The 288,358-nt window shown below is 37.8% G+C and overlaps 3 protein-coding genes and 1 long non-coding RNA gene across 7 annotated transcripts; 1 reads left to right on the forward strand and 3 right to left on the reverse strand.

The window, feature by feature from the left end:
* Window positions 1-3,435: 3,435 nt before the first annotated feature.
* Window positions 3,436-20,107, reverse strand: LOC103478378 (lysophosphatidylcholine acyltransferase 1). Its single transcript, XM_008432179.3, has 14 exons — window positions 19,846-20,107; window positions 13,234-13,373; window positions 12,284-12,498; window positions 8,854-8,966; window positions 8,477-8,537; window positions 7,743-7,801; window positions 7,492-7,526; window positions 6,765-6,819; window positions 6,481-6,563; window positions 6,076-6,201; window positions 5,413-5,566; window positions 4,454-4,552; window positions 3,948-4,089; window positions 3,436-3,794 (listed from the first exon to the last, which is right to left on the reverse strand). Exons 1-14 carry the CDS (start codon window positions 19,966-19,968, stop codon window positions 3,562-3,564), a joined length of 1,638 nt encoding a protein of 545 aa, XP_008430401.1. The 5' UTR covers window positions 19,969-20,107; the 3' UTR covers window positions 3,436-3,561.
* Window positions 20,108-69,211: 49,104 nt separating this feature from the next.
* irx4a (iroquois homeobox 4a) lies at window positions 69,212-77,589 on the reverse strand. The gene is made up of 5 exons (XM_008432177.3): window positions 75,795-77,589; window positions 74,711-74,962; window positions 73,815-73,921; window positions 71,964-72,274; window positions 69,212-71,007 (listed from the first exon to the last, which is right to left on the reverse strand). Exons 1-5 carry the CDS (start codon window positions 75,837-75,839, stop codon window positions 70,283-70,285), a joined length of 1,440 nt encoding a protein of 479 aa, XP_008430399.1. The 5' UTR covers window positions 75,840-77,589; the 3' UTR covers window positions 69,212-70,282.
* An 8,217-nt stretch (window positions 77,590-85,806) lies between these two features.
* On the forward strand, window positions 85,807-173,922 carry LOC145547695 (uncharacterized). Of its 4 annotated transcripts, none has more exons than XR_014083995.1 (5): window positions 85,807-86,278; window positions 86,747-86,805; window positions 87,058-87,101; window positions 87,611-87,685; window positions 171,991-173,922. It is a non-coding gene; the product is annotated as an uncharacterized LOC145547695 (long non-coding RNA). The 4 variants fall into 4 exon arrangements; XR_014083993.1 differs by lacking the exon at window positions 171,991-173,922 and adding an exon at window positions 146,184-146,452; XR_014083996.1 differs by lacking the exon at window positions 87,058-87,101.
* A 21,624-nt stretch (window positions 173,923-195,546) lies between these two features.
* Window positions 195,547-202,578, reverse strand: irx2a (iroquois homeobox 2a). Its single transcript, XM_008432176.3, has 3 exons — window positions 201,257-202,578; window positions 199,494-199,899; window positions 195,547-198,832 (listed from the first exon to the last, which is right to left on the reverse strand). The coding sequence occupies exons 1-3, from the start codon at window positions 201,494-201,496 to the stop codon at window positions 197,952-197,954; spliced, it is 1,527 nt and encodes a 508-aa protein (XP_008430398.1). The 5' UTR covers window positions 201,497-202,578; the 3' UTR covers window positions 195,547-197,951.
* Window positions 202,579-288,358: the final 85,780 nt, after the last annotated feature.

Below are 288,358 nucleotides of genomic sequence, written 5' to 3' on the forward strand. Positions count from 1 at the left end.
CTTTTTTCCTGACTGCCAACTCCAAGAGTTTACGCAATTATTTTAGGTGCCTAATTTCCACAATTCTGACAAAGAACAGTAGGATGAGCTGGAGGAAGAACTTGAACTGAACTAAATAAAATCCTCAATTTTCTCTGCGCTCCCTTTGCAAAGGAAACAAGTTAATGGTGAATTGAAATACTGCAGGCTATGACCCTACTGCGCTTCAGAGCTTTCTGACCTTATGTTTACAAAAATAAAAGCACTGTAAAGTGCAAGCACAAATCCATACAATTCTGGAAAAAAAAGTAACAGCAGGACAATGCTTTAAGATTGTCATAAATCATAGGAAATGATAGCTTGTATGCGTGTGCAGTCTGGAGTGCTTGTGTGACCCCGGCCCGTCATGTGGTGGTGCATCACCTCAGGGCTCTACCACTCAATACACTCGCACTTAGTTCAACCTGCACATCTCAAACAAACAAACAAACAAACTAACTAAAAGCAAATTCTGCAAAACCATGACGTCTTAGGAAAATGTCCACTGGAGATCAGCACTATTGAGAGCTTCTGATTGTGACAAGATTGTCTGTACATTCTCTTTTTAGCATAAAAATTCTGTAGAGGCTATCAAGGCTATAGGTTTCCATATGAAATCTGCATTTTGTTCCTAAGCAGTCGACTCGGCGACACCAGTAATAATATAGCAATAAAATTTTACACTGTGTAGGAGCAATAAAGCGCAAAATAACTAAGATTATAAAAAAAAAAAAAAAAAAAAAAAAAAAAAAAAAAATGTGGCTCATTTGTCATGATCAATACAAACTGCAGAGCAGAGAAGATCACAGATCTTTGTCATGGCAGTGAAAAGAATAATCATTCACATACGTATATCAAAAATTCACAAAATGTCCCGCATCTGGAATATTCAAAATACATATTAGAACTTTTAAAAAGCATTCATCTGGAGAAGGCTAAACATATGAGGAATATTGCTTTACTCAAAGTCGGAAAGGAGGATATATAAAGGATACAAGGTCACAAACGAAATGGAAACGTGACAAATTTACAGTTTTGGAAATGATGGTGAATAGACGGCAAAGTGAATCACTTGATTCTCTCAGGGGAGGTATTCCATTTAAATATGATCATTTATGATTAATGGCAGAATGTAAAGAAGGGTAAAGCTTGAGAAGTAGAAACGCAAGTTGTTACACTGAGCGTTTCTGTAGAACAAAGAAAACCGAATTTGTCAGAAAATGACTTAAAAAGTGAACATCATTGGCATAATCTGAAGGAGGTAAACAAAGTGATAAAAATTTAGGTGGCAGCTGTGTACATTTTACATTTTTTCATAAAATATCAGCATAATTGAAATTCAAACATCTGTTAATGTTACTAAGACAAACCTTCATTAAACCCATAATTAGATTTTAAGTCTAAAAAAACAACGCAAAACGTAGGGGTGCACCGATTTATCGGCCAGCTGATTTCCTGGTGCAGATTTCCTTAATTTTGAGAGACTGGTGATCGGTTGATACTTTCATGTGAAGTCAAAAATTTTATCAACCTCAGCAAAGGTCTAAAAATCAGTCACTGCCCTCTTCTGCTCTGCAGTAAGGTCGGTTTGACTGACAGACATGTATGCACCGTCTTTCTTGCTATATTTAGCAACATTTCTGACGAAAAATTGGTATCAATCAAAATCAGATTCTGCAGCCCAGACTTTTTAAAGATTGGCAATTGGCCAAAACACTGCAATCAATGCACCCCTACAAAAATGACGACTACATAATCTTAGAGATCATCTTGACAACTTTCTTAAATTTGTAATGGAAAAAAAAAGTCTGAAATCTTCTTTAGTTTTAATTTTAAAAGTAGCTCCCCTTTACATCTGGTTAATTCTGAATATATTTCATACATGTACAGGACTCATAGGAGTACAGAGTCTCTCAAACTAAACCTTGCTCACTGACACATTTTATCGCGACAGTTTGCTCAACGTACAAGTACATTTTCAGAATGAGGTTTAAATGCTAACAGAGGTGGGCTCTTCTTTATTGTGGTCACAGGTACAAGTTCTCGGATCCACCTTACAGCATAATGAAAATATCTGCTTTTGTGAAGATCAGAAACATGGTGGATATTTCTGGTAGGTTAGATATTTCAACATTGACTGGAAATAAAAACAAAAAAAAATGTACAAGAACTCAGAAAACTGTGACTGTATCAATAAGTGGCTCCAACGTTTTCTTTTAACAATGTAACACTGAGAAGAAAGTACCAAACATTCTGGCGATTGTTTGCTTTCACTGGTCTCATGCCATAATTTGATCCCTTTTAACCGGTTACAAGACTGGGTAGGCATGTGCCGGTTACTAGAATCAAGATATACCAATGCTTAAAATATGGCTTCGTAATGAGAAAGAAAAAATCTCTTAGCATTCAAACTTGTTTTAATTAGCCATAACTTCCTCCAGCTTTGTGGGGCAGGGAGAGTAATGCAGTGCTGCCTCTCCTCAAAATGCTTTGACAACAAAGAAATTATGTGATGAGTTCATTTTTTTTTTCTTTTTTACTTTTTAAAATGGTGATACAGCTTTGGTATATTTTGAGAATCTCATACCGGCCCATGCCTACATGAAAGGCAAACAAAAACCCACACGAAAAATAAGGTGTTTCATTTTTTCACCCAATGCATTTTGGTCCAAGTTGCGTATTATCAAATGAAACAAAACACTGAAATAATAAAAAAAAAAACTGTATGAAACTATGAAGCGACAAGGACAAAAGATCAGTTGCGAAGAACAGTTTACATGCATGTAACCTACAAATAGTCAAAAACCATGACATCATTAATATTTCCATTTTTGTCACTGAACCCTGAGCTAAATCATATCACTGTGTTTACACACACACACGCGCGCGCTCACACTCACACACACTCGTAGCAGTTATAATTGTCGAAGTTCAGAGACCCGAGATAACCTCAAATACGGCTGCAGAAGCTTCGTGCTTCCAGCCGTTCCTCACCGGTTCCCCCGGGTTTTCCTTCTCCACAGAAATAACAGGAGTCCATTTATTCTGCATGTTCATTTAAAAGTTCAAAAGGCAGCTACCATTAAAAGGAGGAAATGGATAAAACATTACAAGAACAAAACAAAAATAGATTCCACAAAAAGTTGTGTTCTCTTTACAATCCACAGATTGTTTGCGTCTCGGTAAATTTGTGTTAAAAACATGCAGGGGAGAACGAGTGAAAATAAATTAAAATTGACTCCCAAGAATCCTAATAAGTGCTTGCCCTTCAAGTATGTAAGCATTGTATCCCCAAAAAAGCCAGTATTTGGCATTACGACAATTCTTCCTAAGGGAGGGGGGGAAAAAAAAAAAGGTTGTTTACAGGCTGAAATGAAAAGAACCTCATGGATGCAACACCAATAAGAAAGGGTAAACTTCATTTTATGTTTGTGTTTAATGAAATGTTGTCCCTTACTGTGTGAAAAAGTTACTACAAGGTAACCAATATTGCCCCTTACAGAATTCCCTCTCACCAGGAGAGGCCCTGCTCCCTCTACTCTCTCAGTTGTGTTTCTTTATGAGTGGATCTACTGAGCTGTCGTGGTCTTTAGGGCTGAAGTCGGGACAGATACCATTGGCTGTTTTGCTGTTGGCAGTGCCTTGCAGGTTTATAGTCGATGGGTTGGTCTGGGTGTGGTGTTCCTGACAAGGTCCACTCTGAGGACCTACACTTTCAGTGTGAAGATAGTCATCAGCAAAGTCTGGGTTCTCCTCCACAAACCCTCGGAACTTATCTGAAAAGACCACAAGGGGGAGCCAGAGACAAAGACAACGTTACAAGCTGGCTGGACTGTAGATGTTTCAGACTGTGAAAGAAGACCATGCCCACTTTCACTGCAAAGTTTATAACAGAGAAGAGCATTGTAGTGTTTGGAGGATCGTTTTACCAAATGTAATCTTCCCCGTGTCATCGACGTCGATGGCCGAAAACAGACGGGACACGTTGAGGTGAGTCACTCCTAAAGCCGTCTTCAGCACAACTGCCAGCTCGCTCTCTGTGATGGCGCTGTCTTCCTCTGCCTCAAACATCTGCAAAAAGACGAAATGGGTATCAAACAGTTCATTTAAAAGATTGTGAAAATGTATAAGTCTACTTGGTTCTGATGCACATTCACATTTCATTTCTATGAAACAGAGCTCTGAACCTGGAAAGTAATGTTTAATAAACTGACAGCTTGCACAGAGAAGAAACAACAAAAAAAGCATCATACTACTTCGACACTCAAATCACCAAGTAGCACTTGAATATAACTAAGCTCAGGCCAAGTCAACAAACACAGTGCGTCATTCTGTCTGGCGACAAGATCAGCACACAGTTTGATCTTATTCTATTTGTCTTAAATCAATTTTTTCCCCAAATAAATTACTAAGCACAGATTGAAGCAAAACCTACCTTGAAAGCCAATTTCATTGTTTCCAGAGTTTTGGCAGGTCTGCATACGACGGATAAGGCTATCACATACTCTCTAATGTCCATGCTGTTATCTTCATGCTGTAAAAAAAAGAATGAAAAAGTAAAAAAAAGTAGGCAAAAATATGTTGGGCCCTGTCACTATCAGCAGCCTGATTGAGCATAAGTAAATGAAACAAAATGATAAAGTAAATTTACAATGGAAGTTGCTGAAATAGCGTGTGCTAAAATTTAATTAATTTGTCACACACTGCAAATCCTGTATGAGATCACAAGAGTAACATTACATGAGGTTTAATTTTAGCAGAATAATGTGGCCATGTAAAAAAAAAAAAAGGCCATCTTGCTACCTGGTTTCACAAAGTGACAAACTTTTCCATCAGTTTTCTACCCCCAGCACCTCTGCCATCATATCCCAAGATCACATTTCCAGGATTCATCATGGTGAAGTTGTCTCTGAAGTATTTTTTATTTTTCAACCATATATTGGGAATCAAAGAGGTCAGACCAGAAATTGATTAAAAACCCTTGATAAAGTGCTTGGGAGGATTTTCTGCAGCATTCTGACTCCTAGAAGAACAAAATCCTGAGAAACTATTAATGCACGTCTAGACGAAAAATACATCTTTTGAAATGCAAAGTGTTGCCATAGCAATATGTTTCCTAAGAAGGTATAGACGGCTGAATAAATGCATAGTGTGAGATATTGTATTTCATTTTTTAATGTGTACAGATACACTAACCACAAAGTTATGAGCACATAGAGGACTGTTTGATAATTATACATCTATTTATTTTACCCATCTTCCTGTACTGCAAAACAATATTCTTTGTCAACTACATTGACCCACAAGACCATCGCTTTGTTTTGGGGGTTTTTTTTCTTTCACAAAACACATACTTATCGAGCCAAGCTGTAGCTGTGTGAGTAAGGTCTTTACCTCATCAAAAAGAGCAAACATGTCGCGCAGCATATCTGAAACTGGGACATCTAGGAAGTGAGCAAAGTCTTCCAAGGCAAGTTTCTGCCCTTCCAGCTTTCTGGCTCTGTTCCCGTATTCCTGCAACACCTTCTCTGTGTTCTGGGGCTTCAGCCTGCGACAGCATGGGAGGAAACTCTTGTTTAGGATCTGTAAACTATTATGCATTATGTGAGCAAGAAAACATTTTCTAATTATTAAAAAATAGAAAAAAAGGACAACTGATGCATTGAGAAAGGAAAATTTTCTCTCAACTGGAAGGACAATTTTGGTTGACGTTTAGAGTTGATAACCTCACTGAATTTTACAATACTTTTTAAAAGAAGAAGTTCAGCCAAATCTGCAGTAGTTAAAGAGGAACTGGAACTCTTTTCCAGTAGCTGGTCGTCACAAAGAGCACCAATCCACTGCATACAGTTAACTGGTGCAGCTTACAACATCAAGATTCTATCCTAAACAAAAATCAGACAGTAAAGTTTGAATATGCAGCACTTGTTTGCAATACTCCAGCCAAAAAAAAAACAAATCCCAGCTGATTTCCTGCTGTGATTTTCATCGTCTCCCATCCGTGACCTTTACTTAGTTCTCTTTAATGAGTCCTATGCATTGGAAAACTTGACTCACCCCAGTCTCCTGACAAGCTTGGCAAACTCCAACAGACAGGTGTCGACCGGCAGCCTCAGCTGGCCCTCTGCCATCGCCAGCTGGCAGTCTTCAAATGAATAATCTGTGATGGGTACCCCCAGGGCTCTGAGCGCACCAGAGATGATGGGACGACGACAGGACAAATCAATACTTTGCTTTAGGTGCATGTTCTTATTATGGAAAAAGATTTATGCTTTCATCTCAAACGTATGAAACTTTTAGTGATCACAGATCAAATCCTTATGATTAGATACGGGGATTTTACAAATCTGTGGCCATCTGAGCTTCCTTTCTGTTACTTGTGGTGATGTGCATACCAAACTGCAGAGTATAGGACAGTATCATTTCTCACATCTGCCAGAACAATCAATACATTTCACTTACTTGGCCATGACTCGTCTCACATTGACAGCAAAGAGAGCAGGATTCCTTTTCTCCTCCTCTGAAGGGGTGTAAATGGGAAGGAACTGCACAAAACCCAAAAATAAAATGTAAGCTGTTCATCATTTAAAAGGAAAAAGATGTCTAAATTTAACAAAAATTTGAATGACAAAAGAACTTGAGTCCTTCTAAGGTCAAATTCTTGCTTTTAATGAGTGACGAACATCAAGTAAGCCATCTTTGACAATGAGAGAAAAATGCACACATAATCCTGCTTTCATACTTACCTCTATCACAAACTCATTGTGTAACTGGCAGAGAGTCAGCCACAAGATTTTAAAACTGAAAGGCAGAAAGATAGAAATCATAAGTGATCAATAAAGACACATACAGCAGTTTTTAAGACACCAACACTTTGTTTATTGCTGTGCAATATTCTGTCAAATGACTATCTGGCTGAGTGAGGCCAACTAACAAGTAATCACAGCATTTAACGCACCACAGGTCTAAGTTGTTATGATAATGTCAAGATGAAAACGATAAGCACTCCTACAAATGTCAGTTTTATGACATCTAATTTCTAAAATGGGTTGCATTTGTTTTAGGTATATCAAAAACAACTTGTGCATTTTGAATGAATCCGAGACCAAATGAAATTTTGTTACACATTTATTTAATTGTTTACCTCCTCACAAAATGCTAATTTCTAACAACATTGCTAGCACACCACAGACCGTATAATAATTACTGTGTATATATATAATCTTGCTTGTTTGTAGCTGACCAAATACTTATTTTCCACCATATTTTGCAAATAAATTCTTTAAAAATCAGACAATGTTATTTTCTGGATTTTTTTTCTCCTTTTGTCTCTCATACTTGAGGTACATCTATGATGACAATTACAGGCCTCTCTCATCTTTTTAAGTGGGAGAACTTGCACAATTGGTGGCTGACTAAATACTCTTTTGCCCCACTGTATATATATATAAAAAAAAAAAAAACATTACATACGCTCCTGGTCCTTGCCACGTCCATGTGATTGTGTCCTGTTAAAAACACATTAAACCATTAAGCTAAATTTGCTATATTATTGTTCTTTTTCCTTCGACTTTATGACAGACATCAAACTGACATATTTACCAGAGTCTGGCTTAAAAAAATATATAAAAGCAACAAGAGGAAGTGAATCTAAATTGTTACTCATAAAATATCAAAGGTTTGGCAGTAAAATAGTCCATTACCCAATCTATCGGCAATCTTACCAGTTTATTGGGGTAGCGAATCACAACAGGCTGCACTGGAACACCAGGGATAAAAGCCCCTAAAAGAAAAAAAACAACAAAGTTTAGATAAATCATCATAGCTAAAAAAATCTGGAAACACATAAACAGAGCCATTGAAATATAACTGCCAAGGACAGATTTCTGTAGATTATATGTCAAGAATCTACCTTTAGGAGTTTAATAACGACTTAAACTTTGTCTATTTTGCTGATCACCCTTCACATGTCTGTGGTTCAAGAAATATCTTGCCAAAAGTATCAAGTTATTTTCAGCACAGTGTAAATTGATATCTACAGGGACTTATTTTTTGTTACACTTTAAGAATTTCTGCTTTAATGGCTCATCTGTTGGATAGACGACTTGCAGCCTTTGATTCCAACGTGCATCAAAAAAAATAAATAAATAAAACTTGTTACTGATCACCATGTCGCTGGTTCACCAGCAATAATCAGTGGTATTTACTTATCATGTCAGTGGTCATTAATAATATTTGATTTTATTAGTGCAGACTATTGGAAAGAGGCCAAAATAAAAGACAGACCTAAAATAGCCCAATTTCCACATTTGGACCCACTTTCTTTAATGTTGTCTAACATTCTTTCAAATGACGAAAAGTGTGGTTTACTAGTGGCAAACCACACTTAAAAACAAGCCTTGAAATCAGCTGTAGTTTAGTGAACAAAGTTTCGACTGAATGCCTGGAAACATGTTACCTGGCTTAAAGGTAATGAGGCAGGATCTATTGGTGCAGGTCCCCTCTGGAAAAATCATGACCTAAAAGTAAGTAGGAAATTAATCGCTGATTAAACAATATTTTCTCATTGTTCATGCTAGTAGGACAACTACGATATGTAACACGGCAAGTAATTCATCCCAAAACGATCCAAATGTTACTATGAATCATTTGTGTAACTCTATGTAAGCTTGTTTAAAAAAAAAAAAGAAAATCAAAAAGATTTAGCAGAACTGCAACTACCTTGGTAAATTAGACATGCAAATAAAAAAATAAAATAACAGTTCCTGTTAAAAGATGCTTCTTTTGGGGGATTATTAGGCCACAGCAAAATTACACTTTTGTCAATCCACTCACTTGAGGCCAATCTCCTCCATAATGAGCTCTCCGCCTGATCTCCTCCACCGTCTTCTTTCTCGAGTTCTGGTCTGATCGGGATACGAACACAGGCCGAATGTATTTTATCAAAGCTGGAAGAGACACAAAGAATCAAAAAAGGAATATAACACAGTTAGTCAAGAAAACATTTGTATTTCAACAAAGTAAAGCACAGATAATCAGACATTTTTATTTCAAAAGCAAAAGAGATGATCAAGAACAAAAATGACATTAAGGCACTTCTGCAGTCATAGCCGTTAAATAAGTTAACACCAAATCACTCCTGACAAACATGTCATGTCAAACATGCTTATTGGCAGGCATTTTTACAAGTCTGCAGTACAATTAGATAAAATATTATATATTATATTTATATTTGACTGAGCGCAGCATTAATAAGCAAACCCATCCATGTTATGTTTGGGTCAAAGTTACCACAATTAGTCTGCTATTTTAAACACAGCTGTAAATGTTCGTAACACAAGTTCCTCAAAGACAGAAGCATGAGTCAGAATAGCCTCATCTTCAGATCGTAAATGTAAGATAGGTCTCGCTTCTTTTTATAAATACAGTCAGTAAATATAAGGCTACAAGGACACGAGTGACCATTTAACTTCATTTTAGTTTAATCAAGCTCCACAATGTCATTGTTCCCCGTTAAACTGCATTGTTTCATCTTGGAACTTGCACAGCTATTTTTATGTACAATGACACATGACAGGAACTTAGCAATGCAGAGTTCAGTTTCAGTTTAACTGATAGCTGTAGCCACCATGTATTGTGGTTAGTCAAAATAATAAGCACGTTTATATAATCTAACTCTATAGCTGAATTTAGATTATTTGAATTTAAATACATTAAAAATAAATACAAAAATTCTGAATGAGTGTAAAATATTAAAATACAAATTATTAAAAGGAGAAATAACATTTACAAAACTGACAGTCTATGAATTATGTGTAAGGAGCCATTGGTGCTAAAATTAGCTGGACTGAAAATATTTGAATATAATCACTGCACTCTGTTTTAAACACTATTTTATTGTGGAAGTAGAGACTCTGGCACTGTTTTATGCCTAATCTTGGTTGATGCAGAACCAATTTGTTGAAACAGATAAAGCATGGTGTACATTGATGCTGCTGCTGGCCACCAAGATAATTTCACAGTGAAGCTGTCAGTGCTTTTCCTCGTACTAGCTGTGTCTGTCACGCCTCTTCCTCATTTTTTGCAAACTAACTTCCACCAAAACAAAGCCCAACCAACACAAAGCATCACTGGTTACACTGGCTTAGTACTTTTAGAATTACTAAAACTAAGGCTATATGCTTTAGCAAGGTCCCATAATTCATCACTCTACAGATGTGGGAAAGCGACACAGATGTGTAATGTGATAAGCCCAACTCAAGGATAAGGAAGATGTCCTTTGATTAGGACATAATCAGCTAAAAAATAAAAAAATAAAATCAGACAAAACACAGCACACTGACAAATGAATACAAAATGCAGCTTTCTTTACTTCCTGGATCTAAATTTCTTCACTCCTTAAAACTAAAAGGAAGTTTTCATAACATTAAAAAAGGTAAACGTTAGCTATTGGCACTAACAGAGGCATACTGCATACAAAAAAGTACAATGAATATGACACTGGGTTAAAGATTCACATGGCAGTTGTATATTTCTTAATATTTTTGAATGTTCAAGCTTAAAAACCAAGACACAGTTGGAAACCAAATCTTCCAGACATGTTTGAGAAAAAAAAAAAAAAATTAAAAGGTCATGGAAAAAAAAAAAAGAAAAAAGATAATGTATTTGGGAAAAAAAAAATGAGGTGGAACTACATGAAGAAAAAGCTGCTTGTGATTGAGTTTCCCACTGACAGGAAGGGATTAATGCTAGCTCCTTCCAAAAGACATTCTGCACACGTGACTGCAGCTGATCATGTCCTAATGCTCATTATGGGTTCCACATGCTTGGCAGGCTCTGCTTCCTCGCTCCTTTTACAAAGGCAATAGGACTGAAATTCAAGATTGGCAAGTCTTATTATTTTTACATTGTCATGACTGCTTCAGAGTCAAACAAAAGCTGTGCAAACAAAAAGAAAAATAAATAAATCTAGTATTGCATAAATTTGATACCTTAGAATACTACAACGCACCATCCCAGCATATTGCAGACTGTTGATTCTGACACACACTGCCAGAAATATTATGCACCAATAGTATGCCGTTTCAATCTTGCAATGCAAGCAAGTAAGAGCGTTTTAACTTGGCTGAGCTCCACTCAGCCTGGAGCTAACAATGTGGCAAATTGCTGACTTAGTTGACAGGGCAGGATGAGGTGAAAGAGAGGCTAAAATAAGACACAAACCTTGACTGTGTCCTGCTTAGAGGTATATATGATCCAATGTCTTCACTGGCAGCTAGACGGGTAACTTCACATGCAAGCCACTTAATAGGATATGTTGTCAATGTGGTGTGACTGCAGTCTGCGACTAAGGTCTACCTGATGTCTGCATCGTGTCTGTGTACAAGCTCCTGGTCTAGGTTTTGATCAAATTAAATCAATAATAGCAGGAGAAAATAATATGTTTACTTCAAATAAGCCTGAAAGTATTTTGTAGGAGTTATTAGAAAAGTGTCTCCTTGTCAAATATTTAGCAGTCAATGAGCAAATTTTTTTTTTAGCAAATTGAAACTTTGAAACTAACTGAAATTCTAAATAAATCAATGTTTACTTGGAATTAAAAGAGTTTTCCTATTCCTAGAATAACCAAGGACATTTAAGTGTTGCCTTAGCAATTCAGTGTATTTAAGAGCATAACATTATATAAGTATATGCATGTTAAAATTAACAGTCTAATAGCTTTTGGGGACGCTGAAAATTTTGACAATGATTTTACAGCTCAAGCCTGTTCCTAAAAAAACACACACACACACACGCGCGCACACACGCACACACATAGTTAAAATGTGGGAAAAAAAAATGTCAATCCTAACTATGGTGTAGGTCAATAGTGACATTTGATAACTAAATAAGGTGAAGTGTGTACCGTTTAATTTTTAATAAATGGACCAAGACTGTTTAGTTTGCCACCGTGTTGACCCGATTTGGATTGTTTCCTTTATGACCCTAGTAGCAGTCCTTATCGACTGTCAATATTTGTTTTGATTGTAGCAACTACTACTCAGCATAAAGTCCACACTATCTTATCAGGAAAGCATAGTCACCGATAGTGCAGTCAATCCAAATCAGCTTATTTAAAATACTGACAAAGTAAAAGCTTTAGCTCTATTACAATTTTAAAGCAATAATTTGTGGCATCAAACCAAACAATATCATATGCTACATGTGTACTGAATGATTGCTTTGTTTAATGGTAACAATAAACATTTTAGTATGTTTTACTTACTTCCCCAAACTGGTATGTCCTTGCTCTCAGCCTTCATGACTATCGAGGACATCGTCATTGTGACGGGGATGGCGTCAAAGTAAGAGGAGTGGGGTGCCAGGGTGATGATGGGTGCTTCTGTAGGCAGAGCTCTTTGCCCTTTCACAGTTATCCAGTGAAAGCCTCCCGCAAACCACATGATCCGCATGATCACTCTTAGGATGATGTCCACCAATCTGTGGACAAAATTTGGCATGACTTAGTGCTCTTTTCATTCAACTTTGAATTACAAACACTCAGTATGGTGCATTTTGCTTAAATAGCAGTGCTGGTAATATGGGAGGTTTGTGAGATGGGCTGACTCAGAGAAATAATTTAGATATTGAAAAAAATAAATACACTGGTTCTGATAATGTGTGTTTTGAATGAAAACCCAAACCTGGTATGTATTTGCATGATACCCCTCTGAACAAGTTCATCGACATAATACCAGCTGAAAGTCTTTTGGGTTATGTCTTCACCATGTCTGCATATTTGAACGGTGCCATGTTTTCTTTTAATTTTATTTTTGGATCACAGATTTAAAAGTTAAAAATTTGGATGTTTTAAACTTGGCATATTGTTTTATAACCCAACTCCAGATAAATCTATCCAAAACTTATTGACGTGTCTGATTGTCATTTGTTAAATAAAGTTCTCTAATAAACCCTCAAGGTCTGAAAAAAAAACAGCAAAGATTAAATGATACAAAGTTGTGACTTTTTTTGAACACCAAAAAAAAAATCATTTTTAACTATTTTGAAACAAAACATCTGTTAGTAATGCAATAGTTTTTGCTGATACGACATGTTATAAAGCAAAAAAAAAAAAAAAAAGACAGGGTTAATCTCTACAATCAAGAGTTGTTTCAGCTTTCCTTAAATCAGTGCAAACATTTTTTCAGAGACACATTTGAGCAGCAGAGCACCTACCTTCTCCAGAGGCACTGGGGTTCAACAGTGGTCTCGGAGCGCCCCACTGAAGCAAGGAAGGCAAAAGGCCAAGCCAGCAGCATCATAAATGCTGCTATGAGCAGACGGATAGGGAATAGCGTCACCGTCATTAATCCAATCTGTTAAAGAGTAAGAGGAGGGGGGAAGAAGTGTTAATCAAATGACAATCAAATGATTGTCATTTGATTGTCATTTGACAATCAAATCAATCATTGTAGAGTAGTTTTAATGGAATCAAAACTACTCTACAATGACACAAAGTTTTGGTGATGCACCAATGCATAACCATTGGATGTTGGAAAAATTTTTGATTTTAAGGATGGATGGGGCCGTAACAACCTCGTTCCCTAAGTAAGAGAATTGAAGATGGGTTGTGGCTGGGTCTTCTAACATTACAATGACCCAAACACACACAGAGGGCAATCAAGTAGTTCTCTAAAATGAATTTCAAGGTCCTAGCGTGGCTGAGTCAGTCTTGAGACCTGATCAATAGAAAATCTTTGGAACGAGCTGAAACTCTGTGTTGCCCAGAAACAGCCCCGAAGTCGGAGAGATCTGGAGATCTGCACAAACTAAAATCCCTGCTGCAGTGTATGCAAACCTGGTCAAAAACTACAAGAAGCAGACTTCTGCACCAAACATTAAGCTCTATTTTATGTCATACTTATTACGTGCAATAAAATAAACATTTAATTATTTCAAAAATAAACAATACAATTAGTGGATTCTTGTTTTTAAAACAATATGTCATCTTCATTTTTTGCAAGTCAGAAAACTTGGAAAAGAATAAATAAATCATTGGTGTATCCAATGTTTATTTTCCCCAGATACTGTGTCATAGGCACACAGCTAACATCTTCTTACTTTGGTGCCCTCTGGATGTCTCAGGTCCTTAAAATCTTGAACATCCACATAAAAAGAAGCTTTCAGCCGTGCTGTAAGAGAACTGACTTTTAAGAACAGGAGCAAGCACCTAATTTATTGCAACAAGTGTGCAATATTTCTAAAGCAAACCTAGAATTGCATAAGGATTTTAAAGTACACCACATACAATTTTACAAAAGCAGCTCTCACTCTTGAAAGAGGAACAAAATCTGGCATTGTTGACTCTCTGAAAAATATTACAAGTGGAATACATTTTCCTAGTTGTCATTTACCCACTGCCCTAATGAACATCATTTAGTTTTTGGAATAATTACTGTTCAATGAAAAGACCCAGAAGGTGCATTTAAATACCAGCTTTAATGACAGTGTCTCACTAATGTCACACTGTTTTAGCGAACAGCTGCACAGTTTGTTACTGTTATGCTTTTGTTTAAATCAAGTAAAGATAAATATTTTATTCTGGTATTTTGGGCTATAAATGCAAAGCAGTTTCAGGTTAAGGCTTTCTTGTGAATAACAAGCAAACATACAGTGAAAGAGGAAGTAGTAGTAAAAAAAAAATATATATATATATATATATATATCATCATCAAATAGCCATCATCTTTAACATGATGGCTAATATATATGTAAAACACCTGGACGTCTGAATTGCATAGTCTTTTAAAGGTTTCCTTTTTTCACAACTATGCCACTAAAAAAAACCTCAAATTTACTTGTTCAAAAAGGGGCTACTGCAGAGCATTCATAGAATTCACCCAGTGGCTTGGAAACGTGGTCATAATTATCACTGCACAATTGATTGGTGTTAAGCTATGCAAGTAGCGTCACAAAAACACCCAATTCTTGGATGCCTGCTGGGTAGAATATAATAGTGCTCATCTGCCGTTTAATGAACTCTAAATTCCCTACACCAGGTCTATTTCCTCAGTGGACAAGATCCTACAGCACACGGAAAGTGATGGCAACATTATGCAAAGGTACATTCCCTTCAAAAGAGGGTTAACTGTAGTAGAGAAAGTTAAAATTTTAAGCAATAGTATTGCAAATAATTATTTCTGTGAAATCAGGCAGTGCTACAATGAAGGATAAGTGGTTCAAAAGCAATGAACATGATTAAAGATCAATGCAGCTAATCTGACAAGATACTTATGAAATGAATGTCACTTCATGAGTCCCGTTTCTAAATTCACATAACTATGAAATAAAGATAAGCCATTTAAACTCCATTCTTGAATATATGTTGCATGCATCTAGGCATTCTGGGTTAACTTCTCTTTTTTCCTGTTTTGCTTCATGCTTATTCAAAGCAATAACTAGATTGTGAAGTCCAGGGTGAGCAAATGGGGTTTCTAAATAATTAGTACTTTCTTTATAAAGTAAAATCAGGAAAAAATCTAGAACTGTTGGATAGTTTGTGTTGTCTTTAACATGATGGCTAATACAAAGACAGGTTCATGCATTGCATTACTGACCAGTATTCACTATGCAATTCAGACAATATAACACAGGATCAGACAGACTTAAGACAATAAGCGCAAGTTATCTGATATGATTTATGTAGAAAACCAACAGAAGCATCCGTAATTATACACATCAAGCTTTGATGAATGGTTTCTTCCTTTGATAGAAAATTTTAAGATATTTCACATGGAGATAAGTTGACTTGTTCATCACTGTATAGTAAGTCTACGACAAGAGAGACATGCTGAACACGATAGGTTATAATTCTGCTTCAGCCTATTAGTTCAGTGGTCTTTAGTTTGCCCTTTACACGTAAGAGCCTTATGGTCAAAGACTAAGTACAACTTGGACAACGATCTAACAGATCAGACATGGATTGGCTTTGCTTCCTCCCCATTTCTGAACCTGGAAACTTTTGAGTGAAAAGACATGGAATCAGTGTTGGAGTGAACATATTCCTCACAACCATAAATACGTCACTTCAGTTTATTTATTGGGTGATCATTTGTTAAGAAGGCTATTATTATTTTTAAACAACATTGTAAGAATAGCACAATCACCAAACCAACAAGAGGTGTTGAAGAAACAAAAATGTATGCAAACTATCTGGTCTGCATGGACTTGAATTGCATAATCGCTTGAGTGTCATCAAATGTTATGGCTTTTATGTTAATCTGAAGGATCAATCTGCGCTTCAGCCAAAATTTTGAAATTGGAACATTTCTCCAATTGAAGTAACCACAACTCCACAAGAGTTTCTGAACGAAGGGATTTCCCTCGTCTCGCTTCACACCAGTGTGGGAAATCCCACAAGTCTCACAAATAGTTCATCTGGGTTAGAGATGATTCTCAGATAGGAATTTTTTCATGAGTGAGTTAAAAGATAGTCATTCTTTTCCTCACCTTTCTGGCTAACAAGCAACATTTCTTCACAATTATTTCCTCATTAATTTCCATGTCTTTTTAAATGCAGACAATATCTATTCTCCTAGGAACTGTGATTACATATTGTAATAAGAAAAACTGTTAAAGACTTAAAGTACTGACTATATTCTGGATTTTATTCATCTGACTAACTTTTCACATCATCTATGAAAAGATGATGTGACCTGTGTCTGACCCTCTCTAGGTTACTATGTATAACCTGCAACAACATGCTCCCCTCCTACTTGTTATGGAAGTATCAATCATAAAAGACAATTTATTATGATGCTGAACAAACATTTGTGTGCAACTTCATGCCACATACAGCTGAGTTGTGCATTATTTTTTTCTTTTTGCGAAACATCTTGACAGGAAACATGCAATAGCATCACTCTGAAGAGTACTGCACTTTTCTCAAGCCCATTTGTGAGAAGACCCTTCTGCAGTCAGAAGTTTAAACCACATGCTGGATTTCTAATCACTGTTCTCAACAACAGAAACTCATGACCTCACGTAGATGCAAACACTTCCCCCATTTTAACTCATGTGAATTCAACAAGAGGGTCCATGTGGTATTCTTAATGATTAGTCAACCCTTAGTTTTTAAGGAACTAATGTCATTAGTAGAATGTCCATCATCCGTGTACAATGCAGCATGTGACAGTATTTCTCCATCAAAATCTTGTGTTTCACATGAGTAGCAACTTGTACCACTTTTTGCAAATGTTTGACACAATTGCCAAAACTGTGATCATTTTAATCATAATATATTTGCAAACCTTAAGCTTAAATGTTGCATATAGTTAAATCTCTATTATCAGCAGTAGTAAGACTTAAATATTCTGCAAAGTGCATCTTGTTGCAATCCAGCACGTGACTGAATTTTGAAATTTCAATATCCTACCCACTGACCCAACAGTGGCTGCAGTCCCAGGACTCAACACTGACTTTTTTTGAAGCACCTAGCTTAGCTATTGCCTTCCTACACAATTCCACTTGATTCTCATCTCTCTTCACTACCCCATAAGGGCTTTCTCCCATTGAACTGGATTACTCATGTAGAATTTCAAAACATTGTGAACAATGACATTGATTTCCGTTCTGATTCAGAATTTTAGTCTGCCTGTAGTTTAGCAGTAGCAGCAGTGAAAGTGAATAAAGCTATTCAGTCCAGTTGGCCATGCTTCTAAATATTGATTTAATGTTAAGAACCACCTAGTTCGGCTGGTACCCCTCCAGCAAGCAATCGTTTCTCAACAGCCGAGAGTCCAGACACTCTGTATGAAGCATGGAACAAAGGGCTACTTTTTGTCACATTGTTGAATTCAATTTGAATATCAAGAATGTAAATTAGTACAGATGAAAAGTTTCTACAGAAAAAATAGGCAAGTTATGCTAAATTATGTCAAATTGACTAAGCCTTATATCATGTTATACTGTTAATCCCTCATCAAAAACATATCTGGAGTGCTGCTTTGAATCATTTCAGCATGTCTGAGAATCCCCTTTAAAATGTCCCGTGGCAGCCATTCTGGGGTGCATAAACTTTTACTTATACAATGCAGCTCCCATTTACCCAAAGCTCTTAGAGCTAAGATCTCCAACCACCTCATAGAGCATCCCTCCCCCACACCTACTCCATGCTGCTCCTCTAGGCTAGCAGTGGCAGCATTGAATAAATACCTGGTGGAACTGTGCATCTGCTGAGCTCGTCATACAAACTATTCCTCAGACCAATGCACCTAACAACAGTTTAAAACAGCATCATGGAGAAGCAGTGTTGTCATGACAGGCTGAATGAGGAATATCTGAAAGTGTAGGAGATTCTTAAAGAGACAGAGGCCAATTTCAAGAAGGTAAACTGTTATGTTAAATGTATTTAAAATTACTCTTGATACACACAACAACTTACTTGACTTTGTTAAGAAAGGGCACCATGCACCTGGAAAATACCCCTCTCTCCTTCCACAAACATTTTAAACCAAAAACATTACACATAACTTAATTTTTTTTTATTTAAAATTGAAAAGCAACCATTACTACACTGCTATGTCTAAAACAATCTACAATGATTTTACAGTATTAACGTCTGTGACATTTGTTATTTTGAATTTGAACACTTATGGAGAGCAACAGGACATGTCAGTGTTCAAAGTAAATGTTGAAACTCGGTCACCCTCTTCATGTACTCATGATGAGAGCCAGGCAGTATAATTTCAGATTCAGAAAAACTACAAGTCATTGCAGGCATCTCAAAATTACATATGGTGGCATATTTTGTTTGCACAACAATTTTTACATACTTACACATGTCATTTTCTCTTATTTGTAACCCATGAAAATATTGCACAAAAATGTGTTTTAAAAATTTATCAATTAAAAAAAGTTTTTTCTGTATACTACCAAATCACATTATTTGTCAATTCCAAAAAAACTTACTGATTGCGGGAAAAGCTTTTTATTAATATTTTAACATTTTGTTAATGGATAGTTTTGGTAACATATTCTGATACAACCTGCCTTTTGAGCATATTTATGACTTTGATACAGTTCAAAATGACAATGAGTCTCACACCCTTTTCTTAAATATCTATAGTTCTCCAAAAGTATAGCCATATTTTCGTTCCAATCCTAAACAAAATAAATAACTAAAAAGAATAAATCACAGCAAAAGACAAAAAAAATGAAGACATTTAAGTGAGAAACTTAATAAAAAGGGCAGCTATCAGTTGTCTGTCTTTTTCTACTGTCTTCTTTCACAAATGTTGCTTGCTGCTGTCAGTTGTGCTTATTGTTAATGCAAGAAGACATCCCAAAACAAGTTGCTAAACTGCAATGTTTGAAAAAAAACATGTATATGTTTTTTCTTTGACAATGCCAACTGAAATATCTTTTTGGCAAAAGCACTAGAAAAGCATGCAGTTCAGAGCAACAAGCTAGGCCCCTCCTGGACAGTGGGCCATGCTTCAGTCAACTGTATTTTATTTTAAGGGTTTCATGAGTGAAACAAACTTATTTTGCATAAACCCTGATATTAAAATTAAACAACGTGGTCGCAACTCCTAATATGTATTGTGCTCTAAACTATATGAAAACCAAAACGTGTTTGAAGTAAAAGCTGAACAAAGCCACAAGATAAAAGTGACATGTACTCTGCTAATGTTAGCCGGTTAGCTAAGACGAGCACAGCTGATTAAAAGCAAACAAGAAAAACTACCTTGCGACACAATGGTGACAACACAATCACCGTGTCGCACTCAACTGTTCCATGTCCAACAAGGAAGGCATCGTGTTAGTGTGTAGATAAGCTGTTCATACCTTTGCCTTTTCCAGGGGAGTGAATTTCAAGACGTGCACAAAAGGGTTTCTGAACGGAGGAGGTTGGTCCATTTTCTTTCCATCTCCTTCAGTCGCACAATATTTGCTACTCGGCAACCTCATACTTAGAAAGACCGTAAGGTGAGGCTGCAGTTGGTACTTTTGATGTCCTAAAAAGAAAACTGCCAAAAAATAGAAGAAGCCCCTCAAAGCAAAACGCGGTCTCCCCTTAACTGGCTTGGTCGGTTGCTAATTTAGAAGGAGGCAGTGCCAAGCTATTAACGTTATCTCCCTTTCCTGGTCAACATGGAGGGATAATTGTTAGCTCAAGGATTAACTGGGGATATCTGAAGTCACCAATATCTGTCTGGCTGCGCAGGTCTCCTTCCTGCACAGCCTCTTCCCCAACCAGACCTGCCCGTTAGCTCTCAATGCTAACGGAAGCGCGATACCTTTCTTACAGCAGGGCGCCTGCGCGCGTCCACAACGGTATTTGCCAAGCACGACCCAACGTTGCCTTCAAAATCCCCTCACATGTCGTAATTTAAAAACTTTAACGTAAAACTGTGTAATGAATACAGTAAAATTAAATATATAAAATACAAACATATAATTTGTTGTTAGAGGGTTATATACAGTTCAGACCGAAATTATAAGTAATATCACTGATCCTGTGATCAAATCTATAGGATTATGTAATCCTATCTTTCCTTAACTGTTTTATTAGTGCTGTTGCAATTGGCAAATAAATCTCTAACAAGGTGTAACTATTAAATAATAACCTTATGATTTTTTATTGTGGTCAATTAAGTATTTTTTGTTTGTGATTTAAATTTAACAATAGCCTTCTCATGTGACGAAAACATTATGGGATTCAGTAATTTAGTCACTGAATTTCATTATGCACTTTTGTTCCTTTCTAACTTTCACATTTTATGGTAAATTTCTACTGGATGAACTCTTGTGTTGCTGGGAGTAAACTGAGGTTGGTAATTTACAGTTAGTCTATAGTCAAAGTAGAGAATTTGACTGATAATGCGTTTAAAAAGTCCTGATAGTTGTAGGATATAGAAACTATCAGTGTTCAAATATTAAAACACATGTCTGTTAGCTTTAATCTCTGCATGTTTTGAGTGTATTTATGTGTAATATTTGACTAATTATTTCTACCAGAAGTGTGATGCTATTCAGCAGTGTTGGCACCGTGGATTGACTTCGGTGTTGTAAAAGTAGTTATGTGCTGCCCTCTTGTGGCATCTTTGTAATCTTCTGTAATCGGAGAAAACTCAACATTTTAAAGGCCCTCTCAGTTGCTATGCAAAAAGGTAATGCTGTTTTCATTTGCACGCCTTGAAATAATTTTTACAATGTTATATTGTAAAATGTAAAAAAAGAAAAAAACTAACTTAGGAGTTAACTTGCATTTTCTTTACCATTAAGGATTTATTTATGGATGCAACAAATATGGATTGTGCTCTGCCTTGCAAGTATTTATTTACAATTTCCACATTTTTACCACTTTACAAATAAAAATGAGAATATGTTTTTAGGGGTCTTTCAAATGATAGACCACCTCAGAGCATTAAAAACAGTGGATGGAAAAGCATACATTATGTTAGAAATGTTTTATTTTTAACAGTGAATTTTCTACACAGCTGTTTTAAGTATTGAATCCCTTAACACGACCTTATGTTCATCACTGTTTTATGTTCATCTTTACTAATCTCAAATTATGCTGGACAACAGCAGCTGGAACCAACATTTAACAAGTTTCTTTCTGATGTAAAAACACAAGGTAGAAGTACAAATTATATCAGAGAAAGACGCTCAGTAAGAGTCATAAAGTCTCTATCATTTCTTTCTAACTTACATTTTCATCAGACCCTTTGAAAACATAAAACAGGGTCTTAAGAAATTAGTACTTTTAACTATTGACAATGTGAATTAAGATTAATATGGTGTAACATAACCTAAAATTAAGTGTTAAAGGAGTGGTACTGTGTATGTTCCAGGTGCATAGTGTAATTTTGAAGCACAATCTAGCAACTTACCTTCAGCCTTTTATTAAAATGATGCATATATGGATCATGATTCAAATAAAAGAAATTTGACTTTGTAATTTGATATCTTGAAATTGGGCTTCCGTTTTTCAAGAAGCTCCTGCTCTTTCTGACACTGAACTCTGCACCTCATCATTACAATGGTTCTTTGCAGAACTGGACTGAGAAGTAATTTGTGTAAGTTCAGCAGACCTGCACTTCCACCATGTGTTTGCTGCTGCTAGTCTGAAGGAGCTGAGTGGGGAAGGCGTGGAGGGACAAGGTGCTCGGCTGGAGACTGCACCTCCAAGGAGCAGCTCTGTGGAAATAGGTGTTTTTTTTTTGAGAGCGAACGTTCAGGGATCCCCGAATAGCTGCTGCAGGAGATTCAAGGATTCCTCAAACATGCACAAAAGAATCAAAGCGACACTCAAGGCATTTTTCATTCAAAAAAGTAGAATTTTTATAACACCCCCTCCTATAAACCAAGTATTAAACTCTGTTGGTGTTAAGCTGAATTGCATGTACGCAGCAGTTTTGAAAGTTTTCCTTTTATGAGCCCATTGATTGAAGGGCATGTTTGTTCACGTATGTGCTCAAGCATAGTAGGAAAAATTGGTTTGCGTGTTGGAGGCAACATTTCATCTATGACACCAAATCTCCCCCTTGTTCTTTTGTGCAATCATGTTTCTGCTTATGCTTTTTCTAAGAATGTCAAGGACAGGCAGTTGAACGCACACATCTGTGAAAACATCCACACACACACATTTGTGGAGACACACACACGTGCACACACACCAAAAGGACCACTCTACTTCATATTTTAATTCCGGTGTGCAACAATATGTAGCCAAAGTGCCCCGTGGGCTGACCATATCAGGTCGTGACATTTGCATTTGACAACAATGACACCAGACAGGGTTAATGCTGGAGAAAATGGAGAGATAGAGAGAAAAGGGGGGAGGGGGGGGAAGGAAAAAAAGTCCTCTCCCACCCACCTCCCTCATTTCTCCCACTCTACTTTCACGTTCCCTTTCCCTTCTTCAGTCCCATAGCTGAGGTGCTTAAATTAAAAAGGAAGAAATGCAATTTAAAGACATGGGGTAAACAATCACAAAACACTTGTTTCTAGAGGAGAGACAATTTCCTGGTGCCTTGTCCAATTTCTTATGGCCTGGAGGGCTGCCGCATGGGTTTTAACACCTGGTTCTACACCACTGATTAAAATTGTAATGCTGCTGTTGAATCAATCCATATGACATTTTGGAAAATACACAACTATCAGGACTTTATATATATATATATATATATATATATATATATATATATATATATATATATATATATATATATATATATATATATATATATATATATATATATATATATATATATAATTTTTTCCCTTGCTGTTTTCATTTGGAAATCGAAAGTGCCACTACTATGCCTTCCAACTATTTGAAGGAGTAAAGTAAAGCTTAAACATCTCAAAAAGTATTAATATGCCGTAGTTATTGTACGTTGTGTTAACTCATAAGCAAGAAGAAAGGCTATGCAATGTGCAATAAACATCTATCTCAAACAAAAATGACAAAAAGTCTAAAGATATGATTACTTCAAATTAGATCATTCTGAGTGTTAAAGTACAATATCTCGGTCAATCTCTTAATACTTCTTGAAGAGGTCTTTTGTCAGATGAGAGGTCTGAAGTGCAACCTTGTTTGGTTGCATTTGTCTTTCGTCCATTGCTGGTTGTAAACACAAATTATGCACGTCTAAAACCAAAGAAGATAAAGAAAAATCACAGCCTGTAATCAGGTTAAGAAAAATACAAAGGATTTGTTTTTCTTTAACCAGAGGCACTGTTTCAAAGCAGCTGGAGTGAGTGAAAGGATGAGGGAGTACGAGAACATGAAGAGGAAATGTTCAGATTTTTGCACCACTATTATATCAGTACAACCCCTCAGGCAAAACATCTGAACCAGAGTGACAGACGAACTGTTGTTTGCTTCATACCGCAGAAATGTTTTACCAGCCCTTGCGCCCATGTCAATCAATGGTCAGCATGTTCCAAAACATATTCAACACACAAAGAGAACAGTTTGGCTTCAGGAAATGGCTTGCGCCTGAGACTGACAGGGGACTCTCTGGATGTGTCATTCAAAGAAAAAAAAAAAGGTTCTTTGTTTTACTCCTGCCACAAAGAGCCTTTCTCTTTATGTAATTTAGAACCATGCATTTTGTCATCTTTTGGCACCATAAGCGATAAAACAACAAAACACAAAACACAGGCAATGGTTTTCTCAAAAGCCTGTGGTAAAAAGGAATTCACACCAGTCATTTCTGCGAAAAAGCACTAATCTTCACATTTCATGATGTGCTGACGACAAGTCTGGGATGAAAGGGGTAGAGATGGGATGGCAGCGAGATTGGAAATGTTTGAAACCACAATTTCACAGAACGGACATTTGAAATCTGAGAGAGCCGCGGATCCCCTCCCTGGCATGGCATCTAAGCGGCTTCTCTCATTCCTTCTTTTTTTTTTCTTCCTCATCTCTGTTCTCTTGTCTTTTCTTCCTGTCGGGCCCCTCCAGGTGTCGCGTTATCTCACAGCTAACACAGGAATCCACAAGCCATGTACATCCACGGCCCTTTGAAAATGGAAGCCACTTTTCGGCTCATCTCGGAAAGCACCTTCCATCGTCCTCTTTGCTCCTCACGGAGATGAAGGGGTTCCGGCTAGAGGAGCAGGTTTTTTTTGTAACTAAAGCCACTTGTTGGGCAGGGCAGTCAGTTGTAAGACAAGCAAGATCTTTGTGGTGAACACAAGTGCTTGGCTGTCCTTTTGCATGCCTGTCTTTCAGCGTTATTCTTTTGGTAAGACACCTGTACAACTGTAATTTCTCAAATACAAAAAGGAAAAGAGGCAAAAGGGGGGATTATCCAGGGAAATGTTTGTGAAAGTTTTTTTTGTAACCTTCTATTCTTGAAGGTTTGTGTATAGTAGGAAAATAGACATATTCCATTTGAAAGGACGCTTTCTAAAAAGGCGAGCTTTAGGTAGATTAATATAATATAAATATAAAAGTTTCATACTAACCTTGCCTCAATTCAGACCTGTAAAAAATGCATTTCATACCCTGATTTAAACCACCAGTTTTAGTTTTGTATTCCACTGACAGACCACAGTGGGGAAATGTGGTTATACAACTTCACCAAATAACATCTCCCAGCAAAAAGTCGAATAATCAGATGAATAAAAAAACTATTTTTAAAAACAAAAATGTAGACTTAATATGGTTGACAGTGTTAATTCCAAAAGAAAAAAAAGGATCATTTCTCAGATTTAGTCTGACAAATGAGACTCATTGGGACATAAATTCTAAATTATTGAATATGACTGCAGACACAACAACAGATAAAATGTGGAACTGAAGTGGGAGCTCAAGGCTTTGAAATGTGATTAAAATACAGACGGCAGGAAGACAAAAACAGACGAAGTACTGACATAGATGAACACACAGTCATTACAAATATACTTACTCTGTTGTGCTCTCACCATGCAAAGCGTGTCAGCTGAAAACCACGAAGAAGTTACTAATGTCTGAGTAGGTATTAGTGTCTGTTCTAGACAATGAGATGCCTGTGAAATTCTTGAACTTTACAATGGATGTCAAGGCAAAGGTCAAAGTTTGTGACCATTACTTTTTGTTTCGGTGTGCTCGGATCAGGCTTTTAGTGCACTGTGATTAAAAACATGCTGGCTTCTGAATTATGCGATTGCACTCCAAACATGTAGTGGCAGGTGTTTCTCTACATAATTCAGAAGCCGTAATTCATTATTCATATAATTTGGTTTGAATTATACTGAGGGGCACACCCATCTTTTTAATTGTATGGCTTTCTAGTTAAATGCAAGTGTCAGGGAAAAAAATACAGATTTTCTTTAAAATGAAGTATTCTTGTCCTCTCAGAAGCATGTAACATCAAGAGCACTTCAGATGCTATTCTCCTTTTCTTTCGTAACCACCTGGATAAATTGAAAGTGCTTCTTGGAATAATTTTGGTTGGCCAGCCTAAAATGTGCACCGCTTTCGTCTTTTCTCCATTCATGGATCTTCATTCTCACTGTGAGTTGCTGGAATTCCAAACACCGCTTAGTACCTATAGTACCAATAGTAGAGGCTATCATGTCAACAAGCAGGGAACATTAGCCTGATAGTTGTTTGTTTCAGGCAATATTACATGTAATATTTAAGAATACTGCTGGTTACACATTCTACCTTGACAATTCAATGTCCACTTATCACCTCTGATCATGGGATTGTGCAGCCTAAGAAGTATAAGGAAAGTACACATTAGACTAATGCTAGCTTAACAATCGATATTAAGTGAACAGTTATTTAGAGACGACCTAAACAGAGCCAGCTAACCTACGACGGGTGAAGAGATCGATGCAGACAACGGCATTAGCAGACGCCAATCCTTCCGACAGCTAACCACTTTTTACAGCGTTGTTCTGTGTTTTTCACATTCATACACGACGACATTTGGTGCTCTGTAATGACGCTTCCCCTTTTGTTTATTAGAGCAATTTTAGAAACTGTAAACTGCACAAAACATGAGAATTTTTTCAAATGGATGATTCTCAGCTTTTTCACCGCCTTTACCCTCCGTCTGTTTTCCATGCTCTCATGGTGCAGCTATGTGACATCACATGAAAGCAACCTATCGGGACATAATGTGTTGCTTCTGGAGATATTTTAGCCTTCTTCATGTTGTAAGATATGTGCGATTTAAGTGATTTCTTTACTGAACATGTCCGGAAAGTTAATCAGGCCTGTGTGTGACTTGTGAATTTGAACTTTGTTTTTCCCAAAGTTGCGGTTAATCACAGTTAGTTCACGCTTAACAAAAAAGGAGACTAGGCTAATTTGGGATATATGTTTTATTGTTAATAGCTGAAAGAATCCCTTCAGGTATTCGCATAGGTTGTCTCTTTCTTCATCAGACACATCAACCGTGACAACAAAAGCGAACACCCAAAAAAAAATCTTGTAGAGGCAAATACTTTTTCACAGCACTGCAAATTGTCAAGATTTGAGAGTTCTTGTTTTGACAAGCAGGCTGGAAAAATTAAACAAAACCAGAAATTCTTTACTTTAATGGATGCAATTGGTCAAGACATGCTGGAATGGAAAACAGGCTGAAAGCTTAGAAAAATAAATCTACACTAAAAGTAGAACAGGGTTGATGGCACATTTCTCGCGACGTGTTTATATTCTCTTGTTGAAGAAATGTCCTTCCATGTCTCCACATCTGCTAACACTGCAACAAGTACAGCCTTATTTCCTCTCTTCCTCTGGCTGCCTCTCTTGTCCTTCGTTTCCCTGAAAGGGTGACAGTGTTTAGTCTAATTGAGCACCTGTGGTGATGACAACCGTATCAAAGCAAAAGGATTTTGATTTCACACTCTTTTACTGTTGGGCTTTCCCCATCATTTCCTGGTCTTCTGTGTAGTAATGACAACCAATAGGTCTGACTCTCAGCTTGCTTGTTAGCTAGTTTAATACATATTTGACCCAGGAAATATGTTTGGTTTTTTTTCTGAGGACTTGCTTACAACCTGACAATTTGACTGCCAATACAAATCAAACCACATAAACCACATTTGCCCAGGTCCCTCTTAAAAATGAGATCTGGATCTCAACGGGGTTTACCTGGTTAAATAAAGGAAATCAAAAAATGAATAAATAAAGAAAAAGAAAAATATGTTATTAGTTTTACATGTCTAAACATAGGTAGAAAGGTGTCTGTGTAATTTATACGGAAGCATCTGACCTGCAAAATATGGTGTCTGGCTTCCTGCAGTACTGGCTGCGAGCAAATGGTGGAGCTCTTGTGATGTTCCTTTGACCGTCCCTAAAGTGCTTGTGTGGACCTTGTCTTCATCTGTGACTGTTCACATCTGCAAGTGTGTATGCACGCATGCATGGTACATTCTGTGTAAATTTCCTTTTGTTTGTATGGTGCCACATGTGCAGCATGTGTTCATATCCATCCTTGAAAAATAAGCACATGTCTTTGTGTGAGATTCAATTTTGGGTGTTTTTTGTTGCATTTATTTCTAGCTGTTCTTGTGGAAAAACACAAGATCAGCATATTTATGAGACTACTGCTTTGGTCAAAGGTGTGATGTGTGTTTCTCCATTGGAATGTCCTTTTTTTATTGTTTGACAAATTAAGAGTGTAAAGTCATTAGGTTCTGTCAGTCAACGTAAATCTTACAACCTATTTCAAAATGTATTTTCAACTTTTAGCACCTTATCTGTTTTTCTCAAACAACAGTTTTACAAGTTTTTAAGTGTATGGCTCCTCATCTATGATAAAGCCAAAGAAAGAGGAAAACAAACTTGTGGCACTGTGACAGTTTTGCATTCTTGAGTTATACTTCGACAATTCAGAATATACAATTTATTTGTTGATAAACTGTAGTTATTTCCCCTTTCTTTCAGTATAAAAATGTAATAAATGTATGTTTTTTAAATTAACTTTTAGAAGTTTTGGAACTTAGTAAACTCCAACAAATTGCAGAACTTCAAATTATTAGTTTTTTTTTTTTGACTGACTGAAGTGAAAAAGGAAAATCATTAAATTATATTTATTTTTATTGATTGAAGCATAATGAAAATGAACTGAGCCATGATTTTTGTAAAAATGTTTCATCTCAAATAACTATGGTAAATGAATGACATGATCTCTACAGCCCAGTCAGAATTACGTTCTGTTTGACTTCAAACTCAAGTTCTTTTTTTTTATTAAAGTATTATTAATTTCTTCTGTGGAATAAATCTCAGTTGTTTTTTGTATCTTACAATAAAATTACAGTGTCTTCAGTGTAATTTAGAGCTCATATAAAATATGCCACATAATTTGAACTGCACCCATAGCAAATTAAATAAGCATCACAGCATTTTTTTTATATCTAAGGTACAGCAAGAAACATACAGTGCAGATCCTTTTGTCACATTTAAAACCTAGCCGTCTTCCAACCCCTTACATGCAGATGAAACTGTTTCAGCACAATGGCTGACATTGGTCTTGCAGCGAAGAAAACAATGGCCCTACATGCTCCTATCAAACCCTTACTTAAATCCCCCCCTTTCATTCTGTGTCGTTCTGCCTTGTATCTGGCCGGGACTTACAAGTCTCCGACTGTGACATAAGGGATTCCAAGTTGTCCACTCCTAACAGATTACACGAGGATGCAAGACAAAAGGACAGCGACGCAGCCAGTGCATTTATTTGCCTCTATGAAGGGAGCAAGAATGAAAAGTGATGGCAGAAGAAAAATGAAAGAGAGTAAAAAAAAAAGGAGGGAAATGTATAAGAGACGATAATGTCTGGATATAGATATTTATGAGGTCGAGAACATCTAGAGAGAAGAGAATACTGAAAGAAATGAGAGAAGTGTGGAATAGGAAGTGGTTTTTTGTTTTTTTTTGTTTTTTGTTTTTTTACGCTCCGGCTTGTTATCACCAGTCCAAGCCAGCATCTTTATTCTACCAGGAGAAAATGCTAATCATTAATCTCAGGCTGCGTGCTACGTCTCTGTTTAATAGCTGATAGGGAGTCTCCACAGGCTGCCTTGCTTCTTTGTTTAAAATGACACATAATGGGTGAGAGCCTTATCAGTGGCTCAATGCATTCTCTCTCCCTTTCTCTGGCATCTCAGTCCAGCGCAAAGGAGGGGGCTGGGGGGTGTTGCGATTGATTTGGAGCCAGGGATAACTTAATCCATCAATTTAGCATTAACTGAATACTCAAAAGTAAGTGTTAAAGACAAAATGAAAGTAAGAGCCAGGAAATAGATAATGAACAGAAATGAGTTTGTGTCCAAACACAAACTCTCATCTGGAATCAAAGATTATCAATGGAAACAAAGTTAAAATGTAAAAAAGAAGTTCAACAGCTTACTATCCCTCTCCAAAAGAGTGGCAAGCTAGTAGCATAACATCCATAATTCCCTCAGTTGCTCTGTTACCTGCACAGTGTTTTACATCATAATCCTCCCCTTAATGTGAAACATAACATTAATGTGGTTTTCTCTATAGTTTTAATACACCGAGGTATATGAACCTGCCTCATTTGGTTCTGCTCTTGCACCTTAATTTTTCCCACTGTGGGACAATAAAGGATAATCAATTCTATATAGCTTAACAAGTAAAGCAAAACATGTTTGAAACTAAGAAAGAAAATCCTAAATCTATTATAAAGCAGTGGTCTATCTCAAACTCCATTCTCAGACGGTCAGTGTCCCTAAACTTGAATTAAATAGCTAAACTGCCTCACGTGCATACAGTCAAACCCTAAAAAGCTTTGCTACCTGTATTAAAGGGATTGTTCACTTTTCATGAAGCAAGCAATTCTTATTAGAACCTTTTATTATTTTCCAGTAGCAAACGCAGTGAACAGGGTGACGAGGACAGGAAATAACGAGTGGCTGAGTTACCTGAGATCAAAGGGGTGGTGAGTGGAAAAGTCTCTCATCACAAAAATGTCAACATTTTTAGCAGTTACTATGAATCATATAAGATTGGGTGACAGAGACTATACTTTACTCTTTGAATAAAATCACAGCAAAGTCAATAATTGGTGCAACTGTAACAAATTTGAAATCGATTTTGCTGATGTCAGCGGTCAGCAAATTCCCAAAGGATTCAACTACACAGATGCGGCAGCAGTGGCACCTTTTCTTTGGAGTTCATTTTAAGTTGTTTTTTTTTTATATATCTGGCTGGAAGTACAAATGCAAGTTCTTAAATACTTTGATTGAAAGAACAACTTCCTCGTTTCATCACAAAATTTAAATATTTCACATCTAAGTTTAAGCAAGTATTGGAGATATTGGAGTTTTAGATTCATATTCAACAAGTTAGAAAATGTGTGCACCAGATTATAAGAACCTTTTAAAAATAACATCTTTTAAGATAGCATTAGAAATTTCTGTAAGACACCCTGACAGAAATTACCATACATCTTTTCAGAGAAATCCTCCAGCAAAGTTGTGTAGAAGGCCTTGAAGCCTGCTGAGGTTAGTTTTAAGTCCAAGGTCAGCAGCAGAGAAAGTAGACTTAATTCGGACTGCTTGTGGGCTGGGAAAATTGAATCTGTTTTGCCTGTACTAAAGATCTGAGATAATATGAGAAACTAAGACAGGTGTCAGAGAAACAGTAGCTTCAGCTAGTTGGATAATCTGCTACACGTTTTCTTCTTTCTTGAAAGGTGTAAAAGCAAGTGTGCTCTATTTATTATTGTGAAGGTAAAGAATCAAGTTTATTAATTTTCAGTGGATCTGAATTAGTTAGAAATACTGAACAGTATCTACAACATAGAAGAGGATCTGTCTTTGCCATTTTCTTCAAAGTTGTCTTACAAGCGTGACCCAAAAGACAGATTTTCAAAAACACTGTAATATGTGATGCCATTTGGTTAGAATTTATTACAATTATGAGATGACACTGTTGATTAATGTTTGCATTTATTTTCGTATCATCCCACTCTCGCTGACAAACCCTGTTCAAAGGAAGCGAGTTCTTCACAAGCAAGGCTATCCTAAATTGACTTATTTTGTTACAAAAATGGTAATAAAGACTTCTTTTGAGCAACTTTAACGTTTCAAGATCAAAAACATTTAACCAATTTCACCTTGAAATGTGTTTTGTGTTAACTTTTAATTCATTTTAGTAAGTTCACGTTATATTGCCAGAACCTCAAAAAGTTTGCAAACTTAAGCATGACTGTGCCATAATAACAACCTTAGAATAAATCAAATAATTTAGCCGGATTTCCATTTCCTCACAGCAGTGCGCTTACATAGTGCCACTGTTTATGGTGGTTTCGGGTCAGCTGCTTGTCTGTCATATGATCAGGAGGGAAAGAAAACATTAACATTGAACATGGGCTGGAGCAGATGAAAGCTCTTGGCTTGACTGTCAGTGCTCTGAGGTGATGAGAGACGCCATTACTTATTCATGAATCCTAAATGTAGAGCAGAGGAGATGGGCATGGCTGACCCTGAATATCAAAGGGGGGTGGGTTACATGCGTGTGCGGGTGTGTATGTGTGTGCTGGGTAAAACACTGGGTAGTGGGGTGATTGAATCACCAACCAGCATCACCAGTAGAGAGTCTGACTTCATTGACAACAATATCTGAGCGTGCTAATGCTAATTTGAGTTAGAAAATCATTTTGTTTCGTCTTTCCAATAAACTCAAAGGTTGATGGAAAATTTAAAGGTAAAAAGAACGAGTTGTCAAGCGTGTCTGTATTAACATTCACTGGGAATAACTTCTTGAAATATTTTGAAAGGTTATTAAATAAAATAAAAAAAATCTGTGAAGAACTCAGTAATTTCCTGACCAGACTTTATCCTTTTGTCAACAACAATAATATTGAGTACTAACAATAAACCTATGGTTTAAGTGGCCATTCTGACAATATGATCACTAAGTACCATACTTTACATTAAAGAATAATGCTCAATATTCAACATTAAAATAATTAATAATTAACAACTTACAAGATAAAAATCCAAAGTCAAAAACATATATACACTACTGAACATCATTGGTTGACATTTGTATAGCCTGAACCTCGTGGTATTTTGCAGCTACCACTCAGTGTCATGCTGAGGATAGGCCTTGTTCAACAGATTAAGGAGAGCTGTTCAGAGTTGAAGAGAATACAACGCAATGCTGGAAAAGGCTGTAATAGATACAAAGCTTGGTTGAAGCAGGACAACAGGCCAAAACAAACAACCAGAGTTACAACGGAAGAGCATGGTTCATGCGCTGGAATGGGTTAATCCAAGTCCAAATATAGCTTAGTAAGCACTATATTGGTGAAAAAGCCATTAGAATTTTCTGTGGCAGACAGAACCACAGTTGGAGTCAAAAGATAACTATCCGTCCAGAGAAGAGAGAAACGGAGGTGAAGGAACTCCCAAAACAGAACTCCAAGTTAGTTAGAAAATAGACAGCCCATCCAAATAAGGTACTCCTCTAGCTAAGCGTAACTCATACACATTGCATCTGTTGCAAAAAACAAATAGAAAGATTTGACCAAGTGTGATATCCATAAATAGACTTCTTCTTCCCTCATGATTGTGTATACTGTCAGCATTTTATGGGATTCAATATGGCTGGGTGGTAGTTGAGAAAAAAAAAAGAAGAAAAATCTGGGTTTTCATGGCTTGTAGCTAGATAATTCATAGCAGGCTGTAGCATGCCTAAATTACCAACTCTGTACCATTTTATCTTTCCAGGCAAATAGGCCAAAGGTTACTCTACAGGAAATGAACTCCATATCACATTACTATTTCTTTTTGATAGGGGTGAGTGTAAAATATGCACAACTAGACTTGGCGGGACAATCCAGCCATGCTATTATTGACTATTCATTTTTCCTTGCTTGTCATTGATGTATGTGAGGCAGGAGGTAAGCAATGCATATGTAACCTACAACATATACAGTCTTTTTAAATATACATTGGCCGAGAAGTAAGAAAACTGCCCGGGTGATTTTTCCACCTCCCTTATCTGCATTTGCAGGTTGCCGAGATCCATCAATGTTTATGAAGCCGTGGCCAGCCCTGGTCTGCAACATTTATCCGCCTAGAACACACACATGCATGTAGACATGCACATCGAATCACACTAACATGAGGACATGCACTTAGTTGACTTTTCACATCATGCCATAAATATCTCCTGTGTAGTCCATGCTTTATTTTTATTCTCTTCATACCCCCCGAAAAAAAGACAAAAATCTTGAATTATTTTCTGAGTAAAAAAAAAATGTTCCAAATATTTTACTGTAGATAAGCTGCAGAGATGGCTAAGGGAAGCTCCAAGCTGGGCATCAGAGGAAGATAACTCGGTTTATTAATGACCTGACAGTGGAACAGGCTAAAGTAATTAAGCCCTTCCCTTTCTCTTTTTTTTTTTCTTTTGTCTCTTTGTCGGTCCCCTCAGTGGATGTGCAAGCAAATTTTGGTAATAGTTTGATAACCGAAGGCACACCAACATCCTTTGGGTTACAAAATCACACCTATACTATGTTTTTCTATCTTCACAGGGACTTTACATTGACTTACCTTCACTTTTCATTCTTTCCTATGACATAATATAACCATTACCAATACATGCTGAACCCTAAACATAATCAATTCACACCATGGTCCTAAACCTAACCCCTAAGCCACAAGCAGCACCTTTTCTTAAAGGGGCAGTACGTCCCTACAATGTAGGATTTGTTAGCAAAATGGTCCTTATAGTTTATCAAAAACAAGGGGAGACACACACAGACAAGTGGAGGCACTAGAATGGATGACTAGAGTGAATGGATGCAGTAAAGAGAGGGATGCAATTGATGTTATCAAGGTTGATTTGATTTGTTGTAGAAAGAGCAAGTGGTCTATCGGTTACATTCACCTGTGAATGGATAATTGTCCAGAACATGCATATGGATGAGTCATTAATAACTTTTGACTCACTTCCCTTCCTCTTTCTCCTCCTCCCCCCCCCATTTAAAAAAAATCATGCTGCAGCATTTTTTATTGTTAATGTTTCAATGTTCCAATGGACTTGGGCTGGTATCAGATAGATCCAAAGCCAAAATGTTTGGACGTTGTTACATTTTAAACCAGGCATTTACCAAATAAAAAGACACATACACAATTTTTTCCCCACTGTCTGAAGTTTAATGAGACAAAACCCCTCTTGTTTTAGGTCAGTTAGAATTACCTAAATTGTTTCTGTTTAATAAATGCCTGAGAACATTCCTCAAATTCAAAAGTTTACACATATTGGGTCAGCATCAAGGATTCATCTCTTTTAAACTGAACTATTGTGAGAAGCTCAAAGGTTTTGACCCAAATCACACGTTTTAAAAGACAGAAATGTGCATGTGTCTTTTTATTCGGTGTATGTAAACATCTGGTTTCGAGTGTACATTTTGCATACAAACTCTGGGGATCAAGGCTAAATAAAATGCTATTGTCTGACAGGTCAGAGAAAGTTCAGGTCTTTTTTAATAAACTCAGCAGATTCTTTGAAGATGATCCTGGAAAATTCCTGGATTCCCCACAGAAGCCCACCTCCCAATAAATGATATTCAGGTCAAGAAACCATACAGTCATCTTTAATCAAGACATAAATACAAATCCCAATAAATAAATGCATAAATAACAACTAAATAAATACTTCAATCATGGAAAATATCTAAAACATGTAAATAAAAATGCTCACTGGCCCTATCTGGTCACCCTGATTTAAAATTTCTGAGGCTCTACTTATGACCAAATATTTCAACCTATCGTAATGTGACATGTAAAGTGATACATTGCTTTACTAGTTGCTGAATATGTTTCTTTCAGACAAGTTCATAAAATGACATATGATAAAATAAACAGACAAATAATCTGTCATATAATAATCTCCGGAGGACACACTCCTGTGAAGCAGTTTTCTCCTTTTATGGTCCATTTGTCTTATAAACCATTAGGAGAGCTGACTGCAGAATCTGTCTCTCTTCCACAGGAGCCGTGGCATAGAAATACATGAAGACAACCAGTATGTCTGGTCCTTACATGTCTTAATGTCGACGCAAGTCACCTTCTTAACTAAAGTAAAGATGTGGTCTGCGTTAATCTAAAATGAAAACTGAGGGCAAGGTTTCTAAATACGTGCTGTAAGGTCAAACGTCACTTCACTACTGAGGAAAAAAGGTCAGACTTTGGTTCAAATAGATCAGATGATCCTCTTATCACAGATGGGTAAATGACTGTCTCAAGGTCAAAGGTTAACAGTACCTGAACCACAATAAAGTGAACGGACAGTCCGATGTTGTCCACTTCTGAATCTCTCCAGATTTACAGATTCTGTAAAATTCCTCTTCAAGATTTTGCTTGCATTATGCTCAGTCTTCAGAAAAAAAATGAAACAAAAAAAACCCTCTGGCCTACTACTTTTGAGGATTCTCAACTAACAATAATTCCAAACCTCCTAGCAACCCTGACTTCAATTTATTATTGAAGTCAGGGTTGCAACTAACTTGCAACCCTAACAAGGGTTGCAAGTTATTTATATATATATATATATATATATATATATATATATATATATATATATATATATATATATATATAACTAAGTGTGTGTTATCCTTTATGGCACAAGCCACAGATCAGCTACTGATTAATACTAAGCTTTTCTTAATTCATAAATACCAAACCCATGTTACTGTGTTTTGTTTCTTTGTCTTTTTTTCAGTCAACTCAGTGGCAGGGAACACAATGTACATTCATAAAAAAAAAAAAAAAAACTTTTAAAATACAGGTTGAAAATCTATCTGAATTTTACAACCTCACTTCAGAAGTGAGGTTGCTTAGGGCAATTCACATTGCTCTTTTTATAAAAAAAGAGAAAAAAAATACATGTATTTTGAAAATTATTTTATAACACTTTTGTATTTATATGTCTAAACGGGCAAAACCGATGTGAAGATGACGCTTTCACTGGTCTTTGTTGTAAGACTATTGTGGTAATTTAAAGAACATTCATTTTGTCCACATGCTTTTTATCTGTATCCTTATAGTGCAGAATCTTTGAAGTGGTAATTGGCTCTATTTGCAGTCTTGGGCTTTTAACAAGACAGACTTTATGTTCCTTGCCCTGTTAAATGAGGGACCTCTGATTTTATATGTAGTACAACAGTTTAACTGTAGTGTGAGCTCAAGACAGACAAGATGTTCTGCAGCCCTTACAATGACAGATCTGCGGTCTGAGCTCCACAGCTAGAGTGCATTTGTGTTGCTGAGTGTGATGGATCAGCCGTAGGTTGACATGATGTCCAACAAGAGTGTAGTACAACCTCAAAGAAACCATGTATCTTGTCTACATGCTCTGCCCATTTGCTCTTCTAACTATGTTTTTCTCTTGTGGGTTGCATACTGCATGTTAAACATAAAACCGGCCACTGAGAAACAGTATTCATTTGACTTAATTTCTTGGTCTAAAATGTATTTTATATCATACTTAATAATAATAATACTGATCAATGTTATTGTTAAGCATATATGTAGCGTGCAGTGAGAACAAGGTGCATGTTCTGGAGTGGGTGAGACTAAGCCAAGTCATTAGAGAATCAAAGAAGTATAAAGTAAGACTGGAGTATCCTATTTTTTTTTTTTGTAAAGAAAAATCAACATTTTTTGTCCATGACTAATTTGTGAAAGGAATAAAAAGGCTAAAACATCTTTTTAAAGTAGGATTTCTCTTGGCCTATGCCAAGTCCTCTACTTGGATAATCCACCAAAAATTACATACATCCTCAAGAACTCAACTAAACTTACTTTGACAATTTTGTGAGAGTTTGACATGTATAAAATTGAAACTCTTGTTCTTAATATGACAACTTATCTGTGCTGACAAGTGTCAAGCCTACATCCACTCCAGTTTGCTGTGTTTTCACCAGGATTTGTGAGGCTGCTCCCTGTCCCAACTCTCTTTGCAGCCACATTGGCATTCAACATGTTGATTACCTGATTCCTCTGGAATTTTTTTTATTTTTATTTACCAGTCAAATTCATGTTACAGTTTTAGTCTATTCTGGTAGGCTACAGTTTTAGTTCATTGTGGAGCAGAATTGTCTCAAAGAATTACCAATATTTACAATCCCAACAGAAAGCAATGCTTCAGGGTTTTTATATTATTAAGACGTGTTAGGATTTGGCAGATGTATGATTCCCATACAGTGTTTCCCACCATTGCAAGCTGAGTCCCCAGCGAAAAGCTCGAGTTCTCATTCTCCTCAATTTATTTTGTGTTCATGGGTTGGACAGTCCCCTGCAGAACGTGACGATAATGCACAACGCACTCAGGCAGACGGTTACTCACACACAATAAGCCATTATAAAATGCCAATTCATATTTCATACATTCCTGTTTGAATCTGTTTGGGCCGCGCAACTACAAATGGAGGCGACGTAGTTAAAGTATTTATGCCATGCAACCCAACAGTCTATCTATTAGTAATACAGAGAAGTGAAGGGAAACATATTCTGTGTCTTATACCCCATTTGTTGTCAGGATGGATTCACTCATTCAGCGAGATGCCGTACGGGAATAACAAGAGGATCACGAGGGGCTGAGAGTAATCTCTGTCTGTGCGGAGGGGGAGGAGGCGTCCCATCCAGACTACACTCTGGATTTTGTGGAAAGAACTTTACTTGGTGAGTTTTGGAGTATCGGTTGGGTTAAATCAGGACCTAAGCGGATGCATTTATCAGTTGTATTCTGTAACTGAGAGCATTGCACATCTAACTTTCATTTAAACGTGCCAATTTAAACTCACATGCATGATTTTAGGCTGTACTCAGGGAAACTCTCAACCAATATTGCGCCAACCTTCAGCGCGTCCACAAGTGGAATTAGTCGTACATGTCTGAAGGCGTTGTTTTATTTTATTAAATGAGTTCACAAAATGAAGCCCGTGTTTTCCAAGCTTATCACACACAGTGACACATTTCAAGCATTTATTTCTGTGTTCAATGAAGCTATAAAATATTAGTTTCACTTTTTAAATTAATCTACAGAAATATATAAACTTTTCATTGTAACTGGCTGAAATATACTTGCAAATACATTATTAGCAGCTAAAACTTTTGTGATTTATTTGCAGGTCTTTTTTTGTTAAGGAATGCATATGTAGCAACTTAAAACTGGTCGATCACAGGACAGCAGTCTTGTGAGATGCAGTGCAAAAAGCACCAAGTTAAAGGCAAAAATATGCCTTTAACCATAGCTCCAAGGCTCAACATAAAAATCCTGTTTTAATGACAAAGTAAATAAACAATAAGGACTTTTTTTTATTCTGATCCAGAAGTTGACGCTGACTCGCCCTGGTCCTGTAGGTATTCATGTAACACTGGACTTATTTGTTGACTCGCTTTAGAAAACAGGCAAACTAACATATCCACAGTGGTAGTAGTCAGGCTAACACCATGTAAACACGGAGAACTGGATGCTGCATTAGGCTAAATGACAGTTAAATCCAAGGCGTGTGCAGTGCTAGTAGCAATATGCCAAGTGGTAGACAACAAGACAAAACAAAAGTTGTTCACAGTGAGCCGTGCCAGGGAAGAAAGGTAACAATTAATCGCTACAAATTGAAATCTTGCTTAGGATGCATGTTTACCTCTGGTTAAATGCATGTTAAATGACTGGGAGGAGTTTCCAAATAAAGCAAAAATAAAATTTCAAAGTCAAGCAGAGGTGCTCAAGTGCTCGTTGTAATTACGACACGGTGGAACATAAGTTAGGAGTCTTTTCAGAGTCCACGTAACATGGAAGTGACATTATTTTCAGCGCAAGTGAAGAGAAGAGTTTGCATTAGAGATGAATTACTCATAAGGTCACAACAGCAGTTCTTAAGTAGTGCCGGCACCAATCAAGATTAATTATTTCTGGTGTTAATTTTTCATTGTGTCTGTGCACAACTAGAAAGTGCATTATTCACTTAGCGTCCCGTTAAATTTTCATGACAAGTTACTCCAGAGCATAAACTATAGTCACTAAAGAGGAGCAGAGAACAAACAAACTGAAACTTCATTATGCATTTACACACTGGTATCTCCACACAAAAGGAGAACCAAATTAATACTTTCCCTGACTTTTAGCCTGAGTTTATCTAATTATGTGGGCTCATGTTGACTGCAAAGTTTTGAAGGCTAATTTGTACTTTTCGGTGTTTTATTCTTTATTGAAAAATGCTATTCTTTTGCACAACGAGATATGTCTTAATACTCATACAGATATACCCACATAGAGCAGTACTGGTGCATATCTCCAGAGATTATTGAGCAAGAGGCATCCTGGACAGGTCAGCAGTCCATCACAGGTCAACATAGAGGACAAACACAGAGGACAAACAATCATGTACAAACACGCACTTCTGACTGGATCAATGAACCTGACAGTCATGTTTTTGAACAGTGTGGAAGAAGCCGGAGTACCCAGAGAGAATCCACACATACATGGTGAGAACATGGAAACTCAGGCTGGGATTTGAACACAGGGCATCTTGCTGCGAGGCAATAGTTCTACCAACAGTGCAGCCCCAGAGCAGTACAGGGTTTAAATATTTCTAACTTTTAAACCTCCTCACCCTTAATCACATTATCAGCTTAACCGCTTGTGACGGGCTGGATGCATATTAAAGTCAATCCTCTTAGTGCCAAGCCGTGATGATGATTCATCTGGAAATTGCTCCCAATTCGATATCAATTCTTTACCTTTGCATAATTAGCATTCTTTGCAGTGAACAGGGAAGCTGGCGTCTGGTTTTAACAGTTCAGCTCCAGAGGAACACGAGGTCTTCAGTCTGATCAATAATACAGGCTCTAATGAAGTACAGCCTGCTCCCAACTGTGAATATTCCATCCAAAATTCATTAATTCCCTGTTTTATTAATCTGGTAACCACAAGCCGAGATGTTCAAAGCTGCAGGACATCAAGAACCTGCGGTGCGTGGAAGGAAGGCATAAAAAAAGGAGAAACAGAGGAAGAGAGAGAAAGAGGAGTTATGAACTGCTTGCCAACACTTCATCAGGAGCCGCTATTATTGCTATTTACAAAGTTAGAAGGTCACAAACCTCTTTTTTTTTCTTTACGTAAGAAAAAAGTTAGGAAACAATTTCTAAATGTTAATGGTTTTTCGTAAGATATAAGCATAAATAAATAAATGGTGGAATTAATTCAAGCTTACTTTCTCCTATCTTAACTTCATATACCTAAAATAAAATGTTTTTATCAATACAAGACTGTTGGACCATTGGAAGCACCAGTGTTGTTACTTTAAATTTAAACCTATTGTTATCATATTTTTGTAGCTGCATTTCAACAGCGCAAATATTATCTTTCATCTTTACCTATCATTTTTATTGACATACATTTGAGGTAATAACGTTCATAGATCTGATGTATATTTTCATCCAATTATCGAGTGTATTATGGGATAATGGCAATGCCTATGGGTATACCTAATCTACAAAAATAGGGCACACACGCACGCACGCACTTCAATTTCAACTCTTACTTTAAGCATTAACAATTTGGAGTGACTTTGCTAAACTTAGCTGCCAGGGTAATTCTTTAAAGGCAATTTTGTTTTGCTCTTTGTTTATTTAAAGAGCTCCAGATTCACTGAATAAACTGCATTTTCATGCGTACGTTGCCAACTTATGACTTTAAACTGCTAACACAGTGTGCATTTTCAAAGTTGTCTGGTAAGTCCAACACATTAATGTGAAACGTGTAGACTTTTGGCGCTACTTGAATATATTTCCTAATAGGTACATCCTTCTTTATGCTCCCGGACCTCCTATGGCTGCTCTTGCTTCCATTTGCATTCATTTTCATGATTGCTCCATAGCTGTCTTTCCCTCCCCGCTTCAGCCTCCCATTACCTGCCTGTCCACTTGGCTTTGCATCAGTCTTCAGACAGTATTCACTATATTCGCCTCCTTTTCAAAACCACAGCCATGGTTGAGGGGAGCTGTAGTTGAAATCGTTCAAGTGTGCTCATTCACTTTTTTTAGGGGCTTGTCATTTCACGATTCTACCTTTTCAGCGTTGCTGTCGGATGGAGGGGCATTAATAGGCATCACCTCAGTGCTCCTTGGACCTGAGGATTTTTTTCCCCTTGCCTTTGAAATGATTACGAGAAATTCAATTGTCTGTTGAATATATGTATTTTTAAAATATCCCTTCAAATTGACAGTGTATCTATGAGATTTAACAACAGGGCTACCAAAGGGTTCTCTTAAGATCTTCATGTGCGTGATTCAGAAAAGTTTTGGTTTTATCCACACATCCTTATGTATCAACGGATATGGCCTTTACTTTTTTTTTTCAGGAGAATGACTGCTTATAAATCATCTTCTACGCCTTTCCTTCCAAACGATCTGGACTGCTGGAAAAGTGTTTTCATATTTTCTTGGGAATATATATAATTTTTCTTTTTTTTTGTTTTTTTGTTTTGTTTGATTTGCATTCTCAGAATTTAAAGTTAAAATTCCACAGTGGGTTGGTTAAGTTTTCTGTTGACTGTTAATCAATTGTCTCTCTTTTTCTGTATTTTACATCAAGAGTCATCTCATTTTTCTTTGGGTTTTTTTTCTGTTTCCACATTCTTGCCCAATTGCAGACAAAGTACGATACGTTTTGTCTTCATTTCATCTTCATTTTTGCACAAGTGGTTGATGACAAAAGTAACTGGAGGAAAAACATGTCAGGATAAACAACTCAGAAAATCAGCTTTTTATAACATGCCTTTAAAACACAGGATATATCAAAATCCTAAAGGAGGGGTGATCTCTTTTTATGAGCAAAATGTTTGCAGTAGGTCTTTCCATAGCAACATTCTCATGTAATTATGTTGTGGCACATTAACTGATGTCCTTAGGTTGAATTTTCTCACTTTTATATGGGTGTCAGAATTTTGCTCTTGCTGTTACGAGTGTCTTTATCGTGTCCACAAAGTCAGTGTCAGTCAACACTTTGCACAATGCAGCATCAAAGGTTCTGGATTTTGTTTCCCTCTATGAGAAAATGGATGTGGGCTATCGGTGCACACGAAAGTGTGAATTCAGTTACTCTGTTACTCAGTGTTAGTAGCCAGAACTCTAGACAAAAAGTTATACTGTTGGATTCTTGACATGGGAGCTGGTTGGAATTAAGGATGGGAGAAATGGATGGAGATAAATTCAAGGCAATCGAGGAAGAAAAAGTGTTTTAAGCTCCAAAACACAAAGCTGTGATGGAATGGTCTTGATGTACACAAAGTTTTGTGTTTGAATTTCCAAACTCTAGTGCAAAAACCTAACTGAGAATCGGTGGCAAGACTTGAAAAGTTATGTTCACAGGCATTTTCCATTCAAACTGCCTAACCTTGAGCTGCTTTATAAACATTGGGCAACAAATTCAGCCCAGACATGCAAAAAACATGTTGCTGTAATTGGAGAAAAAATGGCTCTACAAAGTGCTGACCCAAAGGTGTTGAATACAAATGTATGCCTTTTTTGTTGTTGTTGTTGTTGATTTCCGCAAACATTTGTTGTTTTGCAACATTTTAAAGCAACATGTGAAAAATGTGAAGAGATATGATTACTTTTTCCAAGGCACTTGGTAGAGAATATCATCTGTGTTCCTACTGAGGTGCACACACACATCCATAATGTATGTATGTATGTATGTATGTATGTATGTATGTATGTATGTATGTATGTATGTATGTATGTATGTATGTATGTATGTATGTATGTATGTATGTATGTATGTATATATGTATGTATGTATGTACTTACCGTATTTTCCTCACTATAAGGCGCACCTAAAAACCTTCAATTTCCTCAAAAGCCGACAGTGAGTCTTATAATCCAGTGCACCTTATATATGGACCAATATTGAGCCACAACAGGTCTAGCAACTACGGTAAGCAGCCGCCGACTTCATTTTCGCCTGTAGAAGAAGCGCGCGGTGCATGCTGGGATAGTTGTCAGAACGCTGGTTTGTTAATAAAGTTTGACTCACCTATCCATAGACATGAATACCGACCGTCTAGAATCAGGTCGTCTGCAGCTCATTTAGCACCACGTTCTCCACCAACATGCTGTGCGCGAACGGAGACGGGTCACCATAGTCCGGCCACGCCCCGGCCCAGATGCGCAAGCCTCTCCTCGCCGACCGGAGTCATTCTTTATGTCAACAAAGTGGCTTTAGATATTCATCCGGGGTGCTTCGACTAGTGTTGCCAAGGGACCAGCCCCTATACATTTAAAGCCAGGGGGAGAGGGGGAAGAAAGACAGAGACTGCGGCGGCAGCGTGTCGGTTGGACTGTGTTACCCAGAAAGCAGTTGGGCACAATTTTGCAACACCAAAACCGTGAGTGAAACAATGACTTAGGGCTGCCTAGTACTGTAGCGTCTATTCTATGCACCTTATAATGCGGTGTGCCTTATATATGAAACAAGTTTTAAAATATGCCATTTATTGAAGGTACGCCTTAAAATCCGGTGTGCCTTATAGTGCGGAAAATACAGTATGTATGTATATATGTATAAAGCCAGATGAAAAAGTTTTTTTAAGGCAAATACATGGAAATAATGTCAAATTGGAAACAGTATTCCTATTTTATCACAGATATAATTTTGTCTAACCTGAGATTTTAATTAGCTGTAAAATCAAACAAAAGTGGACTAAACATATCATTTCTGATTCATTGCCATTCCGTTTTTACTATTCTCACTTTCTTTTTTTCCTAAATGTCACAAGTCATTGTCAGAAACAATCAGATCTGATCCACATCGACGAAAAGCAAAAAGGTTCATTCTTTTTGCGGAGGAGACAGGCCGTATTTTCACTGCCAGGGTTGCGTTCAATACCCAGTACGGAAAAGACAACATTTTAATTTTTAAAAACCAAATGTCCTTACCAGTTTAACTCCATCTGATTGTTCTACAAAAGCAGACAATGTAATGAAAAATGCAGTATAAGCAATTTTTAATGGCTTGGATTGAAAAATGTATTTTTGTTTTGAAGTTTCCAAAAAATAAAAAATAAACCCAGAAACTTGTGTTCTTAAAAGAGATTTTATATTGTATTACGTTTTTTTTTTTTTTTTTTTTTTTTGTGCAGTAAGTCGCAGAACGTAACTTTTATTAAAAATATGTTTTTGTGCATACTTGTTAAAACTGTCACTATTGTGTTGGTGTGAAATGAGACAGATGATCTGTGAAAAGATCAAGCTCCTCTCTGTGCTACTGTTGCTGTCTGAAGAAATGCACCGCTCCTGGTCAAAAACAACCAGTCAGAACCAGGAGTAGTGTCTTAGCGCTGTCAATCAACGTTACGTACACGCTTCTAAATGTGCTAATGACGGAGAAACGACTTACCATTTCAGGAAAACTGTTTATCCGCCGTCATCGGTGGCCATAAGTACACTGAGCTTTCACGGCAGCCTCTGCTTTCGTCCAGTTTCTCAGTTGTACGTCTCCCATTTTCTTTCCATCAAACTCTCACGCACGAATAAGTACACACGGGTACCACAACACAACAAACACATGCAAACACACGCTCTCGCCCAGCCACCCCTCCAGGTCCTGCAGCGTCTCCGCCCTACAAACGTACCGTAGGGTTGTTATCGCTCCGCTCCACGCTCACTGAGGGAAGTTTAAGCTGATTCGGTGACAACTCAAAACCGAGCCACCCTTACAGGAAGGCTGCTAATCTGCTAAACTCTGGGAGAAACAGAGAGTGGTCTGCTCTCTAATTCGGCCGAGAAGCAAGGCTCGAGACAGCACAATTAAAAAGATACTGTTGTGTTTACACTCGCCGGCCTGTGTAACTGATGAATGGGGGACATAAACAGCTTAGCTGCACCCAGTGTAAGTGGCCTGCACGGGCCTCCTTCTGCTGAATGCGAGCGGAGCCGCAGCATTCTGTCACAGCACATTTGACAGGAATTTGAAATCTGCTGCTTTATGCGCCGCTCACAATAAACCTTGTGTTGTTTGAAAAGCCGGCATTAGACAGCAGAAAACTGGCATCGGGGAAGGGAAATAATTTGATCTTGTCTAATCTGGATAAAGGGGGGTGGGGGGGTGGAATATTGTAATCCCCTTCCGTGCACTGCGACTGCATATTTGCACATCGCTGCATCTTGTGTGTTTGTGTGCAGCTGTTTGCACGCGAGCTTACGCCGAATCGTCTGTAGGCCTCTCTGCGTTTGTTTCGGTCGAACACAAAGGTTGTTGAAATCATAATTTGGTTCTGTTCTGTTTTTGTAAACACGTCGGAATTTCCTCTTCGGTCAACGTTCCCATCGGTGTTCCTCGAAGAAAAGATAATAAAAGAAATTTGTATGGAGCCGCGGAATACAGTGCAACCAGAAACATGGATTTCCGCCCCGTCCTTTAGGGCCCGTCAGAGGTCCGTGTAAATCCTCGCATTTGCTGCGACATGTGTTTGGCATCCTGCTGTCTTTGTATTTGATCACCTATCTTCTGGGAAGTGATGCAAGCATGCAATCACAAACAACAGACACATCAGCCTGATGATGGTTATATTGGCCCTCATACAATGGACTTATATATGGGAGATTATTTCCCTCAGTGCAGGATGGCTTTGACAGGAAAAAAAAAAGAAAAAGTTTTAGTTTCATAAAAGCCATGAAACCATTGTTACTCTTTGATAACAGGCTTGAACAGAAACCCAACAGTAATCTCTGATGCTTGCATTTAATACCGTCCTGAATTGATATATGACAGCCAACCTCCCTCTATTGTTCATGTCCAAAGGGGAGTTCAATTATTGTGTGCTGCTTTGTTAAATTTATATAAAAAAAATAAAAAATCATATTGTACGGTTGTCGCCATACAAAAGGTAATAGGTGTTATAATAAATAGGCCTTTTCTCACTTTGTTCTCTCAATACTGCAGGGATCCAGGGAACGCTTGGGGCACACTCACCCAGGGACAGCAGACGATGAACAGAGTAGACTGCCTTGTGTTTGACGATAAACTAAGAGGCTCATTATTATCTGCCAAGTGATAAAGCACATGGATGCAGCAGATATAATGCTTAGACTTCTCTAGTCTTGTTTCAGTCTAAATTCTCATGCTGAAGGGATTAGGGAGGAACAAAACATGAAGTTCAGATAGTTTTCAGAGAAACAATGTTTTATGATTGTAATCAAATTTAACAACAGTCTTAAGTAAGGCTTTTCCGATGCAAATCAGGTAAAAACCATCATGGACTAATGCAGTGTCAGTCTTTGTGTCTTAGTGTAACAATCCTCGTTGGTGTCTTTAATCATTTCTAAGGGATTTTAGAAAATAAAATGCAGCCTGCAGTTTTATTCATTGAGGAGGAAAACAATCTATGTTAAGGGTTTTATAATAAATTCATCGGTGGCACAATGATTTGTAGCATTTATTTTAAAATAACTACCTGTAGCATTTATAATTTTTGTTTAGCTTTTTAAGTTGGCAACATTTTCTGAAAGTGTCTAAAGTGTTACCTATCGGCTCTCTTTCTGCTGGGGTTTGGATGTGAAATGACCCAAATGGTCATTTATTTTAGCCTTTATGACAAGCGTTGAGTGAAGACCACTTTAATCAATCCAGAAGGAATAAAAACTGTAAAAAATCAAAAACAGTTCTCCATAAGTTCTGCTGAAATGCCGGTTACTGTCAGTCTTTCACTGACTAAATATGGCTGGTTTAGCTAACCTACATGTCATCACATGGTCTTTAAATTAGCATCCATCCATCCATCCATCCATCCATCCATCCATCCATCCATCCATCCATCCATCCATCCATCCATCCATCCATCCATCCATCCATCCATCCATCCATCCATTTTCTTGACACCCTTGTCCCTTAGTGGGATTGGGAGGGGTGCTGCTGCCTATCTCCAACTAACGTTCCGGGCGAGAGGCGGGGTCACCCTGGACAGGTCGCCAGTCTGTCGCAGCTTTAAATTAAATTAGCAATACATTTTAAATAAAAAGCAGCTGGGCTATCAGAAAAAAAAAAGTCTTTCAGTATCAAAACAGAGATTGTTTGGTCCATGTCTTTCCTACTTGCTATCAACTGATTGACTTGAAAATGACACAACTTTTTATTGAGTGAATTTAAATCCAAATCAGGAGTATTTTTAAGGGTGATTTTATTTTCTTCGTCGTATTTTATTTATTTTTTTGTCGGTTTTAATCATATAAGTTTGCCAATCGTAGCTTATGTTGTGCTCTTGGTCAGGTCTCCTTTAGAGAAAAAAAGAGGGTTTAAAAAAAAAAAAACATGAGTAGGACCTAAATAAACACTATAGCTTGACATTTTTAACGTATCTATATGTAATGCCTCATTAATACACGGAGGAAGATAATTGCTTAAATCTTAGTACATTTTAACTCCAACTTTTAACATCGCAATCACTTAAAACTGTATTACCACTAAACATAAGCCTTTCTCTTATAGGCTTAAAAAATGTTAAGATTTCAAAATACTAGCCTGCTGTTTCTTTATCTTCCAAGTCCTGCTTCTCGAGATACAGCTGCATCGACAGGCCAGGAGCACTGTGTGACTTATTTACCTGTCCGGGCTCTCTGTGTACAGCATTGTCAACAAGATGTTAGCACTCAAAGGGGAAAATAGCTGCAAATATAAACATGGTGAGATACATCTTGAGCTGGAACAAACCTGCTTTTCTGACAGCTTGACAGTCACCTGAGGGTGAAACAGATTCCAAAATCACTGTCCAACTGGCCCCCACATTGTCTCGAGTTGTCTGATGTGCATAAACACACAGGCACACGTACACACACACACACACACACACACACACACACACGCACACACACACACACGCACACACACACACCAAAACATGAACAGACACATCCACGCCCGGCGCAGCTGTCCGCAGAGGGGCCGACACAGGAGGAGAGGCCGTCTCAGGCTGGGCAGCTGTACGGTCAAGCAGAAATATCTAGATGTTTCCCCTCCAGCAAACTGCTAGTATCAGCGGTGATAGACAGACAGTCTGACAGTCGGGTTCTTCCCTCTCCCACACAGACATGCACACACACAAAGGCGGAGTGACTTACACAGAGATGGACAAACAAGATTGACAGACAAAGAGACACGTTCCTCACAGCTAAACAGAAACCGGTTTTAATCAGATGCATGTCGCCGGTCTTTAATTCGGTCTTCATTCATGTTTTCAATTCATATCATTCAACAGGAATTGTGTCCCTGTGGTTGTATTTCTGCTATATTAATCTTGAGCCTCATTGTCTTCTTAATCAGTAGAAATAGAGATGAAGTCATCTGAGCTAGCTGATAAAATTAAAATCAACAAATTTCAACTCAAACTCTGAGATCATGTGTTCAATATGTCCAACTTTATGCTCCTCTTCTTTTGTAGTTCTATTTTTAAACCACAGAGGTCACTGTTGCTTTAGATACTGCCTAAACTGAGCGGGGCAACAATGTGAACCCCACCTTTGTTCTGCCGCAAGTGATCAGTGTGTTTTGGGGTTTCGACTCTGGCTGCTGGGTGCAGGAGAGTCTCATAATTAAAAAGGTAAAACAAGTAGATTACTCACAGTGTAAACCTCGATACTAAAAACTGAAACTGCGGTTTAACACTCCAGTAGAAACCTCACAAAGATGCTGGCTTTTCAAACCACAAAGCTGAACAGACTTTGACAAACCCTGAACTTCTGTAATAACAGTTATAGAGTATTTTTGTAGAAGAAAAAAAAAAAACATAGTGGCTTGTAAGTATCTTGATAACATTTCATGTTTTGTGACGGAACAATCATCCCTAGTTACTGTGTTATCAGGAAGTGTTGACACAGGCCAACGGAGAGTTTTGTATATTTGTGAAGATGATGGAAAGCAATATAAATTTTGTCTACAAATAAGTTGCTGATAAATATCAATACAGGTACGTAAATGTTTAAAGCAGCGCTACATTATGGAACAATATCCCAAGTTGAAACATCTTACAAGTTCGTCATCTAAAAATGAAAAGAGCATGTTGCAACAGCTGACTCTCCAAGAAATGGGCTTCGTTCCACTGACTCTAACAGGCCTGCAGGGAGAGAATTTACCAGAGAAGTAGCCAAAAGGCCCAATAAAAGGGTTCAAACCACAGGTGAAGAAAGCTATTGACAAGAAAGCCATAAGTCCAACTTTGCAGATTGCCACATACAAGGTGAGACACAGTATGCATGCTTTGAAAAAATTAGAAGAAAACATTGATTTTCTTCGCACACATGCAAAACCCCTGTGTTTGGAATAGAACTAACACTGCACATCCACCTGAAAACACAATCCCTCTTGTGAAATATAAAACGAACAGTGTCAGGCAGTGGCAAGGGTTTTCTTCAGCAGAGACAGGAAAGATGGTCAAGTTTAATAGGATGCTGGACTGTCAATGCCTGAAGGAAACGGGCTTTAGGTTGGCCTAAAAGGTTTAGATCAAGGTATAATCATATGCTAGAATGGCACAAAGTGAAGACCTAAAATAGATGTATATTTTAAAATTGCTTCACATATAAATTTTATGAACTTCAGCTATTTAAAGAAAAATCTGTCTCTTGATGCGCAAAGCTAGTAGAGACATACTCCCTCAGATTAGCAGCTGAAGTAAAAGGCAGTTCTACAATATTTTAACTCAGGGCAGCAAGAGATAAATGCACTTTGCATTCATCTGATTTTATGTCATAAAAAAAACACATCCTTTACCTTCAAATTCACAGATGCACACTACTGCTGGACTTCCACATACACTTTCTATCAAATACACAGGAGTCTGTGGGTTGAATATTATAAACTGTGGAAAAGTTCAATGACTTTTATACATTTTTAAGCAGTGTATAAACACAGCAAACCTTTTGACTTAAAAAAGAACAACAACAAAAAAAAAACATCCAAACCCTAGGCACCCCCATCTCTTTCAATAAAAATTGGCTTTCTACTTTTCAAAAGAGGTTATACTTGTCTAATCTAATATTTTCCAAGAAACAGTTGACTTTATGTTTTTGCATATGCACTGACACACATCACATCTTCACCTTATTCTCAGAGAAGATTTGTCCGTACAATTACAAAGAATGGAAAACACAAAGACAAATACAAATCTACCTCAGGACGATAAAATACTTCCCTTTTTTCTCTCTCTTTCTCTCTCTCACATAAACTCAGCTGCTGGTTCATCTGTTACACTTACAGTCACACTGAAGCAACCAGACACTCAAGCGCACCTCTGTGGCTCCATGACTCTGCCATGGTGTGTAAAAGTATACAAAGTGTGCAAGTGTCCAACAGACATGCTAAGCAAGTTCAACACACCTCCTTACACGCTGACAACCATGCCCACATTTAACACATGAACTGCAAGTGCCAAATGTTCAGGCTCTGCTGGCTTGTTCTGGGGTTTTGCTCCTCCATACACACCTGTATACACACACAGACACGCGCAAGCAGACACACGTACACAGCTGTGTCATGGAAGAACCCACCAGAGACTCTGCGGCTTGGCATTTTGCCCATCAACATTCTATTTCCTTGCTGCCCCTCTTTCCCGAAGTCTCATTTCCATGGCCTGGAAAAACTCAGAGGAGTCGCTTGCTGAGCCTGTTAAAATAAATAAAGAAGCCTCCACTCCGCCAAACACTGGTTAATTATCTGTTTCGCTGAATTGCAGCCTGTCTTCACCTCACCTCCTGTCAACTTGTTCCTCTCTCGCTCCCGCAGACGCGTGCACGAAAGGGAAGATTCAGAGTGATCTTGTTTAGTCAAAAATAACGAGTCAGAGTATTATAAAAGACTGTAATTAGCTCTTGCTGAACAGTTTTGGGAAAATGGGGAGGAGGAGGCGCATGGCGTTCCCCTGACTTACCTTGTTTAAAAGTCCTCAGGGTGAGTTGGCACGTCATTCAGGCTGCAATCCCTTACACCTAGTGGAGGGGTTTTAAGTCATTTTGGCATGTAATTATCAAAGGAACACTTTGTGATAGATAGCCGAGTCAATGACGGAGAGATCAAGAGAGCAGGTGGGAAAGAGAGAGTGAGACACCCAGTCTGAGCCTCGTCATAATTAGAGAGGATCTTTCTGACTTTGATCCAAGGGCTAGAAACTTTCCTCAAAAAACCTTTAAACTGTTGAAACGCGAGACATGAGAATAGCCAAGACATCCCTGCGAAGCTGTCAAACAAACAATTTTAATTAGCTGCCAAAGGGGGGAAAAAAAAAAAACTGAACGTTGACCTTTGGTGAACAAATAATAGAACGCTGATGTCAAAGTATCTGGGAAAAAATGTGGATTCTTCTATGTCAAGGTGCTCTTTATACAAATGCAAGCATTAATTTAAACATATCAGAGTTGCTGTCTATTAGCATATTTATCAGCTCAATCACAAGAAAGGAGTTGAAAAGAAAATGGGATCTTTGAGTCAATAACTTAAGAACCTTTTTGTTTTATCTGCTATGTAAACAATTCAGACTCCCAGAAATCCTGTTGGAATTTGGTGTTATCTACAGTATGTGTTTACCCCTTTAAGTGATGTGCAATAAATAATAGTTTACAGATGAGTTACACTATGTACTAATCCCAACAGAAAAGTTGAAGATTTCTGCAATTACAATTATTACCTACATTACCTCACGTCCAGAAAAAACTTCCTGAAAACTTGAGATTTGCAGAAACTTTTAGATTCTTTTCAATCAAAACTGGAAACATTTTTTTTGTTTATGGCAGTTTTTGATAAAAAAAAAGACTTTTTTTATTACTTTAAAACCACTCTCCACAACAATATGTTTTTCAATATTTGTTAAACTGTCACTGTGTCCTGAGAATGTAGTTTTCACAGATAATCTGTGAAGATATCAAAGCTCCGCGTCAGAAACAACCAATCAGAGCCAGGAGGAATGCCTTTTTGCTGTCAATTAAGCTAGTGTACACGCTGCTTAAACCCTCCCAAGAACAAAACATACAAGTCAAGATTGTTCATTTGCTGCAGCTGTGCTAATAGGGGAGAAACAGGCTAACTGTTTGTCTGTCGTCATCGATGGCCATGCTTACTAACCTCATGATTCATGATAGGCTCCACTGTTGAAGAGGAGCTGTAGTGCAGCATATACACAAATGTGATTGGCAGCACTAAGAAATTCCTCCTGGCGGTGATTAGTTGTTTCTGACGGGGAGTGGTCTTTCACTTGATGTTCTATGAAGTAATTTGAATTGCCCTGTGTATGAATGGTGTTGTAGAAATCAACTTCCCTTGCGTTGCCTTACAGATTGCAATGTGTTGGGCAGTGTGGCAAGAAAACCCTGGGATCTAATCCCAGCTCGGGCCATCTGTGTTGTTTAGATGTTCTGCTCACATTCTGCTTCTGGACAAGAAGAGTCCAGAAATGCTTTACATATTTTGTATCATCTTGCTTGTCTAAATTCTCCTTCAGATGTGAGTGTCTGCAGGGTGCTTGACGGATGCTTGCTCCATGTTGCTTTGTGATGAACTCCTGACTTGTTCAGGGTGTACAGTACCCCCACATTTCTCCAATTAGGAGCAGGCCATAAGGACCAGCACTCTTACTCTTAAGACTAAGGGGGTTTAGGAATGATTAAAGATGATTAAAGACTTTTTTAAAAATCGGTCACTCACACAAACTCTGTAACTCCCTGTTAGTCTATCTGTTATACTTACAGTCACGCTGAAGCAATCAGACACACACACACGTGTGTCATATCCAAAGAGCTGTGTGTAAGTTGGTGTGTGTATTTTTTTTTCTCTCCTTACCTCCTCCTTCCTGTATTGGATGTGACGGACAGGTGTCCTCCCGCAGCTGCAGCTCATCAAGACCAATCAGGAGGAGCTTAAAGAAGAGTGGATCCCCTGAGGCAGAAGTCAGATTGTTTTGCTTGCCACCATGGTAATCTTGAGTTGGTTCTTTTGAGTTTATTTTTTATTTATTTATTTTTATTTAAAGGCCTTTTATATAGCTTTGCTTTTATTTTTGTCAGCTTTGGTCCTCCATAAAATCTTCATTAACTAGTTTACATTGTCAGTGTGAATATTCTTTTGAAAAAGTATGAAAAATGAGCTGAACATACTGAACACATCAGCTTTGGCTCTACAGCAATTGATGGTTGGTTTGGTAATATAAAATATATGTCGTCTCTGCAATTTTTTAATATTTGTCTAATGTCAATTTATGACAAATCTCTGCCACTTAGTCACTTTTCATGTTAGTGTGAAGTAACGTTTGTTTCAGAGATCAAACATCTAAAATAATAGTACAAGTCAGTTTCTGCTTTATTGTATTACCATGTATACATGTCCTCTCATAGTCATTGAATTGTTGCCATGCGGCAGGAATAGGTTGAATGATTCAACTCCGAGGAGGTAGCCAAATCTGTTCTGTACATATGCATGGCATCCTTGTTTAGAGGGTGAGCAAATATGTGTGACGCTGGCGCAAACACAGACCGGTGCTACTTTTTAAGCTTATCTGCAGTATTTGAAGTAAGCAGTGACATAAAAATCCAAATGATATGCGATTTTTTTTTTCTGCTTCAGGTTTTGTTCTTTTGCCTCACCTAGATGGTTCAGATTACCATACGAGTCTTAACGTCGGAGAAAGAGAACTTGTGTAAGTATTAAATACAGTCAGCAAATAATTTTTTTCGTACATTAAGGAAAATATAACTATCCAGACTAACCTAGGCAAAACTTTTCTGTTTGTTTGCAGCAAAACTGAATTATTGATATTTGCAAAGTCACGCCAAAGGATTTAGATCAAGTTTACATCCGGAGCACCATTTTGTGTTGCTTTTTTAGCTATTTGGAGGTTGACTTGCTAGTGTGCTTTGGATCATAGACATGTGACATGATCCTGCTTGAGCTGACATTCAAAAACAAATGGTGGGATATTCCACATTTTTCACTTTTTTAATTTATAAGAAAAAATAATGGACACATATTATCATACCACTACCACCATGTTTGATGTTTTTTTCTGAAATTGTTTGGTAGTTTTACGCTGATGTCACGAGCCTTGAAAAAAGTTTAACGTTTTTCTTGATGACTCAGAGAATATTTTTTTAAATGTTTTAGGAACATCTAGATTTTTTTATTTATTTTTTTTTTATAAATGCGAGATGCGCCTTAATGTTCTTCTTGATCAGCAGTGTTTTTTTGTTTTGTTTTTTTTTGTGAATAATATAATAGTGAATAATAATAACAGTTTTCCTTTTGCCTAAGAAAGGACTTTATAAGTCTCTCCAGAGTGGTATCAAAAGTAACTTTTTCTTTTTTTCCCCCGCAAAATTAAACCAAAATGCAGTTAATCACACTTGATTCATTATTTAACAAATTTGTCAATTATATTTTTATGGAACGTAATGTGGCTAGGATAGATTTTTTTGTTTCTCTTCATGATTTAAAATCACAATTTTTAATCATGATGAGATATTTATTTTTTTGATTATCTGTATACAGATGTATACCTCCATGAGAAAGTATACGTCTGTTCAAAGACTCATATCTATAAATTTGTTCTCTTCCTTTTATTGTTTCCTTCCTTTTTCTAGCTCTCCTTTCAATCCCCAAAGCATTTTAATATAAATCTTCAAATCCTGTTCAAAGGATACAAAAGTTTAACGTCAGGATTTATTCAGACTTAAGTACAGCAAGGACATTTCTGAGAGCATTCCTTTAACAATGCAGGAGAAACACCAGGCCACACAGACAATGCAATACATTACCGACTCAGTGAAAGACGTGCCATGGGACAAACACTTTCCACGTTTTTTTTTTTTTTTTTTTTTCCCTTTATCCAAGTCATATTTATTTTATTAGGTGTATTCTCCATAGGCTTCACGGTGGAAGGATAGCCATGCGCTCAGACACTCGATCACATACACCCATGCACACACATATGCGACAGGACCCCAGATCTTCACTGGTGCATGTAGTGTTTTCTTTTTTTTTTCCCTCTCTCTCTCTCCTTTTTCCAAGAAGGGAAGATGCTGCCACCAACAGCCACACATAATTAGTATCGAGGAAGACACAAAAGAGTTGCACCTAATGACTACAAACATCTAGGTGGTTGACTTTTTGTGTATGTAATTGAAAGGGGTTAAAAATCAATAGCATTCAATGAAAACTAATTGCAAGGGGGGGAGATGTCTATTAGTACGGGCTGCAGTAAACCACTGTGATTCTGCAGTCAGTTAGAAAAACGCTTTGAGCGCAAATTTGTGTGAAACTGTGCGTGAAAAGTGGCTGAATAAAATACCCATAATTCTTCTATTATTTAGTAACTTTCAGGCTACATGGAGTGACGGGAAATAGATGGTAATGCAACAGAAGGAGACGCATTGTGTAGTTGGTACGACGGACGATGCAGAGGTATAAAAGGAAGCGTTTCGTGTAGATTTAAGTGCTATAATTCAGTTTGCAATAAATGTATAAAAACAAAAAATAATTCTAGAGAAGGTTTTTTTTTTAATCATAAGTGGACATTGGTATACTTATTAAAATAACAAACTTGTATTTTATTGGTGTATATTGGGATATTTTTGGGATATTTTTGAGTTTGTTTACAAAAAAAAAAAGGGTTTGAATTCATTTTCAAAAACTTCTTTCCTGGGTTACATGTGGAAAGATTTCTGACCTACAATCCCCTAAATGTCCTGTCAAAACATCCCACATTTACTGAAGTGATTATTCCTATGCAGACTGAATAAACAGGATATTGATGGCCCCACAATTAAACACTCAGGAGCATCAGCAGGATAGATAGTAGCCGCAGACATCTGCCAAGTTCACAGTGTGGCATGTTTACTCTCAGATTGAGTCTGGAGCCTGCAGTAACAAAGGGCAACCACTGACAATCAAATTAACATTAGTCTTTCATGGAACGAGATTTGTAGTAGCCTTGTCAGACACGTGTATTCATTTTTATTACCACACTGTAGTTTATTAAAATACTTTTTTTTTTTTTCAGTTTCGCCTGATGTCCTGGGTGGGTTTTTATTTTCTCGTTTTTTTTTCACTACAAACATCACCTGTGGTCTCGTAACCTCGTATGCATCCACACACAGATTATAGAGAGGCTAACGGCAAAACAACCGCAGCCAGCTCATGTCGACACACACACACACATGCACACACAGTATGTCAGTTGGCCGTGGTCGCTGGCAGTGGCCTCGCCATAATCTCTCTCTAATTATATACACAGCCAGGCTTACTGTTTCAAAGCACAGACCTGAGAAAATACAAGCTGCTAATCTTATTTGCACACAACAACAATAACCTGCTGGGCAAGAGTCATTATAAATTCTCATGTGACATTTCCCATACCCTCATTTTGACTCTGGTACGGGATAAAAAGTGACGTTGCTTAACGTTGCAGCTGAATTTTGCTTCATGCACATGCAGCCCTCCACGAAGCAGCCATGGCCTTGTTTTCATGGGTATTTCAGATCACCAAGTGTTTGCTTTGACTTAAGGTAGAGGGATGCAATTAAAACCAAACGTGTTAGACACCTAACATTCCTTTCCCATTGTCTGACGCATCGGACTGAACATTTCCTGTTTCATTTTCTCTTCTTTTTCTTCCACATACTGTGTTTTCCTCGTTGTGCCATTTTGTGAAGTTGACCAGTCCATCCTGCAGAAAATCCCCCACACAACACAATGTTCCTACTCCCCATACTTCCCAGGTGGGATGGAGTTCTGAGTCTTGCAAACCTGCAGGTTCCCCATTTTTCCTCCTAATGTAATAGTCGAGGTGATGGCCAAACGCTTAAATTTTAGTGCCAATAGTTGTCTCAAGAAATCCCACTGTGCGCCTGCTACCTGTAATCTGGCTTTTGTAATCATGATTTTGGAGTAATGGTTTCTTCCTTGTTGAGTAGCCTTCAGCACAAGGCTTGTTTCACTAAGGTTAATAATATTAACAATCTTACCAACTTCATTCAGGATCTTCACGAAGGTGTCTTTCTTTTTGTTCTGGGAATATATTTTGCACTAAAGCATTTTTTTTCACTGAAACACAGATAGGGTCGACTTCCTGAAAAGTGTGACGGCTGGACATTCCCTTTCTATTTTAAATTGTGCGTATTGAACTGATGAGCATGGCGCCTTCAGACACCGGAAAGCTGTAGGCAATGATGAACCAGATCTGTGAACCATTTTGTCTTTCCTGACTTTTATTTATTTATTTTTTCATGATGTCAAAAAGCATTGAGTTTGAAGTGTTGCTGCAAAATTCATTTGTGAATTGACCATGTCACTGTCAGCTGGGATTTCCCAACTTGTTTATGAGAGAGAGACAAAAAGAGAGAGAGAGAGAGACATAAAAGTATAATATCCAACTGCAGCTATTTTTCAAGTATTACAATTAGTTCAGTGTAGTAAGGATTATAGTTGTGGTTTGGGGTAAGAACATGTTTTTAAAGCGACATCAGGTGCTGCTCTTAATTTGCTAGTGAACTGAGCATGGACAATGGACATGCTCTTGTGACTCTGCAGAAAACGGTTGTTCAATAAAGCATCTACTGTTCTCACCCTGCTGCTCAAGTCTCAAATCTTAATTTCTGGCATCTAAATGTATATCCTGATTTATTGGATTGGACTGAAGATTTCTGACTAAAGCCAAAGTTGAATTTACATGAATCAGTGACTGAGTAACATAAAAGTTGCAACATAAAATCAGTTTTTATACCTGTTCAACAATCCTAGTTTTTGCAAGAAGAAAAACATATCCTCTACATATTTACATAGGATTTCCCATCTCTATTGAAGGCATGCATGTGCCCACTTCCACACAGTTAGCTAAAATACTAGATGTACATTTTGAAGTAAACTGATCATATTCCATGTTGACTAGATTCTACCTTTAGTTGATTTTTATGCTATGTTGGAGTAGTGATTCAACCACTAAGTTCGCCTTTCATCCATTGCAAACTAGATTTATATTGGAAGGACACTTGAGATTTCTTTCTTGACAGTGGCAGTTAAGTAATGCGTTGGTGACAATATTTCCATTTTGAGCACACTATATGGAGAACTGCAGAGTCTTTGTTTCCACATGAATGCCCCATGATAGCATATATTCATTCTCCAAAGGAGGTGCAATGCAGACGGGGTGTCACACAGAATCTACACACACACACACACGCACGCGCGCGCAAACGCACATACACTATGTAAATAATGCATGTGTCTTAAAGGGTTTCACCCCACTGCAACTGGCCCACTTCAATTAGAGTGCTTTGCACCCATCTTCACTCTCTTTTCTCGTGTCTGCTTCTTCAATGTGTCCTACATTTTTCATCTTTTTTTTTTAGTTTATATGGTAAATTTAAATGACAATACAAGTCATTTTCTGTAGAAGTCTTGCATTGTGCAATTCATATCTTTTTTTTACAGAACAATCAGGTTTAGTTGTTATCACTTCTTTCTCTTAAATTTTTTATTATTGAATTTGTTACATGCAAGGTATAGATAAATAAAAGTACAATTTAGCTATGGAAAAGGAATATATAGTATGTAACATGGAATTTCACATCAACATAAGTCTTGATTCCTTATCAAAACATTTTAGCATCTATTTTAGCTTTGCATGAAACAGAAAATTCATTATAAATCCAAACTTTGCCACTTAATTCCAACTTTCAAAAAAGTTATTTTTTTGTATGATCATCCACCGAGAGAAAAAAAATCACATTTAACAGCCGTAATGTATGGTGAATTTTAATCTCTATAGTGATTACGTGACAGCTTTTTTTTTTTTTTTGCTTGCACCATTTGCAGATGCATACAATAAATTAGCATATTACTGAACTTTCATGAAATACAAGCTTTTATTTATTTTAAGGATTTTCTTTTTGCAGTCGCTGAAAATATGACATCTAAAAGTAGAATATTACATGAGACTATGAAAAAAAAGATTGTTACTTCTGAAGTGTCGGCTTAATGAGTAGTACATTTAAAACCTGCTTAAACTTTCTACAGCCCGACTCGGAGTGGGCAGTACCGCCTGGAAAATGGTTTCCCGTTGCTCTGTCTCTCTCGTGCCTCATTTTAAGAGTTTAGGAGCGATTTCCGTAGTTATGAAGTTATAGGCGTAGGCTGCTGGAGGACAAACTAACCACTTTTCCTCACTCTGATGCTTTATTCTTCTGCTGCTCTCCAGGTTGCAACATTTGCTGTTATTTCAACTGTTAACTTTATGTTCTCTCATTATTTTTTTCCTCTCCATAGAAGCTACATCTGGTGCTCTGTTTGACTGTGGTCCCCTCCTGGAGGGAGGCATCGGCTAAGATATTGCTGCCAACAAATCAATGTTCTCTTTCTTATTTTAACTTTATAGTTGTTTTTTTAAAGTCTTTTTTCCTGGCTCGTAGCCTTTATTTGACACTGGTCAGACTGTAAAGCCGGTTGTGAGAGAGGGGGAAGATAAGCAGCAAAAGTCAATGGGATGGGACTCAAATTCTGAAGGCTGTCGAGGATTAGTGCCTCTATATGGGTTGTATGCTTTAAGAGGGATTGCTTTAAAGTCAACAACACAACGCAAGCAATTGTCTACTGTCGCTACATGCTCGTCCAGGAGGAGGGAATGCTGCAAGTAACATGGAAACCCAGCATATTTGATGCATTCCTGCTGGATGAGACAGCAGACTGCGTCGACCAGGTGTCTCTACACACACAAACTTTACTCTAATTTGAATAATGAACAAAATTGAATGCATTGTTTGGTAACTAAGATCCAGTAGTGTGCTCATTTCTCTTCAAGAGTGGAGTTATTTTGTTGTTGTTGTTTGTTCATGTTGTTGTTTAGCGCTTTGCTAACTTTAAAAACATTTAGCGCATATAGTTTCCCCTAAGTAAGCTATTCCAGATAAATTCTGGAAATTAAATTTCCAACTGAAAGTTTATTATTTTGTAAAATAAAATTCAGCTGAATAAAGTTTAACATCTGTGTTGACGTTTTTGGTTCTAAACTGTTAATTCAAGTAGTCAAACGTTAACATTCATGCTCTTATTTTGAAGTGGGTGAAGAGAGTTTGCACAGCAGTTCCGTTTCCTCTTATTGCATATCTCTTTTTTTTTACCCAATAACTTTATTTGAAACAGACATATAGGAACACAAACATGAACATTAAAGAACAAGACAAACATACGTACAATATCTAAGAGTATCATAGACTATGTAAATTATGTCAAAAAGAAATTGGCATTTGATACAATTGGAATAGAAGCTAACAAGTTAGCATTAGCTTCTGCCCATATCTTATTGGTGTAATGTTGATTATTGTTTTTGGGGAAAGCATAACTAACTTTTTAGCTCGCTGTGTCCATCACTTCTAGGATTACTTGGAAATTTTGTCTGTTTGAATTTAAATGACTTGTTTGTTAAGTGAATCAAGATGTGATTTAATGTGAATTGGTGGAATGTAAATAAACTTAATTGACATTTAATTAAATTCAAAATGCACTTTAAATCTGACAAATGAGCCTCACTGGAATGCAAATTATATATATTTTTAATCTGATTGTAGAATTCTAACAGTAATCACATTTTATTGTAGCAAGAAATAGTACTAGATATACACTACCTCTGTTTATCTGCTTTCTAGTTTCCCAACAATCCATAATATTGACGTTTTAGTAGAATTCAGCTTTAAGCTGGTGTTCGTTTTGATTTCAGTGTTCGCCTTCTACTGATCTAGAAATTTGAAGTAAGGCCTTATGTGACCCCAAGTTCTTAAGATGCCTCCCCTTCAGTGACTTTCTTCCATTTTACCAATTTACTTCCACTCACTATAAGAGAAGGGCTTGGCCCAGTCTCGTCTTCTCAAAACACATCTAATTACCCCAATGCCAAGCTATTCTCATCCATCACATAATCTTTTGGAGACAAGGTATTAGCACTCCCCGTCCCGTCAGCCAATTACCTTGTGCCTTCTGCTCGAGTCACCTGCATTGCAAATGTGACCTTTACTTAGAGGGCTGATTGCATGTTTCCTTGAGTGTGTAAGAGATCGCAGGGTTTGCGAGTGTGTGTGCATGCAATCAACAAAAAAGTGTGTTAGGAAATTGAAACTATATCATGGCACGCTTTTTCAGATGCATGAACAAAAGCAGTCCGTATGTATGCAGGGAACGTGCAGGAGCTTAGGAGTTTCAGACTGAGATCAATGTTTAGAGAATCTTCTATTTGTCTTTATGTTTACATAAGAAATGGAAGTCTACTGTGTGTGTAGGTGTATGTGTGTGTGTCGGTGCATGTGTGTGTGTGCGCGCACACGCAAATGGGCTAGGGGTGGTGAGTAAGCCCTCTGAGACGCCCCAATGACCCCCTCTCACCTCCTCTCGTGTGATAGGCCGTCGTGAATGTTAATGTCCTGTGATGGCTGTGGAGCAAATAAGTGTTTCTGACACAGTACAGGCTCCCATTACAGGACCGGGCCAAATGGGCTCGCCAGTGCCTTAATGAGCCGGGAGATCAGTCAGCCGCAGCCACTGTACTAGTCCTGCACACTGCTTATGCAGGGACGGACCTCAGCACCATTGACCAGAGGGGAGGAGAGAAAACTGTCTTCTGATGTCTGAAAAAAACACCTTGGCTCATTTTTTTTTTTTCTTTCAGATGAATTACTTGCCTGGAAGTTCTAAAAGTTTGAAGTTCTTACAAAGTTGTTTGAAAACAAAGCACATCTTTTTGTACTTCTTTGTCTCCAGTGTTGAAAATTATTTGAATCCTACAACTTCAGAACTGTCTGTCTTTATAAAATGTCCATGATATTCACAGTCACACTAATAAAACTCATGTGTTTATGACTCTAACCTCTGTAGTGTCATCATCTTGATCGACCACATCTTTGTCTCAAGCACTTATTAATTATTAATTAATAATCCTTTATTAATCACTTATTAAAAAGGGATTCACATTCCACGTGAATGTGAATCCCTTTTTGATTAAATAGTAATAGTAATAGTTTTGAGTTTGGCTAATATGTGGTTATATTTTTCAGATGACACTGTAGTTCTTAGCTTGCTGACGGCCTGCTCTATTTTATGCAGGTATACAATACAGCAAGTGTTTTGGTTTGACGGATTCATACAAATGTATCTTGGAGTAACTTCAGTTGGAAAACAAATGTGGCAAACGTCTGCTCACAGATTCACCAGCACCTTCATCACATCAGGAGACTTCAACTGTTTGGTGTCTCCAATGACGTCTTGTTAATCTTTTACAAAGATTTCTTCGAAACCGTATAACTAGCTGATTTGAACATCTAACAGTTAAGTCCAAATTTGATGCAGTTGGAGTTTAGGGGTCTAAAACATCTGATTGTCACATTTTTTCTATAAACTATATGTAAATAATAAAAATAATAATAATAATAATAATAATAATAATAATGGTAATACTAATAGCAATACAGCATGAATCATATTCGTTCTACTTCAGTGTTTGCAGAAGTCAGCAGTTCTTCACATAGAAAACTTTTATTTGAGGTAGATATACCTGCATTGTTGGGTAGGAGTGAATTTAAAGTTAGAAAATATCACCTGTCAAGTAGGTCACAAAAGCAGAAATTGGGAAATCTTGTAAAATGCTTTGCTGAAAGGCAAACTAAGAGGCTTGACCACTGTGAAATCCCAGTTAACCCTGCAGCCAGTGGATCTTATAAACTCGGTCGCAACCGGCCCAGCACAGTTACAAGCTTGTGAACAAAGACGCTGTCTTGCTCTTCTCCCTCTGGATTGTCAGGAGAAAGTACAGATTCAGGTTGTTATTTCGGAGAAAGACGGAAAACACATCGCTTGGCTGACTCATCATAATTTGATTCGAGAATGTAAAGTCCCACTTCTTGCTCCGAAGCAGAGCTTGGCGGGAGAAGAAAAGATAGAAAAAGAAAGAGAGAGAGAGAGAAAAGAGGGGCGAAGTAAAGACAGAGCAGCTAGGAAGCAAACGTTTGGCTTGATTGAGACGCATGGCAGGCGGAGAATCATACAGCGAGTCAGACCACACACTCACAGTTGGCCGGGCTGTCTTTCAAAACTCTCCAAATAGTCTAAAGTGGACCTGTTGGAGTTACTGAGTCGTCACACAACATGTTGTAGCCCAGGAGCAGTGGGCCTGCAAAGGTGTCTCTTTCTCTCTGTCTCTCTCTCAGCGGGACTTGTTAGAGGTGCTATTTTGGAGTCTTTCTGCTTTCATTTTCTTTGCTGCAAACCACTGGAAATGGTCTGCAAATGTTTTAAAATTCAAGGTCTGTGGTTAAATCCAACAAAGAAAGCTGAATGTGAATTAACACCTTTTAATGCCGTACAGATTGTTGTCACTGATATGCGCAGCAGGTCCGGTTTGACATCCAGATCCGTCATAAGTATTAACTGAGACGACCTTTTTCAGAGTTTCTTAAGAACCAGAAAGGATTTAAGAATAAAACAAAAGGAAGAGAGAGGATGTAAGAAATAGATATTTGGAATCTGCTTCTACACCTGCACAAAAAGAGGGGGAAAAAAACAACAAAAGCTGAGAAACCAGTGACAAATAAGATATGTATTTAATGCGCTTATGCATGCAAGATGGATGTGAGATTTATATTTTTACACATAGAGGGTCTATAAAGTACTGCATGGGTGTTGTCAAATAAAACTGATAAGGTGTATGTTTTAGGAAAATGCAACAGCACAATGTTAATAGTGAATGGTTTATACAATTTGTTATTTTAACAAGGATGTTTACACTTTTTTATGCTTAAGGTTATTGTTCAGCTAAAACTTAATTATATATATAAAAAAATCAAGATTAAATACATCTACACTTCAAACAAAATGAAATGAGCCTGAACTTTGATACACAGAAACATTGAAACATTTTAACTTTTCATTAGATGTACACATAGAGTTTATATTGACTGAAAAACAGCTAAACATATATGTTCTAAAAATTGAATTGATGTCATTATGTTTATTTATGTTCAAATGTAAGTTTAGTCTTACAAAAAAAGAAGTAAATGCCAGTATTTACAGGGTTAAACATTCACTTCAAACTTTGAAAATTGTTTTTTTTTTTATTCCCCAACAAACCTGAGGGCCTTATTTGTATGATTCGTTGAACCTCCTAAACACAATGGAAAATGGAAACAAAGGTCAGTGTTAAGTCTCCCTGGCTTTTGTTCTTTAAAACAACAGTACTGTATTGATCTGTGCTGAATGATAAACACAAATGTCTTGGTAAAACACAGTCTCTTTTGACCTTTAGCAATTACTTTTACATGGCTTTAGTGTTTCTGCGGAGAGGGGGAAAAAAAATACCCGACTTACTTTCTTCTGTTGATTCTTTTTGAGGTTATATGACAACACCCAGGTTCAGTTTTACAAACTTTCTTTTTATTTAACAGAATCCGCCATTTCCCTGTAAAAAGGACAGCGAGAGCAAAGGTATGATGTTGTCTATCATTCAGCAAGAGCTCAAATAGTTTTACAAAATTCTTTCAAACATATTCTTAAACCTTCAGTAAACTTCCAATTATTTACATACATGTTCATGACCGTGGAAAATATTTGTTTTCCTAAACTAGGCTGAAAATTAAAAAAAAAAGAAGAAGAAGAAAAAAAATAAAAGGTTTAGGCTAATTTTAAACAGACAGTTGGGGGGATTGAGCTGCCTAAGTTATCTGGTGAGGGGCTTAACCAAGTGTCAAAGTTGAAATGTGTCATCATGACCTGTGATTACATCCTCTTGACCCTTCCAACGAGCTCAAAAACAGCTGCAGATTGCAATGCCAGACTTTATTTAGGGAGCTTGAACTATTGGTGAGCACATTAAGATAACCAAGTCTGCCTATAAATAATAGCAAAAAGCAATGCATTTACAAATCATTGGGTTTTTTTTCTTTTGTTGTTGTATTTATTTTTTATTTTTTTACTCTCAACATTTGTGATTCAGAATTTGGAAAAAGGATCAAGGTTTTTTTTTTTTTTCTTCTGATCAGCTTAAGATGACGGGGATGATGAAAAGCAACTGCACCTCAGACTGACACTTCTTGACCTGCCGAAAGACTGCAGGGAGGTGATGGCAGCAGGGGGCTGATAAAGGCCAGTCGCAAGGGGCTGAAGGTGCATCCTGGACATGTTCTTTTGGCAGCAGGGCTCTGTCCACGAAATGCAAGCTATCACACACAACCACCAGTCCACACCAGCACACAGACGCTATCTCCAAACAGTGGAGGAAGGATAACAGGAGGCACTTCAGATCTTAAAGCAGTGGGATAAAATGTCCACACCTCAGTGTGGCGGCAGAACGACGACAGCGGCTAAATCTGCTGTTCACCACAAAGCCGAATGTCGTGGGAATGGTGAGTGATTTCAAGCACAAACAACCCGAAACAACACACTCGTCCTCCCTAGGCTAAGAGTTTTTTATTTAATTTCAGAAATAACCGGATCTTGGTGTTATATGATTACATTTTTATGAAATCAAGTCCTGTCTGTTGTAGCTGCTTTGCAACAGTAGTTAATGATCAATAACTTCACCACAACATTTTATGAATTTTATTGACATTTTCTGATGGACGGTCACAAAAATGCATGATTGTAAGGCAAAGGATACATAGCTTTGAACATTTTTTTATAAAATAAATCTCAAAAGTTTGGCATGCAGATCTACTCAGCCAACCTTGAGTAAATATTTTGTAGAAGCGCTTTTGCAGCAATTTCAGGTGGAGTTTTCTGTTTTCTGTTTCTCTCAATGTGGCACATCAAAAATCAGAGACTTTTGCAAATACTTTTAGTTAAACTATAAGCTAAAAGTTACCAAGGACATCTTGGCTGAAGTTGTGCCAAATTCTTTCAATTTTAAAACAATGGGTTAAATCCCACCTTGTAAGCTGTACAAAGAATGCTAATACTCTAATTCTGCCTTTCCAAACCCTGCCCTCATGACGCTGTTTGTTCGATAATATTCTTTTAATTAACTTCTGAGGCCTGGGCAGCACGGCAGTGTTGATATTCACATTCAAATTATATAAATGTGGTCAATGTTTATGAATACTGTGATGTCTGAAGGCAGGTGATAGCAGTAAATCTCATTTAGGGACATCAGAGCAATAGGGTGATAAATAGTATGTTCAGACATTTATATGTAAAAATAATGTAAACGTTATGTATTATTTCCCGCAGACTTACCAGTTATATGCTGCATTTTTCATTGATCGATTACGTAGAATCCAAATAAAATGAAATTAAGTTTAGTGTTATTGTAATGTAACAACGTTGTAGAAAGTTCAAGTGGTGCAAATACTTACCAGGACATGCTAAAAGATGAATCCTCTTCATTTTTATTGGGAAAAGCATTCATGCCGTTGATTCTAAAAGGGGCTATGAGAACATTAATTTTTTGTGTGTGTGTGTGTGTCTGCTTGTCTTGGTGTGCAATTTTTACACACTGCCTTTTGTGTGTGATCATGCTTTACACCATTTCATTTAAGGCTTGATCACATTAGCGCTATTCTCACTATATTAATGTTAGCCGGATAGATTAAATATTCAATTAGGGCCTCATGCATGCAACTGTGACATCGCATTTTACGGGGCGGCTACTCTCTGCCTGCGTGTGCGCACGGGAGGCAGAGAGAGTTCAAGTGTGTGTCTGTTGATGTGTAATGATGTGTAAATATATTTATGGCTCAGGGTCACAGAGGTATTAACCTGACCCAGGCTGCCTTTCCCTCTGGGGCAAAACGCCACACTGGTGATCGTTTGGCATCTTTGGTCATTTGTGGGCTTTCAATGAACGACCCAAAAATGTTTGCTGGAAAGATTGTTTAAGAAATATTAGAAACAGGTTGTGTTGCTTTTGTGGTGTTAAGTTTTTAAAATGGCAAGCATCCATGTTTTGTTTTGTTTTTTCAAGTTTACAATCATATGATTCTCCCGTTGCAGGAGGAATGATGTGCTCAGATAGGTGTTGGTTTTACCAAGTTGACCTGGCCCATCAGCTAAATGTCCCATCACACTGGCATGTGCCAAAGGCCTACATCTTATTCAAGTTTAAAACCTCTAATTGGTAACGTTTAAAAGGCGTTTAAGAGTGCCCTTTCCTCTCCCTTTTCTCATTTCCCATTTAATGTGTTGTGTCAAAGTCTATTACCTCAGCTGGACGTTTCTGTCCCTTAAGTTGAAAAAAGAAAAAAAAAGAAAAAAGGGAGGGGGTGAGGGTGTAGAGAGTGAGAGGTAAGATGGGGTGGATAGTGGGGGTGGAGGAGAAATGGGGGGTTAGGAAAAGAAAAAAAAAAAAAAAAAGAAGCCATCAGCTGAGGTTTGCCAGGTCGATAAAGCTTTTAGATTTGGAGATGTTTTCAGGGGGAGCCCATTTCCTGCGGCTAAGAGTTGTTAATGGAGCTTAAGGAATTATCTTATGACTCTCGGTTCGAGAGCAGTTTATTTCCAACCTGGGCCCCCTGCTCCCTGTGTCGGAGTGGCGGAATATGCTGCTGTCAAAGCGGCTTAATGAAAAGTAACGCGTCACTGATTGCAGTTTTATTTGGCCTCTATGTAAAAAGCTCCTGTTAATTTACCATCACGCTCCCTCTGTGCGTTCGTATTTGCCACGGCTGACTGATTTGGTTATACCAGCCCTGCCTTTCAGCACACAGGATTTGTCCCTTCCTCTCCCTCCTCTTGTGTTTCCTTATTTCTCTGTCTCTGGTTGGAAAGGCCGCTTGGTTTCGAGGCCTGGTCTTCATGCTAAATTTATTAGAAGCCGAGACTGTCTGTTTATTCCTTGCTAATTTCCACATCATGAGCGACTTCATGTGCAAGACAAATAGGGTTAAGTGAAGAGAGAGAGAGAAAGAATAGAATTCTAACAAAGGCTCTTAAGTATAGATGTTTATTTCACTCAAAAAAAAAAAAGCAGATCTCAGTTGTTGGCTCTTTTCCTATTAAAATTCATCACTAAAGCCCTCCTCCTCTTTCTCTCACAGGACAGACAGAGTCCCCCGAGAGCTCCACTTTCGCCATTACTGTCAAGTACCCTTGACTCCTTTTCTTTTTGCCCTTTTATCTACAACAACTAATTTGAGTTCCTTTGCCCTTTTCACTTTTAGACGACGTGAGAGCCTCTCACATAAAAAAAGAAGAAAAAAAAAACCTTTTACACTTCTCAGAAGGGGAGTCAGCACCCAGTTTTTATTTTAATTTTATTCTTTTTTTTTTTGTTTGTTGTTTCTTTGTTTTTCTTTGTGGGGTCCTTCCTCTTGAAAAACGGAAGTGTGGAACCTCATCTCCATGGCAAAAAAAAACCTGCTTAAGGCTCCAAAATCAACAGGGATGGCATTACAGGCGCTAAAATTGTTGCATGAATCATGTTAACAAATGTTTTTTTTTTCTTCTTTGTTTGCTCCTGTTGTTTAAAATGTTGATATGAAAGTCAGTGGGGTCAAAGTGTTCAACTCAAAGTATGACAGTGGCCGTTGTTGCACAAATGGTGCCCTGGGTGAGCCTCTTGGCAAACCGTGCTTCTGATCTCCCACTAACGACCAAAACACACAAACCACGACTCTGATATATATATATATATATATATATATATATATATATATATATATATATATATATATATATATATATATATATATATTTTTTTTTTGTTTGGAATAATGGAGTTAAGCTCTGACCCAGTCCACACGGCCCCACACGAGCAGTTGTAGTTGGAGAAATCAAATCAAATTGTGTTTGGGGCCCCATACAGGCTCTGCAGAACCTGAACAAAAATGAATCTCTTCAAATGGCTTCCTCTTTCCTCTTCCGTTTGAAGCTGTTAGAATATCTTACCCTTTTGACAGCCCCGCGGTGGATGATATGCTGATATTCCCTATCAGAGAGGGAAGAGAGGTGAGGGAGGAAATCAATAGCTTGACATGAAATATGACTGCAAACATCCCAATTACAGGCTGTTTAGAGGGAATTAATGAGGCAGGTCTTAGATACAGACATTGGCCTGTCTCGTGCTTTGAGCTGCTTTATTTACAAGCTGTCATTAAATAGAAATTGATGTTTTCCTTTAAAAGTGAAAGAAAGGCGTCTGAATTGGAATGATTAGAAATTGAATGGCTTGTAAAAATGTCATTTTTAAGCGACCCGCAGTTGGAAGAAGTAGTTTTCTACAGTAAAGAGCGTCTTCAGCACCCTGGACAGCAACTCTGAGCATTAACCCGACATGACAAGCTCGTCTTCAGAAAGCGACTGCTTTTATTTTCAGTGAACAAAGTCGAAACGCTCTCAGTCACTTATTCAGAGAGAGCAGTGCATATGTGAGACTTTTTTCTTTTGCTTCTTCTTTTTTAATAGTGATTCTCATCCGCTGAGACTTAAATTATGCTTAATTAATAACATTTGCATGCTCATAGTAAAAGAAATCTTGAAAAAATAAATAAAAATAATAATCGCAGGTCTACTTTTTTGTTTCCCCTTCGAGTTGTAAACTGTTATTTATACATTTTTTATTATTATTATTATTATTAATTATTATTTAATTCTGTGCGTGCGTTGGTTTAAATGAATCAACTGATCCGGATGTTTTACGTCTGTAACAGTTTATGAATACAGGTAAAAATAATAAAACATAAATGGATCGTGGAGACTTAACAGGCTTATCCACCTCGTTTTTCTTTTTTTTTTTTCTTTTTTTTTTTAGTCCCAAAAGAAGTCTTTATCTGTGAGTCAGTTGCGTTAGGAGCAAAAAAGTTTGTTGATAGTTTTTGGGAAACTCATGGCACTGTCTTTGGGCGGGTCTTGGTGCTGCTGCAAGGCCGCCGCACTCCTCTCCGCCTCCAGCACGCTGCCTTTGGTGTTCGTGGTCCAGGAGACGGTCGTGTTGGTCAGAGCCTGGCTCAAAGTGCTGTGCCTGAACAGGGGGTCGTGGAAAACCCCGTCCACCCAGTTCCTCAGCGTGGTGACCGGAGAGTCCTGCCGGTTGTCCAAGACGGTCACGGGTGAAGTGGCGGCGGGGGACTGGGCGAGTGAGGAGGGAGGCGCCTGGCACCTCAGCATGCAGGACGGATATTCAGTCTGGTTCAGGGACGTTGCTGTCTGTGCCAAAGACCAGATTCGAGGCTTGCCGTCTAATAATTGGTGACCCTGCTGCTGCTGCTGATGCTGAGTGTAGCACGACTTAGCCTGCTGCTGCTGCTGCATGCTGTCCGGCTGGAAGTCCTCCGGACTCGTTTTGAGGCAGGTTTTACCCAAGTCCTGCTCCCCGCCGAGAGGCACCGGAACGGAGATCTTCAGAGACGCGTTCTTAATGAGGTGCTCGGCGGAGCAGTCGCTTGTCGTCGACATGTGCGTGTTCATGTGGTACCGATGCTTCATCTCACACTCAGAGCTTTCAGACTCCAGCGTGTCAAAATCGTCCAGGTCGCTCAGCTGGAGTTCCTTATCAGCTCGACTTCTGGTGTCTGCGAGGAAAGGGAGGAAAGGAGTTATTTGAAAAAAAAAAAAAAAAAAAAGGGGGGGGGGGTTAAATTTGCGTCGGGAAAGGAGCACAACAACGAGCCCGAGCATGTTTGATTTCACATGAATCATTATTCGAAACTACCACAATCACTGAGCCTATAAATTAAAAATAGCTTAAAAAGCATATAACGAAAGAAAATAAAAATAAAAATCTTTACCAAGATGGTATCAAGACGTGTCCCTGTATACAAACTGCTTGCACAAGTCTATGTATTAAAACTCTACTGCTTATTATATGCTAATAATAGTTTTAGCCAACTTTTTTTTATTTCTCTGAATGACATAACTTTTAGAAATGAGCATTAAAAGTGTCACAGAGTTTTTATTTTTAAAACTTTATTAATATAAATGATGATAAAACCCTGAAACTTAGTCTACTGTGTTACCGTAACACTTTTTTAGTGAGTTTCAGCAAAGCAAAACACCATCACTATGAACAAAAATGTCCCTTCTAGTGGAAGTTGAATTGAGAAACATAATTGTCCTTATGTTGGGACCTCTTTAAACGGCTAAGGCTGTCCTGCTCAATAAAGAAAAAGAACAACAGTTTTTTTTTTTTTTTTTTTTTTTTTACAACTTCCTTGAATATATTCTAAGCACCTTGGTGAAGTGGCAATCATTTGAAAGAATATAAGTTATTGTAATGTTTGGTACACTGAATGTGTAGTTTAACAAAATAAATCTGAATCAACAACAAAAATCACATTCTCTTGTGCAAAAACGACAAAAAGCTTCATCCGATCTTTTTCTTCCTGCTTAGATAACAAAGCTTTATCATTTGAGCTTCATTGGTACTTCTGCTGACGTTTAAAAAGAAATGCATTTCCACATGCTTTGCCTAAATCATCCATTTTTTTATTTTACACTCTGCCAAGCAGCAAGACGTCTTGACACTAACCATCATCGGTATTCTCGCTTTTTATCTGCCCCTCCTGAGACCCCTCCTCATCCTCATCATATCTCTTCTCCTCTGAGCCCTTGTTTCTGGGCGGCCAGGTCATCTTGTTCTCCTTCTTCAGCCTCCTGCGGGCATTGGCGAACCAGGTGGAGACCTGTGTCAGGGTCATCTTGGTGATGATGGCCAGCATGATCTTCTCCCCCTTGGTCGGGTACGGGTTCTTCCTGTGCTCTTGCAGCCAGGCCTTCAGGGTGCTGGTGGTCTCGCGGGTAGCGTTCTTTCGCCTTGTGCCACCATCCATAGAACCGTATCTGCGAATAAGAGGAATACAAAGTAAACTTGGATTAAGGGGAGTGGATGTGGCTTCAGTTTTACAGGATTTGGGCGCTACGACTTCAGAAGACCAATGCTGATCCTGATGAATGTTGTTGTCTCACATTTGATACGGAGGGAAACAGAGCCAAAATGTAAACAGAGTAATGTATGCACAATTATTTTTCTCCATACGATAGCTTTCCAATATTGTAAAAGTATCTGATTTTTTTTTTTTAAATCAGTCTGCTACAATCACTAGAACTTCACACCTCTACGCCAAACATGTAAAGACAAGGGAAACAAACACTTTCAACAGAACCTACTTGACAACATCAGCACTGAAGTGTGGCTCAACTGTTCAAATTAACGTTGCCATCTGATGGCTGCCTCACTCGATCGCCACTTCCTTCACTGCATTTCCCCTTGAAGCCACACTTAGGGGAGCGTACGGACCTTTTCCCAATTTCACCTCATCCACAAATGCAAACCTCGTGCGAACCGCCATTTAAAATGCATGGTGTTGATTTTCAGTCAGCAGCGAGCTGTAAAAACTCCCCTCATGGGAACCTTTTTATGAGGCATTTATTGCTCCGTCTGGCTTAGTGCAGGTCAAGCACTGCTGAGGGAATCAGGAAAAGAGGGCAAGCGTTCACCTTCCCCTAGCCCTTGTTGTACCCTCTCAGATAAAATAGACTGTAAAAATTGCTTTATTGAGTGTAATGATGAGCCCTCAGGTAAAAGGCGGGTGCAGACATTGTGCTACTCCTGTAGGCCTGCTTGTCTCTCCCTGTGCCACACACTGATTTGTATGGGTTTTATTTCATGCTTGTAGATCTGTAAAGATTCATGCAGATGTTTTTTTTTCTTTTTTCTTTTTTTTTTTGCCTCTCGCCTTTGAATAAGAATGATTCAAAGAAGCTGCATGTCGAGATTTTTGCTAAAGTCGGGTGCAATAATTCTGCAGAACTCGAAGAACTCCCTGTAGCACTAAGTGGTCCTTTCTGACCAAGCATCACACAATATTAAAAATGGCTGCCTGCAACGTGAAGTTCTGTTCATGTTTCACTTTCTTCAGCTTCAGTGGTAATTCTCAAAGCGACCTAGTGAATGACTTCAGTTTGCATGTTATCCTAGTTTTTGTCAAACCTTTTCAAGGTGGCACACTCTTCACAGCTGTAAGAAGTCTTCAGGTTTAAATGCAAAGAGAACAGTTTTTTCTTTTTTTTTTCAGTAAAATTTCTGATCAGAAAACAAAGAGAAGTTGCGTTTTAATTTAGTGTCTTAAGCACTCGCCCTCACTTCTTAGTGAGGTGAGTTGGCTTTTCTCTAAGCCTCAATTGCAATCTATTTTTATTATTATTATTATTAAAATCAGGAGTTTGTCATCTTTCTTTCATTGTCGCCCTGACATAAATGTCACAGGACATGTGGGTCTTCCTCCTTTTAAAATCTGCACCACACTCTATGGAAACAGGGTATCACTCATCACTATACTAACTTAAAAAAATTAAATAAAATGGAAAACAATTGACATACCTGTCATATTGGTACTGTCCCAAGGTAGGATCATAAGGGTAGTAAGCAGTTGCTTGTGTGATTCCCGCATGCGCAGAAGCTGCAGCATCTTTAGTATCAAAGGTACCCTGCGAACATACGTGTGATTCAATAAGTATCTCAGTTCAACAGTAAGAAGGTTGAAACGATTGAGGACGTTATGCTTCTTTAAAGCAACAGATCAAGACCCTGACCAGTGAATGCAGGTGGAAAGAACTAGAGAAACAAATACGATTCAGCATTATGATTAAGAATAATAAAGGTTCAAATCCAAATTGAAAAAAGTTTTTCTTTTAACAGCTTCGACGTAAACTTTTAGAAACACCTTCTGACAAACGAAACAGAAAGGCAAAGCACTTTAAAGGATAGTTTTCTACTTTACAACAGTTCATTATTTTTCATAAAACCTGTCTCTCTTTTCTTTAATTCCTGCAAGAATACTTAAGCTCTTAGTTCCTTACTCAAAAAAAAAGAAAAATCCCAATCTAAATAAATTTGTTTATATTTTGGATCCATTCACTGCATCTGTATTTTTACTTCACTTAAAAAATTTTTTGACAATTTAAATAAAATCACACTTAGATTTTTCAGCTTTTCACATCTCCAGTTCTTTGTGTGATTTACAATTAAACTTCTTTTTTTTTCATCTGTTTTCTCTGCCTAAAAAAAAAAAAACGCTGAAGAAACAAACTGGCGAGACCTGCAAAGTTATTAACATGCCTGTTTTTAATTACTGGGAGGAAAAGTCTTAAGAGGGTAATCTTAGTGACATTTGTGGATGCAGGTCATTAAAGATAGGAAGAGAGAGCCTTATTTAAGTCTCAGCACCCCGTGGCTTCATTAATCAATGCCAAGAGGGAAACAGAAGAAAGGTTTACCAGCGAGTAGAAAGCCGACGCGTCTGTCCCGTATGTAACATAATTTCCATAGCCCTGACCGCCGGTGTAGGGGCTGCCGTACACGCCCAGCGCGGCCGCGGAGCTCAGTTCGTGCCTCGCGGTGGCCAGCAGCCGGCTCTCATACACGGGACAGTAGACAGGTGTCTGTCCAGACGCCGCTACCCCGGAGTCCGCTATGGATCTACCCGTGGACTCGCAGCAAGTGGTAAGAGAGTTGGTTGTCATCAGGAACTACGAGGAAACAAAAAAAAACAAACAAACACAAATACATGTTTGTCATGTCTGGACACTCTTTTACAAAACTGATATTGAAGTTAGTCAGAACTGATTTTTTAATTATTATTATTATTATTTATTTATTACAAAACTCTGCTTTACATGCTTCAGCTTTCTTACAATAAACGTGTTTTTCGTCCTTTTGGGCATGTTGCTCCTTTAGAAATGATCACATAACTCATAATTTATGCGTATCAGAAAATAAGCAACACAACACAGGAAATGGGGGCGAAAACGTTCGCGTAAAAGTGCCCTGAAGGAGCAGAAATGTTCGCCTTGATTCAGATTAAACACGTGCTTAAACAAACACATTATGTTTTTTGTTTTTTTTCTATCATCGTTCCGTAGTACCAAAAACAAAACAAACAAAAAAAGAAAAAAAAGTAATGGCAAAATGATTGTTATGGCTCAGAGCCAAAGGCAAACAGCAGCTGGCTTGTGGTGTGGCGTGTGCCGAACAAGTTGGCATGCGTGTTCCAGCGCTGATAAACATATGGTTGACGTTACAGACGGGCTATTATCTTACAGAAATCAGTGAATGGGAGGTCGAGGGAATCGGGTTACCCCCTCGTTTTAACTCCTTTTTTTTCTCCCTCCTCCACTAGAAAGACACAGGTATCACTGGCTGCAACGCGATACCTTTCCCGATAGCCGAATCTTGTCTAAAAGTGCGCAAAAAGGGATCAGGGTTTAAATCAATAAGTGACTCGGTCACGTTAAGAGGGAAAAGTCAAGGATCGCCACTGTAAAGATGCAACAGAAGCAGAAAAGAAATACGCGAACTTACTTGTGGAGCAGACGAGTATGGATATCCAAATTGTGGATATGACATGGTAGAGAGGTCCCTCGGTATCCAGAAATAAAGCGAGACTGAAGGTCTCCACTCCTGCGCAGGCTGTGGCTCTGTTTCACTGTTCCAATTGATTGGCAAGCACAGGCTCCTAGGATGCTTATAGGGCGAAGCACAGCAGCATGTTTAATTTGGGTAAAAAAAAAAAAAAAAAAAAAGAAAGAAAAAAGCAACCCTTTATGGAAAAAGTCTAAAATTAAAAAAATAAAAATGAAAAAAAAATGCTGATTTTTTTTTTTTCCCCTCCTTTTAAAGTCTGTTAAAAATAAATTAAAATGCCCCAAATAATCACTTTCTTGTCGGGTACATATTTTTACCTTATAAAAAAGTAGTATAAAGGACGTCAGCAGCTGAGGCAGGTTGTTTTAAACGGAGAGGACTCTGACGTCAGAAGTTTCCCACTCAGAAAATGACCAGACTGTAACTTTAATATGCATTTTCTGTCTCACAATGACGACACAAAAAATACACACACACACAAAAAAATAAACAAATAAATAAATAACACCCTTTAACTGAAGAAAATGGGATAATAAAAAAAAGAGAGAGATATGTACGGAAAAATATGTCATTGCACTGAGATTAATTTGGACTCCCAATCAATCAATTAGGCCAATCAGTGTCTTGACTGTGCAAACATATGTATCAGTTTAAATGCATTAGGCCGAATCAAGTGTATTCTTATCGTTCTTGCACGCTGAGGTAATTACATAAGGAGCTAATTGATTTTTAATTTCAAATTATCACATTAAGCAGGAAGTAATGCAAATTCAATTCAAGACGGAATGCGTAACGTCACGAAAGCAGTACGTGAATTATCTATCTATCTATCTATCTATCTATCTATCTATCTATCTATCTATCTATCTATCTATCTATCTATCTATCTATCTATCTATCTATCTATCTATCTATCTATCTATCTATCTATCTATCTATCTATCTATCTATCTATCTATCTATCTATCTATCTATCTATCTATCTATCTATCTATCTATCTATCTATCTATCATTTAGTGTTCGGGTCTTGTAGAACTGTCAGTGGACAGTAACCAAACACTTACAAGCCACCAAACTGCAAGGCTCGCAACCAGCTCGCCTCTGTTGCGCGCACCCTTGCTTGGAGAATCCCGTCCTGAGACATGTGGATAGCCCCGGGGGTCACTCCTCAAATTAATGATGATGTACTCCTCCTCCTTCTCCTCTTTTTTTTTTTTTTTTTTTTACCTCCTCACTCCCCTCCCTCCCCTTTACCCTCCTCTCCAGCTGGATATCTGCCTGCCGGTGACAGGTCGATTGAGAGTGATTGATGACTATCTGGGGGACTGGGGCCAACATAATAATATGATACCGGCACCTCACAATAATTGCTCGCTTTCATTTACAGATGAAAGTGGCTATAAAGGGGTTGTAAGGACAGGGAAGGCTTGCGCTTTGGCTTGGAAACTTTTGTTTTGTGCTTCTTCTTTTTTTTAATGCCGTTTTCAAAGCCTTGGGGTGGGCGGATTTTATAAATTGTCTGTTCCTTCATTCATTTTGACAAATTGAATTATAGGGGGTGAGTACCTCCAAGCAAATGGCCGCATTAAAGCAGCGAACAGAGGGGGGTTAAAAGAGATCAGCCAGCCCTTTTAATTTGCATTAACTCTAATGCCACCTTAACAACCCGTCGGAAGCGCTCAAGCGTGCACTCACTCACATCTACCGCAAATGCAGCTTCATTTTGTCTTATTCGTTTAGACTGGGGGGAGGGGGGGGAATCATTGGGGTTAATGTGACACACAGTGCATTAAGTGGGAGGCGGGGCCCGATTTATCCTCAACATCACGCCCAGCAGAGAAGCAACAGGACCGGCACAAGGTTGTGTGGTCCTAAGCAGAACTTTTCCTTTGGGGGTCTCGCTTTCCAACTTTACCCAGGGGGGTTGCGGGGGGGGGGCGCTCCGAAAAGTTTTAGGAGGAATGGTCAGATGAGGGTCACCGATAACCTTTGGGTTGCACAGCAAAGCTGAAGGCCACGAAAGCTGAAAGTCTTGTTCTTCTTGCTTTCCAAGGTGGGTAAAAAAAAAAAACGAAAAAAAAAGGAGAATAAGGAGCGAAAGAATTGGAAAAGAAAAATGTACTTTGTTCAGTAAATCATGCCAGTCAGACTTTATAACTTCCAACTTTAACTTCTTTGGTGTTAAAATAATTTAGGGAAATTTTTTTAGTAATAAAATTATTTTTATTTTTGTTTTCACTCACTCACTCACTCACTCACTCACTCACTCACTCACTCACTCACTCACTCACTCACTCACTCACTCACTCACTCACTCACTCACTCACTCACTCACTCACTCACTCACTCACTCACTCACTCACTCACTCACTCGGAAAATGAGAATAAACAAAACTTTTTATCATTATTTTTGTTGCTCAATTTATTTTAAACATACGCTGTTTTAAGTTGGACCATACTGTCATCACAGGTTGGGATGAGAACTTTTAAAAAATAGCTAAATGTAAAGGACAGAAAATTATTTTAATTAGGTTTGTAATTATGAATAAACTTTGCAACTTGATGAAACCTGTTTTTTGTTCTCTCATACATGTTAAAAAGTAAGTGTCCCCGGTAGCCAACTGTCTACTCCATACTGGCACCACAAGCTTTATGTAATCATACCCATCGTGGAAATATTGGGAATATTGAGGTCCAAGATTTAACTGCTTATTTATTTCCAAACAAGCATTGTGGAAAAGTGTGACAATCATTCGTCTATATAGAAACAGTAAGAACAGTAAAAAAATGTTTTACAATAGCATTCAAATAGCATTCAGATATCAAACTCAAATTATAAAGGTCTACCTATGTTTGCGTGTAACTGAGGCAAAGCAGTTACTTTTTGTTGCTCAAGAATGATTCGGGCCTCTAACTTCCAGCTGGAGACCCTGGACTGCTGTAAATATCTGCAAAGCTGTAGCTTGTAAAGTGTTGATTTTTTTTTCTTTTACTTTGTAGCATTTCTCTTTTTTTTTCTTACTTATTGATTATATTACCAAGGATCTCTGGCTCTGTCCACTATTTGCATACACACCTACACTTATGTAGAATGAGGCAGGCATATCCTAAAAGAACGGCCACCACCCGCTCTCCTCTGGTGTGCACCTTTTCATTATCCACTGCGTGATCCACTGTTATCAGGCACACATAATACAATATTTAGGTGCACCAGTGTATGCTTTTAGACATAAAATGAAGGCGACGGCAGGAGTTACTGTTTGTTTAGCGTTTAAAGATTCAAACAGAAGCTTCTGCTTTTTCCCTCACTTGAACAGATGTGGGCAAGAAGGAAAGAAGGGATGCTTTCAGTGCAAATTGGAGCAAGTGAAGGATAAAAATGTGTGTGTGTGTGTGTGTGTGTGTGCGTGCGTGTGTGTGTGTGTGTGTGTGCGTGTGTGTGTGTGTGTGTGTGTGTGTGTGTGTGTGTGTGTGCATATGTGGGGGTGTGTGTGTTTTCTCCTTATTTCAAGACAAAGAGGTTATCCTTTTAAGCCTGTTTGCATTTTCACAGGGTTTCTTCCCCTTTCAAAGGAATTAGACACGATCTTCAACTGAGAGATGTAATCTCTTGCATGTAATGCAGATGAATAGGCAGGTTGGAGATGGTTTTACTGCTCAGATTAGAATAGATAAGTGTTCTGCTGTGATCAAATGTTGGAGCATTTATCATGTTCAATGAGCAACATAAATCAGCCCACTCACTCGTGAAGCCTATTAGACTATGTGTGCGCTTCGTATCCTGGCAGTGCATTAATGTGTATATGTTTAATAATGTGTTTCCCTGTTTGCAGTTGGAATTTTAGAAAGTTTAGATTCCAGTGTTTTCAGAGTGGACATTCCCAAATTGTGATCTTGGATGCATTTTGAAGCAAGGCAACTAATTTGCATCTCCTTCCGAACTGAAAGTCCAGAGGAACATTGTAATCATGAAGGTGTCACGTTTATGATAATCTGTCATTGATTAATGAGACACAAAGGAGGAAACTGAGAAAGTGGTGTGAATGTGTTTTGGTCCGTCTGTGTTGGCGAGTTAAAGACAGACACATAGCTAAGACCCAAATTATTCACACTGATTTAGAATTAAGGTGATTTTCAGTTCTTGCTTATAGGAAACGAGACAAGCATCTAAAGTCATTTCTAAGGTAATTTCAGGTTTTGACTAAATTTTATTAAACAATGAAACCGACATTTATTTGTACCTTTCTCAGTAATCAATATTAAAATGCATGGGCATTACAGCATTAACATCCTTCTTGAATTTGCATCTTTTTATATATTTCCACTGGTAATTTCACAGTTTACCAGATGACCTCCAAGTCCTTTAAGTTGAAAACCGTCCATGTCTGGCAAATTCAAACTTAGGACTCTGACTTTGCTCTTCAATAGGTGAATATTACTTCCAGTTAAAATGTGTTACCAAGATTAAAACTATTACTTAACTGTGTAAAAATAACTTCATGATATAAGGATATATGTATTCAGCAACCAGGGCCGGTTTCAGGAAGAAAGCTAATCATAATAGATTAACAGCTGAGTACACATCAGCTTTAGAGTTTTATCTTTGTCCATAAAGAGTCTATATTAAGAAAAAAAAAATAAAACAACGTTGTAGTTGTTCTTTCTAAAATATTCTTCATTTTTGTGGCATTATTTCTAGAAATTTTAATATCCAAACAACAAAACGATTCAAAATGTTATGGTTGTGATTTCAAGTTTACAAAACTCAAGAACTGTGTGTCAGCAGCACAGGAGCACCACCAGGAACTCTCACTATTTATTTTCACTCTGTGCACTTCAGCACAAGTCAGACTCTGCCATCTACAGAAATAGGCGAATCAGAGATGGACAAGAAACTGAGTCCAGAGAGATGGTGGACCGCTTTGTGGCACGCTGTGAACATCTGTAGCAGCATCAAAGCCAGTCACTTAAAACAACTTTGAAAATCGGATAGAGAACATCGGTTCTGTTCTGAGGAGTGGAGCCACTGGAGATGATGGTGCAAAGAAGGATTTTACATCAAACCAAGAAAGCTATGGACAACCCTGAGCGAGACTAATGGACAACCATTAGTCTCTTTATGAGACTAATGGTGTTCGTTCAAAAAAGACACAAAAACAACTGTGTCTTTGTTTGGAGGCTTATTCAGATGCATACCGCTACAGGAGATCCTTTCTGCCTGCAGCCATCAGCATCTACAATAACTCTTTGAAAAACTGTACAATATGAGTTACACCAGCATTTAATTTTGCTTAAGGATCAATAGAGTATTTTCGAATCGAATGAAATGAATTTCTATTTATAAGGGCTTATTCATATTGGGACATCAGGCTTAAGTGAGGTGAAAATGAAGGATGGCCATTTAACCAATAGTTCACTGGGACAATGTTGTAAAAATTAAAACCTTGCATCAGTGTGCAACATATACCTATATAGAGCACATGATGATAAAAAATTATCCCAAGACACATACAGAATTGTTTAATGTCTGTATTCAATTTGTAGGTGTTCAGATGAATGCAAAAATGATATTTCCAGAATGCAAACTGAGTGAGCAGCGACACAAGAAAGTTGGCTCAATCATGTGTGGTTCAGTGATAGTGCTGATGTTAACCCGTGGCATTTTCTAACTCCCCAAAGTGGGTGAACATCAGGTGAAAGAACTCAGAACGTAAGTCTATTCATTTCCCTTTTATCGTTCCTGATGAAAGGTGAAGATTTATCCTCACTGATATTTCATTAATGAAAATGTGATTTTCTTTCAATTACCTCTACTTTTTTCTTCGTTTTTTTTTTTTTTTTAGCTATTTGTGACAGCGCTAATGGTGTTTGTTCAAACTTTTATAAAATGTGTTTTTCCGCTCCACCTTGCATGCGACCAGTGCTACATTGTCTTGCGGTCCACTTTCTCATGCATTATTTTTGAGTCAACAAGGTAGAAAACCAAGCTGACCTCAATAGCCAAAGACAGCTGCACAGCCCAACTTGCTCTGTGACATGAAGCCTTGAGCAGCTCCCAGGCTTTTCAATAGATTCTGTGTTTCTCCTTTTGTAGTTGTTGAAACAACACTCACACATTCACACGGAATGCTTATCCAGCACAACATTAACCTATATACTGTCTTGTAGTCTTGGAGTCCAAATGGAATATTGATCTCTACCGATCCTTCCAGAGTAAGTTTTTTTTTTATTTCTTTTCTCAAGCACAATGATTTTTGTTCCCACTTCTTTACTTTTGTCCCTAAGGCCCTAATGTTTTTTTTTTTTGCATAAGTTGGATAGGAACCTGCACCACTTTTGGCACTTTGTAGAAAACTTGGTGCCACTACATGAAATAAACCTGTGAGTTCAAGCTAGTTTACAATATTGTTCCACATGTCATAATGGCTTCTTTTATATGGCTGTTTATAGCTAACAAAAATGTTATGATAAAAGCCAACATGAACGCTTTAATATGTAATACATTTTACTTATGATGAAACTAACTTATAGAAAATAAAAATATAATGACCTTTTGACACTTGGTCTTATGAATTTTTTCATTGCTCCATATGATCACACTTCATTAAACCTCTGTTTTTTATGTTGGCTTCAATTAGAGAGGCATTCTCATCTTGGCTCTGTAGGAGAGAATAATAATAATAATTTTTTTTTTCTCATTGTTGCGATAACAGCTATGAGAGAGAGGTCTAGACACCCTTATCTATAGTAGTGCTCCCCAACTATTTTCAGGGTTTCTAAGGCTTTCAAAATGTAGAAGAGCCATAGTTTGCTTCCAGCAAGTTTTGGGTCTTCTCCAGGACCCCCTGCATGTGGAACATGCCTACAAAAAAAATAAATAAATCACCAATATGAGGCTCTGAGGCACCCTGTTCAGATGCCAAAATCCCTTTACTGATTTCTTTCAATTCTGTCAAGAATTGACTCTACTCTAAGCACCAATTATCAAATTCTCTGTTAACCCTAAGGCTAAGTTCAATAACCCAAAGAGGAAGCTAATTTCCCCGGCTTGTTTCCAGGATTTTGTTTCTTCAGCCATCAATTCGATCTCTTGACCATAGGTGATTTTTTATTTTTTTTTTTTAGTAAAACTAGAATTTTGCTTTTTGTTTCAAGTTTTAAATCAATACATTTATTTAAATCAATTTATTTTCCAATGAATAAAAAATTTTTGAAAAAAATCTGACTCTTCCACAGTCAATCACACAAATTACAGGTGGGACCATTTTTGCCAATCTCGTATATCAACAGTCAAAGACACTGATCACAACATTAGAATCACCAAAGATGTTATGCATTGTCATTATACTAAGTTGTTAGTCCTTCCATTTTATTTTATTGTTTTAAAAGAATGTGTCTCATTTTGGAGCCATGTTTTGGGTAGAAAATATTTTTATGGTAGACTGCTGAATGTGCTCCAACTACATGGGGATCAAACTCTTAAGCCTCCCTGGTAAAGTCTTCATTGGTTTTGGATAGTCAAATCTCAGATTGGAGACAGGATTTCTAGGCACAGCCAAGGTGTTAAAGGGTATTCTTTTAGTCACAGGTTGCATTTGGAGTAAATGTTATGATACTGACCATATTGAAGTTCTTATTTGGCTTGACATGTAGATTAATTATGCAAAACATGAAACCTTAACTCCATAAATAGTAATTATTTCCATTATCTGTCATCCATCATGTATACGAAGTAATGGTGAAATTCTATAAAACTAACCCTTTATGTTTTTGCCATAATAATGTGCTTCATATGAATCTGGTAAACCTTTTCTTCCTGACTCTGTTCTTGCTCCCAACTCTCCTGGTGTTACTCCTCTTCAGCCGCTCTAAGAGGTTTAACATGTCAAAGTTCTCTCAGCTCATCCATAATTGATTGCCACAACGGAGCATCTTCGCTGCACTTAGTTAACCAGCTATCTGCAGGTGTTTCCTTAGCAACTGACCAGGGCCCTCAAACACTAAAGCGCTGTATGCAGACTCTTCACCCCCAAAAAGTGGGACATATTGTGTCTTGTAAATCTAGATGTCTGCCCCTTGTTCGTTTGTTATGTCCCATAACTCAGTGTGTATGTCTACCCAAAACACAGGAAATGAGTGAAAATAATCAAAACCTAACGCTGGTGTTTGTCTGCCACCCTTCTGTGGTAAAGCTGTGATTTCAACAAGCATAGAAGGATAATTGCAAATGTAATGTTTCTGAAGAAAATATGTTACGAAAACAAAAAAAAGCTGTGCAACTCTGTTTGAAAAATTATATTTTCTTAATTTATTAAGAAAATAATAAATTAAGAAATACATATCTTACATAAAGATATGTATCTTTATGTAAAAGATACATCAATTTCCATGTCAAATAAATTAGATTCATGTTGTCGGTTAATAAAGGCAATGACAAAAATGAAAAATTGTTTTTGGTCCATTTTAGAGAGTAATGCAAACTTGATGGTCAGTAAGGCTAGTAATACAGTTTGTTCAAATAAGTGTGCGTTTGGATGTGTCAGGGAGCGGATCCATAATTCACGTACACACTCACACACACCCACATGTTAGAGTGTCAGAAAAAGCCATGACTCCCTTGGCTGCTCCAACACCTGTGACCACTAGTGGTGCAGCCATGTGCAGTCACCAGTTCTTGAATATATTTTCACCATATGGAGTTAGTACAAAAGCTTTGATTGATCTTTTTTCAGAAAAATAGCAAGATAAAATTTTTTACGACAAAATTCTGTTTCCTACATATGGACTGTGATAGGCTGATGGGGTTGTTCATAATATCATACAATACATTAAAGACTGTATAAGCTATGATATACCTCTTACCTTCTGATAAAGATCCTCACTATTTCTATTGTCTCTTTAGGAACTTCCTGATGGACATTTACACATACAAACAAATGGTCTTTCACCAACCAAACATTGATAAGACCATCAACTTTCACATCATAACCAACTCAATATTGTCATATCTTTTGAAGATTATTTAATAACCTATTACATACCAGTACATCTAGTTGACTCATCAGCTCTACTGCTGTGAGCAAAGACTGAGAACATTTTCATTGTCTTAGGCTGTGATTTGCAGACTGGGACGTTTTTTGGCAGAGGAAGCCAAAAAACTTTTATTTCATTTCATTTTATTTTAATTTTATTTATTTATTACATTTTCAACATTGCCACATAGGTATTGAGGACAAAAACCGATATAATAAGAAATAAAAGAATATATAAATAAAAGAATAAATATATTAGAGAATATATTAGTGGTAACACAACAAAACCACAGGGATGAAGTTTGTTTTGGTCTGTGGCCTGCAAAGATGGCCCCGAGCGACTGCACCTAAATGGCCCACAACGTTGGTCGCAGTGACGTTGGTTCCAAAGCTCTATTGGCCAATAGTAGACATAGAAGGCAGCTCTCCTCATTAACATAACGATGCGGCAGAAAAAAATGGAAAACCAGCAAGTAGAAAAACAGCGAGCAGAAAATGGAGAAGCAAAAAAAAAAAGAGAAAGCAAAATATCTATTTTTCTTGACAGAAACTCATGTGTAAGAAAAAGGAAAAACTAAATCTATATTTATGCTTTTATTATCAAAAAATATATGTATGTTTTTAATTCTTATCAAAAATATATATTTATTATTTTATTTCTAATTATGTCAGATATATATTCCTTCTTTTGTTAATATATTTCTTCTTTTATTTATATATTTCTTCTTTTATTTCTTATTATGTCAGATATATATTTATTATTTTATTTATATAGCCTATTTCTTCTTTTATTTCTTATTATGTCGGTTTTGGTCCTCCGTACATATGGTCCTTTGTTACAATGATATGAAGAAGACAGAGATAAAAAAATATATTTTCAAGTAAAAATATAGGACATGTTCCTCTGCCTGTAGATCAGTTATGGGCAGTAACACGTTAGAAGTAATGCGTTACTGTAATCTGATTACTTTTTTCAAGTGACAAGTAAAGTAAGTAATTGATTACAATTGCAAAAAATGTAAATGGATTACTGTTACTTCAACGCAAGCAGACTGCGCAACTCCGTTACAAAACAAAACCTGTTAGTGAGCGTCTCGTGACAATCACGTTTGAGCGTGTGACGTCAGAAGTGTAGATCAACAACAGAGTTTGGGGCGCGGGGAAGAAAACAAGGAGCATGGGGGAGCGCAGGACCATGCTGCGTTAATGTTTGGAATACCGACATTAGTTTGACTCAGTGACTAAAACATTCGGGTCCTCTGTACGCTCTGCTTCGGAAGAAAACTTAACTTAAGCGAAAAACTCCATTTCACCGAGCAAACCACAGAAACCCCCAGATTCTCTCCACCGAGTTGATGGCTGCGGCTCCGACAGCTGCTGCTGAACAGGTAAAAATAGATCAAAACAAAACAAAACAAAACAAAAAAAAAACTCTTTATCAATCCTCTCTGCAATTTACCAATTGTTAAAAGATGTAAATCTTACTAATTAGGAGTATATTAAACTATGTTATCTTATCGCTGTATTCTACATTAAATGAAGGAGTACGAACACAAAAGTAAATGGTATAATTGGAAGAAAGTCAGTCAGAAGAGAGACTTGATTTTCTTAAAATATGTATTAAAAATAACTGCAGCATATGTTCTTTATTCGTTTGCAAGAAATAATTGCACACCTGAAAATGCAATCTGCACTGTATCACAAGATATCATTTTTTTTTCTCCACAAACTTTTTGAAGTTAATAAAAAGAAGAAGTTCGGACTTACTTCTATCTAATTGTTAATTCATTCATTCTCATTGGAGCCGTAAGATGCCTTTCTGTAATGAATAATTCTAATTATTCATTTTATTTTAGGTCCTGAGGTTTCCCTACCACCTTGTCTGTAGGAGAACTGAACATACAACATTTTGCAGGTAAATGTGATTTAACTATTGTCTCAAAACAAAGACAATAGTAATTTCTGTTTACATTATAAAATGGCTTTAGCACATTATATTAGCAGATGGCATGATTTACAAGCTTAGCACAGGTAGAATTAGCATGGTTAGCATTTAGCAACAGTGACTGTGTGTGTAATAGCCAACATTACTTTGTTCTTCCCCTGACTCACTTTTAAACACTGCAGTGGTAATCAAAAAAGAAGGGGAGAGTCTTTTTCCCCTCAGGAACAACATATAAGCAGAAGAAATGTTTTTCACAGTGAAACAGGGTAAGACTTAATTGGGGTATATTCACTGTTGCACTTGACAGACGCTTCCGAAACTGTAGATCATGAGATACTAATTTCCAATCTGGACCGGTGGATAGGCATCACTGGTTCAGCTCTCAATGAGTTTAGGTCTTACCTCTTAGACAAAAGACTGTGTCAGCATTGGTTTCTTTTCCTCCAGCTCTGCTGCTTTCCACTGGTGGGTGTCACAAAGTTAAATTCCTGGCCCTGGGGTAATTTCTCCACCTGCTTCCAATAAGTCAGTTCTTGGGAAACACATGGAATATAGCCTCTCCTCAACTGACCCGTATTTACAGTACATGCGTCTGTTTCTGATGTGCATTTCGCCACCATTCGTGTTGACATCTAAAGCTAGGTTCTATGCTTCTATCCTTTATGTACTTTTTTAAAATGCATAAAGGGAGAGTTTCTTTATCCTCGCTGGCTTTTAGTTGAATTGAAATTTGTTTTTAAGCATTTTAATTGTGAAGTTCCATTTTATTTGACAGAACTGCTGAATCTATATGAAACATCCTGTGCGTTCATGTCTGCTGACCAGAGGCTTTACAAAAACTCAACTAAAGGTAACAGTGTTCCAGTTGATGCCCCAACCCCCTGGAATATTTCACTAATTATTACAAAATACACATCACACCACATATATCCAAGAAAACAGTTTTGACTTTTTTCTTATCTCTTAATTAAAATGCCCAAGTCAAGTCTCAGACAAAGCTGGATGCCACATTGGGCATAATTTCATTGTTCTGAAAAAACCAATTTTATTGTCTTGCTGATGAAGCTCAACAGTCAGTGTGAGGTATTTCAAAGACGGTGATGTTCAAATACACCTTTTAAAGTGAAGATGGGAAAGTTGGTACATATGTTTGGATAAGGTCTAAGTTCAAAAAAAGAAAAAAACAGTCCTCCAACCTGTTTTCTCCTTTTTCCTTTTCTGTCTTCATTTCCCTTTGTGAAAACAGCAACAATAATCAGAAATGACTCTGTTGTTTCCTCCTCAAGAATTTTCCATTTGTTTTTGGTGGTGATGCACATGGATATTATAAAGTCATGATCTTCTTTCAGTATTCATCAACCTAATATAACTAGAACATTGAGCGTAGGTGCGTTAAGGGGCATAAATGGGGTGGAGGCCATGATTATCTTCGGGAAAAGAATGCTGCCTGGGTAGGGCACTTACAATTATTTATTTATAATTCAACCACTGAGACACAAATGCACTTTATTGTCTCATTCTGCATCTTATTCTACCAGTAAACCTGGAAATGGGCTTAGTTTTTAATGAAAGAGCCATGTTAATATCAAGGCGGATAAAACCTAGCATGTGCAGACGGGACTGCAGTGTGGAAACCCAATCACAAGTTCCTTCAATCACCCCAAAGCAGAACAAGAGAAAATGGACGCATTTGAATATTTTCCTCCACCTGGACATATTAGAAGTATACAATATTAATAGCTATTTAACATGCATCTGCTTTTTGGGCCTCTTATTTTCGCAGATCTGCTTAAAAAGCAAGCAGGTAATGCAAGAGTAACTGTGGCAGTTGTGGGCACGACATGGTTTTTCAACAAGAGATATTTGCAGTATTTCCACTCTAATTCTAGTGTTGGTCTTCCTCTCTGAATGGGTTGGACGTGGTTCTTATCTTCTAACAGGCTAATCTTAACTTTTCCTTTCCGTTGTTTTCAATTTTCCAAAATAAAGTAATGAATAGAATGATTTTAGTTCATGTTTTCCTCATATGCACTCTTTGTGCATACTTCAAAAAGAGTGCATATGACGAAGCTTCTGTTGTTTTAGGTCAGTCAGAATGACCAAAATTATTTAGATTTTCTAATTGTCACAACAATGAGAGAAAAAAATATGTAAAATATTTACTTAATGTTTTCAATATCAAAAGTTTACATAAAGAGTATTTACTCTCTTTTTAAATAACACAGGGAGGTGCCAGTATTTTTTGTGTGGACGCAGTACAGCCAGAAAACTCATGCATAGAAATATATTTATGAAATAAAATCACATAGTTTCATAAGAGTTCTAATGTGTGACTTTAGCTCAAGAAAAAAAGTAACTTATTGAGGTTAAAACAACCATATGCTTCAATTTGTTGTTTTGAAAACTCACAAGTTTCACATAGTTTTCACTTCCCTTGAGTTTGTTGGTGGTAGGAACACAACTTTGGTCAAACATATTCTGAGGTACTCATAAGTTTTTTTTTTTTTCTTCTGTTCAGCACTATCCTATGTGGTAGACAAATCTGTTTCATCAGGAAACGGAAAGATGAAATTAAAAATATAATTAATGTACCTCCCAGGTGTAAAAAAATGCTGAGGTTCACAAAGAAGCATTGCAGATTTACTGTTGCCCAAATCGTTGATGAGAATGTGGGACGTATTGACAACTTTACAACCAACCCTTAGACTGGTGTGGTTCGTATAATTAAAATGGTCCTGCACAACACAGTGATGTCTACAGAGATTAAACTCACTTCTGTTAAGATAACGGCTTTAAGTTTGAGTAAAAAATGTGCTGCGTGCAGCTAAATTATAGCCGTAAAACAACCCATTGTTTGTTTCGTCTCTGCCAGGGTCACTTTGAAAAATAAAGTAGAAAATGAGAGGTGATATGGAAATAATAAAGAAGTAGGTGGAAGAGGGAAGTAATTCCATCCATACTCGTTTCTTTATTTTCCACACCGCTGCTCACATTTGAATATTTTGAAAGGGATGCCTGTGTTTGCCTTATCATGCATTATTCTGAGGCATTACCTGAGCCTCGCCGCTGCAATAAAAATGGTTAGGAAAGCTCTCTCCCTTTTTTACAGAGGTGCACAACAGTAATAATATTCATACTTTAGCACCCTTTTGAAGTGGGGTCTTTCATTTAACTGTAGATTACATTTAATGATGTGGATGTTGGCTGTGAACCAGCGTGAATGGTAGGGTTGCTCCTCTAATGGATTTGTACAACTTTAAAGGCAGTAAAGAAGAGTGTATGATCTTAATAGGTGAATTCTTACTCATTCATTTTCTGTACCTGCATGTTCCTGTTTGTTGTGCTATAGTGTTATTGGATGCCATCCCAGCATTTACTGTGTGAGAGGTTGGGTAGATCCTGAAATGTTTATGTTCATTTCCGGAACATAAACAAACACTCATGAGGTAGACGATCATGTGTGCATACATTTGAACCAAATGCACGCAAAGGCTGGTTTTAGAGTGGCCGGTTAATCTAAAAGGCATGTTTTTTGTTCTGTAGAGGGGAGCTGGGGTTTCAGTAGAAAATAAAAACAGCAACCAGAAAGGCCACCGTCCAAAATTTGCAGTGTCAATCATCTAATGACAAAAAGTCGCCCGACTGTACGAGAGAGTGAATTAGTTTTCTTGAAAATTGAAAAAAAATCGTGTTGTGGCTTTGTCAAGCGCACTCCAATTGGTCAGCTTCTATTTCACAGTAACTTGTCAAATTTTACTTACCACCTTGTCTTGAATAGCCACACATACAGTATCTGAGCTAAATTGGCTACCTCCCTCCTTTCATAAGATACAGCCTGTAAAGAAGTCACATTATTCCATTATCACAAACTTATTTAATTAAGTTGGTACAATGCGCTGAACATTGTCTTACCCAACATGATAAAAACAAGCACCGTAGCACGGGTCTGCCAACCAATTAAAAAAATGTTCAAGTCATGAACAAACTTTAATCTTGATAATTATTTAAGTGGAAATGTCTTTTTCAGATTAAAATATCTTTCTAAGGCACTTACACTTAAGCTGGCTCTGCCAATCAAAGGAACATTTCTCTCTTTGCATGGATTTTTTCCCCCCTTTTTATACTCATTTCTCATTCCACTTCATTGAGTCTGCTTTTTGTTTTTGCCCCAATGCTCACAGACAAATAATATGTGCTGGCCTTTTGCCCTGTCTCTCAAAAAAAAAAAAAATGTTTTAGCTGATCAGAAAAAAAACAATCACATTTGCTCTAGTGATGGATGGAGAAAATAAGAGGGTCTCTTGGAATGGTGAGGGAGATTTCTGGCTTGGGGGTCTTACATCTTTCAAACGCACTTCTTTTGTTTTTGTAATACTTATGTGACATTAGGCTTTGAACAAGTGTGGCACCTTAAAAGTTTAAAAAGAAATGCATTCTTTGCTCTCACGCTGACCCTAAGCCCTATTGCCTGTGGCCATTTCTACCAAACACCCACGTGGGGGTCAACTCTTAAACCTCTAAAAATAAAATAATAATTTTCTGATATTTAGGAAGAACTAGCAATATCCCTTGGTAGACATTGAAAGAGGGGACAGAAATTCAGGAAAAGTGATATATTCCTTAAGATAGCCTGCAGCCTTGATGCTTTCTGTCTAGCCTCTGGACCTATTTTACTACCTTCTCTCCATCCTCCTCCCTCGATATTTGCCATGATTGCTCCATCTCTTATGACTGCTCTCCCCGTCTCTCTCCTTACATTTTGTGCGTCTCTCTCCTTGCCCACTTTTCTTCCGAAGGCTACGGATTCCTGGAGCTCCTCTGAGAGAAGTGTGTGAAAATGCACAATACAGGTCCCCCGGCGTGCCCACCCCCAGCGCAGAGTGTGAGAAGAGGGCCCTGCATTTGATGCCTGACTGACCAAATCTTCTGCTAGATAGCTGGGCCTTTCTATTCCCAGTGGCACAGCAAAAGCGTGTCCAGAACTGGTGCGGAAGGAGGGAGGAAGGCTTAGTAATTGTATCAAGGTCTGTAGAGAGTGCCCCACCATCAACTCGGCCCCCCCACCTAAACCCTTCCACACACACACATACAGACACTCACCTTCCTAAACCGCTCCTGAACCGCTTCTCAGTTAAAAGGAAAAGGGTCCCTGGGCAGAAAGAAGCAACTTCTCTCCAGAATAACCAAAAAACAGTGTGCACTCATATATGAATAACATTCAATTTATCACATGAAAGCCCATTTATTGAATACAACACCTTGCACTGTCCCCAATTCCATCTATTTTTCAACACCTCAATGAAAAAAGGAAATAAAAGTTGACTTTAATTCCCAAAGTCACATTTGGATTTAGTTGTTGGAAAGCCAATATGTTAAACACTCGTTTTTATTTTTATTATTGTTATGTTTGTTGTCATAAAATGGTCAATTTCAATGCCAATTTTTACAACTTTGTCCACAAAAAAGGTGCCGTTTCTTTCTTGGAGACTTTGTTCTTATGGGAAAAGTTGCCTTAAACATAATTACCCACAAGAAGCAATATACCATAATACTATAATAACACAGAGCTCAAAAAAATGTCATGGATTAAGAACGGTATCAAGCAATAACTTTGTTGCAGCACAATATTAGCTGCAAATCATCTTCCCCTCTTTTGAAGATGCTCTTCCCTAGAGATATCAGTCCAGGATTGTACTTGCAAACTGGCTGGAGGCTGAACAGTCTTTGCAGAGGGACACAGTTCTACTGCAACATCTCTGTATGTGTCATATAGTTTAGTTGTTGCACATAGATCTGTGTACAATCATATCCATTCTGCTGCTTCTAATCCTTTTTCTTAGCATTGGACATACAACTATACAATAAACCAGCTACTTTTCACTTACAAAAGGTTAGCCATTTTGATTGGCCTATTTAAAATCAAGATATTAACAAAATAATAATAATAAAAAAAAACATTGTAGTGAGCAAAATTTTATTAAATCAATACAATAAATCAAACGAAATTGAAAAAAATTAGATGCTCAATAAAATACTGTGTTACTGTAGTAAGTGGAGCAGAAATCTTGCTTCTCGAATGTAACATTTTCATGGAAACAAAAAAAAATGTTGATAGAATTAATTTGTTCATGCTAAGATATTCAAAAGTGGCTTGCTCCTTTTAGACACTGAAGTTTGCAAATTTAAGTAAAGTAGTTAAGGTAAACTAATATCAAACAGAATGTACAAACTGTTTACAAAGTATTTGTTCATAATGTCTAAATTTTGGAATGATTTAATTTAGGAAATTACTAAGTTGGCCTTTACCCAGGTTGGTAACTATAAACAAAATCGAGTAAAAGGATTGTACGCATTCTTTGGTTAATTCACAGGCACTTAAAAAATTGTATGTTGGCCAAGGAGTATTTCAAAATCAAATAACTTAAAGTTAGTTTTACTTTTATGCAGAATAGTTATTGCATTCTTTGCTGGGCTAAGCTTCCAGTGTTTCAGAATCCTACTGACACCTCTGCCACCAAAAGACCCATTGACAAGGTGTCAGCTTAAAGGTACAACATGTCAGATTTTTTTCTGTGTACAACTCTCTGTTACCTTCAGCAGCCGTTTTCAATTCTTGAGCTTCAAAGGCTAGATGCTGTTGTTGGCCACACTAATACAGTGATTGAAGGCAGACAGTACAGATAAAACGTCCTTTTCAATGAGAAATCCCTTTAGTGCCTTAGTCATCTGTCGATAAATTGAATCTGTCAGAAACTACAGTAACTTGGCTGCAAACAGAGAATGTAGCCTGACAAGATCTCAGTTGATTGGAATCTTAAAGGCATCAAGCTATCAAGAAAAAGCAAGAGTGGAAAGCCAAATAAGTGTAGTGCTTTGTCAAAGGTTATCTGGACAAATTGGTCTTATAATTTGCACTCATGTTTAACGTACAGAACTGTTTAATTAATTATTCTACTGGCCCAAAGTGGAATAAGGTACATCAACAGTAAGATAAAGCTAAACAGAAGCATGCATATACACACTGAAGTAGAAATATAAAAACTGAAAAAATAATAAACTTATTTCTTATTCAGTTTTTTTGCTAGTTTAGAGAAAAAGAGAGAAGCATGTATTTTGCTTTCAAGTCTTGATCTCCAAGCATGACAATATCTGACTTAATAAGCCCAAAATCCTGGATTAAGTTGGTCTGGAACTTAAAATAAGAGCCAAGTAAAACTCTCATAGTAAATGGGAAAGTGGATTACCACAACTAACCTTTATTTTCTATTTTGTGTTTAGCACTTATCCAAACACGGGCTGGACTTGGACAACTGGCACTCAGTTTCAAACGTCTATTAGCTAACACTGATGTAAAATAACATCATACAAATAAACTATGAAAGCAAATCTGTTGAACTATATTAACTCAAAGCAATTCATTTAAAAAAAAAAATAAAAATAGAGGTGTGCGGCTCATGTATTTCCTTGTTACCTGTTCGCCCCTTGAAATAATTAGCAAAGCAGCTATTTTATAGTGGACTCGCATCACTCATCTGCCTGCAGCATGTGTTGAGTAAAAAATCTAAACAGATGAAAAGAAGTAGCAAACTTATTTAAAGGTATACTGCAAGATTTTTTACATAAGATTCTTGCTTTTTACTTTCTTTGTTCCCACTAGAATATTTTTGATAAAAGCAAGACGTCTCAGGCATAAAATACGAATTAGTGTCAACAACAGTCGTTTAAGAAAATTGGGCATTGTGACCAACATCTGATTGTTGACCTAATTTTACCTGTACAGAAGCAGCTCTGCAGCTTTAGTCTGTACCTCCATCTTCTTCACATCTTTCTTGAGTTTAAATCTAATAATAAGCGTGTGATCACCAGCACCCACATTTAATTCATTGTTTGAGCAAAATTTGCTTTTATAAAGCAGTTTTTGAGTTTCACAGCATTCTGCATGATTTTGGTCCCGATAAACAATATGCCAACATAGAAAAAAGGCCAAATGGCTTCAGTTTTATAGTAGACAATTTTATCTTGGTTTGTCAAAGTTTATATCAAGAACAAGGGATGCACCTATTTGAAAATTTGGACTGATATCGACATCTCAAACTTATATTACTGTTACCTGATATTTACCAAAATCATACAGCATATATTATATTCATATATCCCTACTCTTTCAATATTGTGAAAAAAATAAGTACCTCACTGAGATAGCTACATCACTATCACATGCCAACATGGCCAACCTGATCCCATACAGACTCTCAAAATGCATACAAAATAGAAATAAACATTAGTTGTTAATATTGGCCCAGCTTTACTTATAGGACCAATACCCATATGTTAGAAAATAACTAACATCGGTCAATACCGATGCTGATGCCGATACACCAGGCATCCCTTCCAAGAACAGAATAGCTCCCCCCCCAAAAAAAACAAAAAAAAACCTTCATTTGAAATGGCATCATTCAAGTTTCAAAGCACAACAAGATGTACTGCAAAAAATACAATCCACATACTCAACCGTTTTGGAGACGCTACAGCAGGTCACCACATTAAATAATTATCTTTAAAATAGACATTTCTTTGAAGATGGTTCTAAGGGCATCTGGGAAGTGTTTTCTCTCAACTCCCCATTTTAAAGAGTAATGCACAGCACTGTGCATTTTTGGCGTCCCTTCCAATTCATTACCCCCTTCGCTCACATGCATTATTCTGCGCCCTGTGCATATTGCTGCCTGTCTCTAGGGGCATATGTATTGGTCAAGGCATTTTGACACCATTTACCTTTTAAAAGCTGCCGTTTAGAGCTCAATATTTTTACTCTAACTCCGTTCCTCGAATGCACGGAATCCATGAGATTGCCTTCGCTGTGCTTTGATATGCTTTTACTGTATAACTATATTAGCTGCCTTACTGGGATAACTGAAAGTAGTCTGTTTTTCATCAACATGTATGTTCAATTTATGTAACAATCACAATATGGGTTATTTGTATTTTCCATTTGAAATATTCCATAGATTAAAGTCATCTTATAGGTATAACAACACTTTTCTGATTTTTACTTTAGGAGGCTTTGCTATTTTTTTATATTGTGCAGTTACAGTTACTGTCAATTTAATCTAATTTAAAACATTATTACCATATAAAGCAGATAGTCATTTGTATCTGTTTTGTTTGTGGAAAAACTGCTTCTACACTATCTTTTTTCTTTTCAATTACCATACACACCACTGTCAGCAGTTTCTTATGTGTTCAGCAAAATGAGTTGGTGATGTTGCAGTGAATGGGAGATGTTACTTCTCATTCCCTTCGTGCAGCTAGGAGAAATGGACAACAGAATTTAGGAAGCATCTTATAGATCCTTTAAAAGCCCACCATTTTTATGAGAATGGCATAGTTTTGCCATCAAGAAATTGTCAAACAATTTCATGAGAAAGATTACCCCGATTGCTGGTGGCATTTAGAAAATACAAGATGGATACATTCTTAAAATTGTAGACTAGTTCTCTTTCCTGACTGTTGGTTTATACTGCTTGGATTTGGGTGAATTTAGCCAAACACTTGATAGTCCTGACCCAGTTTTCTGGGAAATAGAGTGCAATGTAATGGCTAGGAAAGTAAATCTAAGTTTATGTCTCATACTGAACTTCCTGTAGTCTTTGCATTTTCCTATATATCTTACAGGTGCAATGAAAAAGTTCCTTATCTGAGACTAGGTTAATAAAATAACCAAAAATTGTGATGTTTTCCAAGCATCCACCAATCCACATCTCTGTTGTCCTCTCCATTACAGACAAGAACAGTGCCTTCTCACTGCAAATGAGAGTCTGGTCTGTTCATTCATGTCCTGGTTTTTCACACCATCGAACTGTAAAAAGTGACCAATACCCCACAACTCTTCTACTTGAGGAGTGAATGATTGACGAATGACCCAGTTGCTGTTTCTTTAGCAGTCTTTAGAGTGGACCCTTATTCTGTTTTTGTTCAGAGACGGTAAAAACTGATCACAAAAATTTACGGATGAGAGGGTTGACATTTTGAAATTTTATTCATAGAAATACTCTATTTTTAGTTAGCTTTGTTTATCTGCCCATACACAATTTAGTTACATTTTCTTCTTCAGTAAACAAAACATCTGATGAACTTGTTTCTTAAGTTTTGATAATCCCAAGTGTGTAAATCACCTCCACCGAATGGACACTATCATCATTCTTCAGTTTCTCCACACAGGGATTAAAACGTCCCAGCAGACAGTGTGGTCACTGCTAGTTAGACCACTTGAGAGTTCAGTTCCAAACATTAGAAAGTTTTACAACTTAAAATCATTCACATGCTTTATTTGTATGAATTTTGTTAGACAGCCACAAGCTTACACTAGATCTGAAGTAAAGAACGGTGGTTACAGTTGTTCTTTGGTGGGACAAAGACATAAATCTTACTGCCCTCAGGACAGCTGCTGGAACCAGGCTGGGAGCAGTTTAAATGCCCCCACAGAGTGGCTTTGATTCACTGTAATTGTCACAGTACAGTGGAGAGCAGCACCATTATTTCTCTCTAAAGACATAACCTCCACTACCATCCAAGCCTGTAATACAAAGTTACCAAACCAGGGTAATAAATTGCACTCTGTTATTCTTAAAAAAACAAACAAACAAACAAACAAACAAACAGTTTCTCTATGTTATTGATATGTTACAGAGAAGTTATTGCTGCAGCAACTGCAGAGAACTCCATTCTCACAGACACTTTGTTGCAGCAATGAGTAAGAAAAATTATCAGAAAACTGGTAGAACATTTTGCATACATTTTGTATTTGGATTTATTTTATTCTGTGTAATGCAAGCTTAACAGCTGAAAGACATGCCATCGAAATAGTCTTAAACATAAATCCAATTCATCAAGGGGCCATGTAAACCCTTTTCCTAACAACTTAAGCTAAGAATTGCCATTCAGGAGTCCGGCTAACTAGTGAGTAAACCAGGATAAGATCTTAAAATCTAACTACAACACAGGAACAGGAAGACTTATTAGAATGGCATGGACACATCCTTAATTGTCTGGGGAAAGCTAAAGTAAGTTGTCTGTTATCTAAGTTGATTGTATTTTCGCAGTTGAACAATTAATGCTGAAACCATCCATCCATCCATCCATCCATCCATCCATCCATCCATCCATCCATCCATCCATCCATCCATCCATCCATCCATCCATCCATCCATCCATCCATCCATCCATCCATCCATCCATCCATCCATCCATCCATCCATCCATCCATCCATCCATCCATCCATCCATCCATCCATCCATCCATCCATCCATCCATTTATTTTCTTACACCCTTGTCCCTTAGTGAGGTCGGGAGGGTTGCTGGTGCCTATCTCCAGCTAACGTTCCGGGCGAGAGGCGGGGTCACCCTGGACAGGTCGCCAGTCTGTTGCAGGGCAACACAGAGACACACAGGACAAGCAACCATGCACACACACCTTTGGAAAGGCCAATTAACCTGACAGTCATGTTTTTGGACTGTGGGAGGAAGCCGGAGTACCCGGAGAAAACCCACGCATGCACAGGGAGAGCATGCAAACTCCATGCAGAAAGACCGGGAATTGAACCCAGAATCTTCTTGCTGCAAGGCAACATCTCTACCAACTGCGCCACTGTGCAGCCCATTAATGCTGAAACCATCTGAAAAAAAAAAAGGAAACTATTCTGAGGACATATCACTGAAATTAAGACGCAAAGGTCTGAATAGCCAGAGAAGTCATTTTTTTCATAGTCATGTCTCAAGTCTTTGAGGGTCAAGTCAAATTATTTCAACACAGGTCCAACTTAAGCATTCAGTTTCAAATTGAGATATGATGCATCCATCACATACACTGCATCTAGTCTGCCTAAAACACCTATTTGCACTTGAACCTCAGCCTCAGGCCTTCCACTGATGCAGATTATGTCGATGGGTTGGTCCAAATGGTTTTCCACTTGGACCCGCTTCCTTCGAGGAAGGAACGGGAGAACGTGTGTTTTTTTCACATTTACTTCAAGTCATCTATGTTATTTCAAGATGAACAAACCATAATATGGACATCACTTGAAATATAAATATGCATGCCGGTACAGAAAAAATTCTTACAAATAGAAGAACATTACCAGTTAAATTACCATTATACAAATTATTAAATGAACTTCATCATTCATCCGGGTGCTTGAGATATTATATCCCGGAGATCGAGAACGTGATTGACAGGCAGGAATGTTGGGGAACAGCACAGCATTTGTCCAAACAGGCCCTGATTGCATCAGTCACACCTGGCGACTGCCTTGGGCTTACCAGTCTGTAATTTCATGGCTCAAAAGTACAATGTCTCATTCTGTCAACATTCACCCCTGACGGAGACTTGCTTATTTTACTGTGGTATCCAGCAGCATACCCCACTGCTGTTTTATGTTATTGTGAGATTGTTGCGTAATATAAGTTTATTGAACAATTGCTTATTATTATTGTTTTGCTTCCAACATATGCAAATGGTAATGACCCATAAGGACTTCTTAAGAACCATGCTGCTTCTTTGCTAATTAGCAAAGCCTTTTAATGATTCTCCCAACCTACTATCTATGTGTGGAAACCAACTTACAATAAGATATGCTTTCCATTGTACAGTGGTGATAATGGCTTTCAGATAATCAATATGCATAGAGCCGTACAATTTAGTTTTAGATCAATATGCTTAACATTAGCAATACATTATGCTAACAAGGCATGTCTTTAGGTATTTTGCAGCAGTGTTTAAGTATTCAGATTAGAGGAAAACAGCTCAGACTTACAACGTGCATAGAATTCAACATTTTTGTCACAATTTACAAGATAGAGGCAACAAAATGATGCAATCATCTCACAGTTCACTGTTAGCTGAGAATATTGAGAAACCAAGTTTATTTAAGAGGAATCTGGAGATGAGACCAAGTTAGTTTTTGACTAGTTTATATTAGTTTACAGCGCAATCTTCTGTTGATTCCTCACACAGCAGTACCAAAATGATGTGAAAATAAAGCATGAAATAACATATAGCATCATCTGTAGCAAATATCACAGTCCAGTATGAATTGGCATGCTTAAAGTAAAAGCAATGTAAATAATATCCATTTTTAATGAGTGAAAGCAGTTTGCTATAGTTGAAAAAGGAAAGTAATGTTTGTGAATGCTGGAGCCGTGAGCTGGAAGGAATGGAAGTTTGAATGAATATATGTTCGCCTCAGCTTTTGCTTGCTCAAAGGCCTGCTACTCTTTGGGACAGTTTTAGGCATCAATAATGCAAAAACCCTATGAAATGCACATTATAAATGCTTAAATTGTTTATCCTAAGTATTTTATCTCTGCCCAGGCAACACCTTTACCTTAATCATCCTTTATGATCGCAAAAAATCCAATGAAAATGGTAAGCTTGGGGGGATGCACGAGGGTTCTCCCAGGTTCTCTCTGGCTACCAGAAAACCAGGGAACAGTTAGCCACATTGCAAACACCTTGTGTGTGGGCACGTAGCACATGTTAGCTTGGAATGTGGCGTCCTCAGCTCTGGCCATTGAAGGGTTCGGCAGCGTTGGTTTGACTGGCACAGACAGCCAGTATTGGTGAAGCTGCGCTTCTATTCTCAGTTCTGAACTGGAGCTGCACATAGGTGGTGTGTCTTCATCCTCAGAAAGAGGACAGCCAGAGACAATGTCTCCTCTGGGGAATCTCTAGTTGAAAGATTCCTTCTACAGAATTACGAAGAAGCCACTTATTTTTGCATTGTATTGTGTTTTCATAGTTTTTACATCAGCCTTCTGTAGTGCCGTCCTTCATGCCTGTAAGCACAGTTGTATGAAAAAATTCTGATGTTTTTATTTTTAAGACATGTCGCCCAAACCTAGTTTAAAGTAGTTTATTTTATTGGTGCATAAATTAATCAGATGTTTTACAACAAAAAGCTAATTTTCTCTCTCTACCTTCTACCAATTTTTCAGATGACTAAATATTCTTAAGACACTGAAATAATAAATTGTTGTCTTTCATTGTTACAGCTTTATATGCCTAGAGAAATGATGCTATGTTGATATTACTATTCCTTACATAATTGATCCATACATAAACAAAACTTTCTGCTTTCAGACTTTTCTCAACCACTTTTACGCATACCTCCTTCATCTTTCAGCAGTAAATAACCTGCATTTCTCTGATATTCACTTTGTTTTTCACAAAATCTCTTTGCTGTAAGGTGTAGTGGACTATGAAGCAATTATTTAAAGCTTAAACACAATTAAGACAATTCTGATATTTTAGCAAACTGTTGGTGAGCCTTGCTGTACTCTCACGTGAACAAATGATACTTTTATCAACATGCACTAATGTCAGAACATAACTACAAAGCAAGATGAATTATGAAAATAATATGCTTGATTAAAAATGTTAATTCCCACAATTTCCTCAATGATTCCTTTTTTTTTTCTTTTAATGTGTGTGTGGCTGAATGTCAGGTTGAGCCTTTTAATTCACTACTCGAAAAGAGCCAGGGGCAGTAGTGGCAAGAGTTCAAAGGTTAGGTGAAGTGTAATGCCTTTCTGGTTGTGGAAAAGTAATTCTGTATCAGTCGATTTCAAAATGATCAGGGGCCCCAAAGGGCAGAAAAGTCTTTATTAAAACCAGTCAAACTTGTTCTGTAGAATCACAATACACACATTTGATTTTGGATGTCAGTCACAGACCGTATTTGTGTTTTTTTCATTTTTTTTATAGTAATTGTGATAAATCCCTACCAGAATAATACAATCAATTTTATCAATAAAAGTGTAAACTGATTTTGAGTAGGAAAAAGGAAGTATTGTATGTGTGATTTTTCTGTGAAAATTCTATCATGTTGTAATGAAACCATAGTAAGTAGTATGAGTGCAAATGTATGTTCCGTTCATGAATATGTGTATCTTTCTGTGCTCCTCTGTCTTGACAATAGAGCCCTTTTAGATTTGCTGCTGATGGCGTGTCACGCTGAAATAGATCCCCCTCACCACTGACACCCGAAGTCAGACTGTTTGATGATTCCTAACTTGGGTCACTTCTCTTTGATTGACAGTTTGTAGATTGCTTGCCGACCAAACACAAGTCTGAGGGAAACACAGCGTCAATAGCTCCCCACCCCGCCATACTGACCCCACCCCTCCACATCCTAATGTGTTATAATGTCTTTGCTTGGATATGCGGTGTGTGGACATCAGCAAATACACATAAATACATAATAATATTTGATCACAGTTACCTTTGTGATGTGGATTGTTTCTTTCTGAGTGGATTTTCATTTTGTACCCAGATTAAAGCTGCATGAAGACAAATTCATAAAGAGAAAAAGAAAAAAACCAAAAACATTGTTAGACTAATAAGTGCCTTTTTTCATATTTTAACATTTTGATTGAACGTATTGTTTCAAATTTATTTGTACGTCTATAGATATCACACGGTTCTCTGCATTGGTCAGTCCTTTAAACACACACACATACCAAGTGGCTATGTATAAACCCAGGCTTGTGAACTGAGGCCATCATCAAATCACAGTGCGCATTGTTACATTTGAACAGGAGAGTCAGTGGGCTGGAAAGACCCTATGTAAGTCTGAGAGATGGTAAGAGAGGGAACAGGTCTGGGCATTTGGGTGTGTGTTTGTATGCGTGAGTGCGAGACGATGAGAGAGAGGGAGAGTTTGGTAACTGTAGGTTGGGTTGCAAGAAGGGTTGATGATGGAGGGAAGTAGTGCAGAAAAGGGAAATAAAGTAAAGTCTGATAGGGAAAAGTACAGGAAGTCTCTGAGAGAGGGAAAACAACCATGTAGAAAAACTGAAGAAAAGACAAGAATGCTACAGAAGGAAAAAGCTGAGAGAGGGACAACTTCAGAGTAAAATGGGAGTGAAAAAAACAGAGTATGGGCGGATGGGGGTTACAGAAAGGGAAGGAGACACCCAGGGGAAGGTAGAGGAAAAGGGTTGAAAAGGTGGAAGTAGAGGAGAAGTGAGGAAAGGAGAGGTTGAAGTCAGGGGGGAATAGCTCCTGTTGCCCATCCACATTGATGGTGCGGGTCAGCGATGAATTCCTCCTGTTTTGCTACCTAGATGAACACTCTTGTGCTTCTGTTTCCAATGCCTTTATGTTTCTTTCAGGAGGATTGTCTTCCATTCCTGCATGGATAAAGGGGATTTGAAGGGTATAAAACAAACACTCTCACGTGCGTGTGTGTGTGTTTGGCTGTGTGTGTATTTATTTAGAGATGGATTGTCAATGTTTAAATCACATCAGGGAAAAAAGAGAGGGAGGAAAAGACAAAAGGTCATTTCATTGGTAGTGACCAGAGGGGGTATTTGGTGTAGGGAAATTGGAGCGTATTGCTTCTGCGACCGAGGAAATGTAAACTGGCTGTGTGGGTTTGTGACCTCTTGGAGAGAAAGAGAAGGGACTAAATGGACACAAAACACCCGCTGGGAAGGTTCTTGATTCGTATAATGTAATCATAATGTTTTTTTTTGTTTTTTTTTATGGGCGTCTGAATGACTGATCAGTTTATTTTCCTCCTAAACCTGTTAATGCCGATCATAAAGAATGGGAGGAAGATGTAGGTTTACATGTTGTGGCAGGACTAATGTAAGCAGTGACTTGTGGCTTTTTGGATATTTAAATACAAATTATTGGGGAAATTTTGTTTTCTTTAACAAGTAGATAAACAAATGCATATTACATTCAATTTCAAAACTAATTAAATCATTTTTTCTTAATATTTTATCCAGACATAATAATTTATTTATTTATTGTCTGAATTAATTTTAATTTTTTAACTACATAATGTTGAGTCTGCCATAGAGAAAATCTCAACAGTGGAAGTATCAGAGGGTTGTGGAAAGAGTATAACAGCTGCCACCTTCTGGATTCTTGAGATATTGCAGGTGGCCTCAAATTGGGGAAATAAAAGTGAGAGATATGCCAGAGGCCTGTGTGATACAACCCAATATAAGCATAGGTTTCAGGGAAGTAAAAAAAATAAAATAAATAAAAATCACAGTTGGGAAAATTGATTATTAAAACAGATTGAATTTTATTATATTTTTACGTAAGTAATATGGGTAATTAATTCCCAGTTTTCTGTATTAAGAAAATAGTAATGCTTTCTTCTTTAGTTTAACGACATATGTATGAAGAGATTTATTTCCTTGCCGTCATACAAAACCCATATTGACTGGTGTGAATGTATTATTCTGCAGTGCAGCAGCCCATTAACACAGAACTAAGCACTCTATAATGCTACATCAAAACCTTAACAGTTGACTGGGTCCAGTCACACCTTATCAATGCTGCGACATTTAAACACGGCTGTGGACATCGCATCTGCAGCTGGCAAAAATAAATGTGATTTAATACCATTTAAACATCTGAAGCTGCACACACTTGCCTGCGCTTCCATTTGCAAAAACACACACATGCATGCGTATGGATACGTATATCGGTCCTCAGACACTTTCATTAACCCCAATATGAGGCTTTGCACCCTGTAATTTTCATCCAGGTCTGAAAATAAACAACACACAGGCACACGCATGCACACGTAATGCAAATGTGTCTATTGAGGTAAAAGTATTTGACTCTTTTCCATTATTCTTGATCAGTTAACCTTTAAGGCACCAGACTCTGATATTTAATAGGTAGTACGACTCCCTCTCACTCCTCTGTCAGAAAATCAATATAAGAATAAAAATAAAAAAAATAATAATCATCTTGCTCATGTTTCTATGTTCGAGGTGTAAGAACCAGTAATTATATATGTTTACTAGATTTAGCATCTTCTTATTAAGTAGTATTCAAATATGTAAACATGCTGTTTTGTAAGGGGTGAGTTCTATTCTAAAAATAATTGACAACCTTAATGTTATAGCTAAAAATATTTGGAATTATTTTTTATTTTTAGATGTCTTTTTTATTCATTTACTTAATTATCCCTGTTGATCCCCTGATATCTAATATCTAAGACATTGGCATCTATCGCCTTCCTGCCACATGTGTGAAGTGATCACAACAACTATCATAATAACAACAAAACAAGCTCTGAGATAATGACTTCATATAAAATCATACTGAGGACAGACATAGCACGGTGACTGGGGGGAGGTCTTGTGTTTTGGTGTTAAATTGATTTTCTCTTCAAATAGAATTATGTGTGCTCTTCTTTCCCACCCAAAGCGTTACTATTTCATTTGTTCAGGATCAGTTCACTGGGACACTCCTGACACACCGCGGAGATACTTGAGAAACACAGAGATCACACACGGGTGCACACTCACGTTCTGAAGCCACAGCGGAGGAGAAATAACATGAAAATATTCTGAAACACACACATACCTCTGGTGTCCAACTGTCACTGTATTCCAGGTGTTTTGGGCCTTACATCAATTTATTCAGAAATTACAAAAATGATTACAAAAATAGGTAATGTTATTAGAAATTAATAATAAATAAAATAACTGCTTTAAAAACTCACATGTGAACATTAATTGAGTAATGAAAAATAAATAGCTGGGAGCAAATGAATGGCAAAACTGGTATATGTTAGTAGAAAATTTGCTGTTGTGGATTAGAAAGAATTGTGGATACCACAGTGGGTTTTGTTAGCGTTAAATTATTTATTGAAAACTTTTGTTGTTAGGATAGGGTAGGTGTTTGCAATAGTGGGGTCACTCGATGATCAATAATATGAGGGAAGCAGTTGGATGTCCTTTAACTACGCAGAAGGCTTTATTCCTCACTTCCGTTTTTTTGCAAACATTAACTTTCTTTTTGGCTGAGTCTACCCTCGACCTGTCACAGTGATTGTATTTTTGGTGCTAAAAACACTTAAAACTTCCCTTCAAAACAAACTGCTCTCTATCATCTTCCTCAAAGCTACTCTTCATGCGATGTGCAACAATTTTAACAAATCTCAAAAACACTCATTTTCTCTAGAGTCTTTCTTGTCATCAAGTCGATACATGCCTCTTTGTTTTTGCATGCTGTCTACGTCAACACATTAGTCACTATGGTTTAGAGAAAAGTTGTGACGTCCTTTCAAGTATTCCTCAACCTGCTTTATATTTCAAATATGTCCCGGTCCCATATTTTGATACGTGTCAACCTCCCGGGTGCGACCCCCCACACCAGTAGCAGATTGCTGTGCTATCAGCGTCTTTCCTTCGTCTGCCTCTCCTCCAATCCCCTCGTCCCTCTTTAGGTTTCAAACTCCATTTGGCTGATCTATGGGCCTCAACTGGCCAAATGACTCTGAAATAGTTTGGACAGTTGTAGACAGCTTGTTGGAAAGCCAGCTGCCACATATCCCACTTATTTATTCATCTTACATTGATTAATGGAGAGGCAGGTCATGGGTCAACCTTTTATTATTGAAGAAAGCTTGACCTGAAAACAAATAAGTACTGACGGGCGTCGTCTTCTTTTTAGCAATCGGACTCTTTTGCTTTGATTTAACTGTCGATAGTTAAACGAGAGTAAGATCACATGCATTTCTGTAACCATCGGCTAAAAACTGGAGCTAAATATTTAATGAGGAGTCATTTGAGAATGAAAAAGTGTACCAAATGATCTCTAAAGCACAGACAAACCAGGCTCAGCAGGATTTGTTTGCTTTAACTCCCTCTAACAAGGCATTTAGCTAATTTACTTGTGCCAATTTTGAACTAATCCATTATGGTCAGCATAATTTTGCACGACTTTACTTTCATAAAAATATTTTGAAATTGTTGTTGCCTATTTACTCTAAAGTTTAGACATAGTTTATAGCTAATACTATAATATGTTTTGAACTTTTTGATTTTACTTCACCAATATCTCCCATGAAAAGCTGACACCGCATTGCGGCATTTTTCAATATATATTCTGGGTTGCTTGCTTTTCTTTACCATAATGTGTTAACAGCTAGAAAATATCTGTAAATACTATGACAAACATGTTCATACCTCTTGAACTTTTTCACATTTTATAGTGTTACAACCACAAACTTTTATTTATTTCATTAGGATTTGAAGTGATAAAGTAGTACACAGTTTTAAGTGGAAGGGAAATTATACAGGCTTCTCATTTTTTATAAGTAAATACTGAAGAGAGTGAAAATTAGTATTTCCTTACCTTTGCTTTTTTAACTCCAGTGCAATCAACTTTACTGCTCACCTAACATTCTGTAAAACTCGTGAGGTGTCCTAAACTGAGGTTGGCCAGACTCACCGATGTGATCTGGGCTCTAGTCTCGCAAACCAAACATTTCCATCATTCTGCAAGTGTGTCAGTCTGCACTTCGATTGTTGTTCAATAATATCCTGTAGCTGGATTCTTTATTAGAAACCTAATAACGTTCTAAGTCTACAGCTACTTTGGCCTGTTCCAGCAGCCGGTGCTCAGCTCTTCTCCTCTCCTGCATTTTCTCACTCTCATAAACACGTCATCGCACTGTCAGCCAGCACTCTGTCCCAATAATCTGTTAAACATTTGCAGCAGCTGTAGGGAACAGTTCTGTATACGCTTAACTAAAACTACCAACTTGCCATACTTTTGTGTTTGTAGAATATATTTAAAACTGATAGGGGGTGGTGGTGTTGGTAATTTTTGCTAAATTACAATTTAATCTTGTGTGTTAATACCATGACTGCAGCATCTGCTTTCTGTGTGGTTTCCTGTGGAAGCAGGATGTGACACACGACAGAAACCAGCAGACTCAGTGATGCATATGGGGGGATCAGACTGGAACTTCAAATTATAGCACAAAGGCCAGAAGCACTTTTTATAACTTTTGGTTAAACATTTCCCTGAATATTTTGCCCTAAAACTTTTCTTTTTTGTTTTTATGTTTTTTTTCAAAAATTATTCTATTGCTTAATCCCTTTGGGGAACTGAACTGCTTCCGTTTAGTCTGACCAGCTTTCCCGTCTCTACTAAGGAAAATCGCCCCACATCATATTGTTGCCAGTACCATGATTCAAGTACGCTAAACGTCTTGTAATTGTTATGAACTACTTACACAAGAGTAAGTGATGGTAGGTGGTCAGAGATGAGATCTGTGGAGTGCTTAACTATTTCTCAACAGATTCTCCCACCTGAGCTTTGAATATTTGCAGCTCCTCCAGAGTTTTCATTGGCTCTCTCACAATCTTTTGCCTGTTTGTCTCATGAACGATCTCCTTTCGCTGCTTGCTTGGTGAAGTGCAGGGCAACATCTTTGTAGGTTTGCAGTTTCGCCATACTTTCCATTTCTGCGTGGTGGATTGAACCGTGCTCTGTCATATTTTGAATGCCTATGCTCTAAACTTCTTTACAACCTTATTTTTGACTTGTCTGATGTGTCTCTTGATGCTCTGTGGTCAGTTATTCTCTGTAACAGACCTCTAAAGGCATTCAAACAGAATATTCATGAGGAAATTAAATTATATTAAATTGAGGGTGTTCTGAATGTAGTTGGTTTACATGTATCAGAGTGAAGGGTGAAGGTTGTACCAATATTGTCTATCACTTAAAGTTCTAGTTAAAAAATGCATCGAAATGTCTGGTGTTAGCAAGACAGAATGTCAAAAATAAAGCTTAATGGGTGTCGACACTGTTCCAAGGCCAACTTTTATGCAGCAGTTTACATGATCATAACCAGATCAGTTTCAACAACTCGGAAAACGAGTTCATGTGGCCTAATTTCTGCCTTATGAATGAAGATATTTGTCAATTTGAGAGTTTTTGAATCATTGCATTACTTTCCTGATATCACATTCATCTTTTGTGAGTAGATGCAGCCTTTCAGTTTAACTCCAATACTCTTCTTTCTTTTTTTCTGTCAATGAGTGCATGTGTTACTTATGACACAACGTATCATTCCACCAGATGATTGTGGACAGAAGCCTGGATGACCCAAAGCTCAGCATCTCGGTCTGCTGATTGGCAGTAATGCTATTTAATCAAATGTCAACCAGCACAGGTTTATGATACACGAGCCAACCTTTGAATCACTGCTTCCAGTGGACGGAATCTGCGTGCACACAGCAAACAAACGTGCAGCAACACACTCACACGCCCACGCACACACACAAAACAAGCCTCTGCCCACACGCAGGAGGCCTTTACCGGGCGGCCAGAGGTTTTGAATCAATAATTTTAAGTCAAGTCAGAAACATTACTCTATCCAAAGTGCGTGCATGCGCACATGGAAAGAAGGAGAAAAAGTCATCGCTTCACGTCTTGTTTATGTGCTTGTCATTTATTCGCTGTCTGCAGTATAAATCCCTGAAAACATTCTTACATTTCAAAGACTCCCTTGCCATTTCAGAAATAATTGGCCTTGTGCTGAGCAGACTCCACGTCCAGCAGGTTTTTATTCCCTCCACCCTCACCCCCTCTACACACACACACGCACACATACACACACACATGGAGCCAAGCTGCCAAAAGCTTACACTTGCTCTCTCTTTCCTCTACTGCTGACAATGTGTCAACATGTCCGTGTCAGCAACAATAACAATAAAACTGTTCAGTGTGAATGATTGAGATCTCACACTGGTCTGATGCCTACAAGTTATAATACAATGAAATACAACAGGATACATAGTCACGTCTTGTACTGTCCATTTGATTGAGTTAAACTGAAAGCTATAATGCTTGGGTATGATATTGCATTCTCTTTTTTGATACGCATTTTTAAGTATAAATCTTAGCTTACTTATTTTATTTTGCGCATTTCTGCCTGCAAATAATGTCCTACAGGCCTCTGAGGGTGTTTGTGCTTATTACAGTAAAACTCACATCATTCTGACGTTTATCCTCATGTCGAATCAAGTCAAATTCACAGAGCAAGAACTGCTGAGCTAAGGAAAAAATTAGAACAAGCTCATTGACTTTGTTTTGATTTCGTCCCCAGGCTCACTTCTTTCATTATCTCCTCATTTGTTCCTGTCCCCAAAGTGGCTACTGGTGTTGCACACCTACTTTCAATCTCAGCAGCTGTCATAGATTTTTTTTTTTTTTTTTTATGAAATGGAAAAAAAAAAAAAAAAAGAAGGGTAATATGGTTTAGTCATTGGGGCTTTTACTGAAAAAAGTGCTGTGAACAAGAATAGTAGTTTAATCGAAGGAGAGGAGGGAGGGGGTGCTCACATTTAAAGTCTTGGTTTGGCAGTACAAACAAAATCAAACGACATAAGCTTATTTATCTTTTAATAGTAACTTTTTAATCATTAAAAAACAGTCATTTACAGATTCATAGGCATACGATTTGGACTTAACTTCATATTTTGTTCATCTCTGCCTGGTGTTTTATTTTAGTTCTAAACGTATACAATGAGAAATTTTTGGAATTCTGTATCTGGATGATATTGATGCAGTGATCCTCAAGTGGACAAGGTCAAACAGCACTTGAATGTGGTGGGATAATTGTCTGGTGGACTCAAGAAATTAGTGTGGTTGGTCAAACTGCTAAACCAGTGACCAACTGGTTATGGTCGATGAAGGGTGGTATTCTCTAATTCTTCATTTCTTCCATTACTGCTATAATTCCATCCTACATAAGTTTATTGTCTTCCATACATAATATATCTTTAACACCATAGAAAACAAAGCAAAACTAAACAAAAATGTAACCTTAATTTTCTTCAGCAACAGGGTCCATTGTTTAAAACTCTAAATAACATAAAAATATACAACAGGTGGCAGGAGAATCAGCATTATTTTTTGTGTTGTTTTTGGTCTAGGTATCATGAGATGGAAGCTGATGTCAGTTAATGTTTTAAACTTAGAATACAATCAAAATATTGGAAGCTAATCTCTAATCCTTTTTTTAGCTTCAGTTTTTAATACAGAAATGTACTTTTAGGCAAGTTATATATAAAGTGTGAAAAGGGTCTGAACCAAAAAGGGTTAAATCACATACTGCAGCATTACAGAGGGTCTTTCATCCTACCTTAAAAAGTTATAACAGCAAAGAGTTTACATACCTTAAAGAAATGTCCTACATTTATGTATTTTTAGATCTTGTAATACACAGTATGACATCTGTGTTCAGCCAACTAAGTGGCATTGGAAATGCATAACATTTTAACTGATTAAAAATAAATTGACTATTAGCCTTATCTTTTCAATAAAATAAGAAACAAATCAAGTTCCACTTTTCTGCAACCACTAGAAATAAGTGCTCATTTATATTTCTCAATTTGTCATTCACCAAAAGTACTCGCATATAAACACACACACATATCCTACACAGATTATTTAATCCCAAAACCCTTAAATGGCTTCAGCAGTTCCCTACAACCAAGTAATAAAATATCTCCAGTGTGGCTTCTGATCAATGGAGGAGAGAAGAGACACAAGCTGGCAGGGTTAATGGGCCTCATTCCACTTAAATGCCATATGAGTTACTCTAGGGAACCAGAGCTGGCGGGAGAGCAGACGGAGAAAAAAAAAAAACGGAACTGGAAAAGGGGACTTTTACCAAATAACAGAAGAGGAGAGATGGATGAATAGATTACATATGTAGTGAGAGAAATGGGGATAAGTATGAAGGGAAAAGAGAGTGAAGAGCACACTAAAGGAAAGGGAGGAGAGGGGGTCTGAAAAGCAGCATATAGACAGATGAAGAGTAATGAACTAAGAAAGGGCAAAGAGTTGGGGAGGGGAAGGAAATACCTCCAGCTGGAGAGAAAAGAAAGAAGATGGATAACAAACTAAGATCTAAAATAATAATAATAAAAAAATCATATTAAAAAGATATACTTTTATTTTAAATATAATTAACTGATAATGCAAAGTGATGGAAACAATTGGGGAAGTTTACAGCAACTTTTAAAGACATTAACATCACACCATCACACATAAGTCAACTGAATTAGTTTGGTGATAGCCAGGGATACATTTTCAATACATTTGATCAAAGCAAAGTTAATTTGTAAAACAACAACAAAAAAAAAGATAAAGATTTCAGGGAGTTATGTTGTTGGAAAGTTTGTTGGAAGCCTCACCTCAGATATGAAAAAGCAAAAATAATTTAGAGTGTTGCAGTTTTGGCTGCTACCAGGCATCTGATAAACCAGGAGTCATTGAATATCCTACATTGTACAAATTTATTTTAATATATTTAATTACTCTATTGAGATTTAGGGAAACACAAATACACACAACACATTTATTCTTTACAGCCACTTTGCACATTTCAAAGTGTGTATACTAATTAACACTGCAAGTTTAAGAACGTGCAATGAACAAATGGATTTTAATTTTCAGAAACTGAACTTTAAGCTAGTCCTTGGAAAGAGTTTTCCTACGGTAGTGCAAATTAAATGAACTTTGTTCGTGCAAGATGAATACAATATTTAAAAGTAAAATATACTTTCAAACACCAAATTAGTGTTAATGCAGGAGTTCTGAAAGTGGGAACATGGTTCTTTGCTTTTACATTGGGACTGACTACGCAAACACATCACACACACACGCGCGCACGCACGCACGCACGCACGCACGCACGCACGCACGCACGCACGCACGCACGCACGCACGCACGCACTCATGTACATTTATATAAAATATGCATGTTTACATATACCGTGTTTCTCCGAAAGTAAGACAGTGTCTTACTTTCTTTTTATCCCCAAAAGCCCCACTATGTCTTACTTTCGGAGTATGTCTTATATTGGAAAAAAATTGTCGAATTTTTTGTGTTAACCATAAAATTAACATTTATTAACAACCTGAACAGTATTGTATTCACCACAAAACAGTTTTATAAAAGGAAGTGCAGGGGAAGGCGCGGTGACGTATGGAGAAGGGGACAGTGCGCAGCTACATGAGAGGGAGGCGGCAATACCCCCGTGTTTCCCCGAAAGTATGTCTTACTTTCGGGGGGTACGGCTTATATTAGCCGACCCCCCTGAAATCCCCGATACGTCTTACAATCGGGGGTGTCTTACTATCGGGGAAACACGGTAGAACTCGTATAGAATTTTACCTGGCCACAGAGAAAATATATGCAAGAACAACATAGACATTACAAATTCACACAGACGAGTGCACAGACATACACAAACATGCATATGCTCTGTCAATAGTCATTGGGCATGCAAGCAGAGATTAGCCAGTATCAGGAAAACATAGGTGTCCCCTCCTTTGGCAACCCGACATCCTCCTCATCAAACCTAAGACCAAGTATTGATTTTTTTTTTTCTTTTCCCAAAGACCTCATTCTCTCTCCCTCTGCCTGTGCTCCTGTTTAACTTGTAGTCCAAGAAAAATTTGAGGCACTGGAGGTACATATGCACCGAGGACGAACAAGGAAGTGTAGCAGACCTACAACAAACTACATGCACATTCACAAACACCTTGCAACCTCTCTCTTTGAACTCGGGTTCAGTGAGGGATGCGTGCGTCTGTCGCCTCTTGTGCTAGAAGTACAAAGTGGGGGTCCTCGGTTGCACTCGGGTAAAACCGCAAGGCAAATTAAATCAATGGGATTCCCACTGGCAGATGGCTCACTTTAACACTCAGTTAGCCTTTAGATAATTGAGGCATTGACTCTGCGGCGGTCATAAAAAACGGATGGCTTGTTTATACGTTTCACTGGAATAGATCAGCAGAGGTTAAATAAATGAAATCCCATTTGTCGGGGAGTGGAACCCCAGTAATAATAAATGCCCCCACTTTTTCTTTCCTTCCAACACCCCTCTCTCTCTTGCCCCCCCCCCTCTGCAAACAGCTTCTCTGTTTGGCCTCATAAATAGAGGAGAGGAAAGATGTTACCCACTCGCCCCTGCCTTCCGCACAGAAGCGCCACAATGCCATCCTGCCATTGATAGGGTAGTCCTGCTTAATGAAACGGTCCATCCTTCCCCTCTACTCTGCTTGTTTTTTGGTCCTCCTCCCTCCTGCACACAGTGTGATAAGTAGCAAACCAGTGAAGCCTGTAATTACAATCTTACCGAGGAACCCTAGCTCAATCTGTGAATAAATCTCGCCATCCAATTACAAGATGTAATAATTTTGCAGTCAAGCTGGTAATGAGGTCTAATACTCATGCATGTGATAATCCCCCCTGGATGCTGACTCTATCAGATGTTAGCTTTGTAATTATACTGGCAGAAAATCATTATTTCATGTTCAGCAGAAAAATGAGCTTGGTGGGGGGAAGTTAATTTTCTCTATGCTCTGTGAAGCATAGACTAAATTTTAATGATCTAATCATTACCCCCGACTATCCCCGTCTGCAATTGACCCATGTTACTTGTGTGAGGCAACATTTTACTCGTTTAAGAGTCCCTGATATGCAGTAAGGTTTGCCAGGTAAGAGCCTTTTTATTTAGTAATTATACCACAATAAAACTATTATGCTAATGATATGGAAATTGATATCATTGGGCCACAGTGTCATTTAATAGCTGCATGGAACATAAATCACAATTTTAATTGTACGTTGTTAACATTTCCACATTATTGCTTTGTGTTATCTGTATATATGTGTGTGCGCATGTGTGTGTGCGTGCGTGCGTGCGTGTGTGTGTGTCTGTTTGTTTCTGTTTGAAGGGTTGAATCCAAAAAGAAAAGGTCATTCGCTCCCATCTGCAAGCTTAAAAGCATGTCTTTTTTTATTATTATTTGCAGATTGTTTTTAAAGTTTACTGCTTTAAATACGATAAACATGACAGGACAAAGCCTGAAATCTTACGCTGATATGAGCTGATTTTAGTTGTAAACTGGAGAGCGGTAAACACATATTGCATGCATTATAACTGCTATCACTTATATTCTGCACCTTGCACTTTAACCAGGCTTTATCACAGGCCTTCATGAATTCTAATCTCATTAAGTGATGTCACAAAACTCCAGTCTATGTGCAATAGCAAAATATTTACTTTTATTTGTTTCTCACTTTGGTAGAAGTTTAGATTTTTTTTTGTCTTTTCACATGGTAAAACATGACAGAACATCAAAAGTGACCATGTTGTAAATATTCAGCCATTGCACTGAATTCTGTGTTGTTTTTATAATGTTAGGTTATTGTTGTATGTTTGAAATTACATCATTAACAATCCCAACATTTGACATCACTAAAATAAATATGCTTGCATCAAGCCTTAAAATAAACTATTGATTGTAAAAAAAAACAAATTCTGTGAAAAAATAAAATATGACGAACACTGAAAAACTCAAAGCATAATTACAGTACATTTGTTTTGTTGTTTTTTTTTGCTGTGATCGTATGGGGATACAGAAATTTAAAACTGTGTGTCGTCATCATAGAGATGGTAGAAGGGTGTGTAAAATTCCAAACGAGGAACATATAGTTGCCCAGAAATGGAGCCTTGAGGAACCTCATGCCATCCTTTTTCATGGATTAAAAATTTGCCAAATGACACAAAGTCCCAAATCCCTTAAAACAGATAAAGCTGTGAACCACACGGCCGCATGAAAACAAGTGCTTAACTTCGCATGACAGTGAGAAGGATGTTAGCGGAGAAAACAAAGACATCTCCAAAGCTCCCAGGAAGAGTGAGCAGCAAAGTTTCAGTATAGATCATGTTGAAACTATGTAGCATCAGTATATGACTCCACCTTATAAGTGATTGGTATAAATCTGAAAAAAATATGACTAGTTTCTACAGACATGGCTGATATCTGCCAGAGCTGAGCCAGTTCCTGCTGTAGGTTTCTGTTAACAGGGAGTAATTCCTTTTCACTGTCGCCATAGGCTTATCCAGTGTGAATGACATTTGAACATGCATTAATAAATTAATTAAATTTGAAGTTTGAGTTCTCAAAACAAATTCACACATAAATAATGCACGTGTAAAATGATGCCTCCTTCTATAAATTCTCTTTTTCACTGTCATTTCTGTATGACAAAATTAAATTGATTCACGCAAGCAAAAATTTCCTGTACATTATTGAATTCTTGTGTGGATTTTTGTTTAACTACAAACCTGTGATTTTACAGTGTTTACAGTTCTTTTCTACAGTTGTTCTTTCCACGTTTAAGGTTGTACTCTCAGTATTTGGCTCTTTGTGTACTTGGGTTTTCTGAGATGTTTCGGATTACTCGGGTTACTGCAGGGCCACAGCGAGCAGTTGCGGAAACCCGATAAAACAACGACAGGACAACATGCCTATAACACCATATGAGCAGACGGCAGAGAGAGGTGTAATGCTACACGGGGGTGTAGAAGGGCAAGCAAACGTGGCATGCACGTAGTGATACAATCTGAGCTCAGCTGTCCAGTAGGTCATGGCTGGCGGAGCACGAGATATGGCTGTTAATAGAGATGATTGATTATAGCGGGGCGACCCAGTAGCTTTTGAAACATGAGAAATTATTAAACAGGTTTTCAGCTTCTCTCATGGAAGCTGTTGTGAGATGTGATAGAGTCAGATTCAGAAGATTAAAGCGCAGATAATACACTGACAAGGGAAGGCAAAGGTGAGGGCTTGTGACAGATGTTAGCCTAATCTGAATGTCTGTAAATGTCAGAGATTATTGTGTGTTTTGAGTCCCAAGTAAAGTTCAGGTGAATTTGTTGTTGTTTTTCCTTTGTGATAAAAATCCAAAGCAACAAAGTTATCTTACTGTTGTTTTGACTTGCTTATGCATACATAAACATGACTGTGTTGGCAGAAATCCACAAGGAGTTATTATCTCAATGTTTGGATCTACACTGCTTTGATTTTACACAACAGTGCCAAAATCTGGACACAAATGTTCTATGTTTTCAGTGGATCTCTTCTCCCCGGGTTTCTTCCACAGTACAAAAATGTATTAATTTCTCTAAACTAGGTATGAGCGTGTGTGTATATGTAGGTGGGTATTTGTCTATATGTCTTTTTGCTGCCCTGTGACGGATTGGTAACCTGTCCAGAGTATTCCCCATGTCTCGACCACTGGAGATGGGCAGTTCCCCATCAACACTGCATTGGTAAATGAGTGTAGATGATGGATTGATGTAAATGCAATGTTTTCTAATTGCTTACATCTTGGCTGACATTTTTAAGATGCATCACAACAAAACCTTTTCAGTTTGTTTTATAAAATCAGAATAAATAGCTTGAAATGTTACATATGCAAACTGATGACCATAGTGAGATAATTTATTCTCACTTCTCGTGATTTGTGTTGACTCAGTTTCTTCGTGCAGCCTCATTTGGTGAATGTGTTGAACCTTATTGAGTAAATGAAGAATTGTTTATTATTAGCTTGCGTTACAGGGATGGGTAGTAACTAGTTACACTTGTTACTCATTTATTTGAGTAACCTTTTGAAATAAATGTCCTTCTACGAGTTGTTTTTACTGCACCATACTGCAACTACTTGAATAATACCCAAAACTGACTTTTTATTTGTTAGCAAGTTCATTGTTCAAATGTTATTTTCCATCTTTTGAGCCTGTTGTGTCATTTGGAGGTCAAGTAAACATACAGTAAACAGCTCCTCTTGTCGTTGTTTACATAAATATTATCATTTCTTTTTAGTACAGTTAGCGTACCATAAATTGTATGTGAACCACAGCTTGAAAAACCATATAGGCATCTTTTTTTTCAATACAAATTTCCCATTTCAGAATCGTTGGCCGATTGTTAGTTTTTTCTCAAAGTCACTACATATAGTACTTTCTGATACTGGTATTTATCTAGAAGAGGACACACCTTATCGCATGTTTGATATGCAAAAATGTAAACATATTTGAGACTTTCCCATGCCCTTGACATAGTTACTCCTGTAGCAGGGACATCACAATCTAAGCAGATTATGTTTTCATATGTGCAAAGAGTGATATTGAAATCAGCATGCACTGTGCAGTGGCCCGGTTATTCACCTTTTTCTCAGAGTGATGGATGTGCATCCTTCCCTAAACTGATAAGAGTCATTATTTTATGATCAACCATCCATTGTGTAGCTTATATTAAGTTGTCCTCATGAATAAGGGTCACTAAGTCGTCAGGATGGCCTCACGATTTATTTTTTTACAATATAACTTCTAACGTTATTTTGTGCATTGCTGCTTATCAATATAAAATCTCAAAAATTTTGGCCTCTTGAATTCAGTCTTTATTTCTATGGTATTGATTTTAAATATTTAAAAAAATGGCGCATGCGTGTCATGTGGAATTTATTTAGAGAGTTTTGGTCACACTTGGAAAGTTCAGCAGATGGTGCATCGACAGCGTTCAGGCACTTCTACAATCAAACAGACCCACACACACTTGCACACAATACTATGAAAAGAGCTGAGTAGACTGAGAGCCCTTTGTATTCTTTGGTAGCCCCCCCCCATTCCCTCTCCTTGTGCCGTTGTATGCATTATCTTTATGCCTTCCCATCTCCGGACACAACGCCTCTTGTTTCGCCATTTTAAACAGATCTAATCAGCGGTGTGTTAAACAAGAGTAGATCTTTTATGCATTGGGTGTTAGGACAAGCAAATCACTGCTGTAGATCAACCGAATAAACAACTCCACCCTGATTCAATTACAACAGCTGGGGTCTGTGCTTTTATCTGGCGCGGACATCATTTCAATCAAAATGTAAAATAATCCAATCCAATAGATGCAATAGCTGAGATAGGATACAGACTGCTGAGCTTAGTTGTTTTATTAAAAAAAGGGAAGAAATACAAGGCATTCGCCGCTGGTTCTTACACTCTTCCTTTGACAGCTATCAAGAAGTTCCCATTCCCAAACTCCATTACCTTGTGTAATAGCATTCAAAACTGAATTGAAAGAAAGAAGATGGAGAGATTGTTGGTTATATTTTTATTACCCAAAGCTGTTTTCCAAGACACAGCCTGGTGCACTTTTCTTCAGTTAATTAACATCTGCATCATTTTTTTTTTTTTTTTTTTCTGTTGGCCTTATGGACCCGATGCCTTTTTGTCTTACGGGCAACAACAGCTATTGCATAACATCATACTTAGCAGGGAATTGAAAAGTCCACATAGAGGGTATTAATGGCAAATTAATGTAAATGTTTTTCTTTTTTTTCTCCGTAAGTTATGGATTTGATGTCAATAGGATACAGGCCACTGCATGTTAGTCCCCTTTAATTAACTGAACAGAATGCACCATGACAGAAATTTGAAATAATCTTGAGAAGAGAGAGAGGGAGGAAGTGAGAGAGAGAAAGAGAGAGAGAGAGATTTCTCTCAATAAAAATGTTCAAGGAAATTGAATGTAGGAGAATGTACAACAGTGTTAATAATACGCTCTGTTCTATCTACAATAATGTAATCTAATAGAAAGCAATTAATTTAAGACACAGGCCACTGCACTTTTTAGTCATTTAATTAACACACGGGATATTTGCAAAGAGTTGGAGTATAAAGTATTACACCTCCCCAGTCAAACCCTGAGATGTAGTAGCTAAACTCCCTCTAGGTAAATTATATATAGTGTAAGGCATAATTGAACAATTTCTTTTTATTGCGTGTAATAAATAATGTTAGATGCACTGTATACACCAGTCAGTAACAGCTAGGGGGTCATGCTTGGACTGCCACAATTTGGGTGGTACGCGTCAAGAAGTGATGTTCACTTGTTGTTTCCTGCAGATCATTTGTTCATAAAGAGATGATCACTGTTTCTTTTGCAGTTCAAAACTCACCAAAAAGTACTATTCCAGCTTTTTCTGATGTAAAGAATATTGTGTTAGTGTGGGGAAAGTCAATGGTCAAACAAAAAAACAATCAAACCTTTTAAAATGTAGCTGAGTTTTTCTTCTTAACTTCTTGTTTGTTTTCTGTTTTTTTTTTCTCTTTTAATTATCTATCCACTTCTTTGAACTTGTGGTACTTTTGAAAATTTATGAAAAACAAGCAAAATATTAAATAAAAACAAAAAAAAAGCCAGATCATTTCAAGACCGGTTCAGTTCAGCGCAGAGGGCGGCATCAAGTTATTTTGAGTACAAATGTCAGAATTCCTTACCTGATCGAAAAACCACATCGATGTCTTGAAACTGTCCCTATGGAGTTTACGATGTCTGAGCAGACTGAAGCAAGCCTGATTCCCTACAAACATCCTCACAAAATAAAGAGCTGTTATTATGTGTTGTACTCCAGCTGCAGCATGGCAGACATGACAGCCTTGCAGAGGATAGTGAGGAAACTTGAAAAGGACATTTGAGAATCCGTACCATCTGTCCAGGATCTGTTACACAGTTACTGCGGGAACTAGACTCTATGCATTACTAGAAACTCTTCACATCTTTTCCATGTGCTATCAGAAGTACTGCCAATAAGCAAGATTACATTCTGTACAGGATTGGACTATTTCTTTCATTTTTATGTAATAAATATATTCATTTTTGTAAACGTTTGAATGTTTACCAGTCCTTTGAGGGAATAATGTTGGTCTAAAGTAGTCTGGCAGATGGCATCTGTGTCTGAACCTTTCTCTTGTTTTTTTTCTTTAGTGTAACTTCCCATTATTCCCTTCAAGATGGCAACAACTGTACACTCTTCTCTATCCAAAATCACTACATGTTTTTTTTTTTTCAGTAACTTGATATTTTATAAGTCAAAAGGTCCATCCATCGCAAAAGTAGGAAAACCAAGTTTCTCGTTTCTGTTTCTACAGATAAAATTGATTCACCATGACATCTACTGTCAGTTGATGCACGTCATAAAACATTTGACAATAACTGTTTCTTACGTTTTTCTCATAATAAAAACATATTCAGTGTAAGCAGGTAGTGATGCTAAACCTAAACTTGTGGTTAAGGTTAAAATGAGACAATTATTTTATCAAAATGTTATTAAATAGTTCACTTACTTCAGTAACTCAATTCACAAAATGAAACACGGTACACAAATTACATGGACTGATGTTTTTAAAACTATATCTATTAATGATTCAGATTTTCTGTTTACGGCTAATGAACAAATGACATTTAAGTTAGAAAATTTAAAACGTGAGCTTAATAAAAATCATAACCAGTACCTACCTATTTAAAGATTATTTCCAATCTTGGAAACAACTTCAGCCTCATCTGAACGCATTCAAATTACATATTTCAATTTATTGAATATGACTGATACTGAGTTATATTTGAGTTTTGCACATTAAAGAATATAAAGACAAACAATATTCACCCTGCTGACTCTGTCAGATATACTTGTAAAACTGATACACTTGCACTTAGTTGTTGAAACCAGTTTCACCCATATTAAAAGCTCAAGTAAGAACGTGTGTAGAGCTCCCTCTTACATTGTTTCGTTAAAGGTTATAGAAGCAAGGAGGAGAGTCGAGCTGCCACTTTTCCACCTCTCTCACACCCAAACAAGCATTTGATAATTCATCACCAGGCCATGACAGATGAGTCCTGCTGGTGAATATTATAAAATGTCTCAAATCTCATATATATGCTAATAGTATGCCGAGACTGGTTGGGCAGTGTGGCAAACTTTGTCATCTGCTCTTGCTGCTACAACTACGGAGAGAAAGTGTGAAAGTGGAGACGCCAAGTCGTTGGACTTCAACAATTTATAATACAACGACTCTACTTTTAGGTGCAGAAAAATCAAGAAAGATAGAAGCTTTGTTGCCATAGCAGGGTAGAAGTAAAAGGTTGCAAAGCCTGTTTTTTTTAATTTATTTATTTATTTATTTATTTTTTATTAATTCTGAAAATGCACAATACATATAAAAAGTTGACATTCCGACCATAAAAGGTATCAAATCAGTCTTTGCCATACCTTGAAGTTGCCTTGCATTGTAATTAATTTCATTTTCATTTTGATTTATGGCTTTTAGTGAGATTATGCATTTCTGTTAAGGCTAAAGGACTTGTGGTAATATGCACGACTCACACTGCACTTATCTACTTTCTGTGTCCTGCAATTTTTTTTTAATGATGATTCAATGCTATTCTCTTCCAAGGCTAACCCAAATCAAAAGGGGAAAAAACAATTATTATTTCACTGATAGTTGGTGATGTTATTATTTTGCAGCACATGCTTACAGTGATAAAACTGAATTGAATAATTCAAATTGATTCTCTGTGCCCATCTATCAATTTCAAATAAGTTGCTTGCTCAAATAAGTTGCTTTCTCACTATCTTAAATTATATTTTTCATCTGCTTTCCTTGTACAATACATGCTATTTGTCAACTATGCTAATATTCCTAAGGCCTCAGAAAATGAATTGTGCATAAAAGTATAAATAAATAGGAAAAGTGTGTATTTGCATTTGAATTGTGTTTTACCAGATTGTATTATTATTACTCCATTCAAACAAGATGCTGCTTATTATCTTTACCTACAGCATTCTATAGGACATCTGTATGTCTTCACAAAACATAGTGATACTAAAAAATATAATTACTGAAAGCCCACAATTCCTTGTTCTGTTCTGTGACAAGATAATATCAACAAAACATGCATTAAACATGTCAAATATAGCATTGCAGTGTTTAAATTTTTCCCTGTACTAAAAAAAATAATAATTTGAGATTCTGATAAAAATCTTAGAAAAAAAAAAATAAAGCTAAACTTTTCACCAATCGATTTTAAATGGACAAAAGCTACAATTAAAATTGTCGCTTCAATAATAGTGAACATATGAAAAGGATAAACATGAAGTAAAAACATAATGTTACAACAAAACGTAGAAATAACTGTTTAAGAGAGCAGGGACTATAGTGTTACTTAATCTCATGTGAATAAATGTGGGTTCACCTTCCTAAAATAATAACCAAAAAATGACTTGGGCAAAACAAAACAAAAAAAAAAAACATTAATGGCAAAAAATGACGTTGGTCGCTGTTTTAGGTATTGTGACAATATGCAAGTTTCTTGTGATTAAACTGAAATTATTGTATATTACAAAATGTCAACACAAGTCTGGAATTACAACATGCCATGGTTCAACAAATTGTTCTCACTGTCAGTCACTATGGAAACGTCCTTTCTGATCAAACCAGATCAGTGATCTGTTTAAAAAAAAAAGTTTTTGTTCTTACTGGTATTCATTTTTCTGCTCTGATCACACATTTTCATACATTTACAGAAAACATCACACATCCATTTAGTTTTCACAATAACAAGGCTTTCACTGTTTCCTCATTAAAAATGTCCTGCTATACGATGCTCTGAAAAAAAAGCATCCTATCGCTGACTGCAGGCAAGTTTTTGCTTTGCCACTCTCCAACGTTTCAGATCACTGAACAATTATTTTATGTTGCACAAATATAGCCACTGTTGAGCAATGTTTTACTATATTAAAAACAAATCTTTGTGGTTAAGGACGCAGCCGTCTTTAACTTTTATGTCTAAGTCTTCACTGTGGCGTTGGCAAAACATGAGTAATTCCCCCTTGCATATTTTCACATATTCATCAACTTGATTTCTGTCTTCTGGATTACTGAATCTCATTTGGTTTCTTTCTTATTTACTTTCCTCCTACCGCTGTACAAAGTAGAAACCAACGGTCCTGTCTATCTCACAACCCCCACAGTTTAGCCGCATTTAAAACAACAGCCAATCTTCCGGGCATTTATCTTTGCTTTCCCTGGAATAATTTGCTGGAGCACACAGGCCTGAATAAATGGGTCTGGTTGGCGTTAAGTGCTCTAAAAGTGTCCAGGGATTTGAACAAGGAAAAGAGAGTACGGGCTTGATATAGAGTGAAGGGGAAAAAAATAGATAGTGGAGAGAGAGGGGTAAAGAATGGAGAACTTTATTGCTAACCCCCCTCTTGTATCCTTCTCATCATCTATACCCTTGCTTAACATCCAATCCTCCCTCCCTGCCTGTTCCATTACGCCTCAGTGGTAGAATGATGATGAATCACCTAGCTGCAAGGAAGCAAAATATATCAAGTCCAGGTTGGTTTGGGAATTGGTTAAGTACTTCTGCAGAGCCCTGACCTCATAATCGCTTTGAGACTGCACGGATCTCCTGATTTATAAAGTAGCCATTGATTAATGCCCTTTTAAGTGGACAAGGCAGACCACAGATGCAGGAACCAAGCTTGTAAAAAAAAAAAAAAAAGAAAAGAGGGTACTGTGTATATGGGAGTGTGGATGTGAGTGCGTTTGTGTGTCTGCAAGAAAGAGGTAAAGGTAGCAGCAAATGGAATAATATGTAGCCACTGTGCAATCTTAAAGCTTCCCGGGAAAGGTGAATGTGGCAGCGACAGACTCTTGCTAGTCAAATCTTCCTGGCTATAAATCATTGCCATTTGACACCAGCAGGTACCTGCTTCCCAAAGCCTGTCTAAAGCCTATGTTGGGCGACACGGAGCAGTTTAAATACATCTTGTCAGACAGATAGACATGGTCACTGCTGTTGCATCACAATAAGTGTTGTCGTAAACTCACTGCATAAAATTAACTCACTGCATAAAATTAAAAACAAATGGCGTGCCAACAAACCCTAAACTGAGGACCCAAATGGCTGCAAGTCAAGTCTGACTTAGTTTAACAATATGTGCAAAATAAAGCGCTTTAGAAGAACACATTATGAACAAGTAAAGGTAAAACCTTTTGAGTGTTGATTTTTGTTTTCTTATGTGTGCCATTTTATTGCGATTATCCTTACTAGGAGAATTTAGCCTTAATCGTATAGACTTAAATGCATGTCTGCTACAACATGTCTTTACTCCACCAAGAGGTCGAGTTTTTAATCAGGAGTTCTTGTTTAGGTTAAAAGCACATTTGATTTGTCCTTTATGTCTTCCGATTAAGACGGGTGCAAAACTAGATTGCATCCACAAAATATTTAGTAGTGTCTTAATGACGTCTAGTGATGGTTTTGATTGTCTCCTTGTGAGTTTACTAAAACGTATATTGCATGTTAGAATCTTAAAGTTTTCATATTTGACCACCTGGAGAGATAACTATTAGATGCTGGGTGCCTCAACAGGTTTCATTGCATTTGCTCTGTTCAGTGGATTGCATATAGGGCCCTTAATGCACTAATCAGACACATTTAAAGAATTCTCTGTCATGTTATTGTCTGAACACTTAATGTGCTGTAATGCTGCTTGGACATTCAATGGTTATCGCCAATTTTTAAGATGGACTGACCAATGCTCTTAGCTTTTTCTTTAGCAAATAAGTGAACAAAGTTCTTCACTTTTGCCAGCTGTCACTCTACTTGTTCAGGTGTTGAGCTTATTGTGAGTCTGCCAGGGAAATTTCTGAAAAACTACAACAGCTGAAAGTCTGTCTAAATAACAGGCTAAGATAAATTTAATAGGTACATTTTATGCCAAATCCACTTTTCGAGCCCATAAATGCATAGTTTTGCACTTGGACTCTGAGTGCAGAAAAATACCTTCTAGTTTCTTCCACTGCTGCATAGATATCTATATTCTATTTGGATCCTATTTTTTATCTTTTTAGTTTTCTTTGGTCCAAGTTTTTTTAATTTTTTTTTATATATATAATATCACAATATTTGCTGTGGATCTTCCAAACAATGTCATGAACTTCTGCTGGACTGATTTTGTTAAAGAATGCCAACCCCCAGCATCAGACCCTCTTCAAAGTACCTGGTTAAATGTAACTTTTTTTTTTTTTTTGAAATGTACCTACATCCGTGGGGAAAGTCTTTCAAGGACTCTGCTTCATCAACCTCTGCTGGTATCAAACAGGATTTTCCAAAAATACTTCACCTGATTAAGGGGTCATTTCCTTCTGCCTGTTCTTACAGAGCAAAAGAGTAAGCTGCAAATAACATGAAAATAACACTAAAGCTTAAGCTTATTTTAGACATAAATATAATGTGTGCTAATATTACGTCCTGACCACTGTTTGGATAGCAGTAGCATCAGACTTTCTGCTTGTGTTAGCACTGTGTGCCTGCTTTTAGCTTGTTGAGGACATACATGTGCTGCAAGTTTTGAATATTATCACATAAACGGTTTGGAAATGTTTGTGCAAGGTTTTTTTGTTTAGTGACCTTTAGTGGTGTACACTCCGTGTTGAGGATATCGATAGCTGTCTACAAAATAATTGTCAATCTTTATGATTGTGTATTCCATAAGATGGGTTAACAAAAGCAAAAATGCATTTAAAAGTCTTTCTAAGAGTTTTCCAAGAAACCAAAAATGCATTATCATCACCTGCAGGAGGTAGTTATTAACATTTGGTGAAATACATCCATCCATTTTCTGTACACCCTTGTCCCTTAGTGCGGTCGGGAGGGTTGCTGGTGCCTATATCCAGCTAACGTTTCGGGTGAGAGGAAGGGTACACCCTGGACAGGTCACCAGTCTGTCGTAGCATTTGATGAAATAGTTATTTGAAATATATCCCTCAGATAAAATTGATCTGTATCATGTTTCTTAAGTTTTGCAAATTCTGAGCTTTTTTTTTTTCTGATAATTTAATTTGTATATGTGCGTATGCGATTTCCGCTAAGTCTCGTTTCACCCTAATACTGCATGTTGATAAATTTTAATTGTGGAATCCCCTGGCAGCCATAGGTCAAGTTAGAAGACGTCATGTATGGGTCAGAGAGCGAAGCCTGCCCCTGTTTCGGCAGAAAACTTCGGACACAGACACCTCCTGATCTCATTAGGGGACTAATTAGACAGTGTCACTTTCTATTTCAGAGACACTTACTTTGGCAGTGACTCCACTTGACTGTCTCTCTCGTTTTTTATTATTATTCCTGTCTGAGACTAGAGACTTATTGAGTTATAACCAGATGAAGGCTGATTACTTTACAAGGTAATTAATTGGTAAATTTGATGGTGGGAGGTGAAAATATTCAGAGAACCATTTCAGATGAGGTGGAAAGTTTAATCTAAAGTGTCAAAGTGGAAATATTTGATTTCAGCGCTAAAATGTAAAAGATAAGAAACGCTGACATGCAATCTTTATAGCATTATTTTTAAAGAAAAGTGCTTAAATGAGAGATTTTGATGGATATACATCATGCGAATACGACTTCTTGTGTTTACTGTGCACAGCCAAACAAAAAAAAAACTGAATAAAACAGGTGCGTCATTTTAATCAGACACACAGTGTTGACCAGGTTCCACTCCAGTAGAGTATAGTGCACCAATCTGATGAGGTGACATTTTGAAATCTATTTTTGCCAGCATAAAACTTTCCTCTCCTTGTCCCCTTCACAGCGCCGTGTTCTGTGATTGACAGCTCACTCTTTGGTTTCTGGGAGAGGCTTTGAAAGGAAATTTCCCTCTTCCCTCCCCATGCCTCACCTGCAGCAAGTGAGATGGCCCGGCGCGCGGTAGAGACGTGGCGAAGGCAGGGGGACGAGACATCGCCTCGCAGTGGAAATGGCAGTGTCAATTAAATATCACTTTCAATTTCCTTGTTTTATGATCCCCAGGCTACTAAGCACCAATAATCCCCCCTCGGCAGGCCCTCCTACCTTGTCTTGAGGAAGATTGATTACACTTGTCGCCTTCTATAAAAAAGACATTTACATGAAAATAAGAAAACAACTTCTTTGTTTGCATGGAAGTGAATCAGGGAAAAAAGCAATTCCCAATTTGATTTTCATACAAAGGCGAGGCAAGATAACAATCTCATGGCGTCTCATCTGAGTGAGTTTTGGAGGTAGAGCAAAAAAAAAAAAACGGGGTTGTGGGGGGGAGGGAAGGGGCAAAGACGTATGTAGATTGAATAAAGCTGGCAAATTATTTTCATGCTACATTGATGGATGTTGTCTTCACTCACACAATGAAGATCTCTCAGATCCCGTAGTAGAGATGGCTTGCGACACAAATACTACAAGCAGCGGCCTCTGCTTATTTCTTTTTTCTGGATGAAGCGCAGATTTATAGCACGCAATAAATGCCCGGAAAAGTTTAACTGGCATTATTTCTGCAATTTTTAATTATTTTTTTTGTCGTCAGAGTCCATTTTAATACACACCGTGGGAAGATTAGTGCATGCAGACAACGAGCAGGTGTGCTATGTTTAAGAAATGCTTACTTATTTGTATATTTATTTTCATTTCACCCTGCTTATTGTTGGTAGTAGTATTTCTATATTTCCCTCGTGCCTCATGGAAAGCACCAGCTCTAAGCCACCGCCACCTGATGTTCAGAATATTGCGCAGGTGTTTATTCTTTCCCGGCAAAACTAAATAAAGACCAGAGAGCAGATTTACTAAATGGGCTCCAAAAACGTATGTAAACACAGTTGTGCTTACTGTAACTGATACGACCATACTGCCTCTGCAGACTCTCACAGGAAAAACTGTCTGACTGCAGCTGCTGCCGTGACAAACTGCCGTTTACCGTCATTTCTTTGCAAAAAACCAAACGCTTTCCCCATCTAACGCAAAATGTTACAATTGATCAGGAAAACATATGTCAGCTCTGCCTTTACTTTCTAAGTAAAGGTGTCAAACAGCAGTTTTTCATAATAAATAGGAATTGTTGGGTCCAGTCCAACAACTCAGATATACCTGATTAACTGTCAAGATATGAGCTATTAGAATAGTCTGGATTCATAAAGAATGGGCTTCAATATTTTCTTTATATTATTTTTCCAAAGTTGTTTTCCAAAGTTCCACAGTTTGACAGTCATACTTACACAAAGTAGATTTTCTATCCAGTTGTTCATCCTAGTTTAGCTTAAATTGATGGCCCTATTACTCCAACTAAAAATATTAGCAAAAAATTAAAACACATAATGCCTGGAGTTGTGTTTTATTTGTAATCTTGCTTTTACTAATTGATAAACAAAATCTGATTTTCTAGTATAGGAAGTTGCTTGAAATGTTAAGATTAGATTAATATCTAGTGTTACAAATGCTCACTGTCCGCAAATAAACTGTTTGCGGACAGTTTATTGGGTTCTCTTTGCAGGGCAATTTATTTTTTCATATTTTATTATAAATTTCATCTGCATGTTTTATAACCTAGCAATGGTTTTCAAATGATTTCAAGAAACATTTCAAGCATATCTATTTTTAAGCCCTAAGTCAAATACAAGTAGGCCCATCCACCTTGTCTGAAGATGTTGCCCACATCATCTATATTTGTAAAGGCAACGCTTAAAAAGACCTGGATTTGTGTTCATGCTCAAGTTTCTCTACTAGTTTCAAAAAAAGAACACAAAGTTAAGCTGTTAAATTTATCTAGAAAACTCTATGTGCTTGCATTTATATAAAAGCACGTGAATATGTTCTCCAATTACTTTTCTTGGCATATTAAAAGTAATTCATATACAACACTGCCTTGCAGTGGCCAGATCCAAGGAGATCGCCAGCGGAAGCAGTCGTCTTTTATTATACCAGTTATTTCTACATGAGTGCTATGTTATGTTTCAGCTTTGCTAATGCAGAAAAAAAAAATGGATTTCAAAGAAAAAAAAAAGGAAAGAAACACACTGAAAAAAAAGCGTGAAGATACCAACTGAAAAGCAAACCTGGCTTTTTACTGAGGGAGTTTGACAAAACATAAAGGATATGGGTCGGACGGAGGAGGAAAAAAAAAACAAAAAAAAAAACAGATTACAATGATACGGTCGCACACGGTTTCCATAGGTATTTCTCAAACAGTGGCAGGAGCTGGTGATATGTCCATGCATATATGGTAAACGGAGAGGAGAGATTAGTTAGGCAGAATCTCCTGTGTGCACCTTTAAGTCTGTTGTCAGTGCTGTAGATGCTGTGTAGTAACAGGGTGTGCTGAGCTTGTTTACACAAAGCATAAGAGCATCAATGTCCAATAAGTCGTGTTTCACATGGTCTTTTACTACTTAAACAAAGTCAGACCGGCTACATGAACAGCTCAACTTCTACACACACACACACACACACACACACACACACACACACACACATTCATACACACTAAACAATATTAGGGCTTTGAACAGTGCTGCATTGTTGCGCTGTGTGTGTGTGCCGCGATAAGCTAGGATGCTAATGCCGAGCACAGGGCACTAATAAACAAACAGTGTTTAAATTGGCCTGAAAGGAATCAGTGGTGCGTAGGAATCACCCACCCAGTGCTTCAATGGCTTAATCTTCTTGCTCCTCACTCTTCTTTTGCACATTCTCACAGCAGATTAGGATGTAATGGACACAGGAGGAGACATTAGGATCCTTCATAGTACCACCAGATTTACCTTTTGTAATATTATTTGATGAGCTGCATTTTCATGTTAAAACAAGCACAAAAAACCTGAAAAGTATTAGTGAAATTATCACTGTTTTATTTAATTGTCAAAGTTTTGGGTTTTTAACAATGTTCCTGTTAAACTCAGTGTAACAGACTAATTTCTAAGCTGAGTGGATTTTTTATTTATTTATTTTTTTATTTTTTCTGAATTTAATTAATTGTACCTGCAACCTCACTGAGAGTTGGAGCATTACAGTGAATCTGTGTCTCTGTTGGCTGTCTAACTTTGTAACTGACTTAGTGGCAACTAGAGGGCAGACCTGGCCACTTATGTTCACTGCACCATGTGTCTTCGTCCAACAGCGTTTGAACTTATGAGTGATATTAAGACGATAAATGTTCACTTTAGGTAAATATGCAGATCCATCAATTTTCAAACAATTTCACCTTATCCACATACACCTTGCAAAAATGATTCGCAATCCTTAACCTTTTCTGCATTCTGTTTCATTGCATCCACAAAATTCAGTCTACTTTTTAACATATAGATTAGATCTTGGTTTAGATCTTTGTGATCAATACGCTAAAGCTGATTGACAGTGATCAAAATATTGAAATGATGCAAAAGGTGAGGAAAAAAATGGGCTCAATCATAATTGATATGATAACATTTAATATAACTACTTCATGCTACAATATTGTTCTATCCTAATGTAGGCCATTGCTGTATTAAGTGAAATCCATCTTTCCATCAATTCTGACAAGCTTACTGTCCCTGCTGAAGGAACTTATCCTCACAGCATCATAATGCCACCACCGTGCAACACTGTTCAGTAGTTTGAATAGTGTTGCATCAGATTTTAGACACTTGAAAATGTGTTTTTTTTTTTTTTGTCTTTGCTTCAAAAATGTTCACACATTTTCTTTTAATTTAGGTTCTTTGGTGTTTGTGGTGCCATTTATTTAGTAGCAAATGATTTCTTTTACACGAGAGGTGTTTTTATTTATTGATTCGGTTCTCTGATGGCAATGGGTTTCCTTCATAAACTGAAGTTTATATAAAGGTATTAGAGCAAAGGAGGCTTACATATCCTTATTAATATTTAAATTAAAAAAAGCTATCCATTCTTTCCCTCCCACTGCGACTACTGCACTATATGTTGGTGCATCTAAAAGAATCTAATAAAACACAAAATGTTTGTGATTGTAAAAGTTTATTGCAAAAAATATCCTTTTACTGTTTCAAATTGTATTTATCTTGAAGATTTTTCCCAATTAGGGTAATGAAAATATGAATTCTGTATTTTTCTAGTAGCCTACATGTTTTTTTAAATTTTTTATTTTATTTTCTGATTCACGAGCAGAATTCCAGCCGACCATTACAACATAGGAAAACTATTAGTCATGTGTTGTAAAGTATTAGCCGTTGGGCCATTTGAGGACATGCATTGGAGAGAAATAAACAAAACAAAAAAAACAATCTTGGTCCTTCCGGTAAACGATTCATCCTTTTTTTTTTCCCAGAGCCCCCCCGCCCAGGTCAACTCTTCATGGTGCCTGTTTGGTTTCCAAATGCTCTTTTCTCTTACCCCCTCTCAGGCAAGCCATAGTGTCCAAACTTGTCTACATTTGATTTTCGTGTTTTTGTGCGTCGTAGATGTCCTTTTAAAAGGCCCGATCTCAAATAAGTCTTTATTCTTGTTTTGTACGCTCATATTCTGTGTTTTCATGAACTCTGGCCTCAGCCATGGCAACAGCTAGAAAAATGTTAACGTTGATTGACGGGATTTAAAAAGGCTCCCTTCCCTGGTACGCATTTCAAACACTTTGGGAACAATGGTGCTTGGTGTGATTGAATTAATGAGGTATTGCCAACTGTCAAAAGAGCACACATACTTTACATAAACCTGATTATCTTTGCGTGGCAGAAATAGAAGAAAAGGAGGAAGCAAGGGAGAAGGAGGAGGATCGAGGTATGAGGAAGGAAGAGGAGAGTTTTTTTTTTTGGTGTGGCCAAAATGACATCAAAGTTTGGATATTAAGACAGAATATTCACAAATTAGAGATAATTTGTTGTTTCAGGCTCAGACTTACCACTTCCTCCCGCATCACTCCTTTGACAGTCCGCCGAACACACAGACTTTAACAAATCTATTCAAAGAGCATCAGGCCCCAAGAACAACACACGTTTTCACAAGCCAGCAACCCCAAGCAGTGTTTTGTCGGGTCGCCATTGTTTTGCTTGAACCACACGGAGACCTCATCGTCTCTCCGACCTCAAGCCCCAGGAAAAGGAGCAGCAGTGCCCTTAGTGAACCCATGAAGTGTCACCCGGAGTGACTGCCAAGACTCGCTCTTATTCTACTAACCCATTGAAACAGAAAAATAGAGTGGAGGAGTTGAGGGTGGGAGAGATGCTGGAAGAAGAGTGACGGGATTGGGAAAAAAAAAGGTTCGCTGACTGAAATGCTCACCAGATCAGCAAAGTGAACCCTCGGAAACGTGAGCTAATTCACTATTTAATCCTTTTAGCTGCCATTCCCCCCACCCGTCCCGACCCCCCCATCTATGCCTCTGCTGTCCTCGCTCAGCCCCCTGCCTTCGTCTCCCTTTCTCTTTATTCTCCCCACCTCCCCGTCTTTTAAACCCTCTTCTCCAAGCAAAAGTGTCAGCAAAAGTTCTTGTTGAGCAGCAGAAGAAGAGGCCGTGCCGACCGAGGCTTCCGGGAATGATTTCGTTCAGTGTGTGTTGCCTAAGTGGTAGGTGTAAATGTGAGGAGTGCTGAGTGTGTAGGCTGCTCCTCTACCTCTGTGGGTTTTTCTTTTTTTTTAGCTTGTGAAAAGCTCTGACAGCTGCTGTTAGATTTCTTGAGTTGTCAAAAGTCATCTTTGTTAGTTCTCCCAACCAATGAATGGCAGCGGATTAAAAAAAAAAAAAGAGGCGGGTTCGCACATCAAGCTGTAGGTGGGCTTTGCTGCGAGTGGTTTCCATGAAGAAGAAAAAGGAAAATCTCATAACATTGCTCCAGGGGCCTCTGAAAGGAAAAGAAAATCACACATTACTCCGGAGGCCCCTATTGTCTTATGCACTAAATCCAAGCATATCAAATGCCTACAGATCCCCTCCTTCTTGCTTCTGAACTTAAACGTGAGAGCCTGCACAGGCAGATACAAATTGACTCTCATGCTGCGAGGTTGCTGGAACATAAATTGAAATGGGAGGCATTGTTGTCAGTGAGTAATATACTTAGCATTATTCATAAAACAGAGAAGAAGAAAGAATGGTTTCTGGCTGCCACTGAAAAAGATTGCACTTGAATGTTAAGACGACAGTGGAGTTACATATGGCCTAATGTGGATTCTTTTTCTTTTTTTTATCTGCTTGCAGGAGTCAGGAGTATATATCCTCAGGGTTGTATCCACATTGGGTATCATTGTACTGATACCAACAAAACAAATGACAGCCGTAATGACGTATTACTATCAGATTAGTAGGCAGTACAACTTTGAATATATCATTGTGTTGATGCTTTTCTTGCTAACTTTTTTACTCCCTAGAAATAAAAAAGATGTGCAATGTAACATCTTATGGGGATATTTTAGAACCATCTGCCATTACTAAATTTAAGATAAAATATTGATTGGGCAGAATATTCTCATTCATTTTGTGAGGTGTCCAATAAGATAAACGGTAAGACTCATTTGTATTTATGGGTTGTGTTATGAAAAGGACAAACAAAACAAACAACAAAAAAAAATACACAAGCAAAACATGTTTTTTCTGTATTGGAGAAAAGAATACAGAACAATTATTTATAGAAGTCTTAGTTTAATTTGTTTCTAGCTATGGACCAAAGTCAAACTTAACAAACTGAGTTTTTTCACCGAGGCATTTTGTGCCAGTGAGCCAAAGCAATTCTTCTGTGTAAGCCATGAAAAGGTTGGATTAGACTTGCTTATATTATTAGAGTTGATATGTGTTTTTGTCTGATTTGCGAACTAGCTGTTACTTTTTATTCATTTATATGGAGGGCAACTTCATAAAGGATCATAAAAGATGTTTGTTAGGAATTCTTCTTGAGAAACCACAGTGGTAAAATCCTCTGATTTGTGTGGACTACAATCACTGCAGCTGTAAAGCTGTAGCTTTATTAATCAGATGCACTCAGTATTGATCAATCTGAACTTGTATCTTTCAATCATGGATTAAGGATGACGATTCTCCATGTGCGCCAATATCTTGTTGCTAATGAATAATTGTGCTGATGTTTTGTTCTGCCACTATTCACATATGAAGGGACACATTTTGCCTTTTGTCTCTAAAATTGAAGTCAATGGAAAATTAAATTGTAAGAACCTAAAAATATGTTTGAGTGATAAGATCAGTTTATTTCATACAGAAAAAAAGATATTGTAGAATCCACATAAAGTATCATCTGTCTTCATTTAGAACATTATAAATAACAGTTGGACTTCTCTAAATCATTTATGTATTACACAATTAGCATAACTTACATTATTTCCTAACTGTTGCTTAATATTTACCTTACTAAATATATCCAAATAATTACGTAAAATTTCTTAATTAAATCATAATTAGTCTTTTATCAGTGTGTAAAGTTGTTTTCGTTTTAGTTTCCTTGAATGAGTTTCTTTCAAGACTTTTTCTGAACCGTATAGAAATATGGTTCAGCTGTTCGTTCCCAAGAAGTTCCTCTGGTTTTATTTCCCCACACAATCATTTGATTGAAATGCTTCATACAATCTAGAAATCTTATTGCCAGTATCAACCTATTTGTGTGTTAGCCTGAAAGTACTAGGTTAGTACTATCCTATAAAATCTTAATGTGGCGCCTAAACTGGTTTTTAATGATTCCATCTCAAACATCTCAGGCTCAACAAACTGCAGCCATTTATTTTTTTTTTCAGGCTGTCATAGGACTCAGCAGTAAATTAGACAGAGGGCTGAGCAACAACTCCTTGACTTTTATTGAGGCCTGGGTCTAATTGTAATTCAGGGGACCAGAGCTTTTGTGTCACTGAATGCTTCATTTGCAGTTTGCAGTTTGCATGAACCCAGGAGACATTAACTCGGTCCTCTTCTCCATTCATTACAATGCTATTAGTCTCTGCGAATTGATCAATATATCATGTATAGAACATCTTGAATGTGGACGTCTGGCTCCTTTGTGAGTCCAGAGATAATGGTTTCCCCATTCAAGCTGGCTTGTAGGAACATGGAGATAAAGCAAGGCATAGAAGAGTTATACCGCTTAGAGCTATGGAGAGGGAGCTATCTCATCCAGATTATAAGTGGGTGAACTTAAAATGCATAAAAAGGGACAGTTTATTGTGAGGGGAAGAACAGCTCTGGAGGAGGATGTAAAGATCTGAGACTCAAACTGGCACCTTTTATTCTCCTCAGGCATTCAGGAGGAAAGAAATTCATCCATTCTCCTTTGCACGGCCTGATTGAGCTGTGCACGCTGTGATGCCATGCCAGCAAGTGCCGAAAAATAGAGCAAACATTGCCGAAATTAGAAGTTTAAATTTCCTTTCCCGTTTTTCTGATGTCATTTAATAAAGAAATGATTCATGCTTGCATCGCACCCGTTGTTGGTTCACACAATGAAAATGGAGAATAAAATAATCTTGAAATCTGGAGATCAATTTCTTTGTCTGATAGAAAACCATCAAAATTCCTTAAAATAAAAAAAATATAATTTAGGAAGACCCTAATTTGCTGCAATCATTTGTTTATTATGTTTAAAAAAAACAAACAAAAAAAAAACTAAAAAGCTTTTGTAGCATAAACCAACCTAAAAAAAACAGAAACACAAACCACCTGTACCATTTTGTTCAGGTTGGGTGATGTAGAAGCTGCAGTATGTAACTTTGATTAAAACAAATAAGATTTCTACGTATTTTTGTTAAAACTATCACCACATTGTCACAGTAAAATAGAAGACACAACTCCCAGTCAAGTTACATTTATTAGATTTGAGATTTAATAATTTTTTCCACACAGCACAAGATTGTTTTGAATGTTTTTTTTCTTGTTAAATGAAAAACAACTTTTTGAATCCCAATGTTTAGGTATGGAATGATGCATTGCAGAAAACATCAGATTTTTTATCCTAAAAATCAGGGACTAAGTGCAGAAGGCATAATGAACTTTAATAAATGACACAATTTATATTCTTTTGGGGGAAAAAAAGACACCATGAAACCATTATTACTATGTAGGTGTGTTAGCTAGCATGTTGTGTGGCCATATCAATTAAATGGTCACACGATTGGATCTGTCAACAAAACATGGTGGACTTAATCTTAACTTTGAAGAAAGCGCCAAGCTTTGCTGTTCTTTGTTTTTACTTTGGGATTCCTTAGAATCTTTTCAAAAGTCAGCCTGGAAAACCTCAAACACAGACATGGCAAAATGCAGGCACATGTATGTATCGATGAGCAGCAGAGATAATATTGCTTTGACCAACATACAAATAAATATCTCTGATTAGCGTTGGTTTAAATGATCTATGCCTTGCACCATCTAAATTATTGTGTATTTAGTCTGTTTCAGTTTGGGATGTAATAGGATACAATGCACATTGTCCTGCAACAGAAGCAGCCTTTCAGTGTCTCTCAGTCTTTCTGGGCCTCTTACTTTGTTAGTCCTGGAGAATTGATTTTTTTTCCCCAAACACACAAATCAAAGGGCATAATGATTGGGTTGCAAAGAAAAAAGGTATACATGGCGTTGTAATCAATTTGACTATTAACTAACCGATGTTTTTCTTCACTCTACAAGAGTTTTTACTTTTATGTAATGCATTAGGAACACACAGCGGACTAATGACAACAATGTTATACAAAAACAAACGCTAAATTTGTGAACCCTTTGTAACTGAAATAAAAAAAATACATTTCTAGTTTAAAATAGTCACAACCTCATAGAGAAGCACTTGATCTTATAGCTTATTTCTGATCGCCAGTTTTTGTAAAGTTTTGACAGATATAACCCATTTTTTTTATTTCACTTTAAGAACTATGATATGACATAATATAAGATAGACACTGGTTCTTTCATGGGCAGAGGTAACAACACGTAATTTGACTCTATTGCTTTAAAAACAAAGAAAAGACTTACCAGGTAAATTAGGTAGTTAAATAACTGGTAATTAGCAGTGTGTGTTGCTAGCAATATTAATACACAAATTTGAGTAAGTGACGATGTAAAAAGAGAGGAAGCTCATAATTGAGCAGAAAAAAAAAAAAAATTCCTATTGTTAGCCTGCCTGTCATGGACTCTTTATTTGAGCTTTGGCACTCAAGGTGCTGACAGTCAAGCATCTAATTGGCACCTGATCAACAGAACATATTAAAAAAGACAGTGGGCCAAGCACATCATAAGAGAACGTCAAGCTGAAGCTTTATAGTTCCAGTTCACCTTCTCATTCTTTCTGCATGTTTGGCAATGCTTTACATGTAGTGAAGGTTTGCAGAGTATGGTAATCAGTTCTCTATGTAGGGTTGGCAGAAGCCCATCTCTGACTGCCTTCATGGCGAGGCCTGTGTAAGCTAGTATGGGTAACTTGTGCACTGGAACTGAGGCAAATGATGCTAATTGCTGCACTAGTTTGGTGGAGGGAGTGTGATTGTTTGGGGTGGTATATCCCTCAATGGAAAAACGAGGCTAGTCATCATAGGAGGCAATCTGTTTGCCGATAGATATTGAGACGAGTTTCTGCAACTTGTTACCTTCCCATATTTCTGCAGTTTGGGACTGAAGTGTATTCTCCAAAGAGAGTTGACCTTACAAGTACAAGCTCATCAGAGAGACTAGTTGCAGAGATTTGGTATTGATAAAAGGATAAATTGTTTAATAACTAATATGTCGTGTCTTTTGAACTTCAGTCACTCAATGTTGCTGTTGGGTTTCAAGCTGTGTAAAACACTCAAATGCAATTTTCTTGCATATGTAGCAACATTTAAAGGGAATCGAGCAATATGGATCTATTTCATTCCTTACCAAGGAGTATCGTTGCAAAAAACGAAATCGGCTAACCACATATTTCCATAATCTTTCCTATATGTGTATTTATTTACGCTGTCTCTAATTTAACTTAAGTGACCTTAACTCTTCTAGTGGAACAGCAGGGCAAATTACATTGGCGCCTTACCCTTCTCCTTACGTTTCACAATCTATCCATCCTCTATCACAAAGGGAGCTCACCTTGACAGCTCTTCCAGTCACCCTTTTCTAAGTGGATGATTAAAAAGAAATAGAGGGGTTTTACTGAAGGCTGGTATGCGTGGCATCCCAAGAGTCCCTGCTCCAAGCTAGCCAAGCAGGGCGGGATACATCTGTCCTCCAAACAAGCCAAGCATCCTTTATTTATTTCTGCTGAAATATTGATGCGTGTTATGAAAGGTTTAAAATAATGTGTCTGCCTTCTTTGCTTTGCGCCAACATACTGTTTTCTAATGCATAAATAATTCCTCAGTTGGTCACTGCTTGGACTCTGGGTCGCTCACATTAGGTGGGGTGTATCCACTGTATCACATTCTTTCTGCCTGAGAGAAAATACCCTTCCCTTGTAATTTCCTACACTTATACAATCGGCGGTGACAGTAAATAATTGATGTATGAATTTAAGCCTGAAACTCCAACACAATATGACTTCATGTCAAGGGTTAGTCCCTGAAGATCTGGAGCCAAATCATCTCACAAAATGGATTATTCCTGTCCACGGAAGGAGCATTGTGTTTTGACTTCCTACCTTTCATTCCTTTCTCTATTGTTGCCCTAAACTTGTTTCAATATAACCTTTTTTCAAAGAATAATAATACTTGGTTGAAGGTGCCTTCTCGCCTGACTGCTAATAATAATATAACTGGGCTGTTATGGGTTTTTTGGGGGAAATAATTTCTTTTTTTTTTTTCCACACTGATTTAATTTTTGATTGTGTTTTTAAAGAAATGTAATTCTTGTATGACCAAATTTTCTCATCTCTTTATATCTGTCATGATGTACAGTTATGCCAATACATTTGTTGGCCTGATTCATTTATAAAATAGGTGAGGAGATACAGGAGATAAAAGGTGTTTGGGGTGAAATAGTAATTTCCCTCTGTGTCCTGGAATTAATATGTGGCAAGTACAGCTGTTTTCTGTACTGAACAGTTAAAGCACATGTCTGTGGTAATGCTTGATTGCGTATAATACATTATTTGCAACACTGGAGACAGTGCGCAAGTTTGTTTTATAAAGATATAAAAGGTAGTGATTCGTAAATCATTTAATTGCCATAATACAGTATTTTTTACTAAAAAAAAGCTACTTTTGTTATAAGCTGCTTCTTTGTTTATACATCTGCATATTTTTTTTAGAAACCACAGATATGCTTCTTTTTTACTTTTCCTTTTTTGTACTTTTACATTTCCATTTTTCATATAGGCATGAAAAAATTGAATTTGGGTCACATTTGCCTGCTGCCAAAAAGACACACAGGGCAGACAAACACGCACGCACACACACACACACACGCACACCTCTGAAGACAATTTAGAGAGAGTAATCAAGCAAGCAGACACATTTTTGGACTGTTGGAGTTTGCTGGTGTACGATGAGAGAAACCGCACATGCAGAAGAAGAACCTAGGGCATCAAAATGGCTGTAGCAGGGTCTTATCCTGTCACAAACCAGTTGAGGCTTTAGGTCTACATGAGGTATTGAATCTTGAGCTACAAGCAATAAAACAACTGCAAAGACATCGTAGCGACACATTACAAAAGCAATGTTGAGCTGCCTTTCATAGGCAGAGATGACACAATATTCATACAAACTAGATTATAAAGAGGATGAGCAGTTTGTCAGAAAGAGTAACTAGTAGTTGGCCAACGGACCTTGATATGACAACTATTGTTATGATTCTTTTTGTCAGACCATCTTGCATATTATTGGGGAAAAAAAAAATAGAAAAATCCCCCTTAGACATTTTTTTAAAATGTCTGTGTTAATCACAGAGTGAAAGAAACATATATTGTTTTAATATGAGTTTGTCATTTCCCAAAGCCTCTGGGGGCTTCTCCAGACATTTATCATGAGCAGAAATGACCCCAGGATCTGGCCCGACCTCTGTAAAGCTGTTGGATCAATTGCATCTTTACTTGAGCCGCCCCCCACCCTCCCTCCTACTGCACTGGCTTTGGAAACAAGAAGTGCTTGGGGCTACACAGACGTCCTGACCGCCAGTCTCTCTTTAAATTGCGTTAAAGTGTATGCGTGTGTGTGCTTGTGCGCGTGTACATGTGTGTGTGTCTGGGCACCCAAGTGTACCCTTGACCACCTTGCACTGTAATCACCACACACATCTGCCACCTGCCTTCTCTTTCTCCCCCTTCCTACGCTATTACTTGTATGATCTCAACAGTGGATCCTAATGTCTCCAGCCATGATTAATCTGATAAATAATAAATATATCAATCTAGCCTCCCGACAAGGACTAATTCTTACCAGCAGGAAGGCACAAGCCCCCTTAAACTGCTGGTTGCAACTGCCAAATTAATTATTTAGTGATTAATTCTTTAGGAAATGGGGAAAGTTTTGATTAATGCTGTCCAGACATCTGTCTTCAGATGTTTGATGTATGTCAGAAAATTTTACCCTCGCTGTCTCTCCTCGGGAACTCATGTGCACACACCGAAGTACACATGTAACAAACACACAAATGCGCACGCTGTTTGCACACGCGCCGCTAATCACACACATCCGGGGTTAAAAAAAGAGATGTTTTAGTTCTTATGAAGGAAGCCAGAGGCTACTGTCACTGAGATCAAATGCTGAATATCTCACAATAAATTACAGCTGAATCTCTGATGGCCTTATCCTTGAACCCTGAACATGTCAGCTTTGGATAACACCCACCCACCCCTTTATGCGTCCATGTGCACATTTAAGTGAGTTTCCGACCGTATTTACTAATGGAAACCTCTACGGCCCCCCAAGTCGCTATTTATTTTTTATGAAATCAAATTGTCATTTCTCTGTGCTGTTTGCTCTTCAAAGGAAAATGTATATTTATTTTTATTTTTTTTTGTTGGATCAAACACAATTATAGTGAACTATATACTGACACATTGAGAACTGAAATAATAATAATCAAAAAAAAAAAACAAGGGACACAAAGAATGATGAGAATCCATCTTGGATGTCAAAGATGGAGCAGTACCTTTTGCATCACTGTTATTTTACTTTTGTCATCAAATTTTAGATTATGAAATGTTTGTTAAATTTTGTCACTCTTGCATAGCGGTTCTCAACATGGGCAGTACCTCCCCCCAGGGGGCGTTTAGAGGACGGCAGGGGGCGGACATTTTTACAAAAGGGGGGCGCTGGGATGCCTTTAGTCGAAGGTAAACTTTACACCTTAAATGCACAACAATGCCAGTTTAGACTTTGAGCAACTTGGTAAAACTGTATTGTGTAACATTAAATCATGCTTGGCTGCAACTGTATCGATGGCAGCTCTTCTTCTATTCAGTGTTTGTTAGCTTCTGTTAGCTTCTTGGCACAGCTCCAGTCTCCTGCTACTGGTAGCTAAAATCACGATACCCTCACTGTGTATCCCTCTGAAAAATTAACCCATTTAAATAAAGAAATAAAGAAATCCCTCCATGGGTGATGCCACGATAGAGAGCGTTCATTTTATAGCATTAACACCGGTGTTGTAAGTGGTCCGGTATGAAACGGGGGTGATGGAACAACACAGTACTTTTAAATTTCAATAATCAGAATGCAGAAATTGTTTCCGTTGTTTTAAAAGGTTTATGTCAGTCTGCGTTTTCCCCATCGATACGTTTCCTGACCGCCCTGCACCTTAGGGGGTTAAAAAAAACAAAACAAAAAACAAGGCGCACATTGCGCAAACCTCTGAAACAGGAAAAGCGGGACATAAAACGGAGCGACGAACTAGATGTGAATTATGGCATAAAAACAGAGAATCCGACGCTGAACAGAGAAAAATCAACACATGACGTGAAACACATCATGACGATTAGGCGGCGCAGCAGGTGATGAGTGAAGATCACTGATGGTGAGTGTCAATAAACGATAAAATAAATCTAGAAACAGGAAAGAAACTAAAGTGGACATAGAAATAAACCAAGAGAGGATAAAACTAATCAAAGGAAACTAAATGCAAATGAATGAAGAACAAAATGCAAGAATAAACTAAGAAACTAAAGTAAACATAGAGGAATAAACTTGTATGGCAATACCTTACGAGCAATAATTAATACAGATTAATTAATTCTGTCTCATGGCATTAAAAGGACCTGGAACTTTTGTTTTTCCACTGAAAGCTCTGGTTTACACAATAAATGCCATGTGAGTGAAGTTTTATGGATGATACTCTGATGTCCCATTCTCCTGAAGGCAGCACAGAGCTGCACCACCAGAAACCAACAGAAACACTGAAAAGAAGAAAAGTTATGATTAATGTAGTTACAGTTCTATCCATGTTTTAATGTTGCAGAGCTCAGTCGTTTTGCAAATAGTTCAAAGTTTAAACTGGCATGTTGAACATCTTTTATCTGGTCATTTTGTGCAAGATTTAACAACTAGAAAATGGCACAAAATAAGAATATTTTTTCCACTCTGATTTGCTGCTGTTAGGCCTACCAATTTTAACTTGAATGTTCGTTGCATTTTTCGTAGACACCTGTGAAAATAACTCCTATTCCCATGGCTTTTTTGTTCTCTGGGAAATTATTTTTGATGATAAATACAGAAACAAGCATAAAAATCAAAACATCTACAATAGTGATAGTAATATTAATGATAAAATAATGGTCTGTGCAAAGTAGCCTGCAAATTCTTTGGTGGGGAGCGGTGAGGGACCTGGATGAAGGCTAGGGGGGCGCTGGCCCTAAAAAGGTTGAGGAACACTGCTCTAGCAGGTTTTTTCTCAAGTATTGCTCTATATTTTGTCTTAAACCATGGTCCACCTGCTGAAGGAAAGCCTCCCCAAAGGGTGCTTCTGCTATGATTTATGCCAAGCATAATTAGTTTTTGATGTACTGTAGTTTTCGGTTATTGATTTTCCCCAAAATGCACAGTTTTGCATTTTAAATTAAATGCAAAAAGTTTAATCTTGGTTTCTTTTCAACCAGAGCGCCACCTTCTATATAATTAATGTGTCTTCCTTGGCTTCGGGCAAACAGACAACAGAAGTTGTCATGGCCTTTTTTTTTTTCTTTCAAAAATTGCTTCCTCCTTGCATCTTGTCAAGTTCTATTAAGCATGTCATCATTTGGCCTCTGTTGGGTAAAAAAAGTATGCTTGCTTTTTTGTATTTAAATATTGCTATACGCTGAATGTAGTAACTTGTCTTACAGACTTCATCATTTAAAAACAAAAGTTTGAAGTTTTTTTTTTTGTTTTTTTTAGAAATTATTTGTTCTTTAACAATAGCATTCTCCACATATTAAACTGTAAACAGTGTTTTGTTTTCTGTTCTGTATTTGGAGCAATGAAACATAATTGGAAAAATCAGTAATTTCCTGGTATAACAAAACCAACGAATGCTGCACAGCATTTAATTAAAGCTGTTAGCATTTAAGTGTAAAAGTCTCCCTCACTCTTTGCTAAAAACCAACCTGCCCTCAGGCTGAGCGGAGGAGACCTGGCTTTAATAGGGCCAACAACCTGACAAATGTCTTCCATGTCCACAATAATGCATTCTCACCGAGACAAATGCCCAGTCAGAGATACAGATATATAAACTCCTGTTGTCCGCAAAGACCCACACACAATTAAAAACAGACACAGGCGGTCAGAATGGATGTTTTTGGTGGGAAAGATAGGAGGCCGGCAAATCACCGTCAGAATGACATACAGCATTGTCCAACCCAGCTTTTGGTGGTTGTAACAAGCATCAGGACATTAAGGCAAACAAAAGCAGGATTGGGAGTGTCATCAATCAATCACCTGACAGTTGACTTCAGTTTGTTTGTCCTGCTCTCTGCATAATACGTGATTGGATCTCAGCTAATTAGATATTGGGTAATCAATCATTGCCAACAAGGCACTTGGCTGGTTGAGAGGAAATCTCCCTTTGCGTGTGCCTGTTGTCATGAAATAAATTAGATATAAAAATTATTTAGTGCCAGCCAAAAGGTAATTCCCAATAGTGAGCTTTCCAACCGCTGCCTTTGTGCAAAAGAGACACATGGTGAGGAAAGCAGGGGGGGGGGGGCACACTCATGTCGCAACCAATTACTGAAATATTCAGTTGAGGAATTTACATAATAAATGAAGCCATCAAATATTAATATATTTGCTTAGGAGGATGTTTTACTCTGCATAAACACATATTTAGCAATGTTTCCACAATGAAACAAGCGGTTTTCCTATATGAAACAACACAGGCACTATTTACTCTTTCACACGTTTTAGCTGATGTAATATACCAAAATAAATACATGACGCATGACAAAATACAAACATAAATTAATCTACATGGGTGAAACTCCAAAGGTTCATGTATTCCGAATAAATAATAATAAAAAACACACTCCCGTGATGAAAAATAGATTTGTTTAGTCAGCTTTGGTCACTTCAAAACTTAAGTGTGTTATAACGTGTGGTTATTGGTGGTGAGAATGAACGCAGGAGACCCCAGATGTAGATGAAAATGATGAATTTATTGAAAAAGGCTCAACAACAGTCTAGAAAAGGCAGCACGGCAGAGAGTATTGCACACGGCTAATTACCGGTAGCAAGACTGAACATGGAGCAAGCTAACCAGGACTTAAACAGTTCTACTGGAGAGCAGACACAGACAACAACTGAGATAAGACAGGACCCGACAAGAGACAGAGACAACAGGTGGACTTAAATACACACGGGGTAATCCAGATCTAACAAAGTGAGTCATTTATGTTGTTTCTAACTCTGATAACCAGCCTGACAAGAGGCCTTATACTTCCCAATTTCTTCAAAATAGAAATTTAAACTCTGGTGAGGGCTAACTGTGCCAATTAGACCCCAACAGATTTTGTAGTGTCACCATTTGTCACCAATTTTTTTTTATTTATTTATTTTTCTGTCAAAACGCGTCCTGCCTGAGTTGTAGGGCTTCTCCGGGACTCTGAAGGTATATTGTTTGTTGCTCTTACCTGTCTCTTTTTTATTTATTTTTTTTACCACAGTCGGGTTCTAGATAAGATATGCAAGATACGAGTCTCCAGTAGCACTATGAGGAAACAGCAGCACAGAACTACACATGAGAAGGAAAATAGAGGAGTGAGTGTGAAAGTACAGCTTTGACAGAAAAGTACAAGCAAAGGAAGAAAAACATTAGGAAAGTGAGTGATGGTGAGAAAAAAAAGACTGTTGTATAAGACACGGGAAAAGCATTTTATTTATTTAATTTTTTTATTTTTTCCCACATAAACCCAGACTGTAAGTAAGCAAAGCAGCCAGCTGGGCCGTAGTCTCTCAGCAGTGTGTCGGAGCCTGTCACCAGCACTGCCATCGAGACAGCTACAAGTTTACAACAGCTGCCGACTAATGTTTGATCAGTGATAAAATATGCCGGGGTGACAACACCATGCTGCCCATGCATTTGTGGAGGCCTCCTGCATTAAAGATTTAGTGGCTGGCAAGTATATAGACGGCCCTGATGGTCCCGGTGCTGCCGCTGCTGCTCCCTGTCCTCTTTCGCTCCCCAAAGGGTTTTACCCAGAGACGGAGACAACTTCACAAGATGTCAGGCACCATATCTGTTTTCTCTTCAGCGGGCGAACCTCCTCGCAGTAAAACCACCTCTCACGTCAGCTTTTGTAGCATGTGTACACTGTTCAGGCCTTTAGAAGAGAACAATTCGGTAGAAGGTACAAAGACGACAATACGGAGAGTGCTGCAGGAAAGGGAGTTCACCCCTCCCCTTGTTTCATACCTTTTCTTACTTTCAGATAGGATTTGTGCTACATCTAGTGAGATAAATAGCTAAGAATGTATACATTTATAATTTTATTTTCCCCACCTCATTCTTACTTGATCCTTTGCTTTAGTACATGAGAGAAATAAGCTCAAAATTTAGATGTGTTCATTTTTAAAATTTCAACTCATCAGTATGACCCGTTTTTTTTTTCTTTTCATTTGTCTAACTCTATTCACCAAACAATGTTTTTGTGTGTATGTCTTCTAATAAATTGTGCTTGATATTCTTGATTCTTCTTTTTTTTTTAGCTCTGTTCCGAAGCACACTCAGCATCTGGTTATCTATTGGTTTGCAGTGAAGCCAACAGCACTGGCACGCCAAGGAGAGTCTCCTAGTAAATGTCAACTGTCAGAGAACTGAGGCCCGCTCATCAATCGCCCTGCCATGGAGATCTGGGCAACAAAACCCCCTCCAGAGAGAAGGAGAGAGCAAAAGAAAGACAACACAATAACACAGAATAACTGAATGAAGTTGTGGTCAAAAATAAAAGAGGGGAAGAGAGACAGAGAGAGAGAGAGAGAGAGAGAGAGACTGTGCGAATCAGATTTCCTTTCCCTTGTGAAAACGTCCTCTGACAGTTTTGTAGCTGGCAGTCAGAGCAGACTCTGATTGCCAGAGTGCATTAGAGGCCTTGTGTGTAATTTGACATCTTAATATTGAAATAGTAATGCATCCTCCCACAGTGTAAATTGCCACCTAGTAATTGGATTCCACAGACGCGGTGCAGGGAACCAAGATGTCCTTGTGAGTATTGTAATGCTGTGTCACAGCTGAAAAGAAAGAAAAAGAAACAGAGACAAAACTCTTTAAAATTGATAGAGGTTTCTCATAATAATAATGTAATCATTGATAAACTGCGCTCCTTCCACAGCAGACGTCAGATCAACGTTTGGAATATCAACCAGGCAACAGACACCTGTGCAAGCAAACGCAGCATTTATGTGCTTTGTCCTCCTTGTTCAGCAGCAGCTACTTACCCACCTAAATAATTCAGTCTTGCTGCGAATCAGCATATCTTACGGCATACTTAACATGCCAGAAAGAGCAACAGACAAGTGACAGAAGGCCAGATTCAATTAGGTCTTTTGTTACAGACAATAGGGCAACAAATTCATTTTGTTACCATACCTGTGTATTGTGAGCCATCAATTTTGTAGCCGGCTTCTCTCACCGCCTGCCCGATCCTTGCGTTTTTGTTTCACTAACGCCGCTGATGTCTGTGCCTACTCCCTTTTCCTGCCTCATTTTATCATTTCACGGTCATATGCAGGTATCATGTAATCGTGCGTGTGCGTTTAAATGCCCCTTTGTTTGTTTGCGTGCGTGCGTGTGCGTGTGTACATGTCTGCTCGGCACCAGGATAGTGTTACCTGAGATCAAGTGACGTGGAGCCTCGAAAAGAGCAGGCCATTCTTTAGGGTCGCTGAGATACTGCCGGCTAATTGGATGAGGTGTAAGTCAAGCCAACAGGCCTCAGACTTTGATGTGACACGCCGAGAAAGAGAGAGAGAGAGAGAGAGAGAGACGCACAAAGGTGCGCCACACACATTGGTGTTTGCTCCAAATGCCAACCCTTTGTAGCCACCTCCACCTGTTTCCGCGCACACACGCCTAAGCCCGTGTGCTATGCAAATGATGACAATTCACTTCATTTGTGGGGCTTCATTAATATTGCAAGTACTTCTTCGCTTCCCTCATGTCCAACTACTTGCTTTTTTTTATTTGGGCTCCCTTGTTTGTTTGCCGTTTCTTTGTACACAGGAAATGCTGAAGATAATTGAAGCTAAAGTGATCTGTTCTCTGTTGTTTTTGCTCCACAAAATGCCTAAATGAGTGGATATACGTGCTTGATGAAATGACGAAAGGAAAAAATATCAATATTATCCTTTAAAAGAAAAATATTTTACTTTTGTAGGGTTTAGTTAGACATGAAGTGGTTCAGTATTTGTGAAATCAGGTTCTTTGATTTATGTTAAATGAAGCTGAGAAATTGTTTATGTATATTTTTTGAAGTAATAGCATAGCAGTATTTTGGAATGATTTCACATTCCAGATATTATTTTCCACTATTTCTTTTCTCTTGTACAGTAAATTGAAGTATAATTATTTAGCTTGTCTGTATATCCTAATTAGATCACTCGTAATCACATAACCCATAACTGCAATTAATTATTAATATCAGATAAGCATTAATTCACATGACTACATTTCCATAAGAAATCATTTTTAGGTTTCCATTTTCTCAGCCAAACAATGTCCATGTTAATATGCATTTTCTAAAGGCCTCATTACTCTGCTTGATTAACTGCAGCTGTATAATAAGGCTGTATCCCAAGTCTGTCAATATTTTAAGTTTTGGTTGTTTTTAAATTGTTAGAATCATCTAAGGTCTAGCATTTCTGTCCAGCTATGTTTCAGCCTCTCTGCGCCTAGAGAATTATATATATATATCACTACAAACTAACTGTGAAATAACATCTTTCTCCTAAAAGAGTGATAAAAAAAATGACTAACAATTTCACAGATGCTCATTTCCAAAATCATAAGTATCCCCTCATTACTATGGGTGGTGTCCATGCAGATTCTTATTTTAGCTTGTAAAAGTTTAACTCAACATCAAAGCTGGCCTTTATCACCAGCTGCTTAATCCTGTCCCCGTAGTTCAGAACTCACCATAAAATGTTTTTTTCTTTCTTTCTGAATTTAAGGAGAAATGAAAAGAAAATGCTGATTAGAATGTAGAAGTGTCTTCCCTCTGACGTTATATTCACTGATACTAAAAGATGAAACTTGTCATCAGTAGTTAGCTCTTTTAGACTAAAGAGTATGGAAGAAAAAAAAGCTGGGGGAGAAAAGGGATGCGAGAGGTGAAGTTACAGCAACAGCTGGTGTATTCTGGGATCCTGGCCAGGATGTACACTCTCTCTTTCACTTCCCATCTGCTTTCATATTACCTACTGTCTATGCACCCTCCTGCTGTGCCCTTATCTAATGTACATCTTATTGTACATCAAGTATGTGCCCGTTTCTCCTTTAGTTCTTTGTAACGTTTTCCAAATATATTTAAGTAAGAGTTAAGAAGGAACACCTGCTGCACAGTATTGTGTTAGTTCTAGGTGCTAACTCCCTCTGACTGTCTGATTAGGTTGCAAAATTACAACAGAAAAACAACACTTAAAGATCACATTAATTATACATTTCAATTTATAAACTGTGTATGCTTTATATAAAGTAGGGTTAGGACTTTGGGTTTATTGAATTTACAGGAAAAAAAGACAAACAGCACTTGATGGTGCTTTTCTATCACTAATACACACACTCCGTCTCAGCAGGTGGCAGTGTTGCAGCTAGTCTGGTTTCCAAGCAGTTAAGAAGAAGCACAATGATGGGGAGAAGGCCACACTTTCTTTGGTTTTCTTTGTCAAGCTGAAAGTTTCTTTGCAGAAATTCCCAATTCCCAATGATGACTTAACAAAAAAGTAAGGCTGAATGTTAATTGTGCAACGATAATTTATTAAGTCATTTTTTTAAACTAATGTGGCACTGTAAGCAATTTAAATGTCATGCAGAATATATTACTCCAAACTCAAACACAACATGTAATGGTTAATCTAATGACATGACTGTTTCAGTTCGAGCATATATCTCTATTCAGTGACTCTCACCATTAAAGTTTATTTGATTTGAAAAAACTTTGCTTTTTGTGTTAGAAATCGCTATTTTGAAAATCAAAAATGTTACTCACCAAATTTAATTGATGGCAAACTTTGCAACAGAAAGCTGCAGAGGGTTAAAGAGTGAATATAAAAACAAAGTAGAATCAATTTTGCAGATACCCTTTGGAGGACGAAACAAGAAGGAATTGGAGTAAACCATCATACCGCCAAAAAGCGACACAAATATTAACCTTTAAATTGTTGCTGTGAAATTACTAAAGCGATGTCAGCACCTGCTCACATCCTGCTCTTAACACTCTGCATATACAGAAACTTGTTTTTTTTTTTTGTCAGGCCCACGCGTTAATGCCATATTGTTATTTTAAAATGTCACAGAACAGGCAATGTCATATTCAATGTAATTATGATGGGAACACGGAGTAAGGACTAACCCCTGCGTTCTGCGCTTTCTTTGCAAGGTTCAATTGTCTCTGATTTGGAAATGTCTTTCTAAATGGTAAACATCTCAGGAAGGCCATTGTACACTGGAGCTCAAACTGACACGTTTCGCATTGTGAAAATAATCCTTTTAGAATGTGTGAAATAATTTTGGGCCTGTAATCCCTGAAATCCTCACTAAGTATTGCTGCCTAAGAAATGGATGCAAATTTCTATTTACACAAGAAAGGAGGAAATCATTAAGGGTATTTCACTCCATGGGTAAGATGACATGCAGCTGGCAGTAAAATGCTAAAATATATTTAAAAAAATTAAAAAAAAGAAGAAAAAAACCAACTCCTAACTGCCTTCAAATAACTCAGTAACTTGCCCTGCTGGTATTTGCTGTTGGCTTTAATCTTGTGCTTGTGTTCGTAATCATTGAAGTAGCTGTACAACTGCAGGGATTTCTTGATTCAGAATGCTGTTTATTAGCTTGAACCATCTGGGCAAGGATCTTGTGATTAATTGGGGTGAGGTGCCCCTGATATAACAAGGTCAGCCCTCACCAAGCCTTCTCCATTCTCTCTATTTAAATTAGTTAGAGGGCTAGAGCCTTGGGCTGACGCACACACAGAGACTAGGAAACAAAAATGTCTTAGAAATAATATGTTTTTGCTGAATCTGAGAAACCAAGAGAAATTAAGAGAGAGGGAACAGTAGAAGGGATGACAGTCCAGCGTAGTAATAACTCAGTGTAGGCGTTAATTGATTGAAAATTAAACTTTTACTCTATTTTTTTTAGATCTCTGCCTTCTTGACATATATCACACACCAATTTAAAAGCAGCTATAGTTGCTGAAAGAAGAATTTACAGAATGTGCAACCACCTCTATTATATACATATATTTTTGCCATTTTTTTTTGTATTATATATAATTTTATGGTAACCAGGTAGTATACTGTATTGTCTGCGTTGAAAATCGACTGTGAAGCAATCGTCTAGCTTTTGTTTCTTGGTCTCTGGCTGACGATATATTCAATAGCAAATCAAATTAGTGATTATATGCTCATTAACTTTTGATCCCTTCTGTTCAAACGACATCCCTCCCACACTGAAATTCTGAATACGAGCAGCACAAATACACACACCGACAGCCACCGTGTGATAGCTATTCAAACACAGCATGTACAGTAGAGGGTATTTTCTATTACTTCAGACAGAGGGCGGCCTTGTGTCAGCTTCCTTTTCTTTCTCACTTCCTCACTAAATCGCTAATAAAAAAACAAACAAGTTGCAGAGGTAAATGAAAAAAACTGTGAAGTGGTTCCATCAAAAACAACATGGTTTTTGATTTAATTTTGATTGTCTCGTATATACTGTACACTTGTTTCATCTCGGTTTTAGGGTAATGAAAAATGTATTCCCTTCTGGAACTTTACGGTTTTCAAGTGTCTCTAAGGATTGTGAAGCTCTAAGAAAATCTGTCAGAATACTCAGATTGTTACTTTTATTTCTTTATTATTCCCAGTCTTCTGCAGATTCCATTTAAAGTGTACACTTACTAAGCCCTGTAGTAGACATTACCTGTTGGTCTAGGGAGACTAAGCATTCTCTTTTGTCCACTTTTCACATTCTGTATGTGGCTTCCAGGGGGCTTTCTTTGATTGATTAAAATGTTCTGGATTTTATCATTTTTCAAGGGACCAATAGACATACTTAAACTGATAATATACAATAGCTTTTCATTCGTTCAACATCCACTCTGTTCCGAGCTGCTACCTAGTCCTTATCTTTATCCTGTGAGACAGCAGACAGAATCAAGCCATGGATTCATGTTTTCCTTTTTTATGCTAAGTGTAAAATAACTCAATGTTAACTGGACCAGGCAACAGTTTGTCAACCTTGGAGAATGTCAGTTTCCTGCGCTTAAAGGGGCTAGTACAGGGGTGGGCAATCCTGGTACTGGAGGGCCGGTGTCCTGCAACTCTTAGACGTCTCCCTGGTCCAACACACTTGAATACAATAGCTGAATCACCTCCCAAGTGCAGTCAAGTTCTTCAGAGTCCTACTAACGACCTCATTATTTGACTCAGGTGTGTTGAAGTTGAGACACATCTAAAAGTTGCAGTACACCGGCCTGGAGTTGCCCACCCCTGGGCTAGTATGTTTTTCTACACAGCAAATTTGGAAGTGTTCAGTCAACTCCTAAAGAGTTGAATTCAACATTTTGAAAGTGTCTATATTGTTCCACTCTGGATGGTGTAGAAATTACACTTTTGAAAGTGTTATTTGTGATATAGTTGAATCAACACTCACAATAGTTGAAATTAAGCACACATCAGTGTTGACTTACTCAACACTAGTGTATTTTGTCAAAAGTTAACACTATGAACGTGTTAATCTAACACAGAATGGTGTAAAGTATATATTAACATAGACATGTGAGTTTTTAAATACTACTGGCAGGGTGCGCTGTGGTGGTGCAGGGGTTAAACATAACCCACATATGGAAGCTCTAGTTTTCAATGCGGCTGTCGTGGGTTCGCTTCCCAGTCTTCCCCTTCTCTCATTAGCCACTATTTTTTTGTCAATTTACTACCAAATAGAAGCCACTAGAGCTTTTATTTTTCCAGAAACTACTGGCCATCAATAATCCCCAAATTAATTTTAAAAGACATAAGATGCTACAAAAACACAGCACCAGTTGCAGTATGTAATCTACTTTTATTTCAAAACATCAAACAGCACTGGCAGCAATATACAAAAAAAGATCATACATTCATAGTACTTTGCACTGAAGGTCAAGTGTGCTTTGAAAGTTCATTGGAAGCGGCCATGGATGGTCTTGTGATCACTGATGGTGAAGTGTCTTTGGTGCTGCTCTTGTTTTCGACAACATGAAGGAGGAAGACTTCCAGCCTGGAAGGAAAACAGGAAATATAGCAGAAACATTAGGATAATAAATACATATTTTAAAAAGTAGTGTGAACAAAACTAATCAGACTCACCTGTGTGTCACCATTATATTCATTCAAATTACTCTGCCCACCCAATTTACAAGATAAAGCATAAGAAAAGTCAGAAATAATTACTAAAGAAATTAGTCAGCTTATAGAAAAAATATTGGACAGCATTAAAAGTCGTGCTAACCTGTCTGAAGAAATGTGTTGAAGTCATCATAACAGGCTTCAGTCACCAACATGACACACTAACAAAGAACAAAACATTTTGGCAGTTTTTAGATGTGCCACAGATACAAAATACCAGAGTCAAATGGCTCAATTGCCTCCTCACTGTGTAGATAAGTTCTCCAGAGTCCTGCTAATCACCTAATTATTGTATTCAGGTGTGGTGTAGCAGCTGCACATCTAAATGTTACAGGACAGTGGTCCCCCAGGACTGGAGTTTGACACCTGTGGCATAGATCAAGCCAATGGTCCAGCACAGCCACTCCCCCATTGTGCAGTCTACAGCCCAAAACTTCAAGAAAACGACCTCTGGAGGCCGTGTGAGTTAACATTATTTAGCTATCAGCTAAATAATGTTAACTCACATGGCCTCCAGATTTTCCTGACAGTTTCAATGTTCTGTTAGGATAATAAATAGTCGTATATACCGTGATGTCCAAACAAATAAACATACGTTAAGCGAACTATGTATATGAATCGATACTCTTGCATAAACGGAAAAATAATGCCTCCATAAAAAATAGTCGAACATGATCATTTTAAAATGGAACTTGTTATAATAATCTCCAGACAAGACGCCATACTGCTGCCTTCGTTCCTCAGTCAAACATGTGACGCGGTAGCGGAACAAGACGCCGTCTTTAGCGGGGCTAATGACCGGGCCCAAATAGTAAAGCTCATGATAATTTAACTTTACAACATGGACATGCCCGCAACAGCGGAGCTAACAAGTTTCATCACCAGAGAGAGTGACTATATCATTCTGAAATCCATCTGACATGAAGTACAACAAACCAAGAGAAGAACAGAAACATCAGGCTACTGGTCACTACTGTTACTGTTAATCCGTAATCCGTAGAAGGCTTTAGCTAGTTTGCCATTTGTTGCCAAGTGACTGATGATAACGTTGGTGACAAGCTTTACCCAGAATGCACCTGGAGACAATAAGGATGATTCATTTGTAGTTTTATGTGTCATAAAGTTAAATATGAGTGAAAATAAAGCCAGTCATGCAGCACAACATTTTATTTAATATTTTACACCCACTATGTCACTAAAATCAGTCTGGTAAAGTTTTTAGCAACCATGAGTCAACAATTGCGCACCCTACTATATAACCTACAGGGGTATTGTACACAGTTTTCAACAGGAGAGGGCTCTCCTTTTATAGTTCTCGTCAGATATGATAAAAAAAAATTGGATCCCTGAAGGCATGTTCTACCTCCTATGTGGGCCCCCTGTAGGTCCAGGCCAGGCAGGGTCCTGCTGCAACCTCCACCCTACCTGTTGCTCCTTCCCTGATGTGATGTTACAAATATGTTACAATTGTGGGAGGAACTGTCTGATGTTGATTTCTAAATCAACACCAGACTGAGTTAGTGTTAATTTAGAAATCAACACTGGACTAGATTGCTTTTTGTTTATCTCTTTGGAACTGTTTAGTGAGTGTTAGGGAAACTAACACTCATGTTGTTGAATTAACACTGTATTTTTAACATACAACACTTGCACTGGAAATCTAACACTTTTGCTGTGTAGGCACACAATTCCATCTTTTAGCGCAATCAAGTAACTGCGTTACCTTAAGTTGCTATAACATTTTCATAATATCATTTAAATTTTATGAAATGATATTATTACTTTTTTTAAATTATAAAAAATGGTGGAGTTCTCATCATAGTTTTTTTTTCTTGTAATATATTATTTTTATGCAAATCCCATGCAAAAGGGATAAATGCATTCAGCTCTAATATTTGGACAGTAAGACTTAGAGGTGCAACAGTGTTTGAGATTAGATGTGGAAACAAAGCCCCCAAATAAACCTTGACTGGCCGTAATGATCTGAAAAGCAAAGCAGAAAAAAACCCAATACAATGATAAAGAAAAGGAAGAAAAAAGATGACTGACTATAAGATATTCTCTAACATCAGATAAAGGCACAATATGTGGATGAACATGTGTTTTCAACTGTAGATTATGACAGAGCACTGTTATTTCCTGTACGAATACACTTTCAATTTCCTGCCCGGCACTTTAGTTTTATTACAATGATAACATGATACCATCGGCTGTAGCCAAGGCGATGAAACCAAGGACGCTTACAAAGGAGGACAGTGATAAGAAAAATTATGCTTAAGACAGAAAAAAAAGAGAGGTTTGGTTAGAGCTTAGAACAATCAATTCATTAGACATCATTAATATTATTTTGCCACTCGTAATATAAATAATTTTTAGAGATCATTCACAAAAATGAATGATTTCTAAAAAAGTATTAAATAGGATGTACAAAAGAAAAAATAGTTTGTTTATGTGTTTATGTGAGCCCAGGCAAATTTGACAAATTTGTGCTCATCTTTTGCTTCCTCTCCTCCTTCCTTTTATTGACAATTGAGTTTCCAGCAGTGCAGCAAATTTCCAGCCAGGTCCTGAGCTCGACTTTGGCCAAATGAAGTCAATTTGTTTTAGCAAATATACATGCCTTAAACTGTAATATCCAGCGAGCTTAGGCATGGGAGGCCCTTGGCAGAGGGCAAGGCTACTTTCACTTCTGACCCCTCATGGAGGCAGAGTCTTTGTTAGTTTACCCATTGAGCTGCCAATCACAACCCAAAGTCTTATTAAATTAATTTCACAAACCTGCCCAAAGGACCCACTGGGCGGCACCACAGGAGTCTGTGAAGTTTGGGATTCCTTTTGAAATAACCTTTTCCCCCCAAAAAAAGATGATTAAGGAATAGCATTTGTGCCATAACATGACTCCTGGTTTTGAAAATCCTTTCACACTATCTTGCTGAATATGACTGCTGCCGCCCTCACAGAGACAAGAGGTTAATATACTTCTGTCTCTGAATGGGAACCTTTGATGTGTTGAATGAATGTATATATTCTTTGTATATTTATGTCTTTATTTTCACTTTGTTCTCACATGTTTCTGTTGCCTCTTTCTTTTTGTGTCTGTTTATCATGTTTGTCCGTGGCTGACCAACATATTGTCATAGGTAGATGGATAGCTTTCAGCTCAGTGATTGGGCTTTGTTAAAACTGAAGAGGACGAGAGGGGGGAAAAAAAAGGTTAATTATTACAATGACTCAGTCAGTGTCATGAGAATCTGCATTGACCTTTTCAAATCTTTACATGACAACCATTAAAAACTTCTATCAAGAGGCAGGAGGGGTAGGTATCTGTGTGTTTCGTTTTTATTTTGCGCACATGGCAGTGTGCACATTTCTGGTGTGTGCAGGACTCAGGCGCAGTGACATACAGCAGCCACTTAAAGCTGGGGTTAATGGATTGACTGTTACCTGTTCTTGAGGCTTAAAATTGGCTTATACACAAGGGGAATCATCAGAGGCTGCTTCAGCAGCAGCAGCAATGTTTTAGCTAGAAGGCTAAATTAACCCGAGCAGTACACTGTTTGTTTTGAACAATTTTGGAAGGTTTATCTCAGTCCAGGATTCCGGGTCAAGACACAGCCTTTAATCACTGCCCACCACTCTGATGGCTTCATTGAGAGGTGAAAGGTGGTACTTTCACATTAATTGATCCACTTTAATGTTCAGTGAACATGGTCCATGAGGGAAAATACACTAAAAAGAGACAGGTGAAACATATTCTTTTCATGTTTTATATAGATTTCCTTTTAGATAATAATTAGAACAAGTTTATCGAGGTACTTAAAATGCTTTTAGACGTGAGCTTCTTCTCAATAATTTTCATTAATTGGATAGTTTGGTCACCAATTTACTCCTATTAGCTTATCATACTAGTCGCACCATACTAGTCGCATCTTAAACCTAATTAGAATAGCTTTATGTTTACTTGATTAATTGTGAGAATAATTGATAGAATACTCCATTTTTTAAATATTTGTTCGCAACAGCCCTAATTTTAAAGCATCTTTGCTTTAATTTCCAATGATTCTGGAGGATCAAAAAACCGAAAACATATTGTCGTAGATGTTCGTCAGTTTTCTTACTTCTTGGTGCTACGTATCCAGTAGGTTGTATTCTAAAGTATAATTTGAATACTAGCCACACATTTCTTTTACTTTCCTCTCATTCCTCTTCATCAGAGCAGCCAGTCACACCATTTCACTTGAGTTTCCTCCATACCAAGTGCCTCCCACTGATAAATGAGGGGATTAGTGACTGGTACACTTTATTAAAAAGTAATAACAATTTTTGTTGGCACCCTTCACACGGTAAGGAGTGCCATGAATCACAGGATATTGGCTGTCTGTATCTGATGAATGCATCGTTTACCAGCAGAGGAGTTATTTAGTCGAAGCTATTAATTTAAATCACATTTATCTCCTCCCTTTTCAGCCTGGATGGGGGAAAGACACAACCGGCAGTGGAATGAACGTGTATAGAGCAAAGGCTGAAACTTGAAAATGACTAGTGACTTATGACATAATTGAGATTTCCTTAAACCCAAACATTCAATTGCCTTATGATAGTTATTAAATCTAATCAATGCTACATGCTGCATGAAGTTGACTGTAACGCTTAGCAAAAGTAGTGTCTGTGTAACCCCAAAAGACAAAGTGTAAAAGGTGGGTCTTTTGGGGCACCAGGTGGTTCAGTGGCATAGAAAGTACAGTCCCCGACTCTGCTGTTCCCGGTTCGATTTCCAGTCTCTGGTCAATTGCTGCATGTCCTCCCCTTCTCCCTCTAACCTTCTTCTTCTCAGTTTACTAATGAGCAAAGGTCTCCGGGGTCAAAATGCTTTTAAAAATAGTGGATGTTTTATGTTTGAGGTTACATATTTTTCACAGATGTTTTATGAGTAAGTTTAGTGAGAAAGTTGTAGCTTCTGAGCCACAATCTTAAAAGTAAAAAGAAGAGAAAGTGTCAACGTGAGTAGGGTTTTATTAATAAATGGAATTTATTTATAACATGTTTGATGTTTATTTTTATGGTTATTTAAAAATGCTTATTGGGTTACTCTGACAAAGAAACTATGAGCTTCGGTGTAGCTTTGGAAATGCATGTACTTGGACCTCGACTTTATGTCATGTTTATCTTACCTTCTCGTGGACTTCAATGGTGTTTTTGATAATTAAAGCACAGCGGAGTTGGGTTACAAGTGTCTTAAAGAGCACTTTTTGTACAGTAGAGGTCCACACGCCACCGAGCTTAACTCTCGTTTTCATTTAATTAGTTTTTCATTTAGGACTGACTGCCCTCGGTCATCATAGCCAAACAAGTTGGTATGCTGGATTTTCGGTTTTCATGACTTGTACCAAATTGTATGTGTTCTTAATCACACTGACAAAATACAATTGGAAGAAAAGATAATTGTGGCAATCACAGCCTCTATGACCGATTGTATACAATATTTGAATAGAAAAGTGTGTTAATTAATGGAACTGTCAGTGAATTGCATAAGAGTCTTCAATGTCTCTGCACACAAAAACTTATTTAACAAAGTTCAAATGAAAAGTTGTACTTTTAACTTTGAGATAAATTAGTGCTTCTCCTTATGGTTCATCTTCAACTTCTCACCTGCACTAAATATTCATATTTTCAGCTCTCATTAAAAATAGCAGTGTATTCTTACTTTTTAGGTTCCCAGTTGCTAAAATAAAATAAATAAATAAAGTGTCTCTGTATATTTCTGTGTTCTTTCACTGCTGCCAGATCCACCGTCACACTCACATCCTTTTAGTTATCTAGTTAGATTTCATATTTATGGTTTGGTATGTCATATCATGTTCTGCAGAATCGGTTGTAACCAGGAGGTGTGAGACAGAAGGGGAAAGGTTCGGCATAAATAGCAAAGGTTACTTTATTTTTACTGTAACTTTGGGGGAGTTGACTTTTTGGCACTGTGACGGCTTTGTGGTTTGAATCTGTACTCTTGCCACACTGTCACTCTGTCCCAATGATTAATGTAAAATAATTTGACAGAATTCCAGGCCTCGTGTCCCTTCTGGGCGATGAGGGATAATCTGCCCGCTTCGTGCAGGTCTGGAGCAGGGAAGAGGCAGCACAGAGCCTCCCGTCCCAGGTGAAGAGCCCCAGGGGCTGAGGTGTAGAGCCTGGAGGCTGCCCAGGTGCTCGCTGTTATTACTGACTGTCTGTCTCCGCTGGCGGGAGAACAGCACGATGTCGCTGAATGTAGTGGGTGCGTTCGCTGACAGGTTGTGCACTCGGTCTGTCAAGTTTGTCTGACTGATTCTGTAGCTCTTGCTCACACTAAGACACACATATTGCTCTGAAATAATGTGTAACATGTCATTTCCATAACTTTCACTCTTGTTAAGCATTGCTGACTTTGCTTCCGACTTGATCTTGGAATATTCTCACACAATTTCAAATTTTATGCAAACCCACTGGGTAAAATTATACCTAAAACGAGCCCGCTTTATTATGAAAATTGCATACTGTTCCTGAATGGAGTGGACCCAACTGAAGTACAACTCTGTCTTCTGGCTGACATTGAACTAGGGGATTTCTTTACTCTAGAAGTGATGTGATGGAATGAAAACTGAGGGAGCAGCAGCATAATTTCTAGGGCACAGAGTCGACACTAGATGGCTGCAGATAATGGAGAAAAGGAGCTAATGATACACACTGGAAGCACAGTGCGTCTGAGAGGAGGTAGAACGTGGGGATGTGAGGGACAGTTAAAGAATGACATTGTAGCAGATCCATGCTATTTTGAATATAATTAATTACACTGTCATTACTTTTGTCTAAGAGACATGTGACCAGAATTTCAATTATAAATATAGATAAATCTGAAAATAGGACAAGAATGTGTTTCTACATCTCTTTTTGCCATAAATAAAAGCCATAAAAAAAAGCCATAAAAATGGATTGATGTCAGAAGTCACTTAAACAGAATACAGCCTCCTGCAATTTAATGTCAGCTATGAATCTGGCTACTCTTTGAAAGTACTGGAGTAAATATATATGTTTATATTAATGGAGGGACTGAATAATTGCAGGATTTGTAATTAATTCATCATATCTTTTTTAAAAACCGTATGTTGATAAAACAAGCAACATTTTCAGTTCAAAAATAATTTTTACTGCTAATTTATTGAAGGAATAATAGATATATGAGTTTGTAATCTATTAGGTTTTGTATTAAACAGATTAGTGCAAAGTCACTGATCATTCAATAAACTTTGAAAAAAAAACACGTTTTTTTTTTTCTTTCTTTTCTTTGTGTGGACATTCACTACTTGAAAGTGAAACTCCACTAATGTGGACGCTGACATTAGTGTTTGGGATGTCTTTGCTAGCTCCAACATGTTTGGCATCGAGATGTTTCTTTAGATCTCAATCTAAAGAAACATCTTTAGATTGTAGTTGGCCTCAGTAGTTGAAGGCCAACTACTTTTTGCATAGCTTGCCAAATCAATACTTTTTTTTCCAGTGTCCATTTAGATTGTTTTAAAAGCAAAAATTGCCAAGCTTCTCACTTTATCTCTAAGGGAGAGTCCAAACACCTAACGGAGGAAACTCTTCTCCGGCACCTGTGTCTGTGATGCCATTTTAATGGTCACTACCCATAGATGAGATTATCATTGGTGAGGTTGTGAATGTAGATCCACTCGTAAATCGACAGCTTCTTCGCCTTTTTATGAACCGGTACATCTGACACGTAGTACCAATATGATTTTCCTTCATTCATAAAGAAGACCTAAGATACTTAAATCCCTTTGCTTGGGGCAAGATGTCTTCTCAGTCCCAGAGAAGGCATTCTACCCTTTTCCGGCCCAAGATCATGATGTCTTAATTGGATACACTGATCCTCATTCGGGCCAGGGTTCCCACTCAACTACGAACTACTTCAGCGAAAGCTGTAGATCACAATCTGATGAAGCCATTAGGACCACATCATTTGCAAAAAGTAGAGAGACAAATCTAAGGCCACCGAATCAGACTCCCTCAACACCTTGGCTGATCCTGGAACATTTGTCGATAAACATTTTGAGGAGAATCTTTGACGAAGAGCAACATTGGTGAAGTCCTACTTTCACCAGAAATGGATGGATGGATGATGCAACAATAAAATCAAGATATTGTATAAATATCATGTTGCTGTTTTGGATTTATGTTGTGAGGCTGTATAGACGTGTGAAAAAGGTTTAAATCACTTTGAAGTTTTTTTTTTTTTTCTTGAGAATCATATATGCATCTTGAGTGATTTATTTTTTTCTTTTACTGGATGAATTGCATTGCAAATGAATTGTAGAGGTTGGTAGAAACCAATTGGGTAGGTGATGGAATATCTGTGAGTGCTTGTCTGACAATTGGTTATATTTCCAGAACATGTAGATTAATGGTGTTCACAGCTTGCTACATCTTAAGCGTTCATTTTACACACTTACAGGCACACACTCTTGCAGTCACACAGAACATTTTTACACCATTCAACACTCAAGGATGACTATGGTGAGAGGGATTACAAGAGTCATTGATTATCTCTAAAAGGCGAGGAGAGGATAATAATCTTTTTTTTTTTATGGCGAAAGCCTTGAATGTAGTTTAAATATGTCCTCAGTGGTTCTGAAATATTTATCATCTTCAAAATGCAATTTCTGCATTTGCCTGGGATTTCTAACATTTTTCTTCACTGCTGCTGAGGGGATGTGTCTTTATCAGGATTGGTGTAGACAGACTTATTAAGCATTGCTGCGGTTTTGTACAGTGGTGCATACCCTTGTCTGTGGAGCAGATCACAGAAAGGACACAACCAGAGAAATAGGGCTTATGAAGTGTGGGTTATAAGTTAAAAAAATGCTTTTAGATCCCTGTTTTATTTATGCCTTGTGATATCAAGGAATCTATTATAGAGATAAAGAGACTGGTTAAAGAAGAGTCATGCTCAACAAAAATCTTTCTCTGGTCCTCTATCCTTCATATATCTGAGATGGCAGAAAATAATGTTGCCCAGAAGTTTATTTATTTATTTTTCTTTGTTTGTTTTTTAAGGCTTTTTAATTAACTGTTACACACAATGATGTTACCATTTTAATGTTTTACATTCATTTCAACTGTGTACCAGCCTTTGTTGTGCTGGATATTTTGGAAATCAACACCATGAAACTTAACTATTGACTGTATCAAACTATCTAAAAGATATACTATAAATGACTAAATACTTATTGGTGTTTGTGATCTGTAGTAGTTCTACAAATCTGAAACTTTGGCAGCTGTGGCATAACGATGCCTCTGGGATGACACCCAAACTTTTTGAGGGGAACATCCCGATTTACATACAATAGATTTTTTTGGACTAAATTTGAATCTCCCTGAATGGGAATTTGATTCTTATTTCAGAACATCAGAGGCATGTTCATTAAATCATCAAACAATAACCAACAATGAGTGATCCGACATCGACAGGCTTTGTTGTTAATAAAATGCAAATGCTTGCAATGTGGGATGGATGCAAAGACAGAGGCAGCACAATCTGCCTTTGAGTTCAAATTAAGGAAGAATCAAAGAAAACTGGTTCCATTGAGACACGTCGACTTCTTCTGCGAGTTAAATTGGGTAAACTAACCACTGTTTCAGCTGCTTTAAAACTGACATACGCAAATTTACAAAGTGATAAAACTGTATTTAGACTGATATACAAATGCATAAATAATATTTAGAATGTCACCTTACTGGTTATTTGGTTATTTACTGTAACCTCACTCTTTATAAATACTTTTTTAGGCACCCTCCCACATTTGTTCCAACTATAACCCCCAAAAATATGTTTCTTTTTCGACACAGTGCACAATAAAAAAAAATAAAAAAAAGATTTAGTCACCAATGAACTTCTGGAGAAATTCCTATTTCTCTTGTATTATTTATGTATTGTGTAATTTATAAATAAGTATCAAATGCTTTGAATCCGTGGAGTACTGTGACACATTTTAAAACTGTCTTTAATCTAGGAGGTAAAATGGATGTTTTGTCAAGGGAATCTGAAGACAGTTAAACATTTAAATCCTCCCCGTCTCTCCGATGTCATGTCAAAATGAAACATTTGAAAACAAAGCAAGCACTACAGCGACTCGGCATTAAGTTATGGTGCGCCTGCCTGTTCTTCAGCAGCAGTAGCTCGCCAAACACAAACTAATGGAGAAAGAGATGAAGACTACTGAAATATGTCAAAAAGTTCAGATTCCCTTCATATCATCAGGAATGTGAAGTGCCTTTGAGTAACCTGTTAGGTCATCCATTGATTCTTCAGTCTAACTAGACTATTGTGTTTTTCAGAAAGCTTTATAAAAGGCAGCATGTAAGAGGAAGAAAAAAAAAACTGATCAACTAATCATAAAATGCATAGCATGCAAACTATTTAACTTGTAAGTTACATGGTCATTGCAAAAGAGTAGGTTTGGATTAGCTAAATGTTTCTTTCATCACAGCAATACAAAGGATTTTGTCTTCCGATGGTATTCAGGCAGAACTAACACTACAAGGAATAATCTATTTTCTCCTGATGTTAGATGAAGAGATCCTCTAGGGTTGGCCTGGGGCCCGAGTATGAGACAACCGAACCCTGACTCCCCAGTTGAGATGCCAGAAGCGTAATATTCAGTGAGCAGAAAAGACCTTTAAAGACCGGTTATTTGTGGGGGTAAAAGTAAACTTGCTCCAGCCTTTGTCACTTTTTCATCCTTCTGTTGCTGAATTGGCTGATGAGACCTTGTTATATCTCAAAACTGCATTGAAATAGGGAAAGGTTTTACTCCCGTTCCATAAGACATAGCTGACACTACTTTAGACTCTCCATCGCTTATGTAAAGACTTGGCCACAAAATGTTATCCTTCTGCTTTACCTCATTATAAGTCAATGAAATCACGTGATTTTGAGCTTAATAAAGAAAATACAAAACTGTGCAAGCATGTGTTGGGGCTCACTCTGACAAATGTTTAGAAATAAGATTGAAACTGGCCTGAGCCAAACTACAGAGAGAAATGGAACTGGTAGAAAAGCTCTGCATTCCAATATGCACAGCACATCACACCTCATGTGGAATAAAACCACTGATCGAGGGAGCTTTTTTTCATTTACTTTTTTGTAAGTAGGGTATACTTACAAAAGTAAGTATACCCTACTGTGGAGGGGTTCCACAGAGCAGTGTTCTTCCATGGCTGACGATGTTTATTCATTGGTCAAATAAACCCCGCACCTTCGAAGAAGAATTTAGATTCCAACGTTTCCCCACTTTTTGTCCATCAGGTCTAAAAATAGGGAGTCGTTTATGGGCAGATAAAATTAACTATGGGGGAAAAAACTGTTTAGGTACTATTTGTTTCATTGTGCTTTGTTTTGAAATTGTTGTAGATGATTGTACACCTATGATCCAGTATCCGTTTCTTCTTTATTCTCCGAACCATATCGCATGCACCCTGGAATAAAGCTATGGCCATTAGTCATCAATGTTTACATGAGTGATCCTTTAAGCCTGGTAAGGAGAACGAAGGACAAGAGTGATATTCCAACACAGGTTTTGGATTCCAGACCATCTCATGTTTTCTCTACGTCACAGTTGACTGCTATTTGATCTATCATGCAAAGTAGACATATTCATTACAAACAACTAATACAGCTTCTAACACCTATAGCTTAGATCCAGGCACAGATAATGAAGCAGGGTGAGGTAGAGGATGTCTTGTTTGCTAAGCACAGTCAATGTAACGTTTAAAAAAAAAAAAAAAAGAAAAAAACAGAATAGGATTATATAACTCAGCTGGTACACAGTTACAGTGTAAGCCATCTTAAATAGAACTCTGATAATGCAGTCTCTCAGCGATCAAGTTGTGTCTTTAGCCCTGGACGTGGTTGTAGGGAGGTGTGCACAAATCTGGTTTGTAAAACTGATTCTTGGTATGAAAACTATTTATTGGTCTCACAATGCCAGCAGACTTGGCCTCACTTTACCGCACCGTGTTTAGTGTACATTTTAACAACTGTCATGTTAAAATGCGATTGCAGCTTTAATCTTACAGGAAAAGCAGCCAAAGTCAAATAACAGTGCCACTGAATGCTCCTCAAGTCCTGGACACTGCCACCTAATGGAAGAGATGTTCACAGAACAACACTGTGGAGCAGACACATAAGCCCATCTGACCGTACTGAAAGTGAAACCTCCATAGTTAGGGCTTAGCAACTCTGGTCTGAATGTTATGTACAGATATTTTAGTTAGTTGTCGAAAACATAGTATTTACAGCTTTTGTCTGAATGAATGCCTATTCTTTCGTATCATGTGGCAATAAAGTTAATATAAGCTACAGTTGCATATCCTTAATAATCTCCAGGTAACCACTTCAAATGTACACAAACAGACCTTTTTTATGTTCACAAGTGAAATAATTTGTCAAAACTATGATGCATCAAAACACTTTCTGCATCACTGTCTAATTTTATTAACAAGAATAAATCAAGAAAAATAGCGCAGTTTTTCTCTGTTGCCTTTCTGAGTAACTAACTCTTCATTTTAATGATTTAAAATAAAGTACTAATGATTAGCATCGGTGTGGAATAGGTCTAAGGGGATAAGTTGACCCTATTTAAAATCTATATTCTGGTCAAGACGGTGGCAAATAAAAAATAATAAAAGAAAGATATAGATTTACATTACTTATTCTATAAAAAATGTATTGACTGGTGTTAATTTTTATTTTTTCAGAAAACCCTGTTTTTTTATTTTATTTCCTTTAACAAAAGAATTAGGACCTACAACAATTACTCAAACTCATTGAAGGGGGTGATGCAGCTGCAGATTTTTCATTCTGTTGCCTCCTCAGTGAAAACTGCTTTTGTGCATATCTATGCATGGTTGCTCAGTAATATAGATGCTCATCTGTGTCTTTCATCAAGTTGACAGCTTTTTTTTCTCCTCAGAAAGATAACATTTATTATAAGCGTAAGCAATACATATTGGCCCAGAGTAAATTTGTGGCACATTCCCGCAGCTCATAATCATGGCTGTCTGCATTTAAGTATCTCACATGATCTATTGACTCCATTTTTATTCACTATATTTCTGCACTCGTAGGTAGAGGGAGCAAGTTAAATCCATGGATGCTCAACAACAATAATTTATAGAAAGAAGATGGTGTCCATTTGTATAATATCCTTTATTTTTTCATGTATACTAAACACCTGCTATAGCTAAGTGGCATGGTTTACAAAGCCAAATCATATCTGTTTTGTTTCTTAAGGACAAAATAAAAGTAGGTTAAACACTAATTTATCAATTTGGAAAACTGTTAATTTCGCAAAATGTGCTTTTTCTTTAAATTAAAAAAATATATATAAATCCAAGTTAAATATATAACCAGCACTGTGTGACATTCATCTCTGAGGCTCCCTGGAATGGACCTTATTTGGCCCTGGGCTTCATTGTATTACATTACTGTTGTTCAGAGTTTGTCGAATATGCAAATCAAACCTTTTGAAATATGAACCTACAGTAAGGAAAAAAGAAATAACTTCAAAAAGACAATTTACCAGGAAATTAATATTGTATTAATCATTTCTAGATGATGTGTGATAAGGCTAATTTTGGCTCTTTTTTCCACATTACGAATACATGGGAATGCTATCTCATGAGAGAAACTCCATTGTTCTTTAATTTATCATGAAATTAGCTTTTCTACGCTAACTGCCATTGTGCCTTGGGACTTCACATTGTGCTGCGCCGTGTTTTCATTTTTAATCACTCCATGGGAAACGCACTCAGTGGCCCCCAGCATTATGATAATATTTATTTTGGCTTGTAATTCTCTAGTGTTTACAGCTAATGTGCTGGGGTCAAATGAGAGTCAGTTTAGCTAATGAGATCAAGTTCCACATACATATGAATGTTACATCTAACTTAATACCTGGAAACTATGGATAGTTGGATAAAGTTAGCAATCATCCACTTTACTTGTAGAAAAAAAAAGACAATAACAATTTAAAGTTAAAAACAAAAAAAAAAAATTAGCATGGTAAATTCCCACTGTTGGTGTTTCAAAATAAAAATAAAAAATATAAGGAGGTGAGTCACCAGTTACGTCAAGCCAGTATGCCACATGGTTGTGCTCCTCACAACTTGCCAATTATAATAAAGTAGTGGTGGAACTTGATTAAAATCGGGTTGATTAATATATGTGGTGGCGCGCAAATACAAAAGTTCCAGGCTGACCCTTTGTCTTTGTACTTATAAAATGAAGTTGTGATTAACTGCATTAAATTTCAGTGCCAACTAGACTGGAGTCAGTTAGCTACTCGTAAATAAAAACATTTCACCTAGCTGTCGCCTCCTGACTGAGGTAACCTGCCACTGTCTCCAGCCAAATGACTCGCCTCTTTGAAAGAGCATCACAACAACCGAGGCATTGTGGTTGAAAGGCAGCGACAATGGCCGTTCTACAGCCGTGCCCTGTTTGTGAATGAGGGTGTCAGCACCTGTGCGCGTGCTTTGCTGGTTTTGTTCATCCCGTCACACTACACTTGGCTCTGGGTGTTGGTAGTAATCAATACAGGCCTACCATCACCTACTGTTACCCGCCTCCCATACTGCCTGTTTTGTCCCCAACTTAATAATGAATTACATCCCCCTTTGAGTCCAGTGGAGACTCTCTTTGTAGCCTGCAACAACACCCACACACATGCTCACACCCATTCATAAATGAATAAAATGTAACTGCTTGCAATTAAAAGGCAAACTTTAAAAGTTCATATTCGACTTATTCACGCTAATACAAACAGTTGTCACCAAATTTGAATGTGTATTTAAAAGCATGGGATTGTGCATTGTTGAAGGATTGATTTTACACACTATTTTGGCGGATGCACACGCACGCACACACACACACACACCCACACACACACACAGCTCAGCCAGCCAACGTTAAGGCTAACATTTCTATTGCATTTGCTAATCATCGATCAATAATTCAGAGGCCTCTCTCATCTTGAAGGGTTCCTGGCTTCCTGAAACATATGGCAGCTGTACGTGTAGCCATGTGTGTAGGTGTGTGTGCGCAAAAGTGAACCCTCCTATGACATCTTCTTTATCTACCGTTCAGATTACGAGGTCCTTATCATAGAGGCCTTTGTGCTGTAATGTCCAACCAGCAAAATAAAACAACTTAGTTGAAGTTTTTTTTGTGTTTGTCTTTTTTTTTTCTTTAAAGCTTGACTTTTGTTCCGTTCTGTCTCAAACGTTGTTACATCTGAAGATGGAATGTCCAATGCCAGCTAAACAGCCATCCCAGTAATTTGCAGTGTAAGTCGACATGATGGTTATCTCAGTCTAGGGCATCTTTCATTTCCTCCAAACCACGTTTTGCGTCAATTCAGGCTGCTGTTATCTTCTCACTGGGTCTTTTGGTAATTTGCCCAGCGTGGGCTGGCAGGCTGTAAAGGTTTCTTGGTCCACCCTCACTGACCAAGCTAACCCTTTATTACTCTATTACACACATTTTATATATATATATATATATATATATATATATATATATATATATATATATATAGGGCAGATGGAAGAAGCATCACTTGTTGAAATCATATTTGTGGATTTTATTTACTTTTCCTTTGTTGTGTGATTTCATGTCTCTCCCTATCGCTTCCATGATGCAGTTCTGTAGACAACTTGGAGCTCAGTGCCTGAACCTGGAATTTAACACACTACTTTCCAATTGCAAAACATTTCTCATTGAAGAATTGACAACACGACATAACAGCAAAACTTAATATGTCATCCTACTAAGTAAATCAAACCATTTATATGTTTCAACATGTTTTAATGTTGTTTTAAGTCAACAGCATTCCTGCTGCACATGGCACCACTAGGAGATTATTGGAAACGCACAAAAATTATAATTATATATAATTATTTATTATATATATATATATATATATATATATATATATATATATATATATATATATAATGATTATTTTATTTATACCCGCTAACTTGAACAGTTATGTTATGTTTGCTCACTAAACCTTTGAGACAAATCCACAAGAGACATTCGGGAACAGATTTTTGAAGGAATCTTCTCTAAAGGTTATCAGAGCCACATGAAATAGAGACATCACTTTGGCTTCAGTCTGTGCGTATCCAACTCTTTCCTGCTAAAGGATGACTCTCCTCTGGCACGCCTAGATCATGCTGTGCACATGATAAATAGGAAGAGCTGCTCTTAGAAGTTGAGCGGAGATCCAGCCACGACCCTGCTGCTCTCAAATAGTACTACTGTGCAGGTTTTTGTCCTGAAACAAACAACTACTAGCAATCAGTTGCAAACTTTTAATGAGAGGCTTGAGGGGTGGAAAGACACGGGAGCAGAATGCAAGTCAAAGAAACTGAACAATCATGAGGTTAAAAATATGCCATTTTCAATCTGATATGCTCTATTCAACTTATATTAAACACTTTCTTTGTCACTAGCGATAGGTCATGAATAATTAGTTCAGATAATGTTATAAGGGGATAATCACTAAACTCCTAATGTGATCCCCTTGGATCAGTGAATAAATCACGCAACAGGAGACAAAGAGAGAGAGAGAGAAAAAAAAGATAAAGATGATAAAATGAGAGGAAGAAGAGATGCAGAGAAACAGTGCTATGAAAGTTAATCTCATCGTTAGTTAATTTATTTATTTCCCCACCCTTGCTTACCCCAGCTCTACTCACGGTAATTCTAATGAAGAGCTCTCCAATGACTTAATTTAGAGTGAAGTTAATTGAGTTTGGTGCTACACGGCTGCACTTTCTGCCTCGATGCCTTTCTATGTTCTCTCCTCTAAATTTAAACCCGAGGATCAGAGTGCAAAATTAAACCAAACAGAAATGCTAAGGAGGAAGTAAAAACAGGCAAAAAAAAGTGTAAGAGATGGGATGAGGAAAAAAAAAAAGTGAACAAGAGAGCATGAGAAGAGGTGACAAACACTGAGAAATAGACATGTGTAAGGGGCCGGGGGCCCTCATATCAGGCCCGTCATCCCCGTTGGCTCAGGACTGTAATTAGATTTGGCAGCAACCCCATAATGATAAATGCCGATGATGAATGGAAATGCAAATGTGTGTGAAGTAGCCCCAGCCATCAAAGGGGGGAATATCATTAACACTGTCCTCTTGTCAAATCTATCATTGTCAGTGGTGCCTCCATGCATCCGCCGCGTCCCACCAGCTACAGAGGGGTAGTTCAGGAGTTAAGGAGAAGGCTCTGCTGAGAGTGATGAGGAGGAAATTGAAGCAAAAAGATAATTAGAGGCCAAGAATTATCCCTGTTAAACTGCTTTGCATGTTTGATTTTTATTGGACAATACATGCCATAAAAAGCTAAAACGAAATACCAGGGTAATTATTCTAAATGCAATATAACATATACTGTTACTGTGTAGACATAATTGTCATCCTAGTTTGGAGTTAGTTAGTGAAGAGTTCAATCTATTTGGCCATGTCATGCATTTTTAGCTACTTACTATGGTCACAAGGACACAATGCTCACGATGCCCTCAGTCCTTCTAATTTGCCCAAGATGGCCGGATATATGCTGACTGATTTCCTGTAATCTGTGGAAGGTTGTGAGTATTTTGTCACCTCGCTGACTAATGACACTAATTGTATTACCTTACTGCAATTTACACCAGTATAAATTACTGAGGTGAAATTTCAACCCAGTGCGAAAAGCAGCAATTTGATTAAACCTCAAAATGTTTTGGGGCCTAAATATGACACGTTTTAGAGAGCTGTGTAACGATGCTGAGCTGTAAATGTCTTGTTGAACTCATTGATGAGAGGTCAACAAATATTTTTATACATGTAGCATAAATTATCAGTCTGAGACAGACTGGTGACTTGTCCAGGCGACCCCGCCTCTCGCCCAAAACTTTAGCTGGAGATAGACACCAGCACCCCTCCCGACCCAATTAGGGACAAGGGTGTACATAAAATGGATGTGTGTGTGTGGGTGGGTGGATGGATGGATGGATCAGTACTCAGTCTTTGTGTTGGCATATTTTTTTCTGTGAACAATATACATTATGTCTAATTGTAGAAAGACAATGTCTTACAGCAAAATTAAGTCATTCCACAACATTCCATCAATTTTGGATGGGGTTTCACTTGGTTTGACAAGGAAATCAGTAACAATAATATATGATATTTTGACACGTTAAGAAAAATATAGCACTGTGATATTCTGGTGACATTTACATCTTTCACCACTGACTTCTACAGACGGAAATGGATGGACGGAGGGATGAAATCTGTTAGTTTTACAACTTTTAAATGTGGATTAGAGTTTTTATAAATGTATTATACTTTCCAAACAATGATTCAATAATTCTATAACCAGCAATTAAAAAAAAAAGAACTGAGAATATGTTACAGATACTATGTAAAAGATGAGTCATGTAATGACAGCAACTTAAATATCCTGTTGAGTGGAGTGGCTGTTGACAAACTAGTTCAGAATTTTACACTCAAAACCACATGTTGCCGTTTTCATTTTTCCATTCACCTTCTGTGTTTGTTTTTGTGACTTTATCATAATTTCTTTGAAGATTTGAACTCAACTTGTCCGTCCACATACGAGCCGATGCAAAATGTGACCACAGCTTCTGTCACGTTTTGCTGACTTGATGTTTACTCTGGAAGTATCTTATCAGCTGACCTCCCGCTTTGCTCTTTTAATATTTTTCCTGTCTGTACATGTGCCTCACTCAGAAAAGAAGTGCTTCAACAGACATCTGCTTTTTTTTTTTCTTTTTTTTTCCTCCCCCCGTTTTCTCTCCAGCCTCAAGGCAACAACAAGATTGACCTCTGAGTCGCAGTCACGATCCAATTACCTGCTCAAGGACAAGCACGTAAGTTACACAGCAGGAAAAACTCACACCAGCAACAGAAAGCAAAACAAAAAAATACAGACATAATGTTATCAAATGGTGAAGCAGTGCAGCAGTAATCCTATACTCGGTCCAAATACTTTTACCTAGGGCGGCTTTTCCCCTCATTAATTGGGTAAATGTCTAGCAAGTAGCCCTTATTCATGTCTGCTGCTGTTTTGTTTGCATGTGTTTACCTCCAAACACTTAGACGAATGTTTAATTGAGACATGGAGGTGGTGGGGGTAAACCAGTGAAGCGAGCAGCAGTGTCTTTTACAGGGGTTGCATGAGCCAGGGCAGCTTTGTCTGACACCTTGAACTAAATTATTGAAAGAGGGTATGGGGGGGATAAAGACGCTAAGAGGAGGACACTCTGACATTAGTACTTGTTGTTGTGGGTGCTGCTCACACTAGTCCATATCTGTGTATTGGCACAGGCTTTTGTGTGTCTTTGTCTGCGTGCCTGCGTGTGTCAGAGCAAGGTTGCATAGTTAAAGTTATTTGAGCAGATTGGAAATTTTTGATTACAAGTAAAACAGGACAGGACTGTAGATTGGAAGATTTTATTTTTTTTTTAAATACCATGTTTTATATAACTTTATTTTGTTTTTATAGGGAAAAAAAGTATATAATACCGCAAGCAACTGGTTGCAAACAAAAAACAAAAAAAACTGAGCATCATCTCTCTGTGCTCCTCGCATCACGTTTAAAAAACACTTCCGGGTTACACATGCCTAAAAAAACTCAACTTCAAGTGGTTGTTAAAGTGGGAGTCTCTGATAGACACGGTGGTATCCTGTTCCTCGTTTGACCCAGACACTGATCTCATCTCCAGTAAAAAGGGGCCTCTACGTCCTAATCAAATCACTCATTAACTATTTAGTGGATCAAAAGTTCATTGGACCATTGTCTCCGAGTCAAGCATCTATGGCGGCTAATCCACTTGAATTAAACGCGCACATATGCATGCGAATGCCAACCTGGGCAGGCAAACACATGAAGTCTGGAGCCCATGGATGTGTACACAGTGTGAATGCTCTGACAAAGAGAGACACGCAGACTTTGATGAAGCCAAATTGGAATACAAGTGTGGGGGTGGTTGGCTTGTGTGCAGCTTATAAATAATTTGTTGTTGAAGAGACTCTGCTTACACCCGTCTGTCAGCAACCAAAGGGTCATGTGGGCAACTAGCATGAGAGCTGCTCTCCGTCAGTCAACATAAACCTGAAACCAAGACGCACCGGCCCAACATCTTATTAGGCCCGCAAACGATGTACCATAACAAATAAATAAATTATTTAATACGTATATTGTTGTGCAAAAGTATGTATACTTCGTTCCTTTTGTTTCACATTTTGTCACCTTACAACCACAATCTTCAGTGTGTTTGACCAATATCTGGAAAGTCTGACATGCAGATGAACCTCTCAGCCGAATACTTTAAAGAGGCAGTTTTGAAGGAGCAAGTGTTATATGTCTCTGAAGGGGTACACAACTGTGTAATGCTTTCCCTTTTATCTCTGCGAAATAGCTCAACCTCAGTCACACTGAATAGAGAGAGAGGAACTGAAATGATACCTTCTCCCCTCCACATTTCTCAAATTCTCACAGGTTTTCTTCAATTGTTTCCCTGTATTTAGTTCCATCCTTCCTTTAATCACCTTTTTTTTCCAGTTTCCCTTTTCTTGCTAAGCAGAAGCATTCCCACAGCATGATGCTGCCACCACTATGTGGGGTAGTGTGTGTGGTGACAGAGTTTATACTGTGATTAAATTCCACACATTTGGGCTCCATTTACCAATTTATAATAATACATGATTATAATTCATGTATATTTTTTGTTCTATTACCACATAGCATTGTGCTACTTACAATTTAAAATCCCTGTAAAATACACTGAGGTTAGTGGTTGTGACATGAGAAAACACACATACAAAAAAAAAAAAAATCAAGGTCATTTGAGGGGCATTTTAAGAATTTCATTGTTGATTGAGGTTTCCTGTAAATCCTTTATTTGAAAGCATTTTCTGTCTCTACCATGTCTTGACCATTATCTGTGAAGGATGGCATCTGCCCACATCAGAAAACACTCTGTGAGAAATAAAGCCATGCCGTTTGCACTTCTACTGTTACAGAGCAACGGGTTGTCTCTGGACACAGGGCTGCATGTATCTCACTGTCAGATATAATTTAAACCAAACTGACAGGGGCCACGGCGAAGTCTCCTCAGTCAACTGTCCAGTCATGTGGGGATTTGTGGTGTGTGTGTTTGCGTGGTCCAAGTGCAAGGTGAAACATTTCTGACACAGCAGAGGGTCAGGAGAACATAGGCACCCTCGTTCTGATGTCTTCCAAAACAGAACTACTTGAGGGGACTTTCTGATGCACCAATACACTCTGTACATCTTTTATAGATGGGCGTCCATGGAGGTTTGCTGCACTGTGTCCTGAGGACATTGCCTCAAGCTAAACACTCTCTTACTCTTGGCGGCCACGGCTGTTTAACAATGCTTTTTCCTTGTTTGTCAGCCCCAAAAGAATGCCCTGTAATGGAAAGGACTCACACCTGAAAGACAAAAGAAAGTATGTGACCAAACATCTGAGGACGTTAAGAAGACATGAAAGACCATTTGTCATTTCCAATTACAGACCATGTACCAGCGGTCACACCGAAGGCCCTGACTCATGTAGAGATGTTGCAACTCATGTAGAGATGATGCGATGACTCAAGAGAAAAGTATATATATATATATATATATATATATATATATATATATATGAAAACTGGCCAGCTCTTGCCACCTTTCTTAAGCAGGAATAATGTAATATGCCATTGCCAAAATCCCACACCAAAACCAAAGTAACATGTAATCTTTTAGAAGGTATCCCGAAGCATCATTAACTAATTTCTACTTGAACTCAAGAAACCAATTGCTTTTGTGACTAAAAATAAATTAAAGATAAAGTATAAAATACAAGAATAAATTATGACTTCTCACTTCCAAGCTATAGCGAATACAGTATAATATGGAATAAACGTTAAGCAGATATAAAGAAGAGACTAGTATGTTATCAAACACAGATCTAAACGGTGTATAGTTTCCTTTCATTCCATGGTAGGTTTTCTAGATTTTTTGAGATGATTGTTTCATTTACCAAAATATATTCCCACACACAAAATATGATTTTTTTATTTATTTTTTATCAAAACATGCTTGCATTTAAACATAAATGCTTTGACTGAAATGTTTCCATGCAATTGTGTTTGGAATAAGCATTGTAAATTCCTTTAGAGGATGATTGTGGGAAAAATATATATAACAAATACAATATGACAATATCCTGCTGACAACTGTTCTGCAGCACAGTTTCAAGCTCACAGAAGCACAGTCACAGTTTCAGATTCACGACAAAGCCTGTTCCCCATTTCTTCAAGGCTCGGGCTTTGATGTGTGATGAGTCTGAAGCTTGCCAAGGAGTCTGCTTCTAAGTCTTCGCCAAGACTCTTCACCTGCAGCTACAAGCATCTTGTCATGTCCAAAAAAAAAAGAAGTATGTGCACCTGTATAGAACATGGTGTTATCTTGCTCTAAATTGCATTTTCAAAATAAACTACAGGAAACACAGTTAATATTTTTGTATTAATTGTCCATACTCTCTGTTCTGTGACAACATAGTATGTGGATTGTACAGCTGTCTGATGAGAAAAAAAAAATGTTAAAAATGAGTTATGACAAAATAACCTAAGACATGACTCTGTTATTGCTTTAAATGTGAAGGTAGACATCAGTGAATTAGACGAGGAGCATTTTCTGGGACTGTTAAAAACATCACCATAGTAAATATCAAATGTTGACTACATAGGATTTATGGAGGTGAGTCTTCATTCAATTCACAAACGGACATAGCAAAATGTAGTGTATAGTCACCAAAAGTACTGTAGTATGAAAACCAGTCAGGAAGAGCAACACGACTCAACATGTTTGCCTCATATCCAATTATGAACAAATGTTGTACAAATTGGTAAAACAAGAAAATAAAAAATATCACATAGAAAAAGTAACTGGCCCATAATGTATACTTATATTCATTGTTGGGTTACTGATGTTCAGGAGAACAATAAAGTAAAATATCAGAGAGCTAATAACAGAGAACCCATAATGGAAACCTTAGTCTGTAATATGCATCGGCTAAACTTTGTCGCTCTCTCTGATATCATAATAAACAAGTTCCAAACTAAGTGTGATGGGAAGTTTTTGTGATTTTGAAACATGTTACTTTTTAAAATACCTTCAGTAGGTGGTCAGTGTCTCATCAAAGCATCTCAGCGATCAAATGTTGAGACATAAATATCTTCAGTTTTATACAGATTAGAAATTGGGATTTTCTGTTTACCCCAGGGACTGTACATACTGTATGTTCTCCTTCACCATTTTAGGTGTGGAGGGCCTGGTGTTGAACAGGCAGCCACTGCTATTTAACATACCTTAGATGACTTAATAATTATGTTTTAACCAGCATGATGGAAAGCTATCATCACCACCACTGAAATATGATTGTTCATACAAGTAAATGGGAAAAATCATCCAGTCATAGCGAATAAAAACAGCATCATGTATTGTTTGTGATGGATAATTCCAACAGGAGGTTATCGGTGTTTTGCAATACTTTTTAACACTAGATTCAAAGAGCTCTTGATAAAACTTTTACGTATTTGTTTCATCCCCCAATCCACTTGAATATTCCTCTTACTTTCTTAGCCACATTAGCATATCACATAAAACAACGTAGCTGTGTTGAAAGGTCAGCATATCATGAAATCAGTCCCACTGATAAAGGCAAATAAACACGGCTGACTGAAGATGCAGCAGATAGTGAGAGTTCAGGTGCTTCTCTACCTGATACAAATCGCTTCACTTTAATCCCTGATCGTTTTCCTTTTCTTTAAAACCTTCTCTGCCCTGATATGTTTGAGACAGAACAGTAAGAGTCAGGCAACTCAAAAATCAAATTTATTTGACATCAATATAACTTTTTAATGTGCTTTTTTTATTTTCCATATCTAACAATTACATTAGACTGAAGTCTATATTTTAGAATCAATAATGTTTACAGTAATGTGTGCATCCAGATGACTTTGTAACAATTTGAATCTCTGTTTACAAGCTAAGTTTTACAGTTTATTGAAATGTACACAAAGCAAAAGAAATCTGAAATTTATAAATGTCACTTAGGCTTTCAAAATTGGTCAAAAGGTGTTTTCTAAAGCTTTTTTCCCCACATTCAGATACAGTCAAAATGAATAGGAAAATAATGAAATCGAATGTAATTAAATCCTGAATTGAAATATATCAATATTTTTACAAAAGATAATATGGTGCATCGGCTTTTGAAATGATGTATGTACAGTTTCTCAGACACATCCAACTGAAAGCAAGTGCATTTCCATCAAGTTTCCAGCACAGGTCATTGCAAAGGCAGGGTAGCTCACTTTTGTGCATTGTACTAACCATAGGGAGCACCAAGAGTGTGTGCGTGGTGTGTGTACGTCTACAAATACGGAGGCTGAGCTGTTGGTATGTTTAAGACGTGCGTGCATGCGTGTGTTTCTGCTGTATGCTGGGTTTGGCTAGCTCACTGCTGGGAGCCTCATAAAGCTCTCAGTTTGACGACCAACTGAGCAGTAAATTAATTAATCATCATTTTATGCCTCATCAAGCGCTTTGCCCGCACCTCGCCACAGGAGCCCGTCCCAATTAGCCAACATCAGAGCCAATTGTTTAGCTTAGCTTACTCTAGGTGTGAAAGAGAAGATGTTCATACAGAGGGGGAAAAAAAACAGCTATGGAGAGAGCAGATTATTGAAGATGTATACATACTTTTTATGTTTCTTTAAAGCATCAGTAGTGGGGTAAAACTGTATTTCAAAGCAGCTTCCAGTCATAGCTGACGTTTGGTATATTTTGTAATAAAAACCAATAGTGATATCAATTTAATCCTGGAGATAAAATTAAAAAGTTATTCCTTTTCCCCTGACATCTGGTTTGGATTAAAATGTGTCACTTTTTAGCAGTTAAAGCATAAATAACAAGCCATCTAATCAGGCCACAGTGCAGACCAGAGCTGCTGGCCTCATCATGGTGATAAAAAGCAAAAAGGGGCTCTGTGTTGAAAAATTCTGATTGTCACTACACATTTTAGTAATGGGTGACAGAGAGGCAGACAGAATGACATTGTGGCAGGGCAGCCAGGAGGATGCCAACAGCCACGCCAGGGGCAGGGACGGAGGGATGGATAAGCAGATGTTGTTCATCACCCAGGGGTGGTGGGGGTGTGCTGTGTGTGTGTGGGCTTTTTTTGTGTGTGTGTACGAGTGTGTATGTTTATGAGGAACTACAATGGCGGACCGCGTACCCGAGCGTGTGCGGATGCGACCGTGAGCTCCCGTGCACGCGATAATGCAACTGTGTGCCTTCCCACTAAGAGAGGTGTGCACATGGACGCCTCTTACAGCGCCTGCAAAGTGCTCGAGGGGGAAGTACCTACAGAGGCATCTGGCAAGAGGAGCCAAAATAACAAAGGTAACCTTGCCTGCAGTGATGTACACTGTGCACAGCCACTGTAGTGATGGTTAAGTATGGGGTGCTGTGTGTGTGCGTGACTTTTGGCAGTGGTGTGTGGAGTTTTTTTTAAACTTTTTTTTATTATCCCTTTGTATTTCTCCTGTCCATCAGTTTGATGCACAGACATATATAAAGATGAAAGCAACTCCTTGTATTTATCTTGCTCATAAGCAAGATGCCATATGGTGATGCTACCGTACTTGAAAATATAAGAGAGAAGAAACTTATTTCCAGCCTTTTTCAAATATAGCAACCTCTGGATCACAGAATGGTCCGCAGGTTATAGGACACGTCGCTAGTAGATTGAATGATTATGAGTGTGTGTTTGATGAATTGTCAAAAATTACATGAACTTGAGTAGAAAGGCCTCACAGTGAGGATAGCTAACTGATATATCTATATATGTCTCTATAGCTGCTCAAGTACAAGTGGATGGTTGACTGATCTGAGACTTTCACAGCGCTAAGAGTCATGCCCAGCCTGGGGTAAAGTCAGAAGTAGATTTATCTGGTTGTGACATTATCTATGTTATGCAGTTCTTTGTGTTTATATGTGTGAGTATGTCTTATGGCACGAGTGAAATACCTCTAAGCAGGTCTCATAATTGACTGTAGTGCTTTTAGAGGGTCAGGAAGCATGCTGGTCCCCTCAGTCATCATTGAGTGATTTCAGAGGCTATTACCTCTGCAGTATGGAAGCACCTGAGGGAATGCGAAGGTGCACTTGCTCCCTGAGATTCCTGATAAACGTGTGCACAAATCAAGCAGACTGAAACTGTCGCGCCCAATGAAATGAATGTACATTAATCCACACGCACAGACATAAGTGTATAAATACGAGTCGATGTTGTATCTTATTTTGGTGGTTTCATTTTCACCGTGTGTATGCATTGCCATTCGCATAAAAACTCAATGCTGTTTGAGAATTGTTTGAGAATCAGCCAGCGAGTTGACGGCAAGTCGGTGCCTTTGGGCATTTAACTAGCTTGGTGATGTCCGAGCCAAACGTAATAATGCTGCGAAAATGGGGATTTAAGAGAGTTTGAAACTGGCTGGTGTGAGTGTTTCAAAAAATATTCTTAGAAAAAAATTATCTTGAGTTCAAGAAGAACATATGAGGAAAGGAGAATCAACCCAGGTAGTGGCTGTTATTTGGATGAAAGTAATAATTATGGAGATCAGAGAAGAAGGAGCAGAGTAGTTTGTTACATATGTTGGCTGTGATTACCTTAACTGTACTGGGAAAATTTTAGTTTTTTTTCTCTTTTCATTCTATAACATGAACTCTTATACAAGTCCAGAGTGCAGGTTTCTAAAAACTGACTGGTTAATGATCTTTTAGCATAATGACATTTGTCTTCCTCTAAAAAAAAAAAAACAATATTTGCTAAATGGACAATTGCTTCCAAATGCAAAATCTCTCTTCCAAGTGCTCTTCTCCCTTCTAAATGTTTTGTCTTAAGTATTGCACAATAGATAGAATCTACCCCATAAAAATTAAAAATGATTGAAACATATCTTCCCATCAGCTATTTCAAAGAAGTAGTGCTTACATCAGAGTCTGCAGGTGAGGAAGTTATTAAACTGCGTGCGGTAATGTCAAGCACAAACTGATGCTCTCTGCAGAGATTTATCAAACAGAATTGTGGTGAAGAACAAAGAAGCAGTGAATGAAAAATATTAAATCTGTAAAGGGAAGAAAATTCTGCTCTCAAGTTCACACTTGCTTATCTCTATCACTGCCATTACTCTTTAGCCTATTTCCTGAAAGCATTCCTGATATTCTGTGCATATACCTCTAAGCTTTCCTGATTTGTAAATTAATGCTTTAAAAACGTCATTTTACACTGCATTTTTTTGTTCTTCTTTCTTCTGTGTCTCATTTTCTGCCACCAGGTGCATATTGCTGTTTTAAGATGCTCGTCGGTGAAAAGTGTTGAATTCCCTCATGGGTAAAAGCTTCTTTCCAGCTGCAAGGCTTTGATAAATCACTTGACCAGGTGCTTCTTCAATTAGTTCTCATCATTCTTTTTTCCTTGTGCTGTAACATACCTGTTACCAAGCGAAACCCAAGCAGAGGTCTTAAAAGTATTCACTTGTGTTCATACTCAAAGACAAGGCATTTGCTTACTTTTCCCATAAACAGAGACACTGGAAGAAGCTCTATAAAAAAAAACATTAAATAAAGCCTTTCATGCGTGCTTTAGCATTAGCCATTCATACCAGCATATTTACAAAAATTATTTAGTCACTTTAAGCACATTCATTTCAGCAAAACTTAAGAAAGACCCTTTGCTGACATTGTTGAGCTTCATTGTCTTTGAGGGGAACTTGGCAGCCTTGAGCAGGAAAACATTGTCATAACTTTTTTTTCATCAAAAACCCAGAGCAGTGAGTGATTTGTGGCCATGCATGAGGTGTTAAGCAGAAGAATCGCGCGGTTACACACCCGAGTATGATCGGAAATATTTCACTCAATAGTCGTGTATGTGTGAGTGAACGAGAGAGAGAGAGAGAAACCTGACTAGCAGATATTTTACTTTATCTTGGCAGATAACTCATATTTGAGGGGAAAAAAGGTGTTCAAAGCTTATGAGTGATCAATTATACTGTCAGTTATGAATGTGTTTGCAGTGGCTTCAGGCCTTCAGGTGTTGTAGGGTGGGTTAAGGTAATGCTAGCCCAGGTGGTTACAATGACGCTGAGGCACTACGAAGAGTTTCAACATGTGAATTTACTTTGTGTTAAACAAGGTGTGGAGGAAGACAAAGGGATGGTAAACAAAAAAAATGTTTTTCATACAAACCTCCAAATCCTGCACCACAGGCACACAAACAAAATAAGCTAGCGTGATTGAATGATGTATGAATAAAAAAATAAAAAAATAAATATTGCAAGTGGAACATAAATACTTTTCCCTGGTGTTGACATTCCTCCAGTAATTTATCAGTGTTAGTATTTATTTAAATGTTCTCTTCCACAACAGCACATTTATTCATAATTTTACTCCACCACAAACCACTGAAGGAACAACATGAAAACTTCTGAAGAAGACATGGGCACAAATTCCTCCTTCACAAAATGTAAAAAAAAAAAAAGAAAGAAAAAAAGAAAATGGAGTGTCACCAGATTTTAGTGTCTCTTTTGTCTTTGGTCAAAGACCATGAGCCATTTCTCCCGGGACACAAGTGTTTGGTTTGGTTGTATTTATTCAAAATGCTTTAATCCATTTTTTTTGCTTTTTTAGCAGTCTTTGGTCTGCTTGAGTTCACAAACATTTCAACTAAAAGGTGGTCTTAAAAATCAAAAATGAAGGTTGAAAATATGCGGAGAGAACAAGTACGACACATTACACAAGCAAACATTATCAAAGTGGAGACAATGCAATACAATGAACTTCAACAAAAGCGTTTTCCCACCATTTTGTTAATGCAGCCTGACAGTTAATGAAGTTTTAATTTAGAACTAATCAGATCTTGTAAGGCATGCCCAGTCGCCTAGGACTGTACTGGGAAGCAGAGGAGCCAAAAGACAGGCTCCTGGGAGACCAGCACTCCGCTCTCATTAATGTTGCCAGGTTCCTTTACCTAATTGTTGGCACAGGAATCTTCAGACGTGCGCTTTGAGCAAGTCACCGTGTAATTCAAGTATTATTTTTCTGTCAGATGCTCTTTGTCATGTGCTTAATAAACCAGATTGATGGACCAATTGGGGAAAAAGAGGGGTGGGTACACACATGTACCACCACCAGATGGATCTGGACATCCAGTGGTTGCGTTGAAACAAGTTAGGGAAAATAGTAAAGTCTTACCTTTCCACTTTAATATCTTGATTTTGTTTTTGTTGATTTTTTCATGTGACAATCAAATCTTCAGGTGGCTCCTCAAGCTAAAATAATAATAATAATAATAATAATAATAATAATAATAATAATAATAATAATAAAACATATACTTGTTTAAATAGTGTTATTAGGCCATACCTACCAAATATAGGACTGCATGTCATTTACCCAGAATGCATTGCAGCATAAACAACATGGCGACGTCTGTGTGACGACATTTGATTTAAATGTATGAGAAACAAACAGCCTACAGTACTTTTACTGTGTTGTTTTTACATCTAAAATAAACATTGCTCAAACCAATGCTGCTGTTACAACTACTCTCGAATCGCTTTAATACTTTGGTTAACATTTGCGGACTTTCTCCTGACAGACCATTTGCTAGAAGGAAATAGAAATGATTTACTCTCTGAAGCACACATTGCAAGTATGAGTTTGACTTGTTTTTATTGGCACACACTCGTTTTAATGTTGTAATATGAACCTGGCACCCAAATGAGCAAATTAATGTCAAGTGAATGCAGTTCACTTGGGATTGTGCAACATGTTTTTAATTAAAACCTTCCCACACGTCTCTGCTCTAAAGCTGAGGAATAAAAACACAAGTGTGAACTGCCTTGCTTATGTAACTGCAAAAATAAATATAAATGATGCAGAAGACACACACACAAAAAAAAATTAAACATTGACAAACTTAAAGATTTATAGATAATCTGTTGGTTTTATTAGTATCTCATTAACTAAATACTTTAGAATGATGCAGTATAATAATCAGAAAATGGGCCAGTTAACATCAGTTCAAGCAAGCATCATGCCCAATGTTTTAACACTACTGCATACGTTTAAGGAACAATATTAATGGAGTTTGCTGCAATGTTTTAGTCACAGTTGCATCAATTCTTTTGCAGTGGTGTGCATACGCAGTCTGAATATATTTTGCATACTCCAGCAGTATGGATTGCATTACATGTGTAGCTGTCATTTTTTAAGATGGCCATGTCTGGATTAATCAATAAAACTTTCAAAACTGAACTCCTTCACCCTTGTTTATTGCACTTAAACTTGAAGAAATACTTGAGTTTTATTCATGTTCAGTCTTCTTTGTTGTCTCTTTGTTGATGTGATTTGGTGGGTAACGTATGTACGGTATACATCCAATAGGCCAAATATTCTCTCTACATAGTTTCTCATGAGAGAGAGAGAACTGAATCTGTGGGACGGTGTGAAATCTATGACATGTCACAGCAGCTCCGTCAGCTGTGCCACTCATTCACAGAGTATATTGTTGACTCAAAACAAAGGTGTTTAATCCTCTGTAAAGTTGAGGAGAGCACTGAGATCAGATTCTAGATAAGATTCTCTAAAATGAAAAGTGAATTCTCCCAGGACTGTCACATTGTTGCATATAAGATGTTCACAGTTGGAGGAAAATGCCTCCAACAAAGAGAACTTGATCTTGTGCAGTCTACCCAAGTGCACAATCCTAAGTGGAGAGCCCAACTAAACATACATTTCACCATCAAAGACTTCTCTTTTTTTAAGTTCTGGTGTTGGAAGCTGATGAATCAAAAGTGAGCATGAAACTTTGATTTCCTTCTACATTTTTCTTTTTGGGGCAACGGTGGCAACGACTGTAGGAATTTATTCAATAACTGGTGGGTTGCCACTTCACCCACTTCGTCTGCTGGTGGTGGTCAGAGGGTCCATGGCTGCCTTGCTTCTGTCAGACTGCCCTAACCCTAGGGCAGCAGTGGCTACAGTCCAGTAGCTTGCCATCGTCAGCATGTGAATGTCTGAATGTAGTTTGAAGCGCTCCGGGGTCCTTTGCACTTGAGAAAGAGCTATTCGAGTATTGACCATTTTCCATTTACCCCGTCCCCATGAAATTTACATTTGGTATTGATCTAAATTTTAGACAATAAAACACATTTCACAAAGCCTCTGTGCTTAGGGCACCCAAATGGTTTACAATAGTCACGGTTGAAACAAAGTACCTTTTTTTTGTTGTTTTTTTTTACACTAACATATACTCTCTCAAAACAGATGTCATGCTAAAAAAAATTTTTTTAAATGGAAAAAACATTTTAACATAATTTTAATATTTATCCGCAGGTCTTATTACTTTTAGTCAAGTGCATTTGGACAGCATCAAGTACTCTGATGCTGCTATGGTACCTCCTCGCTCCGATACAAGCATTTTATTCGTCAGCGTAATTGTATTAGAATGCATCTCCAATCCTCTGTAACAGAAAGAGGTAAGCCGCTTCGCTTGCTTGTGGAGGGATCAACAGTCTGTCCTTTCAAAGACTTGCAAAGCTGGCTGTGTGTGTGCATGCATATGTGTGTGTGTACATCCAGCAAGCACAAGCACTTTCTATGCATTTGCGGAATGTGCACCCTTCTGCAGACATTTTTGCACCTTGTGCATGCACACGCACACACACACCCACACACACACACACACAACCACGTAGTAAAAGCTCAACCACCTCCATGTAGCGTGATTAGGTATAGCTGTCGCTGAATTGTGCTGAGCACAGCCAGGGCATTGCTGAGGATTGGGTTGCCCTGTTTCCACACAGAGAGAAAAAGAACACACTCACACACTCAGAGCCCGTCTGTCTCCACCTTGTCTTTAGGCCGTCGCCAGGAAGCAGCTGGTCTGAATATCTGAGTGCCTTTAATGAATTGAAATCTTTAGGGTGCGAGAATTTGGTGATTAAATGCAATAAGGCTAATATTCCTGGGTGAATTGAGAGTCAAAGGAGGATTGTCCTCTGAGAGAGGAAAGAGATGGAGGAAAGCAGGGAAAGAGCAATGTTCTTGGCAGCATGCAAACCCCCTGCCCACCTCATGGGGAATAACGCTATTTAGAGCGCAGGAGGAGAAGAGCTGGAGCGTTTTTGAAAAGGGAAAGGAAGGGAGGAGAGACGAGCCTGTGGGTGGTAGAAGTTGGGGGGCATCAGTGCTTATGGCTTAAAGATTATGTTTCATTTAGATTTTGATGGAGACACACTGAAAAACTCTGCATGACCTTTAAGAACATGCTTCATGGCTCACAATAGTGAGCTTTCTGAGGATTTTGTCGTAGAAAATGACATTTCAGAAAATACAAACTTTATTACTTAAAGAAGGAAATGCAACAGTATTAACTCGTTTACTCTTTAATATCTGATGAGCGAATTCAGAATAATGTCAAAATGAAGTTTGATTTTTCAGGATTGAGTTGACCGTCTGCCAGTAGAGCTTTAGAGTAAGCAGGTCTTCCTGTATGACAATTGTGGAGAAGTGATGGCAAAGGCAACAGATAATCGTGACTGACTTAAAAAAAAAAAAAAAAAAATCGACACAAAAGAGCAAATATCCCTGATGTAAAAACTTTTCAGATACAGCATTAGATGGAGATGGAACAATTAAAAACAGAACCGTCTGCATAGATTAAAAAATAAATAATTGCTAAAGATTACACGAGGTATCCTGCACAGTTCTGTGGTATGTCCTAAAAATTTTACATTAATCAGTGTGGAGGTCCTCAGTAAATGTTGCCTTCACTGAGAAACATGTTTTTGCTGCGTAAGAAAGTGTCACTAGCTAATTTTTTAACATAAAATATACACCTATTCTAGACATTTTAAACCAAACTCGTCATGCCACAAATAATTTGCAAATATAAAACAGGTGTCATTAATTATACATGAATAAGTAACAAAGTACCTAAAACTTTGTGTATTTGTGATTCTACATTGTATAGTTTTGGTAAAAGTTTGGAAGCTAAGAATTTGATTGTTGTAAGTAAATAATCTGACATAAACGAACTGAGGCTAAATTATATTGGAAGAATATTGTTAACACTTAGTAATAGGCAAAAGGGGCTTTTTAAACTATGAATGATGTTAAATGTAATGCGATGCATTAAACTTCAATTTTGGGTCTGATCATTCATTAAACTGGTTTTATAATATCCACTATATATATATATATATATATATATATATATATATATATATATATATATATGCCTGCTAAATTCTGAAATAAATTGCATAAAAGCATTCTCGTCTATTTCTTGCTTCCTATGTCATACCATATACTTAAATCAAACAAAGTCATTGATCTTTAAGATGATCCCCAAACTCATATCATAAGGTTTTTATGCTTCTTTGACGTGTTGCTTTCTCATTGCTTATGATTTTAAAGAGACGCCAAGTGTTTCAGTAGTATTTTCAAAAGACACATTTAAGCAGTTAATGTACATTGCCTAAAACTGTGCCTCAAGGCACAACTTCTAGGTTATGTTAAATTAGCTTGTAGTGTCACAGGTTTTCTGAAATAAATTTACATTTTGTGCTTTCAGTGTGTGTGAAAGTAGCTCAGGTTAAAACGCTACAGTCAAGTCAGAAGCCATGACACTAAAGTGTTTGCTTAAAGCAGGGGTTCGTTTAATTAGCCGACACGTCTGACAGATTCTGTTTAACATGAATCACTTCCCCTGTGTCTCCCGGAACACTTGATAGGAGAAAAAAAAAAAAAAAAGGTTTAGTGCAGACATGTTGAGCTCATTTAAAAAACACTTCAGACAGACAGGAGAAGAGAAACACATTTTTTTTTTTTTTTTTATGTTTTCCTTATCCACTTGTTTTTCTTGCTGGTGTTAAAGCTTGCTATAGGGAATTCAAGATTTAGATACACATTGCTTTTTAAATATATTCATTCCACTGACTTTTTTTCACATTACCACCATAAAGAATTAATTTTGGGGGGAGATTTTATGTGATAGAGCAAGAAAAAGTAGAAAAATGTACTTGAGTTTCACATTTTAATACAAATAAAAAAGTCTTTTTTAAAAGTATCTTTTTTTTCCAGTTAAAGCAAAGATTACAGCTGCTGTTCTACCTTATACATACATGCAGATGCTAGAATTGTTAGCAAATTCTGTACAAAATAACTTAATTTTAAGTCAGGTTGAAAGGATGACCCTCAGCCTTCAAGTCTAGCAACGGATGCCAGTCGGCTTGAGGTTTGGTTTTTGACTGAGCCATTTCGACTATGTTTTCATCTTAAGCATTATATTGCATCTCTAGCTATATATATTTAGGGTCATTGTCTGTAAAACCTCCACTTAGTCTGGTGGCCTGTATTCGCCATTTCTTCCATATGTTTGCTGTGTCTGCATATGGCTTGAGGGAAACATAAAACAAGATTTCTTGTGATTTTCATTCAACAATGGTTTTTCCCTTTGTCACTATTTCATCAGAGCCACATTTGTAGAGAGCACAACCAATGGTTGACCTTTCAGAACATTTTCTGACTTGAGACGTGGATCCCTGGAGCTCCTCCAGAGTCACCATGAGCCTCCTGGCTGCTTCTCAGATGATTGCTCTTGTTACCAAGCTCTTGAAGCCACATCATAATAGGTTTCCACTGTGCCACTTCCAGATAAAACAACGCTTTATGTGAAATCTTCAAAGCTCCACACATTGGTCACATTGGATCTTATTTGAAAGAGGTAACTTCACGTGGGCAGAAACTTGACGCAAACATACACATGTAGACACAAAAATGCTATGTGTTTTTTTTCTTCCACATAGCTTAAAAGAAAAATAAAACAAAAGTGCCATAAACAATGTGAAAAAATCAGCAAGATGAGTATTTTTCATGATGGTGATATTTTACACAAAAATAGGTGAAATAAATTGACTGGTTGAACTGGTTATGTTATAAGAGTAGGTGCAGAAGGTTTTGGGCTCTCTGGCAAATGCTAGTACTTTTATGATAATCTACTGAAATTAAAAAAGTAATTTCAGCACTTTTGACACTCAAAAGTGCTAAAATCAAAAGCTGAACACCAAAGTAAAGTGTTTTGGTCATGACTATTACACAGTCATTTGTTGAAACTTTTAATACAACTTAATCGGTGCTGCAAATATATAAAAAGTGAATAATAAAAATAATAATAAAAACTACTTAACTGTAAAAGTCACCATACAATGACTGATTTTGATTTATGGTCTCAAAAGCACAAAGTGTTTTCAAAACGATTGACATAAACAAAGCTCTGAATGTATTGTGTTTCTTCTTATACATCCAGCTTTCCGACAAGTTCCACAACCGGGTTTTTGTTATCTGACTTACAGCCTAAAGGTGAAACACTCTCCTCTGGATTGTTTACTTTCCACCGGCATTAAACATAACTGTCAATTAGGAGCAGAAGTTAGAGCTTCTAATGACCTTGTTTAAGCTGTTGCATTGGCAATTATTTGTGTGTGTGTGTGTGTGTGTGTGTGCGCGTGTGCGTGCGTGCGTGTGTATGGGCGTGCATACGCATGCCTGTGTGCGTGTGTGTGTGTGTTTGTGTATTAAATCCCAGCTCAGCTTATTGGCCTTGATCATTCAGAGTATTAAACATTTCGGCTGACACCTTTATGAGAGGACAGGACCCCGTACTCACTTTTAAAGTCCCCCCCTGTCCACTTTGATGTGTTTTATTAAACACAACTGTGCCTGATTTGTACGTCAAGCTCTTTGGTCTCCCAATCTTCTCCCCGATATTAGTGCTACTTACGGTTAAGTCTGAGCATCAGCAGTATTTATGGTTAGGTCTTAATAGGCAGGTTGAGCATGAAAGCTGTAAGAACATCAGAAGGATAGATGAGAAGAAAAAAGGTTCAGTAAAGGGAACAGGACTATTCTGTGTATGTTCTGACTTTAACAAGACTGAGAATATGTGGGGGGATTATATAAAGTAAGGTAAAGAGGTTAAAACAGGGTGCAAACTATGATGCATTTTCTCTGGGTAATCAGCACACCTAATATTTTCTTGTCATCCCTCCAAATTTGTGACAGCGGCCGTATTGTGCGTCAGAAGGAGCCCTCTTTCACTTTGAATCAAGTTTCGCTTCTAAAGGTGTGGATCAGAGATTACTGTCTGAAGTATTTTGCAAGCGATAGGATTGATGGACGGATAAAAGATAGAAAGAGCTCATGAATTATCTGCACATATTGAGCTGCCTGTTTGATCAGTGATAAGAGGGGATGATTCCACTTGCTCTCTTGTCTATGCTCAGCTGAAGCCTATGAGCTCAACGATACCATCAATTTAGTTTTCAATGACAGCCGGTCCTTAGTGCGGTGACTCGCTGGTGAGCCGTGTGGCAGGATTCTGACGGTAATTGGTATCCCGTGGATTGAATTTAGCAATACCGAAATGACTTTAAATTTGGTCGTCACACCCTTTCATTTTGTTTTTCTTCTAATGGGTTGACGTTGAAATAATTAAGTTTCATTTTGCTTCAGTGTGATTTTGTCTGATTAATAAACACATTGCGGTAATTGTGACATGAATGGAAGTGGTAAATGTTTGTTTGATCAGAAGAAAGACAGGCATTTGTTTGCAGCACTCCCTAACTCTGTATCTCTGCCAACAAGTACAGAAAGTTTAAAACAGTCCTTGCATAATAGCTCAAACCCAATCAGACTGGATGAACAGCCCTTTGACTTGGCCACTCCAATACCTTAATCTGTTCTGGGAGTATGCTTAAGGTTTTTTTTTCTGATAGATGGAAGGTAAAGCTACACCACAGTCTCCAGTTCCCAGCTGCTACCACTATGCTTCACCTTAGTAAGGGTGTTTTGAGGTTTATGGACAGTGTCAATTTTTTTCTAAACATAACATTTTTCACGAGGGGCTAATAGTTTATATTTTGATCTCATATGACCAGAGCACCCACTAAACCAGTGTTTCTCAACCTTTTTCAGCCCAGTGCCCCCCTAGCCTTCATCCAGGTCCCTCACCGCCCCCCACCAAAGAATTTGCAGGCTACTTTGCACTGACTATTATTTTATAATTAATATTACTATCGCTATTGTAGATGTTTTGATTTGTATGCTTGCTTCTGTATTTATCATCAAAAATAATTTCCCAGAGAACAAAAAAGTCATGGGAATAGAAATTATTTTCACAGGCGTCTACGAAAAATGCAACGAACATTCAAGTTAAAATTCGTAGGCCTAACAGCAGCAAATCAGAGTGGAAAAAATATTATTCTGTAATTTTCTAGTTGTTAAATCTTGCACAAAATGACCAGATAAAAGATGTTCAACATGCCAGTTTAAACTTTGAACTATTTGCAAAACGACTGAGCTCTGCAACATTAAAACATGGATAGAACTGTAACTACATTAATCATAACTCTTCTTCTCTTCAGTGTTTCTGTTGGTTTCTGGTGGTGCAGCTCTGTGATGCCTTCAGGAGAATGGGACATCAGAGTATCATCCATAAAACTTCACTCACATGGCATTTATTGTGCAAACCAGAGCTTTCAGTGGAAAAACAAAAGTTCCAGGTCCTTTTAATGCCATGAGACAGAAACATGGATCATATCTTTATATAGATCTGTCTATTGATTATAGATTAATAGTTTTACTGGACAGAAATTACAAAGAACAAATCTGGTTCTTAATCAAATCCTAATGAGACAAATTGAAAGTGTCATGGAGCCATCAGCCTCATGACATTAACATTGACATGAAAAATAATATTGAAGAAATAAATATATCAAATCTAATTAAAAATATAAATAAGTGATCAGTTCTTTACTGTTATGGTCTGTAAGATATATTTATTCTCAGTACTAGATATGGTCTCTACAAACCCATAACATTTCAACAAGATTATTTTACCTTTTATCTGGAAACAGTGTCTGTTTATTCTTGCCATACAGTCCTCTGTATTAATTATTGCTCTAAATGTCTTGCCATATCAGTTTATTCCTCTGTATTTACTTTAGTTTCTTAGTTTATTCTTGCATTTTGTTCTTCATTCATTTCTATTTAGTTTCCTTTGATTAGTTTTATCCTCTCTTGGTTTATTGCTATGTCCACTTTAGTTTCTTTCCTGTTGCTAGATTTATTTGATCGTTTATTGACCACCAGTAATCTTCACTCATCACCTGCTGCGCCGCCTAATGGTCATGTGTTTCACATCATGTGTTGATTGTTCACTGTTCAGCGTCGGATTCTCTGTTTTAATGCCATAATTCACATCTAGTTTGTCGCTCCGTTTTATGTCCCGCTTCTCCTGTTTCAGAGTTTTGCGCAATGTGCGCCTTGGGTTGTTTTTTTGTTTTGTTTTTTTTAACCCCCTAAGGTGCAGGGCGGTCAGGAAACGTATCGATGGGGAAAAGGCAGTCTGACATAAACCTTTTAAAACAATGGAAACAATTTCTGCATTCTGATTATTGAAATTTAAAAGTCATGTGTTGTTCTATCCGTGTCATACCGGACCACTTACAGCACCGGTGTTAATGCTATAAAATGAACGCCCTTCTATTGTGGCATCACCCATGGAAAGATTTCTTTATTTAAATAGGTTCATTTTTCAGAGGGATACACAGTGAGGGTATTGTGATTTTAGCTACCAGTAGCAGGAGAACGGAGCTGCGCCAAGAAGCTAACAGAAGCTAAAAAACACTGAATAGAAGAAGAGCTGCTATCAATACAGTTGCAGCCAAGCATGATTTAATGTTACACAATACAGTTTTACCAAGTGGCTCGAAGTCTAAACTGGTATTGTTGTGCATTTAAGGTGTAAAGTTTACCTTCGACCAAACGCCCACCAAAGGAATCCCAGCGCCCCCCTTTTGCAAAAATGTCCGCCGGCGCCCCCTGCCGTCCTCTGAACGCCCCCTGGGGGGCGGTACCGCCCACGTTGAGAACCGCTACTCTAAACCAAGTGTTTTATGCTTGCCATAGATTGCTCGTTCCACATTCTTTTAATTTCTCATGGCTTCCTATAAGCAAACATCTTCTTGATACACTCTCATAAAAGCTACATTTGTGGAGTCAACAACTTATATTTTTCCTGTTGGCTAATTTCACAACCTGAACTGCGGATCTCTGTACTTTACCTAAAGTTACCAGAATCTTCTTGGCTGTTTTCTGAAAAATGTTTTCCTTCTCTGTCAACCATTTTATCATCATTTTACTTGCTTCATTATGGACAATTGCAAATGCCTTTTAATAACAGATACATTGTTTTAGTGTTATATCAGCCTTGGTAATTGTTCAACACCTGTCCAGACTAAATGGGCCTGCATTCAACACTTTTAGGATTGTTATTTATAAAACAAAATTTGACCAGGTATCATTTGGGAGGTGTTGTGTGACGTTAGCCACAGTCCTTCCTAGCAGTGTCTGCAAAATAGCAAATAGCCTGTTTCTCCTTTGAGAATCAATATCCACACTTTGTCAAGGGCACTGCAGTTTCTTCTGCAACTGCTTTTTTTTTGGGATGTGAGCCAAAGAGCAAGTTCATCAAACAGTAGCTGGAACTCCTCTCCACAATTTTGACTAATTGTGGAATAAATTTACAATCGTTTCATTAGAGGCTTCACAGCTTGAGGTTTATTATGTGCAATTGGCACCTTGTTCCTATTTTCACCTGCCATTGCTCTCAATCAAACAAAGAGGCAGGTAGGAAGTTTCTTTTCATGTGTTCAAAGGTGACCGGTTGCAGAGCAATTGCTCTTTCTTTTTCTTTCCTGCCTCTCAGAAACAATAACTCTTTTTATTGAGAACAAATGTTGACATTTGAAGGGAGCAGCAGCAGGTGAGGGGCAGGGGGGCGAGACTGCCTCTGGTGCTATTTGACAACGCTGTTGAGTCCCCTGTGGGAGCCCACCTGAGAATAAAGCATGCATTTCAATAAACCATCTCCTAATGAAAGCATTTTGGACTGAGGAATGAGAAGTTGGCCAGAGGCTATAACATCCACGACTCCCATATACAGTAGGTCCCAGACCGAGTGCTAAATGATAATAAGGTGGGGGAAACACATCAAATCAAGTGAGTGATGATCTAAGGGGTAACAACGTTGAATTTAAACAAGAGTCATTCACGGTTTTAGATGGTTTGCTTTAATTAGGGAGTACCTTTTTTTTAAAAAATAAGATGTCTGACAATGTCATACAGTTCAAAACAAAAGTATGCAATGACTTTATGTTAAGAAGAACTGGATCCATGTTTGAGTTTTCAACATTCTTGGTGGCAGATGAAGATTATGTCTTTTAGGGTGGGAGCACTGTGGCAACAGTCACCCCTAAATTGTCTTAGGTACAGAGTTACCCAAAAGTATTTCTATGTGCTATAGAGTAAATACACTAACATTTTTGGTTGGGTTAATGATTGGGTTATTTTAGCATGGCACTGATCAGCCTGTTGTAACATTAAGGTGTTAAGGAAGTCACGATCCTTCTGCTCACCTGCATTTTTGTGTATAGTAAGCTTCATTTTCCACGTCCCAGTGTCCGATAGATGGTGTATGAGGTTTAGGTCTCACAAGTTGACTGACCAATCAAGCACAATGATACCATGGTCATTTAATGAAGTATTGGTACTTTTGGCAGGATAGGCAGCTCTCGTTGGGAGATAAAGTCTGCACCTAAATGAACCTTGGAAGCAGAGGGAAGGACAAAGTGCTTCAGAGGTTCGTGCTGCGCTAACTTTGAACTTTGATGAAAGACTAGAACAACATCAGCAGATAACACAAACTGTGTGCTAAAGTAATTTGGAATATGTGCTTCTCCTCACCCATGATAGAAAGAAGAAAGTACATTAAATAGTAAAGAGCTTAGCCCATGCAAAATGCTTGTGACATCTCTGGGTTAGGAGTGGCTTAACATGAAGAACATGACAGATGTTCATTTTCTCGGATACAGTACTCTATGAGCATTCAACGTCTTTAGCGTTTTTGTGGCTTACTCTCAGCGACTGTCTGCTGGACAACTGTCAATTCAGCAGCCTCCACCGTAACTGTGAAGGCCACCACATTCAATTGTGCTAAAAAAAATTCTATACTGAAACCTGCTCAAATTTTCTTGAGAGATTGAATTTGTGCTTACATGAACTGTTGGCAAAAAACATGAAAATAAACTAATATTTCAGTCTGCGTGTAACAAATCTGGGCAAAAATAATTTTCACTCTTGGAATTGAATAAATAATCAATAAACTCTTCAATAATATTCTAATTTATTTACATAGACCTCTGAATGCTAAATTGTTGACGACATAATCAACACACCTAAATAACCCAACTCACCCACCCGCACCCCTTTCCTTCCCTTTTCCGAGGGCAGCCCTGGCTGAGTGGGAGGGTTTCTTGACAACACTCAAGCTCAGATTCAACTGGAAAATGAAGGATTAGTTTTGAGTTTGGCCAGAAGCAATGACTGAAGGGGGGTGGGGGGATATTATATGTTTGATTAAAACACAGGAACCGATAAAATATCAAAAATGTATATTTCAGCGCCAATTAAGAAATAAGTTGAAGGTTTAAAAATGGGGATAGCGCGGATAACATCCTCGGAAGTTGGCTTTGAGATCTAATTGTTTAATTAGCTGTATTCTATAATAGCAAAGCCATGATGAAAAGCAGGGGGAAGTCTCTCCGATTAGGCCCCGTCACACAGCCCATTGAAGCTGGCAGATGCTTAGATAGACTTTTATGGATCGCTCGATGCTGGCGCTGTAATGAAGCAGGCAGGCCTGACCTGTCCTGAACCAGGCTGAAAAAACTCCAGGGACGGCCCCGCTGGGAGCCCGTGATGCCCCCGATGTGTCCCCTCGGCTGTATTAATCACACTGAAAAAATAAATGTGCGCCGGGGCGAGAGAGAGAGAGAGAAATAGAGAGAGGAATAGAGGAGGAAAAATGTAATAAGTACATCGTTTATCCCCATCAAGGTCATGAATATTTGACCGAGGGAGCAGAAATGAGGCCCTAAGAGAAAATGATTGACCATTTAGAAAGAATGGATTGTGCAATCTGTGAAAACTCATAATAGTTATGAATGGTAAGAGTCATCAAGCATTTCCCATCTGTGCTGGGCTGACAAAATAAAAGAGCAATGAACAGGGAGAATTTAAAAGAGGAAAAGAAAATATGGATCACATACAAGTTATATGACAAAAAAAAAAAAAAAAAGAATCTCAAAAATGAACGTCATAGTTGGAAAAAAGAGTTTAATATTTTCTTATTCTGAATAATGGATATAACACCCCACCTTTTCATCATATGTACAGTCATATAAATTAGTAAAAGTACTCTTGTTAACAAGATTGTGTTCTTTGCCCCAAAGACAACAGTCCATAATATATATATTCATATTTATATTTACAAGACAAACAGAAGATGTCAGTTTTCCACTTTTGCAATACAACTTGCATAAATTATAGGCATTGTTCCGCTGTCATTTTAAAAAAATAAATATCAAATGTAGGCTACTCCACTCTGAAGTCCTCAAAGTTCTCTTCAGATCAGATCAGTGTCCTAAGAATCCTCCCCCTCCCTCCCCAAATACATTTCCTAGGCCATGTGTTGTTTTTTTTTTTCCACACACAGATATATAACAAAAAAAAATAAAATAATATCGTGGCAAATAAGCAAACAAGAAGAACCTGAGAAATAACATGTAACTCACATATAATGGGAGATGATGAGTGATGATGATAAGGAAATCACACAAGGCAATGTAATGAAGACTGACGATCTGAGTCTTTGTGGGATTTAGCAGCAGCAGCTTTCATTTCCAAAGAAATATGGTGGCACTGGATACGGTTTGGAGTAAGAGGTTATGAGGGTTAAAGCGTGGGACTAAAAGAGGTTGAAATCCTTTTTTTCCATGTTTTATACTCTGAGCAATTGTGACACCTACCTGCAGAGCATGGAAATATATATATATTAAATTTAAAAAAAAGAATCCCGCGATACAGAATTTGGAAAAACTGTCAAACTGTTTCAGAATGAAAAATCAAACTAAATAAAATTGCAAATGTTAAATAAATCTGCTAACCTAAACCACAACTGCAGCAGCACATATGAAAAGTGAGCAACTGCCACAACCACTTACACTGTAAAAATGACTTTGTGAGGGAATTAAGTATTAGTCATTAAAATTACTTCAGTTTTATTCAGACATATTACTGTGTAAATGTAATTTTGATATGGGTATCAAGTACTCCCTGAACACCTTTTTAGACTTTAGCAGTAGACATTGGTTCAGCTATTGTCCTCCTATTGTCATTCGTCATGTTGCATTTGACAAATACTGGTTAGCATGGGTTTTATTAGAAATGCGCTTTACTCAGTAAAAATGGATATCCTAAGAACTGTAACAAGGCTTGTAGATTAAAAAAAAAAGTTTAAGGAGTTTAAGTTTGTATTCAGTTTTAACCAGTTTAGCAACAGCTCTAATGGTAAAGTACGACCTACTGGCAAGCTGAGCTCCCTAAGTTTGAGGTAGTTGTTGCCAGTGAAGAAGTCATCTCAGCTGTGGTTGTCATACTATTGTGTTAGAATAGATTTTAAATAATTGTATGTCTTGTTTAATTTAATATAATGCCGGGTGAACAAATCCTACTAATTACAAATTTATTTGAGTATTTTATTGTTGGAAATTTCTCTCTTTTACAAGTACTTTTTTAGCTGTTAAACTTACATGCGTTTTACAGCTATTTATTACTTGTAAACACAGAATAAAGACTATGCAAATAACATGTATCCTGTTGCACCAATTTTACTGAGTAAACCAGCAGTTGGTTTTATCAGTGTATGTGACATTTGAAGGCTTGAAGTTGCACTAAGACTGTGCAGAGGGAGCTAATTTGTTTGCATTTGGCTGACCCTGTGTAATTATAATTATCCTAAGCTGAAAGATAAGGTTTGGAACCCACTGTGCACACGCACACTCACTCTGTATCCCCCTCTCTCACTCTCGCACACACAAAGGAAACAATAAAAGTAAAATTCCTCCTCAAAGCTATGGCAACATTTCTCTGCTTATTGGATTCAAAGACTGTCCTTGTGTGTTATGTGTCTGCGTGTGTGCTTGGGTTTATTTGAGGCCTGTTCTTCGCTGTTGCAATGGCTGAATTTTACACGTTAATTTTCACCTGAATTCTCCTGTTTCTGCTGATTTCAAAAGCAAGCTTGTATTGTTCCCATGAGAAATAAAGATATGTTGAAATGAGTAAAATGCGTTGAAAATAAAATAAATAGATATATATTTTTACTTTAAAATAAGGTTTTGCTATTTTTTTTAAACCTCGTTTTAAGATTAAAGTCTCCATAATGAGATACAATTATAATTATGTCGGTAAATGTCGTTTATTCTTAATCCAGAATCGTCCTCAAAACGGTCAGATTTATTTGATGAAAGGCAGAGACTGTTCCCACCAAAGCAGTGACATGAAAGTGACCAAAAGTAGAACGGTTGGTTTGCTTTGAAAACATGTAAAACAATGGCGAAATCTCCATCCGCTGCTGATGTGAAATACAATTCCAAGATAAAAAAAAAAAAAAGAAAAAAAAATCCTAAATAAGTTTTCATTTTAGTCACAGAGTTCTCCTCATTACGTACCTTTCTTTGCTTCTATGTTTGTGGCTCTGAAATGCTGCTGCTCGACGGCAGCAATCTGGTTTGGGTTATTTTTAACGATGGGGGAGTCTGGCCTGAGCTTTGGTTCCGCGCAAGCCTCCGCCGCCGCCCTGTGAGTGGCGTTCAGACCCTCGTTCGCGGCCGCGGCGGCTGCGGCCGCGGCGGCGGCAGCTGCCAGACTCACTCCGGAGGAGTTGGTGTACCGCAGGATCCCTTGACCCTGCAGGGGGCTAAAGTTGCCGTAGTTTGTGTAATTGCTATAAAAGGGAGACGTGTAATAAATAGGTCTTCCGAGGATGGAGGGGGCTGGGTAGAGTGAGGGGGAGCTGGCAGCCGGTGAAGTCGCGGAAGGCGTCGGGGGAGTGAGGAGTCCGCCGCTGGAGGAGGGGCAGTTCGGCTGCCCCGGTTGCCCCTGTTGCTGATGCTGCTGCTGCTGCTGCTTTTGGTCCGAGGTTGCAATCTCGGCCAGAGACCACAGTTTGGGCTTGGCCGAAAGATTCTGAGGCGCCCCGGACGGATTAGGCCTGTTGTCCAGACACGAAGACAATTTACTGACGTTGCTGTTTATGAGGCTCCGGGCCAAATCCTCCCGCTGGCTGTGAAGGTGGTGGAGATGATGGAGGTGGTGGTGGTGGTGCTGATGATGGTGATGGGTGAGCACCGGAGCTTCCACGCCCGTCAGAGGCGACGACGTGACGGGTTTGGGTGAGAGTTGGTCGCGGCGGTCCACGCCATCCTCACTGCACTTGTCCGCTGTTTGGTCGGAGCTCAGCTCTGAAACGCAGCCGACCTTTTCCCCGTCAGACTCGGCAGAGCACGAGTGATCCGTCAGGGTGTCGACGTGCAAACTGATGCCTGCACGAGAGGACAGAGTTGGCAAATTAAGGAAAAAAAACAAACGACGCAATTTTTGAAATGAAAAGAAGAAGAGAAAAAAGGAAATAAAATAAAGAAAGGTAATACAAATGATTTAACTTAGAAAGTCAGAAATATGAACTGCATACAACTTTTTTGGCTGAATTTAAAGTAAGAATTAAAACTGAAATATTTATGATTTATATTAATTTAGCAAGTTAGTTTTTGTTTGAAAAATTATATTTTTAGATAGTTTTCTGTGCTTCCATTTTTATATAACAACATGAGGGAAGGGACATAAACTGACAGTTTATTGAGGGTCACTCGTGAAAGTGTTTTATCACTGATTTATCACCACGTTATCAAAATAAATAAAATGTCCCTTTCAACAGGTCATTTTCATAAAAAAAAAACAGTACGCTAATCACTAGAGTTACGGAACGACAGACACTTATAGCGAAAGGGCAGCATCCTGGCCTAATCATTTGTTTCCTAGCCTGAGTTAATAATTCACAACTATCCTTACATAAAATCTCGTTAAATATCTACAGCCATAAATTAATGTGGGTAACGGGGGGACCGGGGCGCACACCCTCCCCGTGTACAAGCCTCAATAGTTAATTTGATCATTGGCTCTGCGTGTTGCCACATCACACCCCACCTTCGTCCTCCGCCGAAGCCTCGCTGTTATCCAGGGTTTTGTCAGAGCGCTCCGCCTCCTTCCTCTCCCCGTCTCCGTCCTCCTCGTCCTCGTCCTCGCTCTTACTGCGGGGCGCCCAGGTCATCTTGTTCTCCTTTTTGAGCCTCCGCCTGGCGTTTGCGAACCAGGTGGAGACCTGCGTCAGGGTCATCTTGGTGATGATGGCCAGCATGATCTTCTCCCCCTTAGTCGGGTACGGGTTCTTCCTGTGCTCCTGTAGCCAGGCCTTCAAGGTGGCCGTGGCGTCCCTGGTGGCGTTCTTGCGGTAAGCCGGGTCGTTGAGTTGGTAGGGGTAACCCGGACTCCCATATGGATGGTAGCTGAGCGCCCCAGCCATGCCCGTTGTGTGCGCGTCATATGGAGAGGACTTGAGGGGAAAAAAAGTTGGGGAAAAAGTCACGCTTCCATAAATGATTTGCCCAACTGAGCAAAAAAGATATAGGCATAACAGTGGAACAGTGGACAGTGGGTTATATATATATATATATATATATATATATATATATATATATATATATATATATATATATATATATATATATATATATATATATATATATATATATATATATAGCGTGCGTGTGTGTTTGAAAGGTAAAATAAACTTGGACTGTGAAGGTTGGATGTTTTATTCTATTATTCGATCTTAAAACGTTTCATTAATCTGTTATATCAAATGTCATTTTTGCATCGTAGAGCTGAATACAAACCAACTGATTATTAATGTCATATATTTTATTTATTTATTCATTTGATGTGTTCTTTTCTTATTAGTTTTGCTCGAAGCATTTGTCGAGTAAAAGCAGAAGAAAAAAAAGGTGCAATTACCAAAGTCTAAACGCCGCGCGTATGGCAGGCCACAGAAAAAAAAAAAGAGAAAAAAAAGCCATGATTTAATGCAGCAGTGATGGTTAAGGTCATTATCGGATTAGCTAATAACAGAGCTCCTGTTAATGCAGTAGTTAAGATAACATAAAGGAAATTTAATTTTGCGTAATCACCCATTAACTTGCTCGTTTTCATTGAGTGAATGCATGATTTATATCTTTATTATTATTTTTTTTTTTACTTTTTTTGTTTTCTTTTTGTCGCTGCCTCAGTGGATTTGCAGCATTGCAAATCCCATTAACAAATCACTTGATATGCACCTTTCCCGAAAAGCAATTCAAGTCTGTCCGTGTGACATGATCACTACGAGTCATGCTTTTCACCTTAAATGTGATCACTTGAGAGAAAAAAAAAATATCGGTGGCTTTATTTTTTATTTTTTTTTTTTAGAACTAAACGAGAAAACTGACTGTTTAATTTTTTTGACTATATAGGATCTAAAAATGTTCCGTCGTTTAGAGTCTAAACTTGTCAGTCTACATCTATTTCGCATAACACATAAGGCTGCGCAGGAAGAGTTAAGCGGTGGTCAAGCCATTCCAATCTGTAGCTCATGCCTGAAAATCCCATTTAAGTGGAGGGGGTGAAGGATTTTGAAAGTAAGGGCCCTTCCAGGAGACCACTTCATATAAATTCATAGCTCTCAATGGAAAAGTTCTGCAGCTTCCTACGGATTCGAGAAAAAAAAAAAAAAAAGAGGGGGGGGAAAAAAAACAACACACACATTGTAAAACGCCGATCCATGGCGATCAGATCAAGACTGTGCGCATACATGGTTTAAAACGCGGAAATCCAGCACTTACAATCGGGAGTAACACACACGAGAGATATTTTACCATGTAGGAGGGGAATCCCGTCGCAGGATCCGTGGAGTATGACAGCGGACTGGAGAAGCCCGCACCAGCCGAGGCGGAGAAAGCAGCCGAGCCGGGATAGGGACTGAAGGCTGAGCCGGAGGACGACCTCGCCAAGTCCTCATTCCGCGGAGCAGCCAGAGCCGAGGCCCCGTAAGCCGGACACGAATAAAGAGCCAGGGAGCCTGGGGGCTGGTAGAGGTAACCCTGAGGATAGGACATTGGTGAGCGCAATAGAGTTCGCCGATTCTCCCAAGAAAAAATAAATAAATAACAGGAGGGGGAGAAAAAAAAAAAAAAAAGACGCGCACAAGGCGGCGGACAACAGTGGCTAAAATATAAACAATCAACTCAATAATCAGCCGTGCAAACAGTCATCAAACGGTGAAAGTAAAAAAAAGGCCTCCCTCCGCAGCCCCCTTACTGGGAAAAAAACACCCGAAAGATCTGTTAAAGTGCCCACATAGAGGTAATGTGGCATGCGTCTTGATCCCCTAGCGTCCGATGTTTTTAGTGCGCGGCGCTATGAAGTGAGGAGTTAGGAGGGAAGGAGCCAGTTGAGTTTCAGACACACACAGAGCATTGGGGGGAAAACTGGAGCTGTCACTCTGCCTCATCTGAATATCCCATCCCCGCCCCCTTTGTGCCGGACAGAAATGGAGCCTCGGAACAAAACCAGCGCTCCACACGGGAAGGAGACGGTTCCATACCAAACTAGAGAGGACGCACTTTCACTTCTGTTTGTGTGTTTGGATTTTCGAACCTCGTAAAACAAATGTAACACGTCTCACCGGTTTGTTCTTGGTAGATTAAAAAGCCCACAAGATCCGCTGTTTATTATTATTATTATTATTATTATTACACTTCTTTTTTTACTTTACAAGTTATAATTGTTTTCTCATATGGCACAATGGAAATACAACAACGTAAACAGCAACCTGCTGAATGTTAATTCCCTTCACTTTATCTGACAAGGGAAACAGTAGAACCCGTTACAGAGTGCAATGTGACTTGGCTTCTCGCACGCAGGTGCTCATTTAATCATATCCAAGAGCGCAGCCTCTGTGGTCACCGAGCTGTGTGCGCGCACCTCTGGCAGAGCGCGCACCTCCGGTGTAAAGAGCGCTCTCTCCGGCCTGCTGGAGGCGCATTCAGCTTTTCAAGTCTCGCCACTTGGTGCATCTAAACTCATCCCCTTGTTACAGCAATTCCATTCATCAATGGCAATAGAGCTGTTGGTAGCGGTAATTGTCGCTTTATGAAGGGAACTCGAGGACCCCTCCAAAACACACACACACACACACACACACACACACACACACACACACGCACACACACGGCACTTTGGTGGAGTGCGCACTACTCACTTGAATATTTGCCAGTTCACACGGGAGTTTATGGCTACTCCCGTGTTCTTTTTGCATCATTACACCAATGCATTGGTTTAGATGTGTTATTATTATTATTTATTATTATTTTTGCTATCACGTCTTTTAGAGCAAACTTTAAAAAAATAAAAAAGAAAAGTATGTTAACTTTGTTAAAACTAATAAATGTTCAAGCCGTTCTTTTGACAGCTGACATTTCTCTCCATGAATGCCGTCCTCCGTTTTGTTGTGATGAGACAGTGTACTCTGAATGACTCGTGAAATACTTGAAACTAATTGCACTGTTTACGTTGAACGTGTCATTGTTTTATAAGGCCAATTCGCACATTACAAACTCACACAAAACACAAAAACAAATAAATAAATGTAACATCTTTTCAGCTGTGCCGGCATGATGTCTCTTATTTTGGGTGTTAGGTACTTAAAAAAAAAAAAGCAAGCAAATCTAACCTATCAAGTCAGCTTATATACTTAAAATCACAAAGTTACCGATTTTTGGTTTGTTTTAAAAATACAAAGTATTTTTTTTTCTTAAATTTGACCTAAATTTCAAGTTCTTTAAAAGCAACGTGTTTAAATCTATTCATGTAATTCTCTTAAATATTTAGATTTTGATGGATCTCCCCCTGATTATTAGAAGTCTTTATCTGGCCACACCTCACAGAACTTTCAAGAGGCACCCTTGAGTTAAACAATGTCAAACAATTAAACTAGTTATTAATACATTGTTATGTTATTATTATACACCTGGTTTTATACTCAAAACAAAATGCTCTTTCAATGTTTTAGGCCAACCCATCAAGAAAATCCTAGCTATGAGTACATTTCCCCGCAATATTTCCAGCGGAGGAAAAAAAAAAGATCATTGTTCATCACATATCATTTAGTTTATAAGGCTGTCTTTGGACGGACTCCATTGTATTTTTCTAAGTTTCTCTATTTCAGACAGGACTAATCAATCCCAGAAGATCAAAAGCTCACCTTTCAAAAAATAGATAGGTCAAGATATGGACGAGCGGGAGTACTGGCTGGTCCACACCAGGGGGCACTGTCTCCTCTACACATAGGCATGGTGTAACGTTCCCATTTTCCTGTACACCGGTGAGTGATTATGCGCATGCATGCATTGTGTATCGAAAAGCCTCGATATGCAAACACATATATAATAACGAGAGCATGTGCATGCAGATTGTAAATGTGTGCACACTCGAAAATTGCCATTGTAAAAGTGCACCTGTTGGCCTGTTAAAGCGCACTTTAGGTTTGTGTGGGGGTGTCTGTTAAACTCCAGACTTGTGCATTCCAGGTCTCAGTTTCAGACAGACTGCAACTCCAAATATATATGAGCCCGTTGGAGATATAGGAGATGGGAGCTGAGAGATCAACGGATCGACAGAGGGGACGAGGCAGACAGGGAAAATGAGGGGAAAAAAGACGGGATGGTGCACACATCGAAGTGGGCAGACAGACAAAGGTCAGACAAGGAAAAATATGCACACCCTTCAGTGAAACGTAATCACAGTTTCAGACAAAATCAGCTGTAGAAGTAACTGAAGATCATTTCAGTTCAGTTGAAGATTGTGAAACATTAAAGCAACTGGTGTTTGATATGTTAATCGATTTACTAAGTGAGTTCATATTTTTTGTTAAAATATCAACATTAGGGGGAAAAAGACTGTTGCTTCCTTGTTAAAGTCTGAATAATAAACATAAATTTACTTCCTCTGCTCAGTCATTATAACCTTGAACCAGTTGTAGAGATAAAACAAAAAAAAAAACAAGTTATCTTATTCAAAAAGACTGAAACCATTGTCTATTTTTCTCATATTACTCTCAACACAATTAAACACTAAATTATAAGGACTTAGCAAAGTTTTCTTGCATTGCATATTCTTTTAGGGGTGTCTTGCTTTCTGCAAAAAATAAAAAAAAATCATTTATTTTAAGGCAGTAGGCATTTGTTGAAATGTGGTTGATCAACAAATTTGACTAATTAGTTGGAAAAGTGGATAAGATTGATTGAATCCGATCTTTGGTACTTTGTGTCATTTGGAAATTATGAATCCAAGGAAAAACAGATCATGCGGAGATCCTCAAGGATCCATTTGTAGCCAACTTTTGTTCTATGTCTACTGAATATACCCTCAGACCCCCATCCTGCTATGTGTTTGGCTTTTTGTTACAAGCTAGTGTAACAATATTAAGAAAATACAGAAGTATATTTGTGCTGCTGTTCTACAAGCAACACAATCAGATTGAAAAACATTGTTTGATTTTAAATTACTCTCATATCAAGAGGGCCACCATTCAGTTTGAGAAAGCCTCTCTTCTACGTTGCTGCTGGGAACTGTGCATTAAGTTTGCCAAGTAGTTATTGTCTTGTGTAATGTGGACTCATTTAAGCGATTTTACTTTAAAGGAAAGTGTTGTTCTCACTTTTGTTCATGTAATCTTGCATCATTTGAGAAAGCATGCGTTATGATCCAACCGTGCCGACTCTCCTGAATAAAAAAAAAAAAAAAAAAAAAAACTCCCAAAGGGCTCAACGTTTTATTCTCTGTGGGCTGGCAAAGGAATGTTCAGTATCTCAAACTTGCAGAAAAGCACGGCGCACATGTGTGTTGTGTGCTTGTTTTTTGTATGTGGGCGTGTGCAAAAGAAAGGAGAAAAACTGCATTGTGATCTTTTATTGCACAACTTAGCTGTGCTGACTTAGGCGTCTTGTGATCAAAGCAACTCCCCAAAAACTCTTGAGATCATTGTAAAAAAAAAAAAAAAAAAAAAGAGAGAGAGACAATGCTGCAGAACAAGACTTTGTGTATCTGTCAGTACATCACACATGCTGCATTTTGATGCTCTGCTGCAGTTCATCCTCTCCCCTCGTTTGGGTTTGTCAAGGAAATCTCTTTGGTGTGCTTTCTTTGTACATCGGGGGAGGGGTCAATAAAGGGAAGAGGGGGGCTGAGGGGTTGGGTGGCAGACTGGCGACAGGCCGTCATCTCTCTCCCCGCCTGGCATCTGCCCACTGCTGCCAACCCTCCTCTAATCAGCAGCCGTCCATGCGCTTGGCAGCAGAGGGGGTTTGAAATCAGCCCCTCGCCCCGAGTTAAAAACCATAAGCCCTATCACTTTGTAACCAGTACCTTTAGGGCGACTGAAGCTGGGGTGCCTCTGATGTGCTGGAGTGGAGAACATCGGTTGCCACGTTGCTTCAAATACATTGTGCTGCTAGCACTGTTGTTGCTGTTGTTCTTGTTTATATAGTATTTTTCTAAACATCACAAGCGAGCTCTTTCTTTAGGTTTGATTTGTTTAGCATGCTGCGAACAGACACGGACGTTGAGAAAATGGTTCTAAGGGAGGAAAGTGAGGCAGTAAATGGATGGGGCTTGAAGCGTAATTCCTCTTGAAAATAAGCAGGGAGACAACATCCGCACTTGTAGTGAAACACAAGTCCTTTTGCTTTGCTTTATTCTGACATGCTGTCTGAATTGGTGGGACAAGGGGAACAATGTGCCTGTGTCCTGATTTATAATGGAGACTATTACCCCATGTTACTTCATTGCAAGCGTCGGTGCCTTGCCAAAGTATTCATACCCCCAGACGATTTTCACTTTTTGATGTTAATACAGAAAGCAGTTTTTGGGAAAAAAAAAAAAAAAGCGTTTAAGTGGCATGAGTGTTCATGCCAGCCCTCCTGAATCAACACTTTGTAGAGCTATCATTCTCAGCTTAATGTTTTAAAAGCATATCTCCACCAGGTTTGTACATTCAAGAGTGAATAAGATGCCAAATGCTTGACAATAGCTTTGGCTCAGTCAGACCGAATGGAAAACCTCTATGAACAACTTTCCAGTCTTGCCATAAATTCTCAGTTGGATTCAGGTTTCAACTTTGACTGGGCCATTGTAACACATGACCATTCTGTATGTTTTTGGTCACTGACTGTTCTGCTGAGAGATGGACCTTCAGTCCAGTCTTAAGTCTTTTGCAACCTCAAATAAAGTTTCTTCCAGTATTGCCTTAGCTTTAGCTCTATGGGGCTTTCCATCATCAATGACCAACCTCCTTGTATTTGGTGTAGACAAGATTCATACAGCATGATGTGTGCATTCAGATGTGCTAAATTAGTTTTGCTCCACACAAAGCTGGCCCAAGGCAAAAGCAAACTAAGCCACTGCTTGAGGCCCCCAAACCATGAGGGCGTCTCCTAATCCTTGAATTTTATCACAGACCAGGGATCTGAAATTTTTGTTGAAAATGGGATTAATGTTCAATTGGATTTTACTGTTTTACCATAGATACAATAAGATGGTTCAGAATTTAAATTTACAAATTAAAAGAATTAGTGAGTTCACTTTATAAAAGTTCAAACATTTACCTTTATTGTCATTTAACCCTCCTCCGATTTTTTGCTTTTCACTCTGTATGCGGTTCGGTGAGGTTGCACTGATACTGCGTACGCCTTTCCGAGTTTTTTTTTTCTTTTTCTTTGTATGTGGTTTTGAAAACTGTTGATCTGACAGGACAACCCTTCCCCACCCTCCACTTTCTCTCTGTCCAACCATGACATTTGCCACACCTGTCCTGAGCAGGAGGGTTTTAACATAGTTACAATCTCGACTAAGCTGAGTTTCTTTTTGTGGATTTGAGTTCAGGTTGTTCAAAACTAGATCTCACCAGATGATGAACAATTATCCGTGATTGTTTTTAAGCTGAATTAAAATTGTCGCCCTCTTACCAGATTTCATCAAATCTGTATTGGTGTATTGGTGGAGATCTTCAACAGGAAGAAATCAAATGCTGCGGTAACAAAAGACCTTGGGTTTGCCCTAGCTCAACACTCCCTCTTTCATATATAGGCCAATAAGTCAACTTTTGTTCTTATATGACCAGAGACACTTCTGTCACATATCCCTTGCATAGCTCGTACCAAACTGCAAATTGGACTTCTTCTCACAATGCCCTTCTTTTTGCCAATATTTTTGCCAATATTGAAGACAGCCTGGCTGTCTTCAATATTTTTATGAACGTTCTGGCTTCTTCTCTGCTTATTGCTCTCCTTTTCAGTTCTTGGTAGGTTTGGAGTTTTACCACTATCTTTCCACTAGTAAGTGATGCACTGAACGTTGCTCTTTGGGAAGTTCAAAATGTAAAACATTCTTTTAAAACCTAGCTCTGTTTTCAACTTCTCTACAACATTTACCCTCCCTGACACATCTGTTATGTCTTAGCTCTTGTGTCCTTGGCCGATGCACTTCAACCTCTTTGCCTGCTTGTGACGGTCAGAGGGCATGGAGGTGACAATTGTATAGCAACCTCACTTCTGTCAGTCTGGCCCATAGCAGCTGTGGCTACAATGTAGCTGATCACCATCAATGTGACGCGATGTGGAGTTATCTGACTTGGTTAAAGCATTATGCAAGTGCAGGCCACTGTTTGTTTAGTGATATTCTCTAACAAATCTGTGAGGCCTTCACAGACATTCACTTCTCTCCCACAGTTATAAACAACTGTGTGTCTTTCACCCAAAATTCCAATAAAACTATCTGAATTTTGTAGTTGTAATGCGATGAAATGTGAAAGGGCTCGAGGGGCATAAATGCTTCTGAAGTGCAGAGTACATATATATTATGAATTACATTACACTTAATTTAATTAAACGTATTATGAACAATCTTAGAATATGTAACAAACATTGAAAACTTCCAGGGAAATGGGAAAAAAAAAAAAAAGTTGACAACTGTGTTAACATAATTTAGAAAATGTGCATTGGTGAACATGTGGTGCTTAGCAGTAAGCTCCAGAGCTCCAGGGTTCATTCATCTGCAGGATAGAGAGGGCGGGGGGATTTAGGTGAAATGGCTGTTAGCTTCAAAAGCAACAAACACAAAGGATGAGCTATGTGGAAGGGGAAGAAGCAAAAAAAAAAAAAAATCCACAAATTATAGGAATTATGTGCAGCATGGGTTTCAAACACAGAGACATCCATAGAGGCTGATTGATGAACGAAATGAGTTCCCGAAAATCAAACGGGGCAAATAAAGGGAGACACAAAGGGGAAACAATTTGAAATGGACTAACCCTCTCCGGTGGCTCTGCAGCCAAGGGTCGGGCAGATAGGGTTGCCTAGAAAGAGTCTGCTGACAGCCAGTGTCACTGGGCTTTGTAATCATTGTGCTGGACCTGATAGGGTTACTAACAGCTAATCCAGGCTGACCTTGGTTAGGTGCCCTGAATGAGGATGGCTTTGTACAGTTGGGACAGCTAACAGTATGACGGTGATGCTGACATATAATGTCTGCGTGGGGACTTGCCACCACAGCTCTTTTGTTGTGCTATCAGGTTGCAAGTCCCAGCCACACACACACGCACACATGCGCACCTACACATGCGCACACACAGAAAAGATGTTTTTCTTTTTATCCAAGTGGAAGAAAGGTGGCATTTAAATTGTCACAGGGGAGAGGGTGGTTGTATCTGAAGGTTCTAGAGGTCACCTCTTATGCTGGTTGGAGTTTGGTTGGCTTCAAAACAAATCCTATCATGATGAAATTTCATGTTGTTGCCACATAATCTGTTTGTGTGTGTGTCTGCGTGCGTGCGTGGGGGTGCATATGTGTGTGTGTGTGCGTGTGTGTGTGTGTGTATGGTGAATGTGACCAAAATGCCACCCCAGATCAACACCATGTTTCTACGAGTGTCTCTTGTATGAGGCCAACCAGATCCTAGTGATTTTTCCTTCTTTGCCAAGCTGTATGTGTGCAGTAGAACATTGAAGAGGAAACACATGGTAGAATGATGTGTTAATTAGCTAACAGTTATTGAAAAACACAGGAAAAAATGGTGGGGATAGGTGAAAAAGAAAAAAAAAAACACACAACACACACACACACACACACACACACACACATATATATATATATATATATATATATATATATATATATATATATATATATATATATATATATATATATATATATATATATGCCATCCCAGAACATGGACATAAACTGAACTTCTGGCCTGCAAACATCATGAAGGCAGTGGAGAAAAGGCAGCCTTACCTTTCTTTCCTGCCAAGGAGAGCTGTAACCAGGAATGGGATTCTCATCCCCTGGAGCCAGCTACTAATCCACAACAGGCCCAGTGGTGGATTACTGTGGACATCAGCTAACATGCCAACCAGTGCACATACATGATCATGCACAGAAGCAGGGGCACAAGTACAAACACACCGGCACACTCACCTATACACATGAGCTGACTCGCTCGTCGGTGTACACACACGCACACACGCATCCACACGTGTGAGGCAGCCAAACATTATATGCAGCGTACTCTCACCTGCATACACAACATTGATTGTGAACACAGTCAAGACCTGCATGGACGGCAGCTCAAGGGATCTAATGTATTGGCAGGATCACGGAGGGGTCGCCATATTTTAGGAGTCAGAAGCTGGCAGTGATGGCTAAATATGTCTTCTGTTTCTCACTACTGATGTGAAGAATATATTTTCTCTCTCAGTGTGAAACTTAAATCAATTTATTTAACTGGCTTTCATATATTTTTACTCATAAAAATTAAAGCTAATTGAATAATTTGTAGAGCCATTGAACGTACACAGAACAATTATGCAATAAAGGTATGTCAGAAAAATGTGATGATTGCACAACAGTATCACATACGAATATGGGTAAGTTTAAATCTGTCTGCACTTATTTAACTGTTCGGTAATGCAGATAATGCAATGTACGGTTTGTCATCTAATCTGGACATACACATTATTGTAAACATGTTATAGGTGTCAACAATATAAATTTATGTTCCAAAGCAAAATATTGGCTTTTGTAAGTTCAGAAGTGGTCAAAATGTTCCAGATTGTAGCGTTAGAAGTCATTAATAGGAGCGTGGTGGGTGGAAATAGACAACTGATTAAGATGTTACGCTGACTCCTTTGGCAAGTCCTGCTGAACCTCAAATCCCAAGTTCTGATTGATCTAATTGGACATTTGAAGGAACGCTCTAATTCACTATCATTTGGTCAAGAAAATGCAATTTTCAAGTCATCATATATCTAAGATTTAAACAGAATATGAAGGACTTTCTTTTAGACAGCCTCATCAATTTTTTGGGAAAAAATTGACAAATTCCATCAAAGGTGTGAATCTGTATATATAAGAAAAAACAAATAATATTTTTCTACAAACAAACTGAGATTTACAAATCCTTAGTCTTATTATTTAGTTTCTCTGTGTAAATATCTGGCTATCAATAATTCATTCTGTGCATAGAATTATAATGACTTGAAAACATGGAAAAAAAGACTAATACGCATCAAGCTCTTTGCTTGAAAATGTCAGCTTCAACCTAACAACAGCCTTACACATATTACGAATATAGTCAGGTAAATCACAGTGCTTGATTAGGTCAAGCGTGGTAGTAGTATTTGTAGCAAACAGTGTTCCGCTCTGGAGGCTAAATGTCCGTGTCAGTAAAGAATAATTACACCCTTTGACATTGTATCTATCATGTTAATCTCAGTTCGCCACAGCCACTTTTTTTTTCTCTTGTTTGTTTAATAGCTCACAAGCGGCTTTATTGTTTCAAAGTGCTCAATAGCAAACCTGTAAATTCGCTGCCTAACATTTGCCCCCTGTGGCGTTGTGGTTCACCAGTGCTGAATGTTGAAATAAAGCAAACAGCCATTGATCTGCAATCAAAGATCTAGGACAGAAGGTCATTTACATGTAGAGAAGTGGGCCATTAAAAACTCTGCTCCAAGGCACGAAGAAAGAAAAAATAATAATTTAGCTGTGATTTGCCTTCCCTGTTGCAAGGTGACACATTGGAAATGTTATTAAAATGCAGGGAAAAAAATAAAAAATTAAGATATTACTGAAACGCACGACTATAGTTAACGTGAAATTAATTTGACGGTGTGCTGTGTATTACAAAGTCCTGTGAATTACCTGGGGACCAAGAGAAACACAGGCTTTACAGGTGTGGCCACTTATAACAGGCAAAGCAATGAGACAGGAGGCAAATGGCTCTTGAAAACTGAGCCCAACCACTTATTGGCAGTTGATCAAGTTTGCACCTGTCCCATGAGTCCTGAGTGCTTATGCAGAGTGTTGCAGCTTCTTTAAAAAACTGATAATTAACACTCCTTGGACTTATAGTCTGAGAGTGGGTCATTAATTAATTAATTAATTAATTAATTAATTAATTAGACATATGTACAAAGTTCACTGGTCAGCAATATTTCTTAAAGAAAATTCATCATTGTGTGTGGCATGCTAAAGGCTTTCAATTTTAACACTTGACTCTTTTCCATCAGCTGCTGGCAGAATACAATTTTCTGTAGAGTGTGTTTGGAGGGGGAGGGTGTGCACCTGGAGGAAAGAACTACTACACTGTTGTTGTTTTTTTTTCTACTAATCTTTGCTCTCTGGATCTCGAAATGGTTTATTCACTCCTGTAAGAACACAAGAAGCTTGTACACACCCACGTGAGAGGCTGCTACGTATTTAGATGTGCCTGCTCCCATACCAGTGACTCTGAACCCAGCTATGTGTTGTAGTAGGCAGACATCTAACATCTTTACATCCAGAAAGTTAAGTGTTGGATTATCTGCCTGGTGCTGGCATGAATGTATTTGTTAAATTTCAAAACAGTTATGGAAGTAGTGGAGTTTCCCGACCACTCGCTGGTCAACGGAGCAGCTGGTTACCGTAGAGATTGAATACAGGATAGTGGACAGATATTGCTGACTAGTGAGTCATGCTGTTTTATTGGGTGTATCGCCCTGCCCTGCTTGGGCATTAAATGATGTGACTGGTGTTGCTAACCGTTCATTTTGAATGAAATGACAAAAAATAACTTGCAACTTGAAGATTTCCTCTTGTTATTGAGTGGCCTATTGTATCTTTAACTTGACAAGAAAAAGCTTTCAGTAATCCATTGAAGACCTTATTGCCCAAGCACAGAGAAACTTGGTGTACCTGTTTATTATGTATAGCATCTAACAGCAACATTTCATAAATAAGTAATTTTGTCAGTTTTGGACTTGCTCTAACACTACAAGTAAAAAAATAAAAACGGCTGAGAGAGTCCTTATAAAGATTTTATTACAGTAATGACTATGTCCGGCATATTGATCTAGTTTCTACTTTGCAGTTTAAACAATTTGTTCGTCCTTTACCTTTGGTAAATGTTCTCTGAAAGTAGAATATTTTATTTTTGTTAAAAAAATATGCATGAGTCTGCATAGTGCTAGTTAATTATGTTAGTCTTACCAAAATAACAAGTCGAAATGCTCTCTGTCACAGAGGTGACAGAGAGCATTTCAGAGGGTTTTTCAGAGGGTTTTTTTTTTTGAGTCAGAGTATGTATTTGTAACCAATTTGTTAACTACTTCTAAACTCAAAGGTTGGTGTCCATTTCCAAACACATTTATTTAACTAATAAAGGGAGAAGGAGAAGGTCACAGTATTGGCCTGGGATGAAATGCAATTTTCCGTAATCTAGGTGGAGATAATATGCGCTTTCAGTCCAGATTTTGAGTTAGAAACCCAATCACTGTCAGTTTATAAATATTTTTATGTTGCATAAAAAAGCATTTAAGGGTTACCAATTTTATAAAAAAATAAGACCATATTAAAATGTTATAACAGTGAAATATAACATTTCACTATAATGTTATATTGAAAATAACATAAATGAATGAAGAAAGAGATAAGTAACAAAACTTCTTAGTGCCTCTGTTCATTAAATCTAAAATAATACCTAAAACAGAAGTCTACAAAAAATAGCTTGTTTTTTAAACAAGATTAAAGGTGAGGGTGTAGCAGTTTCTTTTTCACCAATTTTACTTTTTTTTTTTTTTCTTAAACTGTCTTCTCTCCTGCACACTCAGCCAAGGTCAATTGAGTTCTCCACTCTGTTATCAGAGGGGGTTTTGATGAAATAGTGGAGATAACAGGGTAGTCTGAGAAGATGGAAGGAAACAGGAGATCAAAAATCTGCTTCTTTTAATAATTGCTGCACCTTCTCAGCGTACCACCAGATTCTGTTCTAACCTTTAACAGATTAATTATCTTTTATAAAAACCAGGTGCTCTCCAAGCAGTTAACAGGCACTCGGATTCATTGACGTATGGCTTTTGAAATAACTTGAAGGATTGGGGAAACTATTGGAAATGCCGGAAATGCATTTATGGATCCCAAATATGTGGTGTCATTTCCCATTTGATCATTTTATTGGGCTTCTTGATATAGTTTGTGTGAATTAAATGGAAAAAAAAATCAGGGCTTTAGATTTAAATTTGATTTACATTTCGTGATTTAAATCGCATTATGTGAACTTCACTACAATAGAATACCCTGCACAGCTGTTTGCAGTTTGTGTACAAAAATGTTCAATGTCAGTGGGATGAATTTTCTCCCCACTTTTTTATCTTTCATATTCATAAGAATAATTCTGCATCTGCAACACTAAAAATATTACACAATAGCAAGACATTTCTGCTGGTTTATAAATACATGACCACAGTACATGAACAAACCTATGGTGATGGGATCATCACCAAAAAAATAAAAAAATACCCCGAGCACTTTGACGGATCTCAATCTAACCAGGTCTTTCCCTGTCAAGTCACGATTATGTGACCAGCCCCAAGTTACAAGCAATAAAAGAAATGTCTCTCACTCTTTTTTTTATTACATCTCCCAATCGTGAACAATGGAACGTTTGCCTCTGAGCCATTTATTCAGCTCTGATGTATGATTAGCACAGGGCAAATCAATACCATGTTGGATGATCTAAACCGAAAACTGCTGCGATTCCGGCGACCGTCACCCTCTGTCATAGGGCCGAGCGCTGATATTTGTCTGTCAGCAGTGACATGCTATCTCTGACAGGGGCACTGAGGCCAAAACACAGGTATTGATCCTGTCAACATTGATGACCCTAATGGTAAGCAGGATGAGGGAAACTGTCTGCCACGGGAGATGTAATGCACTGTAAGAAACACACAAGCCCATACAAACAGAACAAACAAGAATTTTATCCCATTAATTGTGAATTAGAATAGAGGTGCCCAGTGAGCAAAATGTTACCCCTCACTGTGATAAAAATCCGTGTTTAGAAGAAGTTTTATGTGTAAATAACAAAAAAAAAAAAAGAAAATCTCTGGGTTCATCTTTAATGGACTCTGAATGATGTGATTTGAATTTTCATAAGTGATTTAAAAGTTTTACCTCTGGTAACTAAAGAGGTCACGAACAGGAATTTACAGCTGTTATTTTTTGGATAACAAACGCATCCTATGTCCTTTCCTGTGTGTTTGACATGTGGAGCAACACAAGAGGTTAACAAAGTTGATTAGACTCTAAAACGGATTTTTGACGAACAAGTAAAGTCGATCATCTGCTTTTCCAAATTTCAGTCACCGGGTTTCCAAGACATCACAACAAATCTCTCTGGCTCCTTACAGGGGAACCCAAGGCGTTCTCAGTTTACTAGCAGAGTAAGCAACAAAAGGTCATTGCTAAAGATGATGGTTGTTCACAGATTTCCTTAGAAATTCTTAGAAAGAAAGTTGATGATTGAAAAACTCTGCTCAGGTGAATCTACACGTAGATTACGCATGTTGCACTTCTCGTGTCAAGCCTCTCCTGAATCAGACACAACATCAGAGGCGTTTTACCCGGGCTAAGCACTACTCGGTGCTCCAAAGTCATCTTTCTAGGCATATCCTGCTACAATTACCCAAGGATACACTGCAAAAAGGTTCAAATAAATTTAAATAGCTTGATAGAGGGTTTATTAGCCAGTAGTTTCTATCTCATCAACAAACACTCATCTATGACTTCCCGAAATTGTTGGCCTGCTCACTTCTGGCAGGTCAAGTGTGTGGAGAAATGAGACCGGTCACTGCATTTTCATCACATGTATCTATCTTCGTATGCACAAGGATTTACAAGCTTATGTGCGTGCGTGTGTGTGTGTATGTGGACAGGATGGGGGGGGAGGGGGGGCGTTGGGATTGGGCGGTTTAGAGTCAGTGCCCCTGGCTAAGTCTCTTCAGATCTTTCCTTGTTTATGTATTTCCCTTTCCAGATTGAGGCCTTAGGAATATGCTGGGGGCTATACAGACACACAAGACTCTGACGAGCTTCTTTATTTATTTATTGTCAGGAATTATTACTCAGCATAAATATCAGCCTGGTAGAAGGATGCAGATGTTGACTTCTAATAGCATGAGAAATGATAGGGCTTTGCAAAGATGAAATGTTGAGTTGATCTTCGGATCCCTATCGAAAACGTTTTTATACTCCGACGAACCTTTCCACATTTTGTCATCTTACAACCACAAACCTCAGTGTATGTTTTGAGATTTTATGTGACAGAATAACACGAGGTTGTGCAAAACTGCACTACTTTGCAACCATGCAAAGTAGTGGAGGGTAATATATTTTCAAAAATGTTTTAACACATAAAAATCTAAAAACTTAGGGTAAATATTTTCAGCCTTTTCTCAGAAATCCCGCAGGTAGGACGAACAGTTTATTGGGCGACCATCATGTGTGCACCACACAAAATAGTCCTTTGTGGGAAAGTTGCAAGAAGAAACCTATTGATGAATCAAAGTCACAAAAGGTCTGCCCTCCTGGTCACCATAAGTCAGGTAAGGGACAAGGCATTCAAGTGGACAAAGGTGTGAAAGTTAGATACAATATAAATGTAACATTTTGGCTTAGATGTAAAATGTTGTACCTGGTAAAAAAATTAAAAAAAAATCACAATGCAAATCACACAAACTCTGAAGCATGGCGTTGGGGACATCATCCTGTGAAAATGTTTTTCTTTAACACGGACAGTAAAGGCGAGGATGGATGGAGCTAAATGTAGGGCAGGACGAGACTGCCCTACATTGGGGGTTCCTGCTTGACTGGGGTCAAGCAGGAAAATCAATCTAAACATATGACTGAAAAACTCACTTGTCATGTTTTTTTTCTACAAAAAGACAAAGAAATAAAATCTGCATTGTTTTCCTTCCACTTCACATCGAATCTCAATAAAACACCTACCATGACTACTTTGATATGCTGAAAAAGTCTTTTTGCTTCATTTACACCTGCTGCTCCCTTCCAAAAGCAAAATAATACCAGCTATATTAATATTCATCACTGCACCTGGAATTCCATGTCTTTACATTTTCAAGAACCATCATCATTGAGGTTAAGCTACATAACATAACATAACATAACATAACATAACATAACATAACATAACATAGAGCACACTGCCATCAGATAACTTGTCCATCATCAACAGCTGGAAACGTCTCTCATACACACGCACACACATCCGAGTACACAAACAAAATGGACACACAAAGATGTGCCAACACACAGTCTGAGTGCTTCTGGATAGAAACAGAGAGTGACAGTGATAGAATTTACTGTGATGGTATCAGCAAAGCAGCCATCACAGCTTTGGCAGATTGCAAGGCCATCAGGACCCATCTCTCTGGCTCTGATCAGCGCTCGCATCCTGACACCGGCCCACGATGTTAACTCCAGGCCCTGAAAGGGGGCTATGAACCATGATCAGCGATATCAAGCCACCAGAAATAGAAATCCATTTCCCTGCCCCGAGAGCAAAGGGGAGGGGTTAGGGAATATCAGTGGCCCTCCGGTCTGGTCTTGCTTGGCCGTATACGTCTCTCCCTCTGCTGCTCCACCACGTGGGGGCCTTCAGCTGTTTTCCTCACTTCTCTTGTTCTGAAGGTTAAAGGATTAAGGTGCTGTGTTTTCAAGCCGGATTTCTGTCCTGGTATATGGATTTAAACTTTGGCCACACACATCAAAAACTACAGTCCCGACACATGTGCCGGCTGGACACAATAAATGCAAACACACATGCACACTCGCACGCCAGAAAGACCACCAGAACCAGCGCTGAGCAGGAGGTTGTGGGGATTAGCAGGAAATACCACAAGATGGTGGCCGAAGCATTTTTTTTTTCCACCACCTCCCCCTCCTCTTTCTCTATGGAGCTTAATAACAATATGAGAACAAACCAGAGGTGCTTGTACAAAGTTGTTTTTTTTTTCTTTTTTCACTCTCCCGCCTTGGTGCTCCTCTCCTCCATCCTTCCTTCCTCTGGTCCTGTCGAAACATGCTGACCGAGAGCATTGTGACATTTCCAAAAGCAAAAAAGCTATTAAATATAAACATGATGTGTTTTTCGGGGGATTTTTTTTTTCCCTAAGCTTTCTGCTTTCATTTGATTCTGTTTTCTTTTCGCTTAGAACATATTGAGATGCCTGTATGGCCAGGCAAAGTTGTGATGAATTATTGATTGATGACAGGTTCATCAAAGCGCTGTGTTGTACACGCACTTGGCATTTCTCAACACTGAATTTACAGAGAGCCGACACTAATGCGCTCATGTCGTCCAAACTTGTTTACAAATTGAGGCGAGGTGGTGGACCTTTTTGCTTTGAGGAAAGCTGATGTCCAGGTACTGACAGAGCTGCCCTGAAAGCGCCGACGTGTGCATGAAGAGAAAGTGGGCACGACTATGTGTGTTTGGGTTTGCATGAGGGAACATACTCCAGACTTTAAAAAATGTATGAAGAACACAGCCTCTTTCTTTCTCCAACACACACACACGCACACGCACACACACACACACACACACACACACACACACACACACACACACACACACACACACACACACACACACACACACACACACACACACACACACAAAAAGAGCAAACGGTTCCCAGAATGCCAGGGGAAAACACAGTTCAAATAGTGTGAGGGCGAAGGGAACAGATCAGAGAGAAAGCTGTTTGCAGTTCAGGCCTACAAGGCAATTCTTCCCCCGAATCCCAGGTGAGGGAGCTCAAAGAGAAATAAACCTGAGGTACCAATTTGCTGAGTTTTGTTCAATAGATGGGAGGGTGCCTGGAGATTTTACCCTGAGTGCACAAGAGCCAGGGCCAGTAAACAAAATTACTTAAGGATGGTTACATATTCTTTCTCCGTCTTCCGTCATGCTTGAAGGAGAGAAGCTCTTTGCCTTTGCCGAGGCCAACTTGTGTTTTATATAAGCGGAGGAGGACGGAGCACCGGCGACAAATGCGCCGCCATTCAGTCTTCACGACATCTGGGCTGTTTACCTTTTTTTCTTCGTTTATACATTTCTTTTCTTCAAACCTACACAAGCTGCAGACTTGAGAGCAGAGAGGGAAACTTCATCAAAGCAGATTTAACTTTTGTGGCTGCAGGATTTATTTAAGGTACAACTCAAGCTTTCTATCACTTTGGAGGTAGTATGTGTTTTTTTTTGTTTTGTTTTTTTTAGCCAACAGTGACGTTTTCTGTAACCGTATGTTCATTTTCATAATGGGATGCTGATTTATGAACAGTCACCTGTGTATAACTTTTTGATCACACACACATGCACACATATCGTTTTATGTTCACAGGGACTTTGCATTGACTTCCATTTATTTTTCATTCAACTCTACAGCCTAACCTTGACCCTTATCCGAAAACTAGCCAGGAAACATAACCCAAAAAAAGCACTTCTTCCTGTGAGGACCAAGCTTTAGGTCCCGTAACGAGCAGTAAGTCCTCACAACATAGTATTTGTTGGAAAAAATGGGCCTTAAATGTTGAGAAATGCTAAAACACATGCACACACACCAACTTAGAAGACCACTGCAGGCTTGAGTAATTGCAGTGATGAATATTCTACAGCAAAGATAAGGTGCAGCTTTTCTTTTTCCAAATCCAAAAGACAGAACTTTCATCATGGCTACGATAGAACTGACTGCAACATGCGTCGACTGACATCACTTGGCTGTTTTCTTCAGTGGTTTACAGGAACATGTGTTCCCCTGTGTAATGCTTTCCAAAAAAAAAAAAAAGAAATTGTTTGTTTCTTGAAGCAATCCATTAATTTGCAACTGTCACAATACATCTATTTTAGTGGATTTGTTGAAAACACATACAGAATCACGTATGCTTCATCATACAACTTTAAGTTTGAAACATTTTGTCCACATTGTCACACTCAAACCCTTCAACATATTTTTGGATTTTCTAGTTTTGGTCAACCATCTGTAACCAGCAATTGGCTACAATGGAATACAAGAAAAATTGGGACATGATTTTCAATTTAGTTTTTTATTTTTTACAAATGATCATCTGTAAAGCAGGGAGTGCATATGCATTCACTTAGTGGATTTAGAAGATCATAGATCATAGGCATTTGTTCATCTGGATTTTATTTTGGGATTCCAGACTTTAGGGAGCTGAACCTTTATATTACAATTATTTGAACAAAGTGGAGAGAAATTTGAATTTGTGCAAGATCCACCATAATGCCCATATCACAACACAAACAAATCAATTTCACTTTTACAACCACACTGAAGACCGCCATCAGTCATTTGAATAACCTTCTAATTAAAAAAAAAGTACTGTTGAACCTGTGAATTTATTAATGCTTACCCATTAAAGAATAACTTCATTTCATCGGCATCCATGTCTTTAAATACGGAATAATTCTGCTGTGATATTCCTCATTTCCCCAGTGGCCTAATACACAACAAAACAATCTAAAAGTTCCCACAAGTCTCAGGCCATAAGATTTCTATTTCTTGGGTTTTATGAAGCCTTCTGCACATTGGTGATGCTTGAATGGCAAGCTAAGAATTGGATATATTTTGGTTTACGATTGACTGCAAAGAAAAATAAATAATAAATAAATGAAATGGCTGGGTGGGTGGGGGTAAATTGCCAAGAATGAAACAGAAAGTGCATGAATGCATGCCTCAGAGAGTTGCTCTGGAGAATTCAGAAGCAAGTTGACAGACGGCGAATCCAAGCAGACATCACGAAAGTAGTTTTAATTTTTTTTTTCTTTTTCTTTGCAGTGGTAATATTAGATGCAAACTGGTTGGTTGGCTTACAAAACAAAGGCAGGCACAGCTCCACTTCAGGTTTTCTTCTCTTGGTGCAGGCTTTTTTTTTTTTTGTGAAAATGATATTGCAGATTGCTTCACCTGTTTGTGTTCAGTACATTCATTTGCAAGAGCTTGGAAAGTACAGAGCGGCAGACTCCAAACAATAATCTGTCAAACGTAGAAAAGGCTTGGAAAAAAAGGCATCACTGTTTACATTTGACCAGCAAAACCAAAGCCACATGAAAAGTGAACAAAGTAAAACAAAGCAAGCACACACACACACACACACACACGCACCCCTACGCACACACGCATACAATGACAAAAACATAAAAAAGCCTATATCACTTGAACACAAGACGACTCTCCGAGTTGTTTGAACCTAATTGCAATATGTTTCAAAAGCCAAGTGCCAATGCCACACAGTTGTTTTCAGTGTGGGAAATTAATTCTCATTGTGTGGCTGTTGTAATGTCACAGATGAAGACCACCATGACCTGAGCTTGAACTCATCAGCTGAAATGAAGTTGTTCACTCGGCTGTAGAAGACAAACCATACTTTCTACTCGTTAATCAGCCCTATTGGACTGTGCAGCAGAAAGGTTCCTGCTGGAAATGGCTTCCACTCAGAGCTCCACTTTGACCCCAGGACATAGTGGAATGAAGAGCATGAGTATGGGTGAAGAACAACTCTGAAATACTGTGTTTATAATGCATAACAACATGGTAATATGGTAGCCTCTCTCTCTCTCTCTCTCTCTCTCTATATATATATATATATATATATATATATATATATATATATATATATATATATATATAATTTTTGTGAGTTTCCAATAATTTCCTAGTGGTGCCATGTGCAGGAATGCTGTTGATTGGACCTATAAAACTAAGTAAATCTACGGCTGCTAAGCCACTCCCTATGGTTTTATTTTCACATATCCTACAACGACATTCCAAACAAAGAGGAAGAGAAGATAAATTGGCTTTGGAAAAGAGCTGTCATTTCTACCAGACTTTTACTTGGCTGTTCATCAGTCAGCAGTGAGCAGTCAGAAATCTGAATGCGGATGCCTTTGTTAAAACCAAATGGTTGTATTTCGGATAGAGATATCAAGACAGGACTGTAAACATTTGGACAATTCCCAAGACTTTTTGACAAGCAAGACAAACAATGCTTGTGATGTGTCTGAATCACTGATGACACTATTTTGAATTTTCATGAGGCTCTTTGCCACACTCATTACTTTGTGCGCACACAAGGCTGCCTGCACAAATCTGAATAAATAAATCCTTGATTGTAAAATCCACCAAGTCTGCAAGTCCATCAAAGCCTGAAAAGCAGATGTTCTCTGCTCAAGTTGTGTTTTGTTCTTCGTACCTCGTAAACTAAACCCCAATCCTTTGCCTCCAGTCCAACGTTGCTGGCAGTATGAGTTGGGTAAATCAGTGCAGCTACCACAGGATGTGATGGGGCTTCACATGCTGCACACCAAAAACCATACATTATGTAGCTGTCAGGGGATGTTGATTTGTTGAAGTCTTTAGAATTTCCTGGGTGTTGAAAGTGGTGTTTTTTTTTTTTTTGCTATTGTATGAAACTCTAATAGGCGAAAAAGAATGGAATATGATCCCATTATTTTCTGGCTTTGCACAAGCCGACCATATGATTTACTCACCGCCTCCTAAACACAGGAAGAGGAGGAAGCGTGAGGGATGAAGCAGAAACAAGAAAAGTAGCAAGAAGGAGACAAGAGGCTTGCCTGAGTCATTGCATTTGCACGCAGTAGAGTTAGCAGGACTAATGTTTTGGAAAACAAGAATAGGAGGGAAAAAAAATACAATGCAGCAAATTGCTGCGTGTGAATGGATTTGGTTTGAAAAAAAAAAGAACGCGCTTGCTTCCCGGCAGTATATCCAACTGGAAATTTCTAATCTCACAGATGTAAAGTTTAAAGGCAGCTTTTCAGGTTTGCTCACACCGCCTGTAATCATAGTTGCCACAGTTTAGAGTCTAATAACTGATTACTCTTCCCACACAACTTACACCAGAGGTTTTTGCTTCTCTGTGGAGAGTCTGCAGTGATTTTTCTAAGTAATGCAGGAGATTCTTTTTTGGGTGTGGATTTTATTCCTTTATGCCATCTGTTATAAACTACTGGCACTGCACTTTCCACAAGCTGCTGCACTTGCTATTAGCGGAAACAATAAGTGAGGAATGACTTTAGCGTAAGTGCAGCCGGACTGCCGTTGTCCAAAACTTCTGGGAGTTGCTACAGTTCAGGGAATACTTCACGACTCTCTTTACAAACAAATGACCTTCTGTGTTTGTCTTGCATGCAATTATTGAAGTATTTGCAAAGATTGAAGACTATCTCCCCTTCAGTGGACAAAGCTTGTTGGCAACAAACTCCCACATATATAATTCATTGGGAAAATAAATTGTCATGACTTAAAAGAACACAATGCATTTTGTACTGGGCAAGACTTTGCTTTTTACCCTCCAAATTATTTATTGTTTCCTCAACTCTCAAGGGACGCAGTCTGACCTTAAGCAACTTCTAATTGCCTGTGCTGCCACACACTGCTGTGTACTTCTCCCTCCCCTCTGGTGTTTAGTGTGACACAGCCAAGCCTACCAAAATAAAAAAAAAATATTGCACCCCTGACAGTAAATGTTGTTTAACACAGAAATCCACAAAATGTACCGCAAAGTTGTTGTTTTGTTCTTGTTTCTGAATTAGCAGAACAATAAAATATGACTGTGTTGGGCAATAAAATCCAACCCAAAAGCAATGTTTGTGTGTAAAAAGAAAGACACTTTTTTTTTCTTCTCATATGGAAAATATCTGGATAAGTAGAAAAACAGATGATGCCTGTCATATGTGCTTGCTAAACTCACTATAGGAAAATGTCAATAATCGAGCACGGGTTATACCGTTTCCAAAGAATAACAAAAGAGACTATATATATATATATATAATTTGTTTTTCTAAAATTATACACAATGTCAAACCAGCATTTTGGCAAAAATACCTCAAGGGAAATGTCAAGTAAACAGGTGACATCTTGGGTCTGCTTTGTTGCCACAAGACATTAACCTTAAACAGCAATCAAATCAAACATGGACTTTGCAGGATATACATATTTCAGCGGATAATACATGGTCTTCATTTTTGACATTACCTTGTCTGAGTTTTCTTGTGAGCCACACCATCTGACGGTGACGCATCCAAAGGTGACTGAAACATCGGACTAGCTTACCACAAAAGTAATGCTTGTATTCGCTTCTGCATTTAAGTAACAATTGCACCACTTCTGCTGCAGTGTGCACCATTGCATCTACGTCTACGTGTGTGACACAAAGATAAATGTAGCGTTAGGTGATGTACTAAATTACTTTCCATATCTTGACCATAAAACAAAACAAAAGTGTGCATCAGTGTGATGGTGGTGGTATGGTTGAGTTTGTGATTTGTACGTTTTTAGTTTGTAAGGTTGTTCATTGATTTCTCATTAAACCAAAGACTACATTGTTCTAATGGTCTTAGTTTTATAGTCCAATATTTAGTTACCATCAATAAAATATCTAAAATTGGCAATACAATTAATGAACATTCAATAGTTTAGTCTGACAAAAAAAAAACAACAACAAAAAAATCACATGCAAGACATAATTTTGTATTGTAAGTCGAAAATGATGTTTTAAGATCAACCATTTTGGCAAATATTTCAAGAACAGTAAATTAAATACAACCTCACAAAGTAAGTTGCAGACCCTTCGCCAGTGTAATGCACAACGTAAACCTATTTCATGCAGCGAGCCTTTTACCTCAACTTAATTACAATCGTTCTACATCATACAGTCACAGTAGTTTCTTTAACCAATTAGTTTGCTGAAATACATACTTAAGCTGATCTGTTTTACTTATAATACGCAGGCCAACGTGAAGATTTCAGCTGCTAATAGAATTTCCTCAGCTATTTGGAATTTATTGTTTGATGTGAGAACTCATCAGTCATGCTGCCTTTATGCTATTAAAAACACAAGAAGAGCGGGGGGGTGAAGGGGGGATATGGGAGGGCGCCTGCCACTGCATCTCACGCTGTGTAATTACATAAACAATAGTATGTGATATGTTATTAGGAGTGGAGAGGGTGAGTTGGAAGAAATCCACTGAGTTCTTTGTAATTCCCAATTTGATAGTGAGGCTTACAGCAATTAAGATGTTTAATTTAAGGATTTAAGCACTGAGGATTCAGACAAGGGAAACAGAAAAAAAAATTATAATAATACATCGGTGGTGGCTGAAATTTGGGGTGGATCATACTACATTTGATTGTTGATAATTCTTTTCCCTCCCCTCCCCTCCCTCGTTTACCCATTAGCACCCCCCAGCCCATATCATTGTGCGTTTCCTCTCTTTACCCCTAGTCCCTCTTGAAGTCTCCAAGGGACTAAGAGGATGTGAAGAGAGTTGATCGTTGCATTGCACTGATAAGCAAAATGTTTCCAGAGCGTAAAAGAACTCTGTGGTGTGTGAGAAGGATAAACTATAATCTGCAGCCGCACACTGAACTTGACTGCTAATATTTGCATTGGAAATCAGACGGAAGTTATGCTAAGCTTTCCCCATTATAGCTTGGCGTGTGTGTGAAAGGTCTTCCCCTCCTTCATTTGAATATGGCCTCTCATGCATTACAAAAATACACATTGGATGAGCGGAGGATGGAATGACAATTTATGAGGATGCATTTCTGAAATGATCTCCTCAAGAGGTGAACCCCCAAATATAAACAGAGTCACATCAAAAACACACACAGACACACACACACACACACAGACACACACACCCGTGTGTTGTTGTATATCCATCGGTTCAGGGAATGCTATATTGACTATTGTGAGTCATCGTCTTGAGATTTTTTTTCCTTCTCCTATTTGTATAATTATTTTCTTCCCAAAGTACCTTAATGTTTCACATTAACAGCGTGAACAGATACATCTCTTGCTGGTCCACCAGAGTTACCGCAGGCCTTCTTCCTGCCTCTCTGACTGACGCTGTCCTTGCGCCGGCCTGTCGGTTCAGGTGGACAGCGACGTCAGGTTTGCAGGTGTGAGATGGACGGTAGTTTTGTGTACAAGGGCTGAAAGAGGCGCAGGGATTCAAAGGCTTGCATAAATGTGAAGAGAAAGAAGCCAACGCAATGTATCCTCCCAGGATTCCATTGACAATTTAATATTTTCATCCTGTTTTCTCTCAAGCATTTAACCTTACTTCAAGTTTCAGGTGTGGCAATCAGAGATATTTTTGGAGACTTAACTGGGTTGACAAGGTCAGGATGACTGATTGTTTAGGGGACAAGATCCACTTTTATTCTGTGTGCTACTATTAAGAAATAAAAATGTTGATTCACAATATAGTGTTAGTTGGATCCAACAGGGCTCACAAAGGGGAACACGATGCTATGATTGGTCATTAAGGTTGGAAGACCAGTTTGTGCAAAAGAGATTTGATCAAGCACAGCAATCTGACCAGATCCACTCCATACTCTGCTTTTACTCACTTAAATATAAGAACATGAAACAAAAAGAGCCTGTCAATAGGTGACACACAATAAAAGACAATTACAAAATAAATAAATAAATAAATCAGTGGTTGGGAACCTCTTTGAGATAAGAAAAGCAAAATTGCATCATTGTTGAAGTATCCTTCAACACTGCAATGGATTATCTCAGGACAAGGTCATATTTTCATAATTTTATCCTTTTCCTTTCTGATATACACATTTGAATAAACACTGTGCATTTTCTTTGTGTGCATGACTTGTGCACTGAAAAGGTTTGACTCTTTAATATTGGTGTGACCCCCAAACAAGGCCATATTGACAAAGCATGCTTTTTAGTTAAACCAACATAGTTTTCTGCAAACCATAATTATTTTTCTTGTTTGTCATATTGTGATTCTCGTATTTCATTCATTGAAAAGTTTCAAAGAGATGTTTTTTTAAGAAGCAATGATCCCATTACTGCCTTTAGGATTTATTTTCTGAGATCCGAACTTCATCTGCAATTTTCAATCCCTTCACGTTTTTTTAATTTTTTTTTATTCTCTGTAATTTCCCAGTTAACATGCACATTTCCCTGATACTCTTCAATACTATTAATCAAGTTACTTTTTTTTTTCTTTTCCCCACCAGACCCACCACAGGAAATATGCTCATTTGATCAACCCTGTATTGTGCAGTACTGATAAGATTAGCTATCAAAAGCAGTGGTGTTTCAAAGTGCTGCAATTAATGCTCTCATTATTAAAAATCACTGAGTTAAAAGCACTATTTCTAGAGGGGATAATCACACTCTTGCTGTCATGCATATCTGGCACCATAAAGGAGCTCACAGCAGAGGGTGATGCTGAGGGGGAATACGTCTGTATGGTAAATGTGAAAATCAAAACACTCTGTAACATTAACAGATTTTTTATTTTTTATTACCATTCGTGTGCTTAACTATATCTTTTTTTTTGTTTGCTTCTTTTCAGTTTAGATTTAGACGTCAAAATCAGTTACACTTAATCACTGTTTACACCTTCTTGGCAGACCATTATTGTACTCTTAGTAACCAGACTTTAGTAGCGGCACTACAGAGTTTGGACCACACAGGCTGTTTCCTATACGCTACGGTAATTTACTCACACACACACACATGCACGCACACACACACACATCTCCCAATCATTGTTTTCAGTGCACTGCCCAAAGGATGTTTATTAATGTATGTACATTGAGTTTAATTATACCATTTGCCCTGCTTTCGTCCTCAGCTGTGAAGTTTTCAACATCTGTACTTTTGTTATTTGTGATTAAACTTTTTTTTTGTTTGATTGTTTTTGTTCTTTCTTTTTTTTTTTAGTATCGGCGGTGACAAGTGCATCTCAAATGCAATATTGAAAATAAAAAGGATTGTTATGTGCCTAAGGCATCTTGGGACACACTGCTAATTTGACAATCGTCAAGGAGACAATTGACAAGCAGTGATTATTTCTGTCCAGTGGATAGTCACCTGCAATGCAGGCTACAGTGCTAAAAGGCATGAGGTGATTGCAAAACACACCAATGTTTTAGTTTGTTTTTTTTTATGTTTCTTTTTTTCATTTATATTCTAATTCATTAAAATACACATCCCTTATTTCTGGATTAGCATGAAGATATAATTACAGAATGTTTAGATTTTTCTTTTGTTTTACATGCTCAAATTGTTGGACCACATTACTCTGAGCCTTACTCGAAGCCCATGGGCATTAAGTACCACGACCATGAATTAAAGAGCAACTCCATCAGAATAACTGCTGTGTAGTCTTTAAAAAGTGATTAAAAATATATATTCTTGTAATGTAATATCATTTGGAATTCCACTGAAAAAAAAAAAAAACTGTGTGAAATTGTGCAGATAATCAGCTAAATCCCTCAACATGAAAAGCTAATTGCTCCAGAAATTAGCTGTACCTGAGGTCCATTTGTTTGGTCATGGCTAGTTTCATATACCGCACTGAGTGGGTATTAGCACCAATTAGAAGCGGGTCAGAGTTCTTGAAGGTCGGACTTTAATGTGTAGGATCATTGAAATGCTAATTATAAACAGATTAGAAAGTTACGCTGGTTTATGGGGGGTTCTTTGGTAATTTGAGCAGTTTTTCCCTCCTTTTAGCATAATGGATTATTCTCCCCGTGTCATGCAGTGGCAGATTTTCTATTTCATTTTTAATTGATTTCTTTCCTCCCTTATTTAATACATATATTATTTTTATTTATTTATTTTTTTTTACCAAATTAATTTTGAAAGAATTGCTTAGAGACTCATAGGTTTATTCACTTATTTTGGATTTGTTAACATTGTCTTGAAGGTTACTTAACATCAAGCAAATCTATGCAGCGCAACAACAATTTGCATTGTTGATTATTGTTGCCTTGAGCATATAATACATTTCTGACCTGATTTTCGATGACGGTGAGGGTAATTCTTGAGATAGCAACACTGTTATTACTCAACTGCCACCTCAGTGGAAACCCACAGTGGCTCCTCCGACTCAATTCTCTTTCATTCACCTGCCCTCCTTGTCAGCTCTCTGGCTCTTCTTATCTGTAGAGGAACTTCCCATTTGGGGCTAACTGAAAACCGTTTATTCACTGCTTCACCCAAAGCCCTGCTATTAGAGCAGAGGAAACCACACTGTGTCAAGTCTGTATTACTATATGTCTGGGACCCAGTTCCACTCGCACATCCACGCACATTTGCAGCTTGAAGACACATATACAGAAATTAACTTTAATCTATGTACATCTTTTTTTTTTTCTTTTACTTCAATTGTAAAAAAACATTATATATTCATGTTATCAACAGCTTACAGAGCATTGTTTTTTTTTTTGCAAGTATAGACATCTATGACAATAAGTCAAACATAAGGGAAAGCATCAATGGATCTCACATCATACAGTTAAATGTGTTTTCAAAGTTGGACATAAGTGATATATATATCTGGGCTCTGTTGTAGTTTACGTGTAACTTATTTTGCCTCGTCAATGTTTGTATTTTTGTGCTGTTGGTTTCCTCATATTTATGCTTCCCAGGTGAGGAAATGAGCTTTCTGTCTCTGCACACCTGATAACAAAAAACAAATAAAAAACACTTGTCTTGGACACATTTTGGGCCTGCTTTGACATCTAAACTGTTGAAATAATTTTCATAATTCATTCCTAGTCCACTATAAGACTAGGAATAGTCTACCAAAAATAGCACTATGCACTCAGGTAGGCACATAGTTAGAAAATGGAAGTAAGGATTTAGTGGCAATGAATAAGGACAAAATGTGAGTAAAAATTAATAACCAGAATGAGATCGACCTAGAGGTGTTTTATGCAATCATAAAAGTTAAAGATAGATCATTTTAAAATTTATATTGGCTCACAACCAGAAGACAATAATTACTCAGGATGTAAACAACACAGTATCAGGCTACACTGACCCAAGCTGTAAACTGAACACGTGGAATATAAATAAATTCCAAGAATAGTCTCTTAAAATTCTAATAGTTATTCATTGTTCGTGTTGTGTCAGATTTAGAATGCACATTAAGCCATTGATCACTTAAAAAGATAATAATTCATCATAAACAGCAGAATTCATTAAGATGTTTTGAATGTAATAACCAAAAAGAGGTTATTTTTTGTTTATTTTTACCCCTTATTTACTGAAAAGCAAAACTAACTGAACCAATCCTGAATGTGATGGACTTGAAACAAGAATATCAAGCAGATGTCAGGTCAGTAACTACACTTCCATTTATTTTAATTCCCAGTGATTTCTCAGCAATAAAAAAAAAAACACAAAAAAAAACAAAGGCCTGTGGATTGACCCAAACACACATCTGCTCTTCTTGTCTGTTTTTTTTTTTTTTTTTTACTTTTTTTTTTGTTCTTCAACCACATTCTCCCCCCCTACTGCACTACCTCTGTGTCTGATATGTTGTAAAGAAGAGGCAAGAAGTCTTAAGGGGCTCAACTGACTCAGCAGATCAGAAGAGGAAAAAACCACCACGGATAGCTGGGAGGCTGTCTGTGTGCATGCAGCGGTTCGTGTGCGCTCACGTCGGTCTGCAGGTAGGGTGGCAGAACGGCTGGGGTTTTTTTTGTAGTTGTTGCTGTTGTTATTGCGAATGTCTGTGTGCGTATTGCCGCGAGGCTGAAGTCAAGCAGCCTTCCTCCTTCATGATGAAATTGTCATCAGAACATGAAAGTGCCAAAACATCAAACAGGACCTTTAATTGTGAGCATGAGTATGTGTGTCTTGGAGAAGTACTGGTTGGCATTCTGACATCCCCGTCTACAGGCCAGTGTTGTGATAGGAGTCTGAAGGCCGGTATGAGTACATGTGATGCTTCATGCAATTTAGTGCATTTTGTAAAAGCCACAGGTTTTATTTGAAGCTCATGTTTGGATTAAAAACATAAAGCAGTTACTAGTCGTGTAACAGTACGACGAAATCCGGATTCAGCATGTGTTTTTAGTTTGGAACTCTGTTTACAGTTATAGTTGGGGAAAAAAAAACAAAATACTAACAGCAATTAAAGCACAGCAGTGAATGCTGTCACAGCGAGGGGACAATTTATCTTAAGAAAAGTCTTGAAAGTATATTTGAGAAAGCTCTGGTTTGTCAATGCTCCATGTTTTTTGAACTAATATCTCAATCGTTATTTTCTTATGTGTCTTGGTGTATTTCAAACATAATTTCACATGGATCTAAACATGAGAAAAGAAAGCACATACAGTAAAAGATCAAGCCCTTTCTCATCTGAAGTATTTGTGTTAAAGGTATTATGCATTTTACAGGCACATAGTGCCATTTTGTATCACAATCAACTAAATATACTACCTTCAGTTGTTATAAAAATGCTGTATATATGAAACATGACTTGAAAGAAATTGGACGTTTGGCCTCTGCCTCTTTAAGAAGCTCTGAATCGTCTCCTTCAGCACGTCGTCACAACGACGCTTCTCGTTACGCCATTAACAAATGTTCTTAGCAGCGTTGGACTGAGACACGTGATGAGCTCCGCCGATGCACAGTCCACCAAGTGTTTGCTAATTGCTGCGGCCGCCTGTTTGGAGGATCTGAGTGGGAAACTTATGGGAGCAAAGCCTTCAGGCACCCCCTAATGCCTGCCACAGGAGATTCAGGGATTCTTTCAACATACAGTACATACATAAAAAAAATAAATAAATAAATCAAAGCAACACTCCAGTTATGATTTTGATGAGGAAATAACATTATAACATGATACTCTAAAACTTTCCATTAGCATTGTGTGTACTTTTACATCCCTCGCCATTCGTGAGAGAACAAAAGTAACACCATCTTCTAATCTTTGTGTATTTTACTGTTAAATGAAAATGAGCTGACGTATATCTCCATGCAAGGGTAGAATTGCACCAATGATTGCAGATCGGTTAAAACATTTAAAGCCATTTCTCTTCTTTCTCTCTTAGTGTGTCATTCTTGCCAAGTTTTCTGGATTTCAGATAGCTTCCTCAGAGATGCTTTTAGTTCTCTTGTGCTCCGTCACACAGCATAGAACACATTTGTCTGTCCAACAGTCTATCTGTCCGTGACAAAGACAGACAAGCCAGTGCACTTCTGATCATACCCCTCCCACGTACACCCCCAGCCCCTGAAACACCCACCAACCCTCCCACTAGTTCTGCCGAGGCGAGATTAAACAACAAAGTGGCTCGATTAATCCATTTGAAGTGATGTGGCATTAGGGCTTGGAAGGAGATGGGCTAACAAACACGCAGTGCCGCAGCTGTGTGGGCTGTAGATAGAGAAGCGGGGGAGTAGGGGGTAGTAGTGAAATTAATTGACCTCCATGATAGCAATTAAAAACAAAGAGAGGAGAAAACAAAACAAAACATGGGCCTGTGCCTGTGAAACAACACGCAACTGCTTGGATGAACAGAGGGGAAGAGAAATGAGACTAACTCTGAAAGTGGCTGACTCATACGAGGACTTTTACAATTTTTATGACATTTTTTTTTCTTAGTAGTGACAGAGGTTGTAAGCCATCATCAAAAGAAAAAAAGTAAATGCTGCAGTCACACTAAGAAACCCCCCTTCCCAAAAAAACAGTCAAAAACACCCAAACCTTATTTGTACCGTCGCATCTCTGCAGGCTTACATCAACAAAAGCTCTGGAGCATTTTCATACAGCATTGTCTTTATCTCTTTAGGCCCTTTCATACCAAGCATCCCCCCTCTGCATGAGCACTCAAGCCGAGGTACAGAAGGCCTCCCACATATCCAGCTAGTTGTTTCTTGTGTAAATGATGTTGTGAGTTCAAGCATTTGTTTATTCTTAATCCTCACTTTATCCTCCCTGATATAAACCTAGCGATTTCTTTGGCAGCGGGGCCAGCAGCGTAGCAGAGGCATGCCGGTGGCAGAGTCTGTCTTTGATCCTTCATCTCAGCCACACACCTGAGTGATGATGGCTGTGCTTGTAGCGTTATCCCTGTGTACTCCAGGTCTTTCATTACACACCGGTCCAATGAATGCTGTCATTGATGGGCAGTGGAGACACCCATGTTTAATTTGCTTATAGGCATTTAGAGGAGATCACTTTAAGAGCCGCTGTTTTGTCTTGCAAAATTGAGAAGTGATGAGGACTCCAGGGGGTTTTGGAACTCTTTAATAGCTTCTGTTTGGTAAACACGCATCCTGTTTGCAGAGCGCGTATGAATAGATACTTCATAATGTGCATAATTCTCGGCGCTATAAGGTGGCTTATTGTTTCTATATCTCTCAACTTCCTCACTAGATTTTTTTTAATCATTTGTAGTAGGTGTAGACAACAACAAACGATTGAAACAATTGTGTTGTCAAAAAAAAAAAAAAACAACATATTATGTAACTTTTTGGTTATTGTATTTGTCCACACAAACAAGAAGTTTAATTTTGGTTCCACATTGCTCTTTGCAAAGTCATTTAAAAGATGAATATGCCATGCTATATAAAAACTGTTTTTTTTTCTTTCTTGTTTTTACAGTGATTTTTTTTTAAAGGAAAATGAAGTTGAAATAGTATAAATATGCCTGGAATCGATCTGGGTACTTTGACCTTTAAGTGTTATAGAGACAGCTTGGGGAAAGAAATGGCCTCTTGTTTTTGCACCTGTCTGTTGCACTGACTTAAAGTTCAAAGTCTAAACAGTTTGTGTCCAGGATGTGTGGTGTCTGCAAAGATATTAACTGACTTTTTCCAGTATGAGGCCTGTATGGAAGGAAGTTAGAAATGGGGGTTAGATGGTCAGCACAGCAGGCAATACCTAAACACTTTTTTTTTAGCTCTAGAAATGTGAAAATCTGCTCATAGTTCTATAAAACCTAGAATATATTTTCAATATGTATGTTTTTTTCCTAAATTCATGTTATTACATATGTGAAGCTGACCGACACATTTTCCAAATTGTAACTACAACAAAACCTGGTTTGCCAAACTATTTACTCAGAGGGTAAATTACAAATGGCTGCAATACATTTCTGATTTTTATTGCAGAGGCAGATTGTTTTTTTAGTTTATGAGAACATCAGTCGAATGAGGCATTTGGATAATACCTTTTGAACATGTTTTCAGTGTACCAGGAGAACACTTAGATTTCTTTCAAGTACTGCACAAACTGCAAGACGTACTTCTTTGCAAGAGTAAGCTACACACCAATTCCATTTGTATGTTAAGATAAATTGATAGTGAAAAGTACTGTCTGACATTAAAGTACAGCACATTCCTGGTGCAACATTTCAAAGTTTGAAATTGTTGACTGTCGGTGAAATGGACATTCTGATGTGCAAACCAGAACATCTGTTTTAAATTCACATTCTCAATACATTTCAACTGGATTTTTTATTTTTTTTTTACATGCCTCAACATCTCAACTGACTCAAAGGAGAAATATGTACCGAGGCTTCTGTTTCCTCCCATTTAAGATTATGTCATTTAGAAATGCACCCAGTGAAATATGGGAAATATCAGCTCTCTTCCATAACTATTTAAACATTTTTCATTTCTTGTGTCCTGTAATCAATCTCAATTGAAGCATCGGGCTATTATATAAAAGACATCTGTCTTTAGTCTTCCCTATCCTGAAAGGCGGAAATTGAATTTATGATGGACAAAATACAGCAGGCACAAAAATGCTCACCAGAAACACGGAGAGATTTGTTCACTTGTTACTGCGTGTTATACTGCGAATGATTTAGCTTACAAGAGCGCAGCTTACAGGGAATCTCATTTGAAGGCTGAAGCGTCTCAAAAATGGGATTATAAAGACGTTATTGAATTTGAATCACTGTTTGGATCAATGATACAGGTTTCTAGCTGAGACGACACGCATTTATTGTCTCGTCCTTTTAGTTCTGGCTTCTATTTTTTTATCCACAATGTTCAGTCTTTGCGCTGGAGAATCTTTTACCTTTTAATCTGCTTGAGCTCAGTAACAAAAAAGCAAATGGTGTGTGTGAGCATTTATTATTTCCACACTTAATAACAGACAGCCCTAATAGGTCCCGGGTGAATGCCAGGTCTGATTGTGTGTTCACACGTGTGGGTGGGTGGGAATATGGAATGGGTAACCAACAACAGGAAAAACGGAAGAAGAGGAAAAAAGAATAAAATAAAAAGAGGTTAATTTGGTTTGGCTCAGGTGAGGTAATTATTCCTTTCCTCCACTTCACTGCACACCCATAATGATTATTAACAAGCTTAAAGTACTTGAGAGGCACTGGGAGTTGGTGGCTAACAACACGAGCCCCAGGAAAGGAAGGGGAGGGGGGGGGGGGGGTGGGCTGGGAAGAAGGGATGGATGGCAGGATGAAGGGAGGGAGAGAATTGGGAGGATGGGGAATCACTATGCTAATGAGGCTGGCCTTAATCACACATTACCCATAATAATCTGCTGGGAGGAACTCAGGTTACGTGGGTCACTGGTTTGTTCCACAACAGGCAATCAGTTTTGCTGTGTTTTTTCTCTGACTCATTCTTTACTTTTTCAACAGTTTTTTTTAAACGGACACACACACACACAAAAACAAATATATATATATATATATATATATATATATATATATATATATATATATATATATATATATATATATATATATATATATATATATATATATGTTTTTTTTATGGAGCTTCATTTTTGCATGTGCCTTATTTGGTGTCTCAGAATCATGTACAGCAAGTGCTCAAGGCAGCACCACCTGCAGGGCGCCACCAGGCACTAAGTAAATAAATACAAATAAAAAGAGTGCACTGTGCGCTATACTGTGAGAGACTTTTCTATTATTTGCACGTATAGTCTATGGGATTATTTTATGACACTTTTTACTTGACTTTATCTTTGGCGTATTCCCAAACCAACCCTGAGTTCTAGTTTTACATGAATTCCAAGGTGCAGACTAAGGTCTCACATGTAGAAGGCATCCATTACAGAATGAGAGGTTTGATTTTTTTTTTTTTTTTTCCAGTGGACAAACCCACCACTACTCAGATCCTCATCTGAATAGCTGACCTCCTCATATTTGGTATTTTGAAATCTTGTTCTAGGTCCAACTTTAAAGTTATATTATTGACACTACTGGATTATATAATATTCAGGTAAATAGAAAAAAAAAAAGGGAAGTTTCTGCTCCTGAAACTGCAGAAGCTTTTGATCCAAAATTCAGCTGAAGGAATAAACATTAATCCTGGTTTTATTCAGAATTTCTGCAGAAAGAACATGGTAGTTACAGGTTCCCCAAGACTGCCGTCAACAATCGACACAGGTTGTCGCCACCTACCGAAAGAGAAGCACATCGATGCTGGCTGGTTGCCTGCCAAAGGCTGCCGATGACCTTTGTGATCTGAGAAATGCATCCTTTACGACATATCACATCAATACGTTGCACATTGTTAGCTGCAGAAGCTAACCTGTGATTTTTGAGTCAGACCCACTGTGTCCATTGGAGCTACTTTTACAGTAGGAGTGGTGACCCTAAAAATAGCTTAGGGTGATCATTGTAAGTGTTTTTGTGTACTTTATGCTGTTTAGAACTGTTCCAAATGGGACAGGCCACAGGGCACACTGTAGCTGAGGCTAGAAGTGATTCTATTGGTCAAGCTTCATTTCAGTCTGATCAGTGGTAGTCCGGTAACGCAATCTCACCTGTTCTTGGGTACAAACAGGCCACAGAACCTATGGTATAAACAGTGTAATATAAAGGTTTTTAGCCACAAATGGTCATTTTAAGTACATAATTTAATTACGTCGCACATGTTTTTTGTAATACGCATCAGTGCTTTACCAATATTTGTACCATAAAAGGTCGAACAAAGAAAAATAAACGGAAAAAAAACAACCTGCTGCTTTGCTCATTTGAAGCCACACACAGTTTTCTGTGATCGTGACTAAAGACCAAGTTTTTTTTCTTTAATTATTGTTATTTCAAACTTTGTAAAATAATAATCCCACTTGTTGTAGGAACACAAAAACCATAAGCTTAACAACACAGGTTTTTCAAATCGCTGAATGGAATCCCACTTTTCCAGACGGCACTAGCAGATCCTACGGTTCACCTAATCTGCCTCCATGTGCTTCCTCTCTCTTTCTCGCTCACTCCTTTTCTCTCACTGGACGGGTATTTCTTGGACATCTGTTCTTGGCAAGCAAAGCAGCAGCACTAGTACTGCTCCCGCTCCCTCGAGGAAAAGATGGGATGTAGGCATAGTGGTTGGAGGGAGGAGAGAGGGTAGAGGAGGGGGGAATGAAGGCAAAACAGAGAATGAGAGTGAAAAGGGTAAAGAAAGAGGAAAACCTCACACTATGCACACGGAGCTGCACAGCAGTGAAAAGCTGAAAGAGAGCAATATGGAAGTGGTGAGGCGGGTCTTGAGGAAGTCTGTTAGTGGTAATTGGGAGAGGGGGATTACCACATGGGACCAGCCCTCTGGGTCTCTCAGCAGCACTGGGCAGGCTGTCAGGGCCAGGAACGGGGGTTACACGGACTGGGATGATTGAGATTTGTGCACTTTTCCACCAAAGATGTTTCTGGTAGAAAAGCCGAGAGGAAATTAACATTAATGGCATGTGACATTCAACTCCTGATGGTTCCGAGTTAGAACACTGCAGTCCAAAATCTACTTGGTACGTGTCTAACTTCAGCTTCATGGAGCGAGATCAACCTTTCAAGACATTGTCAGAATTTAGAAAGGTACTGTTTTTTTGGGTTTTTTTGGTCTGGGTGTCCGAATAACGTAGCCTATCAATTACATTCTTATTTTCCGTTTGTGTTTCAACAGAAAAGAAAGAAAGAAAAAAAAATTCTTTTCACCTTTTTTTTTTTTCCACAAAATGCAATCTGAAACTAAGTAAAACAGTCAGCAGTCAAGAATGCTGAGCTGCAGACAGTTCAAAGCAACATTTTTAAACAATTACAGATGGCCACAACACAGACTGAGAGCTTGTCGAATCATCTGCACATATAATTGACAGGAAGATCAGCAAAGGGAGTGAGACAGACTGGGCCATATCTTGACAGGCTTCAGGTTAAAATGATTAATTACCTCTAAGGCTTCGGTGGGCCTGGCAACTTCCTCTGGTTGCTGTGGTGTTGTGGGCTGCAGTGGTCCAGGGTCTAAGGCCTAAGGTGATGCTATCACAGCTCCGTTTTTTTTTAATTATTATTATTTCTAATTGAATAAATTCACCACATGATTTAAGGGGATGACATATAAAGTTGCAGAACATTTCACATAAGCCGACGTTGTTGATTCTTATGTTCTGTGCTGGCCGCGTTTCAGTGGGGACTGGTCGTGTGTCGTTCAGAGGGCTGTGAGTTTGATCCTAGCTTCCCCACTGCCGCATGTTGAAGTGTTCTCGGTTTGAAGTTGCCAACCAGTTTGCAATACTTTGCAGCGGCTTGTGTGACAGGGAAAATCTGACCCACTGAAATAAAGCAATTTAGTTTTTGAAGCAATTAGTGGGATCTGACTGCAGCCCCACTTCTTATTTAGATTCTTCAATGGGAAATGCCTGTTTATGAAAATGTTTAGTGTTAAAACACAGTGGAATCTACAGTTTAAACTGTCCTCGGTCAATTTTCAAATAGAGAGAGAATTCAATTGCAAACTCTTTGGGTCAAGCATTTAGAGAATACATGGTAAAGTGTTATGTAAGGGGGGGACTGAAATTATTCATAAGCAAATCTAGATATTTTGTTGAGACATACTGTTTTGCTGGAAAATCTTTTCTGTGCGTGTTGAAGTTTGGATAATTTATTTATAATCACAACACAGTTTTCCCTTCAGTATCTCCACTCAGGGTAGATAAGGAGCATTTCTATTCTATTCTATTCTATTCTATTCTATTCTATTCTATTCTATTCTATTCTATTCTATTCTATTCTATTCTATTCTATTCTATTCTTCAGTTAAGCTGGCTAGCTTATCCAGCAATTTACAATCATTGTTTCAGCACACCCCAGCAGCTTCTAGTCTTCATTATCAATTCAGACGTCTGAAAACTAAATATTTCTAGTTGGTCTTTGAGTTTAGAAGACCAGCAAAAGCAATGTGCACTGCTCAACACACCAGTTAAAAAATACTACTATCCATCCTACCAAAGAATTGGATGACAATCTGTGCACCTGTTGGAAGAAACTTTGTAGCAAAGATTCACACGACGTGTGCTAAGCTGGCCTCAGGTTGGAGCATGCACAGTTGCCAATGAAGGACCTCGAGTTGTAAAGGCACTATGTCTGCTTCACCATAAAAATGTTTCCATTAGCTCACCAAGCAAGCCAAAGTTGGGAGGGCATCAGGTTTCCTTATTTTCAAATCTGCACGTATTTGGTACTGTTGATATTTCTGATAAAATTCTGAAATGAAGTGCAGAAATCTCTTCTGACTCAGCAAATTTTAGCACTACACCTTCAATTTTAGTCGAATACTTTTAGAACATATTTATATGCTTGGTTCTTCTTCCTTCTTCATTTTGTTACAGTACCCCAAGCCTCTGGCATTATCATTCCATACCTTTATAACCCAAATAGCCCCTCACTCTCTGTTTCCCATATGATGATCCTCACACGCCCTCATACTCCTCCTTCCATTTTTCCTCGGAAGAATTTTAGATTTGTAATTTATTATTTGCAAGAGAAACTGTTATCAGAGTCAGTTTGCTATCGGGGGCCACTTCATTAATCACCTAGCCTTTCCTCTTCATTTGTTCCCAGATAGGCTGTGGTTCACTGGGTTCCAGGCACTGATATAAAATGTGGAAGTAAGAATCACCTCCTACTTTTTTATCAAATGCTGAGAAGGCAGTCAGATAGAGAAAAATAAAAAATAAAAAAAAAGAACACAAACTTCAGAGATGTGTGGAGAACCAGTATCTGTATGTGTGTTTTTGCTAACAAGGTTCTGTTGTAAAATTAGTTGAAGCAATGGCAATAAAATAATCTAAGTGTTAGATTTTAACAATCACACAAAAACAAAGAAAAAGACAACCTGAGGGAAACAGTAGACGAGCCTCAGCATATGGAAGTGATCAGGATCCTTTGGCTCCTCTCACAGTACTGCAAACTAAACAGGTTACTCTTTGGGTTTTTTTCCTTTAGCAAGGCACATCACTAAGAACGTGATAATTTTATGAAGATCACATTTCCATAAGTTCCAAAAAAAAAAAAAAAGAATATACTTTATAGAGCTAATGTCTTTGAAAACCAATATTTAACTTTAAATGTGCAGTTGTAGAGTCTAAATAAAATAAATAATTGTTCTTGGAAAATATTTTTAGACATCATTCATTTCTGAGACAGTCCAGCAGGAACTGATTTATGTTTGAGTAAACATCACCTTTTCTTACAGAATCTAAGATTGGGCACATTTAAAATAAATGCGTTTTTGTCAGAGTAATTCACAAATTGATACCCACCTGTTCAGGGCCCAGAGGGATTTACGGCATATTGCTAAACACTGTAGTGTTATATCAAATGATTAATGTTGTTTTCACATTTTCCTATGAGATCTGGTCATGTCTTCTCTTTAACAAAAAATGTGTATGCATGCAAAAAATAGTTAAGCTGTAGTGACAACTATTAGGAGAAACCTGACAAGTGAAATTGACAAATAATTGAAAAAAAAAAAAGTAAAAATTGCTCAGAATGGTCTAAATTCCAGTCTTGCCAATTTCCAGGGTGCTTGTTGTAATTTTTACCAAATGCATTACTGAGTATTCATTTCACTGTGAGAATTGCTTACATTCAAATCCAATGGCCGAGCTTCCCAAAGCCCAAATGATGTCAGGATTAGTGGCAAATATCCTGGACACGATAAACAAGAGAAGTCATGAGAAATTAGTTGGAATAAACGGTGAAAATGAGAAAATCAATCAAATCCTTTTCTATTATTATTTTTTTGTTACTATTATCACAGAAAATTGTTTCAGTAAAAATGCAAACATATTCTAAATCTTGTGATGCATGTTTCAGAAATAAAATAATAAAGTGTGGTATTCCTGATTCTACTGCATCCACACCAGACATTCAGGCTACGAGACTATCTGAAAAAAAAAAAAAAGCCAGAGTCAGGAAGCAGAATGAGAACGAGTAAAGAGCTGCTTGCAGAGTGTGTTGCAAACAAATGAGTGTTCGAAAACATGCTTATTTGAAGAATCTAGGCGTTCTGGATAGTAAACTATTACTTTCAAAGATAAGGTAGCACAACCTGTATTCCTAGTTGAATTGATTACTGCGACAGAGTCTTCATAGTTCTGCCTAAAATGTCAACCAGACAGCTGCTGCTCGTGTTCTCACTAAAACCAGGGACCTAGAGCACACCCACCAGTCCTAAAGTCCTTACACTGTTTCCCTGTAGCTCAGAGGATGTTCTTTAAAGACAGACTGTTTCTTCCACAAACTCTTTGAGCTGTTGGATATGTGTGTGTGCATTTTTTAAGACCTTGGGGCTTCTCAAGAGCCTTTTGTCACTGTCCTCACTAAGCATTGATTGTCTTTGTTGTGGTAATCTGAAATTAATTTGCACTTAAACTCATCTTTCTTCTTGGCTCAATGTTAAAACACTCTCATAATTACATGCCCCCCCACATGAAAACCAAGAACTAAGACACTGATATCATGAGCCGAGCTATTTTAATTCCGCAGGTACTTAAGAGCCTCCTCTCTCCCTTTGTTTCTTCCAATCTCCGCCTTCTCTCCTCTCCTCCCTCGGTCTTCACTCGCAACTTATCTTGCAAGGTAATAAAACAAAAAAAAACAAAAAAAATTCCCATGCGTAGGGGCTTAAGCAAAAAGGTATTTGCCTGAGGGGAAACAGTAATAAGCATTGTATTGCTACACATTTAGTCGTGTATTTTCTCAGTGGGTCAGCTTGTGTTCTTGAATCACGTTAAACACTGGTTAATGCAAGTCGAAGCCTGACAAAGCGGTGTCAACGAAAAAAGCCCCAGATGATGAGCGGAGGGGAACGTATTACGCAGTGCACACAGTAAACACATCACAAGTATATTGAGTGGCTCGTGCATTTAAAGTATTTCACTTCAAACGCTGGTAAATTTCCCTGTAGGGGCTTAAAACACACAAAAGGCGCACACAAGCGCACATACCAGCGCTGTTAACAAGATTTGTTTTGCATTAGTGCGTTCAGACAGGGAGTATTTGTAATATGAAAGTATTTAGGACTACCTGCTAACATCTGCTATTGATCACAGCTGTGTGTGTCCAACTTTGTTCACAGTGAGAGCTGCTAATAACCTTATCAGGCATCTTTTGGTTTAACTTCAGACTGCTGTTTGTTGTTAAAGATTTTTGTATTTTTTTTAATGAGAGGGGAGGGATGAATTATCTCGCTCGCTGCTGCAGGAGCCATCTTTTTAGTGATTTCATGCAGCGTTGACTGGTACAGACAGGGCCTCAGAGGTCACTGGCCCTGGGCAGAAATTCTTTCTGTGACACCTCATGTGGTACTCGTCGAGATAAGCAAACAGAGAGGCTAGACCCACTGCTGAATGTAATTAGGACGAACAAACATGTCTCTAATAAAAATGTTATTGTCTGTAGTGGTGTTTGAGAACGGGATAAAATTGGCTTTGAGCGCTGATATAATTATTTCATGCAAGTCATTTTCCACCGTTCATCTACAACAGCATAAGGGGCTTTTGTGCTTGAAGGGGGGAATTCACCGTTATGTTCTTTGAGCACATGAATAAAAAAAAAAAAAAAGACAAAATTCTGAAAGCAGTCAGAAAAATAAATAAATCACAATTAGATGTTTTATTGCTTTAGTGGATAAATCATTGGTGGCATGCTTGTCACACCTTTTAAGACATGAACAAACTGTCATATACACAGTTACATTTGGATCTTAGAGATTTATGATGGCATTCACTAAATTGATTATTTTAATGGCGCCCAGTATCTATGGCGCTTTATCAAGTCCAGATATATGTCACTCACATTCACTGCCTCACACCTTGGACTTCTTCCATGTATTTCAACAAGCAATGTGATGTGTAAATTCAGCGTTTTATTTTTTTCTCTTTTTTTTATCATAAAATGTTAATATTACCAATAATAAATAAAATACATGTTAGCATCTGTTTCACTTCTCATGTACATAATTTATTTGTTAGTTTTACTCCTCATCTGCCTCATGTAACCGAATGACAGCTATACAGAGCTTGTGAAAAAGTGTTTTTATATATAAGGGGCCAATGTGTTTGTTTGGTTTTCAAGACACTGCTCTGAAACACTTACCTCTGCTCATTTACTGGATGCATCCACATATAAATATTCACTTTTATTTAAAGTTTAACTGAATTTGATTGTGCCATCACTACCTTCATTTTTAATGGTCATTGTGTTATGCATTTAGGGATAGCTGCTTCTGCTCAAGTTCCAAAAATACGCCCCTTAGTTTAAAAGGCGGGATCATAACTGTCTTCACACTGGATTGCTTCTTTATTTGTTACAGCTATGTTAGCTTAATATCTCTAAGGGAGGTTTGTTTGAGATAGTTTTACCTTTCTATTTGTGGCTCTTCTTGTCTTGGAAGAATGTTAATTTTAAATAAAACACACTGTTTGTTACTTACTAACAAGCTCATTATAACCTGATATGTGTCATCACCTGACCCTCTGCTTCACAGTGTTTCACCTGCCATCTCTGCTCTGCCTAATGTACACAATCTAATGAAGTGAAACTGCTGTGCAAGATATGGAAAGCTGTACTAATTGTCTGTCTTCCCATTGACTGAAGGCTAAGTGCGCGTGAAGAGTCTCTCCTACAGCGAGAGCCGCTGTCTGCTGACAGACATGACCTGCTGCGAAAGCCATAACAATAATCATAAAGATTAGGTTAACAGTGGGAAATGGCTGTGGAACACAAGAGTTCACAGTGGGCTAAATGTAGCAACTTGTGAAAGAGTGCCTTGCATGATGTTTTAGGCATGCAAAGCGGCGCAGACATTTGTGAGCTTTTATGAAATATCAGATTATTTAGATGGCAAAAGACACATAATCCATAGCTTTTGAATGAGTGCACATTGGAAAATGTGTTTAGTGTATTTTGAAATGTGCTGCATATGTACACAGGAGCATGTGCTTTATGCATCCATTTATAACTTTAATAAATATTAGCCAAAAAAAAAAGACATTTTGGTATTTATGCTCTAATGTGGCTTAAAAGAAAGGATACAATGAAAAAGCGTTGTTCTGGTTATGAAAAAGAAAAAAAAAACATGATTACTTTCAGCTTTGAAAGATGTATATACATTATCAGTGAAGTGGCTTGGTGTGCAACGCTTATTTACCCCCTGCTGCAATAAATTCTTCTGATCTTTTATAGTAGATTAGTCTGAAAAATATGCTGTCATTTTGTTAACAATGCAGATTTTGTTATTTGTTTCCTCTTTTACCAACACTGAAGCTATGCATTGTGACAAGATGAAGTTTGACCCTTATGCCACGATTCAAGTTGTTATAAACCTTTTAGTTACTGGATCGATTGAAGATGTGGGAAAGTTGAGGTTTTTCTCACCAGATCCAGGCGCATTAGATCAGTTCATATCCGCCTTGAGTTGAGACCATGCAAAGTTTTTTTGTTTTATTTTTTATTTTTATCTTTATCCAGTGCTATATATATAAATATATATAACCATTTGAAACACTGATACAGCTACCTATTGAAGTAAAATAATAGGTGTCTTGGAATATAAAATGCATTTTGTAGCTGCTAAAACTGTGGATAACTGTACAGAGAAGGAAAAGACAGAATTGCACTGTTGTTGCAAACTCTTTTCAAAGCACTACACTGAGAAACTTGTCATGCAAATAAGTGTGACAGATCTCTTCATAGAGGGAGAACAACAAAGTAACAAACACAACAATGCTTATGAAAAACAAAACTTGTGAAGATGACATTCTGTCACTAATTGAATATGATGGCAAGACAGAAATAGAGAAATGTTTTCATTTGTTATACAAAAACAACCTTTATTATACATAATTCACTTTACGCACATTTTGTTGTTGCAATTCACACCGTATCTCTCTCTGAATTATCATTCTGAATATGCAGGAGCTTTTAATAATTTAACATGTCAGTGTTTATTTTCAACAAGCCGCTGCGAGGATGAATTTGTTTGAATTTTGTCTCAGTTTTGATTCGGCGCCTTTTCTTCTTCTTGTGGAAAGTATGTCATTTGAAAATGAAAAAAAAAATGTTAATCTTTAAATAGATCAACATTTATCTAGAGCAGGGATTAAGGGCATATTTGGTTCATAAACATTTTTTTTTTTTTTTGCTCATGAAGAACTTTCACCTCTCTCATTAGCTTCTTGAACTGCTTTATCTGTGAATTTATATGTTTGCCTCACCCAGCTAATATCCATGTATTGACACCATATCTGTGGGATTTCCTTGTGAGCCTCTTGATTCACATCTGTTTTATTTACGTCCAGCATGTGGCCAGGAGCTTTTGACTGTTACATATCTGACACAAACCTCAATGAGTCACCAAACAGCAGCCGCCGTATTATTCTTCCACTTTACTCTGTCTGCTCTCCGTGATAACATCTAGCGCACATTGCATTTGACTTGTACGTTACTGACACCAACCTCAAAAGGCTGCTTGCTACGTTTTACACACTAACATGCGCTACAGTTTCTGCTTTATATCATTCCTTCTTTGTGTCAAATGCAGGAAAAAAAAAGGCAGGCTTGATATCATCTACCAGCCACAGCTGGGCTCTCTGCATTTGTGTTAGCAGGAGACCACATTTGTTTCCTGAAAGGTCGGAAAGACAGAGAAGCGAGTCACCACAGTGCATGTGTACTTCAGGAGTGTTTTAACACCGTACGCGTGTATGCGTGTGGGGAATCCTTGGCAGTGCGGTGCTATCTGACACTGTTTGGACTCCACCTATTAACCCAAATGGGATTTCCTGAGAGCAGACATAGAGAAAAAATAAATACATAAATAAATCAGCAAGTTTATGCTATGTTGAAGTTGCTGTGGAAGTTTGCACGTCTTTCCAAACAGTCCTGCGCTCCAGTAATTGGCCATTATGATGATGATTGAATTCTGCAGTGTGCAGCGTTGTAATTCTGATTGTTACCAAGACGCAAAACCCGTGCCACAGAAACTGGCACACGTTAATATGGGGAAATAATGCATCACTTGATGTAAAAAGAAAAAAAAACAATAATAATAACATTTGAATATTGTTCGCTGATGCGTTGAGAAGGCCACAGTGCTGTCATCTCCCTGATATTTACAGTCAACGGAGGGGAGAAAAGCTGAGACTTTGGGTAAACCTGTGTTTCTCCATCTACCTAAAACATTTTGCAGCAGGATCTAAAGGTCTAGAGTTCGATTCCAATGGGAGGCTTTATATATCATCTGAGGGTTTTTGAAAACGTCTCCAGATATATGAAGCGTTACTTTGAATGTCATTTGACAGATTTTTTTGTTTGTAACAAACGACTTGAGCAGATCTTGCTTGAGAATGAGCTCTTATCAATGGATCTTACCTGTATGAATGAAAGTAATGAATAAATTCATGTGCTTACATTGGTGGGAAATTGATATTTAACATACAGCATGGAAGGCTTCCAGCTGTCGTCAAAATAAATGAATATTTCGTAAATAAATAAATAAGCTACTTTTCGTTTATATAATTTTCATAATTTTTGTAACTCATTTCTCACCTGAAACACCGAGATATTTTTTGAAGGGAAATACATTGAACATGACAGTGAAGACATACGGGTTTTGAAACAAAATATTAAATTGCTCAAAATTTTCAGCATCTGCATAATTTATTGTTTTTTTTCTAAATATGCGTTTTGCCTTTGGGATCTTTGGCCCCCCACAGAGAAACATTCACACCATGACAGATATACTAACTACGCTGCTGACATACTGCTCTTTTACACCTGCCACAGTATTGAAGGCCATGCTACTACAGCGCGCTGAAACAGGCGTGATGTTAGATTGTGAGACTTAGTATGGATTTGCTGTCACTTGGCCATGCGCAGGCTGTGACTGACTGATCGGCTGAAACTCTCCCTGAGAGCTAAGCGCTAAATGCTATCTCGATTGCCGGGGATAGCCTCCCTCTGTCTCTACCGTCTTCTGCGCACACAAGTGCCTGTGTGAGTTACTTCTTATAAAACTGTTAGCGGTTTGTCCATGCACACAGCAGATTATATTTATAATATGATGCCTTAAACCTGAGTGTAAGCACACACACACACACATGCACACGCACACACACAAGCAGTCAAATCACACATGGAGCCACTTAAGAGGGAAATTATGACATAGTGTGGCACTTGTGTCAAAGCTGCAGAATTCATACGGGGCCGATACGCTGCATAAGACCAGGCACTTGATCTCCTTTGTTTTTTAACTCAATTTTATTGTCTACTTATTTGAGAACAAAAAAAAAAAGAAAAAAGGAAAAATGGTGTGCATGCCTACTGTTTTATCACGTATGTGTTGCTTGCATCATCTGAAAACAAAAATACACATATGTTATTACCCTTTTTCACTAATAACTGAGCTGTTTCCCCAGAACCAGGTGGAATTGAGTGGCTGCAAGAGCTTGCCACTTGTATGATATCCATCACAGGAAGTGACATCCACATTTGGTTATTGATGGTGCATATGCTAATTCCCCTTTTATCACTTTAATGATGAAGAGGTTGATGCTGCGAGTGAGGAAATGTGGTTGCCATCAAATCTACTCTGTTACTTTTATGAATAGTTTCTTCAAACTATTTTGATTTGACAATCCATCTTTCATGACGGGCCTGAGACAATAGCCGTATCCTCAGCATTACCTTATATATTGTCTATTTTAAAGTGAGATTATTTATTCATTCGTTTATTTTTGATTTGTAACATACTTGTAAAACAGGAATTCTCGTGATCGGACAACTTACTTTGCCTTAGTCAGCAAATAGTTTTTTTTTACACATAGCAATGAAGGTAACAAAAAAAACTATGCTTATAGTTTGCTAAGTACTGTAACAACAAATCTTTGAACTAATACTTATAGATACCCAGTGAATCACAACCTAGTGTGAAAGATGATCTGAAATGCCTAAACCTACGACCTTAAGAAATGATTTGTTGTTTCCACTTTTAATTCTCATACACGTCACATTTTACAAAATAAAAACCTTCATTAACCTCAAAAGTTGCTTGAGGTCAGTTCACTTAGCTGTTCAAATGAGAGATGACTCAGATCTTTTGGACATATTTTTTTCTGCTTTAAAAGAAAAAAAACAAAAAAACAACTGTCAATGATTTTGTGATTGTACTTTGCATAACTAATTTTGTTCGATATGTTTTTTGTTTTTTTTTCGGTTATTTTATTTTAATGATTTTGTGATTTATTTGATTATTTTTTTTATTTTTTACCAACAAATAATTTGCTTTTGGATATTTTTTCTCTCTTCTTACCCAGTGTTTTGGACTGGGTTTTTAGAAAGGTGCTTGGATATACAAATGACATTTCACCCAAAATGCATCTCGCTCCCGACATGCCACACAGAGTGATGAAAAATGCCTTAATGAAATGAGCATCTCACTCTGCGGAATTTGTATTCTCAGTTAATACATTTAAAAATGTACACAAATATATTCTGCTATATTTTGTAAACCAGCAGCTTTGTTTTGAATAGTATGATTGTTATTGGCCTCTGTTACAGGAACAGGCTGAGAGAGGAAATGGTCAGAGTTAAGTTGCAGTTCAGTCCAGATGCAGATCAAAGTCCAGGCTTCAAGGATCACTTGTGCAAAGTAATGCTTAAACAAATTACGCTTTTACATTTCAAAGTGTAAAAACAAACATGCTATGTAATGTTATAGCCTTTCGCACATGGACTGAAATTAGAAGACCTCTCTAAGCAGTAAGGCAGCTTGCTTGCAACTGTGTTCTCATTTGCCCAATTAGACTAAAAGTTCGGTGCTCTCCCTAGGTGTTAACATGCTAAATGGGAAATTAGACCATAAAGATAAGGTTACGTCAGAGGATGTTTAGGGTCTCAGAGTAGTGCTTTCAACACCACTGTGCAACACCGTCTGAACAGAATTAATGAACCCTCTGTGGCAGGCTCCTGATGTATTTTTAAACAGCTTCTTTTCATTTCTGCAATGACATTTTGATTGCATTTGTTTCAGCAATAACTGTGCGAGAGAGAGAGTGAGGGTGACAGACACAATCATAGGAAAACAGAGAGAGAGAGATCGCATCCCCTAAAAATAAATACATCAGTGTCATGGCACAGCTATTCTGACGTAGCTGGTAAAGAGAGACATCACATTCAATGGGAGGCCAGAAATAATAGTTTTCCAGTAAACTGTCACTGACAGATATCACTGACTGGTTCAATACTGTGACCAGTTGTCATGAATTATGAGATGTACACCAGTTATAGCTCGTACACTCAATAAAAATGTATGTATTTTTATTAATGAATAAAAATGCATCGATTAACTTTATTAAAAGGAAGCTTAAAAAAATATTCAAATACATTTCTAGAAGTAGCACACGTACAGAGAAAAATAAATCATACACACTTTGGAGAACAGTATACATGGTTTTCATATTAAATATAAAGGTAGTCAAAATAGTGGTAAGTTTCCAACCGCTGTAGATGGTGTTAGTTGCATTTAAAAAGAAAGCAGAGCAACACAATATAACAAAGACAACAAACATGCTGAAAATACTTAGACTGGGTCAATTTATCACATAACCCAAAGTTTTAAGAGATGGGGGTCATTTGGACCCCACATGTATTTTTACTCTGTGCGCGGGCTGGCGTGGTTGCACTGACCCTGTGTGCGCTTTTACAATATTGAGTTTTTATGTGGTTTTAGAAACTGACAGCCTGACGGGACAACCCGCTTCATTTGTCCGTCTGCGACATTTGCCATGCTCCTCCTGGCTGTAGGAGGTTTAAATCATTTTTAATTTCCAGAGGTTCAAATTTCCCTATATGAAAATTTTATAACCTTTTGACCTGACACCAACCTAGGTCGGGGTCTAAAGTAAAATGTTAAACAAAACTGAGCAATGTCAAACGCTCACTAAAGAACATGAAAAAAAAAAAAATTGTGTGAAGTAAAAAAAGTGAATTTGGCATTTTGTAAATTATCTCTAAGCTTTTGTGGAAGGAAACCATAAGTAACTACTTTGGATTCTGGGAGAAAAGAGAAAAAGCACCATGTATGGTTGATATTCCGGTGCTAAGTAGACAACACTCAGACAAAACAATTGGATATGCTCAGCTTTTTTTTTCAGTTCTAAGCTATTCAAGAACTTAGATACAGTAGACACAAAGATAAATCTTCCTCTTCTTACCACTGTGTTACCCTAATATTTTAAAAGGATAATAAGCACAACAGTCCTTGGTTACAGATTGTTTTAAATTTTTTATTTTTTTTTAATTGCATCATCCCAGCTCTCGTCAGGGGTGGCGACCCTAAGTGGCGTCTGAGGTCAGTCTGCAGAAGCAGCCTTTGAAGCTCAGGCATTTACCTCTCTCCCTCTAACTATCACTCTGTGGGGCCTTGAATTGCAAATTGTTTTAAAATACGCATAATGAGCATGGTGGCAAAACGTAGAGGCTCTTTGTATTTCCCTCACTCAGCCTTTAGCACAACTAAATGAGTTAAGATGAGTCTATTGAATTACAAATGATTATTTTACTTACTCCTACCCAGCACATGCATAATGAGAGAGAACAGAAGACTGAAGAGAGGTTCCAGCGATTGTGATGGTGGGGATTGGGAACCTTAGGTATGATCCTCTGCGCACGAGCTATTTTGACGATATTACCTGATGTTTATGTTGGGAAAACTGTCAAAGAGTGTAATCCTTTGCGGAAGGAAAAGATTTCAGATTAGAAGACATTTTGTTTAAATAGATATCTCCTTTGATTGTTATCGCCCGTGCATACAAATTCTGTCTTTGTTCTTAAATTAGTTATTCTGGTTGTCTCAAGCATTGTGACACATCGTCCAACATTCTGTCTTGCAGGAAATCGCACAATGAATTCATCTTTTAACGAAGTGGCTTAATGCTTTTTAAAAACAAGATATAATGTTAAATCTATATAAATCATGACTTATATTCTGTATTTTTGTGCAGTCTTTCAGTGTTGTCTATTTCATTCAGCACAGTTCAATACCTTAAAAGCAGAAATACAAATGTCCAAACTTCTCTACGCACACCCAACAGTGTGGAAATAGGTGTTTTAGCATAAAAGGTTCACTAGTTTTGTGAAACTGTACTGCTAAACTGTACAGATGAAAAACTGTGACTGAAACGATGACATGGAATACACAAAATATACAAGATCAGAAATTAACAAAAAGGCTTATTTTAAGTAGAGAGGTTGATGAAACCACCACTGATAATACCAACTCAGAGCTACAGAGTCCAGTTCATCATCTTCTATCAGTTCTTTTTTTTTTTTTTTTTTGTTGAGTTCTGTGCAACAAGGCAAGAGAAGATTTCACTGAAGAGCAGCAGCTCAGTAGCTGATGAATAAATGAACCTGACCTCATCCTGATGTGTCTGAGCTTTAGTTTCAGGAGCGTCATGCAGCGTGGGAACTTTGTTAACAACGAAGTTGAGATGGGATTCGAGCAGCTGCCTGTTGAATGATTCACAAAAAGTGACGCAAAGGAGCTCCAGTTCATATGTTTGAAAGTGTTTCATTTGCATCATGGTTGATAAAAAAAAGAAAGTAAATCTCTATTTTAGACCAATTTTATTAAATTTGAGATGTGTATCATATCAAATTGCATAGTTTTTCTTACTTTTTTTTTTTTTTACATTTAATTCAAACAAATTCACTCAAAATGCGTGTGTCACAGGAGTCAATCTTCACAGAAATGTGGATTAAAGTTTAATTAGATTTTGGCTAAGCAGATTAAGCAAACATAATGACCTGCTTAGAGTTTTTGTAATCTTCAGAAACATGGCGGTTTGCCCTGGGTACAGTATTTTAAAATACGATCACATTATCAGGGTATTTGAAAGGAGCTGCACCACTATGCACTTTGGAAATCCAGTAACAGACGCATTGACTCCCGAGCTGAACATTTCCTCCCACCCGTGGAGATCATTCAGGTAATCACTCATTTACTATGTTTGCAGAAATATTAATAAAGCCACTAAAGATCCGAGGTGAAGGGTCAAACCTCTCTTGCTTACAAGCCTGTTGTAGCGTCCACCAGTTTTGTCGGGCTGGAGCAATAACACCCCGTCGTTATCAATAACTGACTCGACACTCTCTTTGACAGATACACAGTGGACGAGTTGGCTGCACACAATTCTGAGAAGCGATTAAGCCAGTCTTTAGGAGAGTCACAGTGACATCATTGGCGGTTCAAAAGCCTCTTCTAAACCAAAAAGAGCATTAGAATGCATTTCATGCTTGGCTCACTGAAAAGTGCAGAGCTGAAATTTACACCTTATTTGATGTCCGTCTCCCTGCTGTTAATTGGTAAAAGGATCCCTGACCCTTTTGATCTCCTCCACAATCCCCTAAATGCCCAAGTCTGCTAAACTGTTCAGCAGGAGATATACCCTGCAGTTGCCCTGCAATGTAAAGACTCTCTCTCACTCCTTCACTGTCCCCTTTGCTTTAAAAAAAAACTCTATCCTTTTCAGTTTTCTTGCCTTTGGTTTACATCCAGGCTGAGGAGAAATAAGAGATGACAGTTGTTACAGATATGCTGGTTTAATTACTTGTCAGCTTATAGCCCGTATCTCTGCTGCCCAACGCTGAAGCTTAACTTTTTTTCTAGTAGCTTAAAGCATGACCAGCCTGCAGTGCTTTAGTATTTAACCATAAAACCCAGGAAATCTGAAAGATAAAAAAGCACGAACAGCTTTTCTAATTTTATGGGGGAAGAGTGGGCAGTTTTCTGTCACTGTTGGAACTGGCTTTCTCTCTGTTCCCCTCTGTGCAGCGGTGACAGAAGAAGAGGGGGGGAAAAAGAAAGAATCTTGTAGAGAATGAAATTACATCACATGAAGGGGTGCAGTGGGATAAGCAGAATGTTACTTGCAGCTTGTGTGCCAATGTGGAGACTTTTAAGTCTGTTTGCAAATTGATAGATGTGCTCAAGAATGATTTTCCTTTTCTTTTTTTTTCATTTTAGTTTTTTGAGGAGGGTCTGCTCAAACTTTCAAATCCAATAAAGAGCATTCGGGAAGCTCTGCTTATTTTGCAAGGTTTTGGCTGTTTGGCTTTGGCTATTGTAAAAATACAATGAATTTATGGTGGCTGCAGGTGTACACAGGATGGCTTAAAAAAATGTAACACCTCATGGAATCCTCTACGTGATGAACCTTTGACTCGCAGATTATTTGAGTCATGCCAATTACAGGTTGCTGTCATGTTATTTTGGAGCCTGATGTCGTAAAAATCTTTTAAATATGAAACAAACAAATCACAATCACACTTTCCATTGTTTTTCAAAGAAGACAGGTCGTTATAAAAATACTTTTCCGAAATAAAATAAGCTTATGATAAAAACCCTGAACATTGCAGGAGGCTTTCTTCTTATCCACTAAAAAAACAATCTCAGAAACGTTTATCTATTTTTTTCCCAGGGTTTAAAGGCACAACTTAAAAATTAAGAATGAGAGCACAATATAATTCATCAGGGCATACATGATCAATAAAATCTTCTGAATGGAAAGAAAGGTCCATACAACCTGTTCACAACTTGCAGCAGAGCCATGTTGGTGACATGGACCCGATGAGAGAGGGATGATTAGATGGACGCCTTTACATACTTGAGACTTTGACTTTCCCCTCAAAACTACTTTTGAAAGGTCAAAAGGAATGAAGTTTTATTGCTCCAGTGAGCTTGAACCCAAACAACACAAAGTAACAAACAAAACAAAGTAAAAAAAATTCATAGGGTGTTATATAAAAGTTTCACGTTCAATGACTTTTCCTCATTTTTGCTTTGAACTGGAATTCAAAGCAAAAAAAACAAAAACATATATATATATATATATATATATATATATATATATATATATATATATATATATATATATATATATATATAGTTGTGATTTAAATCAAGACTAGTTTAATATAAACACAGAACATTAGTGAGTCAAATACTTAAAATTTAAGACTGCATTCTGTCAGTGATCACATTTTTAAAGAATGGAATTGAAGTTAGCACAGAGGAACGTGCTAAATGGCTCATATTTCTGAGAAAAACTCATCTGTATGTGGTTATTCCCATTCCACGAGCCCTCGTCACACCTTCATCCAACAAACACTCCTGTCAGACTGTATGCATTACGCTGTCACATAAAACTGTACTGTCGTATTGCTCTCATGTCTCAGTGCGCCGTCTTCGTGCCGTAGCAACTTCAGTGTTAGCCCACAAATCGTGTTGATGATCACCCTGCGGTGCGAAGCGGCACGTTTTCATACAAAGTAATGGCAGTATTTTATAATCATCATTTCAATAGCTTTTAGAATGGACCATAAAGTAAAACCGTTAGCAATTCTCTTCCGGACCCTCCACCCAATGATGAACAGCCGAGATCCTCTGGCTGCTGACTCTATTTACAACCTCACATAATTCCATTGTGACAGAACTATCATAGTAAATACACTTAGCCTACTGATGCATACTCCAATAGTAAATGAAAGCAAGATGAGATAGAGGTCACATGACTGCAGCAACACCTTTTAAAACGCTTAATGTGTCTTTGCTGATGTCCAAAGCATGTAGGTTATTACCATAATCGTATGAAAACTAATTAATGGATAATTTGAATTATAAGATGCTTCACTCTCACAGTCTGTGCCTTTGACCTTCGCAAATGTGATCATTTCTCATGCACGGTCCCGTTTTAAACCGGTGAAGTCTGTCATCGGTATCTTGTATAGTTAAATGTGTTTTTAAAGCTGAATTATTCATGAAACTGAAACGTGAAATCTCCCAAAAAGCTGTGGCTTTATTTTCATGTTAGAAATAAATTAAGAAATTACCTTCAATTGAGCTGCTATTTGGTAGTATTATTTGGATGAAATTACTATACAGTCTGCCATAAAGGAACAGCTGCAGTAGCTAATCTAAACATTTTCTAAAACCGTTGTGTTGCAGTTTTATTGATATCACTATTACCAACCAAAAAAAAAAAAACATATCAAATCAAACCTGGATCAGACATTTCAACTGTATTTTTTTTTTCTTTTAGAAAGTGAGTAAATGTGGAGATCAGCAATGTGGTAACGCTCGAAGGGAAGATATCCCATTTAGACATCGTTCAAACAGTTATTAACAGTATTGATTTATGTTTGAGTGATTGGAAGCCAGAGGAGGGAGATGAAGTCAACCGTCATGACCTCTCGCCTGGGGACGGAAACTGCCTGACACAGATCACACCTGTCTCACATGCGAAACTGCTCCTGCAGGTGACATCTTAGATCATGGGATATGGAATACAGAGTGATAACGCTCACCGTATGATATGGACCCGGTATTTACATTGTCTTCTCTTAAAAACATGGTGCTCTTTCTAAAAATATGCCTACTGCCTGTGGTTCGACAAACGTATTGAAGAATAGGGAATGCTGTCTTACATTTTTACAGGAAATCTGTATATTTTTTGTTTTCTCTTACCTTCACCAACACAAACTTGCCCATATTTGTGATGACAAACAGAAAGGCTTTCATGGATTTCTAAATGTTTTAAAAGTGAACATCAGAAATGTTTGCCATGTAGTTGCAGAATTGCATTTGGCTGCAGTTGCAACTGAATATCCTTTTATAATAATATTACGTTGTGGGTGTAAGTCTCTCAAGTGTTGATGTATTTAAAAAGATAGAATAAATTATTATTCAAATGTTCCATTTTGTTCATGTACTTTTAAATGTAGATGTTGTATTTCTTTTTTTTTTCATGTTATTCTATTGTTTTGTTGTCTTCTCAGTGATGTTTTATTTTTTAACACCGTGTTTGCGAGCCACTATCAGATTTTTGTTTTCTGTGAAAGGTGATATAATAACACTTACTTACTTGTTCTTGTTTCTGCAACATGGTGAAATTCATTATCTTTCTTGGCACTTTCTCCATCATCTCTTTATATCCTGGTAATTCACTGGAGGAGCTTAGCATCCCAAATCTGTTCTTAATTATTTCTTTAACATTCCTCAGAACCTCCCCCAGATTTGTAGTCCCAGCTACCCAAAATATGTGCTGCCAACTAACCCCCCACCCTTCCCCAATATAGTTATCTTTCCTCTGTCCTTCTAAAAGAAGTAGAGATGACTTCTTTCAGAAGCGGAACTAAGCTTCTGCTAGAGATCATAAAACTTTAGTGCTGCGTGTCATTAGGTGATTACCGGCTTCTGCAGTAATTGTACTAAATATGTTGTCGTGCAAGTAAATAAGCAGAGCTCCAGTTTCTAAAAAGAAGATTTAAAGCCTCACTCATGTGTTGCCATCAGCAAGTAACTCAACAAAAGCTAAGGTAAGAGTTCAAGGTCAAAAAAAAAAATGGTTTGTCAGAGATTAAATTTAGAAAACTCTATTTAAATTCATGCTTTTACCTTTTTACTTGGTTTTCTTTCGCTGAACTCAAATTTAAGTAGAACTGACATGAACTTTAGTCACGTTCCTTTGAATTTTTGTTAGGATTTCAGGAAGCACTGTATGGCTTCCACAAGCTATTGCATTCTTTCATAATAATGATTTTGAAAAAAAAAAAAAATCTTTTGAAAAATTAAACCCAGGCAAAAAAAAAAAAAAAGATCCGCGGTCAAAAGGTTAGGCTTTTGATCCACACAGAGAGATGGTTTGAGGAGAGAAAAAAATAAATATTGCTAAATGAATACATGTTTGCATTCAGCCTTACCTTTTTGCTGAGCACACACCCTTTGAAGTCTTGTTTGTTCGGAAACACTCCCATCTCATTGAGTCCAGGAAATTCCCCTCCGTACCATTGGCCAGATTAGAGGTAGTAATCCAAACTAACCCCAGAAATTCAAAGAACAGACTAAGAACTAATATTTGAGCTCATGTCTCACAAGTGAGCCTATTGTTAGTTTGTGACTCATAAAACACTGGCTGTCATCTTAGATCTGGGTTTGATAGATTGAGCGATTTAAGTATAACTGCTGATCTTTTACAAACAGAGCAAACAACTCCTCGACAGAATTCTCATGTAAATGCCCGACGTGGCTGTGGCTGTATGTGCTGGCTAACTGTGACGCCTGAAGAATGGCTTGGTATTTGTGCATTTATCTCTAAAAAAAACAGTGAACATGTATAATTAGTATATGGTGACATTGATCATCCTCCAAATGTGAGTATCTGAAAAATGGCTGTCGAAAGTTTCATTTGGATACAGCGCTTTGCAAAAGTACTCATCTGCCTTGACATTTCACTGTCATGTTATAACCACTAACTGCAATGTGTCGCGCCAGTATTTTAGAACACAAGAGCACGGTGCATAATTGATGTAAACTAGAAAAAGAAAAAAAAAAAAAACATGGGACAAATAAAAAAAAAAATTACAGCCTTTTCTTAAGTTCTCCTAAGGAAACAGCATCGGAAAGATGTGAAAAAGTTCATAGCATGGATTTTTTTCACAATCCATCTATCAATCCCCTGCTAACCTAACCTAACCATAATGTTACTACCCTAATTAAAGAGTTAGTTGAAGTATTTTGACTGAAAGTTCAAGAATTTTGTTTGTAGGGCTTGTTGTTTGAAAATGCCAGTGTATGAATTCAGATAAAGAGAGAAACTGCTGTGGACTGCAAACTTACTTCAACCAGTGGCAGATATTCACCATGTAATTAAAAAAATATAGACAGAATTTCAATACACTGGTTTCCACTTATGCAATGGCCCAAAGTTCAAACTTAAATCCAAGTGAGATTGTTCACATCTATCCATCCATCCATCCATCCATTTTTTTTTCAAAAGAAGAAGGATTAACAAAGAATTCAGTTTCCAGATGTCTCAAGCTGTCCACATTCCCAGGGGTCTTGATTGTGCTCTGTAGAAATGCAGGTGTTCTGAATACACCACACTTCTCAGATGCTTATTTGTAGGATACATGAAACCACATGTTCTCTTCCTTACACTTTACAATTATGATCTGCTTTGTATTGGTCTATCACAAATATTCATAATAAAATGCACTATCTATGGATGTACAATGATCATCTATGAAAAGAAAAAAAAAAACAAGGTCCAGACAGTACTTTTCCAAGGCACTGTAGGAAAGCAGATAGGCAACTCCCAGTACAATGGAGCACACAGTAGATGATTCCAGATCCTTTCTCAGCCCACTGCTGTCAGAGGAGGCCATGATGGATGAAAGTACTTTGGTGGGCCTTGCTGTTTATTTAGACCTCTTGTTTCTGACACAGATCCCACACACACACACACACACAAAAAAACAGAGCTGAAGTGTTCCGGCATTAAAAGACAACCTTACCAGACAACAATCTGCCACTCGGGGCTTTCGCCCTCCCTTCCCTTCCTAATCCAACAGAAAAGCCTGATTGTTCTCCATTGTGGAAGTTGGAGGCTGAGACTGTTCAGGACTAGCAGCGAGGAGCAGCCGACTGTGGCAGGCTTTCCAGTACATTAGGAGTATATGAAAGAGCGACTGACCAGGCTCAGATTGATACGGCTGTGTCTGCACAGGACAACATATGGGAAAGCAGTAATCCACTCTCTGTGCTGGAACTGGGGCTATTTGTCTTGGGGATTTGAGTATATGAGAGACAAATATGAATGGCTGTGAAGCCCTGGAAATGTTGCTGACAGCTGCTAGCACTTTGTTGACGTTTTCCATAATAAATAATTGTTTTTCGTGGACATCATAACCTCTTTTAAAATCTCCGCTGGCAAAAGCAAACATGTTCTGCTGCCTTTGATTTGTATGTGGCATACATGTAAAACATAGCTTGTGTCCTGTATCACTCCTCTTCTCGAACGCATCTTTCAGTGTTTTTTTTTTTTTCCCACACCATTTCAGGCTCTTCCTGTTGTGACTCTTTCCAAGCATATGTTTGATGTGAATTGACTTATTCTCTTCTAAAATCGAGCATCAAGCACAAAAATAAATATACGTATTCAAGATCGGCACCATGTTCAAAGCAACTTAACATGAGATCTCGTTGGTGTCTGTTCTGTTTTCACTCCGAAATCACAAATGTGTCGCAGCAAGATGGAAAGACAGACAATTCTCTCAGCACAGAAATAAATAAATGAATGGGATGTGACACATCGCTGAATGTTGAAAATGCTTCAAAGATGTTTCTCCATTGAAAAAGGTTTTGTTGACAAGCTCAGTTCGCTTGCAGAATAAATGAACGGGAATGGAGCCTGGCAAAAAAAAAAATACGATTAACCAAATATGATCATGAATATTCAAACAGGCAGATTTGACTCGAAATCTGCTTTCATGGTGAAGAATGCATTCATTTCTCTTCCATTTATTAATTTCAAATCCTATTTGCGGTAAATGAATGGAGGTGAGCTTCGTTTTGTATTTTGTCAAATGCGATCAAATTAAACTGGAAGCAGATCGAATTATGTGCATTTATGGGATGCTCTCTCTCTCTCTCTTTTTTTTTTTTTTTTCAAAAGTGGTGTCCTGGTTTTAAATCCCTAAGTCTCAAGTGGGCACATCACAAAACCAACACAGTTTGGCAGCAAGGCTGGCAGTCTTTGCTTGTATGAGGCCCAGAATTTAATGAGCATGAATAATGAATACTACTCAACATGCTGGTGACTGAGTAGGCTGCCAGTTATTAGGTCAATGAAGGCCTTGTTTAGCAGGACACACTTACTGTCTCACTGAATGACAGACTCCCATGATCCGTGGAGACTAAATACTGGAAAATAACATTTCTAATGTGGAAAATCAGCCAATGCTGATGGAAACACCATATTAAATTTGAGCTTAAAACACTTTCCATCATGTTTGTTCAGATGCTACTCTCTCTTTGTTCAGTTTGGTAAACCTAAACATTTGATTCTTTTTTTTTCTGCATACAAGAATAAATAAATGACAACTGAATAGCCAGCAATGTACCTGCCTGTCTATCCATCCATTTATCTATCCATCTGCTTACTCTTACCTGGGATTGGGTGGCTTGGGTAACAGGTCCAGATATTAATCTCTCTACTGTGATCCTTCAACTCATTCTAGGGTATTTCATAATGTTCCTAGACAAGTAGGTAGACCTGGTCCACCCTAAACGTTTTGTGTCTGCTACAAATTAACGTTTCTACTATGAGCTTCATCCACACGACAAAGCTACAGTATGCACCCTACCTCTAAGGCCAACTCCACTTGTTACTTTGGTCATGATTCATATCATACGACCACAATCGGGTACAAATATGGATGGACTGGTAAACTGAGAGTTTCACTTCTGGGCTCAGCTCTTTCAACTCCTTGAGAGAGTGACGCATTGCTGGTTGTACTGTAGATGAGGTCACAATCCATCTATCAAGTCCCTGATTCATCCTATCATTGGTCATTAACTACACACCAAGATACTGGGACTCCTTCAATAGAGACAGAGGCAGATCAACCTTTTCCTGCTTGTGGCCTCCGACCCAGCTAGAAGAACCGACTGTGAAGATCCCATAAGAACCAAAAAGCAAAGATGAGACGCTGAAGTTCCCAATGCAGAAATCTTCCTGACCATGACTACACTTTGGGATCCTCTTCAGCTCTAGATTTGGGTGTACAAGTAGTCAATAGCTCCTCAAACCAACCCAGATACACCATGCTTCTGCAGGGCTTGGACCCAATGCCTACGGGCTTGGGGAAGGTCGGGTCAAACCTCTTCGCATCACAATTTTGTTTTATTTGATGAAGAAATTGTTACTTGCACCTGTTTAGTCACATTATCACATGATATATTTTTAGCATAGTCAATTACCCATATGTTGTTTTAATGACATGTGTACCATATGAGTTGTAAAATGCACTCTGTGTGAAAAAAAAAACTAACACATTCCAATGCAGGGAGTTCCTTTTCTGGCCCTCCAGCTATAGTGCAAATGCATTAGATTCTCTGCTACTTGCCGAGGATTTGAAGGATAAAATGGGCGAGCAGTAGCAACAGCAGAGAGGGAGAGTACCCAGCAAGAGTCACAGCATGCAGATCAAACGATCTAAATCAGTCAATCAAAACAGCTGTCATATCAACCAGCGTAGCATTGAACAATCTGATGATTAATTATTGATTATATCCGTCTTTGTTGCTTTTTCACACCTTCTCTCTGTCTGTCTCTCTGTCTGTCTGTCTCGGTGGCTCTCTCTCCTCCCCCACCTCTTTCCCCCTCACAAAGATTAGACACAGGCTCCAACATGAAAGCTGCCGACCTGTGTTTGGGTCTGTCACAGGTGATTTTGCTGCCGGTGCCACGGCTCCTCCTTTCAACAGGATATTCTCTCTCCCTCGCTGGTGTATTCGTGTTCCCCCGCATCCCCGATTCGCTGTTGCTATGGCGCCTGCCAGGTCGCCACAGGGACCTTCGTATCTCCACTCATCCTCTGGTTCAACCGGAGTGTCGATTCGATCCAACCCGACTTCGTGTCAGAGAAAACCGGGAGTAAGACCCCTCGCTGTTAAACACTCCAGAAGTTAACTGGGGTCTCTCTTTCTCTCCTTTCTCCTTCTCTCTTTTACTGAACCGAAGGACACTTTTCGTTTTCGACTGTGAAAGTTGAAATAGATTTTTTTTATTCTACTTTTACCAATATATTGTAGGAATAATATATTGGTTTGTTATTTTTTTTGTTTCTCTTATCTATTTTACACTCGCAAACTGTTATTTCATAACCCAAAATGGATAGTTCAAGAGTCTTGAGTTGAGATTTGAGTCATCAGTGATATTCTGTTGCCAAAGCAGAATTTGACCATCTCCAAACAACTCTTAATAAGTTGTGTGCTGAAAATTATCTTAGCAACAAACACATTGAATATGAATCATCTTCAAGTGCCAGAGTCAGAATGATTAAGTTGGTGTAGAAATAAAGAAACACATTTCGGTGAAGGGCTTGAAGATACCTCTCCATTTATTTATGCGCAAGCTGCTTGGACTTGCGGACAACCATCCGAAAGCATTCGTCCTGTTTTTTTTTTTTTTTTTAAGATCTAGAGCTTTCACTACAGCTTCGTAATAGAGAATAGAGAACCAAGCACTGCAAAAACAGTTCAACTTTTCACCATAATATCAACAGTTTTTGTCTCCAAATTTCCTTTAGAAAAAAAAAAGTTCCCACATTGGAAAAACAGCAGCATCTCTCCTCAGTGGACGTCTTTAAAACAAACTTTATAGTTGTTTTCTTCATCTTGGTGCCACTCTCTTTCTGAGTTTTTCATTGTCTCTGCTGGCATGCAGAGGAAGTACAGGCATAAAAATTCAGGCAGCACTCAGATGAGTGAAGAGACACCTAGCGATCTGGAGAGGTACAAGAAAACAACTTCACTCTATTTCCTCGATGAATAATCATCATATTTTTCCGCAAACAAACACCCAATGCAAATGTTATGACACGTTTGAGATATTGTATATAGACGTCCATTTTGATCGAGCTCCCTTGGACGTGTCGTTAGCTTTCGCTTCCAGGACAAATTAACTGGAATAGAAACCAGTGATGATGTCAGGAGAATTAGTGGCACTTTATTAACTGCTTACAGCCTCATAACTGAACTGCAATCTATTTTTTTGAAATGCTTCTGTAGGATTCAGTCTTAAAAAAGTAAAACATTTGAAGCAATGCTCCTTCTTTATACACTTCTAATGGTATTAATGTAAGTGTACATGTACTACTGCTGAAAGCTAATTTAAATAAACAAAAAAGCATTCAATAATGACAACTATGGAACAACAGTTTTCAGTAATATAGTATAAATATATAACAACTCCATCAGATTGTACTGATGGGCTTGGTGAATGCTATAATAAATTCTGTTAATGTAAATGTTTTTGCTTCTCAGTTTCTTAGTGACTTTAATTTGAACTCTGAGTTGATTTTATTTATTATCTTCCCCCTTGGGGCACATATAAACATAAAATCAATTTTTATCAGCATTTGGTTCAAAACGTGATGCGTTTGCTTTGAGAAAATGCAGGATTATTATTAATTTTTTGTTGAGAAACTGGAAATCAATTTCACTGCTTTAATGCTTAAGTGTTTTTGAGTCCTTGTAGCTATGTAAAAGTTGTTGCCTATTTGGATTTTATTAGTTGTAAATAACTTACTTTTTGAACTGGTATTGTTTATTATTCTAAATTGTCAAATACATCCTCCTAAACTCAGTCATTTTGTTCCCTTTCATCCAGGATAACAAATTAACGGGAAAACTTATTGTTTTAGATGCACATACATCTGCCAAAATTCAGTTTTAAAATTAAAAATCCACCTGTATTTTCATTGGCAAGGTTTTTTTTTTTGCTATTTCAGCAGAGGGTTGTAAATCCTAGAAGAGCTTTGATAAAACTTCAGTTTTCTTTATTAAAACTGGGCCGTTCGAGTATTATTTCGTTTTACTTTGATTTTCGAAATGCCTGCCATGTCATTCACAATCGGATGACATCTTGTCACATACCAAGTACTGAAGGCCCCAGTGGATCCACATTCCATTCAGGTATCAGCCCTTTTCCTGTCTTAGGCCATATGTTTCTGCTATTTCTGCCAGTAAAATCACATTCGCAACAACCACCAATGGTTGTTTACAGAAGTTAAAGCTCCTTTGATACATCCCTGCTTATGTTTGCATGCTTTTTGGGCCCATAGATAATACATGAGTTTGCTTGCTATTTTTTTTTTCTCTCTCTCCCTAACGAAGGGGAGATGCTGCCATATGCATGAAAGAATAAACGAAGACCCAAACTGACAGCACCATCTGCCTAACACAGTTGACGTCAGAAGAATGGCCCCCACTCAACATTTTGACCGACTCTCAGGAGGATGCCACATTGTCATCAGTGCTAATACTAAATATTAATAATATGTTGACCCCAAAGTGTTTGGAAATCACTGATGCAGACACATATTGCCCTTCTGAATGGCATATGCAGATGTCAGGTGAACACCACTGGACTGCACTGCTCGGTGTGTGTGCGCACGTGAGTGTGAAGCAGTGTTGTGGTGTTTTCCAGCAGCTCGGAGACCAGACAACTTCCACTTGGGCTGTCATGAATAATACATTATTCCAGATATCCTCGTAGCTCCTCCCTCTCTGTCTCTTTCAGATGCACACTTCCTCACCTCACCGTCGGACTCTGAACTTAGAAGGCTTCAGTAAATCAAGAGCTGCTTTCAGTAGAAATGCGTTTAACTGCGTTCAACACAAATAAGCTAGCCAAAGTGAAAACGCTGCAGTAGCAGAGCCCTCCCAGACATTTTAATAAACATTTGATATATTCCTCCACCAAAAAATGTGCTTTCTTTGCAGAAAGCAGAAAACAATGAATCAACATTTAATTGTGGACATTCAAACTGGATTTTTTATATATATATATATATATATATATATATATATATATATATATATATATATAGCACTCTATGTATGTCTTCAATGTAATTTTAAGGCACATGCCTTTTTGCTAATAAAGTTCACTCCTGCTTGGTTTCCGTAAGCAGCTTGCCGTTAAAAATCCCCACACTCTTCAACACGTGGAGATTAGGAAAAGCATATCCACAACTATTCCTGCTGGATGTCTCAGACCTAACATACAGTAACTCTCCAGACACTAGATGCTTTTCACCTTGGCATCTGCTCTGATCGCCTCTGTTTGCCTCCCATACATCTTTATTAGTTTGTAACTGATGGGGACACTGCGGGATGCCACTTGATGAGAGGCACCGTGTCAGTGAGGCTGATTTATTCCCAGCATTTGCTTGGCTTCAGTGCCAGCCGACCCAGTCCAACCCACTGCACTGCTCTGGAACCTCCATGCTCGCAGACCCCAAACTCTTGGACAGCTCTACTTACAATCAGAATAGGACTCATCCCGTCAATATGTAGTAACTTCACGTGTGAAACATGACACATGGATCATTGCATGGATACATTACTGAATCTTGCCACAGATGCAAGGTGATGATGTAATGACTGATTTTTCATGCCGTTGGCTTAAGGAAGTTTCTGCTGACATTTTGATCGTGAGCTATAGCTGCATAAACAACTTATCACTTCTGGTTCAATCTGCAGATCTAGGTCAGTGCTCAAGCGCCAACATGTGATCAAAATAACCAAAAACGAGGGCAATACGTAGGTGACAATGTGGAGAAGACAGCTTGGTGATAGCTGAGATTAGGCTATGAACTGTTGAGTATTATACCACTAAACTGCTAGTAATATAATAAGATATTATGGGAGCGATGCCGATGATTACTTGTTGTTAACTGTAAGATAACATTCTGCATACAATAAAATAAGATGCTTCACAAGTCATCACAAGTCTAAAGTACATTTCAAAGACAACACTAATAAGCAACACACTAAGAAAAACAATTAAAAAAGGTAAAACAAGTGACAAAATATAAATATTTCAAGCTAACAAATCACACCACAGGATTGATTAAAAAAAAGTTGTTCAGAATTCTTCAAAATTGTGTTTATCGGGAATATATATATATATATATATATATATATATATATATATATATATATATATATATATATTTGTATTTCATTGTCCTAACTAAATATTTGTATTTTTTTTCTAATTATTATTATTTCAACCCAGAAAATGTTTCTATTGTCTGTTTTTTGATGGTAATATTTTTGAACTTTTTCTAAACACACAAAATTATTATAATTCCGGGGCATATTTCATCCCACAATTAGCTTCAAGTTAAGTACTTTTAGTTTATTTCTCTTTTTCAATATATACAAACAAGTGTATTTTATTGTTTATGCAATGCTTATTGCTTTCGCATTTAGTTCTTCACATAAGGTACAAATATCACACGAGTACACAAATGTCCACATTGGCTGTTTGTCACTGCAAGCAGCCTGGTTAATGTAACCTTCTTAGGCTTCTAGGCAGTCCTCCGATCAACTGCTGCGACTCACGAGGCTGAGATGCATTTGTTGGCACACAGCGGTGGCAGGCACAAAAGCATGGATGGGTGTCAGCTTTTAATTGTAACTGTCTTGCAGAATGGGTGTTGTTTTAATATCCTGTATAGATTTTTATGTAATACACTTACTTGTGCAAGGCAGCCTCAAGCAAGAATCAATTCAGCCCAAAGGATCCTGTCCTCCTCCCCTTTTGTTAAAAGCCAATCTTGTTTTAATGATGCATGAAGAAATATTCAAGCATTGACATTTTGCTGTCAGGTTTCTTTAGAAAAATCAATTAAGATAATACAGCTTTGACCCAGTTATCCAGTTAATGCTTATTAGGGATGTAATATGATTTACTGTCAGTATTTATAATTCTTTGCATCTCATCCCATTAGCCCTGTGACTGTTTCATAGAGTGCTGTACAATGGTCATTTCTAGGAAACTACAGTTGCTGGGAGCAGATAAAGTGGAGTGGAAAGGAGTAATGACATTGATTGGGATTGGTGGGCAGGTTAAATGCGAGCCCCTGAGGCATTCTCGTTCTCTTAAGCTTCCACACTGTCTTTCTCTTCATGTCTTTTTCTCTTAAGCTAACCACAAAATGATGGACTATGAGACTGCAGCTACAAAGTGACACATTTATTAGGGTCCATAAAACCCACCTGATAGTTATTAAAATTTACATGAGTTATCACTGTTGGCTACCTCTTATACCAATACATTTAACTGAGGAAGAGCTCTCGATTGATTTCGCCCTTCCAAACATTCCCGACTTTCAGTGCAGGGTAATAAAAAGCGACGGCGGCCCAGTCACTTTACCTGGTCCGTGTCATTGGATGCTCTGATCAAGGGTGTTTGGGATCTCATCAGATCTCAATACCAAGATTTGAATGGCAACGGTAATATTTTATGTGTTTGATTTTTCTTTAATTAAGGTAAAAAGTCTATGAAGGAGACATCTTGGAAGAAAAAAATAATAATTCAAAATGTTATTGCATGTTGGAGCCCATAGTAAGACCCACAATATTATTTGAAGTCAGTCTCCAAAAACAACAAAACACACAAACCCATAATGAATAAATTAGAATTTTTGGAAAAGGTTATTTATTTTAATAACTCCGTTTATGACATTAAATACTGTATAGATTAATTACATGCAGACAGATATTTCTAAACCTTCATTTCTTTTGGTAATGACAAATTTATGTTTATAGTAAATGAAAACATGCTACTGAAGCAGAAGCATGCGACTTTTAGTAAAAATATATTTGTTTTACTTATTTGTTAATCTGCCATCATGTCACAATATGATATGAGACTGATATGCAAAAAAATAGCTAGTCTGACTTATTACCTGTTGTCATCTGAGCAAATTGGTTGTTTCTGAGAACCAATCAAAGCCAAGAGGAGGATCTTAGGGCTGTCAATCATCCTCGTGTACATACTACTCACAATAAATTATATAATTTTTATCCAGTTTTTTTTTTTTTTAAGTATTTGAGGCTTGCAGTGGTTTGAGTGTTCTGTTTTTTTATGAAGTCAAGAATGAGTTGTTAATGGGATCATATTACTGTTCTACCAATGTTCCACCACTACACCAATTTTTCTTGACATTGACTCACATTATAGTTTGAATAAGTACAAATGCTTTAGAAATTGCTTTGGATCCTTTCCCCTTCTCTCAGTTACCTTTGTTAACATCTGTTCTCAAACTTCTTTAGATCAGTGCAGGATGTTTTGCTTTTTGACATCTTTCAGCCTATGTTTTGGCTAAGTTGTGCAGCGCAATTGAGTCTCTAGATTAGTTCAAGTTATTTTTGCTCATTATTAAATTTGTCTGTTGATCTGAACTATTCATATTAGACAAAAAAGCAAAAACACTTTAAGTGGGCATTGCATATGCAGTGATCTTTCAAAAAAATCAGAGGACTAGGTTCTGAAGTCAAAACCAACCCCAAACCAACAGCAAAGACATGACTCCAAAAGTCAGGTCATATAGCACAGATTTTGGTAATGTGCTTGTGTAAGTGCTTGGAAAATAGCTAATGCATTGAGAAAACAAAAGTGCCTCTTTCTGTAAGTGCATAGTATATACGCGTCTCATTGTTGTAAAGCGTACAAAGCTTTAACCAATCACGGTGTTTCAGAACCCAGAGAAGCTGTGGCAAACCGTACAAAGGATGTCTGTTGTTTCCATTTAACACAGACAAACTCAATTACAGCACATACAACAGGGGAATATAAAACTTGGATATTTTAACCAACCTGTGTGAGTAAACTCTTAACCGCGCTCTGCTTCAGAGAGCATTCCCTGTTGCTTTGTCCTTACTTCTGCATCTATAAGCCAAAACAAGCCCACATCCCTCCCTACCTATCTAAATGGATATCTGCAATCCGCTGACACAAAGGCATCATCTGCGTGTGTGTACAGAGCAGCAGAAGCCACTTTGGATCCTGAATCTCAATGGGCTCATGGTGCCTGCGACGCCCATCTGTTCCAAACCAGCCAGCAAGCCACTAAGCAGCAAACTTTGATCCCCATGTAGATTTTTTTCAAACCCATTCGGATTTGCCTGCCCCTCAAGAGCCATTGTGAGGTTGCCCCCGAGTACAAATTCTAGATTCATTATGAGTGTGGGCGGCAACCTTTCTATTCCCCGAAGCACACATGCATGCAGACAACATATTGCCATTTGGTAGCTTTAAAGCCTAAGTCCATTGTTCATTGTTGGTTCATATATCACAAGTATCTGTCTAAGAAGTTGTCTGAGAGAGTGCACTTCGAAATACCTGTGGTTCAAATCAGCTAATAAAAATGCAATCATACTTGACCCTCGCTGGTCTTTCTTTTTAATCTCTTCATGATGAGGCGTTGGAAAATACATGTTATAATTACACCAGGGTGACTGTTGTGTTGAATAGTGTTGGCTTGAATTGATACACTTGACTTCTGGTGTTTATTGTACTGTGTTTATTTTATTGTTGAAAAATAAAACTATTATAATTTTATATATGCAGCTTTTTTGTTTACTAGTAATAAAAAAAACAATGTTATAAGTATGTGTCTTAATTGTTCCTATCAGCAAGAATTCAGTTAGATTTATTTTACATTATTTCAGTTTGTATATTTGAATGTTTATGTTATTTTTCCAATATATTTTTTCTTTTTTACATGAACATGTTGAAAAAGCTGTTATGTTGTTTATAGTTTATAATTGTCACATTTTCAAAACTAACTTTATGTTGCTGAAGACATTGCAGCTCTTGTGTTAAATTCAAGTTATCAAATGATAATTTGTAAAGTTAGGATGGATGAATTAGAGTAAACAATAAATAAAAAAGATAATGTTACTTAATAAATGTGAATTCATTTAGAGATTATTTAGATTTGCTTACTCTGTTTACATGTATAAGTGCTTTCAAACTAAATCAGCATTTGTTATGTACTTTATGTAAAAGTTTACAGGATGTTAAAGCTTTTCACTCAAAGCAAAACTTTTTATCAATTGCTTTGTTGAATTATCTCACTAGATTTTACAGTGTAAATACAATACAAATCAGCACTGAAAGCAGTAACCAGTTTGCTCAGACTTATCAGTTTGAGAATTTTTTCCTTTTCTTTTTTTTTTTTTTACTGCAACATCGTTATATTTTCACATCAAATTCCCATTGAGCATTCAGCCTTCGGATGTCAAAATAAACTTATATTTAATGTATTATTTTTATTTTTTTTTATAGTATTTGTTTTACTGAGTTGTGAAACCCTAGTGTTTAACAACTTAGCAAGGAGTTTCTGTAAAATAAATTGAGGAAATGCCAATACTTCAGAGCTGCCCAAATACAAAAATAAATTTAATAAAATGAAAATCACTATTAAAACTTACTGAAAATGTCAATAAACAAGAAACAAATTTGACATTATTTATATGACTCGGTAAACTTACATACATATTTTTTTTCTCACCTTAAAATTTAAAATTACATATCCTTTAACTTTTTCTGTCAACCTAAGACTTAAAGCAAAAACTTTCTCCAAACAGTTGAATTAGCATATGAGCTTCTACAATGTAAGTATAACAATTAAGTAATACATTTTTTTATTATTATTTTTACCATTCATAACATTTGCTTTGCTGAGATATGAATAAGATGTTTATATAAAAAATAAAATAAAAATAGCTCGTGTGGGTGGCCAAGTACTTTCTTTCTGGCAAACATTAATTTTAAAGCACATTATTATGTGGAAAAACACTGAGTGATATATATATATATATATATATATATATATATATATATATATATATATATATATATATATATATATATATATATATATATATATATAAAATGTTGCACAGTGACACATTTTTAGAGACATGGCAGCAACATTAGCATTGGTCATTAGTGGCACACACATCCATGTAGTGTCGAATACAGAGGCTCATACGCAGGCCCTATTTGGTTACCTGTGTGACAGGCTTGTTCAGGACACCAGAAACAGCTGTCCTGGCCTGTGTGAGCCGAAATAATTAGGCCTGTCATCTCTGTGCTCTGATTTCCCCTTCAGCCCGCTCCACAAAATGCTAATATTTTGCTTTCATTGTCACATTCACCTTGACACGGATATTGCCTCGGCGCATAACTGGATGAGATGACTCTAAATTTGCATTGTTCGTTCTAATAAATTTGCTTCCTCTGTACCTTATGGCAGGACCCATCAGATAAAGTCTCCCAGAGTGTCATCAATCACGGCCTGGGATGACAGACGGCTTTCGCCTTCATTTGTTACATAGAAGAACATGCTTAATTATTTGTACTGTAATTAGTTGGGAAAATGTCAGGAAATGTCAACGCTCTGTTCGCTGTGGAAGGGCTCTGCTTGAAAGCCACAGAGACTGAAGTGTCATTAATGCCACGTAACGAGATGAGGATCGGGGGTGGAGGTGGTAGGGGTAGGGGGGTGGGGGGGGTCTTAGAATGTAATCATGGAGAGAGTTAGAGGAAAACTCAAATCAGAACTGCTATAGCTAGCATGATGGGCATCTTATTAGCCATGCAGCCAGCCAGCTGCATTTTAAACCACATCTTGCCCCCCCTCCCCCCCACCTCTTTTCTCACACTTGCACGAAATAAAGGCAGCAAGTGGGGAAGAGAAATGAAGTCAAGTAAACAATTCCAGCTTCCCACTTGCTGTCAAACCAGCCATACTTTGCTATGTTATACCGCCTGTCATAAATAGGCACTGTGCGGAGTTGGAAAACAATGGAAAGGCTTCCTGTTTGAGCAGTCTATGCTAAAGCAGAACTTTTAAACTGCAATTAATCACAACCAGTGCAATTGTTATCACCAAGGTAGTTAAAGCTGCATATCTGTCATAGCAGTAATAGCATTTCCGTCCTGAGCAGAACCCGTCATTTGGGTGCTTAATTATACAAAACAATTATTTATGGCAAAATTAGAACATAACGTTGTAAAATAACCTTCACGGTCTGTTATATCGACGCTAATTATTGCCTTCGGCTTCAAGCAAAATACCCATTTCGTCAGATGTTTGTTTCTGTGACAACTGGACAGTCAGCGCGCGGACAGGCGACTTGAACACTTGTCCAAAAAAGGCAGAGCAATTTACACTTGTTTGAAACGAAGGAGAGGGGACGAGTGGGAAAAGAGAATTTGGAATCCCATGAGCGAGATCTTTTGTTTTGGAGGGAAATATGTAGCATTATGACATCCCGCGGGGGTTTCAGTGGCCATTCGTCTTTTCAGGGCCTCGCAGTGGGAGCGTGGCAGAGCAAGCCTCAGCCTGCTACCTTGCCCACCGACAGGCACTGATGGTCATCCAAGAAGCTCCTTAATTAGCCCGCAATCTGGCAACGACCCGTGTTCCTGAGATGTGGCAGCCCTGTTTAAATATGATGCCAGATGCAGTCCCACCTTCAGCATGTCATCTCATTGTCCTAGGAAGCCAGGGGGAGAGCGAGCCTGCACATCCCACCACGCAGCATGTGCTGCGGGATGATGTGCTCATTGTTTTTGTGTTTATTCTCCTTTTTCCTTGTTTCCGTTTAGCTTTATGTCATTCAGCGGGCAATCCTTTTTCCTGCTCTGGCACATCTGCAGTGGCCTCCACTTTGAAAAGTGATGCTGTTTAACTCTAAAAATGCACAGAATAAAATGCTAAAAACATAAACACCGGTTTACTATGGCCCTTTAGATCATCTGCGACTGGTTTGGGATTATAAACTTGGTTCAGTGTGATCTATTCATTCAGTTAATGTAGCAATATCAATGGATCTAATCCAGTTTCCGTACATATTACTTTGTAGAGCTTGGCTCTTTTATGGGTGATGCCATGAGCATAAATAATCTAAATCAAATCCAGCCAAGTTTGACCTCCTTATAGTCAGACACACTCTAACACTTGATATTACATCTAATCTGTGATTCAGTATGTAGAGCAAGCACAAGCATTATCCAAAATGGTGTAAACATGTCCCAAGGCCTTCTAAAATTCTTCACTTATAATAGTTTTATTTCAGAACATATAAACGCTGGATATGGTGCAATAAATACAACAACCCTCCATTCAGTTTGTTTTTTTTTTTTTTGCTTGTGTGCTTACTGTGGGATTTAGGCTGTCACAGCACCAACTTTGTGCCGCTGCGCTTATGGTAAATGTGGATAAGCTCAGAGGACGGAGGGCTTTTTATAGACCCGATAGAACAGCTCTTTCATGGCATGTTTTTTTTTTTTTTTTTTTTCTTGCAGCTCTTTCCTCAAATACAGTGTCACAACTTGAAGTTGACTCAGTCTGCATCGACTTCCCGTACCGGAGTTCACGAGTTAGCAGAAAATATCCTTGTGGAGACAGAGTGACAAGAGGAAGAAGAAAAACAAAAGTGCGTTGAAATGTTTGAGGCTACATTCCCCCCAGTGTTTCCGTTTTACTCGTTTTTGTGTTTTGATTAGAGCAAATTTGATATGATTAAAAAAAATATCTGTGCAGTTCAACTTTTTTATTCTTTTTAGAAGAAACACTTGTTTTACGAGTTTGTGATCAAAGCTCACTAATTGAAACGCACCAAAACAGTTACATGGGACAAACAAAACAAAAACAAAAACAAAAAAATCATGTCTTTTCTATTAAATTTACAGCTTAAATTAAGATTCAATCTGGCATGGTGCAGCAGCTTGTATAAATAGACATTTTGTCAAACTCCCTGTTTCCACTGTGTGGAAGAATTTGAACATTTATTTCCATTATTTCTAAAAGGTAATACACAATGGTGTATTTGTTCAATCAAATGTGTACCAACACTAAAACCACAGCAAGGTTCTGGAGTTTGACTGTCCATTGCAGGATTTTACAAAGTGCAATGATTTCAGTAAAGCAGTAAAGAAAATTATACACAGTGTATTTGGGTTGATTACATTACAAGATAATTATGGGGCACCGTAGTGCAAGAACAAATTTTAAGAGATTTCAGTATAAAATTGGATGCACTGAAGTTCCATTTTAATGTGCGCTAGTCCTCCTTATTAACTGTTTTGATCTTTTTCTGAAGTCATACATAATACAATTTACCCCCTTTAATACAAGAAATTGTGTTACAAACATGGAGGAGGAAGACAAATCATTCATTTCAACCTTGTATGATGATGGCCTTGTTATTTATCTCAAATTTTTCTGAATTTTGACATGTGTTTCTTTTTCTACATATCTCTGCATTTTAATTCAGAACAGTCCAGCATTCTAATCTTTTGACACTTTGTTCATCTGATCTGCAAATTTTTCTGACATGCAGACGTTACGTCCTGGTGGACACTCGCCCCTAAAATAGAGATCTGACAAAACAAAATAATTGATTCTGTTTCAATACACCCTCCGTACTCATCCACCCAACTTCAAGAATAACCTTTCTTTGCATGCGCCCGGATCCATCTATGGATTGATCTTTGTAAATTGCCCATACATCAATGTGTGTCACACAGATTTATCAACGAGGACAAATGGCATCAACTTGCATGCAAAGTTTGCATCTTGAAACCTCATTTATTTGTTGCTGCATATGGAGAGACGAGATAATCTAATCAATTTTCAGAGGCAAAAAAAAAAAAGGAGATGCAAGAATAAAAGGGAGAGGTGGAGCATCCGAGACAACATTAAGGAATATTGAGAAATATCCAGTTGTCTGAGCAAATGTAAACTGCCAAAGCCTCTTAGAACATGGTAGGTCTTTATTCACTAATACATTATCTTGCATATTTCATACAGGGAGATTACTAAAACAGGCTTGTGTGTCTTTTCTGTTGTATGTCTTTATAATTACACCTTGAAGCCATGGCTAAGTCGTGTTTTTTTTTTCCTCCGATTTTTCCTCCATATTCATGAAAAGCAGACTTGTAATTTGATAAAGAGACGCTTGTGTTCTCAACTTCATTCAAATGGCATCATGGCGCTGTATTAAAGTGGGCATCTGTGTTCTCGCGGCATTAATCTCTTCAAGCACATTCCAGCTGCTGTGATGTGCGAGGGGGAGATAAGTCTTAAACAGTCTAAAGCTAAGCAAACCAGACAACTCTATTATTGGCTTCATAATTGCTTAATTAAACTTTTGTCACTAATCATTATGAGGGCAATAGAGCTGTTATACAGGCTTTCTGTCGAGCAGGAGAAAAAAATCAATAAACTATGTTGGGGAGCTGATCCCCCCCACCCCCTATTCGCTCTCTCTCTCTCTTTCTCTCTCTCTCTCTCTCTCTTCACTCTTTTTTTGTCCTCTGCAAATGAAATTCATTGCTGCCGGTTAGTGATCTGTAGGTCTGGAGCTCGACTGATATGAGCTGCCATCACCATTTGAATTGAGGGGTATTCAGTAGCACATGAATATGAACAAATGGCAAACATAAATCTCTTGCATGAAGTACACCTTCTATCCCTTTATTATGGAACAATTGACCCATCTAAAATGAATTCTAATGCCAGGGAAAGCATTTAGATTTAAATTACACCACGGGTCCCCTGGACCTGAGAGATGACGGCATAAAAAAGATTAATATGCTAATTATTTTCTTCCTCCCCTCTCTTTATTCCTCTTTTCGACATTTGCGTTGGGGTTATTGTGGACCTTGTAAATAAGATGACTGTTTTGTCAAGGAACGACTATGAAGCTCTGTTCCGTAAAGTATACCTTAGATCACCGACATGCATCTAGCTGTGACATTATCTTTATTGTTTTTTTATGAGCCTCCGGACTTTTTTTTTTTTTTTTCTGCCCCGATGCACTTTATTACACATATGTTAAGACGTGTGGGTTTGGCATGCAAATATGTTTTGTTTTGCTAGTGACCCGGAGAGTCCATCAGACGCAAGTAGAAGGCAATCTCTCTCTCTCTCCTGTGAGAAATGTGCCCACCGTCTCTCCGGTGCAGTCACAAGCAACCTGAGATGGCCATATTACAAGGTTTGTTCCAAACTTCTGCCAAAGGATCAGAGTGAAATTGTGTCGCGTTTTATGTCCTTTAATTGGCCTGGCTTTGAAAAAACAACTTTTAGCTTTGAATGTGTTGCCATAGGCAGTCAGTTGGCAGGAGTGCAATGGGGGCAAAAAAAAGCCTCATTTTATAATTTGTAGGCACTTTAAAGTTGACGAAAGCCCTCTGATCACTTGAAAAGTGTCCAAAATGTGACAAGAGTTGGGGGCTTCAGCAGGAGAATAATCAAGAAAAGCTTTTGTGTGCATCTTTTCTTGATTTTTTTTTTCTCCCCTGCTCTCAATATCACAACAGTAACAGGCAATATGGAGGTTAAGAATGGCATCTTCTTCAAAAATGTGAAAGTAGGGGGAAAAAATTAATGTGTGCTATGAATTGACATTTTTACCTCGATTTATTATTTTACACAGCGTGAGGATTACTGCTCAACAGGGTTGCACTGTGATTGTGTGGAACATTATAAAACAGCCCAACATTTGTCAAATTTATTCGGCTGATGCGTGGGTTATTTATGTCTGATGATTCTAGCTTGAATTGTGAAAGAAAAGAAAATGTTGGGAGGAGCCTTTCATGCACATACTACATTTTGTGATCTTCCCCTTGTTCCAGATACATGTGAAAAGTTACACAGGTTGTCTAAAGAGCATGCAATTAGATAATAATGTATTTATATGACACACAATTAAACATGCCTAAAGTTAATACTTTTCAGGGTCAAAACGGACGTCTGAAATGTACTTCCACTCTAGTTTTATTCTGCTATGAATTATTCACCCAAAGCCGTTCTGTTCTATAGTGACAACTACAGTTTAAAATGAGAACTGCAGTGAGTTTGAAGTGGCAGTGTGCTACAAAAGGCCACAGAGTTCAACTTGACCCCAGTACTAACTTTCTAATGGGCCAACATAAAACTGTAGCCTTCAGTCCAAAATGTTATTATAGAAAGGTAATAACTCAGAAGGTTTTGTCCAGTCCTATTACCAAACTGGCTAATAAGTCTGGTCATCAGCCCTCCATTTTCAATTTGTTTGTCTAAAAGCATTTTGGGTATCTAGTAAAAAGAAACGGACATAGAAGATACTTTGCTACCACTGTAAGAATACCATATCTCAGGGCTTTTCAAAAGTGAAGGGCATGCCAGAGATGAGAAAACTAATTTATAACTAGTGAAAAACTTGATTATGAATTTAAACCGGGGACGTATGGGTGGAGTTCTGAAACTTTACAATTTATTTCTTCACTGCTGATTGCTAATTGCAGGATATGCTGACCTTATTTACTGTTTGTGGTATTTTTAGACCCCACAACAAGTGCTAAAGGGTGTGAGTATATATACGACTGTCTTCCTCTTCTTTTACCGCCAGAACATGGCTACATTCTCTTCCCCTTTTGGATAAATATATTTTGTTTGTTTTTGCCAAAAACTTAACCATATGTGGAAAAACTGATCTAGAATAATTTGTATTTAATCTGTATTTAATAATTTGATGTACATGTATTCATTTATTTCTTCAATACATTTTTTGCCATTTAAATCGAGTGACTCAGTCTTCAGTCATACATCTTATTGCAATAACTGAGTCCAAAAATTATTATTTTTAGCGTTACACATGCCATAGATAGAGAGAGAGAAGAAAAAGGACAAAAATTTATTACCTAAAGAAACAGTGAGTATGCAGATTGCAGATTTTCTGGCCCAAGCAAAATAATAAACAAGAATGAATTATGCCATGATCATTTAAAGTTGGGATTTTGATGGTTGAATCTGAAGATACTCCACTGTCACAGTGTTGTGTCATGCAATTCAATAAAGTAATTAAATCTAAGCCTAATAATATTTGTACTAATTCCACTCAGATTATTTTAAATTTCTGAAACTTTTAGGATACTCTAATTTTATTTACATTGCATTATATGCACATAGAGCCTCCTTACAATTACATAAGAAAATAAAATGCATATTCAATTCAAGCTTAGACCAGAAAAATATCTTAAGTTTCCTCAAAATATAAAAACATTGAGAGAACTACATTTTTGTAAATAAAATTTTCTAAAATTTTCCAAAAATGTTACTAAAAAATCAGTTTTGTGAAAGTTTTTTTTTTCTTTTTGCTTTGTTTTGCTGTTTTTCTCCAAAATAGTCATGCTCCAAAATTGCACAGCTATTTTAATGACTTTTCTTAGAAGCATTAATTACTGTACTACAAAGTTTATGGGAATATTGGCATATATTTTCTTTATGTATAGAGCAGAAAAGTTACCTTTGGTGAGTCTAAAAACTCAAAAACTTTTGTCATTTAATGCATCTCATCTGACAGCGAGACACTTTGTTAATGAATTGCTTCGAAGGCGTCAGAAGACAGACTTAATTACAGAGAACACAGTTCTTGCATTATTATTCCATATATCCCCAGCTGAATACAATTCTGCAGCTAGATAAACAAATTTCATGGCAGCCTTTATGGCACCACTTTCTGGCCAACCATTGATACCAGTGTTTATTCGCGGGGCTGCGTGAAGCGTGGCAGGCATGAAAATGTGGCATTAAAAGTGGAATCCTTCATTTTCATCTCATTAAACAAAAAAGTTGGCAGAATGCAAATACGTAGCCGTGCAGATGTACGATACTTACAAGCCTTCTACACCCCTCACAATGGTTGATTATGTGGTTAAGCGAACAAATGTGGAAAAGAGAGAAGTGGTTTGAGGGGCGCTATTTGTGGCAACATATTTAATTAGCTAGTTAGTGGTTTAAATGCACAAGGAAAAGTCTAGTTAAAAGGCTGACATGTTGATATTTACTGCTACATTTCATTGTATATTCGGCATACTGTCTGTCCTTAAATGTTTGACACCAAATCTTAAACGTACAAAAGAGAAGTGCATTTATATATATATATATATATATATATATATATATATATATATATATATATATATATATATATATATATATATATATACATAGTCTCTGTTTCTGGGATTTTTTTGTTAGTTTCTGTTCAGAAAGCTCTATTGTGTTAAAATGACAGTATAGTTTGACTGAACGAGTTAAGATTTTATACTGAAAATTAAAACTCAGAAGAACAATGTTTATGTCTGTTTTTTTTTTGCATATCTTATAGATTTCACTGATGTATTTGAATTAAATCTAATATTTGTATGCCACATTATTTCTAAAAAAAAAAAAAAAAGGTTTTATGCATTCTCTTGAGCCTCATCCCCTTTCTGCCTGCCATGAACCAGACTCTTCTTTTAATTAAAAATATGTAAGCGTAGTGTTCACGTACTTCCAGAAACATGTAACATATTATTTTGGTTATGGGAAGATTCATTTCTACTGCCTCAACCTGGCCAAACAACGGGAGTAGTACATATCTCCGCACGTGTGTGCGGATGCGCGTGTGTGTGTGTCAATGCTTGTTTTCAGCTACCATACTTAGTTCATAATGAGCTATCCATTGCAAACACATATAAACACACACGACAAGTCACTTCCTTCCCATTTTGGTGTGTGTATATGTTTTTGTGTGTACCGCCAGGATAACACTGTGAACACTGGCAACAGTGCCCACGCCCTGGGGCCGCGCCATGTCTTCTCACACCTCTCATTTTCAGTCTGGGGCTTCATCCTTTGTGCAAATACTCGTTTTTGACTTAAATAATAGAACCACTCTTTGGGCTGTAATATACACAAATCCTATAAAATTATAGGGAGCTAAGGGTCCACATGCGGTTCTATCTTTGTCACTAAATCCCAAGTCAGTATATTTTTCTTTTACCCCATTTTATGTTTTTATTACTCCCAACTGTAAACGGATAAAACGATAAGTTTTTTAATTGAAAACATATTTATTTTTGTCTCAAATTTCTTACGTTATATATTTTATTCAGTACAACCTTTTACGTTAATTGTGCATTGAAGCGTTCTTCATTTATTTTTACTTTATTGTTGGACTGGGCTTTACCCTGAAAGGGAAGCTGCTGCTCCCTTTGTAAAATACTATACACACAAGTGGAAATCACTTAATAACATGTTTGTTTCCCCTCTAATCCTTGAGTATTCTTTAAGAAAAAAATGTTCACCCTTTAGTGAAACATATAATTGCTGGGTTGCCAGCTCACAAAGGTATCCCCAGGTTTTTGGCTTGATAGAAGAGGGCCAGTCAATTAAAATAATTACAGTATTTCTGTGATAACTGCAAGGTTTGGGTATCTTAGAACATTTAGGGATTTGCAGTTCCATATAATTGGAGCTGTGAAGTCCACCTCCTACTTTTTGTCAAAAGCAAGTGATTATGTGGAAGAACACACAGTCATTTGGTGAGTTCTAAGCTTTAATGCAGTGTTTCCTAATCTGTAGGTCAGATGCAATGTGTATCACAGGCCCAGAGGACATAAAGATGTATGTCAGGTGTTGGAGGTTCTTCGACAAAATCTTCACTGCTAGGTAAAGTTTAGAAATATGCCATTCACTAAACTGGTTAATAATGTATTAAATTCCCTTGTTACCGTCTTCTACTTCAGCTTCCGCAGTTTTACATTCCATAACAACCAAAACAAGTCCGTTCACAACCAGCCATGTCCAAGGCCTGGCTCGAAGCTAAGCTATTAGCGCCAGTGGCGAGCCAACCATAACGCTAGTTGGAGCGATAGCCCTATTTTAGTGTCGGGGCAGCGACTCAGCCATATTGTTAAGATGATTGTTCTGCCAGCCTTCTGTCATGGCTGATGTGGCTGGAGCGCTTGGCTTGGTTAGTGGCAGCCTGGCTCCTCACCGCCTGGAAAGAGGCTTTGCTGTAGGCAGCTCGGAGGCTTTAAAAGCCTTATTGTCTATCTTTCTCACAGCTAACCCTGTTCTCCCTCTGTTCAACTCCATAGGATGGTCAGATGGGAGAAATAAAATGGGGAGAGAGGAGAAAAAAAATGGAGAGAGAAGCCAAACACCACATGAGGGACCGGTCCAACGTATCATGATCAGCATAGGCTTTTACAGCAGCATCCCATTGCATTGTTTAGCCACTTTCTTTCTGGCAGCTCTGCCATTTGAACAGAATTTTGACACTGCAATGGGGAATTCTGAAGATTAAAGGGGACATATTTGGTACACTTGCTTCTTGGCGGGTTTTTTTTAATCACTGGGGTAAGGTAGATAGAACTTGAAATGTGAAACTTTTCTTTATCCTTTCATATAATTTATTCAAATTCATACGCATGTTGTATGGATAACGCATTATGTATTTAGCTTTTATTATAGTAGCAAACAAGATGTTACCATTTTGAAACACAGTTTTATTTTCTTCTTATTCGGAGCATCATGGCATTAAAGGTCGTAAATTAACACTCAACACCTGGACAAATGTGAATAAATTTGTCAACTGGTAGAAAAGTTTAAACAATTTAAACAAGCAAACTCTGTTTGGTCTTTAGCACTGATCTACAAGGAAGAGAAATTAAACTGAGCTGCTGTTGTACTGCGTGTTGTTGCTCTCCTGGGGTAATGCGGTTGACCGAAACCATCAAATGCTGACAGGAAGGATGAACACAAACTTAAATAGCTGCTTTATAATGAAAAGGGAAAAATCACTAGTAGCTTTGGTTACTGTTTTTTTTTTTTTTTTTTTGGATGATGGCAACCAATTAATTAGTTTTATTCCCAATGTCAATAAATGCTGCCTATGCTCCCTTCACAATTTGGTACTCTTTGGCAGTCTTAATCTTTTTCACACCCAACCTTTTTGGAGACTCTGTCCACGCTTTTACAACTAATAAATTAAAATAATTTGTTAAATTATATTTGTGTCTCCTGAATGGTAATGTGACTTTATCAAATACCTGTAAGTACAGAGTTGTACAAAAGTATCGTGATCAAGTGACGGCTCATCGGTTCAGAATGACAACAGGTAAACCTGATCAGTGTTGGGTTTGCAGTGTGAACAGGAGAACAGCATTTTAATTTTTACAACTGATCTGTAAGGGGTAAATGTGCATGAGCTGCTGCTGCCTGCCTGTCTGTTTGATACGAGTCACTCAGAAGGAGCTCAGCTATGACCGAGTTGGACAGCAGTGTGGGGAGACACTCGATCAATGCATGGCACACTGCTGTAACTGGGCTAGGAATTACAATGTTTAAGATGAAGTGTTTAGTTTATGAAGTGGAACTCCTTCTGTACTTCTGTACCCCCCCCCCCACTCCCCCTGCAATAAATGAATTCCTTGATCCACAAAGAAAATAGTTTATGAGGTAAATTATGAATGAGGCATCTGAAAACACATATGAAGCAAGCTAGCTTTAGATCTAGTAATCCTCCTTGCACAAAGGTTTTCAGCAGAGCACAGTGTGTTTACCAAAGAGTTTTGTAGCTGTTCTGCATCTGAAATAAATTGATAAAGCATTACATGTTTTAGATGAAATGTTGTTTGGATATTAAAGCAGATTTCTAAAAATCCTGTACCAGATCAGCAAAACCTGTCAAACAAAACAGGTCCAGCTTAATTAGTAAAACTTCTTCATAATGCTGATGAAATGTGGGAACTTTAAGTTTGGATATTTGTAGAGGACCATCCATTGAGAGTTATTTTTTTCTTTTAATAATAAACATGTGTCACTTGCTTATATTAATCACATTAAATATCCGTTATATTTAACATCTCATCTATTAAAGTCACAGAGTTCACAAAACCCCTTTTTCAATGAAATACGCTTTATTTTGTAAAATGTGTAGTTACGAAAATATTATTACGAAAAAAGACAAAAAAATTGAATTTGGCAAGACAAAACAAGAAAAAAAAAAGTCCTTTATCTACTGCTGTTTGACATGTTCTTCCATTTTTATTATGGATAAACAGCAGACAAATGAACAAGAAATGATGACAAATTGCACGAAGACCGCAGTACATTTTTCTTTCAGTACAGAATTAGGAACAGATGTATTTCAATGAGCAAATTTAATTTTGCAGATATTACATAACATAACATATAGATTATTATGTTTTTGAATAGATTATCCACCCCTGACTGTCCAGGTATAGTTATGGTTTCATATGTATGGACCTCATATTCTTCCTATTTGGACTCACTAGAGCAACCAACCAAGGCAACACTGCTCTGCTCAAAACTTTTTCCAATTGTCCAAATATTTACGTGGCTCTATGTATGTGTGTGGGTGTGTGCATGTATGTGTGAGCTTTTCTACGCCTGTGCAAAGATTCAGATTGTTGGAGAGAACTACTCATTTAGGGGGCCCCTCTTCTCTCCTCAGCTGCTCCCTGCCTTCCCCAGTAATTAGCCTAGTGTGGCAGCCACCTCTTGCTGCTCAGTCTGGGAGAGAGACACTTGACACGGCAGACATCAGAGAGATTTTCAGGAGGCTCTCCCGGCGCCCCAACAGCTCTTAATTAACCACTTAGGTATCCCCGCTCATTCTCCCGGTCGGCACTTTCCAAATGGTAAGGAGGTTCTGTGCCACGGATCTAAACACCGGGGGAAGCGTGCTATCAAAAGATCTGGGTAAATGAAGGCTTGTGTAAATTATTTTTAATGATTCCCTCCTGGCACATCATTATGTTTGTAGTTACACACAGGCACTTCTGAGACGGCTCATCTTTGCTAAGGTCATCAGCAGGACCAACTGTAACTAGCTGCTAGTCTGTAAATGGCTTATTAATTAGTGCTGTGGTTTTACATAGCTGTGAGCTCTGATATATGGAGCAGGGATCGTAATTGTGGGGAATCAAAAATGATGATGATGATGACGACGATAACCAATCTCCAGGCTATTTATGCAAATTAGCCCCTCGTATTAGAAAATCATTACCTATCCAAACACTGCAACACTCAGCCCGCGTGAATTACAATGATGGATTTTATGATAATTGCGATTTAATTTCCTCCCTCTCGCCATCTCTCTTTTGTCTGTCCGCGGTTTGAAAATAATTTGAGTCATTGCGAGAGCTATTAATTCTGTATTAGTTAAAGATGAGTAGATGGGTTTATTCAATTTTCTTCTAAATTTAGATTTGTAAAAGATCATCACATTGTTTTTTTTTTTAATCGGATTATCAGTATGTCTTCTTTTCTTTGTTTTGGTTGTCCTCCCCATGCCAGACTTATACTATTTTTGAAAATTTGAAAATCTGTGATCGATTGTATTCCTATGAATATTATTACTATCTGTAATTGGTACATTTATTTATTTAACGAAAATGAACAAAAAGGACTGATGCATTTGAACTTAAAAAAATTACAATAGTGTGCTCTTAAAGCATGTCACATTGTGGATTAACAGAGAAAAGGTGGACAATGCAACATAATAAGTGGAGAAGTTCTGCAAGCGTGCGATTAATTTGTTTTGTTTTTTTCCTTTGGAAATTCCTGCTCCTCCTGTCCATTGCCTGGATTGGATTTAATTATCTGCCAAGCTCTGCCCTAACAAGTGCTTTGTAGTTTGGTATTGAAATCTCCCCGGAAGTCTTCAGAGAGCCGAGGCGAACTTTGCATTCATGAGCGAAGCAAATACTACATAACCTTGATGAAATGTGCATTTCACCTTAGGCTATGAGAAGAGGACATCGAAACCCCACATCATTACATGAAGGCAGCTCTCCTGCCTGACCGCTTTAAAACAGCACTGTGGCACATCAAAAAAAATAAAAAAAAACAACAGAAAGAGTCAACCCTTTGGTTTTTCTTTTTTACCTTGCATGTCAGCCAGTATACATTGATGGATCAGTCTCCTGATTAAAAACACTAATATTAAATAAATTGTGATATTTTTAAAACGTTTGTTTATTTTTCACGAATGAAAACACGAGAACTTAACAGAAAAGCGGTAAAAAAAATCAAAAAACAAACTCTTTAAAACATACGTGGGTGTAGTGAAATGCCCTGCTTCAAGGTTGTTATTTTAAAATTAAATAAGAAACAAGCTTTAATCAAACGCATATTCCAATCTGTAGAATGTGACTATATAAATTAAGCTGAACTCAAGTTTATAACTTGTAACACATGGAAATTATGATACAATGGAAATCCTAGTGATTCCACATTTTGACCGTTTTATTACACAGTTGGGCCTCAACAACCACCAAGCTCTTATACTTATTCTAAGTTATTAAATGTGACGGTATTAACCATGTGGACGGGGGGTTAAAGAATCTAAAAGAACTGAGTTTATGAAGCATAAAATGAGGCCAGATCAGTGGTGGTGTTTTTTCCCACCACCACAGATGAGCCGGGTGTCTCTGGTTCCACGCTACCAGTTTACCCGACCCAACCCGGGCCCGTCTCTCTGAGAGAGCCTTTTGGTATGCTGACGGTATCCAGGCTGCAATCAACATCTGCTAATTTCTGTCTATTAACCATATTGTCGTAACACATGATCATGATGTTCTGTTTGTATGGCTGAACTGAGACTTATGACCCTAATCCATCATCTGCTTGTCATATTTTTATGCGTTGTCTGCGCAGTTCCCCGCTGCCCAAAGCGAGCGCATTACAAGGCCCTGTCTAAGTTATTGGCCAGCTGCTAGAGCCATGCCCAGCTGAAGAGGTCATTGTGTTTCTCTCTGTTTTTTTTCCTCCCCACTTTTCCTCCCAGAATATCACACTGTAGCACAGCAATGCCAAGGATAATACAAACCGTATGTCCTGTGAAGCTATCGTTTGCATGCTCCGTAGCTGAATATTTTACCAGGCGCCACATCCTTCTCTGTTCACAAAGACACAAATGGATACAGTGAATGCTGAGGTCTTCTTCACTACTCGCATCAGTTTTTGACTACAGACAACTTCTGTCACACACACACACACACGCACACACACACGCTCAACACATTATGTGCATTCGCAAGGATCATGCAGCTCAGAAATTTTGAATTACATTTTACTACAGGTTGGTTTTCTTTTGTTTGTCCACTGCTGTTGGTTCCCAATAATATTTTTTTTCTTTTTCTTTTTGACCTTCCTATTTGTCTTTGTCCAGCTAGCTGCTTGAACAGATGCAGCATGTTGTGCTATTAATTAAAAAAAAAAGAAATAGTGCAAAACGGGATAATTTCACTTGTATCTTTTTACAGAGAAAAATTCTGAATGACACTTCAAGGCTACAAGATATCACCGTACTAATCATCCAGGATATTATATAACAAATAAATGAATAAAAAGGAGGTGCCAGTGAAATTTTCTTTACTATTATAGCAAAATAAAATTTGTTCAAAACATCCGGCCTTGTATTTTATCATTCTTATCCTTCACTTCTTTTGTAAAACAAATGTAACTCTGTAAGTCAACCAGACTCAACATGCAGACTCAACAGTCACTAGGACTGGACATGAGAGAAAAAAATAAGAGAGTGCATGTGAAAAAAAATGTTTCAGGCAGCTCTTTTTTTGTTGCCATTTATACCCCTGTTGTAAAAATAAAACTATTTTAAAAAATCCTCAAATGACACAGCAAGGCATCCATAACTGCCACATTATTTGTGAAAGAAAGAAAGAAAGAAAGAAAGAAAGAAAGAAAGAAAGAAAGAAAGAAAGAAAGAAAGAAAGAAAGAAAGAAAGAAAGAAAGAAAAAAACAAAGAAAGAAACAAAGAAAGAATAAAACAAACAAACAAACAAACAAAGAATAAAACAAACAAACAAAGAAAGAATAAAACAAACAAACAAACAAAGAAACAAAGAAAGAATAAAACAAAGAAAGAAACAAAGAAGGCATTAATAAAGGATGGATGAAATGTGCAAAATACATCAGGTTTTTGTCATTTTTTTTGCAATTCTACACTATGATTTTAAATCGTTCTTTAAGACAAACAATATTTGGTGCAAATTAAACTGTGTTTTTCAACACCTACTAAGTCATGACATTGTGAACATATATATAGCCAACATATATAAAGCAACAGCTCATGATAAATATCTGGGACTCTGCCAATTGCAAGCTGCACGAGCTCAGAACCTCTGCCCATTACGAAATGAATGGGTTTAGAATAAATGTCCTCTTGAGGACAGTCGATGCATATCACCGCAGAGAGCCTTTCCTTTCCCCAGCTCGACATCGTGTTGATAGACACAGGCAGTATTTCTCCTTGTTAAGAAAGGGCCTTGTTTACTCTGCAGGTAACGATCCAAATCCACCAGACATTTGCCCCACAGGAAGGGGTGCGCTCACTCAAGTTTGTCATTTCATTTCTACTGTGAAATCCATTAAGTCCACACACCGCAGCTCCCTTTTTTTTTTCATGCTTGTACAGAATTTGCCGTCTTTTCCTTTTTTATTTTTCCTTTCAGAATCGTCTTCTAAGAACAAAAGTTTCCAATCATCGAGTTGCATGTTTAACTCACGTGATGATATCATTTGTTTCACAAATGCACAACGCAGCAGAGACATAGCCAAAGTACGACTGAGAAAACAGATGAAACAATGCAGATTTTTTAAATCCACAAGTGTTTTACATGATAGCATTTGCCTTTCTGGGTAGAAATAATAAGATCTTCACACGTTCCGTCCCGTTTCCAGTTTGGTTTATTTGTCCGCTTTGTGTCGCTTTTCCCTCTTTCGGGCAGGTTTCTGGTTAGCCGTGTGAAATTAATCTGAGGGAAAGTAAACAGCAGAGCCTAACAACTAATACAGTTAATTGTCTTAGTGCTTTTCTGGCTGGCCGCTCGCTAACAGCTGGTCGTACTGGCTCATGGCACCACTTCAGCCAGCCTTTGAGATAATAACTTTTGCATCTGCCAAAGAAGTGGCTGTTACTGCCCACAGAATTTACAACTCACAAGTGGAAACACAGACTCCGACAGAATTTTCTATGCACGGCTCTTTGAATTTTATTAATGCAATGCAAACACAGTCCTTCCAACACATTAAATTGTTGATGTTATGCGAATACACTCTGGAATTGCAGATCCTCATTAACATTATTTGCATGTTAATCTGCATCTTTTTAATTAGTGATATTATTTATGCACATAATTTTCGCCTGGTGATGCCAAGTTGCAGGCACATTAATTAATCTACAGAGATGCCAAACTGTTTTTCTTCCACTTTATTTGTCTACACCATGTTCTCGATATAGGAGGAAGATGGCAGAAAATGGATCAAAATTGCCCAAAGATGAATGGAAGCAGAAAGACAAGATAGACAAAAAGTCCTTTTTGTTTTCATAATTTATATTGTAATATTAGCCAAATGTCACGTGAGGACTCTTTCTCCCCTCTCTGGTCCTCTTCCCTTCCCTCCGAGATCGGTTATTCAGTTACATTACCTTGATGTATTATTAAAATCCATAATGGACTCCTGAGGCCTCCCTTGCTTCTCTTCTTCATTTACAGAATATAGTCAGTGTTATTCTAATATCTCTACAACACAGTCATGCATAGGCAATGAGACCCCAACCTCGGCTCCACCACCTACCCGGCCACCCCCGTGAGATCGTCCAACTCTCCGCACATCGGCCAGACAGACACTCCAGCAAGGTTCACAAGAAACACCCAAAGACTAGAGCCACGTCGTGCTGCTTGGAGCCAAGGAAACAATATATTTCCTGCTGCTGTATCAATATTACTGCGGACTGTTTAATCACTGAACCGATAGAATTCAGCTGCTGAATTAATATTACAATGCATAATGTTCATACACCAAAAGGGTGGTATTTTCTAAATCCCAATATTAAACAATGACAAAAAGTCATCCTAATTTAAATTACTACGTCCTTTTAAAACTGGGACTCTTAAGGTATTGGTGGGTTTGATTTTACTCTTTAAACCTACTTTCTAAATTTTGACCCAATGTGTTTTTAAAGGGTGTGGTGTAACCGGTTGTTTATGTGGAGTAGAGGGAGGATTAACGGCCATGACTTTCTGACCCTTAAGGCTGAGGGGTTTTTCAGGAGAATGTTTGGAAACAATAACCTCCGTCATCTATTCCTGGTGCATTTCAATGCTGATCATTGTTAA

This window comes from Poecilia reticulata, chromosome 16 (genome assembly GCF_904066995.2).
Source record: "Poecilia reticulata chromosome 16, P_reticulata-male-v2, whole genome shotgun sequence".
Taxonomy (NCBI): domain Eukaryota; kingdom Metazoa; phylum Chordata; class Actinopteri; order Cyprinodontiformes; family Poeciliidae; genus Poecilia; species Poecilia reticulata.

Excerpts from the sequence above, each read along its gene's own strand:
- LOC103478378 (XM_008432179.3), bottom strand. The coding sequence starts at position 19,968 with ATGAGGTTGCCGAGTAGCAAATATTGTGCGACTGAAGGAGATGGAAAG. Across the intron at positions 7,527-7,742 it reads TTCGCTACCCCAATAAACTG|GACACAATCACATGGACGTG; the intron begins GTAAGATTGCCG and ends TGTTTTTAACAG. Across the intron at positions 6,202-6,480 it reads GTGAGACGAGTCATGGCCAA|AGCCCTGGGGGTACCCATCA; the intron begins GTAAGTGAAATG and ends TGGTGCGCTCAG.
- irx4a (XM_008432177.3), bottom strand. The coding sequence starts at position 75,839 with ATGTCATATCCACAATTTGGATATCCATACTCGTCTGCTCCACAA. Across the intron at positions 73,922-74,710 it reads CGTCGGCTTTCTACTCGCTG|GGTACCTTTGATACTAAAGA; the intron begins GTAAACCTTTCT and ends GTATGTTCGCAG. Across the intron at positions 72,275-73,814 it reads GGACAGTACCAATATGACAG|ATACGGTTCTATGGATGGTG; the intron begins GTATGTCAATTG and ends TCTTATTCGCAG.
- irx2a (XM_008432176.3), bottom strand. The coding sequence starts at position 201,496 with ATGTCCTATCCTCAGGGTTACCTCTACCAGCCCCCAGGCTCCCTGGCT. Across the intron at positions 199,900-201,256 it reads CGGGATTCCCCTCCTACATG|TCCTCTCCATATGACGCGCA; the intron begins GTAAAATATCTC and ends TTTCCCCTCAAG. Across the intron at positions 198,833-199,493 it reads GGCTTCGGCGGAGGACGAAG|GCATCAGTTTGCACGTCGAC; the intron begins GTGGGGTGTGAT and ends CCTCTCGTGCAG.